This window comes from Cataglyphis hispanica, chromosome 3 (assembly GCF_021464435.1).
Source record: "Cataglyphis hispanica isolate Lineage 1 chromosome 3, ULB_Chis1_1.0, whole genome shotgun sequence".
NCBI lineage: Eukaryota > Metazoa > Arthropoda > Insecta > Hymenoptera > Formicidae > Cataglyphis > Cataglyphis hispanica.
This window is the reverse complement of record NC_065956.1, coordinates 5,022,786-5,310,895: the sequence shown is the minus strand read 5'-3', so window position 1 is coordinate 5,310,895 and position 288,110 is coordinate 5,022,786. Positions and strand designations below refer to the sequence as shown.

The 288,110-nt window shown below is 35.4% G+C and overlaps 28 protein-coding genes and 1 non-coding gene across 54 annotated transcripts; 13 read left to right on the top strand and 16 right to left on the bottom strand.

Moving 5' to 3' along the window:
• The first annotated feature begins 75,187 nt into the window (after positions 1-75,187).
• Positions 75,188-77,714, top strand: LOC126848455 (chromosome partition protein Smc). The gene is made up of 5 exons (XM_050589385.1): positions 75,188-75,665; positions 75,782-76,633; positions 76,753-76,899; positions 76,991-77,224; positions 77,298-77,714. Exons 1-5 carry the CDS (start codon positions 75,603-75,605, stop codon positions 77,322-77,324), a joined length of 1,323 nt encoding a protein of 440 aa, XP_050445342.1. The 5' UTR covers positions 75,188-75,602; the 3' UTR covers positions 77,325-77,714.
• A 284-nt stretch (positions 77,715-77,998) lies between these two features.
• Positions 77,999-78,952, bottom strand: LOC126848472 (iron-sulfur cluster assembly 2 homolog, mitochondrial). 2 transcript variants are annotated; one of them, XM_050589421.1, is made up of 4 exons: positions 78,775-78,952; positions 78,315-78,533; positions 78,215-78,239; positions 77,999-78,131 (listed from the first exon to the last, which is right to left on the bottom strand). In XM_050589421.1, exons 1-4 carry the CDS (start codon positions 78,849-78,851, stop codon positions 78,108-78,110), a joined length of 345 nt encoding a protein of 114 aa, XP_050445378.1. In that variant the 5' UTR covers positions 78,852-78,952; the 3' UTR covers positions 77,999-78,107. The 2 variants fall into 2 exon arrangements, with proteins under 2 accessions (XP_050445378.1, XP_050445377.1); XM_050589420.1 differs by having other exon boundaries at positions 77,999-78,239; positions 78,775-78,935.
• Positions 78,953-79,056: 104 nt separating this feature from the next.
• LOC126848451 (beclin 1-associated autophagy-related key regulator) lies at positions 79,057-84,233 on the top strand. Of its 2 annotated transcripts, none has more exons than XM_050589378.1 (9): positions 79,057-79,993; positions 80,193-80,298; positions 80,600-80,681; positions 80,757-80,994; positions 81,126-81,316; positions 81,381-81,537; positions 81,743-81,919; positions 82,024-82,147; positions 82,272-84,233. In XM_050589378.1, the coding sequence occupies exons 1-9, from the start codon at positions 79,794-79,796 to the stop codon at positions 82,431-82,433; spliced, it is 1,437 nt and encodes a 478-aa protein (XP_050445335.1). In that variant the 5' UTR covers positions 79,057-79,793; the 3' UTR covers positions 82,434-84,233. The 2 variants fall into 2 exon arrangements, with proteins under 2 accessions (XP_050445335.1, XP_050445334.1); XM_050589377.1 differs by having other exon boundaries at positions 82,024-82,162.
• Positions 84,234-84,916: 683 nt separating this feature from the next.
• On the bottom strand, positions 84,917-96,724 carry LOC126848459 (protein phosphatase 1B). 6 transcript variants are annotated; one of them, XR_007687260.1, is made up of 7 exons: positions 95,773-96,716; positions 94,250-95,169; positions 93,744-93,861; positions 90,823-90,940; positions 90,198-90,252; positions 89,115-89,219; positions 84,917-85,701 (listed from the first exon to the last, which is right to left on the bottom strand). XR_007687260.1 is itself a non-coding variant. In XM_050589400.1 (6 exons), exons 2-6 carry the CDS (start codon positions 95,060-95,062, stop codon positions 85,684-85,686), a joined length of 1,122 nt encoding a protein of 373 aa, XP_050445357.1. In that variant the 5' UTR covers positions 95,063-95,169; positions 95,773-96,715; the 3' UTR covers positions 84,917-85,683. The 6 variants fall into 6 exon arrangements, 5 of the variants coding, with proteins under 5 accessions (XP_050445357.1, XP_050445354.1, XP_050445353.1 ...); XM_050589400.1 differs by lacking the exon at positions 89,115-89,219 and having other exon boundaries at positions 95,773-96,715; XM_050589397.1 differs by lacking the exons at positions 84,917-85,701; positions 89,115-89,219 and adding an exon at positions 86,462-87,521 and having other exon boundaries at positions 95,963-96,724.
• Positions 96,725-96,873: 149 nt separating this feature from the next.
• Positions 96,874-99,148, bottom strand: LOC126848456 (tryptophan--tRNA ligase, cytoplasmic). The gene is made up of 3 exons (XM_050589386.1): positions 98,698-99,148; positions 97,545-98,482; positions 96,874-97,450 (listed from the first exon to the last, which is right to left on the bottom strand). The coding sequence occupies exons 1-3, from the start codon at positions 98,822-98,824 to the stop codon at positions 97,286-97,288; spliced, it is 1,230 nt and encodes a 409-aa protein (XP_050445343.1). The 5' UTR covers positions 98,825-99,148; the 3' UTR covers positions 96,874-97,285.
• A 1,122-nt stretch (positions 99,149-100,270) lies between these two features.
• LOC126848467 (26S proteasome non-ATPase regulatory subunit 9) lies at positions 100,271-101,946 on the bottom strand. The gene is made up of 5 exons (XM_050589413.1): positions 101,812-101,946; positions 101,260-101,441; positions 101,018-101,117; positions 100,763-100,950; positions 100,271-100,604 (listed from the first exon to the last, which is right to left on the bottom strand). The coding sequence occupies exons 1-5, from the start codon at positions 101,855-101,857 to the stop codon at positions 100,377-100,379; spliced, it is 744 nt and encodes a 247-aa protein (XP_050445370.1). The 5' UTR covers positions 101,858-101,946; the 3' UTR covers positions 100,271-100,376.
• LOC126848470 (ADP-ribosylation factor 2) lies at positions 101,874-103,596 on the top strand. 2 transcript variants are annotated; one of them, XM_050589418.1, is made up of 2 exons: positions 101,874-102,104; positions 102,218-103,596. In XM_050589418.1, exon 2 carries the CDS (start codon positions 102,288-102,290, stop codon positions 102,828-102,830), a length of 543 nt encoding a protein of 180 aa, XP_050445375.1. In that variant the 5' UTR covers positions 101,874-102,104; positions 102,218-102,287; the 3' UTR covers positions 102,831-103,596. The 2 variants fall into 2 exon arrangements, with proteins under 2 accessions (XP_050445375.1, XP_050445374.1); XM_050589417.1 differs by having other exon boundaries at positions 101,877-102,104; positions 102,238-103,596.
• Positions 103,597-103,798: 202 nt separating this feature from the next.
• LOC126848446 (E3 ubiquitin-protein ligase ZNF598) lies at positions 103,799-113,931 on the bottom strand. 6 transcript variants are annotated; one of them, XM_050589368.1, is made up of 3 exons: positions 113,914-113,931; positions 107,074-107,657; positions 103,799-106,960 (listed from the first exon to the last, which is right to left on the bottom strand). In XM_050589368.1, the coding sequence occupies exons 2-3, from the start codon at positions 107,485-107,487 to the stop codon at positions 104,594-104,596; spliced, it is 2,781 nt and encodes a 926-aa protein (XP_050445325.1). In that variant the 5' UTR covers positions 107,488-107,657; positions 113,914-113,931; the 3' UTR covers positions 103,799-104,593. The 6 variants fall into 6 exon arrangements, with proteins under 6 accessions (XP_050445325.1, XP_050445324.1, XP_050445322.1 ...); XM_050589367.1 differs by lacking the exon at positions 113,914-113,931 and adding an exon at positions 109,489-109,878; XM_050589365.1 differs by lacking the exon at positions 113,914-113,931 and adding an exon at positions 108,204-108,339.
• Positions 108,469-148,043, top strand: LOC126848452 (hepatocyte nuclear factor 4-gamma). 5 transcript variants are annotated; one of them, XM_050589379.1, is made up of 9 exons: positions 108,469-108,617; positions 108,697-108,758; positions 112,873-113,015; positions 139,674-139,866; positions 139,996-140,090; positions 140,363-140,484; positions 141,216-141,492; positions 144,300-144,458; positions 144,952-148,043. In XM_050589379.1, exons 3-9 carry the CDS (start codon positions 112,919-112,921, stop codon positions 145,419-145,421), a joined length of 1,413 nt encoding a protein of 470 aa, XP_050445336.1. In that variant the 5' UTR covers positions 108,469-108,617; positions 108,697-108,758; positions 112,873-112,918; the 3' UTR covers positions 145,422-148,043. The 5 variants fall into 5 exon arrangements, with proteins under 5 accessions (XP_050445336.1, XP_050445337.1, XP_050445338.1 ...); XM_050589380.1 differs by lacking the exons at positions 108,469-108,617; positions 108,697-108,758 and adding an exon at positions 110,807-111,261; XM_050589381.1 differs by lacking the exons at positions 108,469-108,617; positions 108,697-108,758 and having other exon boundaries at positions 144,321-144,458.
• Positions 148,012-149,837, bottom strand: LOC126848469 (DNA replication complex GINS protein PSF3). The gene is made up of 4 exons (XM_050589416.1): positions 149,395-149,837; positions 148,921-149,065; positions 148,465-148,594; positions 148,012-148,389 (listed from the first exon to the last, which is right to left on the bottom strand). The coding sequence occupies exons 1-4, from the start codon at positions 149,501-149,503 to the stop codon at positions 148,162-148,164; spliced, it is 612 nt and encodes a 203-aa protein (XP_050445373.1). The 5' UTR covers positions 149,504-149,837; the 3' UTR covers positions 148,012-148,161.
• Positions 149,838-150,085: 248 nt separating this feature from the next.
• LOC126848471 (NEDD8-conjugating enzyme UBE2F-like) lies at positions 150,086-152,375 on the top strand. Its single transcript, XM_050589419.1, has 5 exons — positions 150,086-150,257; positions 150,630-150,749; positions 150,828-150,989; positions 151,065-151,226; positions 151,317-152,375. The coding sequence occupies exons 2-5, from the start codon at positions 150,648-150,650 to the stop codon at positions 151,431-151,433; spliced, it is 543 nt and encodes a 180-aa protein (XP_050445376.1). The 5' UTR covers positions 150,086-150,257; positions 150,630-150,647; the 3' UTR covers positions 151,434-152,375.
• LOC126848438 (obscurin-like) lies at positions 152,070-188,536 on the bottom strand. 4 transcript variants are annotated; one of them, XM_050589344.1, is made up of 37 exons: positions 183,921-188,536; positions 183,267-183,376; positions 181,811-181,966; positions 179,698-179,820; positions 179,251-179,421; positions 178,086-178,167; positions 177,141-177,236; positions 174,604-174,696; positions 172,917-173,081; positions 172,582-172,719; positions 171,965-172,502; positions 171,347-171,598; positions 170,747-170,782; positions 169,571-169,816; positions 169,249-169,390; positions 168,536-168,933; positions 167,281-168,185; positions 166,557-167,136; positions 165,521-165,673; positions 164,655-164,759; positions 163,485-164,291; positions 161,950-162,352; positions 161,531-161,714; positions 161,137-161,437; positions 160,423-161,001; positions 159,890-160,314; positions 159,004-159,767; positions 158,627-158,925; positions 157,610-158,529; positions 157,098-157,537; positions 156,670-156,808; positions 155,895-156,364; positions 155,363-155,596; positions 154,924-155,068; positions 154,289-154,792; positions 153,021-154,174; positions 152,070-152,715 (listed from the first exon to the last, which is right to left on the bottom strand). In XM_050589344.1, the coding sequence occupies exons 1-37, from the start codon at positions 188,526-188,528 to the stop codon at positions 152,469-152,471; spliced, it is 17,112 nt and encodes a 5,703-aa protein (XP_050445301.1). In that variant the 5' UTR covers positions 188,529-188,536; the 3' UTR covers positions 152,070-152,468. The 4 variants fall into 4 exon arrangements, with proteins under 4 accessions (XP_050445301.1, XP_050445302.1, XP_050445303.1 ...); XM_050589345.1 differs by lacking the exon at positions 170,747-170,782; XM_050589346.1 differs by lacking the exons at positions 163,485-164,291; positions 164,655-164,759.
• An 11,815-nt stretch (positions 188,537-200,351) lies between these two features.
• On the top strand, positions 200,352-203,569 carry LOC126859413 (uncharacterized). The gene is made up of 4 exons (XM_050610694.1): positions 200,352-200,729; positions 201,077-202,547; positions 202,949-203,185; positions 203,286-203,569. Exons 1-4 carry the CDS (start codon positions 200,577-200,579, stop codon positions 203,567-203,569), a joined length of 2,145 nt encoding a protein of 714 aa, XP_050466651.1. The 5' UTR covers positions 200,352-200,576.
• Positions 203,570-203,797: 228 nt separating this feature from the next.
• Positions 203,798-220,115, bottom strand: LOC126848475 (uncharacterized). Its single transcript, XM_050589427.1, has 18 exons — positions 219,578-220,115; positions 212,312-212,462; positions 211,793-212,025; positions 211,357-211,466; positions 211,172-211,277; positions 210,643-210,872; positions 209,773-210,157; positions 209,284-209,693; positions 208,116-208,422; positions 207,809-207,955; positions 207,483-207,731; positions 206,060-206,738; positions 205,852-205,984; positions 205,588-205,687; positions 204,612-204,804; positions 204,372-204,519; positions 204,099-204,201; positions 203,798-204,025 (listed from the first exon to the last, which is right to left on the bottom strand). Exons 2-18 carry the CDS (start codon positions 212,385-212,387, stop codon positions 203,966-203,968), a joined length of 3,669 nt encoding a protein of 1,222 aa, XP_050445384.1. The 5' UTR covers positions 212,388-212,462; positions 219,578-220,115; the 3' UTR covers positions 203,798-203,965.
• LOC126848465 (F-actin-capping protein subunit alpha) lies at positions 214,279-218,839 on the top strand. Its single transcript, XM_050589411.1, has 3 exons — positions 214,279-214,787; positions 215,560-215,809; positions 215,878-218,839. Exons 1-3 carry the CDS (start codon positions 214,587-214,589, stop codon positions 216,294-216,296), a joined length of 870 nt encoding a protein of 289 aa, XP_050445368.1. The 5' UTR covers positions 214,279-214,586; the 3' UTR covers positions 216,297-218,839.
• Positions 219,210-226,618, top strand: LOC126848448 (ecto-NOX disulfide-thiol exchanger 2). Of its 2 annotated transcripts, none has more exons than XM_050589373.1 (10): positions 219,210-219,604; positions 221,317-221,581; positions 221,707-222,293; positions 222,378-222,595; positions 222,694-222,888; positions 223,022-223,205; positions 224,527-224,633; positions 225,446-225,640; positions 225,740-226,049; positions 226,216-226,618. In XM_050589373.1, exons 2-10 carry the CDS (start codon positions 221,319-221,321, stop codon positions 226,431-226,433), a joined length of 2,277 nt encoding a protein of 758 aa, XP_050445330.1. In that variant the 5' UTR covers positions 219,210-219,604; positions 221,317-221,318; the 3' UTR covers positions 226,434-226,618. The 2 variants fall into 2 exon arrangements, with proteins under 2 accessions (XP_050445330.1, XP_050445329.1); XM_050589372.1 differs by lacking the exon at positions 219,210-219,604 and adding an exon at positions 220,504-220,693.
• A 141-nt stretch (positions 226,619-226,759) lies between these two features.
• LOC126848473 (dnaJ homolog subfamily C member 24-like) lies at positions 226,760-227,659 on the top strand. Its single transcript, XM_050589422.1, has one exon. It carries the CDS (start codon positions 226,988-226,990, stop codon positions 227,402-227,404), a length of 417 nt encoding a protein of 138 aa, XP_050445379.1. The 5' UTR covers positions 226,760-226,987; the 3' UTR covers positions 227,405-227,659.
• A 74-nt stretch (positions 227,660-227,733) lies between these two features.
• LOC126848450 (F-box/WD repeat-containing protein 7) lies at positions 227,734-233,168 on the bottom strand. Its single transcript, XM_050589376.1, has 9 exons — positions 232,638-233,168; positions 231,892-232,145; positions 231,313-231,536; positions 231,148-231,250; positions 230,511-231,026; positions 229,987-230,394; positions 229,584-229,899; positions 229,350-229,504; positions 227,734-228,832 (listed from the first exon to the last, which is right to left on the bottom strand). The coding sequence occupies exons 2-9, from the start codon at positions 232,099-232,101 to the stop codon at positions 228,779-228,781; spliced, it is 1,986 nt and encodes a 661-aa protein (XP_050445333.1). The 5' UTR covers positions 232,102-232,145; positions 232,638-233,168; the 3' UTR covers positions 227,734-228,778.
• A 676-nt stretch (positions 233,169-233,844) lies between these two features.
• LOC126848449 (WD repeat-containing protein 48) lies at positions 233,845-239,299 on the top strand. Its single transcript, XM_050589374.1, has 12 exons — positions 233,845-234,296; positions 234,725-234,941; positions 235,034-235,246; positions 235,323-235,618; positions 235,748-235,933; positions 236,015-236,332; positions 236,408-236,510; positions 236,587-236,752; positions 236,829-237,020; positions 237,091-237,337; positions 237,414-237,530; positions 237,626-239,299. Exons 1-11 carry the CDS (start codon positions 234,249-234,251, stop codon positions 237,474-237,476), a joined length of 2,049 nt encoding a protein of 682 aa, XP_050445331.1. The 5' UTR covers positions 233,845-234,248; the 3' UTR covers positions 237,477-237,530; positions 237,626-239,299.
• Positions 239,300-240,590: 1,291 nt separating this feature from the next.
• LOC126848466 (haloacid dehalogenase-like hydrolase domain-containing protein 2) lies at positions 240,591-242,243 on the bottom strand. Its single transcript, XM_050589412.1, has 4 exons — positions 241,967-242,243; positions 241,310-241,606; positions 241,020-241,230; positions 240,591-240,931 (listed from the first exon to the last, which is right to left on the bottom strand). Exons 1-4 carry the CDS (start codon positions 242,092-242,094, stop codon positions 240,764-240,766), a joined length of 804 nt encoding a protein of 267 aa, XP_050445369.1. The 5' UTR covers positions 242,095-242,243; the 3' UTR covers positions 240,591-240,763.
• A 107-nt stretch (positions 242,244-242,350) lies between these two features.
• On the top strand, positions 242,351-245,735 carry LOC126848468 (ribonuclease P protein subunit p29). The gene is made up of 4 exons (XM_050589414.1): positions 242,351-242,515; positions 242,595-242,731; positions 242,815-243,205; positions 243,419-245,735. The coding sequence occupies exons 1-4, from the start codon at positions 242,500-242,502 to the stop codon at positions 243,556-243,558; spliced, it is 684 nt and encodes a 227-aa protein (XP_050445371.1). The 5' UTR covers positions 242,351-242,499; the 3' UTR covers positions 243,559-245,735.
• Position 245,736: 1 nt separating this feature from the next.
• Positions 245,737-253,418, bottom strand: LOC126848441 (clathrin heavy chain). Its single transcript, XM_050589353.1, has 9 exons — positions 252,886-253,418; positions 251,591-251,798; positions 248,328-251,379; positions 247,946-248,243; positions 247,432-247,872; positions 246,788-247,350; positions 246,484-246,706; positions 246,325-246,400; positions 245,737-246,229 (listed from the first exon to the last, which is right to left on the bottom strand). Exons 1-9 carry the CDS (start codon positions 252,925-252,927, stop codon positions 246,102-246,104), a joined length of 5,031 nt encoding a protein of 1,676 aa, XP_050445310.1. The 5' UTR covers positions 252,928-253,418; the 3' UTR covers positions 245,737-246,101.
• A 250-nt stretch (positions 253,419-253,668) lies between these two features.
• LOC126848474 (60S acidic ribosomal protein P2) lies at positions 253,669-255,107 on the bottom strand. Of its 2 annotated transcripts, none has more exons than XM_050589425.1 (4): positions 254,956-255,107; positions 254,204-254,376; positions 254,011-254,106; positions 253,669-253,885 (listed from the first exon to the last, which is right to left on the bottom strand). In XM_050589425.1, exons 2-4 carry the CDS (start codon positions 254,373-254,375, stop codon positions 253,815-253,817), a joined length of 339 nt encoding a protein of 112 aa, XP_050445382.1. In that variant the 5' UTR covers position 254,376; positions 254,956-255,107; the 3' UTR covers positions 253,669-253,814. The 2 variants fall into 2 exon arrangements, with proteins under 2 accessions (XP_050445382.1, XP_050445383.1); XM_050589426.1 differs by having other exon boundaries at positions 254,204-254,393; positions 254,956-255,086.
• LOC126848520 (small nucleolar RNA Me28S-Am982) lies at positions 254,444-254,516 on the bottom strand. Its single transcript, XR_007687272.1, has one exon. It is a non-coding gene; the product is annotated as a small nucleolar RNA Me28S-Am982 (small nucleolar RNA).
• A 1,260-nt stretch (positions 255,108-256,367) lies between the features above and the next one.
• On the bottom strand, positions 256,368-262,122 carry LOC126848444 (serine-rich adhesin for platelets-like). Its single transcript, XM_050589361.1, has 3 exons — positions 261,854-262,122; positions 260,261-261,367; positions 256,368-259,647 (listed from the first exon to the last, which is right to left on the bottom strand). The coding sequence occupies exons 2-3, from the start codon at positions 261,191-261,193 to the stop codon at positions 257,683-257,685; spliced, it is 2,898 nt and encodes a 965-aa protein (XP_050445318.1). The 5' UTR covers positions 261,194-261,367; positions 261,854-262,122; the 3' UTR covers positions 256,368-257,682.
• Positions 262,123-262,742: 620 nt separating this feature from the next.
• On the top strand, positions 262,743-277,720 carry LOC126848443 (zinc finger CCCH domain-containing protein 18-like). Of its 4 annotated transcripts, XM_050589358.1 has the most exons (9): positions 262,743-263,062; positions 263,864-264,189; positions 264,395-265,535; positions 265,704-266,194; positions 266,356-266,615; positions 266,780-267,160; positions 267,981-268,367; positions 268,555-269,032; positions 277,564-277,720. In XM_050589358.1, the coding sequence occupies exons 3-8, from the start codon at positions 264,416-264,418 to the stop codon at positions 269,000-269,002; spliced, it is 3,087 nt and encodes a 1,028-aa protein (XP_050445315.1). In that variant the 5' UTR covers positions 262,743-263,062; positions 263,864-264,189; positions 264,395-264,415; the 3' UTR covers positions 269,003-269,032; positions 277,564-277,720. The 4 variants fall into 4 exon arrangements, with proteins under 4 accessions (XP_050445315.1, XP_050445317.1, XP_050445316.1 ...); XM_050589360.1 differs by lacking the exon at positions 263,864-264,189 and having other exon boundaries at positions 268,606-269,032; XM_050589359.1 differs by lacking the exon at positions 263,864-264,189 and having other exon boundaries at positions 268,603-269,032.
• Positions 270,717-273,587, bottom strand: LOC126848458 (acyl-coenzyme A diphosphatase FITM2). Its single transcript, XM_050589395.1, has 2 exons — positions 272,727-273,587; positions 270,717-272,675 (listed from the first exon to the last, which is right to left on the bottom strand). The coding sequence occupies exon 2, from the start codon at positions 272,613-272,615 to the stop codon at positions 271,461-271,463; it is 1,155 nt and encodes a 384-aa protein (XP_050445352.1). The 5' UTR covers positions 272,616-272,675; positions 272,727-273,587; the 3' UTR covers positions 270,717-271,460.
• LOC126859412 (plasmolipin-like) lies at positions 277,584-279,513 on the top strand. The gene is made up of 5 exons (XM_050610693.1): positions 277,584-277,718; positions 278,075-278,134; positions 278,236-278,409; positions 278,991-279,089; positions 279,379-279,513. The coding sequence occupies exons 1-5, from the start codon at positions 277,584-277,586 to the stop codon at positions 279,511-279,513; spliced, it is 603 nt and encodes a 200-aa protein (XP_050466650.1).
• Positions 279,514-281,403: 1,890 nt separating this feature from the next.
• LOC126848462 (uncharacterized) lies at positions 281,404-287,552 on the bottom strand. Its single transcript, XM_050589405.1, has 4 exons — positions 287,391-287,552; positions 283,914-284,083; positions 282,435-282,945; positions 281,404-281,962 (listed from the first exon to the last, which is right to left on the bottom strand). The coding sequence occupies exons 1-4, from the start codon at positions 287,406-287,408 to the stop codon at positions 281,639-281,641; spliced, it is 1,023 nt and encodes a 340-aa protein (XP_050445362.1). The 5' UTR covers positions 287,409-287,552; the 3' UTR covers positions 281,404-281,638.
• Positions 287,553-288,110: the final 558 nt, after the last annotated feature.

The window sequence follows — 288,110 nt, the reverse complement described above, 5'->3', positions numbered from 1 at the left end:
TGATTTTTTTTTTACAAAAATAAATAAATTCTAGGATAGATAAATTATTTTTTTTTGCAAAAATAAAGACGACGCCAATAAAATGCAAACGGTAGACTATTCAATGTGAAATACTTTGTATAGAAGAATAATTGAATAATGTTAATCAATAATAAAATTCAATATAAATGAGACAAATATTTGAGCTATATATGTGAATTGCATAAGAGAGAAATTTTGATAATTAATTCTATAATAAATAATAATAATATTTTTCTTTTTCAACAAACAAAAATTTACTATTTATATATTTAGAAAATAATTACCTATAATTGTATTAAACATTTTAATAAAATGCCGTATAAAATAATATTGGAGGTTTTTTTACCTTTATCTGTACAGTCATTAAAAATAATTCATCTATCCCGGAATTATTCTAATCATCGATTACACTTTTGCGCACTGTACGAATACCCCGATAAAATCGATAATACAATTAATTGTATGCGATAATGGGACGCGAATTATTCTTTGTCATTACAGAAATCGTTACAAAAGCTGCGGAGGAGCGCGAGATAAAGAGTGCTCGAGGAAAGAGTCTGGATTATGGCGTTCCATAACACGTGTATATATATATATATATATATATATATATATATATATAGTGTAGTGTGTGTGTGTGTGTGTGTGTGTGTGCGTGCGTGCGTGCGTGTGTGCGTGCGTGCGTGCGTGCGTGCGTGCGTGTGTGTGCGTGTGTGTGTGTGTGTGTGTGTGTGTGTGTGTGTGTGTGTGTGTGTGTGTGTGTGTGTGTATGTACATGTGACGAGCACCGCCAGCCTCTCTTGCTCTCGCATCACTTTCATCACCTACCATCTCGTTCTGCATGCGATTCAACTCGAAAAAGCTTGAAAGCGAAAGCGATACTTATATTATCACCGAATCGACGTACAATTATCATTTTGCGTTTTCTTATTACCTACAAATTTTAACCGTACTATCGCTCCACAATGTTTAATGGGAGAACAAAATCTCCCGTGCCGAAGCATTACAAATGTATTTCATTTTGCTCAGTTTTGTTTCATTACAGAGAAATACGGACGAAAATATTATTTTGAGAGGGAAGATATGCTTTACAGCTGTTTGATGTTCTTCATTAACACTGATATAATATTGATGATACATTATTTAAACTCTCGCATCCTCGCTCGGGTTGTAATGAGCTCGCTTCCCCTTTATATATCGACGTCATTAATGAATGAATAAATAACGAAAGCACGAATAATTGCGACGTTATCGCGAACAATACCGTGTCTTCGTGTCATTAAGAGAAAGTGTGTTTAACGAGGGGTGATCCCCTTGGTAATAATGAATTTGACATTTTGTCGATTGAGACCACCGGATTCAGACCGCACCGGAAATACCGGAGAGATACTTATTGGATATTAAATGGACATTCTCCCTATGGATCTTCTACGTTGCTCCGCGCTGTCATAATGACAGCCTTTGGAAACTCGAAATACCGCAACGCGCAGTGTCCATGACTATCCAAGACGTAACCATGCAATTCCGTTGCTTTGGAATTTGCCGCGGAATGTACCGCGCGGGTATCGATCTACTACCTGCAGTCAAACTGTAATAAATGTGAGGTAGGACTGCCGAAGGGTAGAGAGACACACATACACACATAGTATGAGTGAGCATATTTTCGCGCTTGTGACCATTTTTCACATAAAAGTACCATGAAACGAATCTAACCTTCGCACAAATGAAAAACATGCGCCGCAAAAATATTTCAATAAATCTAGGAAAAAAAAAATCAAAAATACCTGTGATATATGATGGTTATTAAAAAGTCGTTCAGCGTGCATTTTGTTTAATTGATTTCTAACCGAACATATTCGCAACAAAAACACACGTTTCCGCACATGCGGAAGGGAACGCATATTGGCTTATTTTAAACTGTAAAAAAAGGAAAGTTTCTCGCGAGAACCATTGTATTTTGATATCTCATCTCGATAACAGAACACAATGTATACGCTCTATAACGATTATTACAGTAATATTAATTATAATACACAATGTAATTTCAATATAGATTCTTGAGCTTCCGCATTAATTAGACAAAGTCGTTTTATTTATTACGCGAAATTATCGCGATAATTATTATCTGTTTTACATCGCGGCATCCTGAATGGCTCTTCAGATAGGTTTTGAATCAGATTGGACAGATCGAAATTTCACGTATCCTCCAGGCGCGAAAGAGGAAATCTTGACGAAATAACGAACGAGAACTTTTGATATCTCTCCAATCCAGGAACCTGTCCAGTTGATGGCATTCTCGACGATCTATTATCTCCTGATTTCGGCCAGTACGCACACTTCAGAGATTCTTCTTTCTCTCTCTCTCTCTCTCTCTCTCTCTCTCTCTCTCTCTCTCTCTTTCTCTTTCTCGTCCACCCCTTTTATCAACGATGAGAGGCACGGAAGAAACACCCTTCGACCTTTACTATACAGAGCACTTGGCGCCGCTATAAAAACATTCCACGAACGGGGCATAAAAGATTCCCGGTGTCAAATAAAAAGCCGCGGTTGATCAATTCTCCGGTTTCTTTCCCGGCGATCCGGAAAACCCACGGGCGAAGGAGTTTCTTCCCCCCAGCTTTCGGAGAGAAGAGGAATTTCATCTATAACGCGCTCTTATATCCGCACGGATCGGCCCTCCGAACATATTCGGAGAGCCGCGATGAAATCAATTCCAAACGCCACTTTTCGCTCACCCATCTACATTTTTACTGCGCGCCTATTCGCAACGACGCCGCGGTCGCTATTTCGCGAAAAATTCTTCAGCTTCTTCAACCAGACAGGGTCAACATACGTTTATCTCGCGTACCAGTGATGTTACGAGCAATAAATGAACCGTAGTGCGAAATTGTGATGTATCGCGCGGGAAGAAGAATGAATAAAACACGCGGAATGAAATCCGATAGCATGTAAAATTTTTTCGCCGTTTATATAATATCGTAAAAGTGAAATATGAAGTAAAATAAATCCGCTATAAAGTAGCTGCATTTCTCTCACGGCCGGTTACGATCTCGCCGAACTTTTTACGAAATAAAAGAAATACGACTTGTATCGCTGTCTAAATGATTCAAATGCGCGTATACTGCATTTCCAGTTTACAAATATTAGAATGCTGCTTTTTCGCGCCGCGCATTTCCGCGTCGAGCAATTATTTATTAACTCGTAAAAGTAACGCTCTTTTGACCATCTAAATAAGTAATCGGCATACAAGCTTCTACGTAGATGATATGTCTGCACGAGAGTGTTTCCGACCAGAATGTGACTTTTAGCGCGTTGCAAGGAGCGCTTTTATTAGATTTTTTTTCCTTTATCCTTCTTACCTCGTTTGTTTTCTCGATTGAAGAACTGAAAATCCTATTTAATCCTGTCGTATTATCCGATAAACCAGACTAGGCGGAAAAATAAATCAGATATAATTATACGATAATTAAAGGTGCGCACCGATATTTCTCGTCGAACAACAACCTCCAATCGATCGATAAACATTTGCATCACAAAGTAATACAATTTACGAGGTCTGCCTCAATTTCTTTTTTTAGCGTTAACGAAGCCGCGATAGCGGGTATTAACGAGTGAATATGTCGCTTACGAGCAGTAAAGTGCTAACGATTATTCGGGGAATACGAATAAACGGTAGCTACGATAGGGAAATCGGCGATACTTTGCCCAATTAGTAACGTTGGTTCACACATTGTGCTCGAGACTTTTAATTTTATTCTCTATACATATATACGTACTGTGTATTTATACAAAAATAAAGGTTTATGCTAATACACATGCATATTTATTGTGCAAAATGTTGTTAAAAATATAAAGTAAGATTAAATTTAACCGATGTTAAGAATTTATTAAATCGCATATTAAAAAAAGAGATAATTTATTTTTTTTTTTTTTTCATTTTACGTAAATAAGAAAATTTATATATGATACAATATACATATATAAATAGATTTTGGATATGAGATATAGGCAGTTTAATATTTTAAAAATATGTGCGTGTTTTTTTATTTTTTTCTAATTTTTCAAAAAAAGTGGCTTATTTTCTGTGGAAAGTTATATTAAAGTTTCAATCCCTTCAAAACAACAATGATTTCTCATTACTAGATATTCTTCGATTTTAGTTTTATGAAACCATCCGATACAGATCTCGATGTCGAGAATCGCGCTCTTTCGCTCCTTTCCAGATTACATCGTGGACAGGGGTGTCCTAATTCTCGTGGCGTAGAACGGCGGTGGGTCATAACGTTTCGACGTGGATTCAGCCTTCGAAGCGCAGGGAGTTAAATCGAAAGGGAGGATTATTGCGACGGTATTTCGGATATCGCCGAGGGCACGTAAACTCCCGAAGGGTTTTGCCCATAGGAGAAATTCACCCGGCGAGGAATTCGCTTCGTTCGGTTCTCGTACGATGGGTTGTAATCGAGGCTCGCGGAAGGATAATGAAATAGAGGCCGCGAAGTAGAGCGGTGCTGGTGCAGCGCCGAGGTGAAGGAGAAGCGCGGGGAGCAAGTGATTTCGACCATAACAGCTGCTCCTCCCTGCAGCGCGACTGGGTAGACTGAATGCGGTGCCGAAGTTCCTTCGAGAGTCGCGAGTGGAGTTGGCTAGAGTGATCCAGAACGTCTAAGACGACGAGGGTTAAGCAAATGTGTGCTTTCCGACTTGGGAGGGTCTAAGATTACCTCGAAAAGATCGAGAGAGAGAGAGAGAGAGAGAGACAGCCTATAGAGAGGGTGTTCTCGTGGCTGCATGTCGGGAACTTTGACACAATTCCGCACCGCGAGAATCGCTTCGCGGTATCTCCTGTATTCGAGTACTTTTCAAGTCGGTCTCCTCCTTTGGGAATCGGAGAAGAGAATAGTATCGAGTGTTCTTGCGCGAAAATGTCCCGCATTGATTTTATTCTTTTCACAAGTCGGAGATCGTCTCGCTTTGCCGCTCGCGATATTGCGGTAAGTTCCTGTTCTCTCACGGACGCGATTATCGATATAAAATATTATTTTTAAAGAACCGGCAGAATTATTCATACATTTTCAATAAAAATAAATAAATATTTTACTGTTGCAATGGAGCGAGATTATTTTGAGAGAGCAATAAGCCTCGTGCAAATATGAATCTCTATTATCAATTATTGATAATAAGACCAAGATTTTTTTCTTACGAGATGAAAATGTCTTTACCTATTACTGTGATTCAATGTAATTTCCGTAATTCAATGCATAACGTAATAACATTGACCATTATATACATTTCTCCACTCGAGTTGCCAAAGCGTTTTATCAAGAAACGAGAATTTTCCCCTGGCCGTTTCTTCGTTTTGCATGCCAAGTTCTTCTATTCACGGGGACACAGATGCGCGGCAAGAGCCATCGAACTCTCCTGCGGCTTGCTTTAATTGGGACAAATTACTCTGAGTACGTGAGCCGTGATCGAACGAACTCGCGATCTCATGGTTCAAACGCAACTTTGCATTAACTGCTGTCTCTTTGACGCCGATACCGCGAACTACTTTGCCGACTAAATTAAATCGATCGAGTGAATCGAGCTACTTGGATTCTCGCCATTCACGCTGGAAAATCTTACTTTTTCATTACATCGAACTATTACGTATAATTTACAGTGTCTCGATTCGAACGCAAACATTCGATACTCATTGAATTATATCTTTCTGCTCACGTTTTGTCAAAGCTGAGATATACCGCTACGCACAATATCACAAAGAAATCAGAGAGAAATCACTTTGGTAAACATCTCAATAATATCAGTCTATTATCGAGATATCAAATGTAGAGAAACATCCGATTTCAGTTGAATCAAAAGTTATCTAGAGCGAAGAAGAGAAAGGATAAGCGGAGGGGCGAGAAAAAGAGAGAGAGAGAGAGAAAGAGAATAGGTGACAGTGAATTTGTCGTCGCGCGAGATATATCGTTCCTCTGGTGTCTCATAAAAAATGATCGATGGTGCGGCAACCATCACCTCGTCCGTGACGGACGATTGAGTCCGATTGGGTTGAGAGGTTCCGGATATTAAGAGGCGTATCGATTTATAAAAGAGCGGTTCCCCGCCATTAAAAGGCCTAAACTCACGGATTCGATCTTTCCTCTGTGACCCGCCGTCTTATCTTACATTGCCAACCATCGAACCGGAGGACGTCCATTCGCTCACACGATCAAGAGACCATTGAAAGTCTCATTCTCGATCCGAGATTAAGAAACTCACCGCGAAAACCTGGAAGGAAGAAAAGGAAAAGAACGAGGAGGAGGGAAAGGTCGACGAAGGGAGATCGAACGCGAATTCTGGATGCTTTCGATCATCCATCATCGACGGTAGTAATTTGGTGTCAATTTTTCGCGATTAAGTGAAAGACAGGCGTGGGTTTGGCATGAGGGAGAAACTCGAAGGGGAATATTTGGGAGAAAGGGGTGGGGCTACAGGATATTTCGTTAAAATTGCTAAGTATGGTAAAAGATATTCTTTGATGGAAGTCGTGTTTAGTTAAAGCAGATTCCGTCACAAAATTTATCTCCTCCATCATTAATGGAACGAAACAGGGTTCATTTAATTTGGCAACCTAAATCTTTCGCGAAAACTTTAAAGCATACACATTAAATATTTAGTTTTTAATTTATGAGTTATACATATTCATTTCCACTGTGCTTAAAATATATATACTTTAGTGTAGAAAATTTGCGTAATTTATTACAGCGAATTAACGTCAAAAGTGAACATTAAAAAAAATGTTTATAAAAATAAAATCCGAATAACCGCAAACTGCTTTCGATATCGCCGATATCGATCGCAATGTTCGATATCATCGGCATCCACCTAGGTGCCGGTACACATGCTCAGTACCATCCTCGTCCTCGCTCCGAATGATCGCCACGACGCGGCGGCGTCAGTACATACAACGTCACGTATTTGTGCGGCGGGTGACTCGTGAATTGAACGAAGCAATCAGTACACCTCCATTATCTGGTTCGGCCTCGCCGCTGCCGCGTCGGTGGAATCTCGCATTTATCTTCGTTTTCGAGAATTTATGATAGTCAGTTACCCCCGAGTGTACCCCCGAGAGCTTATTTCGCTGCCAACTCTTTTTTTTTTCTTTTTCGTTTCCACATCGCAGAGACGTCACGAGACATCAGTTGCCGAACAGAGGCGATGAAACAAAGGATCTAACTGAAACTAAAAGAACGCTCCCAGGATACAGATTCACTCTATAAATCTGCAACGTTTCGTTGCAAGAAATTTAAGGGTATCTTTCTATAAAGTGTAAAAAAGAAGCATCATCTTTCTTCGACGCGCGTGTCATATGTATCGAAAAACAACGTACATTTTACGATTATATCCTCGCTTTACGTTGCACTTAATATCGCACACGCCAGGGCGACTATTTACAAAACAACTAATTCGCTAATGCGCGAGTTTCCAAATCCGATCGGACAAGAGATACTAATAATAGGAGAAGTGGGGGGGAGGAGGGGGGGGGGAGCGAACGGGAGGTGAACGAACGATCGTCAAAGTTGAAGCCAAGTTTCGCGCGCCATTAAATGTTTCCCATGTCGCGGTTACGTCGGCGACGCTAGACGCATTAATTCGACGGCGACGGCGTCCCGTATTCATATTGATGCCGCATATCCGACGATAATTATTATCGGAATGCCTAATTGTTGTTTGTGACCGCGCTAACGGAGTATCTACCTATCCACCTCCCCGTTTAATGCAATTTCCAATGTCGGTGGCACAAAACGCACGTACGCAAACGCGTGACACGATTGACCACCCACGGCGGCGACGATGGCCAAATACACGCGGCTACTACACGTATGTATGAATTTCGAATAAAAGCCCCGTACAATAGCGCTGTACACGGTAAGTCAGCGGTTCTCCGGCCGCTTTACGCGCGATATTCTAAACTCCAGTCCATTTTTCATCGGTACAGTCGGAATCGCATCGCGACGATAAATTTCATATCTCAGAGTTAAAAACAATTTATAAAAACTGCTGTGCAACACACGTGGCGAAACATTCACGGCGGGCCGTGCTTCGAACCACATTTTGACGCCCGCACCGAAAAATCACTATCAGTAGAAATAACTATATCTCGCGCAGTTTTAAAAATAATTATATATTATATATAAGTATATATTATAATATAATTATAATTATATATTATATATAAGTATATATTATAATATAATTATAATTATATATTATATTAACTGATATCGAAAGCATATAATATATATTGTAGTGATGCCAGAAAGTATAAAATATTTTTTGAAATTATTAATAATTAAATCGCGCGTGGATGCACATATATAAAATCTCAATTGCTTGTCAAAATTATAAAGTAATATTTTAATAAAAGATTAATAAATTAATATTTTAATAAAAAATTAATAAATTAATATTTTAATAAAAGATTGTTAATGAGAATTTAATAGAACAATTTCAAAAATATAAAACTGTCATATATTTTGCCTCACATCTTACCGAAAGCATAATGCATATTTTGCTTCATAATCGAGAATTATATGCATATACTCTCAAGGAATACTAAAACTGTTACTCTTTTTTGAAATATAATATTACTCCCGACTTACCAATCGCCGCAATTGTTCCATAAATCGAAAATGGAGCTATGTAATTAATAACGCGCATTACATTATTTCTAATGCCGGTAATACGCGGTTATATAATTACCAATTCAGATACACACAAAACAATGCAGTCGAGGGCGATGAATCGTAAGTATACTCTACGCAGTATTGTTGTATTTTCGGCACGAATTGCAATGCTTGTATTTCATAATAATGAGCTTTTATTGGTCATTCGGAGCATCATGAGCGCAATGATTCTCTCTGAGAGAGAGAGGGAACATTTATTTTAATAACATACGAAAACATTATCGAAAGCATCACCATATTACAAGACCGCGATATAAAGTTCTGTATCGTGTGTATTTAAAGTCAACTTTTTAATAGACATTAATTTATTTTTTATCATTAAATATAATTTTTACGATTAAAGTATCGATTATAAAATAATAGAAATTAAATTAGTTTTAGTAAGTATCAATTTCTATCATCCATTTATGTAATTTGAAAATGACACAATTTTTAATATATTTTTTGCGAACAGTCGCGATGACGATATCTTAAAAGAGAACATGTGTGGAACTTTGCTAACTAAGAGACCGGATATCTACGATGACGCTTGTTATACACGGCACAACTAACAGTGCGCTCCGGAAACGTGTGTGCATGAGTGCGTGTGCACGGTTGAGAAATTACTCGCATGAAGAATGTCGAGGAGGGATGGTCGTCAAGAATGGTGGCGTCGTCTGGAGCCGCGGAACGGTATTTAGAGAGGAGGTCGGTGAGACATGGCGGAGGCGAGTGGATGGCGGTTGAAGGGTTGCGGTGAGTTAAAGAGAGGGCTGAAAAATTACCAACAGGGACGAGCCGGCACCCGTGTTACCTCTCCTTGTTGGCTCACCCTTGCGCGGAAACAGGATGGCGAAAAGCTCGAGGCGAGCCAACGAAAAGAAAAAAAGAGAAAGAAAGAGAGAGAGAGAGTGGGGAGGGAGGGAGGGGGGGGGAGAGAAGAGGGATGAAACCGGGGTGCGACGGGGCAGCGTAAAGTCTGAGCCTCTGCGGTCTCTCGGCACATTTTTTTCCGTTTAAAGCAATTTTTCTGCTCGTTTCTAGCCATCCACCCCGATCCTCCTCCCTTCCCTTCTACGCCCTGCTTCACCGCAAACTCGCCCTCCGTCCACTTGTTCTCCTCGGGTCGAGGAGAGTGTATTCCGGACGCCTCGCGGTCTCGCGATAATTGTTTAAGATTTTCTTCCTTTCCACCTCTCGGTCGTAGAACGTCGTCCATTTCCTTAAGCAAGTCGATTAGTCACCTCGGCTCCCACCCCTCCGCCCTTCCGCTCCTTTTCAGCTCACCCCTGTTCCCGGGGCGACGATAATTGGTCTAGCCCGAATCAGCCCTTCTCGCCTTTTCTTTCGTTTCCGCGACAACCTCGCTCTTGAATCGGCATCTCTTCAACGTCGCGCGAGCACACTTCAGAACTTGTCGCTCAGAAAATTTATCTTCACATCCTTTTATATTGATACTCTACTCATGCGAAAGAGAGATGGAAAAAGAGAAATAGATGAGGATCGTTAAGCGAGAAGTAACAAGTACAAGAGTATAAGATTCCGATTGCCTCGTTACATCAAAAACTCAGCGAAACACGAGTATTCAGAAATATATATACTACTTCTTTCAAAGATACATAGTCTATTTTTTTGTACACTTAGCGGTACCACAATTGGCGCCCTTTTCTCCATTTAGTAAAAAACGCGATATTTTTATCCTCGCTGCGGAAACATAAAGATCATAATTTCCTCCCCATTCTTTCTCCCTCCCGTTCCCCACCTTCTTTGTCGTTTGTCCCTTCTATGTAGAGAAATCTGTCGCGGGCGTGACGTTTAATTGAAAATACCATCCCGATGGGACATTCCGTGTCGTATCCGGTAAGGCTGTACGTTCAACGACGATCGATTTAAAGTCCGGCACGTCCGACGACGAGTAGCTTCGCGCATCGGAGACCCATCGGTCGCAATCCGGCAACTGGGCTCGATAAAGTGTTAACGAGCAGCGGATTTCCCATCTATCGTGCCGCCAGAACATCGTCTAGGAACGGCGAACGGACGATCGGTGGTAGAAGGAGGTGGTTGGAGGAGGGGTAGGAGGGAGAGGAGGAGGAGGAGGAGGAGGAGGGCTTCGTGATAGAGCGTCGCGAATGGTCGTTAACGTTAATGAATAAGTAAGGTTAATTTGCGAATGAGTTTCACACTACGTGGCTAGTCGTGCTGCCGCTTGGCTAGCACACACCCGAGGGCATCCATTTCATTATCGAGAGCGGCAAGCGGTGGCTTGCCATCCGATCTCTCTCCTCCAGTTCTCTCTCTCTCTCTCTCTCTCTCTCTCTCTCTCTCTCTCTCTCTCTCTCTCTCTCTCTCTCTCTCTTTTCGTTTACACATTTTTCAATTTGCAAGTTCTCCCGTTGATCCCTCAATGAATATCTTTTGTTTGCTTTCACGCCACGCTGTCTTAATCTCAAAAAGGGCCACACATGGCTTTCGCACGCTTTTTTTTTGTTGTCATGATATTCTGTGAGTTTTTAATAAAATAAATAAAATAATAATAAATAAATAAATTTAATAAATAATAATAAATAAATTTAATAATAATAAATAAATAAATTTAATAATAAATTCAATAATAAAAATTAATTTAATAATATATTTAATATTATATATATATATAATATATTTAATATTAAATTAAATAATCATTAAATGCGAAATATTTTTGGAATATTAATATGTTTTTATATCGCGCAATTTATTAAACGTTTCTAAAGCAAATATGTATTCAATACACAACATGTACGATATAGCATTATTCGCAATCATAATGCAATAGGTATAGTAAATAAATGATGTTAAATCGTAACAATAAAAATAAATTTTTAAGTAAAAAAAACATATTGAGACTTCTAATTAAAAAAAAAAAATAACATTAAATGTTCAGCGCGATAATGTGCTGTACATCTGATTGTCACGCTAATTAATATGCAAACTCGATAACTACTCACAACGTCAATTTTACAAGCTCCTTAAGCTTTTATCCTTAAGCTTTTAGCCTAAAAGTTAGCGACTATTTCCTATATCCAAACGCGCTCCTCGACGTCATACGACATGCCAACGACATGCCAAGTTTTCGGCGTGTAACTTTCCTCTCGCGCGAAAGTTTCGGTCGGAAACTTAATTCTATGCGCGGAGATACAGGCATCGACCTGGAAATACGTAGAAATTGGTCTTCCCCTAAGGGAAGACTAAAAGGATGGACGTATCGCAATGGCAAAAGGACGAAAACGCGAGAGTTTCGACGAACAAATAAGGATAAAGATAAGAAAAAAAAAAAAAATTTCACGCAACGTAAATAAGTTTATTCGAGTGGCGTACTCCGCGAACGACGGTCGTGCCGTTAAAGTTAATTAAAATTCCGTTATCAAAGATAAAACTTGTATTCTTGCGACGCGCATTACATTTAGCGAATGACAGCGGACGGTTCACTCGATAAGGCAATAATGCCTCACCCGCCGACGTATCATGCGGAAGGTCACGCAAGAATTTACACGAGTATGCGGTGTTCGCTCGCCGGAGAATATGCGGTTGCGCGCTTCCAGCATAAATCACTTCTCGCAATATCCATCTAGGGCCTTCCTCCCGGCCGCCTACTATTCCTCAAGGCGAATGACTTTCCGCAAACCCTCGTTTGAGAGGCCCCATCTTGGCTATCGACCGAGATATATAAATGCTCTTCACTCGCTCGTCTTATCTCTCGTCTTTACGCGCGCCGTGTAATCTTCCTTCGTAATCGCGTGCAAATTCTCAACGATTATTGATCCATTCAAGTCTGATTACAAAATAGATGGTTTGTAGAGAATATTGGCAAGCTTTCAACACTCCGCGCAGTCTTTTCATACATGATCTCGGTAATTTTATCTATAGTCTTCTATTTTAATGTTAATTGAAAAATGCAAACATTTTATTACTTTTTTATTTTCCGCTGGATGGTATCGCCACGCTTGGTTCTCAGAAATTTCACACACAAATGCACATGCTTAGCCGCGATAAGCCGATGTAGTATACAGTATGTTCTTGAAGTAAACTATATGGAAAATCCAGCGTGTCTGCAAGGCAAATGCTTTACGTTCCATCGATGGCTAATAAAAATATCGCTCGTCCATCATCGTCATCCGAGCTGTTTTCGGCACTCGATCTTTTCATTATCCGAGAGTCTCGATAAAAGAAAAAGCTTATTTAACTGGTTATACTTTCCGAAAACGTTCTATCGCCGCTTAATGAACATTTCTGAAGATGCGTCTCCGAGAGGCGCGCATCGAATCCGACGACGTTCGTTAACGTTCGCTTTATCGTGAGTTCGTTTAAGCTGCACGATGGCTCCTCGAATTTCACGCTCACCACGTGTAATCTTGACGAAAAAGCAAGACGAAGGGCGACGCTGAGAGGGAGGGAGGGAGGGAGGGAGGGACAGGGGGAGTTAGGAAGAGAGATTGGAGAAGAGAAAGAACGACGGGGGATCCAGCCAGCGCGCTTCCCTGATGAGACCGAACAGACTGCCGCGAGAACGAGATACTTCAAAGCGTCATTTACGGGTGAGATTGATTTAATTGAAGGGATAGCTCGAAACGAGAATCGGATGCGATCAGCCAGTCGGGCGGACGACGTCGCGATTTGACGCATGTCTTCGTGTTCACCCTCAACAGTATAGTCGAGAAAATGGCTTTGCCTCCGACTCTTCCCTCGGATAGAAAGCGATCCTCCTCGTGGACCTTCGCAAACGAATCGACGACCGTCTTGATTTGTGTGAAAGTCCCGAGGATCGGTGATTCGTTTTAGGCTCGTTTAATCGAGACGCGCGGCTACAAGAAAATAAGCCACGTGCGTATTCATCGAGGCTTCCATTAAGGTAGGCCGATCCGCTGTCAAACCCTTTCCTTGTAATATTAATGTCTTCCGTACAATTACATTGACAAGCGGTTATTAACCGCGCGATGGATTCCCCGAAAAATGTCCGAAGTATTTAATAAGAAACAATTCCCTAAGGGAATCGATGAACAAATCACCAGCATTGCGATAATATTAAAACCACAACATTATCATTGACTTTTCGTTTCCACACGCTTTCGATTTTTTATTACAGCTATTATTTACCAGAATGTAACGATTATTTCGCCAAGTATCCTTCTCCTCTCATGCTTCCTACACTTCCCGATCCTTTTAGGATCGTCGTTATAATTTATACAATACATCGTCATAAATGGAAAAACACGACAACAATACTCTTAACGTCTTATATACATAGAGGAAGAACTTCAGCGTATACTGATATTATTTGGTCATAAACGTCCCGGGTTAAAGTGGCCTTATTCTATCTTTTTATCGGCTAAAGTATGCAAATTGCTGTTGTATCTGCACGGATATTCGCTGTGATCACCAAGTCGAAGTAATGGATCCGTAATCTCTCGGGAAAATTTCACGTGCAATAATCCTTAAATAAGATCTAATATAGGAAGTCAATCGTATTCCCTCGAGCAATTTTCAGTCTCATATTATACATGCGCAAGGTAGTTTACTGCTTGTTTATTTGTTTGTATACACATTAATAATTAATCCATTCAATTCCTACATCCTTGTAGCTTCTCGGCAAAGAGACTGCATCAATATTAGAATAGAACATTGAGCATTGTTAGCGTAAAAGATCAAGAAGACACATCGGTAAATCATCACTTTAAAAAAGAAAGATTCATTTTTATATAACCTATTTAATTTAGCTTATGTTACATAGTTTAACAGCAAATAGTATTAACGTTTGATTAAAAAATTTTATTAATTCACATAATTCTTTGAATACTAGAACGGGAAGAATTTATATATTCAATCTTTTCTTTGATTCATAAAGAATAAATGAAAAATATATACTTAAACTATTTTCCACGTATCATAATCTAGATAATCATGTAATAATTATATAATTTAATCATAACAATTATAGTTATGTTAATAACTATAATAGTTGAAGTCAGAAAATATAATTAAAATCGCTTAACAAGACTTTGTTATATATCAATGGATAGTGTTTTTAAAGTGCAAGTCTGACATAATCTTTTAAGAACAGGATGTAAAGGATTTGCACAAGGAAGTGCAAGGATAATTGGCTGATACCTTAGAAATGCATAGAATTCTAGAGCAGTTGCCGCGGTCAAGTGTCATTGAATCAGTTCAAGTCCTCCTCTCGATATGGACCCGAGTTATTATCGAGAATCCCGCTTTCGAGATCCACTATTTGAATGGGATGGCTCATCCTAGTTCGTAAAATGCGCATTATTGTGCATTGCTGCACTTATATTGTACATATATAAAAGAATATTGTTTAACACGTCTCAATTACGACCGACAAACTAGGGAATGATTACCAATCGCAAGCCAGCCAGCGGCAGATCACCACTAAACAATCGACAGTTGATTGCAGATCCACGCATCGTTTACTCGCGTAAATATGGAACGTATTAACAAGCCCCGACCTGAGGGTTGCTGCTGGGTAATCGCGCCAATTATTGTTCATCGGTTATCGATGGAGATATTAAGCCGTCAATTAAGACCAATGAAATATCCATCTTACGTTTTCGTATCTGCCTTACGTGTATTCGGAGATTGCTCGCAAAAACAGAAGCAGGGAAAATTCACAAACAATCAGATACACAGCGAGAATTGATTTTTTTACAGATAATATAATCAAATTTTCGGAGAGGATCGTTTGCGTACATTAGAGTCACGCCGCGAGTTCGGTATTATAGCGAGTAATAAAAGTATATCGCATGTCAGTCGACGATATCATTACGCACGATCGCGCTTTATGGCGGTCATTTTCCTCCCTGTTTTGCTACTCGTAATTCGATTTGAAGCTACCGTCGATACATGAATGCGAGCTTATGAATGATTTATGTGTAACAATGAGATTCATATCTAAAAGAATCATTACTCTAAAGTCGCATTACGAACGTCTGACATTTTCATATGTCAAATGTACATTATGCATATATAAATACTGTGTATTACAGTTTAATGTCCGCTAAATATTGTATTTTGCGCGATATGAAAATATCTATTGACACAATAACGAAACGATAATCAAATAACAACAGACAAGTTATGCTTTTAAATCTACTCTCGTTCCTTTTTTTTTCAAAAGCATATACTTTATTCATTTCAAATATAAAATATTTAAGTGCGCAGATAAAACAAGAAACATCATGCAACAATATATCTCTTTCTCGTTTATTAACTATCCGAGCAGAGCAAGCCGCGCATTATCGATTCCACCATTTTTTCGTATTCACAAGTAGTTTATATGCGAGTAACATAAATGAATCTTGGCGGTAAAAGAAAGGAAAAAAGATGATAATAAGTGAGAGAGCTAAATTATCCTCTTTCAACTCATGAGTATAACGAAGAGGCGATTATCCGCCCCGAGCGCGTATAAAAAAGGGGATCGGCGCTCGAAGGCTTAGGAGGGGGATATTTCTCTTATTTCTTTTTTTTTTTTTTACAAAACGTCTCCCATTCTTTACCGGACAAATCCGCATGAATTCCATTTGCGCCGCGCGCGGCGCAACCAAAGCAAGCTACGATTCACCGCTGTCATTCAAGCGGAATAGATTATCGCGTAATGCGTAGATAGATTGCACCGCGAAACAACGGCTCGTCCCCGATGCGGATGGAGAGGCGACCGATATTCGCAACACAAAATTCCATCGAGGACCCCCCGGCGGTCGTGCGCGAGGTCGGCTGGCGCGGCAAACTGAATTCCTATCGCGCTTAATCAGCACTACTGTCGGTTAACTACTTATGACAGTACATCGTCGCTCTCCGCCTCCTCCAATTACGCGACGCGCACGCCGTTTCGGTTTATCTGCCGCGTGTCGGCGTCGAGCCTTGACGAGTTGCCCGCGAATAAACGTGATTCACGTATCGCTCGTTTTCTCGATTTTGCGCGTGTCTATAAAAAAAAAATAATAATAATAATATTGCGCTTGCCAGTGTCTAATAATTTGATAACGATTCTTCGAGAGAAATGCGTCAGGCGAGTGACGCAACGCTCTGTTGCGCTCTGTCGACTCGTTCGTTTCATCGTGTTTTGACTTCCCCTTTCGAAACGCGAACGATTCAATTAACAGTTATACCAGCTAATTTTACACCCGATGCATCTGTTTATCGAGACTGCGTTATCGGCAAGCTTTTAAACTCTGTATAAGAAGATTCATGCGAGCGGAACGCCCACACAGCGAATATATATATATATATATATATCCATAACTATCGGAAAACAGATTCGTGGCGCAATATGTTATAGGCACAGCGTAATTTCTACCCGCGTAATTAATGTGTAGAATAATTTAATCGTTTGAAAAAGCGGCGCGAGAGAGAGGCGCGACCAACTGGTTTTTATATCATTATACGATATCCCGCGTATAACTGACCGCGCAGATATATATGTATATACATACATACATACATACATACATACATACATACATACATACATACATATATACATATATATATATATATATATATATATATATATATATATGTATATAAAACCGAAGAATCGGAGCGGCGCGGTGGCGCGCGGCGGCAGCCATAAAATATTTCCGCTGCCGTAAAATCAATTCATCCCACAAGGAATTCCCTCGCGAGCGTTTATTTAAAAATTCTTTCGCGATTTATCGCAAAACATTCGGTTTCATCAGCCATAACGTTCAACATTACGCGCCACGCCCGACTGTGGAATTCATCAATTATGTCGCATGTCGGTTTTACGCGGTTCAATTTTGATGACAGCTCATATTCGGCATTAGGCGAATACGTATGCCCCGTTTCATTTCATTGTCGAACAATGGGGAGAAAATGATAGAGCGGGAAAACGAAATCGGGAGAGAAAGCCGGAGAATGAGACTGGAACTGGTCGCGTAATTAGACCCTTTAATTAAACTGCGTGGAAGGTGGGGACGCCGGTACGAGCGACGGAACAACGAGAGTTGGGGAGGGAGGGAGGGAGGGAGGGAGGGAGGAGAGGCAGAGAAGGTCCGGGATGCACGGCCGCGGAAGAGGGTGGAGATGCCGGACAAAGAGAAGAAGGTCGGCGAATGTTGCGGATCGTGATGAGAAACCGAGCGAGGCAGCCGATCATCGCTTTATTATGACCACGTAATGGAGGCTTCGATAACCGACTTCATTTCGCGATTCACGCAAGCGATTCCCTCTTCCTCTCCTCCTCTTTCAATTCTTCGGTCATCTCCCAATCCCGCATTTATCCTCTCGTTCCGCCGAATGAGCAGGCAGCGACTATTATAAACCGCGACGTAAATTCAGACGCTTTATCATTTCGCTCCTCTCTCACACTTCCGCCTTGCTTCCTTTTCTCCTCTTTTTTTTTCTCCACCACCATCGTCTTGCCGGGGCGCCGGTGATTGAGTCGCGAATCTTTCCTACGTTCGATCGAATAGCGGAGGATAATAGCTCATTGGAATCACGAAGGGAAAGTCGACGAGTTCGTTAACTTCGCAAATTGCTTAAATGCTCGTTCGATGGCAAGCACACCGAGGTCGATTATGTCGTAAGGCCATGAACAATACCTAATACTGCGCGGGCAGGAAAACCCAATATCTCGATATTGAGTCAACCAGATATTCCTTTTAATTTTCCCTTCAATGTTTACCATTATATAGAATACATATACATATCGGCCATACCTTGAGATATCCTATACATGGTTTATGAACGTGCGCTCGTATGCTAAAACGACAAATAATAAAGGGACGCGACGAGAATTATTTCATGAAATAACGTCATTCGCTTCGCACGTTATGACGCTTGACGATAGATTTATCACCCGCCATTCATTGGCTCGACTGTTTCGCTTTGTTCCTCACACTCTTTATATATGTATGTACATACGCGAGGCTACAAAAGGCTACCTCCGCAGCGCGAACGAAGCTTCGCAACCGGAGATGCGAATTTCCGAGGCTCATAGTCGCGCAATTTTTATGCGAACAATGTTCCTCGAGATCCGCGCCGGTCAACACCGAACCGTTTTAATCTCCCGCCGCTTGTGAATTTATACGAGCGAGGAATATAATTTTGTCGGGAGAATTTTGCTCTCTCTCTCTCTCTCTCTCTCTCTCTCGAGAGAGAGAGAGAGAGAGAGAGAGAGAGAGAGAGAGAGAGAGATTCTTAACTTTTCGTAGTAGTTAGTACGTCCGAAGCATGACAAATGTAAGAAAAATTTAAAAGCGCGCGAATTCCATCTCCTTTCGCGAGCGACGAACTCCCGTAGCATAGAAATATCTCAAGCGCCTGGCTTTCAAACTTGTACTTCCTGCGCTTCCTAATGACAGAAATTTCAAAGCCGATACTGCGGTAGGGAAAATTCCGCACGTTCTCGGAAAAGTATGATCAAACGTTATAATTCTATAATCAACGCAACACGACTCTATTCTGTCGAAGTATTTCCTTATCACCACTATTTCTTGCTTAATTATAAAGTGTTCAATGATCCAGCCGCTTGTGTCGATTACTGAAAAATTAATCAATTCCTATAATTAACATGACTCTCTTTAATCATGAATAACAAAGATGATATCCGGCTGTTGACAAGAAAGATCCGTGCACTTCGTATACTCAGTAGCAGCGAGGGATACAACAAGTGAGAGATGCAAAATGTGACAGCTGGCGTAAAAATCAATCGCGAAACCACCGTCCGACTGATTGTGAGATTCTCGAGATTAGAGGAAAATCGGGAGCGCACCTTGTCTGCGTACGGGACGATTTTATTGTGTGTGGTTGCGTACCCCTCGCGCAATCTTGCCGCGAGCTCCTCGGTATTCCCGCGCATAAGATTACGGCATTTCGTATTCATGCGGTAAGGTGCGACTCGGTATTCACGGACGCAAGTACGAACTCTAACTGAAGTTTACACAGGCTAAACTAGCGCTAGACCGGAGACACACTCTGTGCAGTTTAATCGGGTCGGGGCAACGAATGGGACATAAACATTAACAGTGTCTGTAAAAACACGCGTGCGCGCTTTAATTTTAATATTCCGTGTTGCGCTCGCCACAATTTCTAGCACAATTTACATACGTAGAAATTATACACATATTATATAATGCTCGAAAGAAATCTTGACTTCATCCTGTGTAGATGAGTGTAAAAATTTCATGATACCGTATATATATATATATATATATAACAATTTTGAATCCTGTAATCGCTGTAATATTGCGATTACACAAAACAATTTAACATCATACATTTCAAACAAACAGGAAAAATACGATATCCCCTCGTGCATTGATCGAGAATCGGGAGGGAGGGGTGAGAGGGGAGAGTAGCGGTATCGAAATGTTAAATCCCTTTTACACGGTCTATAATTCGCGAGAAAATTTACGACAGGATTATCACGGTAATCCCCAGGAGTGATATTATGCATGAAAAAGTTCTGTTTTATACTGACCAGGAATTTAAATTAGAAATTATCCTTCGAAAAAGCATAGAATCGAGCGTCGCACGGCATCACTCCAAAAGTCAAATTACAAAAATTCGAAATTTACTTTTCCTCGCCTTTTAAATTTCAGCCCAACATAAATTGTGTATAAGACTCGAGAGTACATTTTGCCAGCACGCAACGTTGCTCTCTCTCCCTAAAAATAAGTGAGTTAAATCATTTCAACACAAACCTCGCGCGCGAGCATCAACCGTCCGTCCAATTTCTTTACACGCTTCCTTTCCCTGCGTCTCGCGAGTTCGCTGATAAGATTACACTTGCCAGCGAGAAACACGGTGCGTGCTCAGACAGCGTGCGAGGCTCGCAAAAGCGCGTAATTCTCTCCGTTTTTTTTTTTTCAACGCTGGCCAGTTCCGTGCCCGCTGCTTCTCTCCGGAACCGAGCCGCTCCCGAGATTTGTTTCCCCACTCGTTGATTTCAATATCATTCAAGCACACCGGGATTCCGCGGCCAGAGCGCGATAATTCACGATAGTACGCGAGATGCATATTTATAATATTCTCTCTTACGGATGCTACTACAAGTTTGAGTTTGCATAGCCCGACACAGAGTACGCTATGTAGCATACAGCATTAATGAATATTCTCCTGCGAACACGATGTAACGTAAGACGAGACTTCGGGGCTCGCAGTGACTTCGCGATGCTCCCGACCCACCGCCCCGCGATACCTTGTTTCAGAAGTTCGTAAAACGTGAATCCGTCTCTGGCTTGCATAATTAAAGCAGCTGTCAAAACTGACAAGTCAGAGTTAAATTAGGTTGCATAAAAAATAATAAATTTGGCACGCTTCATTTTTTCATATTAGATGTGATCAATTCGACACATCTCACCTTCTATCTACATTCGAAAGATATACATACGTTTGTCTGATATGAATTAAATTCAATTACAACCGACATTTATCTGATGTATAAAAAAAATTGTGTAATTCAAAGCGCACTTAAAGCGAGATATCACGCGATTAATAATAACTTAAGCGCGTAATAACAATAATAATATACATCATACAGTGCCCTGTGTTTTCCGGTCGTTGATTTCAATCCCACGGCATACTCCTCCCTTGGTTTTGCACTCAAGCACCGAGTCGCAGTAACTCCGAAACTTCGGACAGCCCAATCACTCTTGTTAAGCTGCAGGCAGTGAATGTCGCGACCGATGAATGCCCTGATATAATGGACACGTACAACGGGACAGTTTCCAATATTCACTACTATATTGCCATTTCTTATACAAGATAGATAGCATTAAATACTCGTGCTAATGAATAATGTAGCTCATTTCGAATTCGGATCGCTTTTCGAACATTGGTGATGCTCAATCATTATCCTATCTCATCACACATTATTTAAAAAAAAGGTCATTAGGTCATCAAATAATGAATATCACCGTCTATCCATTGCTCCAAAATATTTCATCGGACGTATTGACCGTATATAATGTGATGAATCGAAACAACCGTATGATTGTATATCAAAAGCGAGAACGCAAACGCCTACGGGGGATGTTTCGTGCTTTGTCGACGCGGCATAATCCGTTTCGCGATATACATATATAAATATATATATATATATATATATATATATATGTATATACAGCGGGAGAGAAGATTATATAAACGGACGTCGTGCTGCTATAGACGGCGAGATTCTACGAGGATCGGCGCCGGCTTGCCGCTGTGTTTCTCATCTGCCGCCGAGTGTAGTCAGTACCCGGACGAGAGAGAGAGAGAGAGAGAGAGAGAGAGAGAGAGAGAGGGAAAGGGAGGTTGGCCGGCGGTCTCTCAGGAACACCGGAGATTCCCAGCAGGTTCTCCCAACTAACCTATCGGTTTCTGGCCGGCTGCCCCGCTTAATGGGAATTGAGAACTTTCGACTCCGGACGCGCGATAATTCATCGCTCTCTCGCTCTCGTAGCTGGCGGCCAGCGTATGCCCTCACCCGTTACGTGCCGATCTTCGACTCGTATATACCTACATATACGATGTACGTTCGTACGCCAACGACGACGACGACGACGACAACGACGAGGATAAGTGGTGAACGAGGGTGGCTTCGGTGGATCCGCTGCCGCCGCAGGCGGGTGCGAAGATACGAGCCAATTGCGGGAGCCGGAGTTGGCCTCTCCCGTACTCATCGACATCCGCGGATGCAATCGGCAAACGAGTTTACCGAAGCGTGTCTGTATCCGCCACCTTCTGTCTCGTTCGCTTACCCTCCTCGCCACCCTTCCCCGGCCTCTCTCTCTCTCTCTCGCTCTTAACGTTCGTTACCGCGACACGAGATGCGTTCCCTTAACTATTTCGTGATATCGCATTGTAATGTATCAGGATGTAGGAAAGATTTCATTGTTTATCTCTAAGATATTATATTTATTTTTTTTTAGTTATCTTTGAAGTAAACTAAACTCTTCTGCGTGTTTGATATGAAAAGGTGGAAAAAAAACTGTGTTAAATTTTACGAAACAAAATCTTTCGCTCCTTGATATGTTCTCTTAGCTAACTGCATATTAAGCATTATAACTTATAACTCGCGCTTACCGACCTTGTGTTTTACGAGCCATTGTAAGGTGTAGGAAGAGCTTCAGAAACTGTCCGAATCGACGACACTAATATTTTATATACAGTGCAGGTTTTATTAGAGTCTGGAAAACATACGTCCTGAATTATTGCGAGTCGGACGACCGTTAATCCGCGTTGATGTCGCTTCGCCTGCTTTATAGGCCGAGTAACGAGAAACAACTTGTCCGCGTTTACGAGCTTCTCTAGATTCTATTGCACTCCGGCATTTGTTGTAGCACGATGACCATAAGTTTAATGGTTTAATTACTTTGCCGATATTCACATGGCACGAATATCTTACGACATTACCACCATGTAATTCGCGAGAGCATTAACAGATTAATAAATCTATTGTTGTTCTAATGAGGGTGATTATGCGCTACTTTGTCGCAATAAACGATAAAAAATAAGCGAAAAAACATAAAATAATATATATAAATATTATGGAATAAAATTAAAGAATAGTTTTGTTCGAAAGTAATATTTGTCTTACTTAATTGTTTTACAAAATTTTTATCCCGAAAAATATGGGAATTCTTTTCGTCTACTTTGACTTTTTGTCGGCAGTCACCTCAGGAATTATTAGCTTCAAATTCCGAAAAATCATCCACCCTCGCCTTGTGAGGAACGTGTAAAGCGTTCGTCTCTACCTTTCGCGTCTTAGAAGTCCTCTCACGTTACAGCAGAGAGCAACCGCGGATATTATTTCCTCATAATGACGATCGAACGGCGTTTCTCGATAGCACGAGAAAAATGATCCGTCTGCTCGTCGAATTCGGAAACGCGACGGACATAAAGGCGATTTATCCTGCGTCGCGCGTACAGCCTTATTAAAAGGGACGCGCAACGAGATTATCGCGAGTTACCTAGTTGGTTAGTTCGTCTCAAAGTTACTCGCGCGATGAACAGCGAGAGCTACGAGAGGATGGAGGATGGAGGAAAGCACGACAGGATCGGTAGGGGTAGGTTCGGGGCGAGCGACTTTACTCGTTAAGCAAGCCCCGAGGCTGCTCGGCGCAACCCCAAAGATTCTATACCTGCATCCATTTCCCGTTTCTATCCAGCTCGCGCTTGTGACGTCGTCGTCGTCGTCGTACTTCGTCAAGGGTTTCGCGTCTCCGCGTTTCTCCGAGTCAAAACGTTCTCCGTTCCCTTCTTCTGTCGCGGTACCCACATGAGCTAACTCCTTGACGATCGAGCTTGCATAATGGATGACGAAGGACAGACGGAAGTGAGAGGACAGAGAGAGAAGTAAGCGAGAGAAGGAAGGAGGCAGGGGCGAGAGATTAATTCGGTGAAACCTCTATCCGCGCGTTGGATCTCCCAACCACTCCCGTTTTCCCCCGGATAATGTATCGGTGGGATAAACCTACCGATTTGAGCGAGTCAATTCATCGTCCGAGCTGCCAGGCGAAGCGGAATAACCGAGCGGCGACAAACGAGAATGGCTCTATTAATCCATATTTAATTATGAAAATAACTTTTGATATATATATAATTTTTCCGAATAGGAGGAAAATAATTTTTTATAGCACACCATGAAGTCAATTTTCAGAAGCGATTAATTTTATTATATAATTTTTTTTATATCAGAATAATAATCGCTCTAATTTTATAAAAATCAATTTTAGATCTCTTTTTATAAAAAAAAATTTAACGTAATCTTTCTATAGAGTAGAAGTTTATTAACATTTGTTGAGAAAACTGCGAAAATTCATGTTTCACAGGCACATCTTTACGTATTGTTGATACACGCGGCTCTTAATATTCCCGAGCATCGCCGAGATCGATGCGTTCTTAGATTTCGCGATGTCGCTCCACGAGCACGAGAAACCGCTTTCTAATTTCCTGACGGCCCCGCAATCTAAGTGAGCCGTAGAGAGCAGAACTCACTTTAGTGTTTCCGCGCTTTCAGCACGCTCGCTCCGTATGTGCGGATACTTGGCGGCCGCGAAGTTCAGCGGCTGCGTAAGTACACCCCGAGAGAAATCATGGCGAAGTAGTACTCATTCACGGGACGTTGAGAATCCTTACCGTTATCTCTCTCTCTCTCTCTCTCTCTCTTCCTCTCCCCAACTCTGAAATGATGCTTGTACGAGAGAGAGAGAGAGAGAGAGAGAGAGAGAGAGAGAAATTCGAGCACTTACCTCGCCCTCATTTGAATGCCGGCTTGTATATCACAACGTTAACGTTGTCGGTCGGATAATATTATCGTGCACCGATATTGAACGACAAAAAGATTTTAATGAGCGCGATCATCATCCACGTAGCGAAGTCAAATTTAAATTGCACGCGCGGCCGACGGATGAATCTATCGAACGGTAATAAAAACGGGCGGTTAATAAAGATGCCTCGTCCGGATAATTGATACTTCTGCGGACACGGAACGAGGTCGACGACGACGACGACGAGGACGAGAACGACGAGAACGGCGAGGAGGAGGAACGGGAACGGCGACGGCGATACGTCAAAAACATTCGACCGATCTACCGTGAGCGGGGAATGGGGGAGAAGCGAGGGACTAATGAAACGCCGGCGCATTGAAAAATGTCATTTACCCTGCGCATACATCGTCGATCTCCATCGCGCAGTCAAATATCGGGTCGAGAGTCTGAACAAAGGGGAGAGGAGGCAAGGAGACGGCGAAGGGGGTCCGAACGAACACGCATCGACGCTGACCTGTCGCGCCGGTTATCGCAGGTTTTTTAAATTCGCCCATGATTCGTCGTGAAAAGAGACGAGAACCATCATCATCATCACCACTACCAGCACCGTGACGGTGGATGGCGTAGGCACGCGATAATTGTGGATAATTCTCGGCGTCGCGTGCCACCCGCTTCCTCCCGTCCTCCCTAATTATATGTCTCCCGGCCCTTCCGGCGTTCTCGCGCACATTTCGTATGTGTCGTACACACGCACACGCACATACACACACATGTATATATGGAGGGATCTCGACGCTTCCAACGAGAGAAACCGCACTGGTGGTGGAAACAAGGGTGGAAGCCCTTCGGTCGGGACAAACGGGAGAGCGAACAAAGGGAGAATAGGATGTGAGACGTCCTTATCGACAGGACGACCAATATAATCATCCGCATTCCGTACCATGTTACATACAATGTTACATACAATGTATGATTCCATATCAATCAAGCATGTAAGACGCGTCCGGGTTGTCGACAAATATTAGATTTATTAAAATGTTAGATTGTACGTATACTTGTTGAATTAACAATTTTTATATTAATATGTAATTTGATTTACTTCATTGCATAGCTTTGTTTAATGACTTTTATAGATTAAAATATGAGTATATGAAAATTAAATTTCTTTCAAATAATATGAAATCAATTTTATAATCCGAAAAAGAAACGTACATCAGATAATTTCATATTAATCTATCAGCATCCAAGCTTTATGTAAAGATCGGCAACAATTTTGACGCATTTTCTTTTCGATTTACTCCAACGATTACCACAAAAACAACACATCATGACATTTGAATTAGCAGCCACTGGCAAATGATTTCTAACACAAAGTCGTCCACCAGACGAGAGAAACGAGACGGATAATGATTGAAAACATACAAAAAACCAGTCACGATGGTGGAAATGTAAAATATTTCACTTAGAAAAGAGCGTAGCTCGCCGACTGGCCGGCAGCTTAACGAAACCGTAAAGAAAAAAACTCTCGTAAAAGTCCGGAAAATCTATCCCGCCACTCGCTTAAATTCTACCCTCCGTCTAATAGACCCGAGCGAGGAGAAGGAACTACGGCGGAGATACAAAGGTCGGTGAAGATCCCAAAACGCTCTCCTTCAAACGCGATTCGCGCGCGCATAGCTTGAAAGTAATTCCGAAAGTTTCTCCGCCCCGAAGACGAACAGACGGCACAAAGGATTTATTCGGAATGTCAAAGAGGAAGAGAAAGAGAGAGAAAGAAAAGGTTAAAGAACTGTTTCTCTACGCGCGCGTACGTTGCGGATTTGTACATTCGTAAGATAACATCCGACATTCAATCTCTTTACCTCGAGATACCTTATGATGGAAAGCCATGTACTTTGTAACTGCGTCAGTCACATTTTGACATTTTATTAACGATATCCTTATAAAACCATTTTATAAAACTTGCATCTGATATCATCACCGAAAGATAACAAATTTTATCATCGATATATTTACGTACACGTATATTAATCAATACATTTCTTGACTTTAATTAAAAATAGTATCAGTTTTTATCCTTTTCCAAAAAACAAAATTTTTTAAAAATTTATGAATACATATATCTGTTTTAGATTAATTCTCCTCGTACTAGGCGTCACTCTCTTGTTACTGTCTCTCCTCTCGTCTACATGTTTCGTTTAGTAATTCTATCTTTTTTATCGCTCTACGTTCACTCGTCGCGTAGGTGAGAGAGGTCAGACATGCGAGTCCGACGCCAGTGCAATTGCATGTAATTATTCTAATTCATGACGCGCGAGTCCGGAGCTCGCATTCGAATGCATTTATCGTATCATTTTTTGCCTTTTTTCGCCAATTCCATAGGTATAGGTGCTGAATGGCAAATCATCGCCGCACGTGATATACGCATCGAATTAACTCGAGCGTGCATCTCGTTACGTAAAAGCGAACAATTTTAAAGGCAAAGTTGAAAAAAAAAAAGATCCACGTCGTTGGATTCCGACTCTCGGTATAATTTCGCGCGAAACACTAGAACGTCGAGCAATTTCAATGACGATCCAATCATCCCCATTAATATAAATTACTGCTATGCCAATCGCACGTGTTAAGTCTAACGCAAATCAAGCATAGAGTAATAACATCAAATATAACATTGACAGCCGCGATGCTGCTACACATGTCGGTTAAACATCACCGCGCCAGGGATAAACTGTTTATAAGCGAGAGCAATATGTAATTACCCTCCGACGGGGACAGGCGGATAACGTCGAATCCGCCAACGTTTTCATTTCGGCAGCAAGCGGCATGTATGTATGTTAGCCCGACTGGTCGCTCTAATGGATTTGCTTTTACCTGAAATTGAATTATAACGCTGTAGTAGTTTGCGGCTTTGCCGCGTAACAAGATTTAATAAAGCACGTCCGCGCGCGTAATAATATGGTGCAGTAATAACATATGCAGTACATTACTGCGATATACATATCCCGCGTGGATATATATCAGCGCATGGACGTGTAGAGAGAGAGAGAGAGAGAGAGAGAGAGAAAGATTACCGGCGCCGCGATCCCCCGAAATTGCGACGCGTCGTCGACGCGCTGCAAACCAGCCATTGCGCACGCGCTTTCGCCACATCCGTTTCGCCTTTCGTGCTACGGAAATGCGCGGACTTGCCATCTTATTTACCGTACAATTTCATTTTGCACCGTCGCGTGTGCATCGACCGCGTGCGCTCGTTCTGTCACCGCTAAGCCCCGCTATGTCCGGACTATCGCCGGCAATCCTCTCCCAAAGACGTAACGTAACGTAGAAGGCATCTCGCCGTCTTATTTCGCGCGATCTCAACGTAGAATACGAAAAACCAGCAAACGCTCGGAAAGAGAGAGAAGGGGTAACTTGAACGGAGCACACGGAACGCTCCGAATTACCCTCCTCGACCCCGGCATCAGGTGGTGCTCATAGTTACACGTGGTGTCCCAGAAGAGAACTATATCTATATTTACAAAAAATTTATGTCAATTTTCTTTTAGTGACAATTTTGTAAAAAATCACTATTTACTGCAAACTAATTTTCACATTAAAATTGAGTTTTAAAATTCTTCTTAAGATAAATGTCTTTTAATTAAAGTTAATTGAAAAGCTTTTTGTATAGAATAAGCTCTTTAATCTTTGCATTTAATTAAATAATATAATTAAATAATGAATATTCTGCCATCATAAAACTATCTTTTTTTTTTTTTTTTAACATATTCTCTAATATATCCATGCTCGACGACACCCTGTATACAGACGCCAAACGACCGAGGAAAAGACAGATGGATTCAGACCGACGAGCAACGTGGCATGTCGCGAGAAGAAGACAAGAAAGAGAAGGGTGAATAGATGTAGAATGGCAGTTTAGCGGAGATAGGTTGCAAGGAGGTAGGAAAAGCAAGGAAAGGAAGATCAGGACGGAACACGTAATTCCGGGGGGCTTAGCGCGCCCCAATTTTCGGGCCAGTAAATTCCAATAACGTCCGATGCCCTTAAACTCTTCGTACATCACATCGTCTCTTGAATCGGGGATCGATTTATAACCGAGAAATTCGAGTTATCGATACCTTATCGGCACCCCGCGTCCGCTCCCCCGCGAGCTCTTCGTGGGAATAACGACGCGCGCCGGCCAAAGTCTCGGACAATGATTTATGAGTCATTGAGAAAACCATCCTGGCCGGTATATACGACCTTCATCGCGAGACTGTCCGCAACTTGCACCTTTAATGACGCGAATGCACGAAAGACGATAGAAAAAAAAAAAAAGATACGTTTCAATCTGGTTTTAGTTACGAGATTTTGCTCGTTCCATTCGTTTTCATTACGGAAGGCAAGCAGCCAGGATTCAAGTTTTCAAGTATCATTCCTGGGAAACAAACACGAAGAATCAGCGAAACCTCAAGTTCAACTGCTATTTATGGGAAGGACCGAACGTCTGTTGGTTGGCATGTGCGAATTTCTCATTCTTTTTTACACTCTACCCTAGCTCTTACATCTTTCTTACGCTCTCTACCGTATATACAACTGGAGAGACTTTTATAAATTATAAAAGCTTCGCGTTCTCTCTCCGAGACCCTCTGTCGCGACCGGCGGCTTTCAATGACCGAATAAGATCGAATTTCCGGCGTTCTCTTGCCCCTGAGTCCTCTAGACGATCCTGAAGAAATCGATTTAGCGGCGGCAATCGTCGAGGACGAGGCTGCGATAGGACGCGAGCCGTGCGCAAGCCGACCGATAGTATGCGCAGAATACCGTAATGCCGGAACAACGCTATAGCCAATAACTTACGCCTTGCGCTTTGAACGGTCGTCCGGGCTTGCGGCCTCGTGACTAAATAGTAATATCGGGAATGTTGCGGTAGCGTCGCGCATACATTCGACATTCCTCCCGTTTGCCGCGACGCAAGAACCGCGACCTGCACGAAAGTGACACCGATTCGCCGATCGAGAATAAATTTCAGACAACGTCCTTGTTGAAAAATTGAGCGTCGAAAGATGGAGCTCTCAAAAATACGAAGATTCGATGATGAATTAATTGAAATTATACGTTGCATGTCACATCGCCGTATCGTTGTTATAGCTGAACGCAGCATAAACTTGATGATATATTCCAAGTAAATTCCTGCGTTACAAATGGCACAACGCGCGGTACCATACCCACTATTAATTTCCTGTACAGCGGGTCTAGCCAATGGTATAATATAGAAGTCTATGCTATCAATGTGTCGCTCTCCACCTTTCAATGCGTGTGTGTGTGTGTATACGCGATGTACGCATGTATACGTGGCGACGGGCGATGTAATACAACGCAAATCATATCAACTGCGCGAAGACAATAGAAGACCAATTAATTGGATATAGGTCGCTAGACGATTACATCTCTCCAGCCATTTCGCCGGTACGTTCGTATATAACGAGATATTCGATTCGCCCTAAAGCCATCATGAGAGAAAGAGAGGGAAAGCGAGAGGGAGAAAGCAGGTAAAAGGATATCGCCGGGGATATCGGAGAAGTGGTATTCGGGGGGTTCGAATTGGGCAAAGTGACAGTCGCAAATAACGGCGACGCTTACCCTTTGACGGGCCACTCGAGACGAATTATGTTGCCATGACCTCCCACAGATCCTCACACTACGAAGAATCGGCCAATTAAGGAACTCGTGCGATTACCTTGCACGATAACGATCAATCCTTTTGCTATTGAGCTTCGCCATTTCGAATTTGCGTCCCGATATTGCTTTCGACATACGTCCGAATACACCAAAGATTTTAATTCCGCGGCGAAAATAATCTTCGTGTTGCACAATCTACTACAACGTTGAAAAAAATATGAAAAAGAAAAGATCCATCGTAGATAGAATCACTCACGAGAAATTGACTCAATGTCTTAGAAATTCCATAAAAGTTGTTTACATAATAAGAGAAAAAAAAAAGAGAAAGAAAGCAGATCGATAAAAACAAGTTTTCATAACTTGCATATGTTAAGACAATTGATATATTTCTAAAATATTGCAAGAGAGAATAAAACTTGAAAAATTGTCCTCTCAACATTACGAAATTGCAATTCAACCTCGATTGAAGTCTACGCGCAAAATAAATTCATAAGTATTTCCTTGTTATTTATTAACTAGTACCTTACATGTGTGTTGTCCGGAGGAAAATATATAATGCGAACACTTACACACACGTACATCATAATGCAAAGTATTTCGCAAATTGATACCATCACATTTAATTATATGCAACAAAAGCTTGTAGCTTCCACTGTTATCGGACATCAACTTTATCCGAAAGATGCAGCGTTACATCGGAAAACATTTGATACATCTATCCTTTAGTTCGCAACTCATTATTCTCTCGCTCTGGCAACTTTATTTACGATTACTCCTGTAGATGAGACTGCGGACAGCGGACATCAGCGTTATCTTTGTTTCGCGCGGCACAAAGCGACGTTGCGGAGCGTGTGTGCGCGCGGCAACCCACACGAATAATGAAATTTCGTTACCGCAAGACAATACTGTCATGCATGCCTGGCCAGATTCTGTTGCGCCCACGGGCCGCCCCGCTGAAAGCTACACGCCGAACAACTGTTATCGCGGCAAATTGCACGTTCCTTGTGTACCATTACGAAATTCTGCGGTAACATTGTTGTCCCTTGCGCGTAACCATTATGGTTTGCGCGAGTCGTACGTGCCCTTTTTTTTTTCGCAACGCGAATATTCGCGACGCGTTACCGCGGACGATCCGGAATTGTCGGTGATTCGATCCGTTCGATTATTGATGGCGCGAACGAAATCGAAAGCAGCCGCGAAAGCTGGAAAGCCACGACACGGGTCATCGCGAATGCGATTTGCATGCATTATCGGAGCCGAACAAATGCGAATTTACTCTGCGCGATGTGCGTATCTCGACGAAATACATGCACGAAACAACAATAGAGCGCAAAGCAGTATCGTTAGATCTATATGCCCGTCTTATCTCGTCTCGCTTTATCTCGCGAACGTCGCTCATTTCGGGAACGTGTTGCACTGTCATCGCTAAAGTATCGAAATCAACGGCAGCCCGAGATATCTCGATGACCAACCCACACCATTCGATAACTCTTTCCTCCCATGCGTGATAACTTGGCTTTATTTACCGGGTAGATAGTCTAAATCAAGCCGGCGTTCTCTCCGGCTCTCCACCTCTGTCTCTTTTTTTTTTGCGATCAGTCACAGACGCGGAAAAGAAGAAAGCGGGGAGAAAAAGAGAGATGGACAAGAGAGAAAGAAGAGGCAAAATAAAGGAAAGGGTGGAGGTTGCAGCCGCGAGAATCGGTTCGCATAGATCGTCGGCGCAGACAGCCACGCCATTAGATACGCCCATCTCAATCACTGGCGTACGGAGGGTCATAAATTCTCGCGGAGGAGATGGTGGTGATGGTGTGGTGGTAATGGTGGTGGCTGCGAGGAGGTTACTAGTGCAGAAAGGGGTGCGCGTGCTGCAAATGCAGGGGAGTTTATGGTCCGGAGTCCACTCGCGCGCGTCCCGCGCTTTCACCTTAGGCGAGATTAGCGATTGTTTGCGCTGGCAAACGCGTATACTTGACGGAACCACGACGACGATTAGGCGCTTCCGCGAGCGAGAGAGTCCGGAGCCTAACACCGGGCTCCGGACTCTCTCGCTCGTGAGATGACAAATTATATATATATATATTCGTCCGCGAACACGATGAATAATTCCGCTAAGTGTGCGGGAAGCGCTAATTATACGCTTGTAAAGTCCACTAGGACTTCCGTTCGCTAGCAATCGCCTGGCTAATTGCCGGTAAGATATTTTTTATAAACGCGGTAAGTGCGCGTAAATGATAAAGTAAATTGCCCCTTTCTCGTACGTAAAATAATTCAAATTTAATGTCTTTCGAGTCGAGTGTCCCGACTTTATAAACGTCAATTACACATCACCATACGCGCGCATTTCACCCTCGTTTCGCTCAGCAGAGAAGAGAACGGTTTTTTTTATCCTCGATAAAAAGAGAACTTTACGAACGCAGCGAGTCTCCTCTAATGCTCGCGTACCAATCATACACTACTTGTACGGCAACGGTTTACTTTCAACGAAAAATTTACGTAATCAAACTTAGTTACGCGAGAACGCAATATCTTTTGCGATGTACGAAGTTAATATGATAAGAATTTTTTCAAATTTCCGTAAAAATATTTTTTATATAAAAAAAATATCGAATTTTCTCTATAGTAGGCATAGCACAATATTAAAATATATAATGTTTAATAATAAATATGAAAATTATGAATATATAGTTTACAAGTGTAAGCGAGAGGAAAAAAAAGTTTAAAATTCGTCGACGTACGACAAGCTCTGACTTTAACGCAGAAGTTTATATCCTTCGCAATATTTTCATGCAATAAATATTGCCGCGCGGCTCACGTTACGCGATACTTCAACGCTGACATTTATTTACGAAATTGCCTGTCGTGCACGCGCACGCTGACAAATGCTGTGATGATGTTAGTACATACTAATGAAAACTTCATTTAAACAGGATTATACGACGTTAATACTAATTATTATCACGGAACGTTAAGCTTACGACGACTGGACGAACTGGCAAGTAGATCGAAGTTACCTTCTTTACTGTACATCTTAATTAACGGAGTTACCTTTCTTGTCCCACATAACGTAATTATCTTCTTTAACGGATATCAATTTTCAAAGATTAAGGATTTATTAACAAGATCCAAAATATTATTATTCTTACAATCACGTGCCTAGAAAAATTATAAGATACAACAAAAAATGTTCACTCGCCAATCTCATTCATTCGCAATTAGCAAGATGAAAAATGTATAATGCGTCGGAATTGAGGGAACCGGTTTATGTACGCGACTTCTATACTTGGTGTTAGAAGTAACTTTAGTTTAAAGAGAGGGTGTGGAGGGTAGTCTGAAAGCGGAGATGGCGGTTATAGGGCCTGAAAGTTGCCGCCGCGAGAGAGCGGCGGTAGGCAGTGATCGAGCGGTCGCGACTTAATGAAACTCTTAAGTGCCAACTATTAATATGGCTTCCAAGTTACCGAGAGGCCCGCTGCACCTCCGTCCTTCGCATCCGCGTTCCCCTCCCTCTGCCTGCCCATCGATTACAAGTTTCCCAGGGAAACAGCCGTATCGCGCGATTTCACGGGGGAAAAAAAAGTGAGAAATTAATTTTATTTATTCTCGTATATTTTCCGTTGGTATAAAAAATGCATCAAACAATCAACGAGAGCTATTTCTATTCCACAATTAATCTGCTCTTTCCAACTGTACAAATAACGTAGTGTACACCATCTGCTACTTTATATTTCAGTAAATTATCTATGGTTCTTGTAGATACACGACTAGCATCACTAAATCATAAAGAATCGTAATCGTACGAGATAATTGTAATCGTATGATATCTAATTACAACGTCAATAGTTATCATAAAATCATTAAAAAACGATTAAATATCATATGTATATTTTGTTCGTCAAAAAATAAAAAAATTAATTTTGTCATTTGAGAAGACTATTCCCGAGAATTGACTTTTATTCAACCAATTGGTTTGGAAATTTTTTTGCGAACAGCACACTACGTATATAAGGGATAAGAATAAAAATTGAAAAGTGTCAACCATTATCCCGATCAGCTGCTTTCAGACCCGGGAATCCAACAACAATTTACACTCGCATCCGCTAAGCGTACTAAACCGAGTTCACGCCTTGTCGCGCTTTTCAAGCCGCTGTCACGCAAGGCGATCGGCTACCGGGGTTCGCGTCCCTGTCCCCAATTTGTCTTTGAATGAAAAATTGATCCGGTTAGCGACTGTGTTGCAGCTTGTCGGAAATTGCGAGCCGAAGAGGAAACTGGCGAGAGAACCGGAGAGATCGATGACGCGCGCCGATATTTTATCCCTCGCGATACCATCGTGACGACGTCGTCCCTACGACCGAATCTCGCTCCTTCGTGTGTTCGAATAATTATTTCCAACCTCGAGATTCAATCGCCTGAGATAAATTAAAATCCAGCAGAATTCCTGCCTCCTAGATCGTCATCCCACCCGCGATTGCCGTGATCGGCACCTGATTATAAAATATCGCGAATCAATAGAGGTAACAGCTCGTAACGAGATATTATACAAATTTAATTAAATATAAAATACAAGTTTCGATATGGCCATCGAGTGCGAATAAATTCGTGCAAAATTAATTTCAGCAAAAATTTTAAGCTAATATGTAGCAATGACGAGATTAGAGAATTTCTCTCAATATTAGATCTATATTTATAGAATAAATTCTTCAATTCTTAATATATGCCGTCTCATATTTCTTCAATTTTTTGGCAGCGCTCGGTATCCCAACTAGGATTGTTTCTGACAAACGTTCTCGGACAGCAAACTGGCTCGAATACACCGTTTATCTTAGACCGACGGCGCTCGCGCTTTCAGTTCACTTTGCGGGGGCTGTGCATTTTTCGCATCCGCACGCACGCAGACGCGTCGAAAAATTCGCATCCATTGAGTATTAACCGCTTTGTCATCACGCCCTGTACCGATTCTCCTTCATCTCTACTCTGTTTTCTCCTCCCTCTCACTCCTTTCCCAATCTCGTTCGCGCCCCGCGGTTTGCATGGTTTTTCGATTCGGTCGCGAGACAATGAAATCCTTATCGCCAATAGCTATCGCCACGAAGGCCGACCAAATCGGTCGCAACCAACGGCCGTTTCTTTTTCTGCTTTTCTCTCTCTCTCTCTCTCTATATATATATATATATATTTTTTTGGTCTCTGGTTTACACCAGGGTATTCGCGGCTTTTACCGCAAACGTGGCACCTTTGCCCGCGACGTGCTGACAGCAACAACACGCACACCGACTCGACAAAATTTTCCCGATTTTCTATGAACGCCATTGATAAACCATTCAGCTTTTCTCTTGGCTTTAAAATTATTAGCTTTAAAATATGTCCGTTCAACAATATAAGATAAATTGTGTACTTAATGATATACTTTGATTTTTCTAATCTATCAATACAACATTGTGGAAATTTAAATTATGCTTAAATAAGTTACTCGCCTCTGTTGTGACTAAAAGTTGGAATCTTCATTAATTAGCATCACAGAAACTTTATAATTCAATTACTTCGAAATTTTAAGTTGCTCTGCAAGATGAGCACTTGTATAAATGATTAATTTTGTATGCGTCAGTACAAAATTATTTTACTTTGCTCTAATAAAGAGTGTTTTTTAATTAGTATGTATTAACATTTTATTCACAAAACCGAAAAGAAATTAAACAAATTTTTTCATCATTAACATAAAATAATTTTAGAATATAATTAGAGAAATGTACGTTACATATTATATACTCGGAAGAGTTTAGAAAGAATAATAAAAAGAGAACAAAAATAATTATATATATATATATATATATATATATATATATATATATATATATATATATATATTTCTGCTCCTTCCCAAAAAATACAATCTAAAAAAAACACTCAAGATTGAAAAAACTTTCAGACTCATCTCTAGATAAGTATATCCTGCAAAATAAACACAGTTTAAACAACAATTTTCTTCTCTTGGCGATACTAATCATCTTTTAACGGGTGCGCGTAAGTTGAGCGTATGATTACTTCGTCGGCTTGGACGAAACACGTGTCGATCGATGTAAGTACATGCCTCTTAGTTCCATAAATAGTCGCGTCGCGCGTGTTTAACAAGCCCGCTTAACTTTTAATAGGCTCGATGGCCTAATTATGAGCCATCGCGAAGTAACGAAGTCTGTCGCCTTTGCATAAACCCTGATGTATATTAGAATATATATATATATACCATCTCCAATATATATACAAAAATATACGAAAATAGAAAGATCAAAATTCTCTTGCGAAATGTGTCGAGATATTCAGCGCGCTGTCAGTCAACGCAAATTAAATTAATCGCAGTCTATAATTATCGTTTCTAATTTGTGGAACTGAGGAAACGGAAACAATTCATTATTCCACCGTTTCGCTTACGCGACAAATAGATATCGTAAGTAAATAAAAAAATATTCATGCACATACACAAGAAATAAACTCGCGGAATCGCTGCGCGTCCTGTTATCGTGATCGTCATCCAATCTCGCCGGTCGCATTCGCGAGAGAAAGCTCTGATAATCTGAAAATATATGCAAATCAAATCCTATTGCTACTTTCAGTGCTAAAGTTTTGTATCAAAGGCAGAGGGATGCATTGCTGTTAAACAAAGATATATGGCTGGGCGAACCGAGAGTGCAAACATGCGCATACATACATAGCTAGCTTTGATGAAAACACGTCTACCATTTTCGCGGACCGAGTCGACCGTACCGAAATCGACGAGTACGCGCTTCTCGAAACATGGAATCCACGCCGAACGGTACAAAGTGGCGCGCGAGGCGATATCGAAACTGCATCAGCCTTGAATAGTGATTAAAGCATCGCCCGCAATTGAACGCACCCCGCGTACTTGATCGCTCATAGAATGGAATGATGGGAGAGGTCGGCACGATACGGAAGAGATGAATACGGCGAAGCACCCATTAATTAATTAGTCGCCAAATCGGCCAATCGGCCGGTCTCGCGAACAATCAATGAACCGAATCGACCTGTCGCTGATTACAGAGGACGTACGTACGTCCTTGCGCGGCGGACCAACCGTGATTCGATGAGCCGAGTACTGTGCGATCTATCGCGATTCACGAGTGCTACTCGTCATCAAACGGATAATAAAGATAATAAGACAGAAAGGGAGAGAGAAGAATTCAAATTTCCTCCTTCAGTCGTATTTTATTTGTCGTATTTTACTATTAAAAGGGAAAAGAAAAGCTATAGAAGAAGAATTTTTCAAAAATTTTAAATGCAGCGGATAAAAAAAAAATTAAGTGCAAAATTACGACACGGAATCTTACAATTAACAATTGACAAATAACGTCGTGTTCGTGTAAATTGATTAAATTATTTAATCTACCATCCCGACATCGAAACCGCAATCTTAATTATATACAAATGAATAATACAAAGCGATTATTAACATTCAAAATTAAATGATGCTTAACTTGTTACTAAATCTAAAACTAACTCGCTCCCACTATGTAACGCGATGTAACCAACGCCGGTTAAACTCATCGTAGATCTAACTCAAAGTTAACCAATCCCAGGCCAACCGCTGCGTAGCGGTCTGGCCATCCCCGCAAAATTGTTATTCAACGATAATTTTCAAAATGTTAATAGAGAGTAATTTCAGTGTAATATTTTATTTTAGTTGCAATTGCGCATATTGTGCTAAATTTTAAACGTAACAGACCAAATATCTCGATAACTAAATGAAATATCAAAGTTTTTTTTTTTTTTTTTAATGCGTCCATTCAAAGTCAAATTCTTTTATCAAAACTTGTCCGCCTCGAAACAATGCAAAAAACTAAACTTCCATATTTCATTTAGTCATCGAGATATTCGGCCTGTTACGTTTGAAATTTAGCACCCTGTATACATAGTATCAATAGCAGAATTAAACTTATTCAATTAAAATTACGAATTTCAAAAAATCGAATAATTCGCTCTAATAATCTTTTTGCTATTTACATTGAAATTTCTGTAAATAAAAAAATTTCTGTCTATTTTATTAATTATATATTTTTATATAACTTATTCAGAGAGAAAGAGAAACGCTCACGTTTGAGACAATCACGTATTGACCCTTCAGCCACGTATAGCAATTATAAGTTAATCAATTCCACGATCGACAGAGAAAGTTTGCGTGTCGAGATTACACGGGAAGGAGAGAAAGAGAGAGAGAGAGAGAATACGCTCCTTGCATATATAATTAAAGTAATACTTATCAAAGATGCTGCGGCTTGTACGGGAATATAGTAGTGATTGGAAATTTCATTAAGCTTGTTTCTTTGATTCTCGATTCCTGTCAATGATCCTGTCAGTGATTTTCTAATTTTTAATATCTAACATTTGTTATTAAAAGTGTGACATTATCAATTTGCTAATCTAGTCAGTGTCTAAGCGCCATTTGGCGCATTTCCAAAAATATCACATGCAAATAAGCTATTATATTAACAAAGTCTGGCGATGAATTATCTTCGCAGTAAATAATACTGAAGGACGGACATTTCGCGAACAGACGGCCGCTGGAATGCGCATTAGCTCGCACCTTCCTCTATCCTTGTAGAGATTTATCATCTCGACTTCTAAAAAGATACGTTATCTCACGTAGCATGGCTATTTTTTTCCGTACTAAATCGCAATAAGATACACAAATCAAAGTTGCAATTTAAAAACGATACCGCTCGCGAGTATCATTATGGCTATCAATTCGGTAGCGCAAAATTATTAAAAATTAAAAAGCGATATAAATGAACACGACCTGTTAAACATTAAAAGTTGTGGCTAGAAGCCACAACTTGTTTATGATTTAAATCTGCCATTAATATAACATTAAACTGACAATGAGATTGATCAATTCTTTTATAAAATTCGAATAAACGTGCAATTTTTGAAAAGATACGGACTGCTCGCGTATTTATGTGCGCATCAATGACAAAGAAAGTCCAACTGTTCTATAAATGGTGGCGTAGATGAGAAAAATATCTGCAGCGCACAAAAAGTATCGGATAAAATTTATTTTCCGTGCGAATTCTTCGCACACTCCGCGGAGAAAAAATTCCAGAAATTGATCGGCGGCGAACCCTCCGCGATGCGAGAATGCCACCGATACCGTTGACAACGACGACGACGACGACGACGACACGACGATGGGGGAAGGTAATAAGGTGGCCGTTTGTCGCTCGAAGTGTCAAATAAGCGCATCGAGGCACCCGTTAGCGGCGCGCGACCCGATCTTTTTCTCAACGCGCCGTGTCACATTGGCTGCTGACACATTCCACCGACCTGTCTTCGTGTTCTCGACCCCCTTTCCACTCGCGGCGTCACACATAGAATAATAAGACCGGGCAGTTTCGACGTATGTTAAACGGGAAAGAGGCGAACGTATTCGCGAACAATTTGGAACGATGGGATATATAGAAAGAACGCGTGTTACATTCAATATGCGTAATATAGTCGCAAACATTCAAGAGATATCTTGTTTTTTGCTGCAACATCGATTCGAAACAATTGCAATCGGCCGGAGAGATCGAAGCGGAGAAGTTGTAGTTTCAATTCGCGAAACGTCACGCATTATTCACGACTAATGAATGCAAAATATTTATAAAGAATAATGTATTTACTCATCATTTTACATTCGAGTTGAATAAGATAAAAATCATGTATTTTTCATAGTAATATATTCCTAACAGCTGATCGAAGGGATCAAATTGAGAAATGCAGGAATATTTTTTTTGCGACGCAAAAATTATTTAAAGAATAATTAATTTTCTCCTCCGATGCCGAGCGAATCCAAGCGTAACGTTTTTGCACATACTTAGTCAGTCGTTACTGAAACAGCTCGACGTATAGTCGGCGTCGCGCATTCCTCCCGCGGGACAGACATTATTACCACGAGCCTTACCTACACCTAGATGCATATGTACAGAGTGGATGCATTAAATGGTCGAAGTTCGCGCGTCGAGTTCCCGAGAGTTCTTCTATCTTCCCTAGCTAAGTTCACCGAGTGTCGACGCTCGATAAAAGTGTTTCTCTTTCCCCCGTTCCGCCCCCGCTCGAGTTTATACCGCCACCGAACGCCACGCCCGACAAACTTTCGGCTCCTTGACCAGGCGGTTACGCTTCTTTTTCTTCTTCTTCGTCCTCATTTTTGAGACGCTCTCGGCACCCGCGATAACGGAGAAATCGCACGAGAGCGCGCGGTCGTCTTACATCCCCCTCTAGGGAGGGACATTAATAATCCAAGCGCCAACTATGCCAACTTACTTACTGCCCAGCATATCGTAGTTACCTCTACTTAAATTATTGCCCTCGTATGAGTTATCCGTTATAATAATTATGTTACAATTTGTAAATTCTCGTTACCGTATAATCGCGCATAACTATGAGATATTATAAAGCTATTTATAATTATTTATTCCATTTAATTTTTAATCTTATATCTTTACTTCGATAGACTTTTTATACTGACAATGAGCCTTTTAGAGAGCAAAAAAATTGTATGTTTCTCGAGTCCATTGTGTGTGTGTGTGTGTGAAAAAGGTGTGAAACAAGATAGACTTGGAGAAAAAGTAGATTTTAAGTTGATCAAAGAATTCGTAGATAAAAAGAGCTACAAAGGATACGTAACTTTCTCATATTATAGAATATTTCATAAACTTGTATTTAAAAAAAAACCTGGGGCGGTGTATTCTCTCGAATGAATTTGTGGACGATCCTTTTTAGTAGTGAAAATTTCATTGAAGGCGGCCTTCTCCCTCAAGACTTTCAAATTTTCAACTTTGAATACCTCGACAACTAAACCCGGGATTAAAATTCCGAAATGGCTCGTGTTCTTTAAAACGTAAAAGCGTCGCACGTACGTCCACATAATAAGAATGTATCCGGAAAGTCCTAACGGGGCGCGAGAAACGGAGGATGTTTGTGAAAAGCCGCGTAAATCCTACTCTCCCTCGCTATTTACAGCATTCGACGGCAACACTTACGCGCGTATACGTGCATACATACACGCATACGTACATACATCTACAGGATCGCGCCCGAGAACGGTAAATTAACCGCGGCGCGTCGAGCGGGACTTTATAATCCGGAAATTAAAGGTGTATTATATCCGGAGAACGGGTAGAGCGAGGGTGGACGGGAAGGGAGGGGAAGGGGGGGGGAAAGAGAGGGCTGAAGGGAGAGTGAGAGAAAGACCAGGGTGAGTCGCTAGCTAGCCTCGTGCCCGTCGGGGGAGACTCGGCGAAGGTGCTACCCAGCGCCCATGGCGATATGCCGCCGGGCTAACAGAGAAGGGTGAAAGAGAGAGAGAGAGAGAGAGAGAGAGAGAACGATAGAAAAGGACGGTCGCTCGAGTATATATACGGGAGAGATAGAAGAACCGGGAGCGAACAGAGAGTGGGGAAAGCGGTAACTTTTCTTATAAGATCTAAAGTTTCCGCGTGCGAAGGCTCGCTGCCGCTCGCTCTTTTCCGCTTCTTCCGCTTTTGCCGGTATCCCCCTCGCAATCCTCAACCGCTTTCCGTTCCGCGCTTCTCCCTCGCAGCCGCGCTCGCGCCCGGCTACAGTCTCCTCTCTCCACGAGGCGAAGCGAGCTCTGTGCGGCGGGAAATATTAGAGCTTTTAAACGTCGTTATTAGTTTGCACGGTGAGCCGAATAACTTTCGAGCTACCGCGAGCGAGCGAGAAGCGGTCGCGATACCGTCGAGACGGCAAACTATATACGGATGCTGCTCCATTCCTCGTTGCCGCGCCCTGGAATCTCGAATAACAATTTGAGTGCCGTTTACGGCGAAGGGGGATTCGGGTGATTAACGTGATCTCCGATAAAACAGGACCGGCGCCGGTATCGCGCGACCGGTTGTGCTCCCCGGGGCGAAGAGTGAGGGACGATAACGAGAGAACACCGAGGATTCGCCTTCGGATCGAATAATAAATCGCCGGTGATTACAAGAGGTATTCCCTAAATAAGGAAATGAAAACGTGCTCTCCCTTTAAATATCTCGTCGAAATATATCCGTGCGAATTCTCTCATTTTCTCCCGAATGTAATCTGTTGGAGCGCTCTTTAAACGCCGCGAGAACGAATCGGGTTAATTTTCATCAAGTTTACTTCGCTTGATTAGCGGAACACTGTGCGACAATAGATTGTGTGTCTCTCTCTCTCTCTCTCTCTCTCTCTCTCTCTCTCTCTCTCTCTCTCTCTCTCTCTCTCTTCCTTTTCGCGGCCAGAGCGAAATTAATTTTCACCGGGGACAAAAGCGCTTTGGGAGTGACGCGATTTCTTGCATCGCGCTCACTTAAAACGATATACGTTCGCGAAGTTTCGCCGCGACCGCCCTCGAGTTCTTCCATTCCAACTTATGGAGGGGGAGGAAAATAGTAGACACGGCTAACGCGGCAACTTTAAAGTATAAGTTATTATTGGTTTAACCTGGATTGGATATCCGGTTTCCAATCAGCACCGGGAAAGAGATATCACGCGAAAAGGAAGAAAGGACAGGGGGGAGGGACAGGGATGGGACGAGAGGGAGGAAGACGAGTGGTAAAACCAACACGCTCCGCATCGATCCGTCGTCGACGGCAAACGCATTAAAAGCGCATCTAACATCTACTCCGGAAAGACGTACCTATACGACGTAGATGAATTATTAGCTTCGGAGAGATTGCGCATCGGCGGCGCGGGAAGTGAAAATATATTTTCACTTCGCCGCATGTATGGAGGCGAAGATGACGCGAAATTCGCGAGAGATCGTGCAGCATAAAACAAGGATGACGTTACATATTCCCTAATATCGATGTGCGTGAGAATTGTAAGAGAGAGATGCAAAAGCGAAGGGAAACGCGCGACACACGTTTCGCTCGTCCGTTTGACGAAAAAAAAAAAAAATGCATCGATCTCGCGAGAGCCGTTCATCTTGTAAAGCAAAGCAAGATTTCGGCGACCTACCGACCGAATATCTTTTTGCACAGGATAATAGCTACAAAACTATCCTATATAACATTATACCACCCTATTGGGATGCCTCCATTTTACTCCGGTGGCACATTCAAAATTTTATACGGGGTCGACGCGAAGCTGAAGAATGTAGAGTTGGCTGTAGTCGCTAGTAGTCGTATCGTCCTCTCTCGTAAAAATTCACGTCGCACGTTTTCCTCTCGGAGGAAGATTTTTTACTCCATAACACAGTTCTTCTCTCTCTCGCGCGCGCGCGCGCGTTCCTCGCGTTGTGCGACGCGTTTCAATTTCGCAAATATAAGCGTAATATCTACTCGCGAGATGTGAAACATTCGCTGCGTATCTCCGTCGGCGAAATTATTAAGGGCGTATTCGGGTATATCGAATTATACTTGGGCGCGTGTCTAGCGTACGGTGATTAGCATGACACAGGGATAGCGCGCGCGTAGAGGATCCGCATAGATATGCGTCGTGTACGACTGGTCGGTCGGTCGGTCGGCGGGCCGGACGGACGGATGGCCGTTGGTACTTTATATCGCGGATGCTCATGGACGCGAGAGATGCCCGGCGCATTCGTGAACAGTCGAGAGGTATGAGGTATAGTTAATGCTTGCCAGAATTTCCCATGTGGCACGCCACGCCGCGTTCCTGTATTTTCTCGCGTGCCGTTTACGTGCGGCATTCTACTCGCGCGCGCGCACATGTGACGTGTATGAAAGCACGAGCGAGGAGGAGCTCGCGTGAAATGGTGATCTTAACTTTTTGTAAGACGGATGGAGGAGCTACAGGGGCAGAAGAGGGGAGAGAAAAATATAGCGCGAGCGTGATGAGAAGGTGACCGAAGAATAAAATGACGCCAGAATCCCCTATAATTTACGCAGGACGTTATTATAATTGCATTGCGGCGATTCATATTTTACTTGTGTAACAGAGAAACTGTCCGTTCAACTGTCAATTATTTTCTATTTATTGTTAAATATAGAACGCTTCTATTCATAATAATCGGAATTGATGAGAACTATATAAAGGACTAGTATTCTATTTTAAATTACGAAGAGATTGTAATTTTATTTGTATTTAAATATAATCTATTTTATATCTAACATAAATATCCATTATTCAATTTAGGAATCTTTTATCATTACATCTGTCTCCGCATTTTCTTGCTATTATTATTGGCAAGATTTAAAAATACAAAGTTGTTTATATAAGTCATTATTATAATAAATATTTTTGATTATTATAAATATTGTTTATAAATATTTTTATCGAATTTAAGAGAAAATTACATATAAATAAAGGCAAAAGAAAGGGAGAGAGAGAGAGAGAGAGAATGGACAGAAATTGGCGAGGTGAAGGGATGGACGTCGCGGTGTACCAGCGGCTATTATTCGGGTAAATTACCGCGCGATTTCACCATTCGGTGAACTCCTGACCCTGAGTTTAGGCCAAGCGCGCTCGTTAGAGCGATCTCGGTCCCTTAATCCCGTCGCGAATTTATATCTTGACTGGACCTCTTATCGCCGCGCGAGCACGTCGGCCAGAATGGAAACGGCGAGGCGAATGGAATTTGCACGTCGCACCGGTGCAAAAGGTTGTCGACAACGACAACGACAACGACGACTACGACGACGATGACTGTTCTCGGTCCCCTTCCGATTCCAAATACACGTCCCCTAACAGGCTTTGAAGAGAAGCGGCACGCCTTGCGTTATTTCCGGCTGGTGCCAGTGCATATTTTGCGAACGTGTTAAGAATATATTCGAAAACGTGCGCGGGTGCGCCAATAAAATTCGTTCCCTTCTCGAATGCGAGAAGTCGATCCGCTTATATCGCGCGATGCTATCAGGATAGAAGTGACTTTTCCCGCGGAATTTTCCCTCGTCTTTCTCTTACCGTAATTTTCATATCGGAAATGTACCTTCGATTTGATTAGTTTGACTTTGGTACTCGCGTTTCGCTCGTCGCTTCTCTAGCAAATGTATATCAACGTTTCTTGTTATCCTTCGACACGACGAAATATCGTTCGCTGACGGAGCTGATAGTCGCTTTTAAATCGATATCGATGAAATCAGTCGGACGGAAAAATCTCGAGATTCTCTGAAGAGACTACGCTGCCGAACGATAATGTAGAGAATTCGTCCTCGTAAAATGCGAGAGCACGATCTGCGATCGTGTTATTACCTATAAAGAGGCCTCACGATACACCTCTCCAAGAAATATAACAAAGTAATGGCGATGATGGTAAGCCGCCATTCTAACGCGGCAAACAATGTCTCTTTCTAATATAATGTTGCAGAAATTTCTTTTAGAACACAATGACCGTTCGATCGTTCACATGCACAATCCAAGATTTTCTTAAGGCGAGAAGACGTTGCATATAAGCAATTCTATATCGCTTTGTCTCCGTACAGATAAACTAGACAATCGGTATCATATCCGACAGTTTTTACTGCCGCAGATATTATCGAGGAAAACTCGGTGTCTTATGGCGGTCGTTTTATAGACGCACGCGTGACATTTATTGCCGCGTATGTGTGTGTGTGTGTGTACGCGTTTTATCGTTTTGTGCGTAACATCTCAAGCACTTACTGCCACATGTTGTGCGATTCGCGCGGATGATTTATCATGTGAATGAGTCGGATGTTAAATCGTTTTATAACGCAAATGTAATTAAAAATATTTTTTCAAATCGATTAACACAATCTAGCGATAAAGTTTAAAATAATGAAAATTAATTTTGTTTTTACAATAATTTTTAATACTATGTGTCCATAACTATTTTCGTCTCTTAAATTTTTCTCACGTAGCAAATTCGTATTTCTCAAAATATAGAGAAGATAACCTGATCCACTTATAAAATTTTTAGGAAAATGAAATCATATTTTAACATCAATTTTTCGTGACATCGAAGCTATCATTGTACTGAGAACTTTGATTTAAAAAGAGCACTTGATTCGCTCCGTTGATATAATTTTGTCTAATATTACATTAGTTAAAGAATATACGATCGAAGAATGTGATAAAGACTAAATGAAATTTCCATTAAATTCAAACGTAAACTTTGATCCGACGGAGTCGCACAGAGGCACTTTCACGATCGATCGGGCAAGTAATTTTGATCGTTTCTGTCGTTATCCTTGTCAGTTTCCCGTCGTAAACGATGTCATCTGTGCCTCGCGGCAAGACAGCTTGAAAACGGAGTTCATCATAAATGGGAGCGGATATTTTTCGGAGTTTATCTATTTTATTTTTAACCTAATCTCCCCTTACAAAAAAATCAAATATACGGTATAATCAGTTAATTTATTATTAATTTAATGATTGCTGAAGCTTTTCTGATCTTACAAATTGATTTCTTGTTTATCCATTTATTATAATTGTTTTTTTAAATATTATATATATAATATATATATTATTTATATATATAATTATATAACATATGTATATATTATATATAAATATATATAATTATGCATATCTTTCCTTTGTTAACATAAATAGCTTTTGTAAGCAATTACTATGCTCACAATAAACTATATAATTTGATATATATTGTTATAGTCTATCTCTTTGAAAATGGCTACTTTTAGTGGAATACTACTTTAGGGGAACACCCTGTATACGCCGAGCGAATATCAACAAAACAATCGCGCATAAACAATGTTTATATATCACAATGTAAAAGTCAAACACGGGATGATAGTTACGTCGTCATAAAATATTTAATATATTACAATATAGATATATGTGGAATATTGTATTCTTTGTAATCAAATTAGTTAGTAATATTGGTTAATATATGTATCATGATTTTTCGTTATGTATACTCGATCTTATGATTCGTGCATTATTACATATCAATTCGAAAATTATGGACGAGTTACATTTCAGCAAAAAATTCCAAGCGCGATGCAAGGAGGAAACAATTATCGCCCGCAAATATCTAGAATGAAATAATTTATAATTCCTATTTCTTGTTATTGTGATTTCTAATTAAGTCGCGCTACCTTCTTATTCGAGTCTTGCCGCTGGAATGACAAGATTATACCGAGCGAAATAATCACGTTCTTTATGGACAATAAATGTTTCTTTAAACTTATATTTCAATATCTAAAATTAATTGCATATTTATCTTCGCGGCAGTGATTCATCTTACATAATTTTGAGATGTAAAAGTTTAGAACTTACTAATCACAAGCCGAAAGCAAGGAGATATCTATTTCGCCCATTGCGAAATACGTGGAGCGCGTTTGCTTTTCACGTGGAACTTAAGTCGGTTCTCGAAATATAGCGATACTCGTGAAACATATTTCCGCGTGTGTATGAAACCCCGCTAAAACCGGCGATATGCAGCGAAGAGAGAGCTTTTCATAGAGTAAAGTCGAACGAATTCGAGTGAATTGCCGAATAATATAGAGCGATTTATCGTAGAATTCCATTTTTGCGTTTTTTCATGAAGCAATTCATGTAAAAGAAGTGTCGCTTCATTATTGGGATAGATAGCGCGTTATCACATGTTTTTATGCAGGATGAATTACAAGTATGTTTTAAAACTTCGTCTTTTAAGTGCTTTAAAAAAGTATTTTTCTGGATAAAAAAAAATACGAGCAAATATTCCTCTGAAGATTAGGCCGAAAATGCTTCGTTATCGAAATAATTATAACACAAATAGATATTGTATTTTACCTTAGATGAAGATGGTGGAGATGATTATCACTTATTTCTTCAAATGAAAATATTCTCTACACTAAATACACTCTACACTGTTACAATAAATTAATGAATATACTAACACTGCTCGGTTAAACTGCCTCAAGTATACTAACTTGATTGTAGGTACGTTGTCTCTTCTTGTACACAAATACAAAGGTCTACTACATTAAAACCCCTTCCCTTTTCTTTCAATAGGTCGTAGTTGCGTGCGCTGTGGTAAACAAACATTATCCCAGAATCAAAACATCAAAGGCAAAACATCGTGCAAAGAAAGAATCTGATCTGAAACTCAGTCATTAGGAAATCTATTTGTGTCCATTATTTCGATAACAAAGCATTTTCGACTTATTGTTCATAGGAACATTTGTTCATATCCAGCAACACAAAGTTTTAAAACATATTTATAATTCACCCCCTATATATGTATATATATATATATATATATATATATTGTCTTAAAAAAAATTGTCTTTAAAAGAAATTAAATATAAATATAAGTTTTTATTTATGCTTATCTACAGTCAAATATTCATCTGAATGATCAAAAGAATAATACAATATGGCAAATAATTGTCATATTAAATTGCATTTGTCAAATATTTCCATTCGCTGGCTATTAAATGGGAGAATCATAATTTATATTTTAGATTCTATTATAATATTGAGAAAGAGAGAGACATCTGTCCTGTACAATTACGTAAATGGTAAGAAATTGAATAAAGTTTTCCAGTTAAAAGCAGACTTCGATGTGATAATAAATTATAAATTATGACAAATTATTTAAATTTATAATAAAAATTTATAGTAGAAAATAATAATAAAAGATAATGTAAATAATATTAAAAATAATAATAAAACAAGCTTAAAAAAAAAAATTGTTGTTACGAATAATTTGTTACAATTTGTAATTTCTCATCACTGAAATCTATGCAAGGTCACGTGACTCTTAAAGATAATTTCATTTTATTTTTAAACTTCTGGCACTATATAATATATACATTTCTCCAATGTGGTGCACATAGTCGCTTTGATATAGAATCTTAATACAGGATATAGTATAATGAATACCTAGCATTCTGTCTGTCTGTCTATAGCCAAGAACTCGGACCAACAAGCGATATAAATGGAATAATTGCAGATAATTTGCAACGTCGATTGCTACGCGTTCCCCACTTGAGTCACCCTTCTCTCACTATTCTGTCTCGTCCGCCCCCTCGTTCCCCAATTATCGCTCCCCTTACTTCCTGCCTCGATTATTCGTCTCTCTCCCCTTATTCCCCTCGATTCATTTACTTCCAAGGTGAATAAGACACACATCTTTACAGCTGTTTCGACTCTAGACGATTATTGAAATCCTTAAACGCGCAGCTTCGCGAATATCTAAATGTAATTATTTTTCTCTAATTTTTTGAAATATCCAAATATAATTTTTATTTTAGCCAGACAAGGATCTTTTATGATCTTTTTTCAAATCGCAAAAATTGCAAGTTTAAAAATAGTCACATCATGTAGGCAGCAAGTAAACCTTGCGCGATTCAGAGTTTAACATGTTAAATTTTTATATAGTTTAACGTTGTTAAATTTTTATAAGCTAATTACAGCAATGTAGAAACATTTCACATAGATTTTATTAAAATATATATATATATATATATATATATATATATCTACTAATGTAAATGTAAACTAATGATCATACACGAATAAAGTTACAAGAAAGATAATCGATTTTAACGTCGACGAATATTTAAAAGATGCAACAAACAAAATCGCTCACGACTTTAGTTATTCATTTACAGTCTCGATACTTTTGAAAATCAACAAGAGGTGATAACCACTTTTAAGGCGGCTGCTGCTGGTAAAACTAATACTAGGATTCGAACTTGAGTACAGTTGCACAAAATTGCCTATAAGCGTACAGAACTCTTTCGTACTGCTGTTCGTGCGAGGTGCGACTTATCGAAACTTTTCGGAAACTTTTATGAAAGGTCCTTTTCTCGCCTCATCACATCGGGCTCTCTCCCTTATTGACTTTAAGTCCGGGTTTGAAAATCCCCGTCACTTCGTCTCTCGTTTTTCTCTCCTCCCATTTCTCGTCTATTCCTTCTGCGTTACACCTGACTGACAGGATTCGACGTTTCGTGACTTAATTTGTTGACACATCGCTCGATTTGTCAACATAAGTTAGCAAGTTTACCATTGCCCAAAGCGAATGGAAATCGATTTCACTCGTTACCACAATTCGTTATGTGATCACGCGCATCCTGTGATTGTTAAAAATAAAAAAAAAAAAACAAAAAACAATGGCGGAAATTAATTTAAATCACTGTATCACAGATTCTTGCATTTATAATAACTGCGACAAATGCAACAAATCATATCTTTTATGAGCTAATATAAATAAGAAACAGAATTGCTCAATTATTAAAAACCATAATCCATTAATAGAGTTACTTCACAACTATTGTTAATAATACCTTAGCAGCGTATTCTGAGCAATAAAAATTACGTTGCCAGACAATCTGTATATTAAATTAAGATTGTCAGAAATACTTATAGAATCATCAATTGCATAAACAAAGTTCGAAAAATTTCAAGTATTATATACGAAATAACTCTAATATTGCACAAAATTTTTGAAATTTATTGCAATAAATATTCTCTCTCTTCCTTAAAACAGTAAAAAAGATCTTCAAAAAAGTATCGGATCATGAATCGATCCAAATTGCTGACGTCGCTAACAAGAAATTTATCTTACAAATTGTATCGCTCTCATAACCGTACAGCTTCGGGCAAAACGGGTCAGAGAGGTTGCGACCTTGATTATTGTCAGCATCAGGGAAACTTACGATCGGATGACCGAAGGAGATCCGCGTGAGATCGGAATGACGGTTGTACATTACGGGAGGATCGCTACGAGGCGACGATAAGTGGCTCCACGACGCTCGTTTCCACCCTACGGCGCGACCTCTTCATCGATCGACCTCTGATCTCGAGAGCCCTCTTGTATTTTATACGCTTCCGTCTAAATTAAATAGAATCAGGATGATTCGATCCCGGACACGTCCAGTCGGTCGTTTCGTACGTCGCGCTATCGCATGAGCTCTCGTCGATCTCCGAAAACAGGGACGGATTTTGCAAGATTTTTTTTTTTTTAGATCGAACCGTGCAAATGTATTTTTAAATAAATATTAATTTTTTTTTTTAGAAAAAGTATCAGGAGAGATGTAAATAATTTTGATTAACCAAAAAGAATGAGCTTTCTCAAAATTAGCTAATAGTGATGATAGCTAACAAAACTTTATTCGCGTTATTTTCTTGTTAAATAACTTCACTAAATTTTAAGGTCTCGCCAAAACATTTAACACTAAATATATGAAATTCGTGTTGTAAAAATGTTGGAACATTCTCTCTTTCTTTCTCTCTTCAATCTATGTACATTTACAAAAGTTAGTTAAATATTTGTTAACGCCAAATGTTACTATTTTAGTTTCAAATTCTAATATTCCAAGAAGTTTTGCATAAGACAAATTTGTTTAAAAATATGCCAGTTTTTTTAAAACTGTATATCGCGTAAAATAACAAAGCAGGCGTGTCCTTTGACATCTCTTTATTCTCGTTCTCATTAGAAGCCCCCCAATCGTTAAACTCACGCTCCGGCAAGTCACGGTCCATCCCTGGACAGAAAGGTCGAATGGGGCGCGTAAATGTAGGTGCTGCCCGTCACGATAAACTAAATAGACCGTGCCATAGCCGATCCTCGGCTTATTGGAGCGCTCTTACCCTCGGAAAGTGGTCAAGATTTCACTTACCGCCGCACGGATCTCTCTCGAGGTTACAACGATTATACATTGCTATGTCTGACTTGGCCTTTATTAACGAAAACCATTTAATCGCAAAATTTTTATATATTTGTATAGAAATTCTAATTTTTCCACTGTTTTTTTCTTTTCTTAATTCTCGAGAATGTAGATTTAAAGAAATTCGAGAAATAAATTTATCGATATAAAATCGAAATAGAAGCGACGAAATATAGTTTTTTTCATTTTATTTATTATATTGTCTTTCTTTCATTATGCGTTAAACTGACGAGAGGGAAAAAGCTGAGTATAGAATAGAGAGCGAGATGTTGACAAGAATAGTTAAGGAATTTGCGCGAAATTACAGAGCAATGGTGAATCCAAGGAGCTAGTCTTCAGCAGTTCGCACGGTGCGTTGTCCCGACCTCCGAGATGTATGCAGACATATATCTACACAGCCAGCTGTAAATTAGTGCCCTAACTAATTGGGGCACGAAATAGCATGATCAAATATGGAAAGCTAATTCGGTATTCTCTGCAAGATTTTGGTAACCCGTTTCTCCCCGGTAAACGGAAATCTTTAGAGATGTAAATGTGTATGTAGGGTATGAAGATGTATATTCCTTTGATTAATAAATTCCTTTAATTATTACTTCATTTTTATCATCTTTTGATTTTCTATTTCTGACAAATGCAATTATTAGAAACTCAGGGCTATTTTAAATACCATTGACACCGACGCGACGTTTCGTGTTAAAAGATTAACATCGCGATATAGTGCCGCGAGGAATCGGTAAGTTGGTCGAAACAACTAGTACCTTATCCATCCGCGAGCAATTAGTTATATATGATGGCTCGTATCGGCAGCCGACAGTCGGGCACCGATACGTTATTAATAAAGCATTGTTTTCAGTCTGCCTTCGGATACGATCTCGATGAAAAAGGTATCATGCGAGACTCCTGTTTATCGCCGTGAGCGAGCTCGTGAAAAGAACAGAGTGGATAAAAAATAAACGATGAAAGAATGGCGAACCCGAAGGGCATGACTCAAAGGGTATTAAAAACATACTGGATTAAGATTGCATCATGCCCTAAACAAGTGTGTATTTATATGGGCGGGTGAGGAAAAATTTAATATACAACTTGACAGTTGGAATAAACGCCTCGTTATAATTCCATAAGAAGCTATGTGAGTTTACCGCGCCCACGAAGTAGAAGATACACGCGGGAGGAATACCGAATGCAATAATGCAATTTAAGATGTCATTGTTCCCCGACTATTCTTAAAAGCAGATAATTACAATTAAGCACTTGATACGTCCGTAAAAATTTATGTCAATTAACTGTAATGTTATTTCGTTCGATAATAGAATACGCTGTATTCTATACATCTCTTTCTCATTTTATTTAATTATCCTCTATTTGAGAATTATTGGTTGTTTTAATTTAGAAATATCAACATAAAAAAAAAAAACATGAGCTATATCAATTATTAAAATTACATACGATTTTCAAAGTATAACGGAGAGAAATGTCATGAAATCGAATATCAAATGAATGAAATTAATTAATTAAAATTAAAGCGAAATTTTATTTAAATTTATTTGTAACGTTACGGTTTTAATAATGCACTGACACGCAATTACCAATCGTTATTTTTACGGTATATTATATTATATTGTACAATAAACTTTCATTGATTGCAAGACAGATACAAAAACAACAAATCGTTTAATCTACAAATGAAATATTTCCTGCTTAAAAGAAGGAGAGCATGAAATTGCCATATAGATAAGGAATGTGCATGCTATAAGATAGTAGAAAAAAGAGGAAGGGAGGGGGAGGGGAGAAAATCGTAAGAATCGAAAAAAAGCAGAGGAGCAGAAAGACCGCTCGATTCTCGGAGGCTGATAATTTACGAACTAGCGTGATCACATCACCCTCCCCGCGATTTAGGAGCCAATTTCCAAAGTGCGAGGCGTTGCTCCTACTTATAGACGTTACTCGCTTTTAGAGGGGATCGAACGGCATGACGGAGGATAAGAAGAAGCAGCGTGAAATAGCACGGCTATCGAAGAGTAACCGAGAAGATGGCATGCCTCTCTTTCTCTTCCATCTCCTTTTCTGCCCCTCCGCCGATGGGAAAGCTTCAATTTCAATTTAAATAGTTCTTACCTCCCCACGGTCAGTAGAGCCTTTCGTTTCAACTAATGCGTTCGGCTCTTGCTACGCATCTACTACACTCGTGTATTCGTATCGGTAAAAGGGATCGAGAGATAAAAGAACTCAGGGAGGGATAAGATAGCGAAGCGGAGGGCTGCGGAAAGCCGTTGGTTGAGAACTGTGTGATAAAGAGCGAGACGAGAGTGGAGATGGAAAAGAAAGTAAGGACGAGAAGTTGGGAAAAGGGTTTGCAGAATGGTCGGCGAGGGAGGAGGAGGGGCGGAGGTGAGGCGGAGAGAGAAGCAGAGGGGAGATTCGGTACTTTCTTGCCTCCGCTGAAATCCAATATTCGGACAGCGAGGAAGAATCTCGGGGTGAGTTCTCCATCTACCATTTAGTTCTTAGAAATTTATATCGCGTCGCAATTTATCTCGCGTTACGCTTCTCCCCTCCTCCTCCACCTTTTCCTCCTCCCCCTCCTCCTCCTCTTTTGCCTCGCGCGCCACCTTTTCCTCGATACAAATGTAATAAGGCGACCCGGTAGGGGCGATAAATCAGATCGCATTAGTTTCAGATGTCGTCCTGAGGATCGTTACGACCGTTGCCCCCCTCGGAAGGCTTAAAGAGAAAAAGATCGTGACACATACTTGATCCCAGTCTTATGATGCGAAACGAGGACGCGCGCTGTTTCGGATAGATCTTCAAGATCTGCGCACGAATCCGCGCCGATATGATATAAAGATGCAAATCGAGCGTGTAAACTCGCGCGAGAAATGCAAGTCGAACGCAATAAAATGCTGCCGTTCCTCATTTAAAGGACAGTCAATTTCTAGATTTTTATGTTCATTTGCAATTCTAATTAAGAGATCATTTTAAGTGATTGCAACTTTTTACAATCTATCTTCGTATGTATTCATAGAAGAATAATGTGCGTGTGGATTTTAATAATTGTATAAAAATCATTATATGTATAACTATTTTTATTTTAAAAAAGATCAACGTACCCCAAAAGAATTAATAATTTTAATAATAAACTATTTAATATATTATATGTGGAAATATATTTCAAAAATGATGTTTCAAATAAAAAGAAATTGACGCTTACATATGACTAAATTAATTCCTCTCGCGTTTACACTAAAATATAAAAAGAGGCAAACATGTTCTTGAGGCCGACCTTATTTTCCGTTTATTTTCCGTAACATCGATAGAACGCGATAGAACGCTGGAAAAGAGCATGTCGCGACGAGATAATAGCGGGGCACCAACTGCGAGCTTCGGTCGGTGAAAGTGGCAAGAAAGAGAGGAGAGAGAGAGAGAGAGAGAGAGAGAGAGAGGGCGCTGCCCCTTCGCACCAATTAAATCTAATTACTCCAATTCCCGTAAGGGTAACGTCCATCTAATTATCGTTTGACCGAAGCATGTATTAATGATGGACGGACTCGGCGTATGTGACTATGCGTAGGCTTGAGTGAGATATATAGCTTAAAGCGAATTCACACGCTTTTAGCGATCATCAAGAATAAAAAAAAATAAATTACTATCAGATCAAATGACATAAATAAAGCTGCCGAATAAATAAAAGTAAGTAATGTCGAAAAAATAACGAAAAAAAAATTAATAATTAAAAAATGATAAAAAAAAATAATGATCAATATAACGTGATATTACATACAAAGATAATAAAATTAATAAAATTATTAAAAATTATGTAAAATCGCTGTTTTTTATTTTATTATTATTGAATATTGTTTACGAACGCATTTACCTTATTTTAATTCAAGATATTATTATAATTGTTTTCACATTTTTCAGAAATTTAAAAAAGTACGAACAATAAGTCAAAGAAAAAATTAATTAATGTCGCGTATTAAAAATTGAAAATTATTAGATTATTAAAAATTACTGATCTTATTACATTGTCCACAAAATTTAATTAAAATAAATTTAATATGTTACTAAAACTTATTTTATAATTTATTCACTATGAAACGCTTAAACCAAAATATATCACCGTATCGATTATCCGGAATAATCATCATGAATCGATCGTATAAATACGACTTTAGCTCGCATGTGGTGCGTGCGCAAGCATATTTTAATGGACGAGGAAAGAAACCGTAATATCGCGCCGGTGGCCAAGCCAAACCACGCAGGGTTAACGGGGGTTAAATCGCTCTCATAATGAGTCGGCCGGTCGGCTGCTGCTACAGGGACCTATACCCTATAACTCCATGCAAACCTAACTTACAGCTATCTCGATTGGCGTTCCGTTGCTCGAAGCTGCGCATTTTTTGCGCGTGACGAATTGCGATGTCAATATTTCTTGTAGATAAATATTAAAATTGTACGTTTCAAACGTTTAAAAATGAAAAGATATTAAATTCATTCTCTTGTGACAAATTCTTGACATTTTCTTGTAAATGCGCATTATTGTAGAACAAGTCTCAATAAAAGTCAAAATTTTTCCAATACAAATTGCTCCGGCGCGGCACTTGTTTGCAGAAAAGAGTGATTTGTGAAGAGAATGTAAATTGTTGAGATAAAAATATTCATAATAGTGTACACAGAAAAATAAGTACACAGGAAAACACAGGAAAATATTTTTAAGAAAATAATATGAGAGATAGAGAGGAAGAGAGAGAGAGAGAAAGAGAGAGAGAGAGAGAGGAATGGAGGAAGGGAGGGAGAGAGAGACGCCGCAGATAATCTCAAATGAGAACTCTGTTCATTTGCACATCATTTCCCTCTCTCCTGCGTCATCAAATAAAAGCAGAGATACATGATATCCGCAATAACAATTTGCCACTCGCTCCCAGCTGACCGGCATTAAACACGAAAGCCCGGATCGGGGAGAAATTATAGCTACACCCGCACTTTCAGGCTTACGCGTTCCCTTCGTGTAAATAAGAAATGCGTCATTTGTCATCATTACAGCTTATCTATTATAGTGTGCGGCAAATATAATAGAATAGGATCAAATAATGCGCCTTGCGGGACAGTGTATCTTTCCCAGCTATATGTATCATCGTTCGAAAAAAGATGCATTGACTTCATTCTATACACGGGTCTTTGCAATCTATTATTTATTTAAAACTAATAAAAATATAATAAAACGAGATGATAGTTAACTGTAAAAAGCAATTTAAATGAGTTTGTATATAGAAGACGTTAACTATTTTAATTCATTATGCATATATTTAAATAAAAAATTAGATTAAAAATTAAAATTGAAACATTTATTCATTTTGACAGCTGCTAAAAAAATATGCAATTCTTTTTTAATTAAAAAAAATATTCACATCTATTGCTTGGATATTTTATTCCATAACAATATATTGTGATAAATGTAGTGTTAAAGAACTTATTGGGAAGATCGAAGTGCTAATAATTCTTATCATCGCGACATTTGATTCGAATTATATAAGTCTCGATCAAAGTGTAAAGAAATGATGAAAGGAATAACATCTCAACCTTATCTCGGCCGCGCGCGCGAGCATGCACGAATGTTTCCGAAATCGATTAATATGCTAATTCGATTACTTCCGCGAAAGTTAAATGCTCGACGTCGTCAAGGGCTTAAAGAGATACTTATACAGGGTCATAGAGATTAGTGATTATAAGCCAGCGGATAGTAGCTAGAGTTATTAATACTGATTCAATGAAATCCTCGGCACCTGAGAAAGTTATATCTCACAAAATTTTGATATAATCGATAGAGCTTTACATCTTCCTCAAAGAATTCTCAAACATTATAATTAATAAAAGTTCTAGCAATTAAGTATATAAAAATAGGAATATAGAGAATTCTCGTGATCGCGCGCGATAGTTTAATATTTATCGTCGCGTGTTCGTTCTTTTTTTTTTTTTACGTTTCGACTTTACTCTTCGCACGGTGCGGCTCTTTCAAATATTCAAAGGGCCAAAAGAAAGGAATATCCGAGACTCATTTCACAACGGAATTGTTACTTAAAGCGTGCTCGAAAAGGCAAACAAATCATACTCAACTATTCATATCACTTCTCGCCAACTTTACGATATTCTAATTACCGTCGACTGAAATTGAATTTCGCCCCAAATTATCCCTTCCTCCAATTCTCCCTCCCCCCCCCATGGGCATGAATATTTTTTCCCCCAGCATCTCTTTCCTCTTCTTTTCCTGTCTATCCACTCTGTCCTCCCTCTGCCGCGCGAATCTCTGATCGAGCGCTGCATAAATCACTCCGTTCATGGCCATTACGGACAAAACCAACGTTATAGGGCATAGGGAGAAGAAAAGAGGGTTTCCTTCATCCCGAAGAGACTTCGAAATATTTTCTGCGCCCCGTCTGGGAATACAGCTTTTATACGCGGCGAATAATTCCCATGCATATGAACAACAACATAGAGAAAAGCAGAAGGGCCATCAGTCTATTTGCCTTTCCCTCCCTCCCTCCCTCCCTCCCTCCTCCTGCCCGTTGAACAGCTATGTCTCGAGAATAAAACGAAACGTAAATATATGCGTCGCCTTATCGTTCACGTATACGTGTGTACGTAACGTATTTGTTTCCATATTCGTTTATGTACTTCCTTAAGCAACCTCCCCCGTCGAATATATATAATCGTGAATACCTGAATAAAGTCTTAATATATAAACACACAAAAGATCTTTAAAATTTAATTCAATTTTAAGCACCTAAGATAATAAGAAAACCTCTCTCTAGCATGAATTAGGTTGAAAATCTCTCTTTCTCTCATGGGAATATCACCACGTGGCTCTTAATCATGAACATGCAATGACCGTAGATATCCATCAAGTGTGACACTACGATGGTCCGTATAATTATTGAGGATGTACTTTTTATTTGATCATCTAATGTATCACTAGAGTGACCACACGCATGTAGCCATTTCAATAAGCATTAGATTATTTCTTTATTTAACAATGGGCATTTCTGAGAACTTTTCTAATCGATAAAATGTATTGTGTGAATTTAGTAAACAAATAATGCAGTACATTTTATACTAAAAATATGCAATATGTTAAGCCCTTTTACTTCTCAACCATTTATTAACAATAAATATATCGATTCTTATTTTTATGACAGAATTCATAATTATTTTTATTTTATTTTCATCATTATTGAGTATTATTAATCAAATTTTGGAAGTAATCTTAATTTTTAAATTATCTAATTTTAAATTAGTTTTTAAATTTTTAAATACGTCATGTCTTTTTTTTTAATACAAATATCTCCATAATTTTCACATAAAAGCATCAATAAAAGGAAATATATATTTATAACGTTGCCAATTAAAAAAAGCACAAATCAGCAAGAATAACAAAAGCAGTTAAATAATTCTTAATATTTTTCGATGATATTAACACATTCTTAATCTCGATGAAAAGCTCAGATGCACTTCGCAAGGCAAACGTTCAGGAGGAGGAGAGGGAAATATGTTGAAATTTTCCAACGTCGGCTAAAGATTTGGCGCATAATATCCGAAAACTATTTCAATTTATTCGACCGCGATAATTAAAGACGCGCACGACTCTTTGGGTTCTTTTATTTAATTCTCGTATCAATGGTTAAAAGAAAAGCGAAAAGAAAGGAGCGAGATGGGCGTCGTGAAGGTGCGTCAACCGGAAACTGGCGCGCGCGCACATGTCTCCCGTGGGATAATCGAGGGAAGCCATGATGAACGACGCGCCTCTTCCCGCGGGATACAACGAAACGACCGGGAGAAAGACACGCTAAGACCTGAAGCCTCCCGGTCTCCAAAAGTTTTCCTTTTTCGTAATATGCCGCTGGAGAGTGACGATAGCCGCCACGTAGGGATCGGAGGACGACGATGACGACGGTGGAAAGAGTGGAGAGGGGGTTGCGGAAAAAAAAAGGGGTCACACACATCGTCGACGCATACGACGACGTAAGGAGGTACCTCGGCGCAACATAAAATCGCCATTACCGCGCGGCCGTATGGCGAGTTACGATGGCGGCGCGAATGTCTTCTTACGCTCTCGACGGTCCTATAAATAAATACGTCGTTCCATCTTATGTACTTCGACGGCGTTCGTCGTTTTCCCCGGTACTCTGGAAAACGAAGTCTCTACGACGTAGCTCTTGGCGTATTTCTACGACGAAGAGTCCCATGACGACACCAACCCCGACGCCTGACGCGAAAACGAATGACAATGCGTGTCGATTTTCAGTTATCGAACCTTTGGCAATGCCCGTGAGGGACCCACCATCCTAGCGTGATATTGTCATTCAACGACAGATATTTTTTTTCAGTCTGCGATCGATTTTTTTTTTCACGGATGAATCGTGAAGATCTACTCATTGCATGAATTCATCTTTGCGATCGTATGTAGACTAGCCTTTGTACGGATTCATCTTCGTTATCGTGTAATCCCTAATGACTCTCAGAGGAAATGGCCATTCTCGGGTCCCTTAAACTTCGAAGAATTCTACCGTGATATCTATGGGCGGGCTCTCCTCTTGTTCAATTAAACGTGAGTGACTCATTCGTAATCGTACTCGACAAAGACCGGTAGAAGGGACTTGATGTTGTGCGATTCTTGGTATAAGATGACTCTTCGGAACGAGTTCCCTTCGCTACCAAAAGATGTCTGATAAGCGCACGGATATGTATTAATAAAATCGATCACCCTACAAGACAACGATGACTTAATATTATTCATTATCATAACGTTAATCTCGCAGAAATATCGTCTGCGATTGCATCCGCAATTATCCGTAAAATTATTCAAAAACTCGTTGTTTCCTGCTGTTACTATTTACGAGTCCGCGCGAGCATTTAAGAGGGAATGGAATTTAGCACTCCGGTGGCAGGAAGGATTCGAGATGCTCCGGAAGAAGATTGCACAAAGAGAAAGTTCCGCGAAAACAATTCGTAATATTACCGCTCGAGGAAATTGCATTAACCAGAAATGCTGACGTATGAATTAGTAAAATTGCGAGCAGCCCCGTTTACGCTTACGTTAAGCACATTACTCCCGCGAATCTGACATAATCATGGATGGAGCCTGTGAATTTTGCAAAACAAAGAAAACAGACACAGAGAGAGAGAGAGAGAGAGAGAGAGAGAGAGAGTAACTATAAGAGTTACTAGATTGCTAAAGAAGAAAGTCGAGTTATTCTTAATTTAAACACAAACATTTCATAATATTTTAAAGCGAAACGCACAGACAAAGCAATTGCCGGATGACAAGTGGGAGACGACAAGGAAAAAATTAGGCAACGGCAAAGGGGAAGATATTATGAAGCGCGTCGTTGAAAGAGAACGATAAAAATGAAAGATATTGGGAGAAACGCAGAGTCACACTGTCGTTTAGACGCGTCATAAAGGCAGCTCTCCGCTCCCTGCTTCCAACCGGAGCAAATTCTACTTTCGCTCTCTCGTCTCGTCCTTTCCCTATCACCGCCGTATATCCGTTCCATCAATAGATAGGCGCATCTGCCTGTCTACTGGCGATCTGCCCGACCGAGAGGATACGATATTTTTATTAGTCATCCCGATAAATTGGTTTCGGACAACACGAAAGGATCCTGCGGCACCTTCGTGTGTATGAATACATGTGTGTATGTGTGTATTTATCTTTCCTTTTCTCCTCCGTTTAAACCTTCCTCTTTTATTCCGGATGCGTTCGTCTTCTTTATTCGAGACCAAAAAGGTAAACGAATATACTTCGTAACTCGATACAAGTCGAATTGCGTGTGTCGCGTCGATAACGCACAAGACAAAGTCGAGTCTTTCACGAAGGAATGCCATATCGGGAAAAAAATTCGCACGCAAGTCATTCAAGTCTGTTCAGCACGGAGTGCGCTATATGTTCGTTGCACTAATAACCGCGTTTCGATTATTTGCGATTGGTAGGGTCGAGATGACGTTTTACGAAACGCGCGAACTCGCGTCGCGTTCTCACAGTCGACAGTGCGGAAAGCAGAATTCGGTATAAACGAAGAATAAATAAAGGGCGTAAACGCGCGTAAATATAGGGGGTTGCATAGAAATCGACGACGTAACACGGCTCTGTCAGACAATTCTGAGCGATGCTAATCCTCTGTTTACGTAAAATCCTAACTTGCCCTACCCGTTTACCGAAGAATACAAATGTAGAAATTTTCTAGTTTTTCGAGACAATTAACTCTCGATATATTTTCGGCACATTTTTAAAAAACTAAAAATAAATCCCATGAATTTTAATCTCATAATTATATCAAAACCTCCTGCTGGTTTTTAGGAAAAGTGCATTCAAAGTAAAATATGTTCAGAAAATCTGTAGAAAGGTTTAACGATATAATTTTGAATGAAAACCCTTTGAGAGAAAACTCTTGAGAGTCGAAATAACACGAAAAGCGCTTTGAATACAATAACAAAATGTATTTTCATAATATAAGCACACGTTCACATTATTAAACAACTATCCAATTAATTTATATAAAAATATATTTTTCAATAAGATAAGTTTTTCAATAAAATAAAAATCTCAAATAATTATTTATTTCTATATATTAAAAATATATATATATATATATATATTATATTTATTTCATCTTAATTTTATTTTGTAGATACTTGTGTTTACCTTTATTTTTTTTTTTATTTTTTTTTTTATTTTTTTTTTTTTTTTGACCGATCTCAGTTAATATATCACACTATAAAGATATAATGCAAATTAGTCTTCCTTATTATATATTTGCATTCTATATATTTGCGTTTGTGTTAAAAATCAATATAACGTTTTTGAGTTATATGTACGTATTGGAAAACCGATAATATGGTTTTATCTCGTTTTTTTAAAACGGGTAAAATATATTTAGATCTCCAGTTCTACATATAGATACGCTGTTATTTCACTCGCTAACTGGCTAATATACCGACATTAATCCAATTAATTATCTCCAATGTGAGCAAGTGTTACATGGAAATTCAACGTATGACGCATCGCTCCTATCTCGATTTGACAAAGATAATGAGTCGACGACGACGATGAGGGGAGACAATCATTGGCACATGTATAGTATGTGGATACAACTTAATACGTTTGTATGACTCAATGGGAAAGCTCGCATATACCAAGTCAGCCAATGTCTCGATATTCATGAGGTCAAAGCAGCTGCACGAGTAATTCTGAAGGGCACACAAGAGGGAGAGAAAAATGCATAATAAGCGAGGATAAAAGTAATTGACTCGCGCACGCGAGAAAGGAATTATCACGAATATATTTCATAAAATTAAAAAGATTTTTATTTATAAATTAAAGCAGGATTAGCCCGATAATTATTGCATATTAATAATAACGTGGTTTACATTTACAAAATTTAACGAATTATATATGTTTTATCATATATTACGTATAATAATGTAATTTAATGTAAGCGCGATTTATACAGATTGTAATAATTTATAAACTTTAAATTCTAAAATTTATCGGGAGTGATTGAAATCTATCCGTGTGCTTTGTAGCATGATTAATGTTGCGCGTTAAAAAATTAATCAACTCTCGGATAGTAAACCTAAATAATAATATATTGATCGAGTTATTGGAAAATGTGCTCGACAAAAATTGTACGATTAATAAAGTAGCAAAACACAAAATTGATCTTTTACATTGTTGTTATAATAAAAATTTATCTTTTAATGTTATCCAAAACCAAACCATAATATCGTAAATAAAGAATTAATAATTAAAACTAGCGCTTTGATAACATATTTTCAATATACCTACCTAAAAATGCATAGTATATTATCTCGACAATCCCTTTCTATCGCTATTTCCATTATTTTTTCCATATTTTCGTTACAAGTTTGTATTCGATATACAATTATATTTATATTTAATAATCTCTCAAGTTATGTATATATATAAATCAAAACAATAGGGAATTTATAAATCATTTCCTAATAAAAATATAAAGGATGCAATTTTATTAAATATAGAATTATTAAGAAACTATTAAATGTAAAAATATATACACGCGCAATTGTGTGTATAAAGTAATAAAGTTAAATTAAAAAATCAGAACAGTTATGATTGCTATACGCATATACAGTTATATAGCAAGCATCGTATCTTTTTCTATGTTAAATAGTTGGTTGGTTGTTAGTGATCAAACAGGAACTTTCATCCTGTCCAACTAAGCTAAGCACAGGTAAGCTTTCATCCCATTAATGACTACCAACGTCCACAAATGCCCGCCGGCAGGCGGACAGATGCGCGCGCGTAAAAGGTCATTGTAGCAATGTACGCTGACCTTTAATATCCGCAGCGTGGCAGCGACGCAACATTCCTAACATATCCTTTCGTGAAATTTAATCAACGTCAAGAAACTCGATCTAATCTCAAGATGATCTCGTAATGAATTTATACGTCACAGCATTTAGTTAACTAGTACTTTAAATGAACTCGATGTGTACTGGTCGTTTTAACGCAGATATGATTGTCATAAATAAAAGGTAAATATTTTCTGGCATAATATTATAAAACATTGATGTAAATATTATTTGTTAAATCTCTTTATCACGACGATAGAAAAGATCTGTTCTCAATTTTCCTGATTTTGTGCAGTTATTTCCAAATTTTTCGATTCACGTCATTATTCACGTTCTTGCAGATAATAGCCTCATTCAATAATATTTAACTCATAATTTAGAGGAGAGTAATCTCTGAACAGATTATTTTGCGAAATTTTTTTCGGATGAATTCCGATCGGCAACAGCGAGGAAAGAATTTCCCTCGATTTTTATATCAGCGCCAAAGAGGGGAAGGAAAAAAACTCCCCGAGGGAAATCGGTTGATTAAGCTATCGAACCCAGTTTCCACGTCACTGCGCACATTAAGAGAATTCTTTAAAGCACGAAGTGCCGTCGCGCGCGAGCATCCCGTAAATGCAGACCGGACGGTATAATTAAAATAAATACACACATCCCGAATACTTATACAATGGTCCGTAAGAAATTGCAAATTAATCGCCTCTCGGAGCTCAAGGATATATTCTCTATTGGGAAAAAAAGTCAAAGATACGTAATTAGATATTTTTATCCTTGGAGAATTATATAACGCCAACGATACATAAAACAGTTTCACGCGCGTTATTCTCTCTTTTCTCAACAAAATACAAAAATTCAGAAAGAATCGAATATTCTCTGTGTTTTGAGGGCCACTGTCGATGGCAGGTATCAATTATGCAGATGCATAATAGGTATCGCGGTAAAAAAGCACGATACATTCGTGCGTAAGTAGACTAGTTTTTACGGGAGTTCCCGAGAAAAGAGGATCTTATAATAGAGGGTATACAAGCATATCGGTACGTGGTTACATAGAACATTTAATGCGGATCATTGAAGTGCGGTGTAATGCGCGGTTCACGCTCAAGTGATTTGCTTTCGAGTTGCGTGCGTTAAATAGCGTAGCCTTTTGGCTCGCCTTGGCACGCACGTAGGCTCGTTGAATCGCGTCAGATAAAGGGTGACCGTCGCGTATTTTGCGCGACTCGGTCGCATTCTGCGTTTCCGTAATCCGAGATAATCAGGCACGCTGAGAATCGGAAAAGTCGATTATGTAAATATTGCAACTCTGCCGTTTTGCGCCTCAAGCCGGGTAATCGCGAAATGGACGTGCGCGCGAGAAACTCGTTCATTACGCTCTAGCTGTTTCAGTTACACTCGCCAAATCCGTTACGTAAAATCGACTAACTTGGATTAACACATGTTGATTCCGAGTGAACGTTTCAATCACTCACGGAGCGCTCTAGTGTATAATTACGAGGATTATTTATTAATAATTCGTTTACATTTACATTTACACAACGATTTTCTGTGTATATGTAAATCGCAATAATTTCTTCGCAACACTGCTCATTTATAGAGATTTATATTATCTTATTTCTGTTGTGGGTAAATGTGTCTGTAATATATTTTTCAATCGAAATATTTTCTCAACAGATTAACCGAATTATCTGAAGTTATTAATTCACGATATAAGATATACACGCAGAGAGCAATCTCAAGATTGAGTTAAAGTCTAGTTAGATTATAATTTAAGCGAGAAATATCATATATTAAATAGAAAAATGTAGCGATTCTGTTCGGTTTTATTCTTCCAAATAAATGTCCAATCTTCACCGAAGTAATTCCGTACAATTTTAAATCGTGCGTGTCAAATGTAATTATTCAAATAATTGAAAAGACGTTTAGCCGTCACGAAATATTCAGTATATCGATTTGACGTCAAATAGACAGTACAGAACTGTATCGAGTGCGACACAAATAGCAAGGATAGCGCGATGAGTCAAAGTTTTCGAGCGCCCCTTGTCGACTCTGGTATATCACCCCCAGTAGACCGTTTTTATTTTCATGCATATGTGAAGGCAATGCGTACATATAGTATTTATGATAGCGTGCGCACGGCTTAATAATGAGCTACGAACACAGACAGCCGGTCGCTGAGTCACTAGCGAGGCACGTTACGTCAAGCATTATGGTACGACGAGCTCTCCGGGGAATATCCAAACCCCTTCCTCGAGGTCCTCCTATCACTCTCTCTCTCTCTCACTCTCTCTCTCTCTCTCTCTCTCTCTCTCTCTCTCTCTCTCTCTCTCTCTCTCTCTCTCTTCCCCATCTCTCCTTCGTCAGACTCGTAAACAGATCCATAGACGTAATTAAATGCGAGTAAGCGCCTATCAGCAGGTAGAAATTAGCTCTATTACTACCTAATCTTTCCCCATTCTTCGTGCAAATTATACATTGTACGTTCTTTTACCTGCAATGCGATATTTAATAATACGCAAACTGTATGTACACCGAGATAAGATTAAGAAAGAGGGAAAAAGAAAACGTGACCGAGAATGAAAAAGGGCAGATCGGGCGAGTAGATAGCGTTATTAATTAAAAATTGCAACGTTAGAGATTTTTAGTTTTAGGATGTAGGCCAAAATAATAAATATTTTCCAATCTTCGATTCATCAAATAATCGCGCTGCAGCGTAAAATCGCGATTATATATACATAGGGGCAGAAGATTGCATTTTATTACCTATATATATACATATACATATATATATATATATATATATATATATATATTTTTTTTTTTTTTTAACTGCATTTATATATTTTCTGTTCCACGCGCCTCTTCTGCGTGTGCTCTCGTTATTATCGTTTAATTGCTTTGTTCCAAAATTCACGCATCAATTATCCGTAACTCGATGCACGGTATTTTAATAATTCAGCAAAGTCCACTTCCGCAGATCGTAATATCCGTCGCGATTACGCAAGAGTATTTAAAAACTATACAAGCCATTATTTGTAATATATATCATTATAAACATATCTCTACAAATATATATATATATTAGGGCGCATATCCACATAGACACACATACGAAGTGCACAATCGAATACAAATCAGTCGGATAATAAACGCGTTCTCTCTCGTCATTCGGCTTCGCACTTTCGCACATTGCATCGGTCGGTTTTGACCCCGTGTTGGAAAGACCCACTCGCGCGCATGCATATCAATAAGGACCCGGGTATATTCTCCCATGATACATGGACGCGTTACGTTGTCCGTGCGTTATTTCGCTTTCGTTCGTTTCTTCGGTCATTTTTCAATGCCAGCGAGCCGCGTCGTCGCGTTGTGACGCTAAATCAACAGCGCGCATAGCGAAAAGAGACGGGAAGAAGAAATATATAGCTACTGCGTATAGTTATATACGCTCTCTTCCTCTTTTCTTGTCTCTCTCTATCTCTCCACACGATCTCCCACAAATATATTTTCAACTAAGATTAAAAGTGGAACGATAAGGATTTACGTCATCGGATCGGAAAAAAAACCGCGTCGCAAGGAAGACGAGCGAGAGAATAGAAATCCCGAAGCGGGATCGCTCGAAAAGGGAGACGAACGAATAACGAGAAGGGAAGAAGGAAGAAGTCAGAACAGAAACGCGGCTCTTCCTTATCACGAACGGTACTCAAGGCGACAATGCTCGCGCCGATTACAAATTTTACGGTGCACTCGGTGCGGCGTGCCCTCGCGACCGGATTAAAGAGGGCTCTCGAATGCGATTTATCCGGGGCGTTTCAGGACCGTTACGAGACCGTGGTGAAAGGAAGCGAGTCGGATGGCACTCTGCATAAGCAACGAAAAGATCCCGAGTGTATAGAGACGAGATGAGAGATGTGAAGAAAAAGAAAATCGCAATAGATTAATAACTCAGCGACGATCCGGTCTGCAATTTTTCTCGCGTAGAACTCGAGAAGAAAAGTCCAGAGATCGACAATGAAATAGCGAAATCTCGGCGGATACTGTAACCGTATCCTTTTGCCTTTTGTGGACGCTGGTTTGCCTGTTCCCCTTGGAGACGAGCCAAAATAGGAATTGGCCATTGACCAAGGCAATGGTACCTAAATTACCACGCGCCGCGCGCACTGCGAGAGAGAGACGCTCAACCCTCGTTACGTATGTCCTGTATTGGATTATCCGCGTCATGCTTTATTACGGACTAATGTCACGACAACGATGCATCTGCGACGATCGCTTCACCGCGATAACTGTCATCGCAACTTGCCGTCATTCGGCGCGAATTCACGAGGACGGAGGTGAATTCCACGGAGATGATCAATTCGATGTGTATCTCTCTGAAATGGAAAGCCTTTTGCGATACGCGACTTTCAATCTCATTTTAATAACAAATTTTCTCATAAATTCGAAATCTTTTTTTCTATGAGAAAAATATTAAGGTATCAAGTTACGCTCTTTTCGAGTAATTACCGATTAAAAAGAAGGGGCTTCTGGCGTATTAAGTTTCCGGGAAAAAAATATCAATTAACGCATCTATAATCTTGGCAATCCATTTAAAATGCCATTGTCTTAAAATTACTTTTACTTCAATAAAATTTTAATTTGGGTCTTATTTATTGATTAAATTAATAACTCGATTAAAATGGTGATCCTATTCAACAGAATAGGATCGCCTTGTTCCAATTTCCGTTTTCGTTAAAGAATCTGTCATTAAAATCAATAGATGGAATGGACTTGTAAATTTGAAATTAATTTTCTCACGGAAAATATATCAATTTAATTGCTCGCGACACGTTTGACGACTAATCACGAATAAAGAGCGATACGAACGTTTCATTGAATAGATAAAGCCAGTGAAAATCCGGAGGTGAAAGAGAGAGAGAGAGAGAGAGAGAGAGAGAGAGAGAGAGAGAGAGAGAGAGAGAGAGAGCGAGAGAAACGCGGAAGAGAAGCGATGAAAAAGAGAATGACAGAAGAAAAATAGAAGCAGCGACAACGACGAACGAATTCCTCTAGGCGTGAGAGAAATGTCCGCGAGAAACCCCACCTCCGGTTCCTTCCTTTCTTTGTATATTCGAAGGATTTCCACTAATGAAATAATTAAAATTACAAAGCTCCGCTCGAGGAAAAGCGACGACGACGACAAGGACGACAACGACGAAGAACGATAGTGTGCGCCGGAACTCGGTGCTCTATTTCCTCTTTCGTCCCCTTTACTTTTACCTAACCTGACCTATAGGAAGGTGCCTTTACATCCACTCCTTCGCCAGCGGGAAAACCGGTAACGGTTCAACGGGAATCAATGAAAATTCTCGGAGAGCAGCTTTGAAATTCCATTAGAAAATCAAAGACGTCCCTCGTTTTCCCCAGCTGTTGTTTCATTTATCGCCGGTTTATTCATGAGTTTGTAGTTTCATCCTTTCGAACACGAATGCATTTCAGTGCGAATGAAGAGAAAACGGCCAAAGCGCATCATTATTTTCCCACAACTTATGTCCATTTTCCATAAAAATTCATTAATTAAAAATTTCTCATTCAAATATAATAAAATCAAAAGCGAATTGAATATCATATCATTCAAGGCATGAGGATATTCAATGTCAGAATGTGAGATAAGTCCGATCATATCTTTGACAGATAGACCGTATAAATAATAAACTTATTTAATTGTGTGAAAAGAAGAGATTTTCTTTTCTCAAAAAAATTTTCTATTCACACAAAACATTTCTTACAGAAAGCGGAAACTAGTTTTCGCTTTCTACACGAAGAACGCGTGATAATCTAAAAACGTGTGGGCATACATGGAGCACGCGTGCGCGTAACGCAATCTATGTTCAAACAGCCGCAGGATCTCCCGGCATCGAGTTACTCGCTTTAGGTGGTGTTATTTGAGACAACCACCTGGGGCACGTACACACAAGAGACTGCCGGACGTGGAACTTCAGGAGCCCAGGTATACGACGAAAGCACTTCGCAGATGAGGACCGGAAACTATTTTCTCCCGTCCTTATTCCAGTCGCTACCTGGCCCTGAAATTGACGACGCACGAAAAAAAGCGATCGAAACGTGTTTGCACGAAATCTGCTTTCGAGATATCTGTACGTATATATGGGTATCCGTGACTTTTATGTGATATGCGCCAAAGAAGTATTGAATTTAACTTATATAGGATATTATTGATTCATCAGCCTCTTGCGCCTTGGCTAATATGCCCTTGTACGCGAGAGCACGAGAAAAGTAACAGATCGCAAAAAAATGTTAGGCCATGGACTAAATCCGCGAAATATGCATTTAAGTTTCATGACATAAGTACTTAAAAATATCAGATTGCTCGCGACCTCTGCTACTTTATTTGCGATTTTCGTCTTAATCTTTTTTGCTGTTTTCGTATCTATATACAGTTCTATTTTGATTACCGAGTAATACTCACATACTTTAAATTGCTGTAGGAAATGATTATTATAAATCTTTTCAAGAATTGAAAAAAGATAAAATATTTCCCAATTTAAACTTTTATTAGGAATAATAAATTTAATTTGCTACTATCGATCGTTTAACTTCTCCTGAGAATTTTTCAATTCTCTCTGGCAATCCTTGAATATTTGCAATGTTCTAAGGATGCGATATCAAATCATAACCAAATAGTTAGATAACGAGATACAAACAGTGCGTCTGTAGCGCTCGAGAAAGGAAATAGCGAGAAGTAAAAAAGTAAGGATGAGGAAAAGTGCAACGAACGAAGTTGCGACGTACTACTGGTGCACAATCCAAGAAGAGAATAGTTAAAGCGACTGTATATCCACGATATGTTATAAATTATACATTTTTTCGAATCACAAATTCTAAAAAGAAAATCAAGAAAAGATGCAATAATTTTGTACTTAAATAGAGATCTTATAGTATATCTCGTGTAACACAAAATCTTCTCTATATACAGGATGGGCCCTAACATTCCGGCCAGATTTTGAGATTTTATAGGAAATTTAATTCTCAACAAAAAGTTTCCTATAAACATGGATCCTTCCTTAAAAAACGCATACTTTTCCTGATATTTAAAAAAAATGTATAAAATAACTGTAATTTCAGAGGTTTTTGAGCGCTAACTTTTTAATGAAGCATTTTTCGACCTATGTTCATAAAAAAAACTTTTTGGTCAGAATTAAATTTCCTGTAAAATCTCAAAATCTGGCCGGAATATTTGGGTCCACTCTATACATATTAAGAATATATCAAATATATGACAAACATTTGCATTTAAAAATACCGAAAATACCGTAGTCTAAATTATAGATGCATAATCCATTATGTCATTATAAGTCGGTCACCTTTTTCTTTGAATTATCTACAAAGATTCCACGAAAATAAAAGTTGTAATTTCGCGACGCGCCTGTACGTTACACAACATTAACGTACGGTTAGCTTGCGAACGGCAAAAGAACAATGTGGCAAAGTTTAAGGAAAAGTAAGGAAAAAAAGTTCCGGTTAAAAAAATTCCCGTATTCCTCTCATGGGGCGGAGGGGGGAGGAAAGATTAAATTCTCCGAAGGAGAGAGACCAAGGGAGTGTTTCAGCTATTTCCTATCTCGTACTTCGTTGCTTCTTTGCCTCCGGGCGTACCACTACTTTCCGACGTTCGCTCGGCTTTTCCTTATCCTGCCCCGAAGTTTTAGGTCACGCGACTCTCTCCGACTCGCCCCTTTTCGCGACTGTAAATTTCCCGATGTCGGGTTAAAAGGAGCCAAAACGTTCGCGGTCGAGTGAGTGAGCAAGAGGCGGTTTCTCCTCTCAGTACTGTGTACTTCAACTATTTCCGGAAATCTTTTTGTTCTCACCATCTGACTTGATACACAAACTCTCGATGACGACATATACTCTATTGCCGATACCGAGTATCGCACCGAATCCGCTTGCCAAAAACGGCTCTTCCCACACTGTTTGTAATTTAATCACCGTAAAAATCGCGCCGCTATAAACTTCATCCAAACGCGCTTCTCACTCAGTACATCGGTTGCGTCATTGTGTGCTCTTTTTGTAAAACGTATGTAACTGAAAGCCCATGTACAGCGTGTGTGTAACCAAAGAAGGCCAGTGGTATTTAAATTTTTCTCTTTAACATAACGTCAGATAAAATTACTTGCTTTCAAGCGTAACTTTGCGCGAGTGAAAAAAAATATACTAAATAATCAGTTAACTGAGTATATACTTGGTAAACTTTAATTGAAATATTCACGGAAAATGGATTGTATTTATTAGCTGTTTTCTTAAATTATAGTGATACTTTAAAAATAAATTTTGAATATGATTGAATAGCAGCGCGAGCGAGATATATTATTTTATTCTTCAAATTTTTTTAAACTTTAAACTTATTCCCCTAAATATATTTCTCTTGTTTCATATTTAAAATTGAATTATAGAAAATCTTTCTAGTAAATATATAGATTTTTTAGTAAATATATAAAAAGTAAAATATACGTGTGCGAATTATGTTGAGATAACAGATATTAAAAATAAAGTCGAGCACGTCAGATAAAATAATAGAATTACAGCATATAAATGCAACGTAACGTTTTTACAAATCTTTAGTAACTTCATTAACCTGATATTTCTTTCTAATTAAAAATCTCGCAATGTTTTAGCGCCGTGTTTTTCCACGCTAATCAAGAAGAGATGAAGGTATTGTCGCCGATGATCATGCAAATTGCACGGATTACAGCAACGGTGCGTAACGCACGCATCCGAGACAGAAGGGAGAGGAGCTGCTACGGTGAGCCGCTTAATGCGGCGCGCGTTCGGGATGAAGATTCCCTAAGAAAGAGGCTCCAACGAGCGTGACTAATGCGCAGATATACGTAAACGTATCTCGGCGCAGATGCAAGGAGACGAAGGAGAAGAAAGAGAAAAGAAAACGAGGACGACTCACCCTCGTAACTGCTGACTCTCCTTCGACGAGATTCTTACTTCCGGCGAACGAAGTTGTACTCGATGGATATGGTACGAGGCGCGTTGGGAGGGGTGGCGGCGAGAAGGGCAGCCAGGATGAAAGACCCGCTGTATCCGCCGACAAATACGTCGCGTCCTTCTTAGCTGAAAAAGAAACGAGAATAATAGGCGCGCTGGGAGCATAAGGAAGGGAAACAAAAAATGTAAACGCGAGGGAGACGTGAGCGTGGCGTTTTAACATTTTGACTCGTGTCATCACGCATTCGCGGCAAAATCCGATTTTCGTGCCAAACGAAAGAGAGAGAGAGAGAGAGAGAGAGAGAGAGAGAGAGAGAGAAATAAAGGCATGTATGTAAATCTGTACTTGTACGGTATCTACGGTTACTCAAATTTATGTGTATATATATATATATATATATCTATTTTGATAAAAGATTCTGAATTCTCACCGCAAATGTATATATTGTACGTTAGGTATGACGTTGAACATTCAAAGTCGAATGATCCGTTAGCTTGTGAAAATATCCAGAACGATCGCAATAATCGTTTGCCTCTCATTATACGATAAGCCGATTGTAGAAACATAATGACATATATGTATATATTTGTCCGAAAATGTTCAAGCGTTAATTCGCGATTGCTTCGCGATATGAAGAAAACGCACGCGAGGGAAAGATAAATAATTCAAACGTACACTGAACCTTGTCGATATCACCATCTTGAAACGCGCAACTATACTTTACCTTACGCGCTATCTCGCGGTCAGTTTCAATATTCAATTATCGCACGATCGGTCACGTAACTCGCGTAAATATCGATATGCCTCGATAAGTGTATATACATAAAAGGATAAATCACAATTACATGTTATACGTTTCGATTTTGTGACATGTAAATTAATTATATTAAATTTTATTCAATATTACACACGCTATTTGCATAAATCACACTAATACTAATGCGCTTACGAGAAAAGACAATTCAATAATAATGCGATGCGCCTCAAAAACAAATGGCGATGTGCGTGTGTGAATGAAATAAAAAAAATATACTTTTACACTAAATCAAAGAGAATTATTGATTCTTGTCTATTGTCATATTATATTAATGGCAAACAGATTTTTAGAATTCTTTCTCTTCTTTTTTAATTAACATGCGAGAACAAGAAATCGCACATAAAAAAGAATTTGTTATACGAATAATTAATTATTCATTATTTCATTGATAAAATCAGAAAAAAATCCACAAAATAAGAACCTTAATGCAGTAACCTTTTATGCAATATAAGCAATAAATAAGAAAAATATATCAATAGTATAAATCAAATGATCCATATTTGTGGCAAAAATAAGTGACTACAATTTTTGAATTCTCTTCGTTATCTCGCGAAAAATTGAGAAAGTCTTGTTGACCATATGATTCCCATCATCATAAATACATACCTGTCATTCTGTTTGAAGTTTGAATTTCTTTTATCTTTCGTGTGATTATCATTCGTTGTGTAATTCCCGACGATAAGATAGCAATCGGCGGATCGTCCGATTCATTTGAAAGTACACGTATACATACATACATACATACATACATACGTTCGCCTGATGCGGCCTGGTGCGCACGTCTTGACAAGTGACGTTAACTTCACGTCGCACGACTCGCACGCTGGGCTCGGTATATGATTCGACAGGGCGCGTATTGCGATTGGGGGCGTTTTATTGCACAAATACGAATGCGTTTAGAGTGTGTGTGCTCCTTACGAGGCCGCATTTCGTGTTGAATGGAGTGCGGGATACAATTTCGCGCGATTTTACCATAATTGTCCCGAGATCGACCAGTCGATAAGCCGACAACACCACACGACATCGACACCATCAGAAATGCGCGATGCGTGTCCCGGCGACGCGAGTACAATCTCCGAAAGTCTCGTGAAGGATGTCCGGATGTCATCAATAATAATACGCAACAGAATAGACGGGACGCGTTAACGAGAAGTATAGAAAAGTTGGGGATAGGAAGGTATGGAGGGTGTCAACGGTCAGCTGCAAACAAAGTATCAGAAAATCGCCGCGGAATACTCAAAAGTGAGCATTCTCGTGATAAATTTTTTTTACATCGTCGCTTTTTTCAATATTTTACTCTCCCCTGCAGTCTACGTTTTTATTTATTGTTTGAACAAAGAAAGTGATTTTATTTGCAGATTCGTGCGCAAGCAAATGTTCTGAAAAAGGCTGTGATAGAGGAACAAGCACGTAATACGGATATTCGGAATCATTTAAAAGAGAGGGAAGTGGAACTTCGTAGAGCTGACCAGGAAATAGACAGTTTGACGTTTCGTAATCAACAATTGACAAAGCGTATAACTGTACTGCAGGAGGAACTTGATAAGGCACAAAATAAGTCTAAAAAGAGTAAAAGCAAAGTGCCAGAGAACAATAGCCACATTTCTCCAACGCCGCCAAATAATATCTTAGACGAAGAATTTCAGAAAAAGATAGTGGAGAATGCTCAATTATTGTCACAGATTAGTGATAAAGATAGCGAAATTGAAAGTTTGTATGAAAGGATACAACAATTAGAATATAAAGTCGATTATAGTGAAAAATCTAAAATAGAATCGGAATGCCAGTATCAAAGTACTATAGATAAGTTAGAAAGAGAGAGAAATGACTTGCAGAGGAAGTTAAATGACAGACAGAAACAAGAGGAAACTGTATCGTGGTCCAGTAATGAAGGTAGACGCGATGGTTATGATTTTGATGCAAAAGGAATACTCTCGAATCATCGTCAAACAGAACCATCGCCATTCTCTTCACCATCTGCTTCGCGTAGATCATCAAAATCACTTGGGGAAGGAAAGCCGCAAAAACCACAAGAAGAAAGTAATGAATTTTTGTATACAAAATCATGTGACTTAGAGAAAGAAATTAATCACTGGAAAACTCAATATCATATACTCAAGATAAAACATGATGAATTAGAACAAAAGAAAGTTGAAACAATTTCCCAAATTGATAATGATATATTGAAACCTGTGGAAATAAATAATATGGTATTATTATATATATTCTATTTTTTTAAGATATATATATATATATATATATATATATATATATATATATATATATATATTGTGTATTTATAATTATAAATTATTTATATTGTTAACAGATTGGCAAGTTGAGTGCACCTTTTGCATTACCAGAAGAAATTGAAGCTCGTGAATTAAAGATTAGGAATTATTTTCTAGAAGAAATTGAAAGATTAACAAATGAAAAACACATTTGTCACATAAAAAATTTAGCTATGGCTGCTAATGTAATAAGATATATTTTAAATTTTATTTATAGTAAATAAATATTTTTGGCATATAATATGTTATATGTACACATTTGTTTTTGTATTTTAGAACGAAGTTATGCAAGTGCAATTAGAGACAAGTGAATCAAAGAGAGAGAAGTGCGAAACAGCGCTATTAGAGACACTTTCCAATTATAATAGTTTACAAAAGGAAAAAGAAATGCAAGAAGGAAATTACAAGATACAACTCAATACCATGAGCGAACATCTTGCCAACATGAACGAAAAACTTATCTGCCAAACAGAGGAGATACAGCAATTGAAATTTGAACTAGCTAATAAGGTAAAAATGTGTGCACAAGATACATAAAGTTGTAATCTTTTAAGAGTATTTAATCTAAGACATAATTTTGCAGAATAGTAAGAAAGGGAAACAAAAGTGATCTACATCAGAATTGCAAAAAAACAATCATTGACATTCCATCAATACAGTATGATTTAATCGATCATTGATAAATAATTTATCATGTATATATATATACAGCTCGTATCTACTAAAGCAGAGATTTATGAATTTTTGTCCATACTTCGAATCTTCAGCTCGCGCGATATAGAGCTCTCTAACTCAATGTTATACTTTATTTATGAAATAAAAATAAAAACTTATTGACAATGTTTTTTTTATAAATGCTTATGTTATAAGTCTAATTTTTCTTCTATATTATATATGTCCAACGATTCTCATTTGTTCATACTTATTTACAGTAACAATTTGATATAGGATAATTTGTACAATTTAAATTCTTTAATAATGATAAGCTCTATATATATATATATATATATATATATATATATATATATATATATATATTATATATATTTTTTTAATATCATTTATATAAGATAGGCATGTATAAATTGACAGTTGCAATTGTAAATTGTAATCTATTTACTGTATTAAAAAAGATATAAGAAATATGTACAGCTACTATTTATGGTAGGTGTTGTGATAAAAATAATGTATAAGCCAAAGCAATTATATGTATTGCTTTGTGTGTAATAATTATATAAATAAAATTATAATTGATCTTCTCAGTAACATGATTTACAATTTAAATTTATATTATAAACTATAATTTATTAGCCAATATTTAATATAAATAAATACATTTATAATTATTTACTCCATTTTAATAGAAAAGCTAGCACCACAACTGCATCCCTGTTCAGCTAATGGATTGTTTGTTATCCTAAAAGCGGATCGTATCAATTCTGTATGGAATTCTATTGTTGAACCCTTCACATATTCTAACGATGTCGAGTCTATAATTACCTTAGTACCATCTTTCTGAAATACTCTGTAATTAAAGAAAAAAAAAAAAATATTTTCATCAATCATCATTATTTATACATTAAATATTTGTGGTACATACTTATCATCCTCCTGTATGTTTGAATCTAAATCAAACTTGTATTGAAATCCAGAACAACCACCACCTTCCACTATAACTCTCAAACATGCGCCATCGCTTGCTATTTCTTTCAAGCGTTTTACACAACTGTCACTGATAATTAAAGCATTTTCTTCTTTGACAGCAGCATTTGTTGACATTTCTCGGGATGACGTGACCATAGATATATTGTACCATGGACTATAAATACATCATAAATTTTTTAATATTATTATGTATTTGTATTATTATGTATTATAATAATTTTTTAATTTAATATTAGTTAATATATATAATTTCTATTAGAATCACGATATATATTTGCAAATACTCTGTCAAATTTTCGGAGCACATGCAAAAAGTATAAAGAATTATATTATGTAAACTATTTCACGGTATGTAAAATTAAATATATAACAACAAAAATTTAAATTTTACTCACGTTAATAATCGAGAAAAATACCGATTTGCTGTAAAGTTTGAAGATAGACCCCACACGACATGGGTCAACTTCGCCATGTTTTCGGCATCAGCTGTTGAGTTTGTTATAAATTTTGCCGTCGGTACATTTATTCACAAACAGCATGAATCTTGTATATTTTATAAGATCTATGGTTGCGTTCAGCGATCACTCTTACGCGCTAAAAGCATTGTTTTATCTTTGTTATTTACTGAAAATAAAACAAGGAGAGAGCCTTAAAAGCATGCTTCATGAACGCACTCTATGCTTTATAGTTTATTTTTCGCGCCATTTTCGCGTGCGACGTTTCGCGTCAACCGCGTTTTTCTCTCCTTTTCTTATTTCGATCAAGCTCCGTTAGCGTGAATCGTTGGACAAATTCCAATTCTATTCTAGTCAAACGCAATATTGGAATACGCACGTTCAGATTTCGCATTCGACAGATTCAACATTAAAAAACTCTCAAAATTCATCATTGTTACAGACATTTGTTAGTGACGGATATCTGATTGGTCCAACGTTTTTCGAGATATCATCGAAAACTATTCTTGGTTTGTAGCAATAATGTTAATAAGCGAAAATAAATATGTAGAATTGAGAAAAATGGGGAGTTAGAAAGAAGTAAAGTAAAAGCGAGAGAAAGAGAGCGATACCGTATCTCATGAATGGACATATTTCTGAGAAAGAAGATAAAAATAAAGAACTTAACAGCGACGCAGAATGGGATTTGAGATTGTTCTTGAGGTGGTTGGACGACAATCGCGCGTACACGATAATCGCGGACATCTGGCGCGCGTGACTTGAGTACGAGAGAGAGAAGATAGGCTTTAACTGAAAGTAAGGGAGAAAGAAAGAACACGACAAAGAGCATCGTGCAAAGAGGAACGACGGCGGCGCGCGAGTATATACAGAGAATCAGCTGATGAGGCACAACACAACACAAGCCAGTCGGTGGACGAGGTGGAAGGCTAATAGTTTTCTCATTGCTGTTGTCGTTGGTTATGGCGACGAGTAGCTCCGACGGCTCCTGCACGGCTCCCGCGGACTTTCAGCTCTCGTCCGAGCTGGAAGATGCGTCGAGTCGTTTGAGCATGAATCTGCTCAAGTGCCCGTTGTGCCATAACAGCCGTCGGATTTTTTATTGCCGTCAATGTGTCCAAAACGGCGATTTTATACACTCGAACACCGTCTACTCGGAACGGTGGGTTTGGCAACTTTTTGCTATTTCGTGACGAGGCAATTCGTTTCTCGTTTGACATTTTAAACCGCAATCGAATTAGACTGGTTTCGTAGAATTTTCGGAGAATTTTTTTGAGAATACGGTGTCGATGTCGTATAGTAGTGACGTCGCTTTGAAATAGACATTGGCTGTAGTTATAATTATTGATGATGTTATTTAGGTTCGCGGATAAGCAGATGCGGCTCGTACGACTGAAAGCTGCTAGAGCTCAATTGGAGGAAAAGTGTATCAAGGCTCTTGAGAGACATAAACAAAGAGATAAGCTGGTACTGTGTGTAAAAATAAGAAATGTGTGATCTTAAGTTCTGAATTAACATCTATCCATATATAAAAGGACAATGGATTATTGCCTATAAATACGCATATGTTTTAAAGTATGACCATAAAGAAGTTTCTCGCAGGAAGTTGGTTTTTTTTTTAAATAATTAAATAAAAGTAGTTACAGACATTTTTGTCATATAATTTGAACATATGTATGCGCTTTCATGTCAATTGAAATATCTTCTCTGTATGATAGATTAACTTGGTAATGCAACATTTTATACTTCAACTGTGTATTAATTCCAGATTTGTGATATAAATGTATGTAAAGAAAGAGTGAGACTACTTCAGTCTTTGGTAAATGAGACAAAACAGAGCATCAATAGAGGTGAGTTCATAAATTGATAATATTTGTTGCTAAATATTTTTATTGTAATAATTACTTAATTTTGTTATATTATAGGTAATCAACGTTTAAACATTCTGAAAGATGTCAACTCTCAGTTGACTCTGCGAGTGCCAAGACATGAGGACAGAATAGAGAAACTACATCGCTATGTTAATGGTTTGAAAGTTAAACAGGAAAAACAGAAAGAAGCTGTGGATAGAAAAAGGGAGCAATTAAAGAAAGTTATCAGAACTGCTGCCAAGCAATTAATTCAATACATTTTTCCATTATCTAAGGTTCAGCCAAATAAAAGGTATTACATTTATCCTTTTAAATCAAAATATTGTAAAATATAACTGTCTTTTTTATTAAAGCTTACATAAAATTATTTGCTAAAAATGTATTTTTTTAAATATGTGCGAATATTATAGATTTTATTTATAGTTTGTGCAGCAGTGATGATAGTGACAGTACCACTTCGGACATTGTCACTAGCGCATTGGCGGATGCATCAGGTACATCATATGTGCGTGGCAGATGGATAAGTGAGAAAGAGAATTCTTTAGAAATTCATCATTGTATAGTTGAACCAACATTGCCAGCAATGGGAGATTATAGTGCTTATTCTCTTTGGGGTAATTTTGTGATTATTCCTCTTGATTAATGACATTGCATATAAATATAAAAATGTTTCTTTAGTTGCAGCAAATAAAGATGGTGTGCCAGGTGCAAACAAAGAAAATGCGATGCACAATCCAGCATATAATATTAGTGCTGCTTTAACTTATGCTACACAATTGGTTAACGTTCTTGCCTATTATGTTAATGTAAGATTACCGTACAAAGTCACTTGTGGGTGAGTATTATTAAGATACAGCATTATATAAGCTAATTGTATATATTGACTTGTGTCGATATATTCGTTAAGTGCTATATGATTTTTTATCCAGGCATCAATTTTTATTAGTTCTAAATAATGTAATATGGATAAATACACCTTAAATATTTACAACATAAAATAACTAAAAGTTTTTCTTCATTTTTTCATTATGTTTTTTCAGAGAATTTTGTGGAAATGAACTGTCGGACCAAAAATTTGCTAGAAAAGTAGCAAGGCTAAATAGTAATGTATTACATTTATGTTTTACACAAAATACTGATATAGAAGTTTTACATCCCATGCGTACATTGCAAAATCTGATGCATTTGCTCAATACCGAAATTAGTGATCTTGGAAGGTAATCCATATCCAATAATAATTTTACTTTATTCTTAAAAATATAACAGCGCAAGATTGTAAATTTTCATTAATTACGATATGTTCACATACTATATATTATAGAATTGGGCCAATGGAAGTCGATCCATCCATAATAGCACAACTTCATAGTCAATTAATTCCTGATTTGGAGAATAGTGATGATTCAGCTTCTGATGAAGAAGATTTGTGTTGGGGATGGGAAGCTGTAAGTCATACTTCTGTAAGTTATATACACTCTATATAACGAATTGCAAAGAATAGAACATAATTACAGGGTATTTACATTTACGGTATTATATACATAAATAAGAATTATATATAATAAATAGGTACCAAGTATCGTTTGTCCTGAAATGACAGTACCTACTTCTGGTGCGATGATTAGTCAGCAAGCTTCTAGTATGCAAGTGCATCAGAGTGTCGCCGGTGGTTTGGTGACAAGTGCAGCAGCCAGTATCGCCTCGATTTGGCGAGGTTGGACTAATAAATAATTTTTATCTTTCAATCAACAATAAACTATTTGTATATATGTTCTTATTATATATTTCGAATTCGTCAAATCAAAGAGAGAATAGAAATTCTGAGGAAATGCTTCAAAACAGATATGATGTAAAGCGGTATTTATATAATAATATTTATATATCGTGGGAAAGAGAGAGCAGCTATAATACAAAAGCAGAATGTATATATTATATATGACTTTTCCTGACTTACACGTGACATTTAAAGTAGTTCAAATATATGCTGTGACAGATTTTGTTAGATCTGAGATATCTAACTTAATTCAAAACTAAAGTAAATAGAAGAGGAATAGTAAATATATATGACTGTTTAATATAAATTTATGAACATTTTATATTTCAATGCACCACAGATAATAGTTTAGATTGTGATATATTAAAGTGGATGTTTATGGTAAATATAAAGCAGGATGTATATTAATTAGCACAGATGTGTGTATATGTGTGGTGTGTGTATATATATGTATGTGTGTGTGTGTGTGTGTGTGTGTGTGTGTGTGTGTGTGTGTGTGTGTGTGTGTGTGTGTGTGTGTGTGTGTATATATGTACTCTTATAGAATTTATTATGGTAGAATATATGAGAGTATGCAATGACTGCCTTTTCTATGCTCATTACATTTGATGTGATTATATATCCTATGCTCATTACATTTGATGTGATTATCCATATGAAAGAGATATATTTCCCTGTATTAAAAATATGTTATTAATATAATATTTTTTATATTTCGGAGAACCCATTTTTAATGTAGCCGATATTGGCATCTGGTTGTATAACAAATAATAATTTTTGAGCATTTTGTGAGATTGTGTTCAATATTTTGCAGTTTTTAGCAACAAAGAGCTTCAATTGCAATAACATAATATATTCGTTATTAAATAATATGGAATTAAAATTAATATATTTATTTGATATACATCAAATGTGAATGCTAGAATATTTTGGTATTACTGTGTATGAATAACACATCCATTATATTACTTATGGGTGACTATTGTGTAACATTGTTTATATTTTCTACCATATAACATAAAAATAAGATTTGTTAAACATTTCATACTTAATAATATAAGAGACAAGTATTATAAAGCATACATAACATTAATTGGACTCGATTACATTAAGTATATTAAAATGAGAGCATAGTGTGTAAATAGTATTGTGGTCATTGTGGAATATATGATTATCTACTAGACATTCTAGCACAATTCTACAAAATAGGTAATTAAAATAATACTAAGTTAATTTAACCCAATCAGTCTAAATTTTATTTTATTTTTGTACAGCGTATTGAATTAAGCTTCACATTTTTAGATAAGAAAATAGTAACTTGTATCGGGCCATTTAATATTGCAGAAAAGGCCAAGATGAAGATAGTTAATTTATTGACAATTGAAATTTCTTAACACAAACATAGACATAATCTATTTCATAATTATGATAAAAATGCTTTTTATGCAGCATTTGTACTATCAAACATTGAAATTTCTTATAAGTTATTTTTTAGATACTATAAGAATGAAAATATATGAAAAAAGAAGGCGTTGAGGATAGATAAATAGACATTCATTATATTATTACATAATTTTCTTATACTTATATCCAATTTTCTAAATAATGTTATAGAATTTTACAACACATATGACAGATAGGAAAGGCATTTTACAAATTACATAATATATGAAAATGTTGACAAACATGAATTTACCTACATATGTAATTTAGCAAACAATTGTATATCTAATTTAATGATGTGTATAAAAATAATGTTTATATATATATATATGTATATATATATATATATAAACATTATTTTTTGATGTAATCACTGCTTGCATGTAGCATTAAAAAAGCGTTACCAGGATATATTTCAGATTAGATGCTTAAATTGGACTAGATAATAGCAAGTTTTACAGCGCAACAATTTAAATTGCACTTTTGTAAATGTACAATAATAAAATGTTAAAAATAGCACATAAGCATATATTACATACGTATGTGGGTGTGCGTGTGTGGCCGAATATACAATTTTTATCTTATATCTCATAAACTGGCTATGTTTTATCTGAACAAAGATACATTGTGATACTTCGAATAAACTAGAATCTGTTCTTTTTTTTTTAAATGTTATTGCTGTAATTTAAGTAATATCAATATGAATATAAGAAATCTCATACTTTTTAAATATATCAATAATATTAATACCCATACTATTTTAGAGATCTTTTGTATCTTCTTCAATATTTTGAAATAAATATGTAAAAGTAATTTTGTAGTATATTATATTCAATATATACATCTATAACATAAGTAAAATGCTCTATCACTAAACACTAATTGACAATAAATGCATAATAAATGAGTTAATAAAGCAATTACAAGAAGTAGGAGTGTGACTAAACAAATAAATATCTGATACAAAAGGAAAAAGGAATATACACATAGGCATCACTTTTTATTTTTATATAAAAAGCAAAACAGTTTATTTTTATTTACGATAGAATAAAATTGTTTTGACCGGATAAGAAGTACAATACAACCAAATATAATACAGAAAAAAATTAACTATGTTCTTTGGAGTTTGTTATGCACACGATCGTGTACAGCAATATTAACTGAACATATATATGGATCGATTTCTATAGTTATATAATAAATATTTACGCTTACATTTAAATTATGCTATATTTAACAATAAGACAAGAATCTAAGCTTTTAAAACAATTGAGAAAATATAAGTTATACATACATATATTTTCACAAAAAGAGAAATACACATATCAAATCTGGAATAATCTCTTTTAATTTTATGGGCGATATACTTCTAATTTAACAATGAAGAGTAACTCTATATTTACTATCATTATCTGCTGACAAACTAATAAAACTTTATAAAAATTGGACACATTGAAAATTTGTGTGCACTCATATATATAAAAAAATTATATATCTAAGATGTGATTTTAAAAAAAAATTTCAATTTTTCATCACTTCCTTTGTTAAAAAGGAAATACTTTATACAATGTACATTTACTAGAGATGTAGTATCATAATTTTTGAATAATATGGACTACGTTTCATTATTCAATTACCATTTCTGCACAATCTCTGCTCATGTAGCACTCCATTATGACTCTCTTGATGATATCTCATTTTCATCACTTTCGGACTGGCCAGTCTATTGCAATTTTACGTGTATGAAATCGTATACTGTATACACTAACTGCTCTGTGATTTCTGTAAGCACATCATTATATACTATTTTAATTTTTGCGCACAGATATCTTTCTGAAGAAATGTGAATATAAATGAAAATAACAATAGTCACATATTATCTATGTTTGTAGATATACATATATTTTTCATTCATATTATATATTTTAAAAAAGGATAACTGATTTGGCAATCTCATATGAAAAAAATTTTATGTTCAATGTCGTAATATAGAAAATATATTTAACATTAAAAAAATCGTACATTACTTTTTTTACTTATAAAACATAAAAGAATATAATGTCAAATAATAATAAGGTATTAAAATTGTGATCAATATCTATATTAAATTTCTGAAATTTTCAGTTTCTGATTCTAATGAATATCATCATTAATAATGATGTTATAATGATAATTATTAATAATGATAATTGTTCGTTAAAAGGAAATCACTCGTAATTGAAAATATAAATTTAAAAAAGATTTTTTTCTTTGTCAAGTGTTGTGGATTGTCTAGCATTTGTGTGAAACACTTTAATTATTTAGAATATTAAGAGTGTTATTTATCTGATGCTAAATTCTACAAAAGGAATTAAACATCTATGTAAATATAATTAGGGCAAAAAAATGATATATTGTAATAATAGGATATATATAGTATTAAAACAATTTCTCCATAAAAAAATTTGTAATTATATATATATTATATATATATATATATATATATATATATATATATATATATATATATAATCACAATAAAATAAATCAGTGTAATCATATATATCCCTCTATTACAATATTGTATCAACTAAACTTAATTAATACATAATTCTACGTAACAGTGAGATTAATAAAATACTACTTTTTCATTTTTATGAAGACATATATTTTACACAACTTTTATTTTAATAGTCCTATTCTGATAGATTATAAATATATCGAAATATGTAATAAACGATATATTAAATAATAAATAAAGAAAGTATGTAAACATACTAAGTACAAATCACATAGATTTCTTTACATATATAACTATAAAGAACATTTTGTCATTTTATTGTTATCCTTTTAAATTTCATGAAATACTTAGCTCAATAATGTTTTGTATTATATTCGAGATGTGCAGAATAGGACTATATATGTAAAAAAAGTTTATTACTACGCAGAAAAAATGATAGCCCATGTTAAAATTCTAATCCAAATTTCTACGAAATAAGTAGTTTACATTAATACTATTAATACTGTGTAAATGACCAATATTGTAAAAATTGCTAAATTAAGATTGTGTTTTTCCATCAAGTATATATAATCCTTCATTTAAAAGCATAGTACCTGTAAGTTCTACAGATCGTTTGCAATATGAATTGAAAACACATACCATTAACGGGCGCTATGCCATTGTCACTAGATGAGGCACAAAAGCTCAGCAAAAGGAGAGATACTCAGCTATCAAACTATTTTTTTTTTTTTTATAAATTCGTAATCTAAATATTCTATAATGTTTCTAGCTAAATTTCAATCACTTCAAAAACTTATAAAGCTTTACTGTATCTGAAATTCACAATCCTGTGAGAATCTAATAATCGTCTAATTTTATATGATAAAATTAAGAAATGACATGTTTTTATTAAGGCGCGAAAATTCGTGGATTTTAACGATGATCCATCCTATTCGGATAATCCAACATGCGTTGTTCTTGTTGACATTAATAATAGTGACTGAGAGATGTGTTGTTTAGATTCCATGAAAATAGTTAAACATGGAGATTACAGCACACCTCGATGCGTCTCAACATCCGCCTAAGAAGAGTCATCATGTGAAACCTCATGAACTTCCACGCCCTATCGATTAGATATGAAATAAATTGAAAGTATATCAGCGAAATATAGTAGCATTTTCACATTCCCATTTTTTTTAGTGAGACATTGTTAGTAAAAATAGAGTTAATTCATTCCTCTGTGCATAAGATTTATATTTTTATTTCTAATATATATTACTTTAAAACGGTAATAGAGATTGTGTGTTAACTTTGTTAATTTCAGGATATTTCTTTTCATAACTAGAAACGGTAATATACTTTGGTACAAGTATACTTCATCGTATGTATGAGGATGGCCTTGATGTATAGTTTCCATTTTTTTTTTCTCCAAAGAATGTATGTTCCTATAAATGTATGGAGAATCATAAACTCGTACATAAATGAGTTAATGATTGATATGCGTTATTCCATTGTTGACGCTGTTCAAGCCATTTATTTACTCATATATACTATATATGCATTAATGCTAAAACATATAGATTTGTATTGTTTTTACCTTTTTACTCTGTTACTATTATGGCTGAATTGTATACAATACGTTTGATAATATATTTTCAAGTTTACGCTATACACAATAATTAAATAATAAACATTAAACAATATATTTTATAAGCTGTTATTAAATCTATTATTCTATGTATATTTAAATATAAAAGTCTAATTAAAAACTGATATATCCTTTAATCTATTGCGATACAAAGTAGCCAAATAATATAAAGTTTATAAAGTGTATTATAGGAAACTAGACTCAAGGCCTCCTTGCTAAGTATTTATATATATATATATATATATATATATATATATATATATCACATATACACACACACACACACACACACACACACACACACACACACACACACACACACACACACACACACACACACACACACACACACACACACACACACACACACACACATATATATATATACACATATAGGTTCATCTCCTTTAAATTACTTGAAGAAAATATCAATACAACACAATTTTTCAGACAGAATTTTTCTGTGTATATACAGGACCAATAATTTTAAAATTAAACGATCAGTTTTCTCCTACTCTTCTCTATCCTGCATGAAAGTGTACACTGAAGTATATACTGAATTGATAGTTCCATAAACATTTAGAACTGATCATAAATGAAGAGTAGGAAATCGACCGATCACAGAGAAGTAAATATATATTTTGAGAGCGCTAATATTTCCTAGATCTACAAAAATATATAATTATATATAGCAATATTATGCATTTTTTATCAACATGGCAAGAGGGTATGACAGAAATATTTTACCAAAATCTTATTAAGTTCTCATAAAAGTCTCGCTTCATGATGTATCACGTATGTATTGTAATACAGAAGATTTTGTACACGTTGTTGAGAAAAGTACATTCTTGATGAAGATAATGTTAAATTTGGTTCACATATGTGAAAGAGCTATTCAAGCAGTATAAAATGTATATAGTAATTCTATTGTGCAAATTTTACAGTGATTAAATATTTATGAGGATACCATTCTTTTAAAGTATCTCTTCAAATAAATGCATACATAGTAACATATTATGCTCTCTACATTTTTTTTACATATTTATATTTAAAAAAAAAAACACTTACACCTTCATTATTTTCTATATCATCTAGTTTTCCATTTTTATTCCAGAGCTTGTACATCTAATTTTTAATGTAGCTGTATCTGTTTAACCCTCTGTGTGTTTATAACTGTAATATACAAACACTTTACTCTCTGAATAAAAAAGAAATTTATAAAATCCACAGCAATATAGTGATAATTATATATATAAAAGAAAATAGTTAAATGATGATCTATATAACGATCTACTTTACATTTTCTCTTGAAATATGCCATCAGGTATAAAAACATTTTCGTGTATTTGCATGTAAGGTGTTTGGTTTGTTCGACACTTTCTTTCATGCTCTAAATAAAATATTATTTAGAATAATAATGTGTGGATTAAAATTAAATATAAAGATAGACATTTATAATTATCCTTAATCCCCTGTCATTGATATTTTACTTGTACTATTATTCCATTAAAATTATTAACTGGCTTATTCTGTAAATCAATAATTTGCACAAAGTAATAGAACTTAGTTAAGTAATCATGTTCGCTATCAATACAGAATTTAAGTTTCAGCCATACTTCTTCCTCTAACGCAATTAAACTTATTTTTGAGAGAAATATATCCTTTAAATAAATATATATTCCCAGAAACTGTTTTAACAGAGCTGTCGTGATTACTAAAGTACTTACAAAGAATAAGAAAATCTTTATGTATATAACATGTGAGTTTCTTTAAACAAACAATATATAGAGAAACACTCTTATAAAAAAGTATATGTAATATTTCATAAAAATTTACTGAATATTTAATTGATTTATGTACTAACTTATGTTGCCAATCGTGATTTACTTTAAAGATCTAATAATTATATACCTTATGATAAACTTAATTCTGTCAAGACTCACGACTTTATAGAATAACATTGTAATTTTTTTTCTTTAATGATAGGATTTTCTTATGAATTACTATTAAAATAAATGTGTGCTTGGTAAATTCTCTGCATCTTTATATGAATATGGAACATGTCTTATTATTATGTAATTGTACATTTGATGCAGTATAGAAAAAGATCTCGAGGGTTAGTTATGTCAAAGGGATGTATCCAACACTTACACTATACGCTTTATTGGGACATAATTCCCGAAACACTTTCTCGATAAAGGGTTGCCTGCAAAAAAAAAGCATAAGATTATTGCCATTTTATATCATTATGAAATGTCTAAGATCGTGTATAAATATTAACATATGCACTCAAATCCTTTTAGACAAGGTCAAATATAAAATTATTGGACTGTCACGACAGAAATCTAATTATATACTGGAATCTAGCCAAATTGATGGAAGACGGTTGATTCTGTTGTATTTGGTAGTAGTATCGCTGACGTTACAGTGATCTCACAGAGATAATAAAGTTTATTATAATTTTTTTCCCATATATATATATATATATATATATATATATATATATATATATATATATATAGAAATGTATAGATATTAAATATATATTTCAAAATATATACATATATATAATTATTGTGTGTGTGTGTCTGTATATTATGTAAGTATAATTCTTTTTTGGCATTATTAAAATTATTTTTGGCAAAAAAACTAAAATTTAACAAAATAATCGTCTATATGAGAATTGATGTATGAGAGTTTATGTCAATTAAAAATATTATGACTATACATAAAATGTTTTCAAAAATTGTTTTAATGTTACTAAAATATTACTTACTTAGCATGAAGACCACCACCTGGAGGTAGGTAAGGAAAATCTTGATCGCTTCCTCTAAGAAGTTCAAGCATTTTCAAATAGTCAAATTCATTCTTATCCTCCTCTTGGGCGACTATTTCTACAAGTACAAAAAAAAAATATTATATAAGGTACATATATAATTTTCATCATTAGAAAAATATTAAATCTATATTAAATATCACACAAAATATCAATAACATAATAATGTGATTATGTGTAATTTTAATTGCTGTTATGCAAATATATGCTTAACAAAGTGCGCTTGATGTACAGTGAGACAATAATTATAATCAAATTTTCTATAAATGTAGTTAATTATCTGTTTTCCATTAGAGCTGCCATCATTTTATGCATTCATGTGTGATTATAAGTGTTGTGCACATTTTTATTTCTATAAATAATATTTAAACTCAAAGTACAGAATAAATGGAACAATTCATGTAAGAAAAATATAAACTATGCTTGTATATATTAATATACAATAATATGTTAAACATATGCTAATAATATTATGTGATAATACTAATAATAAATATTATATAATAATTCTCATACATGCAATTTTTGTCAAGATGCTTTCAGAGATGATACAATTAACTATGAAATAATTGACAGATATCAAAATGTATATGTAATATAATACTATTATGTACATGCATCTACTTAGGACTGGAAGAGTAAATTATGTACATTACATTTCTTATGGAAATATACTCTTGTCTTAAGTAGATACATTTTAGACGAGCCTTTAAGAAAGTCAATATGATGTATACATTGTCCACCTCTGGAATTGTATGTTATTATGAGTTTTATATAAAAAAAAAAAAAGAGAAAACTTTTTTTACTATGTTCCTCCATAAGAAATGCATTGTTATAAAAAAGAGATATAAAAAGTACGAAGTATATAAACAATGTTAGAGATTCTTGTAAGAAAATTTGCACCTACCTTATGGTTTAGGTGAACTTTAAAAAGAGAACTACATAAAACAAGAGGAACAACTTTTTCTTATATATAACACAGTTTCTGCTTAGATGTACATATATATTTAACTTTAGATTAATTTATCAACTCCAAGGGTGGAACACATCTCTCAGCAATAATAATTTCGCATTATGTTTATTAATAATCTATGCCATTATACATGACAAAAATGTATACTTATTTTGTGATACAAACTAATATTTTATCTTCAAAAAAACTATGAAACACGATTTAATTTGGTTATAAATAAAGCGCAAAAATTTGTGTAATTTTACAATGAACCTTCCTACATGAGAATTTTATTGTAAAACTTCACAAATTTTTATGCTCTATTCATAAATATAATATTGATACAACACTTTTAATCAACCATGTGTGGAATAACTAAAGTTATTATAAAATAGTTTGATCAAACATTGTAAATATTCTTTTTATATATATAAATTTGCCTTTTTTATAATATTTTTATATTATAAAATCATATACATGACACACAATTGTACTCATAACTTTAGAGGCTTTATGATATTTATGTATTTTCATAGCAGTATTAATATTTCGAAAACAAATGTTTTACAATATCATTTAATATTCTCAATAACAGCTCTCATATCTGTTTACACATAGCACTAGTTAGTAGGTTAAAACATGTATGTTATATTAGTCAGACATACACAATTTTAATAACAAGATTTGAGAAAATAAAGATTTCTTTAAGTATATGGATATATAATTGCATCTGTTCTTATATTATATATGTATCATATATTCTAAATATATAATTTTTTACAAAAATTTGATAAGATATTTATATTAAGAAAAATTTAACAAAAAAAAAATCCAGATGCAACACGATAAAAGTCACTAAGGTAAAACAGATATGCACTTTTTATCAACACATAAGATGATATGACATCAACATTTTATAAATGTTTCCTCATGTGGCAAATATATCTCTCACACGAGACATTAAATTTATTAATCACAAAGTGCAATGTGTTAAGAAAAGGGAATCACATATCGCGTGGTTATTGTTACATATAGTTGGTGCAACTAATTGTGCAAGCCTTAACATTTACATGTTTTAAAATGGCCATTAAAGTTAATGTGTGTATCAATGTTTTCAAAAATTCAAATTATTATTACTGCTGTGGATCTGAAGACATTGAAAAATATTTTTATGACTATTTTTTGTAAAAGATTATTTTATAACGACTAGTAATATCTTATGGCATATATAATATGCAGATTGTAAATGTCAGATTATTCTAAAAATGAAATCTTAATCAGACTAGATTAGATTAAAAGCATCTATAAGACATCGAAAATATTATTCTGTTTTGAATGTTTTTATATTAATTTTTGAAATATGCTACACATCATCTCTAATAATGACAAAGCAAATTATCAGTGATAATGTGATTTTTCTAATAATACCATAATACTATTATTTTTCTGCTAATCTCTAGTTTTGAATATCTACCATAACAGTTAAAAGTATTTATAAATTTATTGCACTATTTAAAATCATTTGTCTTAGCATTATAATATATAATATTGGTCTCTCTATTTTTGTAATTGTATTAAACTGTAATATTCACAATTTTACGAATTTCTAAAAATAAAAAGGAGTTTATGTTGTTAAAAATAGATTTTTCATATAAGTTTCGATAATAGTAATGTCTATACACAACTTTCTTTCTCTTAAACAAAATCCTTCTTTATAATTTGGCACTAATCAAATTCTTCATAGTTGTGCATGTTTTAATTAAATATGCATCAAGAAGAATTTGTCATTATACACTAACAAAATATTAATTTATTATATCACGTTTGTGATGTGTATGGCATTGTGATCTTGAATTAATGCAACAACAAAAAGAATATAATGAATTGAAATATGGAAAAGTTAAAGAACCTTTAATTCTCCTTGCTATAGCCATTTCCAACTCTGCCTCCTGTCTCTGTGCTTCGGGATTTGGTTTTGGCGCAGCCGGAAACGTCACCAGAACTATACTCATATTATCTCTGCTACCCTGTAATCAAGTTCCAGATTTGCCTAAATATATCTTTATATAAGTTATGTAGTATAAGAAATGTCGTAATTGTTACAAAAAAATATTGTAATGCAATATTTATTTTTTTTATACTCTTCAAAAATTGCAATTGTAAAAAAATATGGATTGAAATATATATATATATATATATATATATATATATATATATATATATATATATAAGAAAATAACTTTAAAAGAATATAATGAATTGAAATATGGAAAGTATTTAAAAGAATATAATGAAAGTAACTTACAAAAACCTTAATATATTTCTTAAAATAAATTAATTTATTAGTTTGATAGAATAACAAGCTACTTTAATTACACAAATAAATAATTAATACATAAAACATATAATATATACCTTATAAAGACAGGTGTCTACAACCAGATTAGTAACTGCTTCTAAATCATCAGTTAGTAGCAGTCTCGAATGTATAAAGTTACATAAATCTTCGTTGTTCATTACATCCCAAATGCCATCACATGCTAAAACTAAAAACTCGTCGTGTTCATCGTCCCTATCTCGCACGAATATTTCGGGTTCTGGCGACACTAATTGCTCACAAGGGCCTCGATCTTTTAGATTTTTGTACTCATAATCGCCCAACGCTCGGGAAACAGCTAGAGATCCGTTAACTCTTTGGATCATTACGCTACCACCTGCATTCTGAATTCTCTCCTTTTCGGCAGGTAAGACGGGTTTGTGATCCCGCGTCGAGAAGACTGGAATTCCAGATCTACAGAGTACAGCCCGAGAATCGCCGCAGTTGGCGATATAGATATTTTTGGGCGATATAAATGCACACACTGCTGTAGAACCAGATTTGTCCGTGCCAGAACTCATCTCGGGTAAATCTCTCATTTCGTCATCGAGTCTGAGAAACCCGGAATGAATTCCTTGGATAACATCCTCGGCCTTAAATTCCTCTGTTTGCATTATACATTCCAGTAAATGCTCCGCACTGTGTGCTGATACTAATGCACCTGCATGACCATCAAACACTGCAAAGTAACTCCAATCTGAAAGACTACCCTCTAAACAGGGAATTGCTCTATGAGCATCTTCCATTTCCATTCGCCAGCCCTGCATACTGGCGACACCATATCGCAAGCCATTGCCAGTACCATGTTCGTTACACTTTTCTGTTTTCGGAGTATCCAAAAACGCCCCCATATTACTTATTAAATATTTTTTGTAATATAATTAATTTGTTCTTTGCTCTATTATTTGATCAGCATCATTCTTGACGATCTTGAAAATGGCACTTGTTTCGCTTTTACCTAAAAAAAAATTGAAAACATTATATCACAACAGAATTATAAAATCTGCGAATTGCGTTTTCGACAAGGTCTCAGCAGATGAAATAAACTAGCTAAATGTTACGTGTTTCATAAAACGATCTTGAAAAAAATTCGAACGCTCGTCGATGACAACAATATATATATAAGGCGGGTCGAGCAAACTCTATTACGAGTACGAGGTTCAAATGATAAAGGCCGAGGTGAGACAAGACGAATGCGTTACATCGGTACATGCACGCGGCAAGAACATCCGCGAAAACAACGAACGAATTTTTAAAATGTGCGTGTGTGCGTGCTTGCATGCGGACGCGTCAGCGTACGTTATCGCCGGTGTGAGTATATAAATCCATCGCTTACGCCACGCGTCATCAAGAACAGCGATATATGTACGCCGCGCACGGGTTTTGTCACAGGGTTTGCGCGATATCGTCCGGATATCGGCGGATAACGCGCAGCGGTTGCCCGACGATCCGAGGAACCGCTTATTTGGCAACGGCGAATTTTCGCCGACTAAAATAGTTTACGCTGCTCGCTCGCTCGCTCGCGCGCGGCTGGCTCGCACAAGCCGAGCGGAGAACTTACGTCGGCGGACCGTGACCGAGTATCATCGTCACTTCAGGTACTAAACGGGGCGCGTGCCTGCAACAAACTGCTGCTGCTGCTGCTTGTGCTGTTGCTGCTTTACCGCGCGATAATACGTCGCAGTGTAGCTTCCCAGAGCTCTAACACGTTCGCATCGTGGTTTCCTCGAGTCGCGCGGTTATATATTCACCGTCACACCACGTCTCGTTCGTTCCAGCTCGTTCGTCTCTCGTTCAGATTTGCCGAGGCTCAGGCTTGCTCAGGCTTGCTCAGGCTGGCCCGTGCTTGCTTTGCTCGTACCCGCTGCTGCACACACAGAGAAACAACGAAATCGACTCGCATGAATGGCGGATACACACGGCGGTCGGCGTGGCGCGCATGCGCCGATTTATTAATAGCGGTTTGCGCGCGGTCGTCACCATCGGCCAATCAGCGTCGCCCGATTTCCGTTCAAGCCCGTGTCCCGATATCTCGTTTTATAAGCCACGCCACACACACGGTGTGATAAAATTAACTCTTACCGCGCGCGATACTAGAATTAACTCATCGTGATGTCGCGCAAACGAGCGTTTTCCCGGTCGATAAATTTTGCACAGTCACCGATAATTATTCCGCGACGTTAATTAGCGTCGCGTCATTCATCCGGCAATATCACGTTCGGCGAATCGCGCCAAACGTTTCAAAGGATACGTTTCACATACGGTCCGTATTATACGGTATATCGGATCAGTTTATTGATCGGCTAATAACCGATGGGAATTCCGCTACGGCGAGAACGTCAACGGGTCATTGGATTACACGTTATTACACCTAGATACACTCCATTAATCCGCGTTTGTTCAAGCATCGCTTGCTCTATCTATATAACGGCGCTCGTCCGGCGATTGAGGCAATAATTCATTGATCTTCTCGCGTGCGGGCGTGTTCTCGCATGTGAAAATGCGCGCGATGTTCCGAGGATACTATTGCTCTCGACCTAGTTTCGAATAATCGTGAGAAAGTAGAACGTAACGGCAGAGAGGCATTTGCGAATCTATGCGATTCACAAAAGTTTTCTCTCGCGCGACGCATGCGCGTAAATAAGACTTAAAATGCTGGAAATCCTTTGTTTCGATGTTTTTATTTATTTTTTTTTATTTTTATATCACTATCTCGTAGTGCGCTGATTGAAAGATCAGTGTTTTTAAAATTGTTGGTGAAAAGTCGCAAGTGTGTGTTTGTATTCCTATAAAATAATTTCAAAATTGCACAAGAAATTTTTTTTTTTACAAAAGAGTACTTACACTAAGTTATATAAGTTCATTTTTTATAAGGCAGATTGAGATAAAAAAATTAATATTTAATTTTTTATAATGCGAAAAGAATGCGCGAAAGATTACAATAATCGTTTGTAATAATACTTTGCATAATAATCGTTTTGCAATAAATAAATAAATACCTAGCCACAATGTAGGAGTTTAAAAAATGTTTCGCATAATTCGGTGCATATTACGCGTGCATATTATGTGTTACTTCATTTTCGACATACAAAGCCGAGCTCTCTAGGGATCATAAATTGTTTTATCACGTCGTCTGTTATTTTACTTTTCGTTTCTTGATGCACAGCGACAATTCGCTGCAATATATCGATCAGCTCCTTCTTCAATTCGCCTGTTAAGATTTCTCCACTAGTGTAGCCCTGAAAATAAGCGGGAGATACATATTATCCATATTATAATCATTATAGTCTTAATTGGAGATCAAAAAAAATGGCAAGCAGAACAAAAACTAACTTTTCTAATTTGTTCTAGTCGCTCGTCGTCCTCCAGGAAAAATCGCAGCCATTGATAAGATATGTCCACCTCACAGTTACCGCCAAGCTGTCGGTGCTCCTCCACAGTCGCCTGACCACCTGAGAACGCATGCTTGTTGATTTTGTTCTTGATCTGCTTAGCAGTATCTGTGAGAAATATCGCCGTATTGTTGTCGCTCGCTGACATTTTCGTCTTGGGTCCTTGCAACGCCGGGAAAAAACTCGAATGCAGCAAGGCCGGCTTGGGGAAACCGAGTTTAGGTGCCACGTCTCTCGTCATACGAAAATACGGGTCTTGATCGATCGCGCATGGTATCAGACAGTTCACCTTGGCATTCTTGAAGATGAATGGAAACGAACTAGAAATGGCCGGCGCCGCTTGTGTCGGTGGAAACGCAATCTTTGCGATCGGATCGCTATCTCCGAATCCGAAAATGCCCTTTACTTGATTGAATGTGACGCTTCTTTGTATCCTAATCATGTTCTGATAAAATGCCGGATTATTTCCTATGTGTTCCAAGTTTGAGAAGATAAATGTTTTCTCAAGGTTGAAGCCACAAGCGATAATATCCCTTATATTGGCATAGGCTAGTGTAATGGCATCTTCTATCTTTATATTCTTCCATATAGCTTTTTCATCATCTGTTAATTGTATGACCAAAGGAACATCGAAAACATCTTGTAACCATTTACAGAACATAAAGGGTATGAGATGCCCCAAGTGCATTGCATTGGTACTAGGTCCTCTACCTGTGTACAGGTAAAAAGGCTTTCCTTGTTCGTAAAGATTCAATATAGTGTGCATATCTCTATGAGAAAAGAATATGCCTCTTCTGAGAAAATGATGTGGTTTTCTACCAGTAATCTTTTCGAATCTAGCTAACAGCTCATCGTCTATCTTGGAGCTACCAAATTTTCCTGCACAAAAAAGCAAGGACATATAATAATAAATTATGTATAAACAATTCCAAGCATATAATCTTCATCAAAAACACTTCAAGAATATAACCTACACAACAGAAAATTATGGAAAATTTCAAATATTTGTTTTTGACATTTTCACATTTTTGCATATATCTTTTAAGAATAATTGTTTAATATTATAAAATACATCGCACAGAAGTGAAACTTACTAATTAACTTGTCATAATCAATCCCAGAATCATTGGTACTAGTAACTATCCATGGTGTCACAACATCCTCATCCTCAGTAACGCCGTTTAATGTGTGACCTTGAATCTCCGCATTTTCCGTTGTCATGTTTTCCCTGAAGACGTGTGCTCCAGAGTGCACACACTTCTTCTTAGAAAATTTCTTAGTGGATCTTCGTCGCTTATGGAACAATTACCACGTTGCAACTTGGAAAAGCGAAGGGCCGGTAACAGTATGGTAAGATCGCAGATCGTGGGACAAATTCGCGCATGCGCAATAGTGTTAGTTTCAGTAACGTATACATCTTATTGCAATAAAAATAATATTGCATCTCTTGCGTGAAGAAATAAAAAATCAAGAGTAATATGAAGTTCTATATAAAGTTGAAACAATAAAATGCATTTGTATAATTGTATACATAATTTTTTATCTTATTTTAAAATCTCAAAAAATTCCTGTTGCATTAATATGTAGATGCCTCCTCTATTGCATTTAAACATGATTATATCGAAGTCACGTGGGCGATGACGTCACCATGACGCATACGTAGTACGTAGGTCTCGTTGGCCGGGTTTCGCCGAATCGCCAATGAGATTCGTCCTACAATCATTGCACATGTTTCCACGTTTCATGTAATCACGCGTCATCCTTCATTTTATCTGATGCGCAATCGATACAATCAAATCATCATACTATGAAATTTCGATAAACACCTTAATTGTCGAAATGATGCAATTGCCTGCATTATTATTTCATAAAAGTCGAGTCCATCATAAAACATGCGGTCGTGTATTGATATATGATGATTACAATTTACAGTCGATGTTGAACAGAAAATAGCTTATCATTTCTGTCATTGTGCTGTCCATCCTACATCGTGATTATTAAGAGTATTTATGATTCATGATTCTGCGAATGTTTATGATTTGCTGAACGCGAGAAGTAATTCCGATTTCATCACAATGTAATCGTTTTGTATCAAAAGAGATGCTGTAGTGTCTCACTTCAAATATATATTAGCATAAATTATTTCATAGCTTTTTTAAATGTTCTTTATATATGTCCTTATATAGAATTCAATTGAATCGATGTGTCATTGTTTCTAATGTCATTTCTTTCGCGATATACATATAAGACACTTGCTAGAACTTGACAAAATTTTGTTTGACAAAACATGCTAGTTGCGTATCGTGAACCACTATTGATATCTGATGATGATATTACTTGATGAATTTTATGATATGCTGATAAGATACTAAACTTATTGTCTTAATTTATTTAATATTTTTTGCACATTATCTTTCTTCCATTACCAAAGAAACACACACATACATACATAAAAGGTGCAAGTGTATAACAAGACAAAAATTATTATAAAAATACTTGAAATTATATATTGTGTATAAGATAATTATTCCAATTTTAATTATTCCACATTATCAACTATAGTTTTATTTGAATTTCACTTATTGAACTATAACTATACAAAGTATTTAGAATCTATTTAATCCCAGAAGAATAATATATGGGACATAATATATAATAACATAAATGTTAGGAGAGTAATAACTTACAAAGTTGCATTTATTAAATAAGATACACACATAAAAATATAGTTTGTGTGGCTTTACATATAGCTTACGTTACCTTAGTTATAACTTTATCTCTCAACTATTTCTAGAGGTATCACATTGCAACCTAAGAGACCTTTACCGACCCAGGGGCGTGGAGTTAATGATAGAATTATGATATTGGATCCACGTTTAATTTTTAGGTTGATAATCTTGTATCTGCTATTTTCCACTAACTTTCCAATGTCTGTCAAAGATTTGAAGTTTCGGCAATGAATGGATCCAAATTCCAATATCAAATCTTCAACTTGAAGTCCCTGAAAATCAATATTGTTTTTCACTTTTAATATATTGAATAATGTACAAATTTTAGCAGCAAATAAATATATTAAGTTGTAATAATAAATTCAGTTGAAAATACAAGATCATGAGTTAGATATACATGTGCAAGAATATAAAATATACAATAACATACTGCAATTTCTGCTGGTGAACCAGGTGAAACTAAATTCACTCTTAGGAAAGGCTCCAGTGTTTCTGACTCCTGAATATCAGATACATTGGATACAGACTCTTGTGTTTCATTTCCCCCTGCTAAAGCATGAATTTTGTGCAACCCTTCCTCTATTTTTTTCATCAATGCTTTATGATCATTTCTGAGACCTGTCACAATGCAACATGATACAAATATATACATACACATTACTCCAAAACAAATATATTTACGCACATATTATTTTGTGCCTTGCGTGTCTCACTTGGTAAACATCAACATCATGCCTGGGATATCCTTCGGAGTCCACCAGTGGATCGTCCATACCGACATGATTCTACAATATATTATATTGAAAATATAGAAAATCTTCAAAAATTGACAAATCATGCTGCAAAACGACCTTGGTATTTCTTGTAACAGAATGTCATTTTTTTTGCGCACATACGATACGGCATAAAATAATATACAATACATACGGAATCTAAGATCTCCTTTAGCGCTCGCAGATTAGATTCTATATTTTCTTTATCCTTCATCAATTGAAGGACAGCATCTTTAGCTTCTTGCAGTTCCATGTCAACCACCATCTTTGTTTTGACCGAGTAACATATATAGGTCGAGAATACACCGACAAGTACGTAATTATGTTTCTCAGGCCCTATATCAATAAGAGCCCCAAAAAATTTTATAATATATATAAACAAGGCTCGAAAATTATAATCTTTTACAATATCATACGATATTAGGATTCTCAGCAAATGACTTAGGTAGAAAAATTAGCAGTAAAAAAAAGGAGACAGATTTATATTTTTTTTTAGTAAATTTTTATTCATATTTGAAATTGTAATTTCTATATAGTTGAAATCGCACTAAATATGAAAAACTAAAAAAAGAACAAAATGTAATTAAATTTATTAATTTTATTATGACAAGATGATAGTAAAAATTAGCATGCATATATTTTCTATTCAAATCGCGCGCGTCACGAACACACGAAGTTGGTGAGAGTGCGTGACAACGCGACTAACTTCTCATCGTGCGATAACGGGAACCGCGCTTTGTCATTCTCTGCATGGTGGTTCTGTGATTTTGACACGAGATAAGCTCCAAATAAGAGTAATATTCGATCGGAAAAGATAAACCACGAGTGCCGACGTCGCGAATTGATCGACAGCTTCGATCGTTAGGGCGTGCGAGCGTGGCGTGCGTGACGAATCTTGCCAACTATTTCCGGCGGCTTGGCGCCTCCGATCGCGAGGTGACGTTTACTGTTTGCCGTGATTTGCTGGGTGTGTTGCTGCCAAAATCGGCGGAGCGAGAGGTGAGCGATACGATCTGTCTGTGTACGTCAGCTGGACGAAATATTTTGACAAGCGGATAAAGCTAAATTAAGTTGTGAACTAGCGCGAGATTTTGTCATCATCGGTTCCGTAGCAAGCGACTTCCTTTTGAAGGTTCTGCGCGACTTCAGTCTTTCTCCGCTTGCGCTCCGATCGCGGAAAAAATGGGCCTCACAATCAGCAGCTTGCTTACCCGGCTGTTTGGCAAGAAGCAGATGCGGATACTGATGGTGGGTCTGGACGCCGCCGGTAAGACCACCATACTTTATAAACTGAAACTCGGCGAGATTGTCACCACTATACCCACGATCGGCTTCAATGTCGAGACGGTCGAGTACAGAAATATCTGCTTCACCGTATGGGATGTGGGCGGCCAGGACAAGATCCGACCACTTTGGAGGCACTACTTTCAAAATACTCAGGGTCTCATCTACGTAGTAGACAGTAACGATCGCGAACGTATCGGCGAAGCGGAACGCGAACTGGCAAACATGTTGAAGGAAGACGAGTTACGGGACGCGGTGCTGTTGGTGTTCGCCAATAAGCAAGATCTACCCAATGCAATGACCGCAGCTGAGCTCACAGATAAACTAGGCCTAAATTCGTTGCGAGGACGTCACTGGTACATACAGAGTACCTGTGCCACACAGGGACACGGATTGTATGAGGGTCTGGATTGGTTGAGTAACGAGCTAGCCAAAAAGTGATAGCGCCTCACTGTAACTGATATTTTTAAGGACAACTTACTCATCCAATATGGACGTAGAATGGGCAAAAGTCACTCAATTTCAATCAAATTATATCATCTATAACAATATAGTATCAATTATATGTACAGTTTAACAGTCGCTGCGATTTTAATTGCTTACAGAAATTGATGCAAATGCAAACAAAAGAAATTAGAGCGATACGTCAACTTTTTTACCTCTTAGGTACAGTAAAATTCATGTGAAATGTGTTCCAAAAGTAAAACTTGTTTCACAGAAAAGAAATGTGCGATTAAGACATAATATAGATTCTTGCATCATTTATAAGATTATATATAAAGGTTGTACATAATTCTAAGTTCCTTCATATATACTTACCATTAGGTCAATTCTAATTCTGATTTTTGATACATCGAGGGACAAAGTATTGCCTTCATCAACAGATTTAAATGCGAAAAATTTATTTATGTTATATTAAGCATATGAAAAAATTATTGGATTACAATTTATTTTCTATATTTTAATCTACGTCCATACTATTCATTAGAAATGAAATATGTATTATGTGATGTTATATACACAGGTCGTTTGCACTCTATCCTGTTCTCACAGATAAGTAAATTTTTGAGATAAGTAATTACTAGTTTATAAGGCTTATAGATAAGTACTTGATTAATTTTAATATTGTGAAAAGAAATAAAACTTAATGATGGTTTTTGAGCTGCAACTCTCATTTTTAATAAAAATAGACATTTAAAAACTGTAAGCAGCGAGTTTGAAAGTCATTGTCACAATAAACCCTGAAAATATAGGAAGGATATGCAAATTGACCAGTTTTCTCACTTTATAAAGTTAAAAAAATGGATAGTTTTCTTTTCTTTTCATTAAGTAATTTCTTTCATTAATTCAATAACAAAAAAAAAAGATACTAGATGGAAAAAGCAGGTTATAAACTATAATAGCACTCGTTTGCTTGCTCATCAAAATTATGTATTGTCGTGTTAACTGAATGTACAACTTTATTACAGTACAAAACAGTACAATAATGCTACAAGTACTGTATCAAACAATTTGTTAATATGTATGGTGTTATTCTTTCATGTATATATACCACAGCAATCTATTCCATCTCTATATATATTCCGAGAAATATATCAAATAAATTATAGAAGGACCTCTTCTATTTTTTTTTCTTTTTTTGTACGAACTTTATGTACACAAGATGCCTTAAAGTCTTAAAGTATAGAGCACAGAAATATCGTTGAAATATCAGTGCGCCTCATCATTTTATTTATATATATATGCCTATATCTTATCATTCATATAACTTTTAACAGACTTTTTTGTATTCAGTATATCTTATTTTTCATATAAAGTTTATTAAACAAAAAAAAAAAATCTTATTCTCTTATCATGCCAATTGCATCTTGAAGTATTAATACATTCGTTTGTAAAACCTCTGGTATATTCTTTTTTTCTTTTTATTTCAATCGTCTCACAATTTACTCAACAATTCTATGGCGACTAATCAGCATTAATTCTATGCATAAATCGTTTTAACATTAATAAGAATTGATCGACTCTTGGAATAAATATAACGCACATATTCTCGCATAAAGATATAAACTCTCGATACGTAATAAAGATTATCTCGGGATGATGATAAAAATAATAAAAGCGATATATTTACAATGTTTTCAGCGCTGACATTTGGCTCGCTCAAGTCTCTAAACGATGACAACTGATGAAAGAGTGTAATCGACTTATTTACGTACCCACACGTTTTTTGCCGATGGCATATTGCTCTTATTACCCAATGCCGGGAAGTGATTCTCCAGCGTATGACTAGACATATGCATTCTAAAGTCCGTGCCATTCTTGAGAACTTGGCCGCATGTTGCGCACATCGCCAGTCCCTTTGTTTTACCGCCAACTTCCTTTTTGTGCACCTTGAACAACTCTTGCTGCTTCACAATATCCGGCAATAGTACCAAAAGCTCGGGGAATACGCTCTCGAAGGCATCGGTGCCCATAACTTCGCGACAATGCATATAGTATTCTTGGGCATCGCAGGTGCCTCCGCGAAAGAGACCGCTCACATAACGAAATTCTTCGATCTTATCTTGCTCGATAAGGACCTCATTAAGTTTTGCCACTAGGCACGTATTTCGTTTCTGAAAATCTGGTGGTGATACGTAATAAGCTTGGACGGCGTGCTTACTACTGTTATCCGGTAAAATAGAATAGCTCTCGCCGGAGCTGTTTGTGAACGTCAAGCCGTTGCTGCCGTGCAATTTATCGATGCTGTTATACTTGATGGTGAAACCGGGTGGCGGCATGGTCGATGAAGCGAAACCAGGAGGCGGATTCGTGAAACCCGGCGGTCTGCTACTATTGCTCGTGCTACCCAAAGCGGGAAAATCTTCCGTCCGATGGATATTATTATTAGTCGTATTCAGACTGTCTATTTTGAGCTCGCTGCGTTTTCGTTGCTTTTCTCCGTTCAAGGTAGCATTGCTTCCACTTCCGGATTCCATATTTATAACGGTCGCAATGCCGGAATTTCCATCCGCGTAGCTTTTGTTCTTTCTTCTGTCCTTCTTATTTACATGCTCCGGCTCCTTCTGCACGCTCGTAATATTGGAATTATCGCTGCTTGTGACATTAGAGCCTCGTATGGTTTGCGTATTCTCTTTAGATACGACATAGTGACGATTATCCAAGTCATCAGTATTCGCCAACTCGACTTCTTTCTTTGCTGCGATATTTACATTCGACTTAGAGCTATTAGACTCATTTCCGCTCGAGCTGTTACCACTCGAAACTTGTTTCGCTTTTTTCTTTTTTGTTTTGCCCTTCGTCTGATCCGTCGTTTTTGCATTGTTGCTAGCGCTAGAACTTTGTGAATTCTGTCCCCACGATGGTACTACCGTTATTATCGATTGCTTTTTCGATTTCGACGATTTAGAAACTAGACTCGGAAAATCCTCGCCGGACTGAATGGGCGGTGGCGATGGTATTAAAGGTGGTGGCGCGACTTTCTTGGATTTCACCGATGCGTTGGCCGGTGCCGATTTCGAACAGGTCCACTGAAGGACTTCCTTCCACTGAGTCGAATTGGCAGTACTGGTAGACGGTTCGGTATTACCCAAGGCCGGGAAATCAGAATCTATCGACAATTGCGCGGGACGTATTCTAATGTTAGGTCCGGACACTCTAGTAGTAACAGTGCCGTTGGGCTCGTGGTTCACCTGAATAGAAACATTCGAGGATGTGGAAGCTTTCTGACACTGTGCTATGCCACTAGATCCTGAGGCATTACTGCTGCTGGAAACGCTGAAGTTTACTGTTTTCGAGATACCAGGACCGGTCGAGTCTAGGCCTAACGCAGGAAAGTTTTCGTCTGTTACAGCGAGTGGTTGATTCCTCACAGTGCTGCGAATAGTCACGTTTCCTCTACTCTTGGTCTGAGTCAAAGTGGGAACAGGAGTGGCGGCATTACCACCTAACGTGGGAAACTCGTCGGTACTCTGTACATCCACAGAAGGTTGTTTTGTGAAGATAGGTTCGTTGTTGGACGCAAACGAATTGGATCCGCTTGGTATTGAGGTTTGTTGGTAATCCCTTGAATTATAATCTCTACCATTGTAATCCCTCGTGCTTTTTGACGTAGACGCGCCCACCATGCCCCTTCTATTCATTCGATTTTCACCGCGTGGCGCTAAAGTAAACTCCAGTTCCAATGTTCTCGCTTGTTTAGCGGCGGCTTTACTCAATTGCTTGCCGTGAACGCTGGCCTTGTGCGCCTTCAGATCTATATCGGTTCGAAAAACACTCGTAAATTTCTCCTCCGCGCATACTCCCTCTTCACACAGATAATGCTCTTGCCGAAAATGATCTCTGAGATAGTCGTACGAGCTGTAATACTGATGCAAACCATCCGCATCGCAGAAATGACAGTATAAGTGGTCGCGTCTCAAATGTCGGTATAGCTCATCGTTGTCCATGTATCGTTGATCGCAGAATTCGCAAAGCGGATGACCTTTATGGCTCTTATCATCAATGTCACCTTTTCTCCGATGCGTGGCTAGATTCGACCTTGTATAACAACGCCTTTCATGTGAAAATATCTATTCAAAGACAAAAGAGTTGTAAATATGATGTATATATTGATACAGACACACTTAAATTGGTATTTATTCAGTTATTTAATAATTAAAAACATTATATATATGCATCCTACCTTTAAATTCTCTACACACAGATCACAATAATGCAGCTCGTGTCGTTGTCGCATATGATCTTTTAAACTATTAAAAGTGCTAAATACTGGTTTCTCCTTACATATCGAACAAGTATTAACTAACAATTCTGTGAATTTTTCTTGGATATCAAGACTAGTGAAGTAGATGTCATATTGAGTGTCTAGCAGGTTTGTCATAGTTAAACTATGGAAGGGTTTGATCTCTTGCGTAAACACAACCTTTGGCAGATCCTGCCGGCAAATAGGACATTCATTTTGGCGACACAGCACTCTCATCCTAGTGCTACACTCGTAACATACAGGGTGTTCGCACATGCCAATGCTATAGATATCAACATTCTTATAGCACACCACACAGGTATTATTATTAAAACTATCATTATTTCCAGACATCCTGGCCACAGGAATTAAGATCCTCCAAATATTTTTGTTTACTCTCACTAGGAAATATCCCACTCTGTTCAAATTTCCACCTACTGTCAGTAAATAAAAGCTTTTTTATGCCAAATGTTCTTTGTTCAAGTGTTAGTCGATGACAAGATTTCCTTGCAGTACACTGGTTCCTAAAAACAAAACATAACGTAAGACGTAAGGCGAGAAACAGAGAGAGAGAGAGAGAGAGAGAGAGAGAGAGAGAGAGAGAGAGAGAGAGAGAGAAGAGAGATAATTTAACGCAACCGCAAATTGTTCGCACGTTTAGACGCGGTAATCATCCGTGATCAGCCGTGATCGACGTCACGCGATGCAATCCTCGAAAATATCCGATCGTGCGGAAAAGTGGCGTGAGATTCCTTCCGAGATTCGTCGGCGCGCGACCGGACACGATTCTCCGAAAATAGATAACGGTCGCTCGTCGGGCGCGAAATTGGCAGCAGTTTCAGCAGATGGCAGAAATTCTTGGTAGCGGATAAGGAAGGTTATCGGAATCTCACGAAGATCACGATTCGAGCGTGTTTTTTGATCGCGCGAAAGGAAATCTCGTGCGTGAATACAAACGAAGAAGAGAGGAAAGGGAGAGAGACTGAAAGGAGACCGATGGTCGAGATTTCGTCGAGAAAGTGTCGACCGATTCTACCTTCGTCCACCTTCCACCTGCCTGCGGTACATACGTCACTTCTCTCCGCGCGTCGACGACAGTCACCAGCTCGGAAACAGAGATTATTACTCGCGCGGCGCGAGCCCGGAAACGTGCGTATGTCACCTCCGTACGCGCACGCATTCGTATTTTCGGTCGCGTCACGCGGCAGCGATGGCAGTTCGTACCGATCGGTGATACAGTTGCGGTCGCCGAAAGTACGTTTTACATATGTCCTCGGAATGTTTTCTTATCGCACTTCATAACCGTGGACCCTATACGGGAAAAAAAGAGAAAAACAAATGACAGGCCGGGATCCAACGTGGAATGCTCTGACGTGGAAATTGCGCTCTCGAGGATTAGGACATTGGTCGATCCTGCTTTTTATCGACGATCGCGTATCTCGAGATTACGCAAATTTTTTGAATGACGGAGGTTGGAAGATGAGGTGAAAGTTTCCGAAGATTAAGCAAATTTTGTCCAACAAATTTTTGAACAACGATAAAAATATTTTTTTTTCTTTGCAGGCACATGACGTTATCGTGAGAGCTATCGCAGTTTAATGAGACAGCAGGCGCCATCTGTCATGGTATAAATAATATGATTGGTTATATTATAATCATTTCATATCCGGTATCATATCGATTAGAGCTAACCCTGATAAACTCGTGAGTTTCTCTTCTTGTTTGTGTTGTACAAGATGTTGTAAAATTGGGCTTTCTTTAACTAGAGATTCTTTGGACGCGATCGTTTTTGAACATAAAAAGGTACCCCATCACACAAAAAATTTCCGAATTTATATTTAATAATTAAAAAGAAAAACAACTCACTCTTCTTTAACTTAAATAAATTTTGTTTTAATATCATTTTTTGTTTTATTGAAGATTTATGTTATGTAAAGCGATATATATTTAATCGATCGAATGTTAAAAACTTGTTTTATATGATATGTATATTACTAATCATTAAAAATTGAATTGTTTTTAATGATTGTTTATCGATACAAAACTATAATTGACTAGTAACGAGGATTAGCAAAGGACCAGTTGCGAGTCGCGCGAAAAATCGAAGAATGTTGCTACTTCCACTCTGTTGGTATTCAATTATTGTAATGGGGAGAGAGAAATTATGTAACGATTCGAACTACTTTTGCACATTCACGGGTGGTGGATTGATATCCTTGCGGCGATTATAATCACCGCAACTTTACATACGTAATGAGCGGGATGACGTATGCAATTCCGTCGAAGGCGATGCACATGCACACACACACACACACGCACACACATACACATCGAGTTCTTTATAATAATACGAACCGAGAAAATGCATAAACAATTATTTAATAATTCAAGGCAGTCCTCTTTTGGTTTTTGCTCGTCGCGAACCGCGCTGACCGCGGAGCTATTAATCGGGAGTGTCGTGTCACTGTGACACGTGCTTCGACAGGTACGACATGGAGAAGAGTGACTGTGACGTAACGAGGTGAGCGTGCACCTATGGCAACTTAACTCATTAATTCTGCACTAGTGACGTGTTTATAATGTGTGACTGATAACGTGGATCGTTGAATCACTTTTAAAACTACCATTTTTTGATAAGTATGCTACATAAGTAGACGAATTAACTAGGTTTTTTTTTTACTTTTTATTTTATCTTATATTGTTAGTCTTTTGCCAATTTTTTGTACTAAAGAAGTAAAATTATAAATTAACTAGTATCATGTAATCCTGTGTACGTGAATTTGTTTTTCCATTAATGTAATTATTTTGGAATCGTACAAAACATCTTCATTTAATATAACTTTATCTTATACTTTTAGTAGAACCTTTTATCTATACTTTTACTAAAAAAATTTTTAAAAATATTCCAAAAATATTCCTATTTTTTTATAGCAATTTTTGAATGTTATTTGTTAGTCGTTTTTTTTTATTGCTACAACGGCTTTGATTAAATTCATATCTTTACGTTGGACATGTGTATATTTCATCGAAGGATCTTGGGCAATATATCTGATAATACAGCCAATCCATCTTAACTCTGTGATAAGGAAATATCTCCTTATACAAAGAGAGAGAAAGAGAAAGAACCTTCACTTTTCTAAATATATTTTGTGACCACCAATGTAGCAATTTCGTGTTTAATTCACAAATTTGTCTACGTCAAGAAACTGATAATATTTATCACGATAGCACATAATATATTAAACAATACAAGCACTGCGATTTGAACAAGAAATGCGATCCCATCATCATAAGTAAAGGATAATATACATAACACGATGGATGAAGTAAATAAGAGAAAAAATATTCGATTATTAAAATCATACATATTTATTCTAATATCCTTATCCTTTATTCGAGATTACTCGTGAATGATATTAACGCGCTGCTGATAGATTATCGCGCGTATTTCAAAAAACGATGTATCGATGTACAATTTCGAACCGTTCGAAGCTGCGGAAGAGACGCGATTATCGCCTCGAGGAATTTCGATCGGCGGAAACGATCTCGCACCATGTCCCCGTTGAACGTCGCCATCGCGCACGTGTGTATATACATCGGAAAAAATGCTGCGCGGCGCGCGCAACGCGACGAGCGCGCGACGCGGTATCGGTCGCAGCTCGCAGTAGAGCGAACGCTTTCCATCGAGGCGGACTTTGAGCGTTCGCCGTCGCATCGCGGAGAAGAGCGCATGCGCGAGTGTTTTCGGCGCGGCGCGCGGAAAACCGGAATTGAAAGTGGGCAAGAGGAACGAAAAACGCGCGACAACGGAAGCAAATAAAAAAGCGAAAGAGGATCGTCTCTCCGTTCGGTTAATTCGTCGGCATGGCGAACGCGCATGCGCATAAGCATCTCCGAAACTTAAACAGGTGTTTTATTCGCGCCGGGCGCTGTCATTGACAGGGTGCGCGTGCCACCAACGTAGGGGCGTCGCGATCGCCGCCGATCGGCAGTCAATCAGGTTAGGCCTGTTTCGCGCCCGCTCGTTTTCGTCGACGACGACGTGGAGACGTCGAGAGCGACGGACCGGTCGCGCCGTCGACGACGTCGCGTTCATGCGATAACGAAGGCGCGTATACAGGGTGTTCTGTAAGTACCCTGTTCTTTTAGCAAGAAATTTTAAAGCAAACTTGGCGAGACTTTTTTTCGTTAGATTTTGCGTGAATGAATTATTTGTTGAAAGAAAAATTGTACACGGTGAAAAAAATTAAATAAATTCTCGGATTGTTGCAGCATAAAATTAGTAGTACTCATAATCCGTTTTGAAATATTCAGTTCGCTAAAAACTGTCAACTGCAATCCGCCTTTTGTTATGGTGAACGCATTCGTCTCGGTTGTCAAGTTTCTAAAGTCGGTCCTGGTGACAAACATTATTCATACCACACATATGATTGTATTTAATCTTCTTTACATGACCCGAATTACGACAATGAAAATGCGCGATTGTTCGTTGTGTACTTGATGATTTTTGAAATAACGAGTTGATTTCTGTTCTTTGTGAATACGCCTCCGCACAGGCGTCATAATACTTTTTATAATATTAAGAATTTGAAACGACAAGAATCAGGGCTGTGACGAGTCTTAACTAGATGTATTATGTATAAATGCTAAGCAAAAAACAATATCTAAAATTATGCTATTAAGATTTCTAGTTTCTCACAGTAATTATGACATTAGAAACTCTAAAGCACAAGAATTTTTTTTGTAAAATATATTAAAATAAATTATTTTTTTTTTATATCACTCAGAAGTTTAATAATATATTACTAAAATAAACTGAAGATTATTTTCAATTTGTAAATTAACTGATAAGAAAAATTAATTATCATCAAGAGCCATTTATTTCGTTAGAAAATACATGCACACAAAAGAGAAAGAAAAAAAAAAGATTAAATTATACACGTGTGAGGATGCATTGTAATACTAATAGTTAAGCTAAGATAATATGTATTGCTTCTTAAAATATTTTTTGATTTGGAATATTTTTACATAAAATTGATTGTTACGTTGCATCGCATCTAATCTCAAAATAGTCAGATGTTACATATTTTGTTAGGAAGCATTACAAAACTTTCTTAGATGAATCGCAAGTTCGTCTCTATTTATAACCCGGCTATTTCGAATCTTTTAAATTTAACTTGTTTAGATCGCACCCTCTCAGTTGCTATACTCGTCACGAGAAAAGAGCGAGAGAGAGAGAGAAAAGCATCGTATCCACAACGCGTATAATCGGTTACAAAAATTATTGTCTAAATTTAAGAATCTTATCACTTTACATTCTACTTTAAATTTGGAATCAAAATCAATCTGATATACGTGCGACTCGATCTTAATGAACGCGAACAACGTATAAGAGACATTAAATCACGTTTCGATTTGCTGCTTCTCATCCCTCCTGCTCGTGATGCCATTTACTAATCTCGCCGAAAGCGAAGATTAAATGACGACCAAGCACAGATAGCGTAAAGTCGTCGCGTCGTGATATTTTCAAAATAACCGGCGGTCGAGGATGAGGATTGCGAGGCCCGAGGAGTATGATCATCGTGTTGTTTTCCTCCCTTTTCTCTCGCTTTTTTTTTTTTGACAACCGCATTCAAAGGCAGACGCTTGCCTTCGCGCGAGCAGTTATAGGAAATAGGAATACGATTTTCAATTCGTTGTCGATATCGATATGACCGATCAATTTTTATCGCTTCACAGTTGATGGTGCAACGAGGCAAGCGGCGGGAGCGGTCCCGACCTTGACATGGAGGGCCACGACATTCAAGAACTAGCGGTGACCGCTAAGGACAGCGTGATCGTCAGAGGTGGATACCCGGCGCCCTATTCCTCACCGAATGGCGGTGAGTACTTTCATGAATATTTTGCAGTATATATAATTAAGGTCTCTCTGGAAAAACATGGAAATCAGGGAATTTTCATGGAATTTTGTTGGGACTCAAAGAATTTTTTTTTTTTTTTTTAATTCTCTCTTTGATAATTTTGTTTTTATACTATAAGCAGTAAATAATCCGCCAATAAATCCTGTTGTGAATTATGTATTTAAAGTATATTATAAATATGTATATATCTATTTCTGTTTATATATTCAATGTCTTAACTAAATATTAAATATGCAATACACGTTTTTTATATTAATTTTTAGTGATAAAAAATAAAAATGTTATGCAAATTAAAAAATTTTATTTTAACGAAAGCTATTCAATTTTATTTTCACTATAATTTTATTTTTATATTTGTAAATCTAACTAATTTTCAGTACAATTTTATTTTCATATTTGTAAATCTAACTTTTGAAACTTAAGTAGCTTTGTGTTTTTCCTTTGCGATGAAAAGCTTTATAAAACGTATACAATAAAAAAACTTTTTAGGAAATTGTATTAAAAAAATGTTGTAAATATTTTCTTTACCTAGAATTTTGAACAAAAATATCAGGAATATCAAGGAAATTTTTTACAGGAAATGAGTAGACACCTTGATAAAGCGACGAGCATAATCTTATTTTATTCGACGACCGATTTATGTAGATTAAAGCGAAATATCGTTTTCTCTCGATATTTGACATTTGAATTAGAAATGTTAATGAATGTCATGTTTTATTTATCTGTCGTCTCTCTGCTATGTCATTTATACAGTACATGTGAAAAACTTTACTTTGAAGTTAAATATATATATATATATACGTGTCATAAGCTTTTTCGTTATGATAGCTATTTGTTTACGAGTTTTTAATATGTATACCTCGTGTTTTAATCCTGAGACGGAAAGCGCGTTCTCATCTGCGTTTTGCACTGGATACGCGCCCAAAATACAAGCTCTTTCGCTCAGCTTCGAAATGAATATTCCGCGCGCGTTTTGCGATAGCAATTTGGCAAACTTTCTATGCATCGTCTCGTTACGTCGCCGTAAATAGCTCATTGCGAAGGACGATTGGGGGAAAGACGTCGGCGCGACGTGCGCGCGCTTAAAAATCGGGAAAGACGGAGAAGCACGCGCCTGTTACGCAATCGGCCGTAGACACGCGCATTCTATCCAACATTCCACGGGTAAAAATTCGTGTGGAATGAACAAGCTGCGCTTAAGATAAGGAGGTTGCGTCGCGGTCGCAGATAACCCAGGGACCCTCCGGCTACGCAGTACCAAAATGGCAACCAGTCTGTTAATCGATTACGACGCGTGCGAATCGCCGATACATTAAACAAAAATCTTTTCACTTTTCCATTGAGGTATTCTTAGCGCGAGAGAGATTAAGGTTGAATCTGATGAATGAAAATTCAGAATTCACCGTCGAGGATTGATGCGTTCTAAAATGGCGATTGATTTGTCAATCGATCGCAAAGGCTGCATCGCGATCATTTTAGGAAAAAATCAAGCTTTACTAATCATTGATGAACAAAATGATAATGGGATATAATTCGCTGATAATTTTTCTATTCCGAAATAACGGCCTTTCCTCTTTCTTTCGAAGACAGATTTCTAGATTAGATGTGCGATCACATATTTTACAAAATGGCAATATGAAACATAACTCTTTTTGACGTTGCATTTTATATCCCGGCAAAGTAAATTCAAAGCGAATGTTTATTCACTCGTCAATAGACAGAGTATAAAATAAAAACCAAAGTTGTTATTAAGTCGTTAAGTTAAAGTCGTAATTAAGTGTTATTTTTATAATGAGCGAGATTATTTTCATATAAAGAGGAATGAATTTATGTATGTGAAATCACTCATTTTACAAGTTTTTTGAATTATATTTTCATGATTAATACAAACAATATCAATTATCTGCGCGCAAATATTGTTCATAAAACGAGATAGTATACAAAAAATCTTATAATTTTTCATAAAATTATTATTTGTATTTAAAATAGAGGAAAAGAGAGATTACAATATATTTTCTGTTAAATTTTACGGTTTTTTATATGTGAATTTCATAATAGAATTATTTTGAAAATTAATTTTAGTTTTGAACAAAATAAAATAAAATTTTATTTTATTCAAATTGTACTTGTGAAACAATTCTTTTATTATTACCGAGTCGTTCATTTTATTTGATTAACGGTAATTCATCGAGAACGTCTTCATCAAAGCACGTGGCATCCTCGCGTGGTTATTTCCATGATTCGCGACGGGAGCGAATATCACGTACGAGCGAATATCAAGAAGCATGTTTACGTGAGATAACGGCCAAAGAAGTGGGAAAAGATGGGAGAGACGCTCCCGCCAATACGTATTTTTCTAGATTCTTTTTTAATCTGAAAGAATTATCGTAGCGAATGGTATATCTTCATCATAAACGCTCTTTTTCTTTCTTCGTACCACAATAAAATTGACTCAGCATTTTTATCCGTACGAGCTTTAATAGAACGGTAGAACCGTTTCGAAACCATCGAGATTGCGCGCTAAATGAGTGCTAAATAAGCACTTATCTTTATGAGAAAAAAAAATTACCTAAGCATATCCTCGGGCTCGAGTTAAACATCTAAGAACGAAGCGCGCCATCTTCGATGACCATGGATGGATCCTCGGACGGATTTCTCTAGTCGATGAATCGCGACACGTTTTGACTGCATGACAAATCGAAGGTTGCATCCTCGGCGTATCGTATCGGCGACTTATAATAACGTCGTAAGCCAAGCGTCTAAGGGGTCAGCTGATAACCCGGAGTAACAAGGAAAGAGCTCGACCGTCGGGTTCCCGGCCGGTCGTCAAGATGTAATCCTATCAATATTTGTCGCCCTCTAACACCTATTTAACGATGGACAAAGGGAACTGCTCTGATTTTTATGCGAGATGATTTTGCGAGTAGGGAGCACTTCGTTAGATAGAGCATATTGACAAAAATCAGAACGCTAAGATGAAGAAGGTTCCAAAAAAAGATTGATGATTGTCACATGGCATATTTCTTATCTTATATTAAAGAAATGATTGGAGTTTCAAGGTTTCATCGATGCAATCATATCGATTACGCGCTCGCAAAAAATGCTTAATGCTCTCTGGATATATTTATCATTTGTTTGACTTTATACATTACCATTTATGCTACGTCAATATGACTATAGAGAGAATATTATGAAATAATTTGATATTCTTCAATACGCGTAGTCTAAATTATTTATAATCATTTTTAGCTATACAATGAAGATGAAGTGTAAAATCCGTCCCAAATGTACGGATATTTTTTTCATCATTTCTTTCTAATATTTTAATTTTTGTTAACAGTAATGCATTAATTGCGTATATCTTATTAACGCGGAGAATAGCGAAGATAGAATTGGGCATTTCGTAAATTATAATAGCTTACATAAACTATGAGCTTTATCAATTAAATATCAAAATGCAAAAAAAAAGAATAATTATATTATAAAATAGTCTAAAATAGTGAATAGCTGCTTAGGCTTCTGTTTGTAGTTATGCTTAAAATATGAAATATAAAAAACAAAATATAAAGCAAGTCTTCGACAAACCATATTCTATAGATTATTCATTGTTGACATAGATCACGTGTACACATAGTTTACATTGTTTATGAAAAAAATCCATGACAAACAATAATGTAAACAATTCATAAACGTAATTTTGAAATCTACGGCATAAGTCTGACCGAAAATGCATTGTTGATGGTTGTCGATAACCGATGATACACTACTACAATAATATGTGTCTCATTGATTTTTACGATAAAAAACGCAATCAACTATAATTATAAAATTATACGTACTATCGAATATGATAAATAATCGAATAAAAATATTGCGAAGAAGAATGATTAGAATAACGAATATGTATATTCATTTCAGAAATTTCTTATTATTTTTTCAATTATTACAATAGCTATTATAATATACAATCATAGTATTTTGCGAAATTGATTCAAATTCACACATTGACATCAAAAAGTTTATAAAGTAGGACTTTCTTTTCCCATCCTTTTCTTATCAGTTGTACACATACAATGTAAAAAGTAACAATTATTTAAAATATTTAAAATAAAAATCACACTTATAATCGATATTATAGGAAATTAAATAATGTTTACGCGTGATAAAGAAACGAACTTTATATATCAAAATACATATGTATATTTTCTCGTTATCTATCTTTATGTATAATTATCTAACAAAATAGATAAACGAAATCCAACAGCGATAAAGGATATTAATTCTAACTGAGAAAAATAGTTAATCATCATTGAATCTCGTTATTGTTTTCAAAAGCTTCTTACTTTTTCTTCACTCTGTTATAGATAAATGTCAGAGCCGATAAACACGTTATCGTTGGTGATTAGATCGTTTTATTATCAGATTATAAATACTTCTTACAAATGTAAAATTGTAGACTAAAAAGTTGTCATTAACTCTTACTTCCATGTGTTTCAAAAGTGTTTTATAGAGGATATTTGATTTAAATTTGTCCACACCGATATCTCGGAAACTATCAAAGTTAGATGAAAAATTCAAAAAGCCTCTTCAACGGAATTACTTTGAGATGATTTCTAAAATGATTGAACTCTCCGCATTGGATTTCGGGGGGGATGAGGGATAGTCGAATTTTTTAAATGGGAAACATTTACAAGAATAACATCAATCGATAGGGTTCGAAAAGATGAATCCAATGACCCATGATATAAAGGATCTTCAATATTACGCCCGCAACGAATTTTTGAAAATCATGGGAAAAAATTTTGGGAGAGGTTTTCTCTCCATTCCACCCTCCCGAAATCCAATACGGTGATACGGCTCAATCATACTAGAAATCATCTCAAAGTAATCCTACTGAAAGGGTTTTTGAATTTTTCATCTAGTTTTAATAGTTTACGAGATATCGGCATGGACAGATTAAATCGAACATCCTATATATACATGTATCTATGTACGTGTATATGTGTGTGTATAAGAAAAGATAAAACGAAACGTCTTGTGGCGAAACGGATTATCTTTTAACGGCAATAAACTTTCACGGATTTGTTTACCAAACGCAGCATATAAAAAAATATCATAAGATAAATCATTTATTTTGAGTTAAAAATTGTAACAGATGGATAAAGTTTTTTGCGCATTACAGAACTGTGGAAATTTAGAGCAATTATGTATATACTTACAACTCAAATAGTATAAATATGTGTTTATTATTGTTGCTAGTAAAATATTCCTACGAGGTATGCGAGAGAGAATATGACTTATCATAGATGTATATAATACAGTTGTTACACATGAAACTGAAACTGTTCTTGTAAACAATTTGTATGTGTGTGTGTGTATTCTATATAATATTACACATAATTAAAAATCATTTTCTTTTATAGTTTAAAATTTTTTTCTTGTTAAAACTTTTTCATCATAAATAAAATACGCGAGATGACAAATACAAAATATTGGCTCGATTATCAAGATTATAATAATATATAATATATATAATATTTGATAATTAATTTTAATTATTTTAAAGAATACGTAAATAAGAAAAGGAGAAAATTAAAAAATTGCATGTTTTTCGCATAGTATTCTATAGTAGTTATTATAATAGAAATATATAATAGAATAATATTGCGATATTATCAATACTATTAATACAAATTGCTCTAACATTATCGATGAGGAATCAAATCTTACAATATTTATTAGTATGTACGAAGAATGGGACAATTTATAACAATATTGATATAACTTGCGTGGGCATTATTGCTATCACTAATTGATGCTAAAATCATATATGATTTTAGATCAGAAATCTCAAATATTCACAAATACACAGCGATAAAAGTGTATCTTATAAAAGTGTATCGATAAAAGTGTATATAAGTACATAATTTCATGTATAAAAAGGTTTCAATACATTGATGCTGCTCTTGATTAATTTTTCTAAACATGTTTAGAGTGATATCTTTAAAGAAATCTTTAGAGAAATCAGATTTTTATTTTTATGATTTTAAAGATATTGTTTTTTTAATACAAATTTTGAAGACTTCATTTTTCATAACTATAAATGATTCATAACAAATTTTATCCGTAATCGTGCACGACAATTTTCTTTAGTGTTAATTATTTCTCTCTACTCATTATATTACAATTTTGTAATAATTCTGATATTAATAGCTCTCATTTGGCTAATAAAAACTAATAAAGAAACTTATTCATTTTCCTGTTGCATAATATTTAATATCATTATGGCTTTTTTTAAATTTATTGATCAGAATTCAGCTATCTATAATTGCGTAATTGATTAATGATTTGCATGCGAGCATAACACGCACTCGACACGTGTATGCTTCTTATTCTAACGAAAGTACTCTAATGTCCTTCGCGCGTCGCTCAAAAAACAAATATGCGAAACATTATATGACATTTGTTAAACTCTTCTCAGAGATACATCATCAATGATATATATATGGTATGGTCCCACAAATTGTCGGCAAACGATTTTTAACGACATTTTCTTTTAACGAAAATATGCAGGTTATCATTTTTTGCAATATCTAAATTTTTATCATTGATTTTCTTTGATTGACTAACCGATCGAAAGAGAAATCTTTGTAAAAAAACGAGGAAATTTTTCTCGATACAAAAAAATTAAAAAATTAAATAACAAAAATATATATGTTGCACATATATTAAAAATACTTCTCGAAGAGAGATGAATAATTGTGTATATTTAATACACGCGACAAGTAAAAAGAAGTATTACCGGAAAGGTTAAGGAGACCTATTGACTTCTTCCAAGAATAGGCACTCGCGGATATTATGCAGCGTTATATTTAACGCTAAATGTTATTATCCTAGCTATTATCTTCGCTTAATGGAAAACGTTACGATTTATGGTCTTAAACACGTTTGTCCCGAGAATACAAGCGCGTGACATCAGTCTGTTTTAGGAAAAAGCAGGTAGGTATAATTCGTAGGACGCGCGTGACAAATTGCTTCAAAGAGAAGAATCGCCGATCATTTGAAGTCACTAGTCATTCAGGCGATTGCAATTTAATCTGCACGACCTGAGGCATAGTTAGAGGCCAATGGTAAGATAGATCATCCTCTCTGCGCGATATCATATACTGTATGTGAACTCTTATCGTATCTTATATGAATTTTCCGTACAGACGATTTAATGTGACTTGTTGACGCGATTATTATAATGAAAATTTGTATATCAAAGTGATTGTAGAAACGTTGACAATTAAATACAATATTTAAGGAAAAAATATTTGGTTTCTTAGAAATCGTCACGTCTAAAAAAATAGAGCTTTATTCGACATTCGATATATAATATTTTATGATCTTCCAATGCGGAAGAAATTATCCAAATAAAATTACTTCGGAAAAACACTTATAAAAGCATAAAGAGACATTGAAGAATGAGATATTGTTTTATTGTCGCTAGGTTGTACTGGCAGCTATATCATTGCAAAAAATCATGACAAGCATTTACTTCATCGACCTGGTTACCGAAGACGCCATTCCATCAAACACTGATTGCCATGTTTTCCTCGCATGATTGTCATTTACATAATCCCACTATCGTTACACGACACGTTGATATGTCTCGTTAATGTTTTTTATAGTAATATTTTATTGGCTGTGTGTATGTATGTGCGTATGTATGCACATATCGATATTTTTGTACGCTACACATGCCGAATGTATATGTGTGTATGACGTTATTTTTTTTTTAGATTACAAATGTCGAAAACACATATTCTGCTTTAACAAAAAAAAAAAACTAATTACATAATTACTAATTACATACTGTATTTTTAAAAGCTTTAGAACTACAGTATATGCAGTTAAAATAGCAGGATATGCATTTTCGGTATCTGCAATACAAAAAAAAAAACATTGACATATGCATATACAGTATCAAACATTGATATTAAAATATAAAAAGATTTGAAATTATATTATGTACTTTACATCCATAGTGATAATAAATTATAATGGCAACGAATTATTTTTGCAACACTTCCAGCCATTATATATAAAAAAATATGATTATTATTTTACCAAAAATTTATAAATTATTTTTTTAATATCCTAGAAATATATATATTTTTTTAATCTTGTTCAAACTTGTTCACTGTCTTTATTATATTATTTGCTTATGTGCATTTGTGGGTATGTATGTGTGTGTGGATACCGTTTACTTCTATCTTCCCAGCGCTTATATTATAGCATTCTAATATTTATCTTCTTTTCTAAGACTATCATTGGATCCTTCCTATTCCTTTTTTCACCAATATCTTCCAGTTTGCAGAGTTAGTAAACATTCCCAGTTATTGTTATGCATCATCTTATGTACATGCGTGTAACAACGTAACGGAGAAGCCCGACGAAGATTAGATTATCAGCGCCGAGTCTTTCTCCCCTTCTCCGCCCTTCCCCACTGCGAGCAACATCTACCCTGCGAAAAGAAAAATCCTATTCGACACTTAACATAGTGCTTTCGTTGAGATCACATCGCATTCGTCCTCCGCGCGACCACGACTAACACCGGATTAATCTCGATATCTGGCGACAACAACAGTTAAACGATTAAGCATTGAATCCACGTGACAAAAGTGTATCAATCGTACTGTTTATAACGCTAATAGTGCTACTTATATTTATTTGCTATTCAAAAGTGATACTTTATAGTGATAGTTGCAGCGATAGAGAACGAAAAGAAATTCGCAATGAAAATACTTGAAAACGAAGATTTTCTCTTGGATATGCAAATTACCGATCAGGTCGATTTAGATTTCATGGCTGGTGAGCGTTTTTGGATTTTCGGAGCAATACATTTCTCTCAATTATGCATATGAAAATCAAATTCTTCGATATTTTAACTTTGCACACATCATACATTCCTTTCGTTTCGACGTAACAGATACTCGTCGTGTAATCAGTAGTCGTATATTTGTTTTAAATTCAAAATCATCAACTGCAGTCGATATTCGCGGACTTACATCTTTGAATATTGTTGATCTTAATCGATGATTGTGTCGAAAAAAATTACTTAAAAAAATGTAAATTGTTTTATATTACACGATGAATGAAATATTATAAAAATATTGAAAAGACTGGAATTAAAACATATAAAATCTTTCCATTGAAAAGTATCCATTGAATAGAAATAGGAACATCCGTCTTTAAATGCGTTTTTTGAAAGGGGGAGAAATTGAGATAAAAATCAATATATTTTCGCATCAAAATATTTGCATTATACGGTTCGTGCTTGCCTGTGGATTTTTCGTTTATCTTATGGAATTTATCTTATGTAAATTTACTTTTTTCCGATCATTAGTTAACAAATAAAGAAGATTCGACTCAAGTACATATTCCAGTCATTGTATTGCATATATATGTATACATATATATAATACTATAATAAAAAAGATGTATTTGCAGTATTTTCTTTTATTTATATTTTCTGTACGCGCTTCATATTCATGTACATTACATCAAACACATTTCCATACTTCTCTGATCTTACGTTAAATTCGAATAGAATTATAATCGATAATTTACATGACGATTAGAAGGCAGAATAAATGCATTTTTTTTGTATGTTAAAAAAACTAATTAAATTATAACACAGTCTCCTTATTTATTGCATAAAATTAAATATTACTAATATTAACCTATTTATACTAGTTGAAAATACTGGTAATTGTAAAATACTACTAACTTATCACATTTTGAATTTGCTCACAACATCATTGGAAAGATTTCTTTTCTTTAACTAACTTATCTTATCTTTTCTCTCTCTCTACATAAAATACATTTAAAAATTTTGCTGTATGTGTGAATACATATATTTGATCACATAACGTTTGTTATTATTATAGGATCTATTAAATATGATTACATTAATCGATTTTATTTGAGTGACATATACTTCTCGAGTTTATATTGTATTTTTAATTTGTCGTGAATAGATTATGAAGTAACATTTATACTTGTAAAGAAAAAAAATTTTTTTTTTCTTCTAACAATAAGTACATAACTCTCGGGAATGTAACGTAATAATATATATATAGATATTTCCTCCTTAATAATAAACATAGTAACTGTGCAAATTGAGATAATTCTTTATTAAATAGATACGATCGTTAGGGACAAATATTGATGAAATATCACTATAATCAATTAGATCATGATAAAATATTGTCACATTTATGATAGTATTGCAATTATCTTGGTTGGAACAAGATACGCCATACGATACAAGATCTAAAAATACAAAACAATACCAAACATTTAAAGATATCGCGCTTGTTGTATGTCGATGTTCTGTTGTTGATAGCGGCAGACAGAACCGCGTGTTATCGCGGTCGTCGCACGCCACCTCCGCAAATTTCGAACAATGGCAAAAGGGTGCACTGCCGGTGACACAAGTGCACGACGATATGCATACTAATAGGCGCGTGGCACAGAAAATGCGGTGGCATGAATCATTTTTTATTGCTGTCTCATTGTCCGTCAGCGGGAATAAAAACATTCTGCGTTGGGCTTTATCTCTCGCCGGGGAAACTGACTCACACTCTGGCTCTCCGTATATCCAGTAGCTTTGTTACGCATCGCGTTTTCTCTCTCGCCTTCGTACGCAAGTGCTCTGTTTGCGCGAAAAGCGCGAGCAATCTCAGCACTCTTTGTCATCACCCGGTTGACAGATAACGGAACAGCAGTGCCGATGACAGAAAAAATAGCGGTTTGTGGCGCGTCTCGTTTAATTATTCACGTGCAAGAAACATTGAAAGGACTCGCGATCGTTGAACGCGGATACGCACAATAATTCGTAAATTATTTATTTTTTTCCATACATGATAATTTAATTGTTTAAATATATATATGTAAGCACAGAATTGTTGAGATAATATTCGAGAAATAATTTCTGGAAAGTATTCGCTTTTTAATCTAAATTTTTAATACTCGATATACATTTTCCTGAGAACTTTTTACTGTTACAAATTATTACTATTAATTGTCATTTCATGCTAAAAAGAAAAATTCCCCAACTTGCAAATTCAAAAAATTGTAAAATTTTTTAAATATATCAAGAATGTTTTTCAAATAATACATACATTATTCTTGTTTGTTTCAAATTAATTTTTTAAGTTTCTAATTAATTGCTTATAAAATATTTATAATTGTTTGAACACACATACAATTGTTAAGTATATGTGTAAAAAATTGAAAATTTTTTAAAATAAATATATGTGAAGTATATATAAGAGAAGTAATTTTTCTTTCTACAAAAAATTCTTATATCTCTCTCTTTTCATTTCTTTTTATGGATAATAAAAATAGAGAATAATCCAATTTTTGGAAATTCTTTATTCTCTTATCATTAGAGAATTGGCAGCAAATAGGAACAATACATTATTTATCGAAATATTTTTTATATTTTTTTTTCAGTTTTATAGTTTTTTTGACTTTTGAGTTGAGTATTTTTTTGTAAATATAAATAATTTTTGAAAGGCAATATTTATGAGCATAATATAAGGAAACAAAATAAATGTGTGTATGCGATGAGCAATATATTTTGTGACGATGTAAAATTCTTACATTTTACATTTTTAATTTATTTTATCGCTTACGTAGTTTTTTGCATAAAAAAGAACGATTTAATTTGTACGCATCCAATTTCAGTGAGTTAATTGTAAGACACTGTGACGTAATGTCACTGGAGTAATCTGGCTTCATCAAAAAGGATAGCATAAAAAATGATGCGTTTTTCTTTTATCGGAACAAGGACAAAGAATCTTTTGAATTACATGTATAACAAATCATTCTCACATAGCACAAATATTGAAATTACTTTGTTAATCATATATTACGAATTATTAATACATATCGCACTGACATTGTTAATGTATTATTCTTTCATGTTTTTTTAATTAACAACTTTGTTGTCCGAGTATTTCTTAGACAGATGTTTTGTCATTATGAAAAACGTGATATCATAATTATTGACAAATTTTTTTCCTGAAAATTAACGCACGTATCACTTGGCGAGATACCATTAGAACATTAAATATATATATATATATATATATATATATATATATATATATTGTTGTTAATGTAGATATTGTTTTAGAATTTAACGAAAAATCCGTGGAAATTTATGTGATGCGCATAATCGCGAATACGGCCTGCCTTCCACCTCCCACTATCGCAAGTCCGCGGCAAGAGACAGCGACAACATGCGTACGTTTACAGCTGTTTGCCAGTCGTCACCGGACCGCCGCCGTGGTGGCGAAGGTCATTAACGCAGTCGCACAATTATCACACGTCGTCGCGTCTGATATGTTCTTGTTCGTCGCTTTAAATGTTCCCAGTTTTTTCGATATCGCGTTTAGAGAATTGCCGCTTCGTTTAAAAAAAATCGGGATGATGTTTATTCTCGTTATCTCGCGTAAGAAACGCCTTACGAAAGAAACGCTGACAAGTTGAAGAGAAAGGGAGAAAGGCGGGGAGAGTCCGCGAAAGACGGAAATAGTCATTCTCGCGAGAGAAAATTGATATTGCGACGCGGCGATTAAATCACGGGTAGCCGGTAAGAAAGTAAACACCTCGCTGGTGTCGCGGAGAGAGTGCCGATCTATCAAGATCGAAGGCGTGATCGGCAATCGATCGGGAACAAATTGATTGAAAATTGGTGTCTCACGATGGGTCTGGCAGGTACGTTCCTTGTATTCTCTTGATCACATACGCGTCACCTTAACATTTTATTCGCGTTGTTATCTACGAGTGGAAGATTATAAGGGGATAAGTATCATTTTCCAATTGCGACAATGTTGGGATTCTTTAGGAACTCTATTACGAGTATTATCATTTTCATCATTTCAATAACTGACTTTTTACGATGACTATTGTATTGTGTATTTCTGTAATTTTATTTTCTGATATATGTTTCATGTTGAAATGAAACGGACAATTTACATTGCAAAAATTTATTTTTGTTCTTCATAATGTTAATTTTAATGTATACATAATCTTTTATAAAATTTTCCATTTTGCTATCGTCATCATGGTGCTATCGTCAATGAATCACATTACATTATTGTATATATGTATACAATAAAATATTATTTTATATATAATTATATATATATATATATATATTTTAAATATGTACAATTATCTTACTAAAAAAAGTGAACACAAATTCTATAAAAATAATAGACTACAAATTATTATCGAAGGTCGTATATTTGTATAATTTAATAAATAACTTGAAACTCTCTGTTATATAATTAGAGACTCAAGTACAGTGGCAATATTTAAATGTTTGAATATATACTAAACAAATATTCTATTATTCAAACGGACTAAGTGAGTTAATTGTTAGGACTCGTAGCGATTGTCGTGAATAAGCATAAAAAGATTCAATATAGATTTATTGATATTATTGATACTATTTGAAAACGTTTATACCGAATTGTCGGAATTATATCAACTGTTACACACATTTCAATTTCATTGTTTCTATACTACTTAATTTTTGACTGCTTCTATGATTATTTCAGCTTTGTAACTGTAACTTTGGCGCTTTTTGCGTTTTTTATCTTTACATTAATTTGCCACATACTTGCGTTTTTAGTTAGTTTCTTTTATTTTTTTTTTTGTGATCATTGAGAAGGACCCGAAGTAGGTCGAAACATATGAATGAATATTTAATATATTGTCAATGTATATCGTATAAAATCAAATTTTTTTTTTTACGCTCTAAGAACAACTACGTTTGGCTCCAATTGGCCTTTTGTTTCCATTACTTCTGATTTTATCATTAGAGCTTCGTTAATATATTTTAATTTTATTGCGTTAATATTTCAGTTTTGTTTCTCGTGAAATGAATCAAAAATTTTATAATCCGAGATATTCAAAAAACACTTGATCACAGAATACAAAAATTAGTTTGATCAGATTCCGAATAGTAGAACTTAAAGAATTTGAAAGGATTAATTTGTATCTAATTTTTTTTTTCAGACATACGCTTTCGTATTTTTTTCTATCTTATAAAAAATGAATTGGATATTGTTAAACAGAATATTGATTTCCAATTTCAATAGTTTTATTCCATGCTGTATGAATATATCGCTTCTCGATATTATATATGAAACATATTTAAAACTTTCCGGCGTGTCAATTAACAGCGTCAACAACGATTGTCCTGAAAGAAGCTTCGCGCGCGTGACAGTCGCTGGCTTGCGTTCGATCTAATTGTGCCATGACCTAAACGTGACTTGCGTTTTCGCGTGACATTCCGCATCCGTGTGTGGCTGCGGACTGCGCGTTATAAGGTCCGGTTGCATCGACAATCTCTGGATTAATTAAGCTCGCAGCTTAAGTGAGACTGTCCCTTTTTAGAATATAACGTTCTCTGCGCTATCAGCAAGAAAGATGATTTTATACCTGATTAGTAGGCAACGATTCTTAAGATTATCAGTTTCGGCATTTATATTATCGCAAATCGTGATCGGGAAAATAAGATAAGTAGATAACGAAATTAAGATAAATCAAACTAAAGCATGTGAATATTCGAAGATTAGTAGATAATGTAAAAAATCGCCGTTATAATAAAAATATATTCTTATTTAAAAATATTTTATGTAAATATAAAACGCATATTTTTTTTAATTAGACATTTAAAATATATTGTAAATATATATATATATATAATAGCATATTTAAATATTATATTTGGATACAAATCTTGATTTATTTGATTTTAAATTCATTTATATGAATATTTAATTTATATTGATAAGATAAAATTTTTTAAATTTATTTCTGAATCTCTGTGAACAAAGATTTCTGTTCTAAAAAAAAATGTGTTTTCGGACTTATGTCATTCTATTTCTCAAATATAGTTTTCTCTTGAGAGTAGTAGTTTTCTCATTGTAATCGCCTTTAACAATTTAATAATAAACCAGTATATCCAGAGATGTTCTTTTTGCTAGTCACTTTTTACACTTTATGTTTACCACTTCAAAGCCGAACTGTATGTACAACTGTGTAGTTATGTAGTTATTTTGAAACGAAAAAGTACGGAGTAAGGACACGGGTAAAGCAACAACACAGTTAAAACTGTCAAATCTTCCAGCAGCACTCTCCTGGATCGAGAACGACGCAATTAAAAATTTCGACGATGCGAGAGAGAAAAGCTTTCTTATCATTCCAGTTGACATATCGCTGTATTATCGTCAGTGGCGTCGTATACATTCTACGAGTTGCGTGTACAGGCAGCGACGTATCATTGGCACCCCTCGTTCTCTTATATTTTTAGCTTTAAAAATATTGAGAAGATAACATTCAAACTCTCTTTCAAAGAGCGAATAGAAAATTTCTTCGTTGAAAAAAATATTGAAAGGTTTAGGAGCTTAATTTTATTCAGAAAAAAAATCTCTTTTGGTAGAAAAATGAAATTTGCATTAAAATATAAAAGAAAATTGTTCGAAAAGGAGGATAGCCGGTCACTAGTTCGTATTTGTTTCATTTTTAAATGTATCTACAAAACATTAAATTTTGTTTAATTTAACCAAACGTGTGGTACTTGCATGTGCTTTCTACATTATTGCGAGTGGCGCTACGAAGCGTTGCGTCGGGTCGTGACATGCATATATATGCGTGCATGTGATTGGCATGTCAATATAGCGTGTAAATGATAGCAAAAATTCTCCTTGTGAGGAACAGAGGAGGAAGGAGGGGACAATTCGACCAAAGTACTCGATTAATGCTGCTGTTGAAGAAAATATCTAAAACTGACGTTTCGTAATCCGTTTAATATCTGTTATCTACGATCAGTATCGGATGTGTAATATATATTCAATATCGATTTTGTATATATAATTTTTTGATAGTGTGTGTGTTTTGTGTGTATATGTGTATCTGTATATGTATCGTGTATATATGTACCGAAATATTTTTGTACAAAAATTAAATAAGATTCTATTAAAATCCGCTTAGAAATTAATGAGAAGTCGAGGTAAAAATATTGTTGTTTGTCAGAGCTTGAGTTTGGATTTCCTCGAATCCTCTGATATATCAAGGTCGGATATTAACGAAAGCGTCTGAGATGATAAATTCGTCTGATTACAGAGATTAAGGAAGATAACGAGTTGAAATTATCGTGGATAAAAACGCGTGTCCGATAAGTCTCGCGCCGATAATACTTTTCATTTCGCGTAGTGCAAAAGGCTGAAACGCTATAGTCCTTAATCTTTGTAATATATCATCGTACTAATGGTTTTGATAATGCTTATTTATCCCAAGTTGCATAACGGATAATTATTAATAAAGCTTCTTGGCTACGCTTATTTTATTTTCTAACGACGATCATTATATGAATCATTAAATAGGATGACATTTGAAAATGCATCGCGAATAATTTTTGAATAGAAGAGTGAAAATATACTATGCCGATGACGTACGTACCGATGCATAATTTTTGTGAGAACAAGGACGTAGATATCCTGAATCGTGTCATTCATTCGATAATGACATATCGCATGTCTCATGCAATCATAAGCCTCTTAACTTTGAAGTAGTGTAAATATAACTGTGTATTATTATAAGATAGTGAGCGGTTCATATATTTATAATTGGAAATTATCATAAAAAAATCCCTGGAATCCGAAATGATTCATATAATTAAGTAAGCCGTTAATATTAATCGGAAGATTAACGATTAATCGACTTGCATCTGTGTGATTTTGGAAATTTTGATCGACATCACAAACAGGAAACAGCGCGCGATAACGTTCTACTTCTCGTTTAGTTGCTGCGACCTGATTTAATGCCGGTAAGACTGGCATTTTAAAATTAGCCCCAGAATAATTACGTCTTCCCTTTCTTCTTTCTTTCTTTCGAATATGTCCTCCCCTGCCGCTATTTGACTATGCTAATGCCGCGCTAACAGCCTAGGCAAACGCAATACATTTATATTTATGCGCGTCACTGAAAACTCACAAAAGTAAAAAGCCTCGACGACGACGACGGCTTTAAACCGCGCCGCTGCTTTTTAAGCATTACTCCGTCGGCGAAGCATGCATAAATAATTAATAACCTGCAAATTGATTCGCGGTGTCACTACGACGAGCACGTAACGCGTGCACACACAGTGACATATGAAGCATCATATGGAGAAGTAAAAAGAGAAATAGAAACGACTCTCCAGCTTCCTCTTCTCCTATAACTCGTATATAAACTGGAATCCATTAGTTTACTTGGTCAAGAGAGAGAGAGAGGAAGAGAAAGAGAGATAGAGAACATTACGTAATGCACGACATGCACGCGACGCGGCTATCGCGTGTCGCAATCGTATGTCGCTGCACATTAACTTCGTAGAGATCAATTGAACACCTGAAGGAGGAGAGAGGCGTTCTCCACTCCGAATGGTACATATTCCATAATATGTGGTATTATAAAATATATCTCTCCGAGGATATTTTTAGCTGAATTTATCAGCTGTACAATTGTCACAGATTATATTTATCTGCAATAATTTATTTTTCTACAGTTTTTTTCATTTGTGTATATTAACAGGGACGATATCATATATTTAAATAAATTTATACTAATTAATACTGCAAATAGTATGATATGGCTTAGTATGTGATAAAATTTCACATGCTCTGATAATTCAACAATTTTGATTCTATTTTGCGAAGACTGATATAAAATAATAATTAGACATTCTTATAAAAGTATGTTTGACACACACACACTACAAATAAAAATATTCATAGGATACTATGTGTTGAGAGATGAGGCCAGTAGAAAGGAAAGAAAAGGAATAATAGTTTCTCTTTCTCAATCTATCTTTCTCTCCAGAGGAGAGACTTTAATTCCGCGTTACACAGAACGTATTAAAATGGCAAGAATCAAACGAGTCGAGGTGCTTTTTAACACTCTTGCGGGAACCCGTACACGAGACAAGAAGAATTTCGGATTTTGTTGCTATTTTAATGAGAAATGCTAATTTACGCTGTCATTAATAGTGTTTTTGAAGTGTTGCGACAATGATATCCGAGTGAAAGCAACGTGTAGAGATTGGGGGAAAAAAGAGGATCTTAATAAACTATACATAGAGGCGCGTAACCACCGCGCTTAAAAAGATTGTGTTGTGCCTGCGCCTGTGAAAACGAGGAAAAATTACGAAATAGCCGGTCATATACTTTTAGATATCTTTTTTAGAAAATTTTTTTACCAGCGACGTAACCGGAAAAAATTAAAAAGGAAACTAAGTTTGCAGCTGCAAACTGTGTTTTTCATAACACACACAAGAAAGGCTCACGATATCGCTACATTTTCTATATATGCAGTGCGTCGCGTAAGGAATAAATGTTCGAGGCATTACGAATTTTGTGCAGCTTGACGTAGCATAATGTCTATTCAAGGCAGTCCATCAGTTTCCACAAACAACGCGCTCTTAACCGTAATTATCTTTGGAATTAATATCAGCTTAGCGAGAAAGTCTTGCGCGACATCTTTTAATTCTCAATAAAATTTTAATTTTAAGATGAATATATTAAAAATTTTTTTTTTTTTAGTTTATGATCTCGAAATTTTCGCCAATGCTTTAAATTTGCAACATGAAACATGCCGTTCTAAATATATGCATTGAAGATTTATTGTCTTTCAAATTTTTTATTTATATATATATTTTTTTTGAAGAAATTAGGATTTTAAAGAATTTTAAATATAGAATAACAAATCGATATCCCTTTTTACATGATTTCATTTGCGTGTTAGGAATGTTAACGAAGCCTGTCTATTATTTCATGCAGTGTTTCTCAGTATGTACAAAATTGTTCGATTGTTAAACAAATAACGTCAGCTTTGTGATGCAAAATTACCTTCAATAGCAGTTCTTAGAAAAATGATAGGACATTTCTGTGATTGACGTAAACAGCATCGACATTGTCACGAATATCGGTAGACAAGATAAGGTTTTCGTGAGGATTAATATCAGATTAAAAGATTAAAAATACAAATTTTAGTGAAATAAAAAAAGACTTTGTTCCTTATTAAAAAAAAAATTGTTTCTTTTCTGATATTAAGAATTTCTATAAGTTATGCTATAAATTCGAGATATCTTCATCTCTTAAAATAGTCTCTCATAATCATTCTTGACTCAAGGCATTCCTAGCGTAAACAAATAATACATATTTGCGGAATATACGCGATTATGGACGATAGGCAACCATCGATCTGTGCGAATATTACATGCATATTTCTATAGGGAACGTACAGTCTACGTCCTCGAAAATAATACGATGAGCAAGGATGATCGCATATGCGCAAATATTTTTTGTTGAAACAATAAAGCTTTTTCAGAGATCCTTCATGTGCATTATGTTCACGTACAAGGTATTCAGGCGTGCGGATATATGCACCTGTTGCACGCGTTTAAGTACACACGTTATGTTTGATACGGTTAATCGCACGCGCAAAAAACAAACCGGGAGAGATTCATATACAGGGTGTTTCTAAATAAAAAATGTTAGGGAATGATTCTTTGTCGAAAATTAAGAAGGATCTTTCATATACTCCTATATTCCTTCCTGAAGAATTACACTCCTTTTCGGAAGATGAAAATTAAATTATTATTATTTTTTTTTTCACGTTTTGAACAAGTTATAAAAATGAAATTTGGATTTTTCACTAATAGAAAGGATACTTTTAATATTTTTTTTTAATATCTTTCCATATAGTTATAAGGGGATGGAACTAACAACTATTCAATTTTTTATTAGAACTTTTAACGGACCGGAATGTGATCATCTAAAAATAAATATGCGTTAGACAGTTTGATACCTTTAGAAATTTTTTTATTTCTTTTATTTTTTTTCGTAAAATTAATAGTTTTCAAGAAGAAAAATAAAATACATTATTATGCACAGCACCATGCTAAATGGCATAGGTTTTGAAAAGTTTTAAAATAAAAAAGCAAGCTAAAAAAATTATAGTAAATGTTGGAAAAAAATGGAACAAAAGCAACACAAAATAATAATTAAAAATAAATCTTCACCTCCTTTTTTAAAGGAGTGTAACTCTTTAGGGAGAGATATAAGAGTATATGTTTATATGAGAGACTACCCTTAATTTTCGACAAAGAATCATCTCCTAACATTTTTTCGCACTTATTTAGAAACACCCTGTATATGCGCGATTTTGTAATACGATAGAGGAAAGGTATAGGTAGTTGTGCAATTTGACCGGTTTTTAATTCTCAGCAATATCATACATTCATAAATTTTACTCATGACTTGCGAAACTGTCGCTTTTATGAGACACTTACATTGAAATGGAGATAAAAAAAAAAAATAAAAAAGGGAAGGGATTATCATAGAGCATTGCACGGAGGACGGTTCGAATTGAAAGGCTGTAAATAAAATTATATAGATATATAATTTTTCGAGTTTATACATGCATGAGTGGTAGAAATTTCTAAAGTTATTTGAGTCCAAGATTTCATATTAACCGCAGAATTCTATCAAAGTATCTACGAACGCAAAATGACATAGAAAACCGCGTACACGTAACACGACTAACGCGAATCACTATAGGCGCCGTATTTTTCTGCACGACGCGATAATCATTTCCTTCGTCCATTTTTTTTTTTCCATTGCAACGCGTTTGTCCCCATTAAATTATGAGTTGTGTCCGCTTCGTATTACGATATTCGCTTTCACAAAGCGTGAAATCGTGATGAAGCTTATAAACTCTTGCTGGAGCTTATATACTCGATTCTCTCTAATTATAAACATTTTAAGATCTGATTCTTTTGAGAAACATGCGAAAGAAAGTCAGTTTCTTGATTAATCCTAAGCTCTAAGTATCATTTATCGGAAGACCATGAATCATCAAGCGAGATCTGCATTCCCGGGATGTGTAAACTTGATTGAGACCAGCCGCATGACGTGCGCTTTATCGGACAGGAACCATTTATCGCGAGAGGTGTATTGTGATTGTGTGGATATCACGCGTGCTCGCGTAATAAATACATATATACAGAGTATTTAAAAAAGATGTACCAAATTTTAACAGTTTGTAGTATTTGTGAAAACAAATCGAAAAATCTTTAAACAATACTTCAAAAAACCATTTACTTCCGAGTTATAAAGCATTCGATGTATTCTCCGTTAGTTTCACGAGAATACATTGTAAATATACTTTTTGACAATTAATGAATATTGTCGACGTATTTGTTGACAGTTTTCAATTTAGTATCAATTTATCCATGAACGCCAGTTGACATGTTGGATGAATTGGTACAGAAAATTAAAAACTCTTGTCAACAAATACGAAATAAACCTGAAATTTTTGAACGTTCAATCTTCAATGAGAAAGCACGCCGAATTGTGCGTTGAAAGACACATCGAACATCTGCTGTAAATTAAATTTATTTAATAACAAAAAATGCTTTATAACTCGGCAATAAATGGTTTTTGGAATATTGTTTGAAGACTTTTTGATTTGTTTTCATGAGTAGTACATTAAAATTTGATACCATCTTTTTTGAACATCCTATATATATATATATATATATATATATATATATATATATATATATATATATGTGGCAAATACGCACGTGCTAGCAAAACGGGTTAAGAAACATTAGACTTTGGCTTACAATCTTACATTGTGGTAGGTTCTGTCTGATCCGTAAGCGTGTGTGATAATACATAGCGACTTGGCAGATTATGAACCCGGATCAGAAATACTTCTTATGTACGCTTATGCAGTATCATTGTTGTCATTCCAAAGTCCGTAATGTGTCTCGCTTATGATGACGGGGAGGAAGGGTGTCGATTATTAATCAAGCTGATTAGTCAATTCGATATGCTTCTTGTTTTCATCTCTAATACCAAGGTCGTGGAAATGCACGGACACGTAATTATTCCGCTCACAGCTATTTCGGGAAGCGCCTTCGTACAAATACCGTCGCGATTTTATACGATTTTGTACTGAGCGAGAATGACCATGAATATTACTGTAAAAGCACGTGAAATATTTCGAGCAAGGTTACTATATTGAAAAAGCATAAGAGTTCGTGTTATATATCATAATACAACGATCTTAAATATTTTTTTTTATTTGAAGCCCGTTGTCTTGTCATTTATAAATTTTAATTTGATATTGAATGAAATTTTCCATCTTTTCTGAATTATTTAAAAAATGTGAAATTTAATATGGATAATCATTATTCAATGGAATAAACTGAAAGCAACAGATATATATATTTCTTTAAGAAAAAAGAAGAATCAAATAGTTACATTTAATGCTAAATATATTTAATGTGAATGCGAGCCTCGTTTTATGTTCGGAAAAATTGAACATATATTGCTATATGTTTGTCGATTATTCGAGTAAAAAACGTGTCGTATCGTATAAACAGTATTATCTCGTTTCATACTTTGTATGGAATCGAGTGCGCAAGCAGTAAATTCATTTTTTTTTCAGAAAGTATCCTATAAATCTTTTTGATAACTCGTCAATAATGAGAATGAGAATATAATAAGCGACGAAATAAAAATTATTTTTGATATCAAAATTTGAACGTTGCTAGATGATCGGATAAGACTTCTTCAAATAAGAAGAACTGATAGAGAGAGATGATTCGATGTCATAAAACGAAACCAAAAAACATTAATGAAGTGAGATAATACAATGTATTATATGCACACTTTAGTGCTTTTCCCGTGTCTTTCCTCCCAAATGATTGAGTCGTGAAATAAATTGTTTCTATTATATATATATTATGTGTGTGTGTGTGTGTGTGTGTGTGTGTATGCAAGTATTTTCTTGCATTCGCGTAGAAATTGATAAGCCGACAAATAATCGTTGCACAAGCGATTTCGAAAACTCTGCTGCGTTTTTTACGTAATTAGAGGTCACAAATGAGGAAAATCTGTTTTGTTATGTGGTGCAATAGCTTGAAAAATTGATGATTTGAATGACAGTCGAAAAATATTACATACATTTGTAGAAAATAAGTTTGAAGTTCATTTTCTATAAAATAATCAACTTATAAATATGTACTGAAAATAAAATTTAAGTACAAATGCAGATAATTTAATAATAATACAAAATACGCGCGTGTACATACATAAATATTGCGATGATAGTATCTATATACATTTATGTGATGAATATTAAAAATTATGAGACAAATATTAAAATCTTGAGCTACCTTTCTTTTAATTGACTCTTAAAACAGAATTTAGTTTACTAATACTCATATTACAATATCTCTAATGTCTAGAGGATTAATATTTCATTAATCTCTGCTCACATAAAATATGCTTTTATAATCTAATCTCAAAATATGTGTGCCACTTTTGCGCTATTTCAAGATTACTGCGTCATTTGCTTGCACAGTACTGAGATATCCGGTTTCTGCAAGATATATTTTTGACAATCTGAGCTTTTCTTTTTAACTCTTTGGGGCACGGTGGGATTAAAAGTGTCCCACCTTTTTGATGGACCGTAATGCATGGTGGGACATTTTTAATTCCACCTCGAAATTTTGCAATAGCTGCATGTGTATAGGTTTATATTTCGTCTTATTTACGTAAAGCAGTTGGTAATATATTCATCCAATGTTACAAATGTATGCACTTATGTTGGCAACTTTCAACATGCTAATACCGGTTCAACAATTGTTGTAAGCGGAAGGTTTATTGCGATAATATTTTTTCCTGGTTTTATGTGAAAAATCGTAGAGGTAAGTTAATTTATATAAAAATTAGTTCTATATAAACAAGTGAAGTGTTTTATAATAAAAACTAAAGATTAAATTTGTTTGCAAATGATGAAAGTATGGTGGGATTTTATTCGTCCCACCATGCAACTTGGGGAGTAATACAAAAAAACATATTTTTATTTATTGTTTATGTTTTAATATTCTTAAAACTATAAATGTGATTTGAATATAGTGTACCGTTCATGTAGTACCATTCATGAACCTATGTGGCACAGTGGGACTATATGAGTCCCGCCCTCTAACAACAAATTCGATTAAATAATTATTATTTTGTTATTATTATTATGTTATTTATATTTATATTTATGTTATTTTATATTATTTTGTTACATTATGTGATACCTTTATTAATAAAAATATAACAATTTTGTTTGATTTAAAACGCAATAAAATTCCTGTGCAACATGGGTCTATTTTATGACCTGAATTCCTGTGCCGCAAAGAGTTAATCCAGAATATATATTATCAAGAACATTATTTTACGTGATAGAAAAAAAAAGGATTATTTATGATATTTCCTTGTTTTTCGATATCCTTTGAAGAGATTAGATTCGATAAATTTGATAAGATCGGGAATTTCCTTGCCTCCGCATTGTGATGACTGCATTGCGAATAAGCGACTTTTTGCATATAACTATGTCCAAACGAAAATAAAATGTATTTAATAAAGATTATTTCTCGGTCTCTAACACTATTGATATTAGCCATGCGTAATGTTTGACGTCGCATAAAAAAAAAATATATTGTATATGATTTATTAGCTTATTTATAGAGTTTTCATATATGTAAACTCATATCTCAAAAGAAAAAAATAAAAGATTATGCGAAGCAAACTTGGGATTTATACATTTGCATAACTTTGGCGTGCTCATGGCAATGTTTTTCTGTGCGGAAGATGTGCTATCATATTTGCATTTTTTTTTCAACATTTTAACATCTACATCGATTTACATTTATGGGTAATCATAAGAATTATTGAAAGAAGAAACGGCATTGCAATTTTTCATCAAATCAATTTTATATAGGGATTTTAATTCATCCATTTTATCGGCGCAAATATTTCTCACGATTATAAATTGCGGCCTACATACTTTGCAATTGAGAAAAAGAAAACGGAATTGACTGTACTAACGCGCTTTGCGCGTTAAAGGAACAGGACGAAGAAAAATGGTATTACATATTAATTAATTTTAATATGTCGTACATTATAAATTATTCCAAGGCCTCGAGATCTACGTCTTTCGCGCGACACATGCATCTCGTTCTATTACGAGCTAGTTCTGCGTGAAGAAACGCAGATCCAAGAGCTGATTAAAAGTAAGAATTAAAACATACACGCGGTGAAGCATTAAGATATTAGCACGAAATGAGACAGTAACACGTAAACGATTTTTTCTCGAAAAATTTTAAGGATCATTAAATTGATTTTAATTGCACATTTATATCTTGATTAATTCTGACTTGAAATTCGTTCTAACAAAAAGTTAATTTCATAATCTTAACTTGATTAAAAAACTTTTTCATCATCGAAACTCTTGCGTCATATTTCACTGGTCTTAATTTAAGAAAAATTGCTTGCAAAAGTTGAATGAACTTATATTTGTGTATAAAAAGGCAAATTTTAAAAGTGAAAGTATATCCTACTTTTATACAATATAATAATAACCTATCAGAAGATATTATAAATTTGACTTATATAATTTGATATTTCGTATACAATGAATTAACAAGAATGGCAACTCCTCATCATGATTATATATGAAAATACTTTTTTCCGCACGTGAATCTCTTTTGTCAATTTTTAATATTTTATTATAATGGTGCAACGCACGCGCTAATTAAAATTTTAATATAATATTATTTTCCATATTTTTTATATCAAGAGAGACAATATATGCATTACTATTATTTATAATTCTGTACAAATATAATATTTTTTAATATACTTGTACAATCTTACGAATATTTCGAATAATAATAAAATAAAGAACTTAATGCTTAATAAAGATCTTAATGCTGTGTCTTAATGCTTAGATAAATTTTTATATCGCTGGATCCACTGCGCTGATATTGCTAACTAAAGAAGTATTGTTCGAATTAAGCACAATCAAAGTTTGATATCGTATATTCCTGCTCGCAATGTATACAATATGAAAAAAATTTTGTTAACATATAAAGTAACAGATATAAAAGGGAATGCGAATTGATCCTTAGTTCGAATTAGTTATAGTACGTCGCTATGCGGTTTATCTCTCACATTAAGTTATCTTCGAATGCAATTTCTCAAGATCTGCGACGATTTGCATGCTTAACCCCTACTGACCCAGTATCGACATCCATGTTATTAAAATATAGAATTCGCAATCACTCGTCGGATGTGATATAATATTATCGCTAGAAAATATAAATTGATAATGATATCTAATCGATTCAATTAATTTCACATTCATTTTTTTTTTGTTTAGTCAGTGTTTTGTTTCGTTCGAAGTTCTTTTTTATAATGTTTGTCCCTACACGTGTTTGTCTTCATTTATATTTAGAAATGACGTAGGCTACATATTAATCTAAGCATATTAATTTTTGCACAAAGACAAAGAGACATGTGAATTTATGTGGAATATATCGGGATATTTTTTTGTCTTGATTTCTGGCATTCGCGTATCTCCGGCACGGAAAGGACGACAGAGTCGCTCGACGACTTATCAAAAGAGAGAATGCGCATAAAAGGGACATTTTGTCCTTTGTTACAGATGCGGATTTGGGTATGGCCGCGGGGGCGGTTGGCGGTCCCGTCCTGACTCTACCTCCGGTTCCGGTCAGCATTGCTGCGTGTGCCATATGCGGCGATCGCGCCACCGGTAAGCACTATGGTGCCGCATCTTGTGACGGTTGCAAGGGCTTTTTCCGGCGATCTGTCAGAAAAAATCATCAGTACACGTGCAGGTATCTTGTCATTTCTGTGACGATAAATATATCCAAAATATTTTACTTTATATGTCAGTCTCACGCGAATATTAGAACGAAACCGTCCCTTGAAAAAAGAAATATTTATTTTTAAAATTTTTATTTTAGGCTTATGAGAAAATGTCAGATCGATAAGGACAAACGGAACCAGTGTAGATATTGTCGATTGCGCAAATGCTTTAGAGCCGGTATGAAGAAAGAGGGTAAGTTTGCGCGCGAATCGTCTATCGCATACATGTCTTACATACAATAGACTTGTCTGCAGAAACGGACTTTTATTTTAATCCTAAATAGAGAATAATGAAATATATATTATGACTAATACGGCATTCAATTGATCTTAGTTTTTCTTTCTTTTCTTTGTATTTTGAAGATTTTTTTTATGATGCCCGTTTCTACACGTATCTGCCTTCATTTACATTTGGAAATATATAGAAATATATCGATATTAATTTACGGATATTAATTTTCGCAGCCGTACAAAACGAGAGAGACCGTATAAACAATCGACCACCGAGTAATGAGAATCAGACGGAAAACAGTGGCCCGTCGATGGAGGACTTACTGATGGCTGCGAGGCATATCGGAATGCTTGAGGTCAGTGAGGCTTAACCTCAGTCAAATTGAATATTTATGATTATAATCCGCTTCTCTCGTTAATGTGCGCGCTGAGAACTGGCACGCGTTATTTAACCGGAATGATTGCCGACATTTCATTACGCAGTCGTATATTTCCCTTAACATACTTTTAGTGCAATACCATCACTCGTTAGAAGGAAGCCTTTGTGAATTTTCTTTTTCTCAAATTTGATGATGATTGAATCACGTACTACACTTCATGTAGCAATCATAAAGCGATCTAACGCTATATTAATCATATGTATTTTGCAATTTAATATTAGATATTCATAGAAAAATTAACACGTGATTTAAATTTTTGTTTTCAGATTAATCTTTTTATAAAGCGCTCCAATCCAAGATTAGCTATTTAAAATCAATATACATATATTCAATACAAGAAAAGAGAAAATTGGTATTCCAAGCTTTAAATTCTGTGCCTTAATTATAGTATATCAACCATCTTAATTCCTATATATTTGCTTCACACATTTATTTAAGTATTTACGTCGGCTAGTATTTACGTTACAATTGAATATTTTATATTTCCTCTTTTTATATTTATAGGAGAAATGTTGTAAGGTAATATATCAACAAATTTTCTATCTTAACGTTAAATATTATTATTTCTGTATTTGCTTCTCGATGTATTTATACCTTATTTCTTTTAACAACCACAAGGTCATGATGATTTTGTATGATTTTAACAGCTAGGCAATCCGAAAGAAGACGTCGATCCTAGCACAAAACGGATAGCTGGCTTAAACGATGTGTGTGACAGTATGAAGGAGCAATTGCTGATCCTAATCGAGTGGGCCAAATGTATCAAGGAATTTGAAACGCTACCACTGGACGACAAAGTAGCATTGTTGAGAGCTCATGCAGGTGAACATCTGCTGCTGGGGGTGGCGAGACGCAGCCAGATACATAAATTGACGGACGTGCTATTGCTCGGCAACGATTGCATCATCATGAGAAATTATCCCGGTATGTAGAATCGATGGAGATTCATCGAGTCGCATGGTGTGGCATCTGATTTTTCCTTTTTTTTTTCTCGAGTGAAGCAAGCGGTGTTAAACACAGAATTTTAAAATATATTTGAAAGACGTCTCAGATACTTTTAAAAGAAAGAGTTTGAACGTTTATCGAATGTTTTTACGAGATGATTTTTCAGCATCTTTGAATGCATCTTTCTCGAGATTCGTATTGTACAGAAAGCTATGCTTATCGATGATTCATAACTTCGTGTCTGGCTCCGACTTGCTCTTATTCATAACACTTCTCTATGTGTTGTGCGTTTTGGCTTTACTAAATAACGACATTAGATTTCATTGTGTGGGAACGTGTATGGTTACGCTTGAAAGTTCTCTGGAATTGAGATCTCCTTTTTGGATGCGTATGCGAGGTGAATGTTAGGTAAACCCTGACCAATTTTCTTCTCGCGCACATTGCGCAAAAGTCCCATCTCATTGCGGTTCGGACACGTAACGGACGTTAAATGCTATTTATGTATGCGGTATGTAAAAAATAGTTACAATAAAAGTACAAAAGAATAATAATAGAATAACGAAATAAAAATAATAATATTAATAATAATAATAATAAAATTAAAAGAACGAAAAATTCGCGAAGAGAGAATCGCTTATGGAAGATAACAGCACACAAACAATTGACATTTTTTTCTAATGAATACAAATCCCGATATGTAAAAGATAACTATCTTCAAATATAAACCGTTTCGAATGTAAAACATTTGGAACATTCTATACACAGATATCAGCATAAGTGAAGTTTTATCGAACAAACCAAGTTATCTCGACTGTCGTCGATAAAATACGTCGATACTGGAGCGATATCGATGCGTCTTTGCGATGCGGACTATGTCAGCATCTCCTTTCTTTCGAGTTTCGAGCATTCATGTGAAAGAGAGCCTCTAAATAGCCGATTCGACAGCCTTCACCTTTCTGCTTATGTAATTTCACCGTCTACATGCTCGTTCGTCGCTAAATAACTGCTTACTGGACGCTTCCTCTATATCGAGTTTCGTTATAATTCCGTAAAAATCGTAACCGCATTTTATATAGCCTATGAATTTACGAGTATTAAGAGAAAAGAAATTTGGGAAATATTGAAACATTGTTTGCACAAGAGCCTTCGACTGCTTTCGGTTCTCTCTCTCTCTCTCTCTCTCTCTCTCTCTCTCTCTCTCTCTCTCTCTCCCTCCCTTCCTCCGAATATTTATCTTCTCATTATAATATGTAAGATACGCGAACGTTAGTTATGAGAACGATTTTATAATATTTTAATATTTTATCAATACAAACACATAGGTCTTTCTATGGATATTGGATTTATTTGGTAAGTTGTAGAACTTCGTGCATGTGGGATTTCTAAATCACGCAATACACGCACACACGCACATTCTCTTTCTTTTTTTCTTACGAAACTTCTCTTTCGAATTATGATAATTTATTGCAAATTAAAATCTTTATATATTATATGATATTTGGATACGCTTGTATATTCATGGAAATTTGATATTTACGCAATTGAATATTTAATTCTTTCTACTTATTTTACGAAATTTTATTTTAAATTAAGAACATACAAAAATTCAAGAATTATGTTTTAGAATAAATTTTATTCAAACACTTGCATTCCCCTCTCTTTCTCTCTTTCTTTTTTTTTTATTTTTCTCTCGAAAGAGAAGACATGTATTCAATTATCATTCTTAATTATTACGAAGTATGTGTGTGTATATACATGTATATGTGATGTGTATTAAATTACAGCGAATTCTATTGGATGCACTAGTGGACATGTATATATATAATATTAAGATAATTATAATAGCATGAGTTATATATATATATAGGGTGTCCGGAGTCAATCGCATTACCCGTCGTATGCAGATAGAACGGATTAAACTGAGAAAGTTCTTACTCATTGTCAGTTTAACCCGCTCCATCTGCTCTATCTCTCTATATGACGAATGCATGCGAATTGACTCTAGACACCCTGTATATGTATATATGTGACTCATGTTATTACAATTATCTTAATATTTCAATTATTCAATCTTATAATGTAAATTTTTGTACGATAACATTTAAAAATGTGCATCAGTGCGCACTAGTGCATCCAACCGAATTCGCTATTAATTTTCATAAATTGGATGACTTTGCGACAAGATAGGTGATCTCTATTATAATATTTTCCCTCTTTTTAAATTTGCTACTTTATTATTATGAAAAAAGCATCGGCAAGTCATATATTATACTAATGCGTTATATGATAGAAATATTGAAATAAAAAAAAAAAAAACGCTCTCACATCACACATCACTCTTGTCGCACAAATGAATCATGTTTTATTATGTAGAACATTTTACGGCAGAAATGTTATCTTTTTGTGATTAACTTTACTTAATAGAAGGATTTGAGGATCACACGACGAAACGACACGTTCAGTTACGAAACTTTCTCGTTTGCATCGAAGAATATCGATGGAGTCAAATCTGTGTTAGAAATATTATGTTTATCTCGTAATAATGTATCACAATACGCTAGTAAATTTACAATTAGTAATTGGATGTTTCGTTTGGGTGTGTGCACGACTTTGGGGCGTAGATAGTTGACTGAGTTCGGGATTTATGTTGTATGCTATTCTAAATTGCATGCTGAAGAAGTGTGGGTGTCGATATTATTTAGTTTGCAAAATGTTTTTGTTTTTTTCACCGGACTCAGTTTCTACGATCACAAAGCAATACGAATGGCATAACCGCCGTCTATCAGTAATATCGTTGCAATTCACAGAAGGAAGCAATCAGCAGGACTTAGATATCAGCAAGGTTGGCGTTAGAGTGATGGACGAACTGGTCGAACCATTAAAAAAGATTAAGATCGACGACACTGAATTCGCTTGTCTCAAAGCACTCGTGTTCTTTGATCCGAGTAAGTATATCTTGTTAATAAATTTTATGTCGCACACGAGATCTAATAATTGCGATGCAAAGTTACTCGAAAGCGACAGAATAGAAAAAAATTATCATTGCATGCAATAGACGTAAATGTATTCCGTTAATATAGATCGAATGCAATTCGCTCGCAATAATCTCTCGCGATCAATTCGATCTTGTTAAGGCAATCACGCCTCGCGAGTTTGCCAAGCTTTCATAAACAACGTAAATCATCGGTTATTTATAGGTACCAGCGATAAGGCGTTAAAAATTGCGTGTCCATTTCGCGTCAAGATTTGTGGTAATTCCATTTCATTAATTTCATATCGCACTGTAGAATATCTTTCTTCATTTGTCAATTAATTTAACAATTCATTAATTGCAATTTGCATCGCGAATCCTTGTCGGGATTGAAGACATTGAAAATTTCTACGTGATTACGTATCTCTTCATCGTTATATATTCATTATTCTTCTGCCTCTTTACAGACGCGAAAGGTTTAAGTAATTCGGAGACGATCAGGACTCTGCGTAAAAATATCCAGATAAAACTTGAGAATTATATCAGCGATTATCGCTGTCATCTCACAGGACACTTTGGCGATATCCTCCTGTTGTTACCAGCCTTGCAGTCGATTTCATGGCAAATGATCGAGCAAATACAATTTGTCAAGCTATTCGGAATGGCGCATATCGACAATTTGCTTCAAGAAATATTCTTCGGCACCACATCGGAGATAAATGACACCATCACGTCCATACCAATCTCAAATACTGCGCCGGGCAGTTACATGAGCAGCAATGAGAGTCCTACCAGTCCTTTAACTCCAGCCAATACCGGTAATCTCAGTCCGCAGAATGATCAAATGCCCGTTATGATTCTGAGGGATTTGGCGCCGAATCAGGACTTCAGGTTCTTCAAACAAGAACCAAGTCTCGAGCCCGAGACTAGCTTCTGACTAGATTGGGAACTGACTAGCCAATGATGTTCTGCTCAAACAGTTGCTCAATAATAAAGTAACTAAATAACATATATTACGTTACCGTAGCGAAATAAATATCGAATTAAACGTAATTGCGATAATGTTAATAATAATATATATCGGTATATGCAACGCGTGAGAAAAATAACACCGAATCCGACACATTACCTTGCGCGAAGTGAATACAGAATTTCTCCTATCGAATAGTGTCGTATGGCAACGTACGTCGCTTTGCCAAACTATTGAAACAAGAATTATTTGATTTTGCGATACGCACGCAAAAAAAAAAAATGCATTATGGGATATCTTTGTATCCATGTGGAATTGCCATATTCGATGAAAGGATCAATGTACGTCCACTTGATGTGTACAATACATTAATTTTGCCATATCGTGTCGATTTCGCATCTGTACAAAATGATTGATCGCCGATCAAGAGATCGCCTATATAAATGTAATAAGCGATCGTATCTTGCCACTATTAGTACATATTACTGTTGCAACAATGTTTGCGCTGTTTCCGGAATACGGATCAAGACCAAAAATCGAGGAAAACGAAGCATGTGTATAATATCATGTCACAAGAAATTGTGACAATAACTGACACCTGAATTAAAGCAAGACTTGAAATCAATATAATTATATAATTATATAATTTTCAATTTTTCTTGCTATAATGTATAAAAAAAACTCAGTCTTATCATAGCTGAGTGTCACATTTTTATCGTTACGATTTACACATAGAAATCGATTTTGCATGTCCTACGATATCAAAATCCGAATTCAGCGAAATAATACCGGTTTCAATCTCTGATTTCGAGAGATGCAGTAAAGCTATATCTGACTATTATTTGTACAGAAACATACATTTACAAGTATGTTATATCAATTATATTAAATAAACGAAGACAATCTACAGAGATATTATTAAAAATATTTTTTTACTGTTCTGCTCAATCTATGAATGGAAATAATGTTATTTTAATTCGTGATGTAGTAGTGTAAATAGCATGATGCAATAACATTATAATATATATGTATAACATTCCAAATATAGCTGTACCGATATTATAATAAGCATTAATTGTAAATATTCCTAAAATAACTGATGGGAGACGCGCGCTAAATGTGATTATTTAGCACGAGTTTCTTGCAAAATGAAAAATGCGCCATTGCAATGCAATTTATCGTTAGTACCATAGTGATAAGAAGTGCACGTGCATTAGCCGTTTTGCACGCGTGTATATGAAATTATCAATAAACCGATACAGCAATGCCTGATCAAGATAGCTAATGCACTTTATTCTGGTGTTAGGTTTTAGTGAAGTCTACATATATTATGGCCGGACGAAAAAGCAATAACGTAGTAATCGGATAAAAATATTAATGTTAATGATAGAGAAAAATAATGAGTATGAAAATCATAATACTGTAATATTGTAATAATATATAGGATAGATCGAGAGAATTGCTGGTATAATCGAAATAGAAGTGATTTCTCATATAAAAGTAAGTTTGATAATATATGTATAAACAGATATATAAATTTTATTAAAAAATTTAAAAAATACTTCTGATATTTTACACACAATTTTTCAATAAGTTAAATTGTTTTAAATTTTATTCTCTTTCTTTCTCTCTCTGAAATATAAAAAAAATATAAATGTAAAAGTATAATTATATATCTCATTCAAGCTTAAAAAGCTTATTAATTCTCCAACTTTAAAAATTAATTTTTTTCGAAAATAAAGCTTTCTATGAGACAAATTTTATTCTATAACTTTGATTTACTTTTCGACAATAAATTCGGTTATATTACGATTTTCGATCCATCTATATATATGTTATGCATTAATCATACAGATTTATACTATAATCATAATAATCGAGAATAATTCTGAATTTTAAAAAATTTAAACGCAATATAAGTAAATTCATAATTTGTAAACACTTATAGCAGTACGATTTATAAGACTTTACGATTATCTTTTCTTTCTTTTCTTTATTTAAATTAATTTTACTACGATTTGATTTTTTTTCATTACAATAATTTTTATAAGTTATATTTGTATTATTAAATTTTGAATAATTTTCATGACATGTATTCTCATGCATTATATTTTCATACATAAAGTCTCAATATGTATAGTGCTATATTAAAAGACATATGTTTTATAGTGTAAATCGTAGATTTTACTGTAGTAAGTCCGGCGAATATATTTTCTATTTTTGTACGAAAAAGAATTTAAGTTACATTAACATTTAGCATAAGATATATAGTAGTGCAACAGAAGAAACAATTATGATTAATAATGAAAAGATATTTCATTGGAGAAGTGTAATATATTAGTGTTTTGTGTATATATATCTCTGTTAAGATATATATTTTAACAATTGTTATAGTCGTGGGTTGTGAAATAGATATTATTACCTTTTGTTGCACAATTCTTTCTATACATTGTTAACAGTTCGAATGTGATTGAATCCAAGATGTGTAAATAAAATTTTTATTTGTTATTTAATAAATAGAACTCATATAGATATTCTTATATAAAGGGATATGTAATTTCATAAGATAATAAATTTTATTTAATATTATTCTAGCATCTTATTCTCACATTGTGAAAATTATTTGTATAAAACATTATATTACATTGCTCAGATATTATAATTATTGAATTTTAATATTATTATTTCACACAAAATTTATACAATTTTAATCAAGTTCATAATCTGTTCGTTTACGTTTTTTAAGATTTACTGCACTCTGTGAAGTTTCGATAACGCTCGAACCTTTTCTTAACCATTCATTTAATTTCATTTTAGCTTTCCTACCTGCAAGAAATAAATCTCTCTCTAATCTTGGCAGTAAACTATTAAGTGTAGGATCGGAAACAGGATTTTGCGCCCAGTCCATAACTAATCTAAATCGTGATCTGAAGGTCTAGAAAATATAACATAATTGAGCAATCAATGTATATGAATTAATCTCATTTAAAGTCAACATGAGATTACTTACCAACAACAAACTGTCAATTATCATTTCACAATCACGATTATTAAATTTTCTTAAATACATCCCTAATTCATAGTAATATGGATTCCATTTATTTAGAATAACAGTACAAGCATCTGCTAATAGAATTTCCCTGCAATAGACAGAAGGAATCAATTGTTAGAAAATTGCCATCAATCTTATTTGAAATTAATTCTATTGCATATATATTTTTTAGATATTTACAGATCGTAAAGTAGACTAATCATGAATTGGATAAAAGATTCTATTCTCGATTTAATAGTTCTATATTTAATAGTTTATTAGTATGATTAGTGATAGATTTATTTCTTAAAAATAGAAAAATCAAATCGCATTTAAATAAATAGTTTGAATAAAAAGTTTTAATAAAACATTTCATAGAATGATAAATATCTCTTAAGAAACATAAATTAATAGTTTATAAACTCAGATATGTACCTGTAGCCTTCCTTATATGTTTTAGGTATGTCTACACTGACTATTGATTCTCTCGCTATATTCAATGGCTGTGCCAGCCACAGTGGAAGCTCTAATTTTGTATCTATTTTTAAATCTTCAGATTCAGAAGAAAGATCTAGGAAACCTAAGTATGTACATGGAATAATATTAATAATATGCAGATCTTATATTTTGTAAAACAAATAGTAACATAAGAATAACGCATAAGAATTAGATAATATTTGACTTATATTAAGCTACTATTCTTATTTGGTAAACTTTATTTTACCATATAATTATAATTGAAAGATTAATTATACTAACTGGATAATGTAGATATATTTTTTTTTAAAGGTATCATTTTTCTTCCATTTTTTCATTATTATAATTTTATTGAACGTTCATAAATTTTTTGTGTGTATTTTAACAGACAAGATAATAGAGATGTTGAATCTTGATTATATATAAACTTACCCAAACGGGGTAATGTAACCTCGACTTTGCACGATATTCGTTCCTCTGTGCACAAAATATCTGTCAAAGAAAAATAATCAGGCATATAACTATAAGACAATGTCGCCATTTTTATAAAAAAGTTTTGGAATAGTCTGTCAAAATTTGACAGCGTTTAAATAATTTCAAATATATGCGACCGTCCAAGTACACCTGATACACCTGTTGCATACTTAATACTTATTTCCAATGTTGACAATATATGCCGCTATTTTTTGTAAGACATTTTTTCTAGCGTACAGTAGCGCTAACTAGATTTATTTTAGAATTGGTGAAACTACATGGCCAGATTGCCAGATTCACTTTTCGGTGCTTAGGTAAAGGGCTATGATATATTTTGAGATGGAACGATAGATTTTTCGCATTTCTCCGTCTTTTTATTTATAGTTCTACGGGCTTATTTTAAATTTACGAAATATAAAAGAAACTTAACATTTTTATGCTAAAACCAATATTATTGCAAGAGATACCGCAATTTTTTTATGACGATTTTTGTGAAAATACCTATCACCGAACGATACTACAGGTTACTGCATTCTGAATTTTTTCGGTTATCATCTGATTGTATGGTACTTAGTCACAATATTTGTCACGAGAGGGATGCTGCTAACATGAAAATTTTCTTAAGAACAGCACTTTTTAGTATTATTTCATCGATGGTTCAAATTGTACGTTAGCATTTGTGATTTTGTCAATGATTTATACTTGTGGTGCAAATTAATTATCTGAAAAAAATAGAAATGAGAAAGCCTCCTTTACAGACATTTTAACGTACGAATTTTAGGAAATACAAAAACGAAACTTCTTAAATTCGGCAACGAAAGGTATATCGCATTATCAGATATTACATGCGTTATTTTTGTAACCTAGAAGCAGTTTTTATAAGTGTCAATAATTGCGTTTTTGATGTTATAATATCTCTTTAATTTAATTATGATATGTATCAAAAGATTTTATGTTTCATTTAAAATTATGTTATCACAATTTGCTTCTATATTTGTTAGCGTTTTTTTTTTCCTGTCATAAATTTGCGATAATTTTCTTGCTCATTTATTATAAATACAATAAATTTGAAGTTTTTGTATTTTAACATTAACATATAAATTAAGGTCTTATTTATATCATTAATTTATTATTAATTCATACAAACAAATTTAAGAAATATAATATAAGATGCTTTGTTCTGTGAATGGAAGCTTTTAGAGCAGCTTAATATGATCACATTACGTGGAAAACTGAAAAAGGACAATGATATAACGAATTCAAAGAACAACAATAGACGGGTTTCAATACGTGATAAATTATTGATCAAAGAGGTATTTATTTTAATGAGATTTAATATATTTTATATACTGATGTTAACTAATACAAATCATATGGATTATTTCACTTAGGTGCAAGAAATGGAACAAACATTGCCATTAACTTGTCAAGTCACATTCAAAAATCCAGATTGTCTACATGAATTTATATTGTTAATTATACCAGATGAAGGATATTGGATCGGTGGTCATTTCTATTTTCAAATTTATATAACGGAGGAATATAATATGACGGTAATTCTATAGTCTACAATTTTATGATATGACAATATATAGATATTTTTGTATTTTTACATGCACATCTTTCAGCCACCAATAGTGAAGTGCTTAACAAAATTATGGCATCCTAATATAAGTGAGGATGGTGATGTATGTCTTTCCATTTTAAGACAAAGCAGCATTGATGGATTGGGATGGGCACCAACGCGCAAACTAAAAGACGTTGTATGGGGTTTAAATTCTCTTTTCACTGTATGTATACAAGTATTTTTTGCTTTCAGTGTAGCAAATATGTCAACAAGATTATATTGCATGTATTTCATATAATATTGTTTTTTTCAGGATCTCTTAAATTTTGACGATCCTTTAAATAGGGATGCAGCAGAATTGTTTATCAAGGACAAAGAATCCTTTCGAAATAAAGTTAAAGATTATGTAATGCAATATGCAAAGAGATGATTTATATTGTAATTTTAAGACAAGACTAATTATGTACATTTATTGTATTGATTTCACATATATGTATATGTATGTATGTATGTATGTATGTACGTGTGTATATATATATATATACACATATACATATACACATATATATGTATGTATGACTGTACGTATGTCTCTTTTTAGTGAATGAGTCAAGAACTTGCTCAAATGTGCTTTAGATTGATATGATTTAACTCAGTTTAATATTTTGCTAGTCTTCTTTTGCCTGAAAGATATTACTGATTCGAATTTTATATAATTAAATTTTTCTTCTCGGATTGTTATAGAGAGAAATTATATTCATATATATTAATTATAATCTATATATATTATATATGAAAAAATTGTAAATCTATGAAGAGGATAAAAATGGATCACGTGTACAATAATGTTTTTTTTTTCTCAATGAGACATAATATAATGTGAGATGTAATGTTCCTTTGGGACATCTGTAAATAAAATGGGTGTTTAATAATATACTCAAGTCGCGTTGTAATTTACATGTTCTTGATAAAAAAACATAAAGAAGGAATCACAGATATATGTTTGAAGTATCGAATGTATCTTAAATATAGAGAATACAGGGCTCTCCAAAGTTAATGTGCGCAATTATTTCATCAAATATTTATTTATAATTTTCATACAACGTATGATCGAAATTTTCTGCTAAATTTCAAAAAATTCGATTTGCACTTTGATTCGTTAAAATGTATAAGCAACAATTCCTTTATATTAGACTCGTCAAATTAACGGACGGTTGAGAAACTTATCATTTACTTAGGCGCCGACGGAATTCGTCGGCGAAGCATCAACGATCGATTGACACAATGATATATCTTTGTAGATATAATTACAAGTTGTAACAAATAAATTATAACACAAGAAATTCCTCGTATTTCTCATCATTTCTCCTCGCTGTCCAAAGAAACAGGCACAAATGCGAGACGAAATGTGTTTATATGGTGTATGTGTGTCCATAAATATAAATAAAAAATCGCAGATCCAATGTTAGAATGTGGTCCGTAGCTCTTCTTGTATACTGGTCGACCTAATGAGCTTCTGTTTCGAGCCCAACAAAGTTTCGCTCGCTAGACTATCATTTTCAGAAGCTAGCTTCGATTTTTCTTCGTGATACCTCTCGTTATATTCCTTCAGCCTGTTACCTAAGAACACAGCTCTTTCGCGTTTCTTAATCATATAATCTGTCGGTAATAGCCATCTATGTTCATGGCACTCCTCCGCCATCGGTCTTTTACTGAAAAAAATTAATGTAATATATTATTTAAAAAAAATTCATATACAAATTTTACATTTAATATTAAATATAATTATCCAATTGCTATGAAGTTACACAATAAATAATTATATCAATCTTGTTAAAAATTTTACCCAGTCAATTGATATCTATTTTGTTATGATAAGAATTCGACAATGATCTCTATGTTTGATGTTGAAAGTACAAGTCGCAGATGCAATGTATAAAGGAGATATTTAGCGATAGATATAGTTAAACAGGAATGGAAAGAAAAAATCGAAAATCCTTATAACGTCACTACCAACCTTGGTGCGCGTTTAAAGACCAGCATGAGGAATCTGGTAGCCTCCTGACTAAGCTCTTTGTAGAGATATTCGAATCTGTATCTGACGAAAGATATGTTCTGTCTAGTCTCGTCCGCATTCTTCCCACGGAAGGGAGAGACCCCGGAGAGCAGCACGTAGGTCAACACGCCAACCATCCATATATCTGTTTGCGGATAGATCGGCTCGTCGTTGTAAAGCTCGGGCGATCTGTACTCGTGGTGACCCAGTTGTTCAGACACCATCGTGCCCAGTCGACTGACTCGATGAGCGGATCCCATGTCGACCAGTTTCACCTGCACCGATCTCACAGACGACATGACGACGTTATCCGGCTGGATGTCCAGATGACAATAGCCACGCCAGTGCAAGTACTGTAGACCATCGAGAATTTGCGTGATGGCATTTGCCACGCAGTTTTCCGTGTACTCATGCCGGCTGGAGAAGTATGTGAGTATGTCGGCGCCCTGGAGCTTCTCCATAACGAATGCCGCAATCGGGGAGCCAGGCGCCTTGTAGGCCACCTGCAGCATGGCTATCCGCTCGTGTCGTAGTGAGCGCAGTACTTCAAATTCCCGGTTCACCTGCTTTTCTGTCTCGGCGTTCAGTTCTAAGATCTTGGCGACAATCACGCAATCCGTGCTCTTGTCCACGCCCTTTACTACGACGGAAAATTGACCGCGTGACAACTCGGAGATGAAGCTGTATTTGGTGGATAATTGATTGGTTTCCGTCGACCACTCGATTGGATGCTCTTCCACGGAATAATCCATATGCGGCTTGTCTTCCTCTAGAATGATCTCCTGACCGGCTTCGGTCAATTCTTGAAGATGCCTCATCGCCCGTGTGATCTGCACCTTTGGACAACCCGGCAGTCGTGTTTTAATCAGCTTCGACGGGATGCCCTTCTCGCTCCAGCCTATGCGATTTCGTGCCGCCAGACGGAAGTTGTAGCTCGTGTCTTGTTTCAGATCACGCACAAGGTAAAACTCATGGTCGATATTGGAAGCAACATCTATCCAGGCGATCGAATCGCCTTCCTTGTACTGAAGATTGTAGCATAATACAGGCGAATTGCCATCGTACTTGGGTTGCTTCCATCGCAAAAGGACTTCAGTATCCGAAACATCAGAAGCCTAAAAAGTCAAAAACAATATTTGACAAGAAAGAGGGAGAAAAGCATCACTTGCATATAGATTAATTTTTCGCCTACTTCACAAATATTTTAAAAAATTGTTCAATTATTATACCTCCGGAGAATCCGGACCAGAAGGCACTGTTGCCAGCAACACTCTCGTCCTAACAACCGTTTGTCCTATAGGGTTCCTGGCTACGACTTTGTATATTCCAATGTCGTGCTCCTTCGTAGGATTAAAACTGAGTATAGACCTCCCTTCGGCATCCTCTGTCACTTTGATTCTGTTATTCTCCTGGATGACTATGTCATTCTTAAACCACTGTATCAGTGGTTTTGGATTCCCCACTGCCAGACAGACAAGATGCGCCGGCTTTCCCTCCTCGATCGGACAGATCTGCGGCTTCTCGCGGAAAAACGGAGGCTGACCCTCTTTCTTTGACTCGATTATCGCCTCGGCTTCGGCATAACTATCCAATCGAGTGCCTAGCTCATTCCTCAGACGTCTAAGCGTATATGTATCCGCCGATCCATAACGGTTTATACGCGCCCTCCTCTCGTCGTCGATCTCCTCGTCCATAACGTCCGTAAATCGACGACGTTCCCGTATGATGGGCGTCTAAACGAAACCGAAAATAAAGAAAATTTTGCAAAATATAATGCAATAAATGTATTGTGCCAGACATAATTAAGCTTTAAATTATATTTTAAAGTATATTTTATTTCAATATTTTTTATAGCTACACGTACCCTCCAGTCAAAACCGTTGTCTTCGGCAATGGAACGTGAGAATCCGGGGCTGCGATTGCACGCGACTTTCATGTATTCACGTAGTCGTACAGGGAAGTCGGTATCTCGCAGCTGAAGAAGATACGTATCTGGACCATTTTGATAACTATAAAATGTAGTTATTAAAATATAATTATTAAAATATAGACTATATATTATATCGTAAAAATCTGATGGAAAAGTTATATAGTTATATAAAATTTCTATAATTTTATTTCAAAAAACAGTACTAAATAGTTCTTGTAGTCAAATATATATATATATATATATATATATATATATATATATATATATATATATATATTCCTATAAATTATAGATATTATTTATTTATAGAGACAAAATTTGTGATGTATACGTCAGATATTTATTATATTTTACTGATTTTTTATCTCCTTACTGGCTTTCACTCGTGATAATGCCGATTTCCGTATCGATCGGTTCTCTGGATGGTATTTGATTCTCCCATGTCCTCGACGAACGTTTCTTCGACGGACTATGACTTCTATCTAGACTGGGTTCAGGTGTAAATTTATGTCCGGGTGGATATACCATTCGCGACGGATCCTCGAAAGCTGTTTCCAGTTTACGTCTGCGATACCACGTACGGCACGAAGCATTATTGTACCAATCACTGTAAAAATATATCTTATTTACAATCAAACTCTTAATCATATTATGATAAATCATATTAATTTCATAATATAAAGACATATGTGAACATAAAGACATATAAAAACATATGTGGATCTTATTGTCATAGCATGCCTTGTAAATATATACATTATATATATATATTTTTTTTTAATCTATCTTGATTAAACAAAAACACTTTATTATATCAATGAGATCGTTATTTCAAAATTATTTTTACAAAATTAATATTATAATTTTTAGTCTATTAATCAAAAAATCGTATAATCTTTAGTTACCGATAAAGTTTGTAATAATTCTTCAAGTTCTCAGATGGTATCCTGTAAGGCTCCGGTGGCGGGTTATCAATATAATTGAACCACGGATGAGCCAAAGCGGCTTTGATGTCCAATCTGTTTTCAATATTGTACACCAGTAAACTGCGGATAAAGTCCTGCGCTTCGTTCGAGATGTTCTCCCATCGATCATCAAAGTCCCATCTACCTTCCCTGATCTTCTTCAAAGTCTCTCTATCGTTTGCGCCTCTGAACGGTGAAATGCCCGATAGCAAGATATAAGTAATTATACCAACGGACCACATATCTGCGGGATAGCTGACGCCCTCGTTATTAGTTACTTCCGGTGCGACATATTCCGGCATACCATACGCCAAGGTCATCAACCTTGTCTGCGAAATTCTGCGGGCGAGTCCAAAATCTCCGATTTTCAGATCATCTCCATTGGCGTGTGAAATTAGTAGATCGCCAAGCTACGAAGAGAAAACAAGACTTGTTGAATTAATAAAATATATTAATCATAATAGAACCAAATAAATAATTTATGAAATAAAATGTGAGAATTATTATATCTTGATATACATTACGTTATATCTTTTAATTCGTGAAAGTAAGTAATTTTGTTACATTATATTATTAAATAAAATAATAGTGACTTTTTTTTATTAATAAAATTATTAGTAAAAAGTAATGACTATTGATTAAATAGTCATTATATCTAAATTTTAAATTTGCTTGCTTCAATGATATAAAGAGAAAAAAAATTTTAACAATATACCGTTAAACCAAGATGTGCGTAATGATTTCCGTGCATATATTCCAATCCCCACAACAATTGACGTATATAACGAGCGATATCTAGCTCGGTGTAATATTCTTGTCTTGTGAGAGTATCCACCAACTCGCCACCGGCCGCTCTAAATTATCATCGTTAAGGATTCTCTGCTATTTTCGTGTTAAATTGTAATTTTGAATGATATATATTTAATGAATTATATAGAATTAATTAGAATAATATCTTTTTTATCAATAAAATTAATAAAAATTATAAAAAAATAACTGAAAACTAATGGCTATTTTTTTGTTAAGTAGCCATTATCAAGAAATTGAAAAAAATAGAGTTAATTTAAATAATAATTATTTATATTAAGATTAATTCTATATATGAGGTAAAAAAATTAATGCGCAAATAATAATAAAGGATACAATTCCATGACGAGCGTGACTGAATCGTTAGTCTCGAAAGCGTCGTGCAGTCGCAACAATTTGCGATGATGTAGATTGTTCATCGCTTCCATCTCGTTGTACATGAACGGTTTGAGATCACCGCGTCCGTGCATAATCTTAGAAGCATAATTCCTTCCGGTATTCCTTTCAACAGCATGATAAGTGACACCCTGAGTACCGCGACCCAATTCATCGCCTAAGTCATACAAATCGCCGAACGGTTTGTCGCGTGGTTTTACATCCATTTTCTTTCGGTATGTTCTGTATCCGTATTCATGCTCGTTCTCCTCTACGTGCAGCATCACTGAACAGGATATCGAACCGGCTACGTTACCCGCGCTGATTGAATAAAGACCCTCGTCCTTGGTGATAGCCTCGTTGATGATGAGTGTCGTGATGTCGGGCTCGGTGAATTGAATCTATTTAAAAATGCAATAAGATTGTACTTTGCAGCGTGAAATCAAAAAGATAGAAATATGAACGGAACATACCCTGATTCTAGAAGACGAAGCTATAGGCTTCCAGTCCTTGTACCATTTAAGTTCCGGATAAGGTACGCCAGTTACACGAGCAGTCAATTGGCCGGTTCTTCTCACCATCACGATGGTTTCATCGGGTCTCTCGATAAAGGTGGGATACTCAGCGATCTTCAGTATAACTCTTTGCCTGGCTTCGCCGTGTTCATTCGTAGCGACGGCTTCATAAATGCCTTCATCCCTCTCGAGCATTCTATTGATGAAGAGAGTTGCCTGTCCGTTTCTGGTGTAACTCTGATCGTAACGACCGCCCGATTCGATCAGCTGATCATTGAAGTAATACGTCATCTTCGGTTTGGGATAACCATAGACGAACCAGAAGAGGTTGCAGTTGTGATTCTTTACACCGTATTGCGTATCGTATTCCTGACGCAAGAATCTAGGCGCTTGAGCGTAACCATCATGTGGCGGTCGCTCGATATCGAAGTCCTTCGGGAAATAGGGACTAGTCTCGGGACGGAAGTCGATACCCGGCGGCAGATAGGGAAAGAACTTGGGCGGCTCCGGTTCAAGTTTAGCGCGGTAAGTTTGCGCGAACGGCGAGGGATCGCTTATACCGTACTTGTTCTCCACTCGGATGCGGAACTTGTAATCGCGGAACGGCTCCAGATTGCGTATGTCGCACACGCAGCTTCGAACGCCGCTACGTGCGGTAAACCAGTCACCATCTGGCAGCTCGCACATCTCCACTAGGTAGGTCACGGGCACTCGAGGCCCGATCGGGATGGACGGCTTCCACGAGAGAGTAAGATGTCGATCCATCATACGGCTAATGATCGGACGATCCGCTAGTGGTAGCGGAATACCCGACTTCTGATACTTGTCATAATCCGCGTATTGATCAGCGAGAGGTTTCTTTGCGCGTAGCTCTAAAGCTGTAAAAATATTGAAAGATGTCAAAATGTACAAATTTATTTATTTTAAAAACTACCAAATTATTTTATAACATTATTGAAATTTTTATTTACTTACATTCGTAAACCATCTCTGCACTGCATGAATCTTCACCGTGAGGATTGGATATTTTCAGCACATATTTTCCGGCGTCTAGCTCGTCCACATTGGCTATCGTGAGTCGTAACAAACTGCCTTCTTGGTCCATCCTGATGCGATCAGTGGGCCAGAGTCTGTCACCGTTGCGATACCATTCAAAGTCGGGCTCCGGGTATCCTGTGACGCACGCGGTGAACTTTGCTGGCATGCCTCTATAAACCTCACAATCGCCGATCCTCTTCAAGAACGCCGGCGGTTCAACCTTTTGCATTTTTTGGCTGAAATTACAGATGTTACGTAAGAGAATTAAAAAAAAATTTCCTCTTTTTTCTACATTTGTTTCCATTAAATCTTACATTTTATCGACAACAGCTAGGTTCGCCACACATTCCGCCTCGCCGCCCTTGTTAACCGCCTTACACTTGTACCGTCCCGAGTCGTCATATGTGCAGTCCTTCACATACAGGCAGCAGGCATCGCCGTCGCGTTTGATTTTGTACTTGTCGCTGTCTCGTAAAATCGGCTTATCGTTGAAATACCAGGTTATTTCCGGATGCGGTATACCGGTGATGCGGGCAGGGAACTTGGCGTCGTATGTGGGCAGCTGCTGCAGATCTGTGAATCTTTGCGTAAAGTTCGGCGACTGGTATACCTTGCGGACGATAGCGTTCGCGCTGGTAGTGTCGTCGCCCAGCGGATTGCTCAGTCGACAGCCATAAACACCCGCATCTTTGGGTTCGCATGGATTGATTTGCAGACCGACTTTCTTGCCATCGCAACTCATCGTGACGCGTTCCGATGGAACAACCGGCTCGCCGTCTTTCGTCCAATTTACTTCGGGCATCGGATTACCGACGAACGACACGTCCAATGTCAATGGCTGACCTTCCTCAACGGAAATGTCGCGCATGGGACTGGTGAACGCTGGTTTCTCCTCCGGCGTGTCCGGTCTCACCTTGCCAGCTACATCTAGCTTAGCTTTGCAGGACGCGGTACCTTCTGTGTTACCGGCTACCACCTGATATTCGCCGATATCTTCCGGCGTTGCTTTGTCGAGGATCAGAGCTTGTCTACCATCCGGCTGGCTAATGATTTTTATATGCTTGTTGTCCGGAATAATCTAAAGTTTAATCATGGACGTTTTCTTAATAAAGATCAACTTCGAGAAATCCAGAGAATGAAATTATAGTTATAATAATATATATGTGTTTGATTATTATTGATATAAATAGATATACTGACTTCTTCGTTATCTCGAAGCCACTTGAGCTCAGGCGCTGGTTTTCCTATAGTTTTCACTTCCATCTTCACCGGGAAACCTTCGACAACAGTCTGCGGTTGAAGACTCGCAACAAACTCCGGTCTTCTTTCTCTTTCCTCCACCTCTACCTTGGCTGTACCCGTGATTTCACCGAGCACGTTGGAGACGATCAATGAATAGGTGCCGGCATCCTCCGGACGTACATAATCCATTCTCAAGCCAATAAGACCGTTTGGCTCATTCATAAAATACATCTCTTTTGTGTGTCGCAACGGTATTCCGTCTTTAAACCATTGCACTTGCGGATTCGGGAAAGCTAGAACTTGTGCTTCTAGTTTCAACGGGTGCCCAACCACGGCCTTCGTGTTCTCCAATGGCTTTGTAAACGACGGTTTTCTTCGTTCGGCTACAAAGAAATAATAAATCAATCTCGTATTACTAATACATATTAATAATTTGATCATATTATAAAAAGCGAAAATTTTACGAATAGAGAAAAAAAAGATTCACTCACGTGTGACAGCGACAGCGCATAGCGAGGAATTTTCGCCGCTGGAATTCGTAACAACGAGCTTGTAGGCACCGCAATCAGTGGGTTTTACTACATCGATGGTGAGCTTTGTGGTACCATCCGGCAACGTACTGATCTTAACGTGATCATCCGGCGTGATCTTTTCACCGTCCTTGAACCAAGCGATCTTGGGTATCGGACTACCGTCTACCTTGGCCTTGAGCTCCAAAGGTTCGCCCTCGTCAACTTCCGCCGATCTTGGTAACGCTTTACCGAACGAAGGTTCCGTCAACATCATGGATAGTTTGCAGCTGGTCTGCGCGCTTCCGGCGACATTGCTCGCCTTGCACGTTATCGTGCCAGCATCCTCAGCTGAGAAGGTTTTGATGGAAAGGGTACTGTCCACTATGCCGTCTACGTGAGTCATCACCTGGTGACGCTCGTCCTCTTTGACAATCTCGCCGTCCTTCAACCATTCGACGCTCGGCTTCGGGATACCGGTCGCCCGGATTTTCAATTCGATGTCTTCGCGATCGCTGCACTGCACCTTTGACAGGTCTTTGAGGAAGGTCGGAGCCTCGGCTGCAAAAAATGCAAATATCTTTACATGTTTTAAACTTGTAAAAAAGATCTATTTAAATTATTATTTCAAAGATTCTTAGCTTTCTATATTTTAGGCATTATATTATATACATTGCTGAGAGTTTATTTACTTACTGTGAGGCGTGAGTGTGGCTTGAGCACTGACTTCGCCCAGATAGTTCTTTGCCACAACTGTATAGGTTCCCTTATCCTCTAGACTAAGTTTTTTGACGATAAGCTTGTATTTACAATTTCTCTTATCTTCCTCCATGTCGTACTGCTCGTTCTTTTGCAGTTGCGTACCATCTTTCATCCATGTGATATCAGGTTTTGGATTTCCCTTGATAACAGCTTGCCATTCAACTCGCTCGTCAACAGACGCGGTGTGATCTCTAAAGCTCTCAATTTCCGGTTTCAATAGAAGACTTAAAAATGCCTAAAATATATATATATATATATATATATATATATATCTTACATTTTTTTATCAAATAATTTTCTGTAGTTTCCGTTAATCTGCACTACTTACACTAGCCTCGTTTTCGCCCCACTTATTTTTTAATTTCAAGGTATACTCTCCAGTATCTTCTTTGGTACATTTTGGTACTTTCAGTGTAACTTTACTTTCGGTCAATTTATCATCTGCCGGGCCGTTAGTGATGGTCCATTTAAGTCTAGAATCATCAGGGGGAATTTCGTGACCTTTGCAGAACCTAAAAACATATATTTATATGCAACTATCTTAAAAATAATTTTTGTCTTTTTTAAACAGTAATGTATTTTATTTATATACACGTATATATAAATATATAATACGTATCTTTCAAGATGACATAGATTTAATATAATAAAGAAAGAGAAAGAGTTATATTTTTACCATTATTTCCCACTATATTTTAAAATATTTTAAAAACACATAAAATTTGTAAAAACATATTCACGTAATACCATGTGATATCCGGAACCGGATCGGCCGTGAAAACGGCTTTGAATTCGCCGTCAGCTTGAGGATCGACATCGACGTCGTTAAGAGGCTCAGTGAACCTCGGCTTTCGAAGCTCGTCGACGGTGCCGACTGTCAGATAACCCTCTACGATTTCTTCGCCTAACTTGTTCGTCAGAACGCACGTATAGAGACCCTCGTCCTCGAGAGTGACCTTGCTGATATCCATCTCATAAGACTCTCCGGAAGTTGTGATCCTTATCCGTTCCCCAGCTCGAAGAGTCTTGTCATCCTTCATCCACTTCGGGTCTGGTCTCGGTAAACCGGTGGCCTTCACCTCGAATTGAATATTTTGCGTCTCGAAGACCGTTCGATTGGTGAGATTGGTGCTCACGATGTGAGGCGGGGCTGCGAGGAATAAGATGTGAAGAATAAGCTATTTGTCGAAAAGTTAATTATGCACAGAATGTGCACGTTTTTCTTAAACAAACCTTACTATGCATTCTTGACACCGCTTAGGATGCATTAGAACTTGATTAGCCGAAGAACATTATTATACAGCTTAATTTTTTTTGTAGAATTATTTTATATTATTTTAAAATTTACTAAAATAGTTATATATATTTTATTTTAATTATCCACTTTATTATCTATGTAATAATTAATTTAAATTTTTAAATATTAACTTATAATTATTTAAAGTTAAAAACAGCTAGGGAAGAAAAAATTATATATTATTAAAACTGTCCATTACTTAAATGTGATTGTTTATGACTATGTATGCAAAGGTTGAAACATTATTCTTTTCGAAAAAAGATATCACAAAAATAAATTGTTACTTTCATTATTTTAAAAATAAATAAATTCAACCCTTCATTGATGCATCTAAGCTCAATCATCTCAACAAGCTTTATTATATCTATTAAATAATATAAGTTTTTTTAGAACTATACTTACCTAAAAGCATACGGTTAAGTAGGTGTTCAGCAAACCGCATAGTGAAGATTATAAAATAGATCAGCATTTTTTATAGAATAAAAAAGCGGTATCCTTACCTCGTTATATTTTTTCAAATGGCGAAGAATAGTGCAGTACCGTAAGTCAATGTCAAAAAACATAAAGCTTCAAAGACAGATAATAATATTCCACATGGAAGCATAAATAACGTATTTAGTAACATGTGTGATTATTAATATAAAATAATTAATTACATATTTTTAATAAAATATACATATATCAATATATTAATATTATAAATATCAAGAAAAAAGAGATAGAATTTCTGTCATAAATAATGATACAATCTTATGAATTTTTTTTAATAGAATCTCCATAATTCTTTTATGTTTCCACGCGAGCATGCGAATGTTATCGAAATACAATGAAATTGTGAGATCGACAAGATGCAAGAAAGAAACAGATGAAAGAACAGATCTGACAGTCATAGATAGAGCTGACAGGTTTCGATGATTTATAGTGCTGAAAGATTAGAGTTAGCTACTGAAACTATGTGTGCCGATGGAATCCTCCGCAATCGTACCTGACTCTCTGCCTGACTCTTTATCAAGGATTTCGTCTAGCACGCTACGTTGTCGCTTAACACGAGCTAGAAGATTCTTCATCTCTTCGTCGATTTCTTCGTCGTCGTCGTCGAGTTCTCCTTTTTGAGAGCTCGACGGCGTTTCGCTTAACAGTGTCGAGACTTTTGTCTCCTCGAACATCGCAGTCTCCTTAGATGATTTAACAGCGGACTTTGGTCGATCCAGAGTTGTCTCCGCGATTCTTTTCGCCGGACTCGAATCGCTGATCGTCGGACTCTGGGCGGATAAGTTTATATCCTTCACCTCCAGACTTTCCCGCCGTAGAGTTTGATTCGACAGCGTCTTTGTCAATGACGGTTCCTCGGATGACCGTTCTTCGATGATAGTCTCCGCAATTCTAGAGATTCTATGCAATCTAATGTCCTCCAAGGTTCTCTCATCTTCCGGCGTTCCATTAAAGCAAAATTCGTCGACGATGCCGTTCGCGGTTCTTTGATCGTCCGGAAACTGATCGGCCGATTGCACGTCATCTGTACTGACGTCTCGCGACAGCGCCTTCAAGGTCGATTCGTCGTCGGAAACGGAGACAATCGTGACCCCACGATTGAACCCCACGTTCGATTTTTTCTCCTCGGTCTCCGAAAACTCCTCGATCAGCACGCCGCTTTGTGGTCTCGAATTCTCCTCTTGTACGGTGTAAGCGTAAGAAGCGATTTCTTCAACACGTGGTCCCGATTCTACACCGAATTCCCGACACTCGACTTTGGTTGCTGTCATCTTGCTGATCGTATGACTTTCATCGGGACCTGTGAATTTCCTGACCTGATACCTTCAACTACTACCGCTCGCATATAATCGCGCGTATTCTCCCGTACGTTTAAAAATAATTTTCTTTTCTTTGAATCACACGTTTATCGCTTAAATTTATTACGATAAAATTAGATGAGAATAAGAATTTTAAAGCAAAACGATCTTTGAGCATGTTTAAACAAAATGAGAAACACATTGCAATCTTGTGTACCCTGTGTTTGTTTATTTAATTATTAGTTATAAAATAGTCAGACAACAGAAACGTCTAAAAAACATTGCAGAATTGTAAAAGTTTTTTAGACTTTTATATTGGCTGAATGGTGAATGATGATGTAATTTTTTTAAGGTGGTGAGATTACCTGTAAGTATAGCTTCGTGTGATGTTGTAGAGGCCACGGAGATCGTGATTGTTTCATTGTCCCCTTGAATTACTTGGATATTTTGTTTCTCCAGTCTGACGCGACCTAAATTTATCACAGATATTGTCTCGCTACAAAAACTACCGCGAAACGACTCTTAATCAAATATCTTGCCAATATTATTAATAATAAGTTGTGTAGTACGTGATAAGCTATAATACACGATGCACCACACGAAATTACCTAACTTTTTAAAATTGCTTTGTGCACTAAACAAATCCTTAGACGGTTATGCAAAGCGATAATAAAACAATACACTATATTGGTCTTTAATTATACATATTTTTAAAAAATATAAGAAAGAAGATAATTATTTCCCGCGATTTCTTCAACGCTGAAACAATTCCGGTCTCGAAATTGTTCTGTCAATTTTAAAGATTTTGCGAGAAAATCGTCCATTTTTTAATTTTATTGATATTCAGCGTGAAAAAAATTACGGAAAATAATCACTTTTCTTTGAAAAATGTGTAATTTTTATTGAATTGTACGTATTATTAACTCTAAGATGCTTAGTTTTATAATAAAATATAAAAAAACTAAAAAAATTTTTCTTTTTAATTTAAATGTTGCAAAGCAATTTGGTTCTAGCATGCACAATATTTTGTAGCACAAATTATTTAGAAGAAAAATGGATTTTAATAAAAGTGTTTTCTAATCGAATCCTTATTGATGCGACATATAATACAAATAGTGGATTGGTGTCTTAATTGTCATTATGACTTGTTACGCGTTCTTAACGAAGCAAAGTCCGAAACGTCATTTCGTTCTAATTTAGCTAGCTACTCAAATTGACGCGCATAATTTACCTTCCAATTCCGATTCTTCAGCGCGCAAAGTCGTTTGCTGTGGCAACTCTTCCTTCATTATTTTTTTCGCTCGCGTTTCTTCCATCGTCGTCTTCTCGGCTTTCTCTTTTGGAGGCTCTATCTTTTCATCGACCTTCTCATCTTCCGTTTTAGCTACGGAAGTACATTCTTTCGAGTCTTTATCGTGACATGCTTGAAGATGCGATATATCAGCACTTATGATATTTAAAGGTAATACGAGAGAGTTTTGAAAAAAATCGGAAGAATTCCGAAGCAACACAAATATAAGAATAAGGACCGATAAGAAAGGAAATAAAAAACAGAGAACACTTTCTGCGTCAACGTCGATAATGTGACGCGTCGAAAGAGTGGTGCTCTTCCCCTTCGTTTAAGAAAGTCAGGAGAGAATTCTTATCTACACACACAGATCTTTTACAACTAAAAGAACTATGAGAAAAAGATCTTGATTTTTTGAACCTCGTCATTAAAGGTCGTCAAAAAATTCCCAGAATGTCACACCGGGATACAGAAAATAAAAAGGGAATTGTTTCGTTTGTGCATCCAGTACTTACTGAACGTTGTCGAAATATTGTATGACGACTTTTATCGTTGCGGTTTCTCAAAAACTAGAAATATATGCTTGTTTATTGCTGACCATTCCTGTTCTGACTAAATATCATGATTTTCAGCCATCCTTGTGAGATTTTCTCAACTCTGGCAAGATTATCTCCGAATTTTTAACTCCAGAACTCGACTGTGTGTGGTTAAATGTGACTTATTTGAAAATAAATATTTATAAAATTATGGACACACTTCATAATTGCGATTCAATTTTCGCGATTTAATTCTTTAAAGTATATATAATTCAATTATATATATTGTATATTAATATTATATATTACTTTCATATTATAATTTTATCATATTATAATCATATTATAATTTTCATAATATAATTTTATAATTGAACTTTGCTCGCGTCGGACAGAGTCGAATTCCAGGGTTAAGATGAAGAAGACGACACGCGGATACTTACTCAGCACGATGACCTTGCTCTTGCTAGTAACGTAACCCAGCTCGTTCTCGGCCCGCACTTCGTACAAGCCGCCATCGCTGCCCTTCAGCAGTGTCACCGTCAAATCATAACTCTCTTGCCGTTGACTATCCCTAGTAATCTTAATCCTGGCATCCGCTGTCACCTCTTCTCCATCCTTGTACCATTTGACTTCCGGATCCGGCGTACCAGACACCTCGAACGTCAATGTGAGCGTTTCGCCCTCCTTCAACCTCTGGTCCGCCAGTTTCTTCAGCAGTTTTGGCCGACTATTTACCGTCAGATTAGAGCTGCTCGAGTTCTCGCCGTACTCGTTTTGCACTTTGCAAGTATAATGGCCTTTTAGCTCGGTTTTCACCTCCTTGATGATAAGCTTATAATTGTCTCCTTCCTCCACACGAGTGTACTCTGTGCGCTTCTCCGTGATTTCGACATCGCCCAGGAACCAGTGCACGCTCGGCTTCGGGAAGCCCTCGACTTCCACCACAAATTCAATGTTCAGCTCGCCCTCGTTCGCAGTGATATCGCACAGTTTCGTCTTGAATTGTGGTATGCCACGTACCTGCGAAAATTTTTCATGGACATTTGAGTTAAATAATTATAATAATTGGATTTTTCTTTAATTGGTTTAAAAAAATCTTTTTTTAAATAAAATATAAAATATAATTTTAAAATATGATTTAAGCGAAAAAATCAAGCTACATACTCTGATTCTCGTCTCGTCCGAAATGGTTCCGTGCTTGTTCACCACTTCAGCCTTGTAAAGCGCCGCATCTGCCACTTTCGCACCGCTAACTGTAAGTATATGATTGTTTCCGTTTTTCGACATCTTCACGCGATCGCTCGCGGTTAGGAGCTGCCCGTCCTTATACCAGTTCACCGTCGACTCGCCATCCGCGTCTACCTCAATCAAGAGATTCAACGTATCTCCCTCGTTGATCACTCGCGGCTCGCCGAGTCCCTTCTTGATCTTCGGTGGGCACCTGATGCCGACTTTCCAGATCTCAGTCGTTTGATTGATTTCATTTCGCGCGACAATCGAGTACGAGCCTGCATCGGTCAATTTTGCATTCTTGATCACGAGCTTATATATGTCACTGTTCTCCTTGACAATCTTGATACGATCGCTCTCCTCGATCAGCTGACCGTCCTTGTACCACGTAATTTCCGGCGCCGGGGTAGCTTCCACTTGCACAGTCATCGTGCCCATATCCCCAATGAGAATCATCATGTCAGACTGCTTTTTCGTGATCTTCGGCGCGGACTTGACGATCAACTCAATTTGCGTGCTGTCCTCACCGAGATCATTCTTCGCCGTGATGGTATAAACGCCGGCGTCTTTGGCGGTGACTTGTTTAATCACTAACGAGAGGGACTCCTCATCTTCCCAGAGATACTTGATTCTACCGCCAGCTACGATCTCCTGACCATCCTTAGTCCACTTGATGTCCGGTTTAGGATAACCCTTCACTTGCAAATCTAACATCGCGGATCCACCAACATTCACTTCCGACTGCTTGGATTCCGTTTGCAATTTTGGCTTTTCAGGATCCTTTAGCAATTGATTCACGGCACCCTGCACCGTTAATTCCGCGCTGCAACTAATGTTACCTGCATATTCGAGAATTATCATAAATTAATATGTATATCTGGATAAATAATTCTTAGATTATTAATAAATTAATAACATATTAAATAATATAATATATTTAGACAATTAATGCCATATTTAAAAACATAAAAAATATTTATATCCCAAAAAACACACCTTATTATATATTTTTCAAACAATTCATCACATTTTGACATAATAAAATAACATTTTGTATAACAATTCTATTTTCAAGAAATTTTAAATTATTTTTTTTCCAAATTATTCATACACAATAGAAAAAAAATGGATAAAGAGTTTATTAAAATTTAAATCACTGCAGTATCCTTGAATAATAGTTGTAGTTTACCTGTACTAGTCTGTGCCACGCATGTATAAAGACCGGCGTCCTCGGGTTTTACGTGCTGGAACACCAGTGCCAAAGTGTCCTCGTTATCTTTGAAGAGAACCTTAAATCTCTCCTCAGGATCAAACGGTTCTCCGTCGCGCGACCAAATAAATCGCGGTTCGGTTCCGAGCTCGAGAAGACCTTCAGGAAGTCCCTGGAACAGCGGTTTTTCATCTGTCACTGTCACCACCGCCTCGCATGTAGCTTCCCCATAACGATTCATAGCTGTGCACGAATATTTTCCAGCGTCTTGTTTCTGAACGTCGGCAATCACCAGTTCATAAAATCCCTTCTCCGCATTGTCCCGTATGATCTTTACGCGATCGTACTTTGCATCGATCAAGACACCGTCTTTGAAACTAAAAAAAAAATGTATGTTTATTATAATTTTTTTTAGACAAGTAAACTTTTTGAAATACAAATTTTTTACAAATATTGGATCCTTATTTTTTGGACGTCCTTTTATCTACTGGACATTTTCTGAATTTGTATGTTATATAGTTAAAAGAAATTATTCCATAGCAAAACTTTTCTTTGATGTTATATAATGTGAATAGATTATAAAATAATTTAATAAATATAATTTTTTTTTAATATAAAAATATTTTCTGTTAGTTTCTAATTTTTCAATATGTATAAATTTTAACTATTTGTCTAATTAAATCTAAACTCACAACTTTATTTCTGGATTGGGGTCACCCTTGACTTTGATCATGAAGCGTAGATAGGTATTCTCGAGAAGCTCGGTGTCCTTCAAACGCACCAAAAATATAGGCGCGTTTGCTTCGGCCCTTGCCTTTTTTTCTTCCGGACTCACTGCGATATTTTACATTAGAAACAAAAAAAAAAAAAATTATTTCGCCAAACATTTTTTATATTTATTTCAACGTAAACATTTAAGAAACTTCATAGAAAAATCTGAAAGATCTAATTTTACAGTCGTTTTTTGGGTTTCTTTTTTTTCAAATTTTTTTTATTATAAGAATTATAACTTACATTGTTGAACCACTAGTTGAGCGGTGCATGTGGCCTCGCCGTTCGCATTTAGAGCACGTGCAATGTATATGCCGGAATCTGACTCATGAACATTCTGGATCTCAAGCTTGCACGTGGTGTCGGACATCGTGGTGACGACGCGATCGGCCAATTTATCCTCCATCGGTTTATTATCTTTCAGCCATTGCATTCTGGTGGTCGAGTCGGTGGTTAACAACGTGCATTCGAAAGTGGCAACTTCTCCAGCTGTAAAAGATCACTCGAATCAACGCAAAGCTATTACAAGTCGTGAAGCTCCGAGAAGAGTATGAAAATGTGAGAAGCGAATCCGTCGAATAAATACAATTGTTTGGTTTCTAAAATACTCCAAATACGAATAATGTCTTATATCGTTTTTTTTTTTTTTTTTATTACGCGATTTCTTTTAATAGAGAAAAATATATAAAAATTCTAGAACACATTTAATATAGTTATCAATATATCTGTTCACCACGATGACGTATCATCCACCTGTTATCTGGTTATATATATCGAATATGATTGAAATAATGTAATAATGTGTGATTGAAAGATAAATGTGTAATGTATCAGAAGACAAAATTTAAGATATAAAATATATTATAAGGAATATTGTTAATACATTATTAATATTTTTTATAAATTAGATTTAATGACAAAAAAAATCTTGTTTTTATAAGATACTAATATCAAAAATAATATATTATATAGATTTATATTTGTAATGGAATGTCTTGATGTTTTATTATCTGAGAGAGATGATTGAAGGAGCATTTCATAAAGCGTGTTAAAATACTTCGTAATTGTAAGTTTAAACTATGACATAAATATTAATCTATAGAATAATACAAAGATTCAATAATGATAAAAAAAATGTAATGTAAAACGTCAGAATGCGATTGTATATGATATCGGCGTCAGAGTAACTTGTCAATATAGAAATATAAATATTTATTGTAAACATTTATTCTAAACATAGTATATAGCGAATATTTAGCGGCGAAGCGTGTTTAACCAGCATAACGTAGTATTACGTCTAAAAGCATAATTGATTCAGCTGGCTAGAGAAGAAATGTGAAATGTTTTAAAGAAACATATAGAAAAAATGCAGAGAATAGTAAACGCTGATGATAAACTAAACAAAGTACATCACTTTACCTATAGCGTGTATCAATGCCTTTTTTGGTCGCATCGCTAAAACAATAAAAATGTATCTTATGTCTTGTGATCATTAGATATATATGTATCTGTTTCTTGCAATTATTTGTAGAAAATATAACGCCACTTGTCTAAAAATTATATTAAACACAATATAAGAATAAAATTCGTTAAAAAATTATTCCTGCCATAATCGAGATTATCTAATATAATTATGTATGTAGAAGTTATTTAAATAATCCTATATATTAATATCACATAAATCAAACATGATTAAAATAGGGATTATTCACTCAAATTATTCATTCAAATAAAAAGTGTTTTAATGTACATATCTTGCAAGAATAAAAGATATGTCATACTTTATAAAATTATAAATTTTTTTTTTTTATTATTATTTTATATTTTTTAATAAAAAGTTTATTAAGAGCGTTATTTTTTTTAATGCTCCTATTTTGTTCATAAAACGAAAAGTAAATTGAACAGTATCTTTCTTTAGCCGCCTTTTTTATACAACTTTTGATATAACAGTCAGTATTAGTATACATGTGACATACACATATATCTGGCACAAGTAAAGTTTCGACATCGCATACTTACGTTCTACACTGCATCCCTCTATCGTCTTGATAAACACCGGTTTGCCAGCATCGGTGCCGAGGCTGATTTGGGCTGTTCTCTTTTCGACATTCGCATTCGTTGCCGCATCATCGATGATTGTAGTCTCGTACGAAGTTTCCGATATCTGGCCCATCCCTTGCGTTGCGGAAGACATTCTCGTCTCGACGGCGGAGGCCGCCGATTCCATGTATGTAGATACGCCATTGCGACTACTCGATATCGACGAGTATTCTACAGATATTATAGTTGAAGACTATCTTACTACTTGATACACAGTGCGTTTACAAGACTTGCATTGAAAAGTTTAAAATTATTTTTCATTTCTATGCATCGTAGTCGAGTGAAACAAAGCAATTATCGCCAATATTTTAATTTTTTTAAAGATGATTTAAGAACAATTGATAAGAATTTATTTTATTTTCAGAGTTACTTCTTACAGTCTTCAATTGAGCACATAAAATATATAATATCTGCTGTAGTGCACGATAAAATGAGCAACTACGTAGCGACGCAACATCGATCTACAGCGCCAATTTTAACGAACATGCGACACCGAATTGCGAAGGAACGTTTCTGTGATTTAATCAACGAACTTACCTTCCACGACTTTCGAGGAGGCACTATATCGACTCGCAGAGTATCTTCGAGACATGTCTGCTTGCACTTCCTCGACCTTGGTCTTCTTCGCTTCCTCGACCTTGGCCTTCTTCGTTTCCGATGTGTCGATCGTAGAGTCCTTCCTCTTCTCCACAACCTTGGTAGAGTCCTTGATCAAATCTACCTTTGGTGGATCCGGCTTAGCTTCTTCCTTCACTTGGACTTTAAGTGATTCCGGCTTTGGTTGTGATTGTGATTCCGGATTCTGTTGTGGTTCAACCTTAACCGGAACTGGCTTCTCGTCGCTCTTGAGCTCTTCTTTGCCTTCTGGTACTTCCTCGGTCACTTGAAGATCGTCCGCTGCGTGCTCGGCGAGAGCGACCAGATCGCTGGAGTATTGGCGGATTTCCTTGAGCCAACAAGCCTTCACGGAATCCTTGTGAGCTATTAAAGTGATGGGATAATTGGGAATAGCCGGATTATGTAGTTCGAAGGATCGTATGTCACCGGGATGATCCTTTACTTCTACTTCCGGTAACTAAAATAAAATGATCGAAATTATTGCGTTGCTCTGTACATCTTGATCGCATTGTGATACGATCGATACTCTTACTTACTCGAATAATATCCTTTAGAACGAAAACTGATCTATCTTCCGAGATTCGTCTGACTTTGCAAACGAGAATTCGCGCTTTGAATAGGAACAAGTATCTCTCTTTGCTTTTTCCTTCCTTGTCAATAACTGTGTACCATTCCTGAAAACATATAAACGTAGTTTTCATTCAATCCCATCACTGATAATCGCTAATATTTTTTTTTATCTATATCTACGTATTTTGATTATAAAAGGAATAGTTAAAAATATATTTAAAAAAACAAAATAATAAAAAAATTTTTTTTCAGATATTTTTAATTCTCTTATTTTGCAATATTTTACCGCAAATGTACCTACATGAGTAAGTAATCTACCAAGTTTGTGAATGTTCCCTTTATATCCTTCGATATTACTTATAAATTTATTATCGGTTGCCCTATGAGGGATTCCTAGCATCAATTCCAAGGCCTTTTGTAGATCGTCGCAGTTTTCGCCTAATCGGGTCGAATACTTCACCAGCTCCTGCGAACAAAATATGCGCGATTCATCAATCGATTTATTTCTGCGCTTCAAAATTTATATTTACGACCGGAATCGATCGAAATAAGATTCGTCTCTCATCCTTGGACCGAATTAACTTGTGTACCTGTTTATCTTGTGTACTTGGGCACGCTTATTAACCGTCGCCATATTTCACGATTACATCCGTCTCTCTCGTGTTTGCGCAAATTTTTCCATAAATTAAAACCGTAACTCTCGAAGGATAAATTGCTGCGACGACGCGCTTTTAGCTCGCTAAATCCGTACAACGCCTACGCGTTCGTACACACAAACGCGAAATGTTCTCTATAGCGTCGTTTTTATACGAAGTGTCCAGATTTATCGAAAGCCGCTTTACATTCCTCGACAAATGCGCGATCTCTCCCTAACACGCACTTGCAAATTTGTGAGATAGAATTAAAAAAAAAAAATTTTATATTAAAATATCACGAAAGAATTTTCGATCGCGAAAATCCGAGGATTTATTTTACAGAAAATTATATCATTGTTTACTCGTCCTACAAATTTAACAAACTTGTTGCCAACGAGGTAATAATTAAGTGCGACATTATTTTAAACTTTTAGCTATAATGCTAATGTTTACCGTGTGTATTTTAAAACTTGCGTTTGTTACAACGGCGGCCTTTAGCGGCGACATGAATCAACAATCACTCTATAGGTCAAGAATCATCAATTACCGAACATTCTTGCTCGCTTCTTGTTTCAATGTAAATGTTGTCGCCTTATTCCCGTCTCATTTTCCCGGGCAATTGGCGCGTATGCTAACACAATTAATCTACTTGGCTCAGAAGAAATATATATTAAAATAAGCAAGTATATGACAAATTTAATATATGTACAATCAGTTAATTTTAAAACTCTTCGATTATAGCAGCCTAAAAGTTAAATGCAGATAGGAATTTCGGTCGAATCAAATTTGTATTTGGGACACAAACGTTACTGAAAGATCCTGATTCTTTTTCTCGTTTACATGGAACGTTTTATAATGACGCGGATTATTCGTGTCTTTGTTGATCTGTTATAAATATTTTGAATAAATGGATGATAATTATGTGTCGAGGAGACACGATTTCAAGGCAAGATGGAAAACGCTTTAGCGCCGCGCTATTTCCGTCCAACGCAATAAAATTCGTGTGGAAATATAGGTCATGCTGTAAATCCATTTACATATACTCTGATTGTCTCATTATACTGATTTCATCGACTAAAAAAAGTATCAAGTGTGCTACATTTAATATATTTTTCTGTTTATTATTCATTTTCAAAAATAATCTCTGAGATGTTTTTCTCAAACGATAAATTTATATGTCTATAATACATTATTTTCTATATTAAATTGATCTATATTAATTTATTTCTTATTAATTGATTCTATATTAATTTTCCTATTATCGCAAACAATAACAAGATACTGGCAGAGAGACGAATTTTTATTAAATTTTTATTTTATAAATAAAATAAAAATAAAATATATGCAACGTACCTTTAGCAGGAGTTGGTAGTCGTTTATGCGTTGTATCGGGAGCTTTAAATGTTCCGATATACTTTTATCGTCGCCCAGAGTCTGGCTCAACTCCTGCAAGAAACGAAGCGATAGTACGAATAATTAAATGTCCATTTTTGCGATATTTTATACAAACGCTGAGGAAAAAAAAAATATACATAAGAATACAAATTTTTCTTTTTTTTCTTTTTTTAAATTACTAAAAATTTTTTTATTTTTGTTATTCTTATACGTCCAGATTTGCGCGATGCGGAACTAAAGTTAATACAATATTTTGCTTACAATTTTTCCGTAAATATAAATTGCAAAAGTTTAAACTCTGTCAGACACGTATACACTAACGACACCGTATATCTTCGTACGTATATTTGAAAAGTCACGATTCGCAATTAGAGCAATTAGACACTCGTAAGGAGAAACGTATACCAGAACCGCAACGTTCTCAAGCAAAGATCGAGATATTTCAACGCCACAACGAACGTAATTCGATACCGGCAACACTATAGAGTTCTGTCTAGACAACTGTATTTTTGGACGTGTGACTGGATTTTGCGTGCAATATACGGATGCGTGTGTCACCCCCACATACGCGCGCGCGCATGTTGTCATCGGAGATGCGAGGCTGACGCGCACGATTGACGTATCGCGACGCCTCGCGACTTTTAGGTAGCAGAACGACGTTTGAACGGAAAACGCTTTTCTATTAGACGCACACCTTGAAGGAAACACCTTGAGATCCAATCTATCGATCGGAGGATTTCGTCGAATTGATCGTCGCGGACGGACTGCGTCCGTCAGGAGTCAGGTCCCGATCGGCACCCGATCGGATTCTGGGAGGATTCTCGCTCGCATGCACGATGTGTGGTGGTCAGTGGTTCGCGGTACTGAGGAGGAATCTCTCGCAATACATTCGGAGGACCGATACGGCAACGGCTATACTTAGACGCCGGATGGTTTCGTGTGTGCGACTGACCACGCGCGAAAACAACACGAAGATCGCACGGTTCGTCGATTATCCTCGGTTAAGCGAATCTTGGTTTCTTTCAATCGCCCGTCTATATGTTAACGAGGAAATTTTTTTGTCCTCTCTCTTTCAAAAGTAAATATGCAGAATGCAAAAAATCTGTGGATAAAAGATGATCTATTAAAAATCTAGAATTTTTGTATATATTAATTTACGTTTAACGTTATAAAAAATTCAAGGAAGTCTTATACTTTATATACAATTTCTCTAAAATTTAATTTTTCCTCAAATTGGTTAATATCTTAAAAAAATTTTGAAGTATCTTTCTTAATTTTAAAATTTGTCCAATAAATAAGAAATGTTTTAGAAAACAGAAATTATGAGAAGTTATACTATATTAGAAATAATTAATATATAATAAATTTTTAAAGAGATATTTATAATTTTGTAAAAAAAATGTATTTCATATAAAATATTCTTTTCTGTGATGTCTCAACACTATAATATGTTATGTTACAATATTTCTATTGTATCCTAAATTTTGATAAAAACTCATTTTTCCCAGTACACAGTATGCATCTCAATACTATCAACTGTAGGCAAGACGAACGAAAGATGTTCCGTTCGTTAAGAATAAACTCAGCTATTTTGAGGGCTGGACACACGCCCGCATATATCCCTGTCCGTTATATAATTACATCATTTTGTCCAATCCATACCGTCGCGGCGATTGAACATGGAATCACGTAGGCAATTTTTAACATGCGCGTCGCATTTTACAAGTTACAAGGTTTTATTTATTTTACGATCTTAGTTCACTTATGATACCTATTAAAAGCAAACGATAAAATAAATGTTGTTGGTAATTTACAAAATAATCATTGCTTAAGATATATTATTTATATGTCGAAGAAAATTATTACTATATTTAAATTTATCTTTTTATATAAGTGTATATTTAATACTATAATTGTATTTAGATCTAAATTTTAAATAGTAATTTAATTTACATTCTTTTTATATATATTTATTTATTAGATTATATCTATAATATTTGATATGTATAAATTAATTTTTATTGTCGGTTTACAAATAGAATTATGATTAATATTTATATATATTGCATCTTTGTTTACATGTACACGCTCAATTGGCATATCATAACTACGATTTAGCGGTCTAAATGAAAATAAGTATCTGAATATTTTTGGAACAATATAATATTAGTTTGCCACGATACAGTCTTGATATTTACATCGTTAATGCCAACTTGTTATATACGCATTTAAGTTCATGATATTAAGCGTCCCATTTTATCTGAATGTAAATATAAATTCAATCTGACTTGAAACTGCATCTTGTGTCTAAATTTGTCTCGATTTAATGTTTGTAATTAATCCTCAATTAGGACAGGAGTAACAATAATCTTATTAGACAATAAAAAAAAATTTATAAAAAATAATACAAATATAAAAAGAATTATTATAAAAGCTTAAATATAATATTTTCTTAATTTTTGTAATTATATAATATAATAAAACAAAAAGCTTACCTCGAAGTATTCGCGTACTTCGTTGTTTGTCTGAAGAAATTCCTGAGCAGCTGGCTCGTCCCTGCAGTACGCCACGTGCTTGTCAAAATCTCTCTCCTGGAATAGAATGACATCTTATTGCAATCAGTGTTTCTATTAAACATCAAACTATATGATCTTGAGGTTTAGTCGTAAAAATCCTCATCTTGTACTTTGTATATTTTCACAAGAGAACAGTTCGACGCATATTTCAAAGAATATTTTGCATCACTTTATTTGTTTTTATTTTCTCACGAAGATAGAGATATCATACATTTTTTGCTCAAATAATCAAATAAAAAGAAAATCTCATTGAAAGATTTCGCTATCTTTCTGTTCATCTTTCTGTTCTTTTTATAAACGAGATATCTCGTCAATCATATGTATTATATTATTCATAATATCATAGTAATGGCAACAATAATAATTCACCATAGTCAGAAAAATAAACACTACTTTTATTAAAGTAGATGATTTTATTAACTCAAATATATTATCACGTTTTTGCTACTATCATTATACAAGATTAATATTTATTATATGATAAATGATTTCATGTGGAATTTAATGAAAATCCAAAAGTGGTGCAAAATTTTCTTTGATATATCTGTAACATAACATATATACATTATTAACATTTTTAACAAAATTAACTTATTAAGTATTAATTAATTATGATTAAGATCATTACTTTAATAATTCTTTTAATTATTTTATTGTTTTTATTTGCAAACAATAAACATTTTTTTTAAGCTAACATTTATACGAGTACTAAATTAAATTTAAAAATACGGAATTTAAGAAGAAAGAGCGATTGTTATATCATTAATAAAGCTATTTACATATAAAATTACTTTAATTATAAAAATGGTATAATATTATTTTAACAATAAAGATTATATCCTGGCGATATAAATTGAAACTTACCAGTCTTAGGAAAGTTCTGCCGAGCATACGTGGTTGATCCGCATAATATTTGACACCCTCGATCAACACCCTGCCGAACGATCTAAGTAAGGCCGGAATTAATTATCATGCCAAAATCACACCACGCCTAACATGCTATGGAATGGAAATTTGCGTCGTTTTTAGAATGTGACACATCTCACTTAAATGCGACACGGAGAGAAAGATAATACATTTGTGATACATTTTGGTTATCAGTATTATTTACTGATATACGGGGAAACGGGTCTTATATGAGTCTTTACGAAGAAATTAGAATCTGATTTAACTCTCAGAGTGGAACGGCAAGATCAACATTAATGGGCACTAATAGATGTCGATCTAGTTAGTAATGTAGTCAATACATTAACTTGTCTAGTAATGTACATCGATATCGTGATAATGTAATGATAACTTTTTTTTGTGACAGTTAGACAAACATTATGTTTATCTTAGGCTTATACAATTTTATAAAATTCGATTTGTCACACGTAAAGTCATATATAACATTTAAATAGGGCACTATAATTAATCTTTTAAAAAGCAATAGTTATAGATATATAGATTAATTTTTTGGGACACATGTATGAAGAAACACACTACCACACAAAATACGTTTCGATAAACTTACGCTTTATACATCGTAAAATCCACTAAAAAAATCGTGTGTGCAGCATACATAGTATACATATGTGGTGTGATTGTGTGACAATTGTGTGCCAATTTAATTGCTAAATCAATTATAATAGCCAAAAATAGAGTTGGTTTTTGTGTGTATATTTTTATGTGCGTCTATTTCTCCAATGTTCATTATGGTAAACTTATCTACTTATTTATACAAGTTTTAAATAAATAATAATATGCAATTATAATAAATTCTTAAAAAAAAAATAAAAATAAAATATATTATTCAATAAAGTTTCTATTTTATTTTACTACCTTGCAATTGCTATTTGCACGTTATAATAAACTCTCTTTTATATCTAGTGTTTTTAGCTCCTTCACTGATGAATTTACGTAATAATCAGTGGAAAAAGGTGCATAAGGTGTCCGACATTGTATTATGAAATGTATTCACGAATGTTTGTGTAACAGTGTCGCAGTGCATCGTTTTATTTTACTATCAGTGCACGCTATAAATACATACGTGTTATGAAAATCAGCTATTTGTTTGAGATTAGTGAAAATAACTTCTTTGTTGTCTCGTACGCTCCGCGGGACATCAGGATTGTCGAGAGGCTTCAGATAACGTTCAACGACAAGCTGAAGATCCCTACCGAATTCTTCTTCCGTCTCGATTAATTCTTTCACAACAGCCCTATAAATAAACGAAAGATATACTTGTCTATTAAGTATTTAAAGTTACAGCATATATGTATACGAAAAGTATAATTAAAAATAAATTAGAAGAGTTAAAAAAATTATAATTCTCTTAAGCTTGTAATATAAAATAAAATATTAAAGAAACGCGAATAATAAAGTAATTTAAAGATAAAAATGAAAGAGATATAAAATTAAAAAATCGTATTTAGAAAGCTAAAAATGTTAAGCATATGTTTGGAAAATTATGAATTAAATCATTATAAATACATACTCTCTCCGATAATGAGAATCTTCTGGTCGACTCATTGTTGAGCTATCTTCGCTAAGCGCTGTTTGCATTAAAATGGACATGGGTAGCCATCCCTGCCTTCCATCGGATGCACGAACGTGTACCCTAAAAAAAATAAAAAATTTTGTTAGATATGTATTACAGAAAGAGATATTATAAAAGAAATATTTTTTGCCAAATATTTCTTTAGAGATTATAAGAATTTAATAAAAAATATTATAGAATTGCATAAATTTTTTTATTGAGAGTCACATTATTAATCTCTGATAATTTCTATGCAATTACACATTTTTAATATTTAAAAATTTATTAAAAATATATTTTTTCCTTGACAATATCTATGTTGTCTACAAATTTTGATACTTTTACCGTTTTTTTTAATTAGCTTGGATTCATCAACAGTTAGATTAGATTCGATTGGATGCTATCGAAAGTGGATATAGATAGAAGATGTTTGAGTGCGTAGGAGTCGCGCAGTTATATTTACGCGAAATGACTAAGGCATGCCATCTTGTCATCGAAGTCATCGCCCATTCACAGAACGCAAAATTTGCTGGCGATTATGTTCGAATTGCTACACGCGACGAGCTTCATCATACGACATTTACATTTTCCTGAATATCACGTGTATCATCTAAGATAAAAGCATCATAAGTATGAAAATTGAAATAAAATACGTTGGACAATTAAAAATAAATTTTGCTTTTTTATTGCTACCAGAAATGCAATATATTTTCTTTCGCTAATTCAATAGACGATCCCAATTAACAATAATAATTTATAATTATAGAAGTTGAGGAATATTTTTGTTAAATAATCATCGTCAACATATGATTAAAAATTTCTAACGCAAAACTAGAGGTTCCATTAATACGGGCGTCTTCCCGGCATCCGAAGATTCTTTCTTAGTAATAACTTATGCACTATCAGTTTTACTGACACTCTGGCCAACTGCCAATCACGCAAAGATACGATCGCGTGCGAGATATTATTGCCTTGGACGTGTATAAATGCTTAATCTTCATTAGCGTCGTCATAATTCAACGGTGTTAAATTTATTTCGGAATCGCGTTTAAGTCCAAATTCGCGCTCAATGTTACTACGTAACTGTGGACCACTTTTGTCATATCTATCGTTATTTAAATGATCACAAAGCGATGTGTAGGGAATCATCACGGGAATTCGCTACTATTCAGTATCTTCGAACAATTCTAAACACGCGAACAAATCCGATATAGCAGCAAAGAAAAATTTATTGAATCATTCTCCGTAAATAGTTTAATAATATATATTTATCTTTGTGCATTAAATTTTATTTATATTATAGACTTTTTAAAAATATACGGTTTGACATGAGGTTCTATAATTCTCATACTATAATTCTCATACATTAAATCTGGGAAGAACGTCCTCATCACGTGGCCACTCCGCTTTTATAAGTTCATCGTTTACGCAGTGCATGAGGTACGTTTGATGTATTGATGTGCTAAACTTCAAATACAAATTTAAATAATAGACAATTTGAGAACAATGAATTATGCGTTTGTTCAAAAGGATCGCAGATTTTCCCTTCTATTTATTCCTTCTTCTTTTTCAGTTTTGCTTTTGTTGATATAATATATTTTAATATATCGATTATTTTTCATATTTAATAAATTAATAAATTCTGATATTTCGATCAAATTAGTCGTGGTCTTGCCGAAATAAATCTGCATTCAATCCTCGAAGATCGATACGTATTTCTTGTCGAAGTTAAAGTATCATCATTGTACATGTGAGACCAAAAACGTCAACGACGTTTTGGCGATGACGACGAAACGTTATCCTATAGCAACAGGAAGTTGACGATGACGTGTTGCCGAGAGTCGTAGAAGTTAATGTCACAACCTTCGTTATTCTATTTTAAGTCGGACAGAATTTCTTACGAAAGCATGATGAAACGTCGTACGTCAAAGAAAAGTAATTTACGCTTTCGATTATAAAATTAGCGAATTCCGGACTTTGTCGGACTTAATCGTCCCGGATGTTTTTCCGAGGTAAAAAAAAAAAAAAAAGAAATGAAAAAATACGTCATTATTTCGGATCTCGACTTTACCTTTGAAAGCTCGAGTCCGACTCGACACTCGAGCTGTTTCGAGCGCGCGGATCCGCGTGATTTCGTCGTGGACGGATCGATAGCTTGTGTTTTGCGGCCGAATTGTCCAGGATATCGCCGACCTCGATCTCCAGATCGGGGTCCATCCTCGCTTTCCTACAACAACGCGAAGTATCCTCTGTAGAGCTTCGTCGGCTCGCGCGACGAAAAAGATTTGTAGAAAAAAAAAACATGTGTGTCTTGATGTTATATTAATATTGTATAACATATGCATTATGATGCTACGTTTTTTTATAAATTTTTTTTTATTTATTTATTATTTGTTATTAGTGTTATCAGAGCCCAACTACATCGCAACGAATGGCTCTAGAACGTGCAAAGCGATTAAAGCAGTGCTGACGTTTTGCAAGCGTTGTGATAGCATGAGAGTGCCGTTCGCAAATTATATGTGTGACGTTTCGCAGCATGCTGTTCCATCTTGTTAATTTCACGGATATAGCTCTGAAAGCCATGTGCTGTGCTAATTTTGCGACATCTAACAGCAAGGCATAGCCTTCACAGTACACGATTGTGCGAGGCGTTTCTCCGCTGTTACATGTTACTTTATTCCTTAAATCCTATAAGATTTAGCAGTAGCTCTTCACGAGAGCTCTCATCCCCGGACATTCGAGAATTAATCACACGTGCAAGTGAGCGTGTGTACGTGTTCGCGAATGCCAATTTTCTTACATAATCGCGATATCTTTATGCCATCGTAAATTTCACGCGAATTCTCGTCTACTTTTATCAATTTCGCGCATAAGACGTGACACCGCCGAATGCCAATGCAACCACTGTGCGGCGTAGAAATAGCCTCAGGCGGGTGTTTGAACAGAAGCCGAAGAAGCAGCCACCAGGGCAATGATCCTCGCACCGCACATCCGTACATTTGACATCCGGATTGACTTGATCGTAGCTTAAGCTCTCTACCCCGAAAAGCCGCGGCGCGAAATATCCGCGGTTTATCATGCATAAACAGTGGCCGCATTCAGGACTTAATGTTATTTGCGCCCGCTCTCGCGACGACGTTGAGCCAGCGTCAGTTTTAATGGCGAGACGCACCTGTTAGCTATAAATGCGTTCAATCAATCACTCGGCTCTATCGCTTCCGCGTCTGAGAGCCGAGATCTCGAAGATATCGCTAATAAACAGCCTGGACAATCATTATCCGGCGCATTATCGACGCACGCTGAGTGTGATTTGTACGCGTGCACGTGAGTGTATGCGGATGAGTCGCGTTAGCTATTTTTAATCATGCGACGGATCTTATCCACCGCGCGGAACGCGCGGCTGCCACCCACGTGTACGCGTGACGATGTAAAGGCAGCGCGTTGACAATAGCGCGTCTCGAGAAGCACTGTCATCATTTTTCTTCTTTTTAAATTCTTGATATATCCTTGAACTAAAAATTGCTTACTTTGCTGAATCGTCATGCTCGATAGCCTCGACGATGTCGCCGACGTGCACAGTGAATCCGTCGGTGTCCGCTACGTAGTCCTTCACAACGATGTAATTTTCCGAGGATCCCTGTGAACAAAAATATAGTAGCATAAATAAAAGAGCAAACAGTAATACGTGACAATTTTTTTTAAGCGCACCTTGAAATTAAGCTCTTTAATTTATTTCATGAATTGTAGAATACGGATAAATTGTGACAATCAAAATTCAGACAGGTTTTGAAATCATTCAGTGCTGACAGAATTAATCGACGGAAAGCTTAAATATCACAAACTGAAATTGAATTTAGTAAATCATTATTAAAGAAGCCGAAATTTTTTTGTGATACACACAAAATTATTTCTGCCCTTGTATTTTTACTATATCTAAATCATAAATAACTGATTCTTGATATCATTATCATCGTGATTATTATCATCGATATTATTACGCCTTTCCATATAGAATATACATATTTATATATTTCATTTTATTTAATTTGTTATCAATATAAATTATTAATCTATTAATTTATTTCTGTGATTATAAATTATTAATATAAAATTATGTAAATAAGATTTTATAAATATAAATAAATGTGATCACTGCGTTCTTCATTCTTCTTATACTTTACCCGTTCGAGGCTGTCCTTTTGTCGAGCGTCGTTCAGCCTCTTTAGGCTCGGCGTGTTCTCCCTGCTGACCGAGAGAAGAGCGACCGACTGTTCGGATCTAGACAAGGTCGCGATGCCATTTCTTTCTTGCTTATGAGAGCTACCGTTTGCAGAATCATCCAAGCTGCTAGAGATCGAGGTCGTGCCGGTGAACGTGGCGGATATTATTTCACCATCTGTATCTACTTCTTTTGCCATCGGACAGCAATACATAGAGAAGCGATGGGCAGTCGGGCGATTCAGTCTGAGCGCAGAGAACACGTGCAGCGGTTCGAAGTGATGTATACCATCCTCGTCGAGAACAGTATAGGCGACCTCGCCGGTCAGCACCGACCGGGAGGCTTCCCGCGGCACGACCGCCTGCATACCCTGCTTTAGAATCATGAAGATGGATGACGGTCTATGACTTCTTCTCAGCAGAAACTCCTCCATCGCCAGACTGTTGTCGGCGTGCAACAATGCGGTCGGAACGTCGACCGAGGATTGCAATGGAGCTTCTTCAGGTACAATCATCAGCGCGGCGCTTTCTCTTACGAGAGTTCGCAGCCGCGGATCCGTTCTGGCCAACTCGGGATCACTGCACAACTGTCCGAGGGCGTTCATGAAGGGCGGTCGCTCCTCTGCGAGCCTTCTCATGATGGCCAGTCTCTTTAGAACGTCCATGGTAACCCGATCGTTTGCCAACATCTGGGTGGATCTCTCGTCACTGATCACAGCCAGCAGACTACTCGCCGTGTCGGACATTCCCAGGGCCCGCGCCAGACCCACCGCCTGCAACAACATCTCACGCACATCCGGTCCACGTTCGGCGTTCAATAGCTCCTTCACGTGAATCTCGCTCGATTGTTGGACGGCCTGGACGATCGCTTTGTAAACTGTCTCTGCGGCTTCCTTCTCCGTTGCCACGTCCGCCACGTGTCGCGATACATTCTCTAGAACGAGCGAAACCAGTTCCGGATTGTTCCTCGAGACGGCTCGAAAAGCTGGTCCGATCAGATCCGTGCTATGTTCTTCTTCAAGAACCATTGACAGCTTTTCGATTACGGTGTCTTTTTGCAAAGACTGGTCTGAACTCATAGCTGACTTGAGTATATTAATTTTATTATTTTTAGCGGTTAACAGTTCCGATAGCACGCTCTGGCAAAGAGAACTACGGTTCTGCGGACTCAAGAGAATTTTCAGAACTTCGTCGACTGAACGATCGACATCTCGATCGTTTTTACTCAACAGCACATTGAAAGACTCGCTGACGGAAGAATAAACAAAATCTTGAGAGTTGTCATCTAATGCTATCTGTTGGTTATCCGATAATATTAAGACAGCTGCTGTGATTGCCGCTCTTATCGCACTCTGAAGAACTTCGATGCTGTTGTCGCCGTTGGTACCATTTTCTTTTTCTTCTTTTACAGCAGGCGAATAAATACCGTTGGTCAGCACTGTTGCATTTGCCGGACTTGAATCTTGTTGTTGCAAAACTATATTTTTTGCCAGTTGCGCGACCATTGACACGATCTGTGCCATCTTCACCGCTGTGCCACCTTGTAAACTCAACTTTGTCGTCGCCACGGTGAGGGCCTGCTCCACTGCCTTCGGATTTACGTTTACGTCTACCGATGGTAAACTCGTCGCGACTTTTCGTCCTACAGACAATCCTGCTTCGGATAACTCGCGTAGCATTTTAGCGTCTATACTGGTCTCGCCGCGATGACGAAAGCATGGATTATAATTCAAATGCTGCGGTCGCAGCAATTGCAGCTCCTCAGGCGTGACTTCGAAGCCCTGCACAGAGAATTCCAGCTCGCCTTCGGGCGTATCAATAAGATCGGGAGCGACGAAACAAGGACCTTCTTCCGTCTGAACGATCTGACCTGGCACAAAGGTCACACCCATCTCGCCCGCTTCCACTACACGACCTGGTACGAATCTGGGTCCGTCTGGAGTGTCCACTACTTGCCCGGGGACAAATCTAGATCCTTCCTCCTCGGTATAAATCACTTGACCAGGGATAAATGTTGGTCCGACCTTAGTATCGACAATCTGACCCGGCACGAAACGCGGCCCATCCGCCGTGTTCACCGTTTGACCGGGCACGAACTTAGGCCCCGTTCGGGTTTCTACCATCTGGCCAGGCACGAACTTTGGTCCGCTGCTGGTGTCGATCACCTGGCCCGGCACGAACTCTTCTCCTTTATCTGTCGTAACTATCTGACCTGGTAAGAAGCCATCCTCAGTCATGACACCTGGCACGAAACGCGGCCCGTCCTTGTCACCGCTAACTAATTGGCCCGGCACAATTTTCCTGCCCTCCGGCAGCTTCTTCATGTTTTCCGGGAAAAATTCTATACCTCTTTCCGTCTGCACCATGTGACCGAAGATCTCGCGCTGTTGGAGAATCGATAGCGCATTTGTGGTTCTTGAGTCTACCGGTATTCCGACGGGGCCGGCATCTTGAAAAATTACTTCGTCGAATTTTTTTGCCGCGACAAACTCGAAACCTTTTTCAGTGACGATAGTTTGTCCTGGACAGAAAATTATGTTTTCTGGAGTTTTCACCACCTGTCCTTCAACGAACTTCTGACCTTTCAGAGTATCCAGCGTCATTCCTGGCACGAATGTCGATGTATTTTCCGTGTTCTTCGTAATGCCCGGTACAAAATGCTTCTCATCTGATTTCGTAGTAACGTATTGACCAGGAACAAATCGCAGACCTTCGTTTGTCAGCAGTGTCTGCCCAGGAACAAAACTAGGTTCGCCGTTCGGCGATTCGACGCATTGGCCAGGTACAAATTCATATTTGTCATTGATACACACATTCTGTCCTGGCACGAAAATCGATTCGCCGCGATAATCCGTGACGGTCTGACCTGCCATGAATCGGTCTCCGTCCGGAGTGACTACGGTTTGTCCTGTGATGAAAGTTCCATCCATCGTTACTTGACCGGCCACAAATTTTGGGCCCTCCTCCGTCAAGACAGTCTGACCTTCGACGAACTTAGTGCCCTCGCTCGTATGGAACGTCTGACCTTGAACAAAACATTCACCCCGCTCCGTCGTCAAAGTCTGTCCGGCAACGAACACCGGCGTTTTCGCCCCGTCTGGTTCTTCAACAGTGATGACCTGTCCAGGAACTAGAAGAGGCCCGTCAGGCGTATTGAGGGTGAGTCCAGGCACAAAGGTAGGACCTTGAGGTGTCTGCAAGGTCTGGCCGGGCACGAATATAGCACCCGACGGCGTCTGTACCGTTTGACCTGTGATGAATCTTTCCGCCGATTTGATATCCAATCTGAGACCCTTGATATTGTGCATCGTACTTTTCTTGCCAATAGGCAGATTTCGTACCAGTTCAGGGACCTCCTCTATCCGAGGCAGACATTCCAAAGCTGGTTCTTCGGCTTGAAGAAGCTTTTCCGTTATATTCGCGCTCTCTTCAAGATCATTTTGCGGAATACTCCGAATAGCGCTTTGCAGCGTCGTATCCGTTTTCGCAATCAAAGGTGTCAGAGGTTTTGCAATCGCGATTGCTTCAAAACCTCCTACGGACTCAAACAAAGGACTGGTGTATAGGATTGGTTCTCGGTCTAAGATTTGCGGCTCGGCCTTTACAGGAACTGGTATATTTTTGATCATCGGCACGCCGGCTGGTTTAATGGTGTTATTTTGAAGTAAATTCCAGTCTAACACATTGGAGATTGGTTTTGCTACGTCCTTGAGAGCGTTCGAAATGTTTACGACGTCAGAAGACCGTAGTCTCGCTTGCTCCGCATCCACGTGCCTCCAGTCTTCTACTATCGTCTCCATTTTAATCTCCTCCTTGATACTTCTTAACTTGAGTTGCTTGGCACGTCGAAGCTCTTCCTCGTCGGCCGCCTTTTCCTTTTCCTCGAAAATCTTCCTCGCATAATTTAACGCGTTTTGCTTCTTTCTCTTTCGCTTTCTAGCCTCAGCCTCTAGCCTTTCTCGCTCCTTCAACACTTCCTCTCGCGGTCCCAGACCGTCGTAAAGATTTTCAAAATCTTCCAGATTCTTGAAATCCACAGATACGTTCTTACCCTGTTTCAACCTTAGCAAAACGGTGTCGCAGTCCCGCGAGAGCATGACATCCTTGACGTCTCCATCCCTAACAGCGGCCTCTAACTTCGCCGGGAAAACAAGACTGCATCTTCGTTCCTCCACCGTGTACACAAACTTCTCTTCCTCCTCGATGGGAGTCTGTTTCGCGTTCAGGAGCTCTCGCAAAATGCGTTGCTGCTCGCCCTCGCCCTCCAAGATCGGGAAGATGTAGCGATAGTCCTTCAGCACCACGTGCCTCTTTTTCTCGCCAACGATCAGACCGGCGGTGTAGTGATGCGGCCCGAGGCCCGAAGCGTTTGTCGTGATTTTGCATTTCGACTTGTCGTGGGCGTGCGCGCCCAGCAACACCGGAATGTAATGATGGGTCGGCAGACCGTAGGACTTGCCGGTAATGCGGCAAAATCGCTTTGCATCCGCCGGACTTATCGGTGGTAATAATGGGAAATAATTCGGCCTGGGAAGACCCCGGCTCCTACCCGTGATCCTGCAGAAGGACATTGTCCACCTTCAAGATAATCATTCGACATCCGACCTTGATAAAGGCATGGATAAAAGCCTTATCGTTTTTATCTTCAAAATAAATTAAAGCGGTAGAATACGGATTATTCTTCGCCGTGTTGAGTACGTCAAAATTCTGTGAGATTGCGTAGATGCTTCAAATTTTTTTTTACATTGATGATTTGGAATCTTTCAAGTCGCCTTTATAATCTAAAGCGAAAGTTGAGACCGCGAGTAAATGCAATGATATTCTGAGAGTATGGGTGGTCTAGATTTATCTGGATACAAATTCTCTCGCGGATCATTGATCTTAAAAACGCACTGCAAAAACTCGCGTTTCAAACGACTATGCGGAACAAAGATTGATCTATACCGCTTTCTACTTTAGGGTTAATGTCCAATTGTATCGTTTACACTCGCAATAAAACCGTTATGCCAGCGAGGTGGATAAATGAACATTAGCTCGAAACTTGGCATCTCGACAATGGGAATCGCGAATTCGCGCATTCGATCATTCGCACGCGTCGCCGTCTCGCCCCCGCCGTGCTTCCATCGAGTTTCGTCTCGACGTCTTTCGTTGATTCACTTATGCTGCACGTGTCTCGATGAGTACAATTTCTCGTGCACACGATCTTCTTTCCTTTTCTAAACAAAAATATTTAATTCAGCTTACACTCAATGCACTATTTAATTTCGTTCATTATAATCCTTATTAAATTGACGGAGGAACTTGATTACGTATTTTTTATATTTATAAATATATTAATAATAAAAATTAGTAATAATAAAAAAATTTAGCTCTTTTACATAGCATTTAAAAATGTATCTTATTTTATTATGGGCATTTTTTTTGCTTTACAAAAAATCATTTATTTTGCTGATTTATTTATCACAATGCGTCTCCTTTATAATTTTTAATTATAAAAATTTTTTCAGAATATCATTTTTTATTATCAGTTAATTTCATTATAATAAAATTTATATGAAAACTTATTTTCTTCATTGCAACGAAAAATTCATTTTACTGTCAAGGTTATACGTATTCAAAATTAGTTGTTCTCTTCCAAAGCTATCGCATTTAACCATTTGACATTTCACTTCCCGATTGCTTAATATTCCGCACACGCGTCAACTGTAGACTGACATTACACTGGTTTCGCGCTTTATATTTATAAACTAAAAAAAAAAATGTTTCATATGTTATCATATGTTACAAATTGTAGTCCTGTAATTTCTCATTTTTACTGATATTTATTAATATCATGCACACAATTATATTGTCTTGCACATGATTTTTTGACAGCAATCAATCTCGCGAAATGTGTGAAAGTTCTTCAATATTTTTTAAAAATTTCTTTCTATATACTGATTTCCGAGACAATTTCTGACTTATCCCGTTTCTTTGTAAGAAATAAAAAATTGTTTTCTGTTAGACGAACGTTTATTCTTGTTACAATATATATTGGAATCAACCGTGTGATGTCATTCAATTTTCGTTCCAGTCCGATCGGGTATGCCCGTTTCCCTTCCCTTATTTCCTTTCAATCACTTCATCGGTTCACCGTTGAATTCGTTTGTACGAATTTCCGATTAAACAGTCTTAATCATTATTATCGGTTACATCGTTCGACTTTTCGCGAGATGCGCTCTCCCGAGGAAAGTGTATCGGCGATACGCGGCGAAAGCGAGACTACTCTCGGCGTACGAAGTGGCTAAGAGCGGTTTGCACGGCAAGTCTCTCTCGGCTCCCACGACCAGAAATAGCCTACCCTTCTTACACTTCTCCAATACATCTTTAGAACGGAGTACATGAACCTGGATCTCCTTCAAGACGTGTGTGCCGCACACATCACGTTTTCGGCATTCGAGAGTTCGTTCGAGGGAGTTTTTCGTATCGCTTACGGGGTTTCCCAACGTGGAATCTCAATGGCAACTAACAATAAGGAACATGTTCAATCGCGAATAATAATTATAGCAATTATTCCATTTTATAACGCAACAAATTAAAATAAATAAGAGTAATATATATATATATATATATATATATATATATATATATATATATATAAAATATAATAATGTAATATTTTAGTGAAATTGGTAATTAGTTGTGCACTATTAATAATATTTTAATGATTTTTCTAAAGAATATAAAAAATACTAAATTTTCACAATTAATAATTGTTCATTAAGAACAATAAATAATTTAATAGTCTGATTAGTAGCAATGTTAATGTTATTGTTGATAATACTAAACTAGTGTTCTTTTCTATCTCCTATAAATTTTTCTAAGTTAAAGAAAAATTTCTTTCTCAACTTATATTATTAATTACTTATATTATTATTTAAATAATTAATGCAATTTTTAATAGTAATTTTTTAATTGTAGTCGCACCTTTAAAGAACTAGAAAAAGTTTATCATAATTTTTGGCATATGTGAGAATAATAAATTTAATTCTTTCAGAGACAATCGATATTAATTTTATCTAGCAGTAAATAATTTTATTTATAAACAACTTGGCACAATGATTGAGGAAAGACATTTCGATTAACTGATGTCACACATCAAGTCGCATAATTAATGGCGCTCAACGTATCTATCTGCGAGATTACGTTATAAATTAAAAACGATGAAAAAGACGAATGCATTGCTTTTGGCTAGTTTATGACGTGTGATTATTTATTCGTATATTTCTGGTCGGATTAGATATTTCATCATAAAGTCGAGATAGTCGAGCACACGAATATTATTCGGACAAAATATTTATTACCACTTAAATTATACAATAAAGTATTTCGTGTAAAAGTAACAATTTTGCTATTCTCATAAAAGTGAATCAGACAAAAACGTATAATTAGCTAGGAATGTTTAAATTTATCAATACATTGATACTTTTAGAAACTAAATACATCACGAATATCGAATATTAATAAAGCAGATGATATTTATAAAACGAAATCTATACAAATAAAGATTTTGAATAAAGATTTAATCTATATAAATAATAATTTTGAATAAAGATTTATATACATATATTAATAAATAATAAATAAATATTTATATGAATAAGTGTCCTATAAAAATGTAAGGAAACTTCTCTTGTTTAATACTTCATAATGTTATTATTTTAATAAATGGTTGATAAACTTTATTGCTAATAATTTGGAGAATATTATATTTTTTATCAAAAATATAATTCAAAACTTTTTATTATATTTCAATTAACGACGTGACTTTTAAATTATTGTAACATAACCATATTTGATATTCCTTAATAAAATAAGAGTTAATGATGTCGGTGTCATAATCGAAGCAGAGTCTGAATTCAAATAGAGTGACGAGCACCAATTCCAGAGAATAAATAGCAAGATTCCTGACACAATGACGATTTAAAAAGAATAAGAGACGGTCTGCTTAGGATGGTTAAGCCCATCATAAACAGGTGCCCGGACTTGCATTGTTGGCAATGTCGGGCGGAATGGGTGCGATAAAACGTCGCAATGAAAAACGATGAGAATGAACGATACGGGACGTTTAAACTTAAACGTCCATTCGATGCCAATTCGCTGGTGGACGGGATGAAAAATCTAAGCGCAAGAACCGGCGTCTAAGAACGCAGTTGCAAATATTTTTATATTTGCGCAAAGCGTGCAATTTTCCGCGCGCGACTTTAACGGACCGAAGCGAACGTCAACATTTTGTTCCGCAGTCGTTCGCTGTGATTTATGATGACTGTTAGCTCCTTGCGATGAGTAGTCTGCCAAGTGAACGATGCTGCGGCTGATGGTGCAAGACCGATATTGACTTATAATAAAACGTTTTATCGTGATGTGAGATCGAGCCAATTTCAGGCGAAAAGTCGAGCTTAATCCTAGATAATCTCTTAGACAAAAAAATGTGATCAATTCTCTATACAAAATTTAAATAAATTTAAATAATAATTGTATTAGCCTCCTCCATCAACAGTACTAAACAATTGTAAGATAAAAATATTTGAAGATATATAAAAAGATTGAGCTGTAACTATAATTGCAAAAGTAAATGATTAACTGTAAAAAAAAAGATCATATCAATCGCGGATTTTATTTTTTTTGCTTTCTCTTTTCCCTTGGGACAAAGATTTTCAGCGGAAAATTCAGCGAGGCGCCAGACGCGTGCATTTCGCTGGCGAAATTCGCGATCGCTCGTAATAACATACTGACGACCGATAAACGCATCTGGTCGTTGTTGAAGCTACGTGGCGCGAAAAGTGGACAAAAATAGACCGGGAATAAAAACCAACCACCAACGCGCCGGGCAATCGCACCCATCGGATAAACCCCTTACTTTGTCCCCGGTCCGCATTAAAAATAGCTCATTTCTCATCTGCATAAATATTTTATCAAAATAATAAGGTGAAATAGAAATTAGAATAAATGCATATATTATAAAAAGTTTTATCTAATAATAGATAAGAGTATGAAGAAATAAAAATAAATTTTTTACTTCTATCTTATCCGTAAACACATTTCAAAGTGATGACAAAATATATGATTAATGATAATAATTAAATACATTATTTTTATATCGTATCATATATTTACAAAATGATTCGATAAATAAACAAATAAATATGTATATATATTAATAGAAACATTTAATTAAATTTTAATAATTATCTTCTGGAATGGGAAGCTAGAATACCTGCCACATCTTATCTCCTTCACAAAAAATAATAATTAAAAAATTTGAATAAATATCAAGTATCTTCAAAACATTTAAAAGTTTGAAATTATTATTGATTAGAAAATTAATTATTGAATTCAAAAATTAATTTAAAAATAATTTGGTTAAATAATTTGGTATTCAATATAAGGTGCCATTCTCAACCTTCTTTTTCTCAACGACAAGTGTCTCAAATCGCTTTATACCAATTATCTGTCATTTAAATAATAACAATTCCTTATTACGCCCTATATCGCGCTAGACGTAGACGACAGATTAAGATGAGAATCCTTCTCTAATTACACGCGATGTTTCTTGAATGGGCATGGGACGATTAATTAAATGGTGCCCATTAGATCTGAAGGACGATGTCCAGGAACCGCGATGTGCGGCATCGCGAGAACGAAGCGTTATTCCGAGAACATGAAATGCGCGGACAGAATACATCCCTCGCATGCATCACGCGATGAAGAAAACAGGTTAAAAAGATCGCACATGCACACAAGTTAAACGATGAGAACAAAAAGAAAAAGAGACATCGCGCGAAGACGAAAGCTCGTGTATCGCGGGAGTGCTCGAAATGGCGGTGTGTAGACTTCGGCTGCTGGCAGCGAACCAGGTATTCCATCTACTTCTGTCATGTACCCCGTCTCCCCAATTTCCCCTCGATTACAGTGGTTCCCAAATTTTTCCAACGGACTGACACAATGTGTCAAAAAAGATGCTGCTGTTGTCAAGGACGCATCACACGTGCGAGCTAAATGGAACGCTTGTAGTTAAAGAAAGCTCCAAGAATATATTCTTATACAAAATTTCTTGACAGGTACAATTTGAAAAAAAAATTATTTCTAGTCCCAAATTGTATTTTAAAACTAATTATTGTTTATGTCTATGACAATAATTCTAAAAAATATGATATTGTTGATAATCATCTCATATAATTAATGTTTCTTTTATCTATTATCTTTTGTAGCACAATGCTTTTTTAAATTTAATTTGCGATTAATTAGTAATTAAAAAAGATTGCCACAAAAACTAATTAGAAAACTGTTTTAAAACATGTTTGTGCATATTATTGTTCAATGAAATATGCTCCACACACACACGCAAAACCTGTCTGTATAAAATATGCTCGCTATAATAATGTTATAAAAATTTTTATTTTATATAACTTTTTATACTTTCTATAAAATGTTCACCTTCTTTTTTCTTTTTTTTTAAATATATTTATTTAAAATTTAAAAAAAAAAGTATAATAAAACGCAGAGCTAAAAGTTCTTTCTTTTCGAAATGATTAATACTCACCCTGCTCCTTAAGTGTACGACACTTTCGGTTACTTCTCGTTGAATTGTTGTTCCACCGGTAATGGTACGGGATAACTCCAATGAAAATTCTGTATAAACGATAACAAATGATAGAAAAATACAAAGATATTAATATTCCTTTGTAATTAAAAAAATTGACGGAAGTTAATAGGTAACGAAAAATCAAGCTGACATTTATGTTCTGCATTTTTTTTTATAATGCTTGCACTTTTATTAATTCTTACTTTTACTTTACTTAAATTTTAATGTTGCAGTTCTAAATTCTCAACATGATACTAAATTCGAAATGTTACAATGTTGGATGCTTATTTATAAGTTTAAATAAATTTTTAAATTTAAGTAAAGTTTATCTATCTTTTCAATGCAGCACATATGCTTGCATATAAAATTTGTTAAGCGCGTAATAATTAAAATTAAGGAACAATAAGGCATTTTTAATTAATAAGATTAACAATCCCCAATGAACAAAACTAATATACCTTTCTTTCTTTTGGATGTAGTACTTGCTCGCGAATTGAATGCCATGTCGTTGTGTTTTCAATGTTACATTATTAGTCTGAAACAAGTAAGAATAAAGTTAAAGTAAATTGACTTCACTGTCAACAAATCAATTTTGCCATATTTTTAATAGTGAGATATATTTACAGATATAACAAATATAAATCATTTTATTCCAATAACTATTAATTATAAATCTTATATATATATATATATATATATGTCGAGCCAGAAATAAATTCTTTCATATCAAACTGTCATGATGAACATCTATTCCTAAAAATGTTTATGGGAAAGTACATTCCTGCCGGAAATATAAATAATATGAAAAAAAGATACAAATAAAAAAATAAAATAAAACGTATAGAAATAAAATTATCTCAGTTTATATGTGTAAATAGATCCTAATGTTATCATTGTCACACTCGGATGATTGTAATAAAGTTACAATATCAAGTATGAAATTAATAATTTTCAAAATAAAGTGAGACTCCGTGGAAATAAAGCGCAACTCTCAGTTTCCTCTTTCTTGGGCAGTAGGTAACTTATCTGCATCAAAGAACCGAGAGAGACTTGATGAATTTATCCACAGAATCTTAGAAAGTTATCATCCATCGCGCTGCCAGATATCTGTTTAAATCCGCATTCAAGATGAAGCAATATCTAATAAAACTCGTGAATTAGTTGCCAACTAAATATCAACTATATGAGTTTTATAAGCAAGAGATTCGCCTATATCATACAAATAGCTTTTATTATTTCAATTTATCTTGATAGAAATCTATACAATAGCCTGACAAAATAAAAAATATAAATAAATGGAGCGACACAGATTTTTTCTTTCAATCTTTCATTTCTGAAAGAAAACTAATAGGCCGAAATATTTTAATTAAAATACCATTTACTCCAAATTGATTGAAGAATCTATAGTTAAAATTACAGTTGATAACATTATGTATATCTATAAGGAAAACGAGGAACTCCTCGGAAAATCGCGGCCATTATGACGGACCTTGATCCTGTCGTTGGTTACCGTCATTCATTATCTAACAGCCACGATAATGCGCGTATGAATAAAGTAAGCGTCAGTAGATCAACCTTTTAGTTTCGAGATTCGAAATCTATTTCCGACAGTCGTCCATCGCGATTGGCTGACTCCGCCGGCTCGTCGCGGTGTTGGCCGCATTTTCTTCTGTTTCGCCGCTAATCGGGGTCACTTCCGCCATTCGATTTTCGAATCACCGGGATCTCGCCGAATCGCGCCACCGAGATGCGAATGAGATGATTCATCTCTGAGGAAAACCGCGACGCGCGCCCAATCATAACATCGGGAGAATTTCAGTCGCAACTACGATTTGCAATTGAGAACCTTGCGTTAATCCGCGATTTTCGAGGTGTTTTCGTTAATGAAAATATACTAGCTCATCGTGTTGTTAGTTGATATATTCGCTTCACATGGCCAAAACACATGGCCCCATCATAAGACACGACTTTGAATGCAGGACACGATCAAAGATTAGCAGTTTAAACGTTTATTACTGGCAGTGGTTTGATTATAAAGATGAAAAATAAATAGATTACTTGCGAATAACAGTAAATAAGTTTTTTGTGTTGCTCTATCCAATAATCTTTTTTAATATATTAAAAAGATTATATGACTTTGTCAGATTTAAGATTTTAACATAACGAGAAAAACATTTATGATCAGACAAAATCTCATTTTTTTTAACATTGAGTGCCGCAAAAAAAGAAATTTGAGATAAGATAAAAAGCTTCTTATTAGCGTTCATATCTTGATTTGCTTTAAATATGTAATATAAATATATTTTTTCCTTGTATTTAAAGAAATTAAAGAATGTAAGTGTATTTGACTTTTCCAAAATACTAGTAATACTTAATTACATCTTTGATCGTCTTTCTAAAAATAAATCTAAAATTTAGTTGCATCTTTGGCTAAGTAAAATTTTTTAACGCATATGCATAGCTCTGTTTACACAAAAATAAAAACTTGGCCTTCCTACAGTTTGATTAACTGGGATGCTTGACTCTGGGAAACCGTGCCAGGTAAATAGTGCAGCTATTTTGTGAAGCACCTTGAGCACTAGGCTAGAGCAATGCAGAGTTTCATTTGGCTAAAAATTTCATGCTATATGTATACATTATACATTATCGCGGCTGGCCGCCTCATTGTTTCGCTTTTTGGCGCCAAACATATTTCGCAAATATTTGTATCACTTTACGTAATTATAAGATAATCATAGTACATACATGGTTGCGTAATAAAAAATTAGTTTGCAATCATAATTCTATCAAGCAGTTGATTTAGTGAGAATAAATTAAATCAACAAATGTTACTAAGTTTACAATTTGATATTGAAGTTAATATTGAAACTTTCTTTTCCCGACAAACCTTATATGATTTATATTTAATTAATAAAACCCGAGTTATCTTTTGATCCAAAAAGATTAATGCAAAATATTATTCGTTTTTTGGTAGAACGAATTTAAGTGTGACATTTCGAAAACTCGAGCAGACGCACAAACAAGCGTTTAGTTGGCGATGCGACACCGAATTCCAGACATTAATTGGCGACATTATTAATCGGCATTTGTCTCGTTCAAGCAAAATATCTGCCTAGTATGTCTTCATCGGTTTGGAAGGCTCGGAATCCAAGAAGACTATTGTCGCGAATTCTACCACGCTTCCGCATGGCAAAATGTCAACATTTTATATTTGTCATCTAGAACAGTAAAACAGAATTCGACGAATAGACCACGCATCGTAAAATTATTATTAGGTCACGATTACATATGTCGATCGCTTCAATTTTGACTATTGTTACGCGATCTTTTTCTCCAAAATAAGCAATGTGCCAACAATTATATTGTTGATTCAGCATCACAGAGTCTCGGTGAATTTAGAAATCAAAATTATATATAGATAAATAATTAATGTAAAAAATATTCAAGATTAATGATGTTTTTATAAATAACATATTAGTTTTCAACAATTCCAATATTATGAATATAATGCAAATCGTTTTCGCATTTCTATAGCATCAAAAATTAAACAAAGTTATCGATATTGGTCATCAATGACAATGACGCCCGTGCGATTCATAGCAAATATAACAATTTCATAAATCTCTCGCTCTTGCATACAACACATACATATACGACTAAACGCTCACAGGAGAACATGCGCGTCCGACCGAGAGGGTTGATTGGATACGGGGTGAGATTGATGATACCCCACACGATGATCTGACCTACAGGACTTTGCGTCGAAATCGCCACCTTAATGCGCGTTCGACACTTGCACAACACACTCGCGCGAAAATAGCACCGACGAGTCGAGCTGACACGGGACGACCGAGAGAAAGAAGAGCGAAACGGCAGCCAGAGAGGAGGAAAATGCGATCGGGGGAGGAAGACGAAGGCGTCCCTCGGGGGAAGAGAAAGAAGAGAAAATTGTGCACTGACCTCTCCGGGATCCCTCCGAGACACTCCTCCGGCTCTCCCTTTCTCTCTCTTTCTCTCACCACCACCCTCTCCCGGAGATTGTATATCGGCCTTAGCGCATGAAAGGGGGAAACGATCGCTCGGTTCCCTACTATTAGACGATCTTCCTCCGGACCGGTCTCCAGACGTCGTCGAGTCGCTCGCTCGCCACTTCGGCCACCTAGGAATCCCCGAATAAATCGCCCGAGCCGGTGAGGAAGCCAGCCGACGGCTATCTCGAGACTGCTACCAATGCCAGCGGCAACACCTCCCGATGCCCGAGCGCTGATTCTTCTTCTTCTTCTTCTATTCTCTACCTCCTCGTCGTCATCGACGGCGTCTTCGACGCGGTGTTCTGGATCGCCAATCTTCTTCCTTTAATCGTGCGATAATATTTTTGATACATAGGATTTTATGTTGTAAATTCAGAATCATTTAGTTAGCTTCAACATTATTTATCTTTTAATTCATTTTAATTCAGTTTTATCTTTCAGATTTCATTTCTTTATTATTCAAAATTTATTCCTATAAGGATAATTAAAAAAAAAAAGAGAGAAAATAATAATTCCATATCTTCTCTCGCGTTTCGGCCGCATAGATTATAATTTTAATTTCCAGAAGATAGAAGGCTATTTTAATTTCACACACAATAAAAATGAAAACACACAATTGTTACAAAACAATAATTATGGGAGGCGTTAATTCGTGGCGCGGTCAATCGGCCGCGTTTCGACCTCTTCTAATAATAATCGATGCCTACGCCTCTCCAGGGATTTCTCTACGGATCCAAATCGATACTACGACTGGCGTAATACACAAGCCCCGTGTTGTACCGGCTACAATCTCTCTGCTATTGATCAACTGTGACGTCCCGTTAGAGAGCGGTTTCTAGATCGGGAGCGACGGCGATGAGATCTATTTGCGTATCGAGTCTATTACACATTGGTATTAGCATTGCGAATTAATCGTTTAGTGTCGCGTAAAAGCTTAATTATTCTAAAAAAAAAAAATAAAATCACACTCTCCAAACTCAAGTGCGATGTAATATTTTGCTGCAAATAAGCGTTGTTGTAATTTTCGAAAAACAATTAAAAAGATTGAAATAATAGTTTAACATAAATTATTATATCTCAATTTATTCATCACATTTGACGAACTCTTTGAGTTTGCAATTTCTTCTATTGTAATTTTTAAAAATTCGAGAACGTGTGTTAATATACCATACATATACCACAATAAATTTTCGTGTGAGAACACCTTTAATCTAGTGAAGAGATCTGCGACAAAACGAGATTTGACGATGCGAGAAACCGGCATTGTTCACATCTCGATTAGCGGTCTCAAATTTTTGTCTATCGGATGCGGTTAGAAAGAAAAATGAAAATGGATCGTGTATTTTCTCGCTGATAAAGCGCGAAAGAGTCAGGCTCGAGTTGCGATCAAAACGCATAAATCTAGAATTAAAAGCCGGGAGAAAAGAGGGATTTTCTCGTTAAAGTGACAGATGCTTTTGTAAATGATACCGAGAAATACAGGCAAAGGCTACAGGTACACTTGGCACCGTCTGGCACTCCGGCAGGTATTCGCCGATATAATTTTATTGTGTGATACGGTATGAATACACGAAAGCTCTTTTCCTCTCTGATCAAACAGGTTTGTTATGATTATACCATTGCTGATCGAAATAATTTGCAATGACGCGTGCGCCGAACAATCAATCATCTCTCCCGCAAAGGATCCTTTTTGCACACAGAACAACATTGTATGCAAGAAGGGAGCGATGATGAAAAGATCAAATTTGGATGAACAATCCCCTGAAAAATTCGACGAAAATATAAGTTTGAAAGGTACGCTTGACGATTCCGAAAAGAAAAAAATTAGATCCTTGGCACGGAAATTGGCAAATGAAGCTCTCAGATCACCGCAATTGCAACGCAATATAAAAAGATTGGCAAATTTAAACGAGCCTAGATATAGTCATTCTAAAGAGATAAAAGGCTTACTAGATCAAAGAGAGATGGGAGATGTGTTTAAACCAGCGGTAAATATGGGAAAGTTGAACAAGTTATCGAATTATAAAAGAAAAAGGAAAAGGACGAAGAGTAAACATAGGCACGGAATCAGACAGCGCAAAGATCATCCTTTGTTATACAAACAAAATTATATTAAGGTAGATAAGATACTATTATATTATTTATATTATTATTATCTTTTTTTTATTTTTGTTAATATTATCTATATTTATTATATTATTATTATCTATTTTTTATTATATTATTATTATTTTTTTTATTATAAATCTCTCTATTTATGTCATAAAAAAGTCTACGTCTACAAATTTAATTTTTGACAATTTTATTTCTTCGAGATATTTGTGAAATTTGAAAAATGGAAACATAACTGAAACGTTTAAGAATTATTGTCAATTCAAAATATTTTAAAATATAAATATTCTATATAAACATTCTTTCTTAAGTCTTTATTTAATTATGAATAATCACGTGCGTTATTGTTTAGAAAGAGCCACGAAAAATAAATCCATCTGCCAATCATATTGACATAAAACGGCATATCATAAATGAAGAAACGAACAACCCAATAATGAAGAATAATATTATTCAACGAAACTTTATAACTGAAAATGATGCCTATCATTCCTTAAAAAATAACATTGCGAACCCTTCACATTCAAAACGATGGTTTCGAAAAATTGACGATGCGATTTTATCAAAACATGAAAACACGATAAAACGCTTAATGCGAGAAAAGAATTCTCGAAAAAGAGATCAAGGAATCGAATATTCCGAGTATTATAATAACGATCCTGAAGCAATGAAAGTGCAATTGAAACGAGATGAAACAGAGATTGGAAACGATAGAATAGTCAGGCAAATCTCAAACGGCAGTTCTATCTTCAATCCGTTCGACTATCGTTCGCAGTTTAAGGGACAATTCTCAAACGAAAATTCCTATGACAGAGATTTAATTTACGACGATTCATTGAAACCTTGGGAAAGCGGTCATGCCCTGATCAGTCAATCAGAAGAAGATAATGCTATCGATCACGTGACCACGTATTCTCCGATACTAATCGATCAGAAAATCAATCTAGGTAGCATGTATTATATTCCCGAACAAACTCAAAAAGATCCGACGTTTAATCAGTTTCAAATATCGAATATCGATCAATCTTCCAAAGAGAACGCATTGTTCGCCAATGGAATAGAAACTTCCACTGACACTTTCATCAATTCTGATCTCGATCTGGCGCAGATTCTTACCACCAACGCGAATACCATCTTTGGTCAGCAAATCGAAACCGAGCAAATTCCTAACGAAGTGCTACAGGATCAGAATAGATTAAACATACCTCATTTACATTCTAATTTAAGTATCGAATCAGAGATGAGCAAACCTGAGGAAGTGCAAGTGCTTTATCCCGACGCGAGAGACCCGACAGGAGCTTCGATGAGCGTACCGCACATCCTTCGCAAAGTTCCCGGTACTCTGAACGTATACGTCGCGGAGAAAAATGCTGGACCCGCGTTCAATGAATACGTTTATTCCGTCGATCGTACGAGGCATCCTCCGCATAAAGTTAATAATCATGTTTCGGTCCTTTCTCAGTCGATTGTCAATCGACCAGTAGAACATATCTTGATTCCCGATCGAGAGAAATCATATGCCACATCAGCTCGATACAAGGGTGATCAAAAACTAGCATTGGCCGAGGATATTCGCAAAACGAAACAGGAAGCTGCTCGAATTTTTCGCGAACGATATAAAAATGATAAAAACAAAAAATTGACGAACAATAAGACACACGGCGATTTTGAACCCGCGACGAAAACGGCAGAAGAAACACGACAGGCCTATTCTGCGACGTTAAGCGAAACCAAGGAAGTCGCAAATCAAATACTAGAAAAGATTGTCAACGAATTGGAGGAAATTAAATCAGATCGAGCGACTAAGAACGATCAAATAGAAGGTTATTATTTAATTCGAATTTCTTTCTCAACTTTGCTATATTAAGTCTTAATTAGCAAGACGTTTAATTAGCAAGACATTTAATATTAAAGTATAAGTAATTGCATTCTTGAAAAGTTTAATTTAAAATTCAACTAGTAGATATACTTATTAAATATTAAATATTAAATTTATTTTAAACTTTTTTCAAAGAAAAATCAATTCTCATAAATAATTCTAACATTGCTAAAGTTCAATAAAACAAAAAAAAATCTTGCATATTGATTTTATTTATGAATATCAGAGAATTTAAAACAGATTTATTAGATTTATTAGAAAAATATTATGAAATATGCACGCACACACACACACACACATATTTAATAAATGGATGGTTTAATAAATGGATTAAATCTTATTCAGGTTTACCTTGCAAGATATCGGGATCGTGGGTAACCACACAGGGTGGAGTACGGATCGATATGAAAATCGCAAATTGTACCATAAACGTGACTCTCGCGAAATTGTCACCTCCGCCCGCTCATCAGGGTTTCCTTGATCTCACCTGGAATCTGACCGGATATGCGCCGTTCGTGACGGGTGGACCATTCTCTTTGCTTGGCATTGACAATCGCACGAAATCTCTGGCGGTGTTTGCAGGTATTTGAGACACGTGGCCAAAAATAAATTATAATTTTATATTATGCCCGAAGAAAACTAATTAAAGAATTAAAAAAAAGATCTACGATATGATACACAGGTTCGTGCAGAGTATGCCAAGGTATCGATACGATAGTTGGGGTTTGGTCGATCGCTCATAATCCGCGGGACTGTGAAGACTTTCAGATAGCCACGAATATTTTTAATGATATATTTCGCCGTACTAAACTATCATCGGAGATGAAAAGAAAACACCGAGAGATCATACGATTGCTTCAGGAAAATAACAAAGAAAACGCAACAATAGCCTCAACCTCGACTAATACAGTACAGCATAATAACACGTTACAACAAAATAATACACTTCAACATAAAATAAAGTAGAAAAAGGAAAAATTTAAATAACAAAAAAATTTTTTTAAAGAATTAATAGAATAATAACAAATTAAGAAAAAATGTAGCACATTGCTAAAAAAAAAATGCAAAGCCTCTTATATTAATAATAATTTAAGTAATCTTAAAAAAATGCAAACTTTGTATTTTTCTTGAGCATTAATAATTCTATCAATGTTGCTCGATGTATCAATATAATTTAAGAAAGTACACATAATGTAGACAATCTAAAATAAATTTTTATTTGTAAATTTGATTAAAAATTTAATTTTCTTGACTAATTCAGACAAAACATTGATCTTTTGCATATGTGTGTGTGCGCGTGAACTTTAATTAGATGTAAATAATCTAGATGCTTATATAACATTCGTTTGTCACATTGCCATACTAAACGTTGTTAATATCCGGTAAACATTGTTGAATGGCATCAAAACCCGTCACAACGATCTATAATATAATAAACTTAGAGATTTAATAATCGATATTTAATAATGAGTAGTAATGATCCACTTGTATATACCTTCATCGTACCAATTTGTCTATTTCGGTCATCTTTGATTGGCAATGATATATGTGCGCTGCCATCACCAAGTGCATATTGTTTTATATTAAAAATTGCGTAACTAGAAAAGATCAGTTATCGAATATTAAGTATTATAAAATTATTACGTGCATATATAAGATTAAAATTATTTATCATATTCAAAAAAAGAACAAGTGAATATTTTTATGTATCGCTTTTACGCTACACTGCTGTAAAGATACTACAAATAAAATAAATCACAATACTCACCCAACCTCTTCACAGTCCTTAATATCGGTTTCTTCAGGTAATGGTTCGCTAATGATAATAAATTTGACAGTTGGACTTATAGATTCGGCTAACATCGAGCGTAATATATTTCTCTCTACAGGGTGTGTCTTTTCATCTATTTGAAATGCTAAAATCACAATTTTCTCTTTTATTTTCTTTTATTCTCTTATTCCTGCGATTAAAAAAACATTTCTCTTTATATAAAAATGATAGATTTACTTCTCTTAAAATTATAGAATATTTCTTGACTAGCTATTTCCGGCTTTGTCACAGAAATGGTTTCCATATTTTCGCCGCAATGTCCGAGGAAAGTATATTCCACATAAAGCAACTGTATCTCATCATCTTGCATGACAAAGCTTTTCTCCAGAAACTGTATACTCACTATTTCTATAGTTATTGTATTGTTTTGCTGAAAAAAGGCAAAAATAAAAAGTCAATTAATAATTACGTTAAATTACGCTATAATGTTACGCAGAATGTTACGTATATTTTGAAATCGATATACTTTTCAATATGGTTTTAGATATACCCTTTTGTATTAGAAGTGTGCTAGTATACAACGTTACTGTTCATTCATTAAAAACATCGTCAAAAATGTTGTGATGTTAATACCAATGATCTCAACGCAAAATTTACCTCATTTAATAAATAAATATTAATTTTAAATTAAATTTTTAAAAAATTATAAATTCTAGATTTGATTTTCATTAAATAACCAGACAGTAATATGTATTTTAGGTAGCTTTTATCGTACAAAGTTTTTGTTGGTAATCTAGCATCCTTCTCGCGAAGCATCTTAAGTTTAACTGAGCAAGTATAACTAAGGAACAGTCTCGTACGCTAGTGTCATGCTGGTTATCTTGCACGTCCATGTTTAACGACTTATCTCCTGCAAATATTTTTGGACGACTAGTTGAGTAAACGCTACTTTTATCGGCATACAAATGCATGAGTACGAAGACGTAATTAATTACTAATTATACTGGCAGAAATCAGCTGGCTCTTCTGCTTATATCTCTCCCAGTTTTTCCTCGAGATAATCTCGCCCAAGTCGCGCATCACGCTATCTTTTTCTTCGAGCACCCAAACGTCCTGAATACGACCGGAATCTCGATAATTTCCAGATCGAGCGTTTTCGTTATCTTTCATACAATCGCGAAAGTTTTTCATAAAATTGCGTAACGTATCTTACATTCTCCATTAAAGTCCTAAACTCCTTCACGCTTGCTGCGTCCCTCAGATTGCTTCTTTGCCTCTGGCTATTCCTATCCATAAGTGCGCCGAGATCTGGACTAATTAAAATCGTTTATATAATTTTTGTAATGCGTAAAGAGTTTATACAAAATACTATTTTTCTGTAAGATTTTCTCTTGTTATATATTGCAAAAAATGGCAAATTAAAAATGTGAATAAAAAGTGTAAAGAAAAAAAGGAGATAACAAAAAAGAAATCTTACGATCTTCTAGTTCTTCTATTCTCTTCAAATCTTTTGCTTCTGTCGTTGTCGGGTGAATTTAAATCTTCCTCATTATTCGTCTCCAAATAATTATAATCGTCCGAGTATTCAGTGTCATATTCAAAATCTGCGGCTTTAATAATCGCAGTTTCTCACATACACTTAAATTTGAATTAAAAATATATAAATCTTAATTGCATAAAATTACTTATGTCTAAGGGCGATCGAACTTGTAGGTCCTTTGTCTCTTTGCGTATCACGCTATCATTTAGATCCTGTTCCTTTAGAGTTTCATCCTTTACATCTTCATCTTTTAAATCTTTGTCTTTTAGATCTTCATCCTTTGGCCGGTGTATCTTTGGTATATCTTTGATCGTCGGTTCGTCGACCGAAGAAACAAAACGTTTCTCTGGCATGCCATTTATGTCCTTTTTTAACAAAGGCTCAGGGAAAATGTCTCGCAGCGATGTTATACCGCATTGCTTTTTAAAGGCTTCGACCATGTCGACGTTGCAGCTCAATCGGACCCAGAGCGATAGCTGACCAAAATTGACTCCAAAGAAGCAAGAAATGACGCTGTTCACAGGTACAACATAATGTAACTTATTCTGCGGATAATCAAGAATATCCCTGATAGAGACTTTTGCCCGGGCAAGTGTGGAGCTGGTATTGTTTCGGCGAACAATGTTCACTCGGAAGACTAGATACTCTGATAGTACGTTCTTGAAGAAAGAAAAGAGATCCGCTATACGATACACAGAAGATGAATTGAAGATCAGATTGGGGCACTTCATTTTCGGCGTGTAAGCGGTCTTTTCGCCCCAAATGTCCCAGCTTATGTAAATATGAAGATTACATATGTCTTCTTCTTCTGGAATTTTCGCAACCTAATGATTTCAAAACGCGAGTATAATAAAATTATTTTTTCAGTTTAAAAATATAGATGAAAGACTTTTATTATATATATATTATATATATATATATATATATATATATATATATATATATATATATATATTATATTTATATATATTATATATTTTTATAACTATATTTTTTTTCGGCTATCGACGGCTATCATCCTCCTATAATATTGGTTTAAACAATGCAGAAAAATAAAATTTTTTTAATCAACAAGCAAAATAAACATTAAAAATTAACTACGGCTGTAACAACATAAATGAAAAGTATTTTTAAAAAGCTCTATCATCGATAGCTAAAAAAACACAAACTAGTTATCTCAAAATCTATGGAACATATTACGATCATTTTAATCTCATTTAAAAGATTATTTAATTTTTTACAACTTTTATTTCGGTACTTTTTGTTGAAAAAATGCTTACTTTCCCTGATATTTGTAAAAATGTATAAAATAAATGTATAAAATGTATAAATGTAAAAATGTATAAAAAAAATGTATAAATGTTTAAAATAATGTGATTTCAGAGGTTTATAGGCGCTAACTTTTTAAGGAAGTATTTTTCGACCTATGTTTAAAGAAACTTTTTATTTAAAATTAAATTTTTTATAAAATCTCCAAATCTAACCGGAACGTTTGGTCACACCTTCTATATTACATTCTCATAAAGCTTCTTAGCAAACTTTTGTATCATTTTACTCGCGATACTAACCGATGTAGAAAGTTGCAGTCGCGAAATGTGAATCTCAATAAGACCTTGCCTATCAGTAATTAATAGAGGAAAGCATTCCGCCGGGCACAATGATAATTTCATACTGTCATCTAAACACTCGATGTTATAGGGTAAGATCTGCTCTTTTGCCAGCGACATCGGATCCTTCGCTTTGCGCAAGTGACACGTTAAATTACATCTAGAGTAGTGCGGCGTCAATCTCTTCAGTTTCTTTACAGTCTTTTCTGCCTAAACAGAAACCATTGACGCATTACGCTATTAAAGAAATTTACATTTTACCGAAGAAGCATCTTGCACTGGCTTACGTAGTCTTTACTGATATCGCGGTATGATTTCCTGTATTTCTCGTGAATCATAGGAACGAAATTAACATCAAGCGGATTTTTCCTCGATGAAACAGTATCTTTCATTAAGACAGTTGCAGATCTTTCACATGTAAAATTCCTGTTATTCTTGATATCATCGGCATTTCGTTGAGGTGCACGGCTCATACAATGACGATTAGAATCTAAAGTTCGCGTAATTTTTATTGCGGATACAATAGCGCTTGTCTTTTCGCTTCCGTACATATTGGTCAATGCATATGTTATAATTTCTGTCAATCGTTCTTACACAATTATTATTACCGAAATTTTTCACTGCATCTGAGCGAAGACAATTTTGCTTAATATCAGTAGTTATCACAGAAAGATTATTGTTATTAGCATCATTATTAATTAATGAATTCTTGGTCGTAGAAACATGATGGCTCGAAAATGTTCTTTCATCAGCATTACTAAACGACATATACTCTTGCAAAACTTCATATAGAATCAGAAATATTTGATTTAATGTTAAGTTCGAATTTTCCGCGAGCCTTTGTTGTGAATCCTCAGAATTCGATTCGTCACGAAGCAATTGAGAAGATATTTCTCCATCACTGTAATAAATATCTATGATAATATCGTGTATAATGATGTTTCAATCTTTTTATATAGTATTTTATATAGTATTAGAAAACATAAAAATTTACATAATGTAACATAAAAAAGTAACAAAATAAGAGTATATATAATACGCTATTTTATTTATAAATTGATGAACGTATTATTTATAAATTGATGAACATATAAAATGTCCTATATACTTTTCCAGAATGTTAAAAAACTTTTTTTTTATAATTCTTTTAACACAGAGTTTTCTGCGATACATAAATTATTGATTTCCCTATAATTTACAATACAACAAATACGAATTACAAAATGTTAATTATAGTTATTAAATCAAGAAAATAAACAAAAAAAGTTAAAAAATAAATATATCTACTCATTTAACATGTACATACACAAGCATTAACACAACTAACTATCACAATATCAAATATTTAACTAAATTTCTTTGTTAGATGCTTGCGTAAAATATATAGCATTTATTGCTATATATTTTGCCTGCATTTGAATTTATAAAATATATATTTGTTATTTGATGTTATACAAAAAAATTTCTATCTTACAATTTTTTAATTTTAGATAAAGAGGACTAGATATAATTATATGTTTGTTCCTATAAATCCAATATTCCAATGTTCTAATACTATTTACTACAATTTTATAACTTATATGAGATATCTAATATTTTAATATCGATGCTACATTATCATATATGATAATGTATTTACTTACATTTATAATAAGTTAGCGAAATTTTATCACTAAAGAAAATAATAACAAAATAAATGATTAAAAGTTTCTGTTAACAATTAGAATCACCGAACAATAGCTTCTCGAGAGGTACGACTTGCCTGTGCCTCTGAGATATATCCAAAATACCCGTATACTCTTTTTTCGGAGTCATCCTCGACGCATCTAGAGGTGTGTTAATCTGCGCCTGATCCAACAGCTTTAATATTTTTTCACGAGATAAAACATTTGTTTCCGGATTTGTTTTCCATTCTTGCAACGATACTTTTTTCTCATTTATTTCCTCTTCATTTCTCGTCATTGTACTCTGTTCTTTTATACTGGCAGTGATAATTATTGTCTGTACTGATTTATCCGTCAATTGCAAACTTTCTCGTGTGTTGCCGACAGATTTCTCTAGCTGCATAATTTTGTCATACATCTCACAACATTTCATGCATTGCTTTATGTCTGATGATAGTGTTAATTCTGAGTTTACATCGTCGCACTTTCTGTTTTGCTTATAAAAGGACTATAAATATCACAAAAGTGGAAATCATTCAAATACTATTTACCAACAATTTCTAAAACATATATACAAATATACTAACCGTTACTTGCACCGTCAAGGTATCTATATTTGTCTGCAATTCTTGAAGTTTCGCGAGTAATCGCTCATTTGTTGCCTTTAATGTTACAATATTAGCCTGTTCATTATTAAATGCTATTTTCAAGGATTGTTGATTCTGAGAATTTTCAGAAAGCTTTTTTCTTAATTCCATATTCTCGAATTCGACTTGACCATATTTCGAAGTAAGCGCAATAAGCTCATTATTATGTTGTTGCAATATCTTAATTTCGTTCATAAAATCCCGTATCTGTTCATCTTTCTCGCGTAAAGTGAGCTGTGAATTTTTCGCCTTTAACATCTGATTGTCAATTTCAGCTATGCGTGTCCTCTCTAACATAAGAACAGCCGCAATCTCTTGATTATTCCTGAAGAAATCATAAATTTTTAAATTAGAAACAACATATACATTTTGGACAAAAAATACTTTGATTATATTTAAATTTTAAATATACAATAAATATACAATATGTATATACATATATACATATATGTATGTATGTATATATGTATATATGTATATATGTATGTATATATATATATATATATATATATATATATATATATACATACATAATATACAATATATAATATTATTAGATCTAATAAATTTTTTATGTATGAAATTGAATAAATATTATGCATTTTTTCTCTAGTAAATCACGTTTCTTGTCACATATAATAATAATTTGAATATATATATATATATATATATATATATATATATATATATATTATATATTATAATGAAATGTATTTATTAGAGAAAATGCATAATATTTATTCAATTTCATACATAAAAAATTTATTAGATCTAATAATATTATATATTTGAGAGAATTAAAGAATAAACCTCGTCGTTCGTTCAAGAGTATTTTTCAAGTCGGTAATTTCATTGGTCAGCGTGGCGTTTTTCTCTTGGGCCATCATTAGTTTATCATTCAGTTGCTTCATCTGTCGCCAGACTCGTATATATTCTACATTTTCCGCTATCTTCTCCTTTTGAGTGTTAGTCGAAAGCTCTAGTCCTTTCTCTAACTCTGCTATACGATTTGCCATATCTTTCTTCTGCGCCTCCAATTTCTACGAAAAAAGGTTGGACACTAGGCGGAAATTATGGCGCATAACATATTAATAACGAGTAATTTTACATATTCGCGAGACTCTAAACACCTGGGTATAAAATCGCGAAGTAACTTATATGCGAGTATATTACATTTCTTTTGCTATTTTTGATCATCTATTATCCGGTATAAATTTATTTTATTTTATTTATTCAAAACATGTTTTATTTATTCAACTGTTAAATTAGGTAAATGAAAAAATATGGCAATAATTAAATGTGTGCAAATAATATTTCGAACTGTCAAATTCAGTTTTACCTCGATTTTAAGGATGTAATTTCGCATATCGTTATCATCGTCCCCTGCTCCAACGATACACTGACAAGACGGTACTCTCGTGCGAGTATTCTCACTTCGACACGTCCTAAAAAAAGTCGGTTTGATATTTCATTGTGCTGTAACAGTGAGTCACAGCATATATCTCATAGTATGTGTGTACTTACACGAACCCGGAAGACGATGGCCTAACGAGATTACGATTGCGCGATAACGATCTACCGTGTATCGTGTGACTCAACAATTGATTTTTCATCACGACGATTTTCTCCTTCAACTGAAACATTTAACAGAATATTCATTAAAAATATATTGTTAGCGCAAAAGTATTAAGTTTTTAAAGTTTCATATAAGTAAAAATATGCTATAACATTTGTATCAAAGGAAATTTAAAAATGATCTACTTCTTATCGTAATCTTTCATCTATATTCATTTCGTTAAAAAGTATAATTTGTGATAATATCTACACTATACTAATACAAATAATAGAGAAATCTATTAGAATTATATCACACAGAAGTAATATGATGTAATTTCAAAATGAGATTCTTCTAAACAGAAAAATTATATTCGCTATACAAAAGATATGTCATTATTTCTACCTTGGTATTTTCGAGTTCGAGTGCAGTCATTCTGTTTTTATCGACAACATCTAACGCTAATCCGCACCTTGGATTATTGGCTAGTCTAATTAGCTTTGTACCAAGTCGCTTAATCTTGTCTTCCTGGCAATTTAATAATTTCTTCAGATTGTTCGTCTCATCGAGTAAACGTAGATACTTGTCCTCTAACTGATAGCGATCGAGCTTACAAACGAGATGACGTTCCCTAGGATCTTTTATATTTTAAATATTATATATACTTATACATCATATAAATATTTAGTAAAAATAAAAGAAAAATTAAATATTATAAAAAAAGTATAAAATCGTATAAAATAAAAAATAGAAATTAAAATATATATAATGTATAATATTACAATCTTCTCCATATAAAATATTTATATCTTGCAAAAAAATGTATAAAAGATAAATCTATATAAATCAGAGAAAGACACAATTAGCTAATAGAGATTATATAATTTATGATAAACGTAAAAATGTATGTATACATATACAAACCTATCCCACAAATAATTGTATCCGCGATAGAGCCTTCCTTTACAGGCAAAATGTCACGATTCGGATCGTCTGCCATTTTCAATCAGAATTCTGACATGTAGACTGATCACTTAGAACTGATAAATATTTAAAACGTTAGCACATACGAACGCTGAAAAATTAATATAGAATTAATATTTATTCATAAAATGTGTTAATAAATAGATTGCTAAACAGAAAAAAAGATTATAATTTTGAAAAAAATAACACGACAGAGAAACAAATCTCTCTATAAATTATCGATATTATAGATTATAAATTATCATTCCTTCTTCTATAATCAGCATTATATTTATATAACACATATCTATCTCTCTTTCTTGTAAATTCTTTTTCTTACCAGAACAATGACTTTTTTTCCACACATTGTATTTATTTGCACACACAAAAATAATTAAATGTATTTTATCGATTTTAATCTATTCATGATTTGCGAATAAAAAAATTCGAGTAATCGACTTTACAATTCTCCGCTAATTTCGGTTTATATTATTTCGATTATTTTCAAAAATAATATCTAAAGTGATACGCAATTTTTAGTGTACACACACACATACACACAATAATAAATTAAAATTAATAAATAAAAGTATACTTATTAATATTTGTTATTATAAATAAACAATTTTTTACTTTCTTTCCGACAAAACTTCAAAAATATTGTACTGGGTAGCATTTGTGCAAATAGTATATGCAATATTTGGAATATTAATAGAAAGATATTAATATTAATATTAATGAAATATTAATAGATAGAAAAAAGTGATTGATTAAATAGAAGTATTATATTAAATAGTTTAAATCTTTATGTGCCATAAAATTATAATGTAATAGTCTCCACATTATATTTAAAAATTATAAATGCTAAAAACTATATAGGATGCGTGCAAGTAACAATAATTATCGCTGGTTATCGCTTTGACTGCCAGATTCGAGATTAAAATCCTACACACACATATGCATACATGGTTATCCAGAATTGCGTTCTGCCAAACTCTTGTATCTCTAAATATAAAGGACTTTCCCGAGAGCAAATAATGTGATTCATCCTCATTCGATCTCCACCCTGTATGAATCATCTCTCCGTATAAAGCCTTATTAAAAGTCGTAGAAAAAATATTGCGAAATAATAGAAAAAATTTAACATCCGATGAAAAATTATTGAGAGAAAAATGTATAGTTTCCGAAAAAATAAAGATTATATTCTTGACTCAAGGATCTTCATTAATATAAGAAATTATTTTATAATTGGCTTAACGATATCCTTTTTGTGCACTCGATTATATAATCGCATTTAAGAAAAAATTGCGATATATAATATCGAACATAATATTCAAAGTTTCCTCACTGTCGATCTGTAAAATTATTTGCACACCCTTTTTCCGAACAACCCGAGTGTATAATCATAGGATGTTACGCAAGAATAATCAATCCAGAAAATGAAAAAAGAGAAGAATAAAAACTATAATAAGAATAAAAAAGAGAATGAATAAAAATTATGCACAAAATATACACCTATAGCGATTAAATTAACAAGAAAGAAACTTGATATTTTAAATTAAATTGATTCAAAGACTATTACTTGATTAATAAGTAGTATTAATAATAGTATAATATTTAATATACTATTAATAAATACTATAAAAATATTATATCATTATTAATAATAAGTATTAAATAAATAATTTATACAATTATATTTAGTAGATATAAGTATTTAATATTATTAATAATAAAAATATATTATTTATTTATTAATATAATAAGTACATTAATTAACTTAACTGTTAATTTTAATTTTCGTAGTTTAATTTTTACATAACATCATTAAGTTGTATCATCACGAATATAACAATACGGCAGGTGGACGTTTTGAAGGAAATACAGCGCGGCCGCAAAGAAGAAAAGTCCGATGTGTACAGAAACTATGGAGATGCTTCGGGGGGAAGGAACCCGGAAAGAAAAGAAAAAAAGAAGAGAGAGAAAGAGATGCTACGATGAGTTGGTCGCATCACCACACCAGGTATGTACATACGTATACGAGGCGTTGCGAAGCGCCACTGCGAGCGGCACCACGAGACGCTGAACCAAAAAGAAAGAGAGAGAGAGAGAGAGAGAGAGAGAAAAGAGATCCAGCACAACCTGACCTGTCCGTGACCACCGCACCGTACCGTACCCTCGCTTTTGACATCAGCGGCGGTGGCGGCGGAGTGTGCGTGCCAGTGGGAAAGGTAAGATGGCGGCGGACGGAGATGCGGCGATTCCGGACCAGGAAAAAGTGCGAATAGTCTCGGATTTTATATTGCACTCGCCGCCAGGCGAGTTCAACGAGGTGTTCAACGACGTAAGGGTTCTGCTCAACAACGACAACCTGTTGAAGGAGGGCGCGTCCGGGGCCTTCGCGCAATACAACAAGGACCAGCTCACGCCTGTTAAGGTATCGTCGTCGTCGTCGTCGTCATCGTCGTCATCATCTTCATCGTCGACGTCGACGTTGTCGTCGTCGTCGTCGTCGTCGTCGTTATCATTGTCATCATCGTCGTCATCATTAACGTCAGACACGCGATGTTTCTTCCTCCCGGAGTATGAGATCCGCGAGTTCGCGCCCTCGTCGCGTACTTTCGCTTACTCGCCCTCCTTTTTTCAAGTGTTTCGTTTTCCAAAATGCGCGATTACGATGTCTTTATTTTCTCACTTTCTGCTTCGCATTAACGTGTTCACTGGGATTTATACAGGTGACCTTGGCTTTGACCCGAGGCACCGATACGCGACCGGTATTTCCTCTGCAGTTCTCGCGCTTCACCGGTTCGGATATTTAATATTTTCATGTTAGAAATCCTATTGATCATAAAGTGATGAGAAACCATTGCAACAAGTAGCAAGTTTGCAATGTTTGTTAATATATGAACAAAAATCTTTTCTTGCTTACAATAGTACTACTTTGATATACTTACATCTTGCAATTCGGCTAAAGTCAGGCACTGCCTGTCTAAGAGCAATGTTGCAATATTTTTTATCTTTCTTGTGAATAATTTGTTCCACAATATTAAGAATACATTAAGATTATATCAATATTATATGATTATATTAATATATTTTCTATATCAAATCATAAATGCTGACAAAACTTTCAATGCATTGAATAACACATATAAAATCAACGTAAACTAAATTAAATATTACAATTCTATTTTTTTCCTTACATACAGATAGAGGGAAGTGACCATCCAGCGCTTATAACAGAACACAATGACTTGGGTTCTCAGAGGTTTTATGATGCACGGAGTAAGCAAAGTTTCAAATATGATCACTTGAGGAAGGAGGCGCAAGATTATGAACCTTATGAACCAGATCCTATAGCGGAGCCTTGGAGATCAGCTTTTCAAGATGAAATAACGAATTATACTCAAAGTCATTATAGACACGGCGCCTGCTCAGTTTTTGGCAAATCTTTTGGAGGTAACTACTATTTTGTTCGAATAATTGCCTAAACGTGGACGCGAAAAATAACATTAATTTTTATATAGGAAACGTCACGCTAACGGCATGCATAGAAGATCATCAGTTTCAACCTAAAAATTTTTGGAACGGTCGCTGGCGTTCGGTATGGACTGTAAGTTTTACTCCAAATTCGGGAAACGCCGAATTGAGAGGTAGCCTCAAAGTACAAGTCCATTATTATGAAGATGGAAATGTACAATTGGTTAGTAGCAAAGAAGTAAAGGAGAGCCTGCCCATCTCCAACGAGAAACAGACAGCGAAAGATTTGATACGATTTGTCGAAGAATCCGAAAATGATTATCAAACGGCAATTTCGGAAAATTATCAAACAATGTCCGACACCACCTTTAAGGCGCTGCGAAGACAACTGCCGGTAATGCGAACGAAAATCGACTGGAACAAAATTGTATCGTACAGTATTGGCAAAGAGCTTAAAAGTCAATAGAAATAGATTTTTTTATATATAATAATAATAATAATAATAATAAAAGAAATAATTAAAAAAAAAAGAGAAGAAAAGCGCATTTTGCTGCATGAGTGAAGTCTGGACGTGTGATGTGCATGGGAGCAAACTATAACAATACTAAGTAACGTCTGATTAGAGAGATATTTCGACTCATGCATACCACTCAAGGTTCTCGACTCTATATTGTATGTTACAAGAAGCAATAAAAAAAAGATTAACACTTTTGGCATTGTTAATTGTGTAAAAGAAATTAATTGAAATTATTTTTCTCCAAATTTTTACAAGTTCGGCATGAAGTAATCTAACATTGAATGGCTTGATATAAACATGCATTATTTCTATAAATATGATGATTGTAAAATATAGGATCAGTATTCACAACAATGGAATCTTTGTATAAATGTTTCTTCGCTTTAATTCTGATCATCTTTTTTAAAACTATATCCATGATATTCGCATTATGCAGCATAGCGCAAGATATAATCTTTAACTTCAGATGGACATAAAAACGATTAATAATTATCGAAATAAAAGAAATATTTACTATTTATAATGGGGTAATGGGAATCCTTGCTCTTACGTTAAGTGATCGAACTGAAGTTGAATTCAATGTGTTGAATAGCTTGAAATTTGTGAAACACGAATAGCAAAAATAAATTTAAGCTATAATTATATAGTTGTGAAGTAATGAACAGATGCTGGAAGAAAGGATGCAGTTTTTCAACTTTGACATAAAACTTGTAAATTCCTATAAATTTTATCAAAAATATAATAATGTCAGTGATATCTCTTTGATAATGTTCATTTATATTTTAACTTACATATTCGTTTTTTCTTGGAAGAATTTATCGCAAATACAACAAAAATTAGTATACAATATTATATATATTCACTGAGGTTATTATTTTATTGATAATCTTATCGCTATACAATTACATCAATCTAGCACAATTTATCTGTCATTTGGCAGTTCACCCTGACTCAAAGCAAAATAGTTTCTATCATTCTATCATTGAATCAAATATTAAAATTTGCATAATGTGTTATTTACATTTTATGAACATAATTATGGATCACAAAAAGTCTACGATAAATACATGATATATGTAAAAAAAGAATAAGTTTTTTACAGATGTGCAATTAAAATAGCGAAATTAATAGTTCATGTTGGGTATAAGAGAAATATTTCTTTAGATTCTCATTTTAAAAAAAGACAAATTATTTGTAATCCTTAAGATTTAGATCACTTAAAATGACGTGATGACATTTCGTGTATTTGAAAATTTGGAAAGACTATATACATATACATTACAATCATTAAATTATTTGTCGATACAATATGCTGGGGCCATGGGTGATGTCAACCGCATAATATATCAAATGTAATACAAAGACATTAGATGTGTCTATTTATAATTTGTCGGTATCGAACACACCGTTAAGTATTCATTATCGCATTCAATACGCATAAAGTACGAAAAACAAGGAAACATAACTCTTAACAGATATTGGTGGGCAAGGCCTACTATTTTTATCCAACTTTATATTTCACATATAAAAGTATAAGTCTATATACATTTTTGTTAAAATGTATATTGTTTTATAATAAGTATGTCTATTATATATAATGGATACGTTACAAAGTTTAAATATGAACTACTGAATGAAATAAATGTTGATCATTGCGCAATTTGGTTTCTAAATTGCATTAAAGTATGTCACCCCGTCGCGAAAGAATCATTCAAATTTACAAGCAGAAGCGGGAAGTCTCTTGGTGCTATCGCTTACTACACATTACACAGCCAGACATTGTATGCAGAAACGAAAACTAACAAAGTACATAATACATTGTACATTGTAGAATGTAGCCTATAGCCTGCTGGAGCCTTAATCTGTTCACTTTATGTTGGGGGAATAGGGATGGGGACAATGAAGATTGGGTCTTGAGGGAATACTATGTATATATGTTATTTGGATGAATGAATGCGACAACCATCATTTGACTCTTAATGCAATAGGATTCGAAACATGTGTGTAATATTATTTGTACTTTGTAAGTTACATCGTAATTCAAGGCATCATCTTTACTGCAGCTGCAGTAAAATTCTTGAAAGAGGAAAGGAAAACGAAAAGAGATTCTTGCCATTGATACTTAAGGATTCAGTTAAACAAGAGTATGTATGGATAAAATACAATAAAACGTTTGTTAGCATGCAAGGCGCGCAATAACGAAGTTATTCATGTAAATACAAGCTCACATATGCTACTCAAGTCTCATTGTTTGTATTACGTATGTAAGTTACAAAATGGAGCACGTTGAGATATGTTTCGAATCTTGTCAAAACTCCATACGACATAGTTGCCTACGATATTGAAAACTAGGTATTACCTGCAATCGAATGTATCGTAACATAACAAAACGCATGTCCTTATGTAAAAAATTAAACACAGAATACATTTATCAGTTAAATTATGTATTATTGAATGTTATGATTGATTAAATAAAGTGATATGACACTTTATATTTGAGCTTTTAAGTATAAAAATTATTCTATAATTCTTTCAAAATATAATTTAGACTATTAATTGTTGCCAATTGCCACACTGTATATAGACATATATGTCTATACATTTTTCATATTTAAAATAATTGATTACTCAATTTAGCTTATATAGCTCAATAGAATTTACGAATTTAAAAGAATTTTAATACATGACATAATAATTTACATGACATTTATTTAAACTATATTATTTAGATGTCTGTTAATATAAATTTCATACTAAACGAAAAAACTATATAGAATGTGTAGGAAAATAAAACGAATTTTAAGAGAAGTTTTCAAAGTTCAAAAGTTTAGAGAGAATCTTTTACACAAACTTCTTTGTATCTTTATTTCTTTCTATCTCTAATAAGCGATATATATTATTATAAGAGAATCTGTATTAACCAAATTAATCTATTATCATAATGGTTAGAATGTAACAAATTTACAAAGATTATATCTACATATTATGACATAAATATAAATTAAACAAATTTAATTAATGTAGCGTACGCTTCTTTAATACAATTTATTTACACGATAAGGATGAGAAATGTGTAGGTATCTTTGTTTTCGTTATTATTACGTGTTGTTTTCATGTATTCATATCTACTGGATGATATCTACTTGATGAACAAACATACTACTGTGAGATGTGTACACCAAACAAACGTGTCATAATTTAAAGATCTGTGAAAAAATAGAAGAACGTACCTTGTGCTAGACATTGTTATACTTAATGTAAGTTAAATATACGAAAAATAAATATACAAGCACATAATTGCACGATAAAGCATCACAAAGACGCCTTGACATTCATAAAATCAGCCATCTATGTTTATACCATCAGCCATTGTTAAAATGGCAACGGAGCAGCAGGTGATTGCTCTTTTTAGCTGCACTTATGTACACATTTTCTCTACTAAAACAAAAGTAAATATTACAAGTACCTTTTTGTTTTGGAATTTTCTTTCAATCTCTATTTTTAGATTAGATATTCATTAATAGATATTCGTTCTTTTGTTAGAAATAGTATCACGATAATTTTTCTACAGTTAAATTTTTACGTTCTTTATATTAGCGGATTTATTTTTATCTGAAATAAATTTCAGTTTACAGAAAAATCACGTCTCAATATAGAGAGATATACAAAATAAGGAAAATCTATAATATAGATATATTTTTCGGAATAAGGGCAAACGAAAGAAAACAGCTGAGCAAAGACTGAAATATATATAAAAGCATCTTCATTAATATTAGTTTATCAAACGTAATCAGATCGACAGTGTTGTATCATGTACATTAGCATTGTTTAATTTGTAAAAAAAAAAAAGAAAATAAATCAAGAAAATTTCTACATATTTTAATCCAAATCAAGAAGTCAGATATATTTTTTCGATAATAAAACAACAGCTGGATGAGATAAAATAATTGTATGATTTAAATAACTCATATAATTATCTTCAAAATTGGGCTCACTATAGTCACGAAAATTTTCCCAGAGCCAGCGGTCTTTAATAGAATCTTGTCGGTGTAAGGACATAATAGGCCAACACGTGACATTGCAGATTGCAAATGATGCAAGACGATGGTAGTGTCATCTGTCATATGCACCGGCACTATCACCGCGTTATATGATTACATACGATTACAGCCACTCTGTTGTATATCCATCTCCGCCATCTCCGACTTCGACGACAACGAGCAGAATATTCTTCGCGGTAGTTTATCCCCTTGTTATCTTGTCTCCTGAACAGAATTAGGAGATTATTTCACAAGAAATGGCTTATAATTTTCCCGGGGTACCAGCAACCGCTATGCCACCCATGGGTGAGGCTGATTAATTCTCTAACCATCTAGTATCTGTCTTCTACAAAAATAACGACGATTATTTACACATAATTCTAAAATAGAAGATCAGAAGAGTTAACTGGAGTATAGCTATAATTTTTCTGGATGAGAATATTTAAATATTACAGGAATATTAATAAAAAAATATGTATTTGTGTCATATATGTCTATGGCTTGTTATAAGATGTAGTTATATGACTATAACTATAGCTATTTCAGAGTTATTAGAATCGAAAGTTATAGTTATAAGAAGCGAAAAAACTTAAAACTGGAGATTGAAGAAGGCATCGTAATACTGAAGATATTTCTAGATCACTGAGAGGTTTCAGACATAGTTTTAAAACTAAAATGCTTATCGATATACAAAATTATTTATAAAATGGATAAGATAATTATAAAGAAAAAAAAAAATATATATATATATATAAATTTATAACAATAAAATCTTATATACATATGGTTTAACAATATAAATATAAAATTAAGAATTTTGTTACAATAATAAACTTAAGGCAATTTTACAATTGAAATAAATCATTTAAATAGATCACTCAAAATATCATTCTGTATATTTTTATGTTACAATGTTACATAATTTATAGGTATGGGACCAATAGGTCCATTGGGCCCTATAGCAGGACCACAAAGCTTTATGGAGCTTGCAGGTCAAGGATTCCCACCGCTGCCACCACCACCCATACCACTGCCTGGAATGAATGACTCACCTCTAGAGTTTACCACAAATAAGAATCAACCGCCGATAGTACGAGAAACTTCAGATGACAGTAGCGACAGAAGAAGCGATAAGAATGATAGAAGAGATCGGGAGAATAGGGATAGTCGCGATACACGAGATAACAATAGAAGGTAATATCTAATTTTATCAAGTATTCTATTATATAAAAAGATGATAAACTGAATAATTTTAAGCTATACAAACTTTACAAAATATATCTGTAACTCTAATTATAATTCATGTTATCTTGCAAAAGGTCAAGGAGTGAACGCAGTGATAGACGCGATAGAGATCGGGAAAGGAGGGAGGAAAGAAACGAACGAGACAGAAGAGACGACCGAAGAATCGAGGAGAGAAACAGCACAAATTCCTCCAAGAATAATAATAATCACTCCAACAACTCGAGCAACAACGAAGTTTTATCGTCGACGAATACGAATAATACGCCAAGTATCGGCACGCAGATGGAATCCGCCGGTGTCTGGGGAATGGGAGTGGGTTATCCCATGATGGGCATGAGTCCTATGGGACCAATGGCACCAATGATGAGTGAAATGACACTGGGTCCGCACATGAGTCACACGCACGGCTACAATCCAATGGGTATGAGCATGATGTCGCATGATGGCAGTATGATAGGCGCACAGATACTTAATGCCGAGCAAATAATGACGGACGCGGCGCAAATAATGACTGCAAGCTTGCCACCGCCACCGACAACGCCTCAAGGTACTAAAGAGATCGTACATTGTAAGAGTTGTGTGCTTTTCCCGCCGAATCCGAACGCCCCACCGCCCACCACGCGTGAAAGGCCACCAGGATGTAGAACAATTTTTGTCGGAGGTAAATATTATTATGCGTTGAATATAATAATATAATTAGTCTGAAACGCATAGATTTTTTAAATAAATATGGTATTTTACCTAGGTTTACCGGAAAACATTACCGAAGCTATAATACAAGAGATATTTGAACGTTGTGGGGAAATAACTACCTTGCGTCTTTCTAAAAAGAATTTCTGTCACATACGTTTCGTATTAGAAGCCAGTGTCGATGCAGCGATATATTTATCTGGTTATAGAGTAAGAATAGGATCTAGTGGGGAACCCGCAAATACTGGTAGACTTCATGTAGATTTTGCACAGGTTTGTTATCTGTTAAAAATTATTTCTTAATGTGTAATTGCCAATGTTATGATAATCTATTTATCTACTAACTTGCATAATTATCTACTAACTTTTAGGCTAGAGATGATCAATATGAATGGGAATGCAGACAGCGACAACTGCAAAGGGAACAACGCCATAGAGAAAGAGTGGAAAAGGAGAGACAAAGACCGCCATCGAGTCCGCCACCGGTAGTACATTACACGGACCACGAAGCATCCAATATCTGCGAAAAAATTAAACAAGATGACACGTTTATGAAAGCAGTACAAGTGAGTATTTATTAAACAATAAAGATAAATAAATAAACAACAAAAATGCTAAACAATTTTTTTTTTTTCATTTTGCAATTATGTTCATAGATAATTCTCTGTATTTTTTATAATATATAAATGGTTTTCGCAGGTCGTTGTAACATGGTTAGAACGAGGAGATTGCACCAAGCGTAATGCCAATACCTTTTACTCGATGATACAATCGACGAACTCTCATGTGCGTCGGCTTCTAACGGAGAAAGCTTCATATGAGGAAGAATTGCAGAAGGCCAAGGAATTGATGAAGGGAAGAATGCAAGGACTTCTCATACAATGTACGTTTACATACTTTCTTATTCTGTCTTCAAGACAGCTCTATACTATCGTACATATTTCGTGTGCGCTAAGAAAATCCGCATTGGCTGGTAAGTTCATTTTGGTATATAAATAGGCCCAATGAAGAAATCATCTGTCCTTATTTGGATATAGCAAATGCAACAAAAACCTCATAATTATCTCGTTCGTGATAGTGTAAAAGTAATGACAGTGATATCACTACATTCTTCACACTGTATGAAAATCTTTGTGCCACAAATCGAGTATCGATAATAAGCAGAGATTTTTCTTACGAAGGTATGTGTTATACATCGTCACGTGATAATTAAGAGTAACAATTCATGACATTAAGGTATGGCAACCAATTCTAATCAGGTATCAAAACATCAAATCTCGAATTTTAAGCTTGTCGATCTCGACGTATGATATTCCAAAGAACGGCTTTTGCATATCAAGTGATACGCTTGACAAAAAATTATATAACTTTTGATATACAACAAATTATTTCTCTATCTCGTAACTAACTTTTGCAATCTCTCAAGTGTATCATAGCGAGTTCGTTATATATGAATTCTGTTTGTGGTCAATGCACGATTGGAGGCGACTCGGTAGGAAGGATCAGGGATAGTAGGCGAGGATAAGGTGGGTGAAAAATCCTATCTTCTCGGACTTAGGATCCAACAAAACTGACGAACAAAGGCAGTTTATCGCAAATTCTATCTCAATAGAAGCCATAGTGTACTTGAAAGTTGCATGCTTGACAATGCTAAGAAATAAGGGTGATGGGCTGGATATCTGTTGTGTTAAGAAATTATTTTGAACCGCAAGATCTATTTTTGTATAATTCTTTTTATCGAATTCACATATGCATAAATTATATAATATTGTATTAAACAAGTAGGAGATCAAAATGTGTTGACTCTTGTTCAAAATAATTCTTAACATCGGAAATCCAGGAATTGCAAGTCTTCTGGGGTTACATTATCTGCAGTAAGGTGGAAAGACGAACAATGAGAATGGAATTGGTGACTACATTAGATTAAATGCGGCACAATCTACATGAGACTCTGTGAGACTATTCGTAGCTGTATCACAATACATATAAAAATACGCTCGTTAATAAAGATGGAAGATACTGTTTTGTTCATCGAGAGGAATGTCACAATAACTAAAATGTTTACAAACATGACAAGAAAGCGCGTAAAGAGAGTACTAGAAAGCATAGACGAAACTACCAACCTTAGAGTTTCAAGCAAAAGGTATACAACGGTGGATTTGTTGTGTTTTTTGTATGCAAACATGCGACCATGTCATCAACAGTCAGTCAGATCGAACGAGTCTTTACTGCGGCCAGCCACAAGAAGGTCTGGGATCACTTCACTAAGGCGCAACGGAAGAACATCGAAATGTGGAAGAAGCAATCCTCGGTATGTATGTAATGCACAATGCTGGTAGCGTGTCTCTTCTCCTTCCTTTTCTTATCTATTTAACTTGAAGCAATCTCAGAGTCTATCGCAATATGCTCCTACGCGCGTTTTGCATGATCACCTCCAAACATGCTCGTTTTGCAAATTCTATTTCTAAGATATATACAGGTAAGTGCGATAATTGAGAGAGAGTCAAATTTTCGCCTGCGAAAAAGAAAACGGTCAGACACCTCGCTTTTCTTCGTGCGTTTATAATTCGGTACTTTATCGTGGAATGCCGCGACAGTAAATGGCAGATAAATCCTGTCAGCAACGCGCACAACATTAAGAACACAGCGTATGGAACAGAAGGTAATGCGAGATTAACACTTCCGAAGAAAAGCAACTACAGACTATCAGACAGCATGGATTCGCCTCATTTTCCCGAACAGTATTACTCAATATACAATACTTCTACTATTTCTGTACTTCAGAGCTGCATCTCTGCTTCTTAAGTTCAGGTAAGCTAAAAGCGTTCCAAAGAGGCCCAAGTCCTGGAAATGCTTGATGAAAAACTGAAAAAAAATTGTATTATTATATTGCTTCATGTGTCTCAACTCTGAATTACAGAAATTGACTATGTAACATAAAAAAAGAGAGAGATTAGTAGTATAATATATATATACAAATCATAGAGCCAATCACGTTTAGGGATGTATATTTAAAAATACTATTGTTGGATATAGGAAACTACATACTTTGCATGCATTTGTGTGAAAAAGCGATGCCTGTAGATCGATGCACTTTGTAATTTTTACTGTTCGTAATGACAGGAAATAAAAGCTGTGCAACTGGAAGATAGTCTAATTGAAGGCGAGGGCGAAATGGACGTATCGGATTCGGAAGAAGAGCCGCAACGTAAGAAAATACGTAATCAGTCTGACAGCAACGAGGACATCGAAAGACTGCAAAGTCTCAAAGAGGAGAACGATAGTCTGAGATGCCAGCTGGAAGCATACAAAAACGAAGTGCGTGTTATTTACATTGTTAACAATGAACATTAACAAAGCCTAACAGGAACAGTGATTAAAAAAAATGTACATAAAATTTAAATTTAAATCTCGTAGGTGGATCTCTTGAAATCTGAAACGAAAGCAGAATTAGAGGCGAAGGAGAAGCAAATGAAAATGCTGCAACAAACATTGAAAGGCATGCAGGAGCAGCTGATGCAGTCGCGTAAACAACAAGCACAGGACGATCAGAAGATCAAGGACTTGACCATCAAGTTGAATGCTACAAAAAAAGAAGAACCTAGGGAGAGTGAGATTATCACTCTCGACAAAGACGACGATATAAGCGAGGAACCGCGTATGCCGAAGCAACATATTCTTGCATCCAGTTTTATACAAGTCACTCAAAAAGATGCCAAACTCATCGGTAAATATATTCACAATTTTGATGGGAAAAGATTGTTTCAATAACATGAAAAAACTTAGAAATGAGTAAAGAAAACAGTTTTTCGATGCCTTTGTAATATTAATTGATTAGATTTTTTATTAATTATGATTAATAATGATTTTTGTTAATGTATGATATATTATAGGACTCATAGCAACGTTTCTACATATCCATCCGTTCGGCGCGAGCGTGGATTATCTGTGGTCTTATCTGCAAAAAATGGAGCCTGGCATTAAGCCTAATGAAGTCGAAGTTTTAATGCAGCGTTTTCCACAAGTCTTCAAACAGGAATTGTTCGGCATTGGTGCGAATATGGAAAGACGCTGGCAGTTTTCAGGTTTTAACGTTTATCGCACTCATTGATTGAATCTAGACAATTGAATATGTAAAAATTGTGAAAGTAATATTTGTCTCATTGTTCCTTTCTTAGCATTATTATGCGCAATGCGATTCGCGAGTGCAATTGAGATTTATCAGTGATAAATGTATTGAAACGACGAACAGAATATATTGTCGTGAATTAATAAAGTATCTTTATCAATTCTTAATTTTTGAAGTTTATTAATTTCGAGCATTGCCATAATTTACAATTGATAATTTTTATCTTGATTATCTTTTGCTGAAATTTGGCCTAATCAATTTCTTCTTATTAATGAAAGACAAAAATTAATAGAAGATTAATTTATGAATAACCATAACAATGAAATCCGCCTTCATCAGGATAAAACTCAGACTCCCGGATAACGTGATGTAAGCGTCAAACTATTGGTAGCCTTGCCTATTTGGTTTCAGTTTCATATTGGTAGCCTTGTTTGCATTATAGCGCAGGTCGCGTAAATCACTACTTAAGGTTATGTTGACTACAAAAGCATGTTACATTTTCCTGGAAATATCAATGTTTATGATCGAAGATACGAATGAATTACTACGAAATACTTGGCTGCAGCAGGGACTCCACTGACGAAGAGATCAAGCGTGCTTATCGGCGTCGCTTGCTGCAATTTCATCCTGATAAAAGCGGCGCTACTAACAACCACGAGTTTCACAATGTTACTGAAGCCTGGCGGATATTGGGACATCCACAATCGAGAAGGCGATATGATGCAGCCTGCAAACAAGAAGAATTGGAAGACAGGGAAGAATTAGAAGATAGTCCTGTTTATGCGCGTCTCTCGCCGAGCGATCTTGAAGAATCCGTGTTCGAAGATATGTTCTTTTATCGCTGCAGATGCGGCGACCGTTACTTGATTGAGCGAGATGATCTTCGAGAAAAGAACACTTTACTCCACATAACGTGCGATGGTTGTACACTTATTATCGTTGTTGAAACGTAAGTCAATGTAAAATTTATGTAAAAAAATATGACGTTATATTGTGACACATCTATAGACATTTTTTTTTTTAAATTTGTATATCCTATAAAACGACTAAACAAGTTAGATTTACTTATTCGAATATCCATGCTAGCAAGTAAAATGGATTAAACAGATGATGGATCAAAAAGTATTTTTTTTACATTTGCCTTAGTATAATATAAGATAATATTCACAGGTATGTAGAAAGAAGTCAAAATCGAACATTTATTTTGTACAAAATATGTTTCTTAGCACAAGAACATGTGTGTACAGCTGTAATAAATTTAAAAAAAAAAAACAATCTAAAATATGTAGCAACATTTTTTTCTATTTTTTATAAAAAAAATGATACAACAGGTAACACATTCTTATAATATAAACTATTGAGCAATATACAAATAAACACGACACCTAGTCTAACCTAGGTCCAATAATAAAGATGCATTTGCACAAATTGCATTATTAATAATGCTATTCATGATATGATTCAGTAGAATCCATGTAAAATTCGTCAATTGATGCAGGATGATCTATGTTCTCTTTACGCAATTCGCGTTAAATGGAAAAGATCTGGCTAATACAAATATTCTCCCGTTAGTAAATTCACTCACTGACAAAAATTTTTAACCGAAAATAAAAGTATTATCCTGCTTTATGAGCTTATATTAGTTCACTGTTCTATAAATCTGTATTGCACATGAACAAGTGTGCTATTTTTGTATATTGCACCATGACAGAGTGAAATATGTAACGTTGGAAAATCTTTTACTCTAGATCTTCTCTATTTTAGAGTAGTTATCTCTGAAATTCTCTTCATATGCTATTTCCTTACTATATTCATTACATGATCATATATAGAGTGAGACAAAGACAGCAGAAAATTTCAGATTAAAGGGTAAGCTTAATTCCAATTATTCTAAAATAGAGAAGTTTCTATGATATAGACATAAAACCCTACTGTAAAAAAAAATTGTATTATTGATTTGTTTCATAATTCATTTGCTAAGAGTATCATGCTCCTCTAGTAAATGTCAATAATATGAAAATATCAGTTTGTAAACATTTATAAAAATATTTGTTTTTAACCAGATCACGATGTTTATACAAGTAAGTAATAAAATCTAAAGTCTTACATGATCAGGAAATATCGAAGCTAAAAAAATCAGCTTGACGCGCAAATCGATCAATAAATTATACAAACTTATGTTTTGATGTAGACAGACGTTTGAAATTTCTCATTAAAAAATCCGTATAGTTCCAATGAGTGTGTCGAAATTGTCGTCGATAGTTTTCTCGTTTGTGCTCCAGGAAGTATGAGATTCTTCAAATATAATGTTATTTTGCCTTGTAGTTTCAATACGTCTCAGTCGTCCCATCATATTCGTCTGCTACCGTTGACAAATACTCCTAAATGCCCACATAACAAACCTGTTATACTTACAATGAATTTCGAATTAGGGATATTTGCTACTTTTGCATCGTTGATGATTCCACTGAATCGTTATAACAGCGAAAATTAAGAAGTACACTGATAAGCTCCTCAGTTTTTTTTCCCGTAAGTTTATGAGTCTTATAAATTTCACGTTTGTACACCACAACAAAGCGTGCGCGCATCGACAAAACGATATAATTATAATTTTTCGACGGGCACTTTAATCCACCTGGAGATCAATCGCTACATCTCTCTTTCTCTCTCTCACTCACTCTCTTTCTCTCCCCTTTCTCTCTTTCTCTCATTCACTTCGATTCCCCTATTTCACAAAAATTTCGCTCAATTTTTACGATGCGTACACAGTTTTATCACAATCACACCATGTAATACATGTACAGCGTAGATTAGTTTTTAGACTACTTAATTGAAAGTATGTACAGAAGTCGTATAAAGAGGGCGATTGTATCCACGTAATGGAGCGCACTATTTTACCTCAACGTCGAAATCGAGGACAAGCAGTTTCGTCTCTTCGGTACCATTACGACTACCTACTGCACACACTAGTTTCGTATCACTTGCTCGAATCCTCCACACGACTCCGCCGCTACCCCCGCTATCCAGAGCAACTAGATTCCTAATGAAATCACCTGTAAACACACGAGTTGTGTCGACAAAATCGATGCGCACTCTGATCAAAGAAATTCTAAACAAAATGATTATACAAACCAGTCTTAACATCCCAGAGTTTTACTGTACCATCGTCAGAGGACGTAATCACAAAATGGCTATTGAACTGAAGGCAAGTAACCGCCGATTGATGCTTGTTCGGACCGGAGAGAGTTTGAAGGCAGTGACCGCTAACAATGTCCCATACTTTAACTGTAGAATCAGCATTGCCTGATACTAAAATGTTATTGCGCAATTCCATTCCCGAGGTGAGAGACTGATGACCCATCAGAGTGTGTCTACAAGCACCGGTTTCTACTTCCCACACTCTTATGCTCGTGTCCAACGATCCGCTAACAACGTGCACACCGTCGAACTAACGAGGAAAAACGGCAAACAGGAACGGCTTGTCAATGGCGACGCAACAAGTGCAAAAATTAAAAAAAAATAAAATAGTACTTACTTGGAGGGAATAAACGCGGTTGGTATGTCCTTGTAAGGTATGAAGGCACTCCTCGCGCTCCGGATTCCAAACTTTGACCATGTAATCGTAGGCACCACTGACCACCAACTTCCCGTCATATTGCACACATCTGACCGCCGCTAGATGTCCCACAAGAACATGCAAGCACTCTCCCGTGTCCACTTGCCACACTCTTAGCGTCGCGTCCCTACTACCACTGACGACCTTGTTACCGTGCAGATGCATACACCTCACCGTCGACGTATGACCATATAAAGTGTGAATACAATGGCCAGTCTCCGCATTCCACACTTTCAAAGTACGATCCGTACTACCACTGATAACGATCGTGCCGGACATCTGCGAAGACCACACGCCACCGGTATGCCCAACTAATGTCCGTAAACACTGAAACATCGAGAAAATACGATATTGCATAGTACTTAATATCTACTTTTTCTTTCTCTTTCGCTGGCAAAATAGCTGAATCTTTGCAATTTGTATTCATCTTTACAGTGAATTACCTTGCCTGTCACGGCGGACCACACTTTGAGAGTATTGTCATCAGAACCACTAACTATTCGATTGCCGGAAAACTGTAAGCATGTAATAACATGATCATCATGACCCTTCAACACTTTTGGTGTACGGATCGGTTTTGTTCTCCAGTTCATTTTAATATTATGCTGTCGCATATAAGCCTGTTTCCATGGCGACGAGTGACTGCCGTTACGGCAATTTTTGCGTTTCAGCGGTGGCAGATCTTTCAAGTCTTCTATGCCGGCCGCCTTGCATTTTTCTTTCCAAAGTAGATTGTCGTCGGCTAAAAATCGCCAATTTCGACAGGTTTGCGCTGCCCTTAGGAGATCCTTCGGTTCCAGGAATGCCAACACCGATAACGCTAGCTCTTTCGGTAGGAGCGATATAAAATCTCGCTGAAACTGAGGCTCTATCACCTGCATCATGTGACGCACCTGTGTAGGCTCGCATCTGTCTATTAATTCGTCTATTGCTAACATTCTCTCCGCGTTTGACCATCTCTGTAACAAGCATCATTTTTACTTGATTCTTAAGAAAAATTTACTATTACATTTTAGAATCTTATTATATACTAGATAGATTTAATATTATTATTTCAATAGAAATGCATAAACCAGATACCTGAAATTGCAAAAGCCAACTACTCAGTTCTGGAGGAGGATTATCCTTTGTAGGAATGACACATCTCACATGTTTACCTTTATCATCTAATTTTCTTGTAGTCCTGAGAAAGAGAAGTATTAAAATTCATGTATAACAATAATTTGCAAGAAACATGATGCTTACATAGTATGAGACTTTTCTTCTGGATTAAGTTTTTTACATGGTAAACAGCAATCGGTTTCAGTCTTTCGCTTTCTTTGAGGCTGGACAACATCTGATGACACGCTAGTAGGCAACATTGGACATTGTACAGAGATAACCATTTGAGATTGCGATACAGGCGATTGACCATTGTTGCTTTCAACTTCGGTACATTCGGTATCGCAGAACAATCCACTGTCACTAATCTAATAATATAATTAATAGAGCATAAGTTATTAAAATATTATTAAGTTTATGGTTTAGTTTTGTAGTTTATTTATAAAAAAATTAAAATAAAAGCCAAGTTGCATCATTTAGTTGTATAAATTAAGAAACACTTTCATCAAATTCCAATTAACTCAATTGCATGGGAAGAAAAATTAAATTAAAGAAATGATGAATTATATAGTTAGAAGTTTTACTGTAGGCAGTTCTATTGTTAATTGAATAGTCAATTAAGTTAATTGAGATATGATTGAAATGGTTATCTACATATGTATAAATATATATATATATATATATATATATATATATATATATATTTATATATAATTAGCTTACTTCACTTTCTCCTTCACTACTTTCTTCATCGCCCTCATCTTCGTCATCTCCATAATCCTCAGATTCTTCATCTTGTGGCAATATTGAATGCATAGGATCCAAAGAACTAGGTCCTGGTATTCCCTCAATACCTTCGATTGGACTAGGACTTGCGCCGCCTAGTTTATTATTGTCAGATATATTATTGGAGGACGAAGGAGGGACAGACATTACTATATGCAGCGATATTAGGTTTATAGGTATAGTAACTGCACCTACAAAGAAAACAAAAATGTATTGAACATATTAGTCTTATATTTATAACTGAGCATATCAAACAAATCTTTATTGATTTGTTTATTTACTTTTATTCGATATACATTTCTCATACATAATGTATAGTCAACCATAATTTTAACAACGCGATTCTAATGGAAATGCAGCGTGTTGGTGCCTGCAGTTGTAGCGTGAAATTGCGAAATTGTCAAAAAATATGAAAGAGAAAAAAAATGAAATAAATTTGCATACACATATAATGATTAAGATATAGGTTACAATCCATCGGATGACAATTATCGTTATCGCCACGAGGATTCACCCTAACCTCTTACATGGTCTGTATCGTACAAGCTTAAAATATTGCAAACAAAGAACAACAAACCGGCAGCCACACCCCATATATCCGCGCGATATGAATTTACGACAAGCTGCGACACTGGCCAAGAGAGGCAACTATGTGTATGTATATGTAAAACTGAGGTCTATACTTAGGACAAACGCCGTTCCCGGTCGTCAGGGCCTTTATCGGTCGATCGACGACGTCTCCGGCGATGCACGCCGATGTAGAGTCCGTCCGTGTCGACGACGACGTGTTGTCTCTATCAAAGGAGCATGGCTTTCGTGTTTCTCTCTCTCTCTCTCTCTCCCTCTCTTTCTTTCTCGCGTGCGGCGGCCGTCGTGTGTGGGCGATATCTTAGGTTAGAATCGCGAAGGGCGAAATGTGGTTGTGGGTCTCGTAAACGGGGGTGGCGGCGCGAGCGTTAAACGAGTGTCGATAGGTTAACTAGTGATGGTGGACGTAAACGGCACGACGAGCGACGCGAATCCATCGAGGGCAGCCTCCTGGCAGCGCTCAATCAGCTTTTACTCCGCACCTCCCGACACCTTCGCAGTCTTCGCACTCGTTCTCGTTCGCGCAGCAATGAACGTGAACAGCGCACAGCAAATACACACATACACGTCATATGCTACACACACGTATGCGCCACGTATGGAGATGGCGCGTGCGCATTCCGTGTTTTCACGCGACTTCTTTCACGCGATTGAATTCCGCTGTATAATATATTTACATATTTCGAAATTCTAACATATTTGGTATTATCGGATTTTTCTCGGATATTATCCGAGCATCGATTTATTATAAAAATTAGCTAGATACCAAATTATTATTCATACATAAATATCCGATTCATTTCGGAGTAACTATAGGAAACTAGCGTATCTAAAAGTCCCTTTTCATACTGACGTCCATTTTTAAAATTTTTCAAAATAGTAATTTTTTTTTCTAGCAAGATATGAAAAGGATTATCTTATAAAATATCAAAGGCTATCAAAGATATGTCAAAGCCTATCAGAAATAATCAACGGCTAAAGTACAGAAAAACAAATGAATGTACTGATAATTTGTAACTGCGTGATCGCGTTAGATAAATAACATCAGTATAAAAATATCATCTATTGCTATAAGACTCCAGGTTGTGAGGATTTTAATACAAGAATTCATTATGAAATATATTCAAGCAGTAATTGCACAAGTAAAAAATTAATATAAATTTTATATATATATATATATATATATATATATATATATATATATTATTTTACATACGTAGTTAGTGTGGGAGAGAGGAAAGATATTCAAAATAACGGAGGAATTGCGAACTATACCGAGAGAGATAGCGCTACCTCTTGGATCATCTCTCTTTCTCTCTCTCTCTCTCTCTCTCAACTGACAAGTTTTTGAACGCAACTTCGCGTTCCAGTATCAAAGTTCGGTGCATCATGACGGTAACGACAACGGCGACAACGACGACGGCGACGACGACGACGACGATGATGATGATGATGATGATGAGGATGCCGCGCGACAACGTTTACCGCACGCGTGCATCCCGGCAGTGAGATCGGCAACACGCACAACGACGGTGCTAACGAATTAACGGAATGACGCCGCGAGTGCAAAGTAACGATCGAGGGCAACGTGGAATTGTCGTCACAGCTTGAATCGTATAACATACGTACGCCGCGAAACGTACTTCCACCCCGATCCCGACGCAGGGTCGCCGTGATCCGCTGGATAAAAAACAATCCCGGACATAATGGCAGCTCATAAGACGGGCGGGCAGAGTGCCCGTAAGAAAGTACAGGTACGACAAATTCTTTCCTCTTGATGATAAGACGAGGAATTTGCCGATCCTCGAGCGAGCATCGGTGCCGAGAATAGTCGGCATCGTAATCGTTTCCACGGTGACGGATGGAAACGAGGGAGTCTGTCACAATTAATTTGTAGAATTATACGATAACGCGTTGCGTTTAAACAAGATAATCGTTAGTTTCCGGGAAATCGCGTTTGTAAATTTATTGTGAAATTTATTTTTCATTTCTTCGAACTTAATTCAGTGCATACACATTTGTTGATTTTATTTCTCTCGAGATATCAGAATAAAATATTGTAAAGAAATTGGAGCTTACCCATTGTTGAAGTATAATTTATACTCAATATATTGATATTGATAAAATTTAAATTATGACTAAGATTTATATATATTAATTTACAATTAATTTTTTTTTAAAGGTTTCTATGGTTATAAGAGATGAAGTAGAGAAGCAGCATAGAGCTGGTGTTAATTCCTTACAATATGATCCAGTTCTACATAGGCTATACTCTGCTGGTAGAGATAGTATCATAAGGATATGGAATTGTAGAAATATGAAAGAACCATATCTTCAATCTATGGAACATCATACAGATTGGGTTAATGATATAGTGCTATGTTGCGGTGGCAAAAATCGTACGTATACACTTTTAAAGTTTTACACATTATTATATGATTCTTAATCTCTTACTTGCCAATTTTTCAATTTTTTATTAACATTTGTACAGTTATATCTGCAAGTTCCGACACAACTGTTAAGGTATGGAATGCGCATAAAGGTTTTTGTATGTCAACGCTGCGCACACACAAAGATTACGTCAAAGCATTAGCATATGCCAAAGATAGAGAGCAAGTTGCTAGTGCAGGTCTAGACAAGTCGATATTTTTATGGGATGTCAATACACTGACTGCTCTTACTGCAAGTAATAACACAGTAACAAGTATGTACTTGCATTCATTCAGTGCTATGCTTTGTCCCTTTTATATAATTAATTAACACATTAAACTGTATCGTAGCATCATCCTTGAGTGGAAACAGAGATTCCATATATAGCCTTGCCATGAACCAGACTGGTACGATTATTGTGAGTGGCAGTACAGAAAAAGTTCTTCGTGTATGGGATCCACGATTTTGCACCAAACTCATGAAACTTCGTGGCCACACAGACAATATTAAAGCATTAGTCCTAAATAGAGATGGTACGCAGTGCTTATCGGCAAGTTCCGACGGCACTATCAAATTATGGTCACTTGGTCAACAAAGATGCGTGCAAACGTTCAGAGTTCATAAGGAAGGAGTATGGGCATTATTGGTAATTATACATACAAAGTTATCAATACAATTGTTATGCAAATTAATTAATTATTTTTGTTATATATACTTTAATATAATTAATTTTATTATATATACTTTATGGTATTAAAAATCTTATGTATTTTAGGCAACGGATAATTTTAGTCATGTAATATCCGGAGGCAGGGATAAGAGAGTAGTGATGACAGAATTAAGTTATGCTGAGAGATATTCAGTTATTTGTGAGGAAAAGGCGCCTATACTCAAAATGGCTATGACACCAGATCAATCTAGTATTTGGGTTGCAACCAGCGAGTCAACTATTAATAATTGGGTAAAGTTTTATACTGTAGCAACAAATTTGTATAAAAAGAGAGAATCATTAAAAAATTATATTTTTCGTTATATATTTCAGTCCATAAGTCAGAAAGATTGGCAAGAATTAGGACTTGGAGACTATTGTGATTCTGCCACTAATGTATCGAGCAACATTTTAAGAAATACTGAACCTGCACAAAAGATACTAGGTGGTCCCGCCATAAGACATTATCACATATTAAATGATAAAAGACATGTTTTAACAAAAGATACAGAAGAGAATGTTGCATTATATGATGTATTGAAGGCGTGTAAAGTGGAAGATTTAGGCAGAGTCGATTTTGAGCAAGAGTGTAAAAAAAGAAATAAAGTGGTGTATGTTCCAAACTGGTTTAATGTTGATCTCAAGACAGGAGTATGTATTTTTTTGTTGAATTAAAACTACTTTTTAGGATTGAATCTAAGTTCTAAACATTCTCAATTATTGCAGATGTTAACTATACACTTAGGGCAAGATGAAAATGATTGTTTCTCTGCATGGGTTTCTGCCAAAGAGGCTGGTTTAGCAGAGAATGATGCTGTAGATCAGAAAGGTGATCAACTGTTTATTCATCAATAATATTCGCAGTATTAAATCTAGAGATTTTTAATGTTTTTTCCATGTTTTAGTGAATTATGGAAACCTTTTGTTACAAGCGTTACTTGAACATTGGTGGAGACCATTGCACGTTGACGACGAAAATGAAGGTAATGGCAATGATGGAAATGGTCCCATACACACGAATGGAGGAAATCCATACTTCTCAGTACCTAGTCATACACCTGTCATTTTCAGGTATGCGGAGACTGTTAAAAAGTATTTTATAATATATAACATAAATAAATTTATCATATTTTTTTTCACTTTTCAGTGAAGTGGGCGGTAGAACTATCTACCGATTATTAGTTCGAGATGCTGCAGGAGAAACCGAAGGTGTCCTATTGAACGAAACTGTACCACCATGGGTAGTGAATATTGTTGTGGACAAAAATCTACCACAATTCATTAAAATACCTTTTTATCTTCTTCCACATGCTTCTTCGGGTGTAAAAAGTTTGAAGAAGTATGTATCACATTGTTAAATCTTAGAATCATACCTTAATTGAATAATCTTATATATTATTATTTTGAAGGGACCGTTTAATTGCAAATGATTTTATACAAGTGCGTAAAGTGGCAGAGCATGTTTACGATAAAGTGCTCGGTGCGGGAAGCGATTCAGGTTCAGTAGCTGGAGGTGGAAATACCGTTTCAAGTGGATCACCGGCAGGCGATAGAACAAATACAGATTCTAATGCTGATAATTCTTCGCTGGCCGAGGAAAAAGTCGAATTGCTATGTAACGATCAGGTCTTGGATCCTTCAATGGATTTGAGAACGGTATGTATAAAGTTCAAAACAGCTTTTGTTATTGTGTTAGGAAAAAAGATTTTACTTATATTTGATGGTTTTTCAGGTTAGGCATTTCATCTGGAAAAGTTCGACAGATTTAACACTTCATTATCGCCCTGTTAAATAGTTAGAATTAACATTGCATCGCGAGTCTTTACAGTGTGCCTGGTTTTATACCATGGTAAGATACTGCATATTCTGCATACTTCCCTTTACTTTATCAATTCTCAATAAAAATTGCAAACACTTATCTCAAACAAAATTGACTAATTTCAGAATAATGGAAAATACATAGTGGGCTACTTGCAGAATATGGTACCTTGTGCCACTTTTTCCTTAGGAAGCGATCACCTGGATTTAACAAATGTTTCATGCGAGGCAGGAGCGAAAAAGGGCGAAGCATATTTGGAGTATTAGAATATAATATGTGAAGTTCAAAGGCAATAATGTGTGGAAGTATTAATGTATAAATTGCTCACTTTTATACACACTTGCATCCCGCGGCCAAATTCACACAATGGAACATTACTCTCGATTAATCTGCTTGAGAATAGCATTTTTTGTACCTGGATCTAGAATTTAAAGTGCTTGTTGTCAGCCATTTTCGTCTTCCCATGTCAGACGTATCGATAAGAGAGCGTATAGCACAAATGCAAAAAATAATAATAATATAAAAAAGAACGGGGATAGACTGCATGGCCGAAAAAATTGTTAGTTTTGTTAGGTCTAACAGGATCCAGGTGATCCTCTCACAAATGCTTCTAAAATTTTTTTAATTAATTTTAGTTTAGCTTTCCTCCCATTATCATACATAGGATTGTCTTGTTTAGTATTGTAATAAAAGTATTGAATATTTATTGAAGGCATGAGAAAAATTGTATAATGTTTTGTTACATGCATGCAAAATGTATACTCCACACCTGCCTTGTTACATTAGAGAGCGAAGAAGATATATATATATACACACACACATATATATATATATATATATATATATATGAAAAAGAGAAAAGAAAGAGGATATGTCAATTTACCATTAATCAAATTATATTTAAATAGCCAAATTAGAGAGAAAAGTTCAATATTTCCTATTGTTTGCATAAAAAAATAAGAGGATGTATTCGTCTGCAGTGTAATAAGATCAAATTCTGTTCTGATCAAATAAAAAATAAGTTGGTAAAGTTAATAAAATATAGATTAGGGATTGAATGTACATTAAAAGTAAAATTTTATGTGTAAAATTAATTCAATATCAAAGTATATACCATTGATAATATAATAAATATTGAAGAATATTACAGTATTTAACAGAATTTGATCTTGGAAAAGAAATTTATAACGAATAAAAATTATGTAGTTGTTTTTATGTTAACATGTTCGATTTCTCTATAAGTTGTATATATGCGAACACGACTGTGAATAATGTCCATTAATAATAGTAGGTCATATAAATAAAAATTTAACAAATCTTATTATGCGAACAATTCAAAGCCACTGACATTTGCTATTGCTGCAAACAGTTAAATTATTGAAAAAGAAATTGTACTAGTTTTTATTAATATGGTCTATGAAATATATCGTTTATTAAAGTTACATGTGCATAAAAGCACAAATCTTCTCATAAATGTAAATGTCTCATCGTCATTTTTTAAGGTGCTAGGTACTAGATAATGTGTTTCACAAATGCAACATTTTATTTATTATCAAATCTTAGTTTGCTAATACTTTAAGAATCGTTTATATTAAGAATTTTTGTTTTAATTTTTTTTTTTATGCGAGTAGAGATAATGTTAAGACGTTACGATAAAGAAACTTTCTCTTGATTAAAGAGAATACATGAATATATAGCTGGCAAAATTATTATATTATTCTACATAATTAAGATTGCCTGATTTGTTATTTTTAGAGGAGTTTTTTTTTTAAGAAATTGTGTACAGTAAACTTATATTTTTTTTTATATTGGTATTAAATTTAAAAAGTAACTTTGAACCAAATGAAAATTAAAGTGTAATATGAAAATATAGTTTTCTCTTAAATATCCCAATATAGTGTCATAAAAAAGTAAGAAATATAAATCGGCTTTGACTTAAAATTACTTCAATTTAAACTTTTATTTATTGCAACGATGACTATAATATATATAATAATATTATATATATAATAAGATTGTCAATATAATTAATGTATTATTCAGTTTATCAAATTGTTTGCAAATATGCTGTACATATTAGTGTTGCTATATAGATGCATTTCTTGCATGAATCGAAATTAATCATTATTTATTTTTTTAAGAGACCATTTACTTTGGACATATTTATTATCATAATGTGGCAGTAATCAAGATGTGCCTGATGATAGATTATAAGTTACAGAGGGCATTTCGATTATGACTTGTATTGATATTTAAAAAACAAAAAAAAACAGCCCATAATTACAAGATACACAATCATAAAGAAAGAAAGAGAGCGAAAGAATACATTATCATTTCTTGATTACATTATCAATGATATAATATAAATCATAAGAAAAGTTACCACTAGCATTATGAATTTTTATCCATTATTTATTTTGTAGCATGCAACTTCAATTTCATTAAATGCTATTAGAGATGATATAGATTTAATTTTTTCATTTAAAATATAATATATATGCACAGAAAATTCAAGTATTAATACTAGAATCAAGTAGAGTAAAAAATCAAAATATCGATTTCTCATCTGTTTCAACTTAGGTACAAAAAATAGTAAGATTGGGTGCCAAATTTTATACTGAAAACGAAACGGTAGCACATTGTACTTTTTCGACAGGGAATACTTCATTTCTGTAAACCTTCATTAATGTAGTTTCTATAGTGGTACTACTTATGACGTATAAGGTTATTTAGCGAAGTATGTATATTAAATTTATAATTTTTTAGAACAAGATTAAACTAATATCGTCTCTGCAAAATATTGAATGTTTATCATATTGCTTTGTAAAATACATTTTACTATTCTGATATGAAACTTATTAAATTTTCCAACAAACAAGTCAAATTTTCTACAGTTTTCTACGAATGTATGTAGTGAGACGATATTTCTATCATTCTATCCTTGAAAATATTTTTTCATATTTATCCGATTTGTAATGTATTATCATTGAAATTAATTATATTAATAGGCAGAATGAGAGAGATATATATAAAGCTCTATATCAGAAAAAATAGACATTAATTTCTATTTATATTTATCGTTTATTTTATGATAATGTGGCATCACTCAAGACTATGTACACTATAAAAAATTAAAAAAATCAGTATTTAAATAAAGTATATAATTTAATATATACAGAACAGATTACATTTGTTTACCTGTGCAGCAATATTTGAATAAAGAGTATTATTATTTATTTAATAATTTTCTCAAACATAAATATTCAAACAATTCCATCGAGAATACTCTCGACGGCTTGTACAAAAGAACTACATACTTTTGTTGGTCCTGGAGTAATCGTCTTCTCATCTCCTGTTCTATATTTGCCAGTTTGTACTAGTACACCTTTGATTCCAGCTGCCTGTGCACCAGCTATATCATCTTTCACATCCTAATCACAAATTTACAATGTCACATGAAAAATTAGAATTAAGGGATGAAAAATACAAAAAAAAAGAATATGTTATTTAGAATATTACATCTCCAATCATTATAGCCTGTGCTGGGTCTACATCTCCTAAAGCTGCTTTAAAAAATTCTGTGGTTGGTTTACCAACAACTTCCGCTTTCACATTGCTGGAATACTCTAAACCTTTGATAAATGCTCCAGGACCTAAAGCTAACCCATCAGAACGCTTGTAATATCGACCTTCATGAATAGCTATGAGTGACGCACCATCCAAAAGCAATCTGAAATTGTGTATGTCATGTTTTTATATTATATTTTTATGCTTAATTTATAACACAACGATAAAGTGTGACATTATACCTGAAAGCTTTGTTTAACTCATCATAGTTAAATTTACTCGGCGCTAAACCAATAACCACTGCATTTGGTATATCATCTGTTACTAAATCTTGAAAATCTTCCATCGCTGCTGGATCAATTAACAATAGTGGCTTTAACTGCCGAGAAATAATCAATTTTCTCGCCGCAAATAAAGAACTGAAGATTTCATCCTTCCGCAAGTCAAATCCAAGTTTTGTCAGACGCTCATACAAGCAATTGCTTGATTCTTTGGTAGTGTTTGTAACGAATTTAATCAACAAGTTTGCATGTCGTAGCCTAGATTACAAGTTTAAATTTGTGATTCTGAAAGGCTAAAATTTTCTCGATATTAAATAAACAATAAAACATTACTTGATGATCAAAAAAACTATTGTCATTAAAAACAGACTTTTTATTATCATTTTAATTCTGTATAAAAAAAAATTTAACTTCAGACAATCGTACAGAAAAGAGAAAGAAAATAAATTTCCATTTCTTTATTGAAACTTAAAATTGAATCATGCCATTTTTACAGAGATTGCGCTGTATAAATTGCCGGTTATAAATCTTGCATATATATATGCATGTACATACACAGTAGCACAGTACATACATACGTACGTATATATAGATATTAAAAATGTGAACAAATAATACCTGTTTAACGCTTGCACGGCACCTGGAATAACTGTATTATCGATATGCAATGTTCCACTGAGGTCTATTAATACTGTCGTAATTTGTTTCATTATTACCGCGATTTTTCGGCAATTAATATTACACATTACCACATTTTTTCAGAAGGAAACTGTCAGTAAATGTTTAAATTTTTAACTCACTTATTTTAAATTTTAATAAAAATACACTCGACACTTTTTGGAATAAAATAAATTTGAAACATAAAAATCGCCGTTAATTGATACTATAAAGAATTAAAAGCGATATAAAAATGACATTAGGTTAGATTTTTCGCCATTATGAACTATTTTGATTACTACGCATGCGTGAGGTTTGTTCCTTCATTTCCCATACGCACATGCGCAAAAAAGAAGATCGTTTATTGCATTAGGCAGTCTATTGTAATGTAAATATCAACTGATCGTACTATTATCTGAAACAAGGTGTGATGTTTACGCTGGACACATTGTACAAATAAATTGAATTAATTTAAAATTAAACGTGACAAAACTATGTCGCAACAAACGAGTAAATATCATTTATATATGTCTAGCAATACAAATATATAATTTTTCTTTTCTTTTATTTAAACAACTATTACTTTCAGAATTGTGCACGCCACTTCCTAGGAATTTAACTGATAGCATTAAGATCTGCGAAAACAGTGAGCAATATGTGGTCAACTTATTACAAAACTTGTTACCACCATCTGACTGCAAATCTATCTCAGACGAGATGAGAAAGGTATGTTTGTAACAAGACGAATGGAAGAGCAATTATACAGATCGATTAATTGAAGTGTTATTCTTTCATGTGTAAATTTTCAGACTTTTATATTTAATAAGTTCAAAGTAAAGCGCAAGCAAAGGAGAAATCATAGAGGCAAATTCTTATCAGCTAGAAAAAGATTACATCTTGACTTAGGAAAAATGAATCACAAGAGTCAAATAAAATATTCTGATCTTTTGCCCTTAAATCAATTGTGGTCGAACTATATGCAAAAAATGCTCGGTGTTGAATCATTTACCAATATACCTAAAAACTCTAATAATCCAAATTGGGAGAATGTAAACCAGCAATTGATAAAAGCTGATTTTCATGGTGCTAAAATTTCAATTGATAAATCAAAATGCCCAACTTTGGTAGGACTTACAGGGATTGTCATACAAGATACAAAAAACACTTTTAGGATTTGTGGAATGGACAATGTTATTCGAAGTAAGTGGAAGCATGTGTTATCAAGTACATTTGCAGATATATGTGATTTTTCTGTAGTAGAAACATACTATATATAATATCTATTATAAGATATAAACTTAGTTTCCTTTCTCTCTACTATTGCATATATATCGTGCAACAAATTTTTTGTAAAAATTTATAGTTTTTTTTCTGTATCAATAACACTTTTTTTTTACTGAATTTTATTTTCAGCAATACCAAAAGATGTGGTGAAAATTCGTATTCATTTAGATAATGGTGTAATATTAAAAGCGTTTGGACGGCAACTCTCTGTAAGACCTGTCGAACGAGCAGTTAAAAAATACAAAAATACAAGACTAGTTCAATTGTAATATTGTAAATATTTATACTATAATATACTAATAAATTCAATAATATTGTTCTCTATAGAGATGTACGATTCAAATTAACAAGACTTTTCATAAAAAAGTTATCTTCCAAAATATGCTTGAAAAAATGTGAAATACTTGAAAAAATTAATCTATACATTATATATATAATTAATGACAATAATTCTTTTGTTCAAGTTTACTTAATTTCATGCAATGTTTTAAAATTATTTATTTCCATGTTTTTCATTATTCTGCAGATTATTATTATAGAATATTACAATTACAGAATTGATATATTTACTACTTACATGTTACACTATTTATATAATATAATATTTTATTTATATATAATGTTTGCATTTATGTATGTGTGTGTGTGTACTTTGCACGTATCTATATGAAAAGATATGCTACTAAACAATAATGTATTTATATTTTGGAAGTGTCTTTTTTTACCCATATTCCAGTAGAATCACAGTGGTCAAACATGACACTGATACAGTGATAATTATTTTCAATTAGTAGAATAACCATATTTGCTAATTGATCTACAATTTCATTGGCTAAATTTAAATCAGAGTGAAATAATACCGGGTCATATATTTTTTGACCTTTATTTGACATAACATTTTTATGATATATACACAGCTGGATCACTGCGCGATCAACTGTGGAGTAGCAAAACGAAAGTTTTAAACAATAGAGATGAATAAAGTGTGATGAAGAAAAAACGTCATATATCTGCTCTTTTACTATTACATATAAATTTTTACTTGGACATAGTAATAACTCGACTATTTCGTCGAAATATAATTAACTTTCGCTTCGTACTTTAAAATAAAAAGATTATATATTATATAAACCATTATATCTTAAGATGTAACATAAACGTGATATTACTAGATGATACAAAATTACGCAGCAGGGGCAACTTTAGGAATGTTAAAGGTAAGACATATTACAAAGTTAATGTTCTATTTTTCTTCGTTTTCTGCCATATCTCATGTATTGATCTTGATGCATCAATGTAGCACTTTATACACGCAACATAAATATTTAAAAAAAATATGAATGTATAACAGAGATACAACATGGCTTTGTCATTTTCTAGAAGTATTGCGATCTAATTTATCTTAATACTTGCACAATTTAGGCATAGTTTGTAACAAGCTATATAATGATTAACGATTAATAATTTCAAATAAGATACTATGCACACATACTACATGAAGTCAAAACGAGTAGAAAATACTACTAACACGATGTAATAGAGACGATCTCGTGGGTGTATTATACTTTGTTCCAGTACTTAAATATCTTTATATAGCTCCAACTCTAAATCATAACTGTCTTCACTTGCAGTGAATAACAAAAGGTCGAAAGCATGATACATACAAAGATCGAGCGAAAATTCAAACTATTTTATATATTTCAATACATTAGTAAGATAATAAGATCTTACCATTAATTTCAATATCTATAATCATTTGTTTTTGTATCGTTCGTTTATGCAAATTAAACTAACTGCGAACATGTATCTCTGTTCAAGCAAATATACACACAAGTAGATCTAGAACGATGTTTATGTACTATAGACGCCAACATATTCTGAAATGTCTACAGATTTTCTCCATTTTTTGAGGGATCTCGTCTCATTACAATATTGATATACATGATCTATCCTATCTAAAAGATACTCTTGTTACATTTCAGTTTTGCGAGAACTCTTCTTTTTTATCATAATTTACCACACGCTACAATGTTTCTAAAATGTATATTTCTTAGAATGAGCTTTCATAGATTTGCAAGGTAAAAAAAGAAAAAAAGAGAGTAACTTTTGAAGTTGAAAAACTTCTTGACATAGATGAGGCTATTTGAAACAAATAAAAAAAAAAATTTATTGAATAAAAAGCAGTGTGTAATTTGTAGTTATGGAAATTGTAATTTAAAAATCTATAGTTGATTTTGTTTTATCTAGAATTCGATATCGCCGAAAAAAGATTGCTTTTTATTAATAGCCAAAAGAAAGGCACATAGACGCACGTATATGTGTGCGAGCAAAGAGAACTGTAAAATTATATCCTGCTTACACACAATGTACATACATATAATGTATACCTTTTTATACTCCGACTATGCAACAATTAAATTAAAAGCATCACATTGAAAAAAAAAAAGTTATTTTTTTTTTTTTTAATAATATTGTTTTCACACAAGATCTCTCTGGTTTAAATAACAACAATTTAAACCATGAAATATAATAGTTTTACTCCTTGACGTCTCTTTCACAAATAACAATAATTCACATTTAGATAGCGTGTGATAGCCTCCTCCTCTCTCTAATATTTTTCGTTATTATTTGTTACATTATTTGTATTCATGATCTCTAAACGTGGCAATTTCTTTGTGTTTCTAATGATATTATAATTCGTATTCGCGCTTTATTGATACGATATATTAATAAGCTAACCAAACAATATATCTCATTCTACCTAAACTTTATAGAAAAGTAGACTTTGTTGATCTGTCCTGTTAAATGTATTTCACATACCGTAACCTTGATAGGCTGCGGGGGACGCGTACACTTGTGCAGGTGCACCGTAAACGTTTTGAGGTGCATAGCCGGGTGCCATCATTCCAGGCCCTGCGGTCAACATTAGCTGAGGTTCCGCTGTGGCCACGATAATCACATGCAACAGAGAAAAATATTGTTAATGTAGAAAACAGTAAGCGCAATATTTATAAGATAATTTTAAAATTACTTACGCATAATCATAGGCTTATGTTCCTGATGATCAGTTTCTTCGATGCGTCGACTTTCAGCCTCTTCTAATTTATCGACCTACATCCAATATATTATATGAATAATGTCAAAGTGCATGATATAAATAATTAAATGTATAGCTGGATAATATTTTAATTTACCTTGGTGATATATTCTCGTGCAACTTGTATAAGATACGGCATCGCGAAATGTAAAATACGATGTCTCCATGCGAGTTCCAAGATAACATCTGGATGAAGTAGATCATAGCAATGAAATAGGCATGCTGCAAAGCAATCCTTGGAACCTCTCTCTAAGAACCATTCGAGCAATTCCTCAGCGACTTCTGCATTCCGAGATTCCGCCGCGTATTCCATAGCATCCCTATTATTAAATTAGCGATTGAAAGAGATCATATATTTATATACAAATATCTTCCAACGGATAATAACCGTGCAACGTTACCTAAAGAGTCGATCCTTCTTGCAAAGTTCTACAGACTGCTTCCATCTATTATTTCCCTTGTACAAGTATGCGGCGATTCTTCTAAATTCAATTAATTCATGTTTCTCAAGCTGCTGCGCTAAAGCGATATTATCAAAATTATCGAATGCATCGATCGACGTTCGGAGACCCTGGTAATCCTCTTCGTCAATCAACAAGCCATTTAACGCTTCATTGATAGCTTTGTTGTTAAGAGCCTGAACTGATCTCAAGTACGGTTTCACTAATTGCAAATGACCGGTTCTCGTAAAGTACGCCACTGATCTAGTATGATCCATACGCGGAGCAAGCACAAGCAGAATATCGTTTAGAAGAAGGGGTTTATATTCCACATAGAACTGTATAGCCTTATAGTAGAGTTCGACGTTTGCGACTTTAGTAATTACGTCTTTGAAATGACCCTCTCGCCAAGCTTCCGTAGGATGTTGCATCATCGCGAGAACTGCGTTGTCGTATTCCTCATACTTATCATACAAAAATACCAGTTCGGCCCACAGATGTGCTTGTTCCGCCGCACGTAACACCTAAAGTAAATAAATCATTTTCCCTTAAGTAATTAGCAAATTCCTTAAGTAATTAAGCAATCAATTTGAAACAAAACCTACTTTCGGTATATTGACACGCGACCAGAAAAGCTCCAAGTGTTCCCTCATTCGTTGAGGTTTATATTTACTATAGAGAATAGCTAATTCGGTAAACATTCCCATATGAGCTCGTTCGAGTCCTAAGGCAGCCTCGAGAAGGTTAATGAGTTCCTCAAAATGTCCGCGATCTTGATAGTAATTGATCAGATCTTCCAGCTCATCCGCGTGTACGACTATGTGTAGGCCGCACATTTGGGCTAAACGAAATTCACCACTATCCACGCAAGCAAAACAAACTTCTTTCCAAGTGCGCGTCGAGTTGGCTTTGCGCGCGCTATCGACAGCGCCTTGAAATTCCTTCAGATGAACAAGCGTTATTGCCAGTCTGGCAAAGTTTGATACGTTGTTGTAGAGGAGTTTTGCGGCATCATACATCTTATCATCAAAACATCTATCGCCGATCTATAAAAAAGAAGAAAAATAGAGTTAACGGAAATCTCAAATGGCTCTCGCGAATACGAATAATTCTTTCTACCTTCTGTATATCGGCGTGATTGGGGCCAGATATAAATTCCTCGAGATCCGCAAGTCTATTGGTTCGCGCGTACGCATATATCAATTCGCTCTCAATGAAGGACTCTCGTGCCTTTTTACGAGCCATTTGGAGATAGCGGACCAAGTCTTCCCAATGCGAAGTCCGATGCGCCGTTTCGACTACGTCTACATATGCTGACGGATCGTCTGCTTTAATAAAGCTGTCGATCGCTTCCTTGACCAAACCTTTCTGTAATTGAGCCCTTGCGAGTTGTGACCATACTGGCGACTCGTTGCATCTGTAACGCATAAAACAGTCTGTTTATATGTATTGTATAAACATATAGGATATATAGACATGCATACACACATATATTGTATACCTTTCTGCAAATTCATAAGCTCTGTCCAAGTTGCCAACCTGCTCAATTAGAACCTGGATAGCCGACGTGTTGACATCAAACTTTTTGAAGATAGCGAATGCTTCTTCGTAAAGCTCATTATTAATGGCAATATTGGCAATATCCGGAGCATCATAATTATCTAAACGATTAATATACTCCATAACTCGTGTACGATCGGCCTTGATGGCCGTCAGTATTAAAAGATTCTGCAAATTACGATGATCGCTAAAAACACTGCTGTCCAACACAATCTTTTCAAGAAGTTCGATCAGTTCATTAGGCAGATCAGCCGTCATGAAAGCTTTGACGGTAACCGATATATCTTCAGGATCTTGTGTCTCGGACAACGCCGTCTGAACAACTTGATCGATCAACGGTCGCTTGTACGGATTGCTCTCTAAAAGCACTTCCGCCCAGAGATCAGGATCTCTGCGTCTCACTAGGTATCTCGCTTCGCTCTTGAACAGACTATTCTCGTTACACACGCTTATCAGTTCGCGATCACATTGACCGCGCTCGTATGCGATGCAAGCCAAATGAGGATCGCGTTTCTCGCAATACTTGCCGACGACTCTGCTGTCGTAGAATTGATTCTCTTTGAGAAATCTCTCAGGATTATTGTTACTGTCGATGTAAATCTTGGCCAGTGCATTGTGCGTAGCAGGCTCTACGCAGCCCTCATGAACGCGAGATTCCAACCACGGCAGCAAGAGCTTCAGCCGATTTCTTTTCTCGACCTCCTCGACCAATTCATCGGTGGAAAATTGTCCGCGTACCACTAGTATCAAGTTCTTAATAATATCTTCCGAGCAATCAACGTCCAATAGACCGCCCACGACCACGGGTAAACGCGATGGATTGACTTTCTGGACATATATCTCGATATATTTTTGCAAGTTATTGCGATAAAGATAGAGAACAAGATCGTGAACAAAATCAAATCGATCGCATACGATTATCAACGGCAATTGATCAGATAACTTCGCTTCCTTCAAGAAATTTTTGACGCGTTCCGGATTGTAACAGTTACTCTCCCGACATATGCGTTCCACTTCTTTGATTTGACCGGTCTTGCACGCCGCCTGAATGTACTTGAAATGCACTTCTTGATCCTGGCTAAAGTTTACAATAGAACCCAAAAAGTAAAACAAACCTTCGTAAGACTTAAAACTTTCGAATAGATCTATCAGTGCTTTAGTCGTCAGCTGCTCGTGATACTTAGTCGCGATTTGTATACAGATTTGCAAATTCTGTCTTATATTGGCTGTCATCATAGCTTTCAAGCATTCAAGGGAATCTTCTACGGACAAAGTTCCGAAGAAACCTACAAGCCAATCGGGAGAGAGTAAGTGCGTATGCACTACCGCTCTTTTAATGTCGTATAAATCGGTATAGTGTTCGAGCGCGCGTTGTAACAAACCAGCCTTCTCGCACAATTGCGCGACATGAGCTCGGTCATAATGGGTAAACATCTGATTGCCTAATATAGCATCAGCAACTTGCGGAGCGGACATTAAATTCATCTCTAAGAGACGGGTTTGTAAAGCACCCTCGCTCGGCCGATTGTTTTTGAGCGCGTCTAGTAGAAACGCCGTACATTGCTGCACCATGTTTTGCTCCATAAATATATCGACGATTTGATTAATATCGGCCAATGGTTCATCGTCTTGGACCAGCATCTGTGCGAACGCTACACCTTGATCAGGATTAATCCTCATGACGTTCCGTAAGAGAAATATATAGTCGGGTGTATACGAGACTTTCTTGGCGTAGAGAACGATCTTCTGAAATTGGCCGGTTTCCGCGAAGCATTGAATAACCTTGTTGGGAACATTGGCTCTCAGGTAAACACTAAGCGCCAATGTAGGATCCGCTTGTTTTACTAGATCCCCGAGTTCTTCGCTGCATTCCAGCTTATCTTCCTTCAACCACTTCTCCAGTAATTGTTTACGATTTTGAACTAGTACCGGACGACATAATTCCAATGATTCATACTTGTTCAACTGTCCCTGATCCAAAAGAATGCCGAAATATTGTAGAAGAGGAGATGTTTGGCCTTGAGTAGTCGGAACCTGTTGAAATCGTTGAATAGTCGCGGGTGTTCGAAGTATACCTTTGGGAGCATTAGCTGCAACTTTTGCCGCCTCCGCATACTGACCATTTTGGAAAAGCATATTGAATTTTCTCACAAACAAGTCCTCAGCTCCCGATAAGTTGTTTCTCACGGCCATTCGTAATGCCAATTCCGAATTCTGCAATACTCCGTTGATGTATGGGATTATGTTCTCTTCGTCCACAGAAACGGATAAGACTTGACCCTTTCGATTTACTCCTATTATACCACCAGAGGCTTCATGCGGGGCAGTGACGAAGATAGTCTCTCCCGAGATACGATTCATAAATATACAGGTCGCCGACTCAATATCATACATATGTATATAACCGTATTTTGTGATTAAATATATGACGTCGTACTTGGAGCTAACTTGCATAGCGACAGGAAAATCATTTCCGGCCTCAGGCGGAAAGAATACGTCCACCGCTTTCTTCGGAAACGGATGGTTACCGGCGGGCGGTTGACCCACTTCGATGATATGAAGCTTCGCTCCTTGGACCGTCCTAACGGCGAAACAAAATAGATTGCTGGGTTCTGCGTTTCCTTCCATCTTAAATTGAGCAAAGGCGGCAGCGTGCCCCTCGATCGGTTGCGAGCATTTCCGTTCCACGGAATAAAGCTGCATAGCGCCGACCACTCTGTTATGCTGCGCCGAAATACCGATCAATAACAGCCACGTTTGTTTCGGATCTGTCCTGTAATTGATAATCTGGCAACCGTTTAACGACGAATGACGTTCGAACATTTTATTTGGTGTCGAATCGCCCTCCATGGACCAGTGATACACCGCAGTTTCTGTTACTAATGCCAATGTGTTTAGTGATATCCATTTCCAAAAGACTACATCTTCTGTCATTGTATGAGCTTTCATTTTTGACTTCATTTCAATGTTGAAAATCTGAAGTGTCTTCATAGCTAATCAAACAAAAAGAATTATTTCTCTTTTGTGATAAGTTTTATTTACATATTTTCATTGCTATTATAGAATTACAATATCAAGACTTTTTTTTTAGGAAAAATCATACAAATTAATATATTTTTAGACTACTAAGGCAAAATAATTTTCACAAATTTCTTACTAAAATCTCTTTTCTAAATTATCAATTTTTCTTATGTGTGCACATACCTTTCAGAGCGATGACTTTACTAGCTGGATTCATAATTGCAGAATCAGCAGATATTGGTCTTCTGATAGGATTGGCAGAATCGTTCATATCGATAATAACTACCTGGGCAGTGTCACCAACTTTTTCTCTAACGCAAATGAATTTATCAGATTCCATAGTAAGCGTATTAAAGCTGACATTACTGGCATTAATTCCCACAGCTGTAAGCTATAAAAGTAAGAAATAACAGATAAATAATGCTTCTCTTTTCTTCTTTATTCTTTAAGCTCCTATAATCATTTCTGTGCATTCTATGCAATCAAGTATATTGTGAACTAAATATATAGCCAATTTTATATTTATTCTCTAGGAAAAAACTCTTTATTATTAAACTAACTTTATTAATAATGATTCTTTATATATAACTATCTCAAAGCCATTGAGATAACAATTAGAAACAGTATATCAACTTATATTTTTCTCTAATAATAAATGAGTCATATTGTACTGCGCTGATTACATAAATATCCTGTTACTAATATAACCACAAAATTGTAATAAAATATCCTCATAAGTTAACTTTATAATGTCATAACATTCCAATAATATCGTAATGTTATTGTAATAGTTATATGTTGCTAAATGCATTTTTATAAAAAAATATATATAAAATATTTATTACAAGTATTACACATAGAATTTATATCTTAAAATATTATTTTTTATATTTAACGAAAAAAATTAGTATTAATACTAAAATTTGGAAATCGTGAACGGATGGGAAAAAGAGGAAAAAAAGGATATTCGATAAGAAATGTTAAGTTTTGGTAAAAGCGGAAACAAGGGGCGTATGCGCCGACGATAGATTCATGATAATCTTGGAGTCATCATTCGTTGATGAAAAGACAAGTACGTAACTCGATTTATCCGCTTTATCCGTAATACACGTCAATTGAGCGTGTATCGGGTATGATTAACCTGTGCCACGAAATTCACCGTGCGAGCGCAGCTGCGAACGCACGAGCCATTTAACGAGCCGAGTAATGTCATTGAATCATACGCGAGGTGTACGAGGTCATCGAGACTGTCAAAGTAACGTCAATCGCGAGAAATTGCACTTCCGTTGGAAAAGGACATAGGCGAGTATATGCCGTCAATAGGTATATTCGAAACGAGAGTTAGACTCGAGAAGCGGAGAAAATGTCCGAGAAAGGAAAAAAAGTTTGATATAAATCTTAGCATCGCGTTAGAGAGACGGGTCTTCGTTTCTCGTCCTCGAGAGAATTACATTAGCGAGGAAATATAGATGACGTACCTGAAGGTGTTCTTGGAACCTTATGGGTAGTAGCTGCGTCATTTTTGCCGAAATATATTCGAAAAAATCTCCAAGAGAGATTTTTTTAGCCGCTTCTCTGCTTTGACGGATCGATCGGTCGTATGGTCAACGCAATCCTCCCGACTGCAATCTACTTACGACCTATTCCCTTATCGTGCGCCTTTTATCCCCGAATGCTCGATATCAATCATTAAAAGCGCAAAACCAACTGACTGGTAAGCGAACGCTACTCGCCGCTGACACCCATCATGGCCGCCAACGCCGCCCCTCTATCTCGAAATAGTTCCCGCGTATGAGAATTTCTTGGCGATTCTTTGCGATTTAACCGCACCTCGCGTCACACAAGTCACACTATAAATATGTATCGTCGATTAATTATTAATTAATACCGTTATTATTTCTCTCTTTCTTGCACAATTAGCGTGAGATCGTGTTGACGCCGAACTGTACGAGAGCCTCGACACTAGCGGAAGAATACAGGCGCGATTTGACACGATTGGAGTCAGTGGTAAATCTCGCGCATCACCCCCTTCCCTTCTCCTACTCGTCCTCTGCGCCGCTACGAATGAGACTACAACGGCATGTTCCATATACACAATAGATTAGAGAACTTCCCTTCTCTTTGCCTCTCTAACTATATTTTTTTCTGTACAGTATTCTAAAGGTTATCATTGCATAAAATTTTATGAATATTAACGCATCACTATTATTAAAGAGACATGAAAGATAATCTCAGGAGAGGGCAGACATGTAGAAATAAAATTTTTAATGTAAAATATGCTTTATTCTCCAGCAGTAGTATTAATTTTGTTTAATTTGTACATTTTATACAATATTTTGTTGTTACCATTTATACCACTACTACAGAATGTAGCATGTTCTTTTGGTGACGATAAAAAAAGGCGTTTTTAGTCAAACAGGCCAAAGCCCATGTCATCGTCTTCCGATTCAGATTCTTCTTTAGCAGGCTTCTTTTCCTCTGTTAAAATAAAAATTATTTGTATTAGTGATATTATTATAAAGTGTAAATATATTAATATTACTATTTGTATTACTACAAATAGTAATGTTAGACTTTTAAAATTAGCGAAGAAATAAATGTACCTTTCTTTTCTTCAACGGGAGCTGCAGCAGCAGGAGCTGCAGCGGCACCCACAGCAGCTGCTCCGCCGACTGGCATGGAGGACAATTTTTCTCTGCCTAAAATCACACAATTATATTTAGTTTGCGTCAAAAAAAAAATAACATTCTTTTAAGTAGATAGTGAGATAGTGTTGGAAAAAATATATTGACATACCCTTGGCAATCAATTCATCGATACTCTTTCCGTTCAATTCTGAAATAACCTTTTTCAGTTTTTCAGCATCTGTTTCGATTCCGACCGATGATAAAATCTTTTCAATGTCATTTTGGCTTGGCGAGGCTTTGCCTCCCAAAACAGCCAACATGTAAGCGGCCACGTAACGCATTCTATAAAATATAAATGTCTATCAAAATATTAATAGAACTAATTTGTATAACATAATTTCTAAATGTTAATTATACTCAGTAGGAATTATATACCATCACAAACATTCAGTCGAAAGATGGTGAATAGATCATCATGAAAGAATAAATGTTAAATGTGTATTCTAATATTACCAAATGTGATAATATATTAGTTTTGTATATAAAATAGCATTCGCACAATATATATACATTTCGTATTTTATTTGTAAAGACACACACATGTCTACAATATATATTTACACTCAAATGGCATAACCTATTGTATTCGGCATGTGTGTGAGGAATCGAGTTTTTTACATCAAATGTTATAATTTTTTCAGAAATATAAAGAAAATATATAAATAAAAAAAAGTAGAAAACGACAATTAGCTGTTACTTTAACATGACTGAGTTGCGACGCAACTAAAGATATCCAACAATATAATAAATTATAAAAAGCAATCGGGCAAATATTTTAATTATTTCAATTAATGAATGTTCAAATAATTTAAAATAGGAAATATTATTTTCTTATATAAATTCGAATATATAAAAATTTACCTTTAAGTCTTACGACACGAAACGTGGACTTCGCCAATAGATCAATGTACAACGTGCGCGAGCTGGCAGCTGGCACCGGAAGAACACCACGAGAAACTACAAACCACAAGGTGCTGCAAAGAACTGGGAGAAATTAGTGTGAAGATGTGAAGAAGGATATATTTCATTTGGTATTACAAATTTGAAGCGTCTGATTGGACGAAAGGAACGAAAATTTCTTTGTTATCCCGTTATGTCGCGCATGCGCGAAAAATGGCGCTCCTTTAGTAACACTGTTGTATCTATAAGTTTCATATGTTTATGATCGCGCTAATTTTTCTCGAGGTCTCGAGGTGTCTCCCGTGCTATTTTTCCGGTACCAGCTTGTGCAAGATCGTTCGAAAGATCTACTGAAAACCTAAATACCCATACAATATCATTGAATTAGGATTTAATAAACAATAAATAGTAAATGAATGGAAGTATTAATTTTTATTCAAATTTTGTGTATCTTTTCATTGCTGCGCATGCTTATATCACTAAAATTTCGTCAATATGACAGATTTCTTTAAAAATTTTTAAAAATGACATTTTTAAAAATAACTTTAAAACTAACTATAATAAAATAAAAATAACTTTAAAAATAACCTTAAATAACGCTTAATAACTTTTTTTTACATTATTGACAACAATTTTTACTTTTTCAATCTTTGTTTTTGTGTACGTATATATAAAAGGCATCGATTAAATATATTTTTATCAAAATCTAAATAGAGCGGGTTATTCTAAACGTTTATTCTAATTTTTTTTTTAATTTTTTTTTCAATTTTTAGATTAACCTTAGATGTACCTATCTTTTTTCTGTAATGATTTTATAACTGTGATTCTAATTGTTGTCATTTGTTCAGATAATAGATTGTTGTTCATAGATTTTTACATCATTCTTTTTTTATCTTAATTTTTTTGCATTAAAGAATAATGTGCCTTCTTCCACTCAAATTTTCATTAAATTGTTACATTTTACATTTCAAACATTTCTTGTCTTGTGTTTACTTTACAGTTGCTGTAGGTCATATTTTTTTTTTACACCTCTTCTAAAGCATCTCTTCGCATATTATATATATTTTCTTTTTTATATAGAAATGTTTCCAGATGGCCAAACTTTATATTTATACTTATATAACATTATATATTATTTTGTTCCAATTCTAATTATACATATCTTGCGTGATTATAATTTTTATAGATGTAAATATAATAATTACCTCATTTATAATTGTGGTAAATATAGTAATTATTACCTCAGTAATATATATTATATCTAAAAAGCCATTAAACTGTATCGAGAATTTATTAAGAGTATATATAAAAAAAGATGTACTCAAATGTAAAAAATAGGACTTTATATAAGTAGAGAAAAAGACTTATCATAATTTATCTTTCTTTCAGATATTCTTTATATTATGGGATTAATTATAATAAAATCTTTAAAAATGTATATTTTTAAAGATTTGACATCACTCCTTTCTACGCACACACACACACACACACGAGGAAAAACACATACATATACACATACATACATACATACATACATACATACATACATACATACATACATATAAAAAAAACTTTCATATATATTAATCAAGTAGAAAATTGTGTATTTGTTTTAATATCTTATATACAATATTACAAAGATATACATTATCAATCAATATCCTAACTGTTTAGATATCCTAACCCACTTCATATTTAATGCCATCATAAACTTAATTAATAATTTTTAATGTTTAATGTGTAATTGTTTAAATATATGTAACTATTATAAACTAATATACTCTAAGATTGATATGAAACCGAATTTCAAACAAATGCATACGTAACATTCAAATATTATTTGAATAATTGCATATCTCTTTTTTTTTAGGATTTCTTTTTATAAATTATATACGAAAATGTAACAAAAAATGCAATATATGAAATCTACAGAAACTAATATTATCGAAGTCAAGTGTGTTGCAACAGACTTAAAAATCCATAAGTAAAAATATTCCATAAAAACAATACAGAGAGAGAGAGAGAGAGGAGAAAGATAGAAAGATATATTAATCTAAGAAAGAACATTAAGTCTATTGTTCCACCTTGAATAGATAACGCTGAGAATTAAACAGTTAGTTTAACATATACATTTCGAATACTGTTAGTGCATCAGTGATGTATACATATATGTATATGTATATATGTATTTTATTATATAATTTAATTTGAATTTTTTACTCCAAACATATTCATTGCTCTTTTCAACGTATTTAAAATCTCTTGTAAATATATTTATATATATTTATATAAGCATTTGTTATATTATATTCGTAGATATAACATATTTTTATGTCATCAATTCATTTATTATTTGTTGATTTGGCTTGAGTATATGAATAAAGAATTCTAGGATAGCTAACAAGTAACTATATTTTATAGTTGTTTAACATTTTTGTGTAACAGAATGCAAAGTATACAAAGTATTCTCTGTAAAACAAATTAAGCAAGTTTAATATTTTACCCATTGAATTTACTAGAACAAACATTTCAATAGCATCGAAATAGATAAACAGACATGCACTATCAGAATTCAAAATAAATATTATGTTCCCTTGTTGATTTACTCTCTTGTCTGTCAAAAAATATTTTCTAGTAGTTCTTATTCTAGTTTATACATTATTTCATTGTCATTATCCCTATGTGTGTCTAGTTTTCAGTAAAATTTAATTTATCCTCTTCATCGAATATTGATCCATCATCAGACAATTCATGTTCCTTGTTCATCAAAATGTACTTGGCTTGCGCGTTACAGTCACGTTCCTTTTTATGTGATTTTTTAATGGAAATCGTATGTAATAACTTGAAAAAATTCGTCGCGTTTAAATCATTTGGAGGTGTTGTATTCAGTTCTGATTTTCTCACGGTTTTTACGTCAACATTGTCTTTTGCTCGGCTCGTAGATGGTTGAAGGTCATTGTAAATAATTTCTTCATAGCATTTGCTCCTCTCTTCATCACGCGTATTACTGCACGTTCCCGTTTTGGCACAATCATTATCAACATCCATATGTTTTAAAAACGTATGTTGTTTTAACATATTTGTAGCATTTGCAGTTTTTTCGATATATGATTCTTTCTTCCACAAAATTGGTCTCTTGCATATACTGCGACTATGTTTATCTTTCTTATGTGATTTTTTAATAGAATCTATATTACAAAGTAATTCTGTCGTTGACATATTTATAGGAGTTGATCTACCATTTTTGTCTTTCAGATCTGCAACATCCGCTGATCCATCGCTCAAAACAGATGTATTAATCTCAAGTTTTTTAGTATTAGCATATATAAAATCTTCGCTTTCTCTTGGTTTTTTCAAACAACGTGCGACTGGTGTCGTACATCTGAAACAATCGATTTCCTTTGATGTAATTTGTGCAGGTTTATCTTGTTCCTGTAATATTTCGTCTGCACAATTTGTAACTCGGCTTGTTGATATTACTTTTCTGGTAGGAGTATAAATTCTAAATTCATCATTTGTATTGTTGCATCTTAAAGATGGTGATTTGGAAGAATATAACAATTTGCGTACATCGCTTTCAAAGGACACATTCATCGACTTTTTTTTCTTTTTGGGTGATACATCAACAGATTCATTTATCTCAAGTGATTCATTTTTATGTAAAGTTTTGCTAATATTTCTTTCTTCATATCTATTATCTTGTAATAAATTGTCATATTTTTTACGATACTCATGATGATATTTATGGCATTTAGCGAGACCGGAAATTCTTTTGCTGTACTTGTCTTTTTTGTGTGACTTTTTAACTGATTTAAAATCAGATAATAAGAGTCTGCTTGAATTTATGTTTTCAGGTGTGCTCGGTCGATCAGCATTCTGCGAGCTTAATACGCAAACTTCAATAGCTTCATTTTTAACATCTTTAAACTGATCATTAAAAGTATTTTTAACTGATGTTTCAAGTTGCGCTGTTTGTATTTTCTGATAGAGAATCTTGGCTTTTGATGAAGTTTTTCTATTTTCATGTTTAATCTTCTTATGCGATTTTTTAATCGATTCTGTAAATATATGCTCTATAATATTTATATTATTTTCAGGTGTAGTCGCTCTATTAGAATTTTGAGAAACAGTGGAATTGTGTTCTGAAGATACTGCTCTGCTCTCATCCATTACATTGACATTACAAACATTTGATAATTCTTTTTGTGAGGATGACTGACATGTATTCTTATCGCAGATATTTTGTGCAGAATAGTCTGCTTTATCGTGATAATTTGTAAGATGTGTACTGTCTCTATCTTGTATATTTTCTTCACATTTCTCACAATCGCTTGAATCCATGTCCTGTATTTTATCATTTTTTATTTTGTTCAATCTGTTTCCCAAAGAATTCTTTTCCTTCAATATGGTTTTTTGCTGTGCACTGTGCTTAATTAATCGAGTCTCAAAAAGTTCATCTTCTGAATCATAAATAAGTGTTTTTTTTACAGTTTTGTTTTTCTTCTGAGATTCTTTTACGAAAGCTCTACTACAGCTAGCAATTGCAGATATATCCATTGCTATTGATTCCAAACTTGTACATGTGTCTTCGTTTTGGGCAGGAACATTTTTCTGTTGTGTAAATGAGCGTTCTTCATGAGCATACTGCTTCTCCTGTTGGAATGAAAATGTTAATGTATCAGTTACAAAGTTACAAATATGCCTCAAAATTGATAGAAACATGGATTATTTATTATAAAATTTGAAATTAATTTTTCTTTATAGAATTTAAATTTCAAAAAGCTTACTTTCCAAATATTTTCTAAAATATTTCCCAAATTTCAACATTTGACATCGACAATAATTTAGATTATCTAAAGTAAAGAATATATGTACAAATATTAATTAATAATAAAAACAGATTATAATTTCTTTTTATGAATTATAAGATTGCATGCGTCAATTATTGCTGCTCATAATATATAATATAATAATTATGAAAAAATACATATTGTCATGTATATGTTAAATTGTAATTATAAAAATATATATAATGTGAAATGTTGCCCAATATATCGATTTCTGAGAAGAAATTATACAATATTTACATTTATATATTTAATTTTACCAAAGTGATAATTAAATGTATAAAGTTGTAGCAATATATATATATATATATATATATATATATATATATATATATATATATATATATATATAACACAAAATAAAAGTTTAAGAATAAAAAATAGAAGAGAAAAGAAATAGAAGAGAAATTGCATGATACCTTTTTGTGGCTCTTTTTGATAGCACTCATACTTTCTGGGATTAAATGCATTGCATTGTCAGGTGTATGTGGCCTGTTATGTTCATTCTGATTGAATTCCTGAGACAAATTCCTGGGTGTACTTGCAACTATATTACAGCCAAATGCTCTTGATCTATTTTGTCGTTTGAAGGATTGTAAATCAGGTGTTTGTGATGTATGTATGATGTTGTCGATTTTTTCTTTGAGATTGCTTCGAAGCGACGATGTAGAACAGGATGATGATCCTGACTTGTTAATATTTTCTGTATTAATTCTTCTGCTATTTGACAGTTTAGCAATTTTTCGATTTTGTTGAGGCGTTTGATTCTGATTTTCATCAATTGACTCCAACGATGCAACCAACATGCTGCTGGCAACTGAATCACTTGAACTTGAATCAAGCCTCAAGGACTTGTCTAATACGGATGATGATGTGTCAGTAATTGAATCAGCAGGAGAACCCATATCAAAATTATTGGTCTTTTGTGGACTCGGAGATGAATCAAAATTCAGTGACTTTTTTATATTCATGTTTCTGTGATAAAACGAATCACGATTGAAACTAAGTGCTCTCATTATTTTAGCAGATCTAGATAAGCCTCGCAATGATTTGTCTGTATCAAAAGAATCTATGTCTAAATATGAACTTGAATATTTTAATAAATTATCCTTCCTTGGACTACTAATATCAAAGTTTAAGGATCTATTCATTCTATGTTGAAATAAACTTGTACTTTTTAGTGGAACTGATTTACTCAGCATTTTGGATAATCTAAATCGTCGTTTCAAAAAGAATCTACTATTATCCAATGGAGTCCAATTTATTAACAATTTATGTTCCGATTCTGGATTTAAATTGTTATCTTTATTGTCGTTATTCTTCGTTTTTGCTGATAACTGATTCTCCAACATGATTATCTATATTCTTAGTTCAGTATACATAATGCATTTATGCCATACATAAACATAATGAAGACAAACGAGTATATGTATGTATACATATAAATATATAATATCACGTAGCAGATTATGATAATTTTTTTATGAAGATTGTATATGTATATTCCTTTTTCTGTAAGGATTTCTCTGTAATAAAATAAAAAAATTATTTATAAAAAACAATGCACATAAATTATATTTGTTGCCTACATATAATTATCTAATTTAAACAACTTTTGATTAAAATAATAAAAGATATTTTAAATTATAATATATTACAATATCATAATTAAAATATATATTTTAAATTACAATATTTATAATTAAAAAATCTAAGTTTCTATATGTCATTAAAAGTACTATTCCTTGTATATGTGTATTGTTTTGTTTATTCTGTAAAATTTCTAATAAATAATGCTTGAAAAATTTTAATAGAATACAATTCGTATGTATACCAAAAATTAGCACATGTGCGAGTATGCGTGTGCGCATAGCATCAAGTTGAAAGAGACGGATAGAACTAAAAAAAAATGAGAAAAAAAGAAGAAAGAGAGAAATGTAAATTCGAATATAATGCGCCCAAAGAAATAAAATATTGCGAAAAATACAGCATATTCCAAAATATTTGCTTACTATTTTGGCCGCATGTGTAAGATCGACTCATCATCAATGGCTGCAGAGAAGTAAATTCCAGTCAACGAATTACACTCATAAGTCACTCAAACTCCTCGTCTCGTCCCACTTAACTATTGCGTTTTATTTTGAAACTTAAATATCAATGTATACAACGTAATGAATCCTCTTGCGAACATTTATGAAAACATGCAAGAAATCAAGACCACAAGATTGATCACAATGTACGCAACGTAGGTCAGCTTTTTCTTACACGATCCTATGCGATCCTTGCGCACATCCTGTGATAGAATAGTAACGAGAGGATAAACCCTACGCATGCGCAATAATGTAAACGGTATAAGAGCCTATCAGATTAAGAGCTACAAATGTTGAATGATTTTGATTGACTAATCAGAATAAAATAAGTGCATTTCTAATGACAAGTGGGCATTACAAAAGATAAATTTTTTTAATATAATAAATTGATTTCGTAATCCCAACCACAACCAAACCCACAACCTAACCTAACCTGTAATTTAATACAACTTTAAGTCCGCTGAATGTGCCCATCAGCCTGGGTCCATAATAGGTGTACATAAGCTTTAAGTCGTAAGAAATTAACCAATCACGGTTGAATGTGAGAAGAATAATAAAATATGATTGGTTAATCTTACGGCATTATATCTATTGTAGATCCAGGCTTATTGCCATTATGCTGCTGCACATGCGCGGGAAAAGTGGGTCTGTTCGTTTTAGCTGAATTGGCTGCACTAGTTCAGAGTTTATCTTTTTCTTTCCAATATGGAGAGAAAAAGATAAATTCTGAATTAGTGCAGCCAGTTCAGCTAAAACGAACAGACCTAGTGTCGCTGAGAACAACACTGCGCCTATCTAGTATCAATTGATTCCACAACCGAAAAATTCAGACACCCGAAGATTTTGCATTTTCCTCGACTTTTTCAGCGTTGTGCTCTGTTCTCTTCGGTAATCTTCGGCAATCAACAGCGACAAGTCCTCCCGCGATAAGGAGAGGGATCGCGCACGACGTTCTGATAATCGGACGGGTGTAGCCCGACGCCCTGGGCTCCTGGGAAACGATTAAGTGCCCAGACACACGGGTTTCGTACTGGTGTGAACGTTAGTTCTGCGGGTGACGCCGGCCGCCTTGGAGAGCCTCGGAGTCTCGAAATCTCCTAAGGCCCCACAGGCATAGTACGCGCGACCAAGGTAAGAGGCCCACGATGACACTCTCATTGTCAGCACGGGCAGGATACCGAAATACAATTCGTGCATCGTAAAAGAGAGAGAAAAAAAAAACGTCACAACTATCCCTTATCCCCATCTTGCAGTCTCGATCGCAGTATCGACGCGCCGTCGTAATCATCGTCGTTATCGTCTACCTAACCTCTTCTATGCTTTTTCTCTGAAGATAATATCTATGTTGCCTATCACGTTTCATTTACGAATAACGAGAAAGATAAATTGTTTGGATACAATCACACTTTTCATGGACATTTTATATATCTTTTCATAAATAAAAATAAGAATTTACAAAATATGTAGTTTAAAATAATGTATGACAAATTATTCCTTTCTCTGTTGTTTATTAATTAAATATTACTGCAATCGTTACTGTTGAGATTCTATTGTTTTATAGCAATCATGTGCACATAGCATTTTTTTATACTTTATTTATCAGCAATTAATGTTCATAAAAATGTTATCATAATTGTACATGGCAAAGTTTAATTCTGATTAAAGTATAATAGAAGATAAAAGTATTGAAACATATAATTATATAAATTTATAGTGTACTCCTTTTTTTAAAAAAAGCAATAAAATCTGTACAGTCTATAGTTATATTTATTGAATTATATTTTGCCAAAGACAATAATTAGAATGACACTACTGGGACGTGCCATTATTGCACTTAAAGCTTTCTTCATATTCTCTCTTTGTTTTTCAACTTGCCCCTAGTCCTTTCCTGTTCTCTTTCTTTCTCCATAGGCCCAAAAGATATTCTTTCAGGTTGAAAGTTCGTTCGCTATAGTTTCTAGTGCAGTACAAAAACGGTTCGTGATTTATCGGTACTTTCTTAGTTTGTGTTGTGTTCAAGTTGAAAGTTTAAATCAACACTAAAAAGTTCCGCGCAAGAAAATCCGACAAAAAAAAACAGTATGTATCGTATATGTGACAAACAAAGTTCTCAAAGTTTATAAGTAATAAAGTATAAAAGTTTTTGATAAAAAAAAAAGTTGTCAAAAGTTGTGACATAAAAAGTATGTTCGACATGATATGGATCGCGCGCGTTGTGCCATCAAGAGCGAATACTTCACAGGCTCTGATTGACACAGGTAAGCCCTGCGATGCTATTGATGCAGATTTTTCAGTGCTACACATTCGGTCGGTGAAACGTCTAAGACTTTAAAAAGACAATTAACTTACCAAGTAAGAGAGAAATTTGTGAATGGGTTACATTTAAAGATTTAATCAAAACATTCCTGTTCCCGTTTATCTAAAGTTGTCTACTGTCTTTTAATAAACTCCATTATTTTACAGGCTGAAATAGTTTCAACAACTATGTCCGACTCTGGTACAGAGAGCACTTCCTCGGAAGGATACGACGGAGATAGGAATCGACTTACTATCACGGATGAGGTGACATCGTCACACTATTCACATCATTCCTCGGGATCCGAACGACGAAAATCTGCGGCGAGTTCTATGACGTCCGGGGGAAAATCACCTCCTGGATCGCCATTATCGGGCGCGGAATCTAAATCGCCGAGATCCACTCCGTTATCACCGAAATCGCAACAATCCGGAATAATGTCCCCTAGTGAAGAAGGTTCTCCAAGATCGTTGCGTAGTTTCCCGAAATCTACACCGCCAATATCACCGTCAGCTCTATCACCTCCGTCAGCATATCTCAATCTCGCATATCGACCATCCGAGTCACCAAAATCTCACCATTCGGGAAACAACTCTCTCGAGTCACCTAGATCGGACCGTAGCTCATCCCGATCTCCCATACAGGACAATGGATCATGTCTTTCTCCTCCGAACGATTCCAAATCTATGCACTTTGAAGACGCCGAATCGAAAGCGTCTGATTTTGAAGTGGATACCCAAAGGTCAGCCGATAATTCGTTAAAATCATATTCATACAAAAATAGCGAATCCAGACAAAGTTCACCAAAATCGCCCAGATCGGGTCCCAGTTCTGTAAAGTCCTTGATATCAGCGAGAAGTTCACCAAAGTCGTTTAAATCCGGTCCAGCGTCTCCCATGGATGAACAAGAATCGGATAAACATTCGCCAACGCACTCAGGTCCTCGTTCTCCCGAAGAAGAAGATGAAGAAAAAAACGGTTCCTTTAACGAATTGGACGGTGAACAAATCTCGGATGGGGACATCGAGGATGAACCAGAGACCATGTCTAAATCTAAGCCTACACCTATTACTCATGGCGAGGATTTATCGGATGTATCGGATCTTGAAAGCATAGATGGTCCTGAAGAATCTACTGAACAAAACACAGAAATAGATAAGACTCAAGAACAGGATGTGAAAAAAGAAATTGTTAAGGATGAAGAAAATACAGAAAAAGAAGATAAAACTGCACCAGTTGGCTTGACAGAGGAAAGTGAACAATTAGATTTTGAAGCCGATGGTCAATGGAAAGACGAACGTGATGAAGGTAATATATTATAGAAATTTAAAGAACTTTAAATCAAATTTATTATAAATTTTTAAATTAGACACATATTTGAACTTTATATTATGTTTGCGAAATATTATTGTATTAAAAAAAAAATCACATTATGTATGACTAAAATTACAATTATTGTAATTGATAAAATTATAGGTGAAACTGAAGCATCAGGTACAAAAGAGATTAAAGAGAATACAGAAAAAGATAGAGATAAAGATAAAGACAAGGACAAAGTGAAATCAAAGGAATGTAATGAAATGAATGATAAAGAAGAGGGAGAGGAAGGAGAAAAAGAAGAATCTGAATTAGAGGAAGGAGAACTTAGCGATGGAGAAGATGCACGACCGGAAGAAACTGAACCGAGACCTGTGTGTCGTTTCTATAACCGGGGACAGTGTACGTGGGGAGTAAGCTGTAGATTTTTGCATCCAGGAGTGACAGATAAAGGTAATTACACTATGTTTGATATGGTGAGGCCTATGGCATATCCGCCACATGCTGCCACGCCACACGAATATAGGCCGCACATCGACAGACCGAATATTCGATCATTACCTGGTTATGGTGCTCCTGCACATACACCTAAAGTGGAAGAAACGCCAACTGAATCTGCCTGGGAACGTGGTCTACGCCATGCTAAGGAAGTAAGATATTATTAATTGTTATCACAAAATAAAATTATTACTATGAAGTATATTTTACATGTATAATTTTTTGCTGATAGATAATTAGTAATTTTATAAACAATTATAATAATATTTTAAGATCAAATTAAAAAAAAAATTTATTTTTTCCAATTATTTAGATGATGCGTAAAGCGAATAAACGCAAGGAATCGGACATGGACTTTGAAGAGAAGAAAATGAACTTGAGTTTAGGACAGGATGAATTGGATAGAGAAGCAGGATATTATGTGAGAGCAGCTACTCCCGAGCCGCCAGTTGAAAGATGGCCACAACGTGAAGTACCACAACGTAGAGTACCATCTTCTAGACCTACGCCAGATAGATATGTCGACGAGCCTGAGGGATATTATCCTCCAACTGTATCATCCGATTATTATAGGTGAGATATACAGAAACAATAGGTGAGATATATAGAAACATTATAATTTTATAATTATAAGTTTCAAGAGAAAAAAAATTATTTTAAAAGCGATTATTATATCATACAATAATCATCATTATCGATCGAATCTGCTTATTTTTACCTTTATTTTCATTTATCAGGAGAGTACACTATAAAGATTCTCGCGAGTATCGAGATCGTCTCGATTATCACGCAATTCCGCGTGGTGCGACGTCAGCTTCTCCACCGCACAGCCGTGACCGAGAAAGGGAACGAGATCGTGAGCGCGACAGAGAACGAGATTATTACGAGAAGTATGAGAAGAAACATAAACGGCCATCACGAGAGGTTATTGTAGAACGTATCCCGCCGACGAAACCTTGGCGGGAAGAAGAACCCCCCTCGGTCGAAAGAGGCAGGGGCGATGAATGGGCGGATCCATGGATGCGACGCAAATCTCCGAGTACTGTGCGTCGCAATACGTCATCGCGCCGATCTCGCCGTCAATCATACTCTTCGGGTTCATCTTATTCTTCAACGAGGTATTATTCATATTTGATTGCAATTGATTGTTCATGTCTAAATTTTAGTTTTAAAAGAGAAGAGCATTCTAAAACTGTCCAAAAAAACGTTATTTGTTAAAGAGATAGATAACTTATCGAAAATACGTCCTAATATATATATATATATATATATATATATATATATATATATATATATATATATTTATTTTATTTTATTTTTTTTTTTTTTTTTTTTTTTTTTAATATAAAAACTGCATACACACATATTTTCCATCTACTATTTATTATATTTGTCATGCAGGGTGTAACAAAAAGTGGTTTAAACATTTGCTTATTATAATTATTAAGCTGAATTAAAAGTGCTTAATTAAAAATGACAGACAAAAGTTCGATAATCAATATTTTATTTCAAAGTAAAGTAGTATGAAAACAAAGGATTATTTTATTATATTACTTTAATTCAATATAGTTAGAGAGTAATTATCAAGTAACTAGAAATATATTAAGGATTTTTTGAAGAGTATGAAATCTTTTGAAAGATTATGATGATACAAAATGATATCAAGTGTGTATTGACATATAAGAATGACACATAGACTATCTTTTAAAAGAAATTCAAATAATAACATGACAAAATAAATTCATATAATAATTCATGCTAATTTTTTGTTTTTGTATTGTAATTAACAGATACAGGCGGGCGGGGAGACAACTTATATCAAAATAGAAAATTACTGTGAAAATATTGATTTACGAATTATGAGTTCACAAATTTTTAAATCACTTTTTCGTAATATCCTGTGTATAAGAAAAATGTATAAGATTATAATCTTTTTAGTTCTAGCCGTAGCTCGAGCCGTTCTAGCTACACTTCTTACGACTCCCTATCCAGGTCCCGTTCACCATCACCTCCAGCTAGAACCCGTTCCACCGGCAAAAGCAAAAGTGCTGTTATTACTTCACCATCCTCCAATCCTCCTGCTGTGACTGCAACTGCTCCTCAACGAGGTGCCATGCTAATGAATCCCCCTGCTCCATCTCCTCGCCCACCCAAAGGGTCTATCTCTCCTACAACGGGTACTTTGCATCGACGAGCCGGATTGAATCCACCAGCTCCAAGCCCAGTTACTTCTCACCAGCGCCATCATGAGAAAGCCAGAGAGCAAAAAGCCGCTATGGCTGCGGCTGCAGTAGCCAAAATCATTAAAAGTCGCTCGAGATCTAGGTAAGCATAATTAATTTTTAATTTATAGATTTAATACAGCTTAATACTGAAATATCATTATAAAAGTATTAAAAAATTTAATTCAATGATTACAAATAAGCATTATAACTGTTTTAATTAATTAACTTATTTTTATAATGTGTGCCTTTTTTCTTAATTTCTGTCGCAACTATTATGCGTCGTGAAGACAAAGAAAAAGAAGGGAGAGAAAAGCACATTCTAAATCGTTTCGCAGTAGTTCTGGATCGGAGAGCAGTGGAAGCAGCAGCGATTCGAGTGAATCGAGTTATTCGTCATCCTCCAGCGAGGCACGTAGAAGGAAAGGTTCAACACCACCGATAACACGTAAAGATTCCAAAGGCATCGACGCTTTGAAGTTAAGCGGTGCGAAGCAACAGATTAAACTCACGCTGAAACCTGCGAGTAATACCACAGCAGTAAAAAAGATTGATCGTAGTGGGCTTATGGCAGGTAAAAAACGAGCTCTCGAATCGCCGCCGTTGATCGACAGTAAAGCGCAAGCAGCCGCGGCGGCGGCCAAGGCTGCCAAAAAGGTTAGCTCGCGTCGTGAGGAGTTGTTGAAGCAATTAAAAGCCGTAGAAGACGCAATTGCGCGTAAAAGATCAAAGGTTTAAAGATCGATCGATGAATCTTCAGTTAAATACGTATGTACTAAACATTTTCTAGATAGATTGTGTAATTAGCATCATCATCACAGAATAACGATATGCAAAGTATGTTCAATTGTGTTGGTATATACAAGCAAAAACATGTTTTTTCATTTTTACAAAATACTGAATTAACTTAATTATTCGTATTTTATTTCTTCACTAGAAGTCTTTTGTTCTGTTTTTTTCTTAAATAAACGTGTAAACTTATAAGTAATACTGTACAGTCTCGTCCCGAATTTTAATAACAGCTATATGATTATGTAAAAATTTTTTATGTAAAATTAAAAAAGATACATTGTGCAGTTTATGTTATGTCTATGATGCATATCGCTTAAATACAAAACATCTTGATGCGTATATGATACACATACATGCACACATAATGCATAATTTATTGTATTAAATATCAATCGATTTTGAAGTCTATTAATATATACATATACTCATGAAGAGAGTTGCACAATTGCAATAAGTTATAAAAATTCTGAAAAGGCAAATTGACGAAGTGATCAATCGATTGAGTTCTCAGACAAAATTGATTTTTGCCTTGGTTACAAAATAGTAAACTTTTCTTTTTTTTATTCCTCCATAAACGGACATGTTACATTTTATTTAATACCAAAAATCGAATCAGCTGACTTTATAGAATATCGATCACTTTCATTCCTGTAATTCTTATTTGTGGCCAACTGTCACAAACAATTTCTGTGTTTGGCGTACAGCGATTGTAAAGTTACATAACTGACCCTCAACAATCTGATAACTAAGAGATGTATAAATTGTCATGTCTATAAATATTTATTATATACTTCACCTTTATTTTAACATAAAAGTATAGTATTAAAATTATCAAGTAGATGTTGAAGATTCTCATGTTGCCAATTGTGAGAATTATTTTGCAATTGCGAACTCTACAGACTTTTATATATTAGAAATATATAGATGTATGTAATATATATATATATATATATATATATATATATATATATATATATATACATATACATATACATACATATATATATATATATGTGTGTGTGTGTGTGTATAATTTTATATATAGAAGTCTGCAATAAATTTATATGCAAGATCTGTCATGAATGTTGCTTTGTTATAAAAGGCTAACGAAAACTACATTCTATATTGAATATAGAAAACGCTAATAAATCAATTTTCCATGAAGCAGACATTTGTTAGTAGAACCGAAGAAATATAGTGCTATAAACAATACATTATAGTGCTATAATTTTCCATTAATGTAAGATTATACAATTCAGCAGAAGATAAATTTGGTGTAACAAAAATTACATTTTTGTTCCATTGTTATGAGACAGAAGTTTTTTAAGAAACAAAACTAGCGACTATTATATGATAACATAATCCAGAATGTGTAAAGATATATATTTTCTTTTAATGAATTAGAGAAACATCAACAAGAACTCGATGTAAATGACTAATGACCTGCGATATTAACGGAAGAATATAATTCCAAAAATAATAAAATGTACTGTCTCTATTTTCTCTTTCTCGTAAATACAGCGATTGTATCACGCGTGAGGAAGGAAGATTTCATAATGGAAACCATATATATTTTGTACTTTTTTTCCATATATATAGTATGACATATAAACTATGCTAATTTCATGCCAAGCAGCCTGTTAACTTAAGGAACAAATGCTTTGTTAACAACAGACTTTATTAAATATAAGTTACAAAACAAAATCAGAAGAGAGTACAGTTATCGAAGACACCAACTCTCTCTTTGGTTCTAAACAGATTAAGTTAACATGTCTTTTTTTAACAATCCGTACAGAAGCATCGATAAAATGGATACATGCTCTCATTTATTCTATAATATTCTATAATTATTAATAATAACTTAAAAACATTTAATATAAGCCCGTCCCGTTTAAATGAGCTTGATTGAATCATATCTCAAAAAGATATTTTAATCCACGTGCATGTTTTGTCATATGAAATTCAAGGTTTAAATATTTACATATAGAAAAATAAAGGAATTTTTGTGTGTGTGTGTGTGTGTGTGTGAGCACGCGCGCGCGTGGGTGAGTGTGTAAGTACTTTGTATTAGAATTTTAATTGCATTTTATTATATTCGATCTTTGTACTCAAACCTTAAAAAGAAGCATTGAACTTTGGATACTTATATAAGTATCATGTATACCGTGCACCGTGCATATTCTGTGTTCATTATCGATATAACATTTCAATCATTCAGGTAGGGAAAAGTGGAAATTTTATGTGAAACATACGCTTGTATACAATACTGTATAATTGGTAATGTTATACGCATCGTTCAAATATTATTTCAAATGTTCGTGATCCTTGCATAAAAGATAATTACTTGGCATCACCACTAAAGTATCAAAAGTCTCAAAACATATGCATGAAACAACACATTTTCTTATGTTCTCGGCATGTCAAGATCCGTTTGTCTGTTTGTTGGATTCGAATCTGCGGTTTCTTGCATCGTTCTGATCGGCATTCCCATAAATTTTGGTTGATTGGTGCCGTTCAACGTGCTACGTCTCGCTCTGACGTTGAGTTCTGGATTTGTTTTCATCTCGTTGTACTTGAAGAGACCATCGCCAGGAGCTGGCAGCCCGATCTTGGGCAGCTTGTACCACCATTTATACGTAACGTACCACGTAATGACCGCGGCTACGCCGCCGAGAAATTTCTCGATCATAATGTGATAGTAAAGCATGGTCGACACCAGCATAATATCCCAAAGTAGCTGTTGCAGCGTCATCGCCACAAAGAGGCCACGCAAGTACGGCGTAAGCGCTCGATGTGCCTTCTTCAGGAACTCGAGATCGTTATCAGAGAGATTACGCAGCGGGCCACGGCTTGTTTCGGCTGGCGTAGATCGCGTGTGCTCTTCGCGCATTATCAGATCCTTAATGCCCTCCCATCCCACCAGGGAAGAACCTTCCTCAGCGAGAATCAAACTAGAGTAGATCAAGATGAACGTATGACCGGATATGTCGAGACCGCTCCAGAATTTACCTGACTTCAGGCACCTCGACTTCGACTGCATCTGAATGTCGCGTGTACCCAGACATCTGCCATAATTGGTCTCGATGTAATTGAACAGTTTTGTCCAGGCGAGCCAGGCGACAGTGGCGAGAAGGACACGTGCCAGGTGTCGCAGCAGAATCTGCCTACGACCGCAGCCCAGTGTGTGCGCCGTCAAGGCGATCCAGGGCACGGTTACAGACAGCAACCAGCCCCAGCCCCACTTGACGAAGTACTGATTCAGGGCATTGTCGGACCTGGAGAAGTAAGTACGTGGCATCGCGATAAAGTCCGCTATTAGCGAGATCGCGAAGATTGTGCCACAATAGATTGCCACCTTAAGCCGAGTGTCGAACAACAATGACTTCTTGCACACATGTAGCAGCATGGTGATGAGAATGAGGCCGATTGAGCTCGGCGCCGCGGTCGGCCTAGTACCGCCGCGATCCTCCTGCTGAGTGAAACTCGGCCGAAAGTTCATCCGACTGGTCCCGGCATTCCCGGGTGACGTATGGATGCTCCGTCGTTTGCCTGTCGCCATCCTGCTTCGTCAGATCCTGAATCCTGAACCCTTATCGGTGCGCGCGATCCCCGATGTCGCCTAAAGACATTGCACTGGATTAATCTTTTAGGTTAGACGTAGGCGCATTACTTATTCTAAGAGATGCTGGAAGATGTCCAATACGGCGCTGCTTCCGATAATTTTGCTCGTCGCCTCAAGTTGTTGGACTCGAGGTAAGATCTACTTCGTCATCCACTGTTTGATCCACTCCCCTCTTCTTTTCGCCGCATTACTATGCATGCCATAGATGTTCTTTGCCCCCGGTTCCCAGTTTCCTGTTCTAGTTTTTCTTCATGTATAGGATGTAAAAGTCTATGACGCGTTTCGCGCTCGTTTACGTTGTCACGATTTAACACGTCGACAATGACTCGATCATATGTTATGTATGATCGACCGAATTGACAAGGTTACCGATCATGGCACGTGTACCGGCCGTGCGAGTAACATGGACTTCCAAAATTCGCCGTTAGACGGCGCGCAAAGTCGCGCAATGTTCGCGGGGCGCGGGATGACGGGATTAGTTCACAACGGCTGTTTTGAAACGCGGTCAATGGGTTCCGGTCAGTTTCAGTAGATATACGTTCGCTGTCGTAATGTCGAGAGACGCGCGCAAATCTTTACCGTTCTGAACATAGCGTTGACGCGAGCGCGACTCTCGTCTTCGTGCGCTTCAAGGACGAGAGCGAAGAGTTTGACAGAAAGAGAGAGAGAGAAAGAAAGAAAGAGAGGGGGAACGCACGATACGCCGGGACGCGGAGCAGGACTCACGTCGGGAGCGATCGCGTGCATAGATCGGCCGAGTTTTACAACGCTTCGTTGGAAGCCGAGCATTACTGGAGGCAAAGACGACAAAAGAAAAAAAAAGTGACTGCGTAACGTCGTGCGACGATACCCGGAAGAGGTGAAGCAATTGAGGGCGACGTGCGGAGCAGAGAACAGTAACAGGTGGAACGGTAATAACAAAATATAGTTGTTCGATTCTCGCAACGTGTCGCGGTCGCCTTCGCGTCGTAGAAGCATGTTACCTGGGGGATTATTTTTATAGTGTGTTTGTGTATATGTACGTATGTATGTATGTATGTATGTATGTATGTATGTATGTATGTATGTATGTATGTATGTATGTATGTATGTATGTATGTATGTATGTATGTATGTATGTATGTATGTATGTATGTATGTATGTATGTATGTATATATGTGAGGACACACGTACACACGCGAATTGTGCCTTTTTCATTCTCGGCTCTCCCAGTTTACGTTCGTTCACACGACTCTCTACGAATTGACACGACCTCCTTGACGCGCATCTAGTCGATAACCGTGTTAATTCGACGTGTACGTCACTCGTTTCTCTCTCACCTTGTGCGTGAGAACAGCGAGGGGCGTAGCTTCGTAGACTCGCGAATGAGCGAAACTTTTTCATGATCTTTCGTGTATTTCAACATAATCGCAAAAAAAAAAAAATCGTGCAGGGAATAATTCGATAAATAAATTTTTGCATAAGTCTAGTTACTGCGCGTATCGGTCTATTGTTGCGTAAATGAGAATTGTTTGTAGCACTTTTATTGTTTACATTGTAATTTTGTTATTAGGCTGATTAGAAGCGATTAAGTTCGCTTTATATGTTCATGCACGACGCACATTATGCGTATAAGATTAATGGAACACGAATATATTATTGTAAAATTTTAGATTAATCTGAGATTAATCCATATATATGTATATATATATATATATATATATATATATATATATATATATATATATATATAATTTACTATTATAAATCTTGAAATATTTCTTTACAAGATTGTGAACACAATATTGATCGATATTCTCGCGAACGAGACATAATTATTAATACGCGACGAACGGAACGACCAAATTCTTGAAAATCGATTCTACGCGACATTCGATATGGCGTCGCGTTCATGAAGCGTTCATATATTTTCCACAGCAAATCTCTGTTAAATTTGACATTTCCCGTATCTTCTCGGAAAGATAGCGATATTACGCGCGCGCGAATCTCGACGTTCCTCTACCCACGCGCGTTTGAGTAAATGCATTCCTTTTAGCGACGTTTACTTGCGTGCGATCATTGACGTCTTCCTTTAATCGGAATAAACGGTGCGGTTTTCTCGTTTAATAATCGTGAATATTGTTGCGCGGTTTTAATTTATATCACTCTCGAGTGATCTAGAATTGTGAATAAATGTTTTTCGTTGAAATTCAATTCGATACACATATTTCACGACAATTATCTTTTATATTATTTCTGAGATATATCGTATGCGTTTGATGTTTAGTATTGATATCTTTATTAATGAAAAGAAAAGTGACTCGCATTGATATATGTATAAATAATGATTCATAAGATGAGAAATGATTCACATCAATAATACATGAAGTTATAACTAGAAGTGAATTTTAAAAGGGGATTACAAGTGATTAAGGTATATTTAATCATTATCGCGCCAAGAAAGAGAGAGAGAGAGAGAGTATGGTGATATATATTGTGACAAATTTAAATTGCCAGAATGCCAGTATTTACAATAAGTTTAAAAAAACTTTGACTAATTTTGGATTTTTTTATACATGTCAAACTACTTATGAAAATCTCTTCTTTTTACACTAATGATAAATTTTAAGCCAGGAAATTTATTATTAGTATAAAAAGAAAAGATTCATCATAAGTAATAATAATGTCATGTATATTAGATGGCATGAAGATATGTAACATGAATAGTATGTACACGCACACATACGCACGGCATAATGCAATCGTTCTATGACGCAATACTTGGCACGTTATATTAAATAGGCACATTTTCACTCATCTTCTCAGTCGAGTAGGTGGATTTAGTGACCACGTGTATGCGGGGCCGCGCCTCGCGTCGCGTGAACTGTCATTATCTATTTTCAGTTGGAATGATCTCACGTCGTGGGATTAAATAATTTTCTCTTGCAGCATGCGCTTTAACTGACATAATACCTAGACACCGCGGTCTGTATAAGCCGAATGTCTCTTCGGATCTTAACCGAAGCATTTTGCGATCGAACGGGACGATTTTACTCCTGTCACTTGGTCTGCACGAAAATCTTTGCATTCTCAAATCGTGCGTTGCGAACAAAAAAAATCAAGTCTAATATCGTTACGTTTTATATTCTCTCTTCGTCGTGATAATAATTTTCGGAAAATAATTTCGATGAAATCTTGCAACTGGAAGGTTCGGGGAAACAGACGCGCGCGCATCGATCATTCGTCGTTATCGTCGACGTTTACGCCTTTTATGTCTGCGCGATAGCTCTCGTAATCGATCCGCGCGGCGTTTTCATTTTCACGTCCTTCGATGTCAATCACGGTGCATATTTCCGGCACGGAGGACATTAATTAAACGTTAATCACGCAGGACATTAATTAAACGTTAATCGTGGCTAGTGCGACAAATTGTTTGTTCAGGTATAGAACATGCGTGCTGGTGTCTGTATAGATTGATCGATCATAGTTATAGAGTACGTGCTGCGAAATTTTAACAGCAAGCAATACAATTTAAATCATAATAATTTTCTTTAATTAACATTATTATTTACGAGAATTATTAACATTTGTTATATTTAAGACAATTATATAAATTTAATATCATATAATCTGACACATGAAAAGGAAATATGAGAATGGAAAATGATCAGTGAACATATTTACGGTGAAGCATAAGATTGATAATTATCATGCCATAACATAAAATGTCTCTCTACTCCGATCGATTTTTGCTCCGGTTATAAAGATGAATTATCTTCCTTGTTTGTCGAGTCTCAAACCCCTTATCTGTAATGCTGAAAGTCAAAATAACTGATTTCATAAAATGTCAGTCTCCTTGCTCGCTTTTATTCCTGTCTCACTTTTGTTCTCGGCAAGATGCATCTTTGAAAAATTAATTAATAAAATCATGGTCGAGGTTCTCTGAGTAAAGAAATCTTATAATCAGAGATCGTTAATTCGTCATCGATAGATATGTATAAGCGAGTGAAATAATCTCTGATAATTGTAAATAAAGTTACTCGATCGATTAGATGAAATATATACATATATAGGAAGGCTCTTTATTATAACGAGATTATATTAAATCATGCATTTAATTCTAGACAAACCTGTTTGAGCATATATACGTAATTAAAAGTGCTATGTAAGATAGAAAATAATATCAGAGCTGTTTTCGTGTTTCGAAAATATATATTATCGACCAGTTGTATTACATCTTTTTGGTATTTTTTGACAGAAAAATTTTTACATATTAAAAAGATAATATTTTACAGGTAATTTAGGATATATAACTTAATCGCATCTTGCTCTTCATAAATTTCAAATTTTTTTAAATTAAATATTTTTAAATTATATTATTAAAGTAAATATTTTCAGATTAGAATCGAAATTTTGTCAAAGTTTTAATGAAATATTTTTTATTAATTATTGATGATTATTTACAATCTTTGGCTTATATTTATCTAAAATTCATTATTTTAGATAGTTTGTCAAATCCCACGCAATATTTATTTGTAAATGAAAGCGTAATATTAGCTCCCAAAAAAGTTGTTTTTTTATACAATCGAATACATATATATATGCTTTGAAAACATGCAACAGACATGCTTCACTGTTTACATGTTCATATGCGAGTACACGTGTTTATATATCTACAGCACGGCACTCTACACATGCATATGTACATCGATGGGTTTTTGTTTCATTTATTTACATTAAGGTCCATCTCTCTCTTTCTAACCCTTCGTTCGTATGGATCAATGGTCCACTTAGACGCGTCCTTGCAAAGAATCGCAAACCGTCGTTTCGCATATTGAGTCAAATGGTGGCAACTTATAAAACAGTGACGCAAACATACGACGCTACTGCATTGTTGTGTTACAGTTTTAGAGTAACCGGAGACGATGGATCAAGGCTTCCCGGGACAGCACACCACCACGACCACCGTGACGACCAGCACTACGACTACCCAGCCTAATATACGATTTGATCCGTCATACGCGAGGACATTGCCTGGCATTCTAAAAATCGTACAAGTGGTAAGTTTATGGAGATTTCTTTTTCTAACGAAAGAAATGTTTTATATAAAAGAACACATTCCGTATTATTCTTGAAGGTGGACTAGTGTTTCAATATTGTTTGAACACAATATTCTGATAAATTAATTGAAAATTGAAAAATTATATTGATTAATTTAAAAGATCTCACAGAAGATTAAGATAAATCTTTTTTTAATGCCAAAGATCTTAGAAAATATATCTATATATTTTTTTTGGAGACATAAATGATAGCGAGTCGAAATTATATTAGAAATTCATAAAAGATTTAAAGGAAGATGCAAGTTTGCTGTATTAAATATACACAATATCGTATAAACGTGCGCTTATATCATTAGGATTACGACGGTATAAACAGTTGGTTGCGTCATAGACTACAATGGATTCTCAAATCTCATGTCGGTTGCAAGAGCCATGAGACTTTATACCTGCATGATATTGGCACAGCTGGATAACACAAAATTTCCTGAATGATAATCGCGTTGGGCTTTTCTTTCAGGTGCTAAATCTCTTGGGATTCATATGCATAACGGTGTCGAGTCAGAGCAGCCATAGCCGGGGGGGATGGTTCAATACCGTATCCATGATTGGTTTCTGGTTCACGGGGATCCTGCTCGTATTCTACTTGTTCCACATTATCGAGAAGTTCTCCAGGATTCCGTGGCTTAAGATTGTAAGTCACTGGTAGTTGTCGTTAACGTTGCTGATTTATATCTTCTAATCGCAAGATTTTCTATTTTGTTCGCGTAGAGAGATATGCGCCTAAAATAAATGTAAATAGAAATAAGTAGGCTAGTGAGTGGGTCGTATATTCGATAATATCGTGTGACGCGGATACGCAATATTCGTGATACAGGAACCAGCGAGTGAAAGCCTGTTAGAAAGTTTCTATGCAAGAATCTAAAAATCGATCTGTGTCATACAAACTTTTATACTCACGGGTGAATGATCGATTATGAGCGATATAATGAGAACAGCCGTCATCTGTATTGGATCAAATAATTATTCATAATTTGATTATTCTTTTTTAAAAGTGTACACATTATATATATATATATATATATATATATATATATATATATATATAGCATTATGCGTCTCGTAATATCGCGTAACATCTTTTTTCTCGAATCGCAACATTGCGTGTCTGTATCATTACGCAAATTTAGCCACGCCCAAATGCAGTTCCACGATTTTTATTCTTATCAGTCGAGAATGTTATCTATATGTCTAACTTGTACACAATATTTTTAGGAATTCGTATTCTGTACGACATGGACAGTTTTCTACTTATTGGCCGCTTCCCTCGCAGCTGACTATGCGCGTTACACCGAGGCTTTTGGTGTTGCAGCGGTATATAAGAATTCTACATATATATTATTATTACTATAATATGTCACATAAATAATGCAAATGTCGAAAAGATTTCGATAAAAATCATCTCAATTTTTTTTTATTAAAACAAAGAAAAAAATATATAAATCGTGTAAAAAATAATAATATTAAGGATGCAACATTAGTAGACTTTTCAAGTTTTATATTATTTAGGATACTTGTTGATACTAGATACTGGATATACTTGTTGATTGTTTTTAGAATGATATATAGGTTTTCTTATACTGAGATATTATATTTCCCACAGTTCTTTGGCTTTTGCGCGATGGTGGCATATGGTTACGATGCTTGGCTGAAGTTCAAAGCAGTAAAGAGCGGCGCGTTGGCGCAGGGTCAGCATACACCGAAACAAGTGTCCACTGTTGCCAGTCCGGCGTATTAAAATCCAAGAAAGGGAGAGGTCCCGAAGCAGATGGACCACCGTTCGACCGATTAGATTGATCGATCGATCGACACATATCGTTACCTTTATGCGGGGCCAGCTCTTTTATAACACCAGCGTGTTTCTCTCTCGCGCGGAATTTCAACGCGACATGCTCGGCGCGTGCTTCTCTCGGCTCGACGCTTTTTCCGTTCAATCGCACGTATACGTCGCGTGTGTTCGTGCGTGTATTTGTTTATTTACATCCGCGCACGCGTACACTCGACTTTCCTTTCTATATATTTTCTATATATTTTGTTTTTGTACTTGTAACAAGGCAATAATCTACACTACGCTATAGCGTATCGTTGACTTATATTCTAACACGAAGAGGCGATGCAATATTCTCATGTATGCAGTATCCTCTATCGAACAACGATTGTTAATATTTTGTAATAATGTTTGCCGTATCTTTGCTGTCGATCGATTTTATTCGATGTTATTTATGCGACGATGTACATGTACATACATACATACTTACACAGATCTATATGTATATACATACATATACGTTGTTGTTGAAACTATATCTTAAATTGTTAAAATTGAGGCAATGCTTCACGCAACATGGTACAGCGAGACTCGGACGCGATATCAAATGCCGGTGCGATTGTTAGATCTGTTTTAATCCTCTCGGTCCTTGTTTACAACTAGTCAGGTCAATCTTGTCTTTAGCGATTATTTTCTGGAAAATAATGTTTACATTAACGAAGAGTTTTTGGTTTCATCGATATCCAAGAATTTAGACAAACATTTACATATATATAAATATAAATGTATGAATTTAATAGAGAATGAAATATTATATCGAAATATAAAATGCAAGTATCAAGAGTATATTCAGATTCTTGCAAACAAGGACGGAGCATGCAGAAATTGAAATACCGAAACACGGTTTTCCCCTTTCTTGTCGTGTGTAGCTTTCTTAGTAGATTGTCGTATAAATTTCTTAGATTGTTCGATATTGCGCTTTGCGAGTCTTTGAAGAGATAAAAGCAGTTACGCGCAGTTACGTTTGCGCAAATTGTACAGAGAAGAAAATTAAGAGAAAAATGTAGTATGATCACATATGTACACGAACACACATACATACACGTATACAGATACATTATTTAACTCTCGAGTCAGTCTATTGGGTCGTGACATTCACCGCATTTGTCATCATATCGGATCATTGTATCGCGTTACTAAATATGCGTAATTTCATATAATGATGCTCACGAGATTCTTTATGCCAAGGACAGAAATAATTTATTACAAAGAGTGCCGCACTTTTTCTATTGCGGCTCGCGCATAAACTATATATATTATTTTTGTTATCTTTACACAAGATTGAATCTATATAGATACACATCTCACGGTATACACTAATATCAATGTCTAGTTGAAGAGATCTGATTATTATGAATTTGAATATTTACTCTAATGGATATTACTACGCATAATGAGACGATCGACAAAGTAAAACTTCAACATCAGTAAGTGTATTCAACGAAATAAATTATTGATTGTTGTTTCCCGAATGTGAAATTCGATTCGTTACTGATACCCTTTCGATGTAAAAAGAATTTTTGTCAAATGATTGTCATGTATGTGAAATACTACGAACATAAGATTATATAATATGTATACGCACGAGTTATCTTCGTAAATGTGTTTGATTTAGGATAAAGACCTGTTTCTTTTTTGACATCGAAAAACTTTGACAAAACAGATGGAGCAACTTCTTCACTCATTGTCAGTATTATTATGTGGCGAGCTAAATTGTGAAGAATTGCATCAATCTGGATATATTTTTGCTCATTTTACGCTAATGATGTTATGGATATATATATTATTAATATATCTCGATTTATATATACATTAACTTATTTATTAAACGTGTCATTTACACTAAATGCATAATCTTACATGTATTACAGTACGCTAAGGATATAACTGATGCTAAGTTCTCGATATCTTATTTATCAACTCTAATTAAATCTTAGAAAAACACGAATATGATATCGCATATGAATTATAATATATGTTAAGGGTAACGAGGATGATGGCGAATATGCGTGGAAACGCGACTTAATCTCGTCCTTTAATTTCTATATTGAAATTGAGGCCGTCGCGCCTGCTTTTTGCCCATCGACGAAAGATCGATGGTCTTTCCATCTGGAAGTACTAGCTTGTTCTCCTGGTAATCCACGAAGCCATTCTCCTCCTCCTCCCGTTGTTCCTCGTCGCACTTGATCCCGGTTTCGTATGTATACTCGCGTCGAAGTCCGTCCGGATCAATGTATCCGTACTTGCCGCTCGTTATGCAATCCACGCCGATCGTCTCCTCCTTGTACGACCCGTCATCGTTTTCGAAGCCCCACGTGATGGAACCGTCCTCGTTGTCGTGTCGATATCGCCTGATGATCTGTAATTCATTTTGAATATTTTATTCGACATACTTTCCCAAAAAAAAAAGAGCTCTAGGATATTTTTTACGGTCCAGAGCACATTACGAATTTGGTATAATCTAAGGCTCATTTAAAGACACTGCCACACTGTCATTTCGTACAAATTCAACCGACGTTGTGTAACGCGTAAACAGGTTTTCTCTCTCGGTTGCGTTTTATGAATTATCGAATGTTGGGATAAAAACAGGCACAACGTCGGATGAATGTGGCTTTCACCTATCAGTTTCAAAAAATGACTTACATCAATCTTTTTCGTACACTAGAGGAGGCAATTATATTATATAATAATTCGATCGAGATTTTTATGAACGTTTCAAAATGTTGCACAGAAATTAATATTACATCTTTGTGATAAGTGCTTGTTTCGCTAAATCGGGAGCTGATGCAATTTCCGAGGACGAGTTTCGGATCGGCTTCGGTCAACTTTACCTGCGCTACCGGCTTCTTGCCGCGAATCTCGTAAGCCTGGGACGGTTTTATCGGTTTAGGCGGCGGCTTGATCGGTTGTCTAAACGCGACATCATCGACGATCTGCTTCCTTGGAGCCTTTGTGGGTTTCTGCGTCGGACGGTATTGAATGGGCTGCGGGGCTGGCGTCGCGAGGCTTTCGCGGACGACGTTCGTCGGCGTCACCGATACTTGGGGTGGACGATACGATGGCGGTCCAGGAACCAGCGGTACCGAAGCACCGAGCGGCCGCACCGATGATGGATTAGACGTCACGCGCTGTACTTCCTCGCTCACCTCCTCTTCGGTGTTCAATTCCTGACTCAAATCGCGAGAATTCTCGTTATCGCGGATAGACTCGCGTGACACGTCCTCCTCCTCGGGCACCTCGTTCACCGGCTTCACATGCTGCGCGAATACTGGCGCGGCCCCTGGCACATTCGGTCGAAGTGGACGGAACGTACCAGGTGCATCGTCCCCAGGTCCTCGAGGTCTGTAATTTTATTGGCAAAAAATTGACAGATGTATATATATTATGTACATATGTGTGTTTATATATATTATGTACATACACATGTTTTTGAAAGCATATAGATATTCTTAAAATGTGTGTATGTGTACACACACACACACACACACACACACACTACATGTATTGTTTAATTATATATTCATCATATTTTTTAAATATGTATTCTATCTTTTTTATAAATGCAGAAACTTCGCAAAAACGAAAATTGTAAACGAGATACACGTAGAACTTAGAAATATGAAAATTATTTTAATTTTTTTTATCTTCTCTCTTTTTCTCTATAATACTAAATGTATATTTACTTATTTATGATCACTCACATGGAACGAATATTTTTATTTTTTCTTGTTTTACTTACAAGCCTACCTAGAAATGATAGATATGTATGCCAATAATTGCGCAATCAGACGATTCTCAAATTTTTATCGTTAATTTCGCGTTTCCTGCTCCGTGCAAGAGTCCGCGCACTTGCATCAAACCTGGGTTATTAGATAATTAACAGCGGTATATTTTACATCCTAGATACGCGCACACCACCCAAACTGGTTTTCCAACCTTTCCAATAGCTCGTAACTCTATTCAAATAAGCGGATTATGTGGATAGTTTTAGAGTATGCGATTATTTATATTCGTCATGGCTCGTTCTCTCTAATTATAAGTTTCCCAACAAGGTCGCATTCTATTTTGACATATTATCGAAATAATAATAACGTAAATCTCAAATTTTCTATATTAATATAATTTTCAACAATAGAGAAAATTAAAGAGACAAGAATTAAAGCAAAGAAGTATATAGAAATACTTATTTTATTAAAACAAATTTATTACGAAAAACATAAAAATACATTTCAAATCCTAACAAAATATTTCATACGATTAATCATTCTATTTGTGCTAAATGAGATGATATTAATGATCATGTGCATTACCTGAAGGCAATCGGTCGGCGAAGTCGCTGATTAGGAAAAGCAGGTGGTGGTCCAGCACTTGGCCGAAGAGGTGGCGGTAATTTTTGATAACGCGTCGCTCGTAATGGGATCGATGCCCCTTTTTGTCCTTCTTGATATTGTGCCGAACACGCGGCAATACACGCGAAAAACTGAAACAAAAAAAATAGCGATTTTGTTATCGTTTTTATTCTTGTTATTTAAAAAAAATCTTAATTAGATACATTAACTATAAAGTACGATTATTATAGTCGCAAAAAAATATATCACAATCATGTCATATATTAGCGTTTTCTACTCTTATATAGATTAATATATGTTTTCGATATGAATTTAATCGGCTACTTCCCCTGCGCTCTTTAAATTGCGCGCTAATCATGTGAAATCTATAGTTTACGATTTTTCCAAAGACTAACTAAGTCGGTTAATGATAGGATAACGATAGAATTTCTTTCCAAGTTTTTACCGCGATAACTTCGTCAGAAATACCTTTTGCAGTTCTTTCTCTCTCTCTCTCTCTCTCTCTCTCTCTCTCTCTCTCTCTCCCTACGCGTGTCGTTAATAATGTGTATAACGCTAATAATAATATACAACAACTATTATTTGCGGGTTACACAAATTTCTATCATGATTCTCCGATCGATGAACGGCAAGGAGCGCAGCGAAACTATTTATTCGTCACGCCCGCGTGTAACGCGAAACTCGTTCCGCGCAGCATGTACACGATATTCCGGTTTGCGCGCTTTGCGTTACAAGTACGGCACCGGCTTGCATACATACGCAAAATCGTCTCGTGCAAGAGAAAAGAGAAAGTGATTCGATTTGAGGGTCTTAAATCGCGGCATTCTTTCATCGATCTCGTATATAGATACACGCGTAATCGCTTAATTGGCATGACATTTAAGCGATAACCGGAAAATACGAAAAGGAGAGGGATGCGTTTTGTACGCACATGAATCGGAAAAATCGCGATAGAAACGCGGTAGAAATTGAAATAACTATTTATTATCTTTTTCACTTCCTTTATGTTTCCAGAACACGATCAGATTTAACTATTCGTTGGTTTAGACATGTACGATAAGCAAAAAAAGTTATTAAATTACAATATTTTCACTTCTTTTCTTGAAATATAATATAATGAAAGAGAAATTTATATATTTATTAATATTTTTTATTCGAAAAAATTTTTTCCTTACTCTTAATCTTCTTTATTTTCACTTCTCTTCTTGAAATGTAATATAATGAAAGAGAGAAATTTATATATTTATTAATATTTTTTATTCGAAAATTCTTTTTCCTTACTCTTAATCTTCTTTGTTTAAAAAAATTTTTTAATTTTGTCGCGACAAAAATTTCTTTTAGGCCTTGCAGATACATGTCTAGTCTTGTCTTATTATCAAATATATTTTATAATATATAATTTTATGTGTATACAATACAGAAAACATTTAAAAAAGAAATACATATACTTATATAAAATTAGGATATATTAGGATACGAACGTATATCGATACAAGATATACTATACGCATGTAAAAATTATATATGGAATGTTTTGAATTTATATTGATCAAGTATACTTTTGTGTGTGCATATGTATAATATTAAGTAAATTCTAGCACGCATTTAGTATAACTTGTAATACAACCAAGTAGTCGACGAATTATTTTCTTTTATGATTCTCCGAGTCGAGGCACGCGCAAGATATGGCGAAAAATCTGTTCGCGACTTTCTTACAGCGAACGCTTTCACTCGCGTTCGCCATGAATTATTAAGTCGATGTTTTTCGATGTCGACCGGGGGGTGTGCGCGAAATCTCGTCTTGGCTTTCCGTTCGCGAGGAATAATCGAAAACCAGAGTTTGCATGTGGAATATATATAGGGCAAGGAATATCTTCTCTCTTCCTCCGCACGCACAAGACGTCGCGTTCGCTAATTTACCGGTTACGTGATGATTTTTGTAATGATCTACTCACAAGCGAGTGATTTCTTGTACGATAAAAGCGATGGCTTTTAATCATTTAAGAATTCCTAATTATTTCTTAGATAAAATATTAAGTTTAGTGTTATTAAATTAGTTTTTTTCTTTTTTTAATAAATTAAAATAAAAATTAAAACTTCAAGTTAGAATGTATTTATAAATAGTAGACGAATATGCGAGACATAATTTAACGCGAGTTTATGAAGATGCGCATAGTGCAATCGCGTTATTTGTAAATTGCAACAGTTCTCCAACTCCATTAAATAAATTATCTCGCTTAAGAAATACGCGCGAGAGGAGAGTCTGAGCACCGGATCGCGCGCGTTTAAGTACTTGATGCGTGTGCTCGTACAGGTGTTCAAGTGCTTAAATTTACAGCACGCAAGTCTAATACCTATCACTTATGCACGTCACCGAAATTTCACTGCGTCGAGCGAGGGTTAAAAATGAAAGTAACAAGTGGAATGGCACTGTTACGTGTAAAAGAAAGTGAATATAATTTCATGATATGAGGGTTTAAAAAAAATGCGAGGAAAAGATATGTGTTGTCTATATGTATAATGTAATAACGTCAAAAAAGAAAAGATTAATTAATAAATGAACTATAAAGTTGTGCTATCGAATGTTATATAATTTCTTGTCGTGGTTCAGTAAAAGTCAACAGATTTTATAAGCGACATATTTTATAATCAGCAAATTATGTAATTAAAATATTCAATAGATATATTATATAAGATTGAATTGTATATGTAATATCGCGGGTAGCACACATATATTAGCGTATTTTAAGAGACATGATATTAAAATGAGATACTTTAAAAGTCTAATGTTACGTTACGTTAAAGATACAGTAAAGCAATAGAATCATATATAGATGAAAGATACATATTAATCATTCATTGCTCTATAATAATCATAATTTATTTCTCGAAAAAAATATACGCGCGCGATCAGATGTTTTACGTACAGATAACTGTAAACTTTGCAAAATATAAATGAATTAGAGAAAAGATTGACAAAGAAATTTATATATATCCTGCAAAATTTTGATGAATTTTTGATACTCAAAACATTCCTCGATTTATTCATACTTAAAATTATTAAATAATTAATCATAAATTTAACTTTTGATCAAAATTTCAAATATGTTACATGAAATTTTTTTCCATACATTAACCACTTGAGATTCCTACACATTATTCTGTAGAGAAAGAATTAAAACTGTTATAAAAATAATATATTTAGTCTTTGTGAGAAATATAGATAATATAGGTTCAAAATAATTAGATGAGGAAAGGAATTCAAAGATTTGCAAAGCTGATTCTGATGGTACAAATATCGAAATTCAATTTAGCTAGATAACAGTTCCTCGTTCAAAGTTTATGTATTATAAATGCACGCGTAACTTGTCACAGAACCGGAGTAAGGGTGGCGCGCAAGGATGGAGAACACTCGTACTGGCTTTAGAGGGTACTCACAATCACCGCGACGCGCATGGCCGTGTTTGTCCTCGTCTGTCCCTCGTTCTGTTGTGGGCGCACTAGGTGTGGTGGCCGTGGCGCGTTTGTACCTCACACTACCGCGAACGATTCCCCGTCTCCGCGTTCTTATACTTATATCCCCGTTTAAATTCCTATGGCAGCGGCACATGCACAGGCCAACTTTCCATCGGCCAGGATTGTGTTACGCGCTCGCCGTGCTCCACGCAGAGGACGAACGTTCCTCTCTTTTTATCCCATCGGCATCGGCATCGAGATTGGTGTCATATCACGCTAATCAATCTTAATTTATTATCGATAATATGTTGCGAACTTGACCGTGGGATTTATTTTAAATCTTGTGCTAAGTTCATCTGGATCTGATCGAAAAAGATCGCATGATCTTCGCAGATCGTTGTAACGACTGTTCATCATAATCATCGACGTGATTGCATTTATACTCTTTTTTTTTCTCACTGCCACGGTAAATTGAAAAGATTTATAAATTAGAGATTGAAATCTTTAAAATTTTACGATAATTTATAATTATCGGATTATTTTGACAGCGTCTAGTAGCATCTGCTGAGTAGAAACAGTTATTTCTAAATGACAAGAGTTTCGAGGATCATAAATGAATATAAAGATTGATAATGATTCTCGAAATTCCACGATGACTCGTGCGCATAATCATCAATCTTGTCGCGAATCATTGCTGTACGA

Excerpts from the sequence above, each read along its gene's own strand:
- LOC126848443 (XM_050589358.1), top strand. The coding sequence starts at position 264,416 with ATGTCCGACTCTGGTACAGAGAGCACTTCCTCGGAAGGATACGACGGA. Across the intron at positions 265,536-265,703 it reads GAAAGACGAACGTGATGAAG|GTGAAACTGAAGCATCAGGT; the intron begins GTAATATATTAT and ends ATAAAATTATAG. Across the intron at positions 267,161-267,980 it reads TCATCTTATTCTTCAACGAG|TTCTAGCCGTAGCTCGAGCC; the intron begins GTATTATTCATA and ends TAATCTTTTTAG.
- LOC126848459 (XM_050589397.1), bottom strand. The coding sequence starts at position 95,062 with ATGGGGGCGTTTTTGGATACTCCGAAAACAGAAAAGTGTAACGAACAT. Across the intron at positions 90,253-90,822 it reads GGTGGTGGTCTTCATGCTAA|GCAACCCTTTATCGAGAAAG; the intron begins GTAAGTAATATT and ends TTTTTTTTGCAG. Across the intron at positions 87,522-90,197 it reads GTCCCAATAAAGCGTATAGT|GGCGTGGAAGTTCATGAGGT; the intron begins GTAAGTGTTGGA and ends TCTAATCGATAG.
- LOC126848456 (XM_050589386.1), bottom strand. The coding sequence starts at position 98,824 with ATGACAACGGAAAATGCGGAGATTCAAGGTCACACATTAAACGGCGTT. Across the intron at positions 98,483-98,697 it reads TGATTATGACAAGTTAATTA|GAAAATTTGGTAGCTCCAAG; the intron begins GTAAGTTTCACT and ends TTTTTTGTGCAG. Across the intron at positions 97,451-97,544 it reads GACTAGAACAAATTAGAAAA|GGCTACACTAGTGGAGAAAT; the intron begins GTTAGTTTTTGT and ends GCTTATTTTCAG.
- LOC126848451 (XM_050589377.1), top strand. The coding sequence starts at position 79,794 with ATGGCGACGAGTAGCTCCGACGGCTCCTGCACGGCTCCCGCGGACTTT. Across the intron at positions 80,682-80,756 it reads AAAACAGAGCATCAATAGAG|GTAATCAACGTTTAAACATT; the intron begins GTGAGTTCATAA and ends GTTATATTATAG. Across the intron at positions 80,995-81,125 it reads AAGGTTCAGCCAAATAAAAG|TTTGTGCAGCAGTGATGATA; the intron begins GTATTACATTTA and ends TTTTATTTATAG.
- LOC126848462 (XM_050589405.1), bottom strand. Across the intron at positions 282,946-283,913 it reads CGCCGACCGATTGCCTTCAG|ACCTCGAGGACCTGGGGACG; the intron begins GTAATGCACATG and ends ATAAAATTACAG. Across the intron at positions 281,963-282,434 it reads GCAAGAAGCCGGTAGCGCAG|ATCATCAGGCGATATCGACA; the intron begins GTAAAGTTGACC and ends AATGAATTACAG.
- LOC126859413 (XM_050610694.1), top strand. The coding sequence starts at position 200,577 with ATGGGAGATGTGTTTAAACCAGCGGTAAATATGGGAAAGTTGAACAAG. Across the intron at positions 202,548-202,948 it reads TAAGAACGATCAAATAGAAG|GTTTACCTTGCAAGATATCG; the intron begins GTTATTATTTAA and ends AATCTTATTCAG. Across the intron at positions 203,186-203,285 it reads ATCTCTGGCGGTGTTTGCAG|GTTCGTGCAGAGTATGCCAA; the intron begins GTATTTGAGACA and ends TATGATACACAG.
- LOC126848438 (XM_050589344.1), bottom strand. The coding sequence starts at position 188,528 with ATGTCCTTCTGCAGGATCACGGGTAGGAGCCGGGGTCTTCCCAGGCCG. Across the intron at positions 162,353-163,484 it reads AGAGTCAGGCAGAGAGTCAG|CCCCGCCTCACATCGTGAGC; the intron begins GTACGATTGCGG and ends TATTCCTCGCAG. Across the intron at positions 156,365-156,669 it reads ACGCACATCTTGGTTTAACG|CTTGGCGATCTACTAATTTC; the intron begins GTATATTGTTAA and ends TTCTCTTCGTAG.
- LOC126848470 (XM_050589418.1), top strand. The coding sequence starts at position 102,288 with ATGGGCCTCACAATCAGCAGCTTGCTTACCCGGCTGTTTGGCAAGAAG.
- LOC126848472 (XM_050589420.1), bottom strand. The coding sequence starts at position 78,851 with ATGGCGAAGTTGACCCATGTCGTGTGGGGTCTATCTTCAAACTTTACA. Across the intron at positions 78,534-78,774 it reads TATTTTTCTCGATTATTAAC|TCCATGGTACAATATATCTA; the intron begins GTGAGTAAAATT and ends ATGTATTTATAG. Across the intron at positions 78,240-78,314 it reads AACATACAGGAGGATGATAA|AGTATTTCAGAAAGATGGTA; the intron begins GTATGTACCACA and ends CTTTAATTACAG.
- LOC126848444 (XM_050589361.1), bottom strand. The coding sequence starts at position 261,193 with ATGTTGGAGAATCAGTTATCAGCAAAAACGAAGAATAACGACAATAAA. Across the intron at positions 259,648-260,260 it reads TCAAAAAGAGCCACAAAAAG|GAGAAGCAGTATGCTCATGA; the intron begins GTATCATGCAAT and ends TCATTCCAACAG.
- LOC126848450 (XM_050589376.1), bottom strand. The coding sequence starts at position 232,101 with ATGTCTGTCCCTCCTTCGTCCTCCAATAATATATCTGACAATAATAAA. Across the intron at positions 231,537-231,891 it reads GTAGTGAAGGAGAAAGTGAA|ATTAGTGACAGTGGATTGTT; the intron begins GTAAGCTAATTA and ends TTATATTATTAG. Across the intron at positions 229,900-229,986 it reads ACCGCGTTTATTCCCTCCAA|TTCGACGGTGTGCACGTTGT; the intron begins GTAAGTACTATT and ends TTTCCTCGTTAG.
- LOC126848466 (XM_050589412.1), bottom strand. The coding sequence starts at position 242,094 with ATGTGTAATATTAATTGCCGAAAAATCGCGGTAATAATGAAACAAATT. Across the intron at positions 241,607-241,966 it reads GCCGTGCAAGCGTTAAACAG|GCTACGACATGCAAACTTGT; the intron begins GTATTATTTGTT and ends CTTGTAATCTAG. Across the intron at positions 240,932-241,019 it reads AGGCTATAATGATTGGAGAT|GATGTGAAAGATGATATAGC; the intron begins GTAATATTCTAA and ends ATTTGTGATTAG.
- LOC126859412 (XM_050610693.1), top strand. The coding sequence starts at position 277,584 with ATGGATCAAGGCTTCCCGGGACAGCACACCACCACGACCACCGTGACG. Across the intron at positions 278,410-278,990 it reads GGATTCCGTGGCTTAAGATT|GAATTCGTATTCTGTACGAC; the intron begins GTAAGTCACTGG and ends CAATATTTTTAG. Across the intron at positions 279,090-279,378 it reads AGGCTTTTGGTGTTGCAGCG|TTCTTTGGCTTTTGCGCGAT; the intron begins GTATATAAGAAT and ends TATTTCCCACAG.
- LOC126848441 (XM_050589353.1), bottom strand. The coding sequence starts at position 252,927 with ATGACGCAGCTACTACCCATAAGGTTCCAAGAACACCTTCAG. Across the intron at positions 251,799-252,885 it reads GGTTCCAAGAACACCTTCAG|CTTACAGCTGTGGGAATTAA; the intron begins GTACGTCATCTA and ends TTACTTTTATAG. Across the intron at positions 246,707-246,787 it reads AAGAAGGATCGACTCTTTAG|GGATGCTATGGAATACGCGG; the intron begins GTAACGTTGCAC and ends ATTTAATAATAG.
- LOC126848448 (XM_050589372.1), top strand. The coding sequence starts at position 220,645 with ATGGCTTATAATTTTCCCGGGGTACCAGCAACCGCTATGCCACCCATG. Across the intron at positions 222,596-222,693 it reads TTCATGTAGATTTTGCACAG|GCTAGAGATGATCAATATGA; the intron begins GTTTGTTATCTG and ends ACTAACTTTTAG. Across the intron at positions 225,641-225,739 it reads TGGAAGCATACAAAAACGAA|GTGGATCTCTTGAAATCTGA; the intron begins GTGCGTGTTATT and ends TAAATCTCGTAG.
- LOC126848446 (XM_050589368.1), bottom strand. The coding sequence starts at position 107,487 with ATGTCTGGAAATAATGATAGTTTTAATAATAATACCTGTGTGGTGTGC. Across the intron at positions 106,961-107,073 it reads TGTGTGTAGAGAATTTAAAG|ATATTTTCACATGAAAGGCG; the intron begins GTAGGATGCATA and ends GTCTTTGAATAG.
- LOC126848465 (XM_050589411.1), top strand. The coding sequence starts at position 214,587 with ATGGCGGCGGACGGAGATGCGGCGATTCCGGACCAGGAAAAAGTGCGA. Across the intron at positions 214,788-215,559 it reads ACCAGCTCACGCCTGTTAAG|ATAGAGGGAAGTGACCATCC; the intron begins GTATCGTCGTCG and ends CCTTACATACAG. Across the intron at positions 215,810-215,877 it reads TTTTGGCAAATCTTTTGGAG|GAAACGTCACGCTAACGGCA; the intron begins GTAACTACTATT and ends ATTTTTATATAG.
- LOC126848474 (XM_050589425.1), bottom strand. The coding sequence starts at position 254,375 with ATGCGTTACGTGGCCGCTTACATGTTGGCTGTTTTGGGAGGCAAAGCC. Across the intron at positions 254,107-254,203 it reads CGATGAATTGATTGCCAAGG|GCAGAGAAAAATTGTCCTCC; the intron begins GTATGTCAATAT and ends GTGTGATTTTAG. Across the intron at positions 253,886-254,010 it reads TCCCGTTGAAGAAAAGAAAG|AGGAAAAGAAGCCTGCTAAA; the intron begins GTACATTTATTT and ends TTATTTTAACAG.
- LOC126848452 (XM_050589379.1), top strand. The coding sequence starts at position 112,919 with ATGGAGGGCCACGACATTCAAGAACTAGCGGTGACCGCTAAGGACAGC. Across the intron at positions 141,493-144,299 it reads CATCATGAGAAATTATCCCG|TAATATCGTTGCAATTCACA; the intron begins GTATGTAGAATC and ends GCCGTCTATCAG. Across the intron at positions 144,459-144,951 it reads ACTCGTGTTCTTTGATCCGA|ACGCGAAAGGTTTAAGTAAT; the intron begins GTAAGTATATCT and ends GCCTCTTTACAG.
- LOC126848455 (XM_050589385.1), top strand. The coding sequence starts at position 75,603 with ATGGAGGGTGTCAACGGTCAGCTGCAAACAAAGTATCAGAAAATCGCC. Across the intron at positions 75,666-75,781 it reads TCGCCGCGGAATACTCAAAA|ATTCGTGCGCAAGCAAATGT; the intron begins GTGAGCATTCTC and ends TTTTATTTGCAG. Across the intron at positions 76,900-76,990 it reads ATTTAGCTATGGCTGCTAAT|AACGAAGTTATGCAAGTGCA; the intron begins GTAATAAGATAT and ends TTTGTATTTTAG.
- LOC126848473 (XM_050589422.1), top strand. The coding sequence starts at position 226,988 with ATGAATTACTACGAAATACTTGGCTGCAGCAGGGACTCCACTGACGAA.
- LOC126848467 (XM_050589413.1), bottom strand. The coding sequence starts at position 101,857 with ATGCAGAGAATGACAAAGCGCGGTTCCCGTTATCGCACGATGAGAA. Across the intron at positions 100,951-101,017 it reads CGCAAGGCACAAAATAATAT|GTCTCAGAAATGATCATAAA; the intron begins GTGCGTAAATAT and ends GCATTGTGACAG. Across the intron at positions 100,605-100,762 it reads GTTCACCAGCAGAAATTGCA|GGACTTCAAGTTGAAGATTT; the intron begins GTATGTTATTGT and ends ATTGATTTTCAG.
- LOC126848471 (XM_050589419.1), top strand. The coding sequence starts at position 150,648 with ATGATCACATTACGTGGAAAACTGAAAAAGGACAATGATATAACGAAT. Across the intron at positions 150,750-150,827 it reads ATAAATTATTGATCAAAGAG|GTGCAAGAAATGGAACAAAC; the intron begins GTATTTATTTTA and ends TATTTCACTTAG. Across the intron at positions 151,227-151,316 it reads GTTTAAATTCTCTTTTCACT|GATCTCTTAAATTTTGACGA; the intron begins GTATGTATACAA and ends TGTTTTTTTCAG.
- LOC126848449 (XM_050589374.1), top strand. The coding sequence starts at position 234,249 with ATGGCAGCTCATAAGACGGGCGGGCAGAGTGCCCGTAAGAAAGTACAG. Across the intron at positions 234,297-234,724 it reads GTGCCCGTAAGAAAGTACAG|GTTTCTATGGTTATAAGAGA; the intron begins GTACGACAAATT and ends TTTTTTTTAAAG. Across the intron at positions 237,338-237,413 it reads CTTCAATGGATTTGAGAACG|GTTAGGCATTTCATCTGGAA; the intron begins GTATGTATAAAG and ends ATGGTTTTTCAG.
- LOC126848458 (XM_050589395.1), bottom strand. The coding sequence starts at position 272,615 with ATGGCGACAGGCAAACGACGGAGCATCCATACGTCACCCGGGAATGCC.
- LOC126848468 (XM_050589414.1), top strand. Across the intron at positions 242,732-242,814 it reads TCTCAGACGAGATGAGAAAG|ACTTTTATATTTAATAAGTT; the intron begins GTATGTTTGTAA and ends GTAAATTTTCAG. Across the intron at positions 243,206-243,418 it reads AATGGACAATGTTATTCGAA|CAATACCAAAAGATGTGGTG; the intron begins GTAAGTGGAAGC and ends TTTTATTTTCAG.
- LOC126848469 (XM_050589416.1), bottom strand. The coding sequence starts at position 149,503 with ATGGCGACATTGTCTTATAGTTATATGCCTGATTATTTTTCTTTGACA. Across the intron at positions 149,066-149,394 it reads GGTTACATTACCCCGTTTGG|GTTTCCTAGATCTTTCTTCT; the intron begins GTAAGTTTATAT and ends GTACATACTTAG. Across the intron at positions 148,595-148,920 it reads ACATATAAGGAAGGCTACAG|GGAAATTCTATTAGCAGATG; the intron begins GTACATATCTGA and ends TGTCTATTGCAG.
- LOC126848475 (XM_050589427.1), bottom strand. The coding sequence starts at position 212,387 with ATGGCAGACGATCCGAATCGTGACATTTTGCCTGTAAAGGAAGGCTCT. Across the intron at positions 207,732-207,808 it reads GCGATATCAGTAAAGACTAC|GCAGAAAAGACTGTAAAGAA; the intron begins GTAAGCCAGTGC and ends GTTTCTGTTTAG. Across the intron at positions 206,739-207,482 it reads GACTGCAACTTTCTACATCG|GTTGCGAAAATTCCAGAAGA; the intron begins GTTAGTATCGCG and ends TGAAATCATTAG.